The following is a 288358-nucleotide window of genomic DNA, read 5'->3' on the forward strand; positions in this document are numbered from 1 at the left end:
TGGCCACACCCACTGTTCTCTGTGGCACGCTATGCACTCCACATTACTACTCTCCTTGGGGCACCCAAAGGTGTCCCAGGCCGCTAAAGTGTTTGGGTTTGGCTTGAAGAAATGGTGGCAACCCTAGACAGGACAGGCCATGCACCTTGCTGTACAGAAACAGGTCCTGAAGATACTGTAGCAATGTTTCTGTTGCACACAGTTCATATTCAACCCTAACATACTGCTGATGTGACCTGTGAGTACTGCCTGCCTGATGTGTGTGCATGTTTTTGCTTGTGTACAGCATGGAAGCCAATGCTGATAGAGAATACAAAATAATAAAATAGTGAATTAACCAATAGCAGTTAACCAAGAATTACATTTCCAGCAAAGAAGATTATTAAAACTGATTTTGCATTGATTGCTTTGGGCTAACGCATTCTCCTGCTTTTACAATATTTTTACATGACTCATTTAATTGTATACTAACAACAACCAGCAGGGGGAGCAAGATGGTAGCACATTAAAACTTATAATGTTAAACTAAGGTGATTTAAGAGCATCAACTACAAAGTGAAACGATGGCCAGGAAAATGAATCTAACACCAAAGTAATACATACATGATGTAATTAAATTAGTGTACTTTGAGTATATGTTAGTAAATAATCTTGATTGCCATTGGTAACATATCACAATAACTGTTAGGCCTCCTTCACAACCATTTAGCAAACAGGATTCCAGCTGCAAAAATCAGTGGATTGTTACTCTTGGAATGACAGGTGCATGCGAATAGCAGCAGCCACTCAGCCTATATTACCTATTGACAAGCTGACAGCGGCTGCCATTGTTTGCATGTAGCCGCACAAGCAGTTAGGGACAGATATCTGAGCCTGGACGCAGCTGACTGTGTCTGAGCTCGAACATCTGTCCCTCACCTCAGGTAACCCAGTGGTCCACTACATGTGAACAGTGGTGGCCACTGTCAGCTTGTCATTTGTTTATATAGGCCTTGCTTAAACAGCAAGGGGTGTGGCCTGGACAGGAAGGGGTGGGTCATATTTAAATTAGGGGGTGCACGCGTTTAGTCAGGCCTAGCAGCACAAAACTTAAATACACTACTGATAGTGTGCCAGGCTTTTCTGTCCTCCACTGCCTCCTGGAGCTTGTTTAACTTCATGTTTAATGTTGCGATGATGCTATCTATCCATCTTGTTTTCTGTCGTCCTCTTCTCCTTTTTCCTTCCATGTTTCCCAGCATCAGGGTCTTTTCCAATGAGTCCTCTCTTCGCATTAGGTGGCCAAAGTATACGAGTTTCAGCTTCAGGTGCTGTCTTTCCAGTGAATATTCAGGGTTGGTTTCCTTCAGGATTGACTGGTTTGATCGTCTTGCCATCCAAGGGACTTTCGAGAGTCTTCTCCAACACCATAGTTCAAAAAGCATCAATTCTTCGGCTTTCAACCTTCCTTATGGGTCAACTTTCACATTCATAGGTTACTACTGGGAATACCATTGCTTTGACTATACGGCACTTTGTCAGTAGGGTGATGTCTCTGCTTTTTATGGACTTTTCCAAAGCCTCTCCAATCCTATGGAATGCCCTACCCCAATCTGTCCGCTTATCTCCTACTCTATTAGCTTTTCGACAATCATTGAAAACCCTTCTCTTCAAGGAAGCCTACCCTACTCACACCTAACTACAACTGTTTTTTTTTTCATTTTCTCCGTCAGCTCACCCCCCACAGTCATTACCTTTTGTTTCCACTTGACCCTCCCTTCTAGATTGTAAGCTCTAATGAGCAGGGCCCTCTGATCCCTCCTGTATTGATTTGTATTGTGTGTACTGTCTGCCCTCATGTTGTGAAGCTCTGTGTAAACTGTTGGCGCTATATAAATCCTGTATAGTAATAATAATAATAATAATAATGATGATAATGTCTAGGTTTGTCATTGCTTTTCTCCCAAGAAGTAAATGTCTCTTAATTTCATGGCTATCATCACCGTCTGCCGTGATCTTGAAGCCTAGGAAGATAAAATCTGTCACAGTTTCCATTTCTTCTCCTATTTGCCAAGGAGTGATGGGACCGGTTGCCATGATCTTAGTTTTTTTAATGTTCAATTTCAGGCCAGCTTTTGCACTCTCCTCTTTCACCATCATAATTACAAAATTACACCCAAATATGATGGTGTAAGCCTTTTTTTTCATTTTGGATAGAGCAAGGTAGGGTTATAACTTTTTTCCGCCATCCATTTCCCATTTCGGAGATTTCCCATCACTTCTTGTCCCATAACCAAACAGGAAGTGAGAGGAAATCCCTGCAAACTAACGTATTCCCTTGAGGACCCCCAGGGTCACCAGAACTAGTGTCCCATTGGAAAATGTCCCCTCTATTTCTTTTCTGGGGACAATATGGGATTTACTTTCACTTTCAATGATAATGGTAAACAGGTCAAATAGGGGTAATCTACAAAATAGGGCACAGGCAGCAATAAAACCTGACAGGGATTCTAATCTCGCTCCACTCTATTCAAAATGAAAAAAAAGTTTTGCCTTTAATCATACTTTAATAACGTACACTTTTAAATTTGTCAAATTTTCTCTGAAGACAGTGTGATTATGCATTTTTGTCAGTAAGCATTTTTCCTACAGTTCACTATTTGGAAAGATCTGCACTAGGGACGAGCCAAACACCCCCCGGTTCGGTTCGCACCAGAACATGCGAACAGACAAAAAATGTGTGCGAACACCGTTAAAGTCTATGAGACACGAATGTGAAAAATCAAAAGTGTTCATTTTAAAGGCTTATATGCAAGTTATGTGGACTCAGGTACTGCCCCAGGGGACATGTATGAATGCAAACGTTTTTAAAAGGCTGTTTTTTCGGAAGCAGTGATTTTAATAATGCTTAAAGTGAAACAATAAAAATTAATTATTCCTTTAAATATCGTGCCTGGGGGTCCCTTTAGTCTGCCTGAAAAGTAGCGCATCTTTCCCATGTTTATAATAGTATTGCAGCAAAATGACATTTCTAAAGGAAAAAATGCCATTTAAAATACTCGCGGCTGTAATATATTGCCGGATCCTGGCAATATACATAAAAAATCATTGAAAAAAATGGCATGGGCCCCCCCCCGCCATCCATACCAGGCCCTTCAGGTCTGGTGTGGATTTTAAAGCACCTTTCCCCCATGTTGATGGAGACAAGGGCCTCATCCTCACAACCTTTGCCCGGTGGTTGTGGGGGTCTGTGGGCAGGGGGGCTTATTGGAAACTGGAAGCCCCCAGATCCCAGCCCCCCCCTATGTGAATGGGTAGGGGTACCTTGTACTTAAGGACCAGCCGCCATCATTATACGTCGCTACTTTGACATTAAATACCGTTGTTATGGCAGCAGCTAGCTGCGATAACCCTGGTATTTTTAAAAACGGTGGACTGTCTCCTTTCGGATAAAAGTGGTCTCAGCGACGGATTTGCCACAAGATTACTTTTATTGGTGGAGGGAGAGGTCCCCCCTCCCGCCACGCTCCGGCCGTCTCCGCCGCTTACCAGAGCCGTCGGTAGTGGCGGAGCCGATCGGTTCCTCTCCCCTCACTGCCTGGATGCAGAGTGAGAGAAAGATGGCCCCCGCTAGGCTCCATAGCATTGGAGGGCAGAAGCGACATCAAACGTCACTTCTGCCCAATGTTCTTAAAGGGTTTTTTTTTTTTCAAATGACATTTCATTTTTTTTTTATTGCATTTTAGTGTAAATATGAGATCTGAGATCTTTTTGACCCCAGATCTCATATTTAAAAAGGTCCTGCCATGCTTTTTTTCTATTACAAGGGATGTTTACATTCCTTGTAATAGGAATAAAAGTGACTCAAAATGTTTTTTTAAAAGGACAGTGTCCTGCGTGCGAGCTCGGCAGGGGAAGTGGACACATACGTAAGTCACACCTGCATATGAAAACGGTGTTCAAACCACACATGTGAGGTATCGCCGCGATCGGTAGATCGAGAGCAGAAATTCTAGCCCTAGACCTCCTCTGTAACTCAAAACTGGTAACCTGTAGAAATTTTTTAAACGTCGCCTATGGAAATTTTTAGGGTAAAAGTTTGTCGCCATTTCACGAGCAGGCGCAATTTTGAAGCGTGACATGTTGGGTATTAATTTATTTGGCTTAACATTATTTTTCACAATAAAAAAAAAAAATTGGGCTAACTTTAATGTTGTCTTATTTTTTAAGTGTATTTTTTTCCCAAAAAAGTGTGCTTGTAAGACCGCTGCGCAAATATGGTGTGACATAAAGTATTGCAACGACCGCCATTTTATTCTCTAGGGTATCTGAAAAAATATATGTTTTGGGGTTCTAGCAAAAAAAAACAGATTTTAACTTGTAAACACGGAGTCTGAAAAATAGGCCCGGTCCTTAAGTGGTTAAAAAATAAAAAAAGTGTCCCGCGATGTCCATCCGTCTTCAATTACGGCACCGACAGACCTGAAAAACAGAAAAAAAAAAGCTCTGCGTGATGGGATGCGTCCCGCCGACTGTTGTCTTTTTGTGGTGACAGCTGTTATATAGGCAAGGGCGGGGCCACCTGGTGACGGAAATGGGGGAACCCACCCCCCTCTGACATCACATGACGCCAGAAGGGGGCGGGTCACGCGGTTACGTCACCAGGTGGCCCCGTCCTTGCTTATATTACAGCTGTCACTGTGGAAAGACAGCAGTCAGGATGCCTCCCATCGAGGCGGAGCTTTTTTTTTTCAATTTTTTGGATCGGTCGGCGCCGTGATTGAAGATGGATGGACATCGCGGGACACTTTTTTTTTTTTTTTTAATAAAGGAATTGTCAAAAACTGTCTCCTGTCATTTTTACTTTTTTTACACTTTTTTGGTGAATGGGTAGGGGAACAATATACCCGATTCTTATTCACAATGGCGGGGGCCAGGATCTGGGGACTCCCTTGGTAAAGGGGGCTTCCAGATTCCGATAAGCCCCCCGCCCGTAGACCCCCACAACCACCGGGCAAGGGTTGTGGGGATGAGGCCCTTGTCCCCATGGGGACAAGGTGCTCCCCATGTTGAGGGCATGTGGCCTGGTACAGTTCAGGAGGGGGGGCGTTCTCTCGTCCCTCCCCCTTTTCCTGTGGCCTGCCAGGTTGCATGCTCGGATAATGGTCTGGTATGGATTTTGCCTTTTTTTTTTTAAATTTTGGCACAGGGTTTCATTTAACCACTTCAAAACACGGGGGGTTATTTACTAAAGACAAGTCCACTTTGCACTGCAAGTGCACTTGAAAGTGCACTAAACGTGCACTTGGAAGTACAGTCGCTGCAGATCCAAGGGGGACATGCAAGGATAATAAAAAACAGCATTTTAGCTTGCACATGGTTGGATTATAAAATCAGCAGAGCTTCCACTCATTTCAGATCTACCCCTTAGATTTAGAACAACTGCATTTCCAAGTGCACTTTCAAGTGCACTTGCAGTGCAAAGTGGATTTGCCTTTCGTAAATAACCCCCACTGTGTTATATAAACTACACTGCCTGCACTGACTGAATATAGAGTACACACTGAATATCTAGACCAGTGTTTCTCAACTCCAGTCCTCAAGGCGCACCAACAGGTCGTGTTTTCAGAATTTCCCTCAGATGAAACAGCTGTGGTAATTACTAAGGCTGTGAAACTGATCAAATCACCTGTGCAAAATAATGGTAAGCCTGAAAACATGACCTGTTGGGGCGCCTTGTGAAACACTGATCTAGACTATGCTAAATGCAGAGTATATATATTGTAAAGGACTAGCATCAAATGTACAGCTGGAAGGACACCACCACTTACTGGTTCTTCTTTTTAAGGGCTTTGATTGCCCATTTTTATTAAAAGAGAGTTCAACAAACAAAGATAGGTTTCCCTCGCAGGGGTTTCAGCATTCCTTTTCATCAACAAAACTACATTCAGCCTAGTTGGCTCTCACTTGCAGCACTGCTGCTCTGGCCTTACACACCAGGCCCTTGTCTGTCTCATACAGACTGTTTCACCAACCACCTTGGTGCACACAGCTAACAGCCTCTTGCTGCACTGGCTCCCCCGTGGAGCCCTCCTGACTCCTGGTACTCAGACTTCCTTCTGCTGGGGTGGAGCCCAGAACTATGGTCAGGTTACTACCAAAAGCCCAGCACACACCTGACCAATCAGTATGCTGGCTGTTCTCAAAATCAAAACCCAGGACTAGGGATTTCATCCCAAAGTGGACTTTACAAAACACTAAGGAAACTGAAAGGCCAGTTTGCTCTTCATGTTACATGCTCCCTGGAGACCCTCAACCCGTCTGGTTGAGAATTCTGGGTCACATCCTCCTTCTAGACCCTGGCAGGGCAACGCTCTGCCACATATCATCCCCCCTGTTTCGACCCCAGAGGGGGCGTAACACACCAGCCAAACCCCTTCAAAATGGCACCTCTGTGCCAGTTACCACTAACAAGGGCCAAACCCAGTCTTATCAGGTGACTTTGCCTATGTCCCCCTACTACACTGACTTGGGTACTACAAAGACACCCCAGTGACTTTTTACGGGTGCACTCTCAAAAATTCCATCTGCTCATTTTTCTTGGGGCCACACCTTCAAACGCTTTAACACTAAGGGACTTACTTACCAAGGACTTGGATATTGTTTCTCAACCTTTTTCTCTTTAATTCTAAAGTGGTCACATTTTTAAACACCTTTTTAGCCATAAGTGTGGGCACTTTTATTTGGGAATTAAACTCTTTTAATGACACCTTGTTAAGCTTTGGGCCAGTGTCCTCAGACATTTTACTCTTGAAACTTGGGAGGTTCCTGGACGTCTGGAAATCCTTCCCAGAATTATACCCCTGAACCCGTAGGGCGCCCAATTCTACTGCACCTATTCCCTCTTCTGGGTCTGTCATACCATTCATCTTCCTGTATTTTTTTAAGATTAAGAGCAACCTTGACTATCAGGTCTTCCCTTATTTTTGTTGTTACCCATGGTAACCAAAACATTTACCAGTGCGTTGCTTTTTTCCTCATTGTCCGAAGTATCGCCACATTTATCAGAACTCTTTTCACCAGTGTTCTGCAAGGCAGTGTCTGGAGGAGAATCGCACAAAGTAGAGTGGTTGTCTACTATGGCAACGTCACCAACCACCAACTCCACTGCCACATGATGCTCCTCCAGCGACTGTCCTGATACCTGATCCTCACTATCCAATTTCTAACATTTCTCTCAGCATATCTGTCATAAAAAGGCACTGTGATTCTACACTCAAGACCTTCCTGGGGTCCTTAATGTTCCTTGGGATGTGGAAAGACTCATTTACTGATGCCTTAGAGGTGGTGCTTCTTAAAAGGGGTTTCCTCCCCGCTGGAGGTATCCAACGCAATAACCTGGTGCTTTCCTAAAGCGCAGCCAGGAGCGGGAGTCACTACAAAACTCTCAGGCTTAGTGTTATTAATCTGTTCCAGGTCTTTTCTATGGATAACATTAGTTTGGTATACCATACCAATTACTCCTTTATGAGTTGTGGGCACAACCTCTGCTATGTGCTCAATCTCTTTTGGCCCTTCCATCTCCTGAGGAATATCCTCTGCAACAGCAGCAAGTGAGCCCTGGTCCAGAAGCTGCTCTGCAGTCCCTCCATTTAGCACAGCAGAAATGGTGTCCGCTCCATTGTTACACACAGACTTCGCTCAATAAATCCAACCGACTTGTTGCCCATCTGTCCCAGTCTATTTTCTCTGTGCTCCAATCAGAGGTACTACTCAGTACCGCTCCAGCTGCCAAATGAGACACAGGACAGAGTGACTCCACAGCAGGCACATTGCACATATAACTTTTGTTTAAACTAACCTGTGGCAAAACATTTTTAAACACAGCAGGCTGCAATACCATAACTTCACCACCTTGCTCAGGTGGCGCGTCATTAAACTCATGAAGACGTTTGCTGTCAGCAGTGACAGACCGCAGTAACTCATTATCACCACAAGTAACTTCAGACATTTTAGTTTTACCATTTGACACATTATCACCATGGTCAAGCACCCTCTTATCCATCAGAGTGGCACCACAGTTGTCCCGGGCAACCTCTGGCTCCAACACACAGAGCTCCCTTGAGGTTTCTAGGGACACCTCTGCAGCCTTATATACTGTTGCTAAGGGAAATAGCATATCCTGCTTAACGATCACCCCTACCTCATTAAGTATCACATTATCAGCATTAGACAACTCAATACCAGTATGATCATACTCCTTAGTATGTTTCACATGATCACATTCGATTTTAACACTTGCCTCCCCACTGGACAGGGCACTGTAGTGAGGCAAGTCCTTTTCTGCACCAACAGTGGATCTCTGTCACGACTAGTAGACTAGTACTTACCGAGGTCAAGATGCCGAGAGCGGCTTGCCCTTATGACCACACGCACCCTGTCCCCCGGAGCTGATACAGGGAGCAGGGGGCACGCAGAGGCACGGGCCACCAGCAGGTGAGTACTCCAGAGGTTAGAAGGACTGTATGCAAGGTGGGGATTTCCAGGAGCTGACTGGAGGTACAAATACTAAGTCAGAGGATCCTGAATAAACAGGAAGTCCGTGAAACTAGCACAGTTCAGCAACAAATTGGAGCACTGTCTCTTTAAGGCTAGTTACCTTTCTCTTGCAGGTTCTCCTCACCTGCACACACAGATTATGCAGTCTCGTGCACCAAAACACAGTTAATATAACAGATGAACTTGCTTGTAGGGATCTCAGATTGTGCCCACGGCACTTCTCCCCCACGTGTAAAGGACTAGCATCAAATGTAGAGGTGGAAGGACACCGTCACTCGCCAGTTCTTCTTTTTAAGGGGTTTGTTTGCCTACTTTTATTAAAAGAAAGTTCAGCAAACAAAGATAGGTTTCCCTTGCAGATGTTTCAGCATTCCTTTTCATCAACAAAACTACATAAACCTAGCTGGCTCTCACTTGCAGCACTGCTGCTCTGGCCTTACACACCAGGCCCTTGTCTGTCTCATACAGACTGTTTCACTGACCACTTTGGTGCACACAGCTAACAGCCTCTTGCTGCACTGGCTCCCCCCTGGAGCCATCCTGACTCCTGGTACTCAGACTTCCTGTCTGCTGGGGTGGAGCCCAGAACTATGGCCAGGTTACTACTAAAAGCCCAGCACACACCTGACCAATCAGTATGCTGGCTGTTTTCAAAATCAGGACCCAGGACTTTTCATTTCATCCCACCTGGATCTCTCAGAAATCCCTGGGGTTCCAGGTCCCAAAGTGGACCTTTCTAAGAAAGGAGGAAACTGAAAAGCTAGTTTCCTCTTCATGTTACAAGCTCCCTGGAGCCCCTCAACCCATCTGGTTGAGAATTCTGGGTCACATCCTCCTCCTAGACCCTGGCAGGGCAACGCTCTGCCACTATATATATATATATATTAGACTGACTGGATATATACAGTATCTCACAAAAGTGAGTACACCCCTCACATTTTTGTAAATATTTTATGATATCTTTTCATGTGACAACACTGAAGAAATTACACTTTGCTACAATGTAAAGTAGTGAGTGTACAGCTTGTATAACAGTGTAAGTTTGTTGTCCCCTCAAAATAACTCAACACACAGCCATTAATGTCTAAACCACTGGCAACAAAAGTGAGTACACCCCTAAGTGAAAATGTCCAAATTGGGCCCAAAGTGTCAATATTTTCGGTGGCCACCATTATTTACCAGTACTGCCTTAACCCTCTCGGGCAGAGCTTCACAGGTTGCCACTGGAGTCCTCTTCCACTCCTCCATGATGACATCACGGAGCTGGTGGATGTTAGAGACCTAGCGCTCCTTTTAAGGATGCCCCACAGATGCTCAATAGGGTTTAGGCCTGGAGACATGCTTAGCCAGTCCATCACCTTCACCCTCGGCTTCTTTAGCAAGGCAGTGGTCGTCTTGGAGGTGTGTTTGGGGTCATTATCATGTTGTAATACTGCCTGCACCCCAGTCTCCGAAGGGAGGGGATCATGCTCTGCTTCAATATGTCACAGTACATGTTGGCATTCATGGTTCCCTCAATGAACTGTAGCTCCCCAGTGCCAGCAGCATTCATGCAGCCCCAGACCATGACACTCCCACCACCATGCTTGACTGTAGGCAAGACACACTTGTCTTTGTACTGCTCACCTGGTTGCCGCCACACGCTTGACACCATCTGAACCAAATACGTTTATCTTGGTCTCATCAGACCACAAGACATGGTTCCAGTAATCCATGTCCTTAGTCTGCTTGTCTTCAGCCAACTGTTTGCGGGCTTCTTGTGCATCATCTTTAGAAGAGGCTTCCTTCTGGGACGACAGCCATGCAGACCAATTTGATGCAGTGTACGGCGTATGGTCCGAGCACTGACAGGCTGACTCCCCACCCCTTCGACCTCTGCAGCAATGCTGGCAGCACTCATACGTCTGTTTCCCAAAGACAACCTCTGGATATGACGCTGAGCACGTGCACGCAACTTCTTTGGTCGACCATGGCGAGGCCTGTTCTGTGTGGAACCTGTCCTGTTAAACTGCTGTATGGTCTTGGCTACAATACTGCAGCTCAGTTTCAGGGTCTTGGCAGTCTTTCTATAGCCTAGGCCATCTTTATGTAGAGCAACAATTCTTTTTTTCAGATCCTCAGAGAGTTCTTTGCCATGAGGTGCCATGTTGAACTTCCAGTGACCAGCATGAGAGAGTGAGAGGGATAACACCAAATTTACCACACCTGCTCCTCATTCACACCTGATACCTTGTAACACTAACGAGTCACATGACACCGGGGAGGGAAAATGGCTAATAGGGCCCAATTTGGACATTTTCACTTAGGGGTGTACTCACTTTTGTTGCTAGCAGTTTAGACATTAATGGCTGTGTTGAGTTATTTTGAGGGGACAACAAATTTACACTGTTATACAAGCTGTACACTCACTACTTTACATTGTAGCAAAGTGTCATTTCTTCAGTGTTAACACATGAAAAGACAATAAAGTATTTACAAAAAATGTGAGGGGTGTACTCACTTTTGTGAGATACTGTGTGTATATATATATATATATATATATATATATATATGTATATATATATATATATATATATATATATATATATATATATATATATCTCAAATACACTGCCACTAACTAACCTGCCTGCCTAATCTAGCTCAATCTATCTCCGTCCACACACTATACACGGCCGCTATGTAAGCAGCCTTATTTAGTGTGGGGCATGGACTTAATCCCCCTGAGCCATGATTGGCCAAAGGCAGGGTGCCTTTGGCCAATTATGGCTCTTGTAGGAGAACACGCTGTGATTGGCCAAAGCATGCAGGTCAGGTGCATGCTTTGGCCAATCATCATACAGCAATGCACTGCGAATTCGCAGTGCATTATGGGGCGTTCCGCGGCGCTCAAATTTCCCACGAACGCCCCATAATATTCGCTGTTCGGTGAACACCCAATGTTCGAGTGGAACTTACGTTCAGCTCCAACATCAAGCTCATCCCTAATCTGCACTAATAAAAACATATGTGCCAACAGGCCTCCAATTTAGGTCATGGTAGTTTTAACCTTACCATCTGTCTTCTTGAAAATGAATTGTTCCCTGTATATGCCGATATTATCAGATTGTATCTGCCAACATCTAATTTTATTTGCAGATTGTATCTGTCAACATCAAATTTTATTTCCTGTACCTACTGTGTATAGTTGTAATATAGTTGTAATGTAGATCTACTATATATTACAATTACAATATACTACTATATATAATTAGATTACAATTAGCAACATTAGGAAACATTAGATAATGATCACTTTGTCTAGAATTTAGTAACAGCCCAGTGGCCAAACATTTCTGCCTTGCAGCACCTCCCATGAGGTTTTTGGACTTTGTTCCAGTGCTAGAATGAAATAAAATACCAGTAGACATGTTCCATGTGCAAGTGCCAACCTGCCTGTAAAACAGTCAGGATGCAGTCATACAAGCAGGAGGGCAGCTGGAGAACATCAGCTGAGCCAGAGAGGCAGCTGCCCTAGAACTTGGCTTGCAGACAGAAAAAAAATGTTCATGATGGGTCATGAGCAAAAGGTCTCATAATATGTGTTTGGCACTCTTTGATACTGTAGCTGTTCCTCTACTGAATTATTTGATTATCAGTAGTATTATTGCTAAGCTTGATGAAGTTTTTATTCAGAAGTAACTTATGCAGATGCAGAACATGAGAGGAGGTAAAAAGCTGAATACATAAGTAGAAAAGTGCACACTTTTGATTTGCTGAATTCAAATTTACAATTAATACTGGGGTGGAATAAGCACTTCTAATGTGGGTATTTATGGGGTTTAAAGTTTTTTTTAGGGAGGACTGGGAAAAAGTTCCTATGTAAGTTACCACTCTTACCACCCAAATGCATAGCTAGAGAGGCGACCAGAAGAAATTACTGTACGAGAACTATTTTTGTCTCTATTATGGCTTTGCTCATTTACTTTTGCTTTGCCCATGTACTTTTTTTTCCCCCAAATTCTTTATTTATTGAATCTTTAGAATCAATTAGTTTAAATAACTGTTAAAGGATATCTAAAGCTTTGTTAAAAAAAATAAAATGATAACAAACATGTCATATCTATCTCCTCTGTGCAGTTGATTTTGCACAGAGTCCCCCTGATCCTCCTTTTCTGGGGTCCTTCAGCGGCGCTCCTCCTCTTCTCGAGTGCCCCATTGGAGAGCCGCTCTACCTCGGGGCACATGTGCGGGCCTGCTCCCATGTCCTGCTGCTGCGTCTAATGACACAGCAGGACTCGGCTCCGCCCCTGGCTATCCAATCAGGACCTGAGACACAGGCTGGTGCTGATGTGCTCGTCCCCGTCGCTGGAAAGACCAGGTTCAGGTAAGTAAAAGGGGGGCTCTGGGGGGCAGCTCCATCAGAGGAGGTTTTTCACCTTCATGCATAGCATAGAATGCATGAAGGTGAAAAACCTTGTGGGTTTACAACCCCTTTAATCAAAGTTGGTTATATGAATGACATAACAATGAAAGAAATCAAAAGAGACATCAAGCCCGTAATAAGTTAGAATGGGAGAGAAAACTGTTCCAGTCAGTTCTGTAAGATCTGCACAGGATGATAGCTCATTTGTGAAGTTTTGTTTTTTTAGAAATAACATGAAAAATGCCCAGTCAAAAGAAAGAATCTGGGACAAAAAGAACAGCAATCAAGGGCAGATAGGAAAAAAGAGGTGCAAGAAATTAGAAAGGGTAAAATGGGAAACACAAGATGAGAGGAAGGGGAGGAAATAAAGGGCGGGATGAGGGACTGGGACTCCATCCCAGGGTCTGCAATAGAGGAAAATAAAATTATTCTAGTACCTAGTACACACGGGCCGAATGTCGGGAGATGTTAGTACAGTGGCTCCAACCAGAGCTGTCAGTTTTTTTCATTCAACCCGAAAATAAACTATTATTGTGTACCAGGCTTAAGAACAACTCATCGGTAGGGCCTTATGCCTAGTACACATGAGCTGAATGTCGGGAGACATCGGCCAGTTCAATAAAAACTGGCCAACATTTGCCCGATATTAGTGTGTACTAGGCTTTACCCTCATCTGAGAAGAGGAAGGTGTACCAGTAGTACTAGGTGCAGAGATGGGCTTTGTTTGGGAAACAGGGAAGGCAGTGGCCCAGAGAGAGAATCTGGGAGAAATCTTGGGTTACCAATGATCGGATAGAGTGGGAAGGTTATTGAAGATATGGGGTATTTCGCAAAGGTACACAGGCTACAGAACACACAGTAATAGAGGTGCCTATAGTGAGATGTGATTTCAAGGAGGGGGAATACGTTGAGCACACCAGGGGAAGCCTCACAGAGGGAAGTCATAAGAAGCCTGCTCAATATTTATTCATCATTTTAGAGCGTTGTGTCTGCATCAAAGAAGAAGTCTAGTCAGAAGACATGGCTTGGTAATTGGAAAGTATAGCCACTTTTGGATTTGGGCAACATCAGTAGGGTGTGTTGTGCTGTTTGAGAGTCTGGGGCATTTGTTGATTCAGATAAAATTGGTAAACATAGTATTGACTTTCTTGAAAAAGACTGTAGTTATATGTAACATGGAGTGCCCGGAGAAGATAGAGGAATTTGGGCAATATAGAACATTTTGATAATGTTTCAGTGACCCAACCAAGTGTGTGATCCAGTATTCCATATGGCAAATAGATCAGTGACCTGACAGAGAAAAGGTGGAAAATTGAAACTGTGAAGAAAGTGCTTAGGTTGGACAGGATGAGATTACCCAAATATATAATAGGTAAACACACCCATTTGAATTTGAAATTTTGTTGCAATTGGGTACGTAGACCGGAAGGGAGTTTTTCTTTTTTTGATTATTTAGGTGTTTGGGCATTTTATATTGTGTATTGTGTATATTTTCAGTATATTGTGGGGATTTGCTTAAATGAAGTACTTTACATCAATTCCAGTCCAGCCGGGGAAGTACACTTTTAGGGTTTCTTGCCAACGTTTATTTAAAATAAAATTCAAACAACTCACAGATTTTCCCTTGCAGGGGTGTTCAGCATCATCATCAGTGTCTCTTCATTCACACACATACACATTGCTTGTGCAGCAACTTGTCTCCAGAAAAGGAGCCCTGAACCTTGATTAAAAAAGGCTGTGCATACCTGCACAATCAACCAGTGTCTCCACTAAGATGTGGATATAGGGTTAGAGGCCTCATCTCTCCCAAAACTCTTAGAAGCTTCTGGACTCCAGAACCCAATCCAGGAATTAGCCATCCTGGAGAAAACCGCAAACCATTTTTCTCCACTTAGAAGAGACATAATGGAGCCCCTCAAAATGCATCAGTGAAAATCCTGTGTGACATATACCACTTCAGACACCTTGACACAACAACCCTCTCACAATATTCATCTATCTATATAGTCCCAAGGGTCCCCACTACACACTATGTTTGAGGTAAATGCCCATGTGCTCACCCACAAAGAAATCCACAAGATCTTGAGAAAAATTAACTGAATCCTCGATAATAAAAAAACACGGATGTTTTGATATATCTCCTCTGTGTTTTGGCTTTGTATTTTGAAGACTATTAGCAAATATAGTCACTTCCAGTTTTCTGCCATTAGAGATACATGGTATTTTATGTTGCTCACATGTCTTATGACTTGATGAAGGGCATTTTGCCAATTGCTATACAATTTTCCATGTGAACATACTGAATGGAAGAGAAGGTAACAAATTGATAGATGGGGATATCCCATTAACCCCTTTGCGCCGGCGCCTACTGGCCCTTTAAGGGTTTTCAGATGCCGGGAGGTGGGGGCGGGTTGTATGATCATGTGACCGATGTGATTGGCGGTCACATGATCAGAAAGCTCCCAATCGCAAGTAATGATTGGGAGCTAACTGTTAGCCACTGGTAACTGTGCCAGGAGCGTGCATGGCGCGTGCTCTCGGCACAGCTGTATCTACAATCGGATACACAAATATGCGTCCGCTTGGCGTTAGGCCCACCCGCCAGGAGGACACATATTTGCACTGTTAGCGTGAAGGGGTTAAAGGGATTGTAAACCTATCCACCTGCACCTTGTGTTTTTACCTACATAAGATGTGCATTGATCATGTAGTTTCATGGTGTCATTTGTTTCCCTGTACACAAAGCCTATAGTAGAGTAAATCTTCACATTCCAGTGTCAGCATGTGGAATGGCACTGCACAGATTAATGTATGACTTCTGTCTGTAGTCTAAGAACCAGCACTTCCCATGAAGAAGCCACATACAGTATGCCCCATTTACTGGATCTCTCAGTTTAGTGCTCTTCAGATGAGAACTCATCAGTAATTAGAACTGTGATCAAAGTAAGAGCACAACCTTGTGCTTAACTAATACATTAATAACACAAAATATATACCAATAGTGCCATTAGTCATAAAAAATCAATGATATAAGTAAATAATAATAGTCCATAGTAGATAAACGTGTATCAAGTTCATGAGCTTCAAACTCTACAGTGCTGCTTCAAAAAGATTTCAATATGTGCAAAATAAAGTGCTAAGAAGATAATTCGTTTGATCAATGCTCCCCTCTGTGTGCCCCCTAACTCACCAGAAATCCAGGACTCTCATACCAGAAGTCACAAGCGCTCAGGAGGGTGGCTGGGCTCTGTGGTCCCACAAGCTGTATCTCTAGCTGCAGCATGTGTTGTTCAGAAATCCAGGGCTCCCACCAGAAATCGGACGCTTCAGAGGATGGCTGAACTCTGTAGTCCCACGAGCTGTAACGCGCCTGGTACTCAGCAAATCATCAGGGATAAAAGGCAAAGAGAGCGATATAGCGTAAATCTGTTTGTTTATTGCAAAAATAATAAACAATATCCACTCACATGTTAAAAAATTGCAAACAGCATTAAAACTTTTATGGGAGTCCTGGATTTCTGGTAAGTGAGGGGACATACAGAGGGGAGCACGGATCACACAGATTATCTTCTTAGCACTTGACACTTTTTTTTGCACATATTGAAAACTTTTTGAAGCAGCACTGTAGAGTTTGAAGCCCATGAACTTGATACATGTTAATCTACTATGGACTATTATTATTTACTTATATCATTGATTTTTTTATGGCTAATGGCACTATTGGTATTTATTTTGTGTTAATAATGTATTTGTTTAGCACAAGGTAGCGCTTTTACTGTGATCCCATATTTAAAGTCACACGCACTTTAAGAGCAGCAACTCATATTATCAGTGTTCACCTATAGTGTTCACACACTCAACTCATGGCATTTCCTAACCTATTAGCGCAGGAATGTATAGGTGTTTTACGCACACCTATTCTATACAGTCTTTCATCATTTTAACACTCCAAAATTTGTAATGCAACACAAAATGGTGAAATGTTGAGGCAAGAATTGTGACCCAGAACAAGAAGTAGCCTGACCTTTTAGCAAACAGAGACAAGCTAGGTGAGTAAATACATGGATATAGGGGGAATCGATCAGCCACAACACTGCAAGCTGCAGCAGCATCACAGCCAATCATTATAAGGTAAGGCAAACAAACAACACGGAAAATATAATTACACTAACATAGTTGCCAACTGTCATGTCTACCCCAACGCAGGTGGTCAGATACTATAGCTGGCTACTGTGTGCTTCACCTACAGCAGCCCTATTTGCCCTTAAGACAAGCAGGCCTACCGGTACTTAGTTGCCCCCAGGACTTATACACAATGCTATAGTGCCTGGCCACCACACCAGAGCAGATGCAAACTAAGCAAGCAGACTACTTGCAGTTAGCAGACAGATAACGTGGTTCAATGACAGTCCAGGTAAAAGGCAGGCTGAGTTCAAGGAACAGTCCACAAATCCGATGTTATACACAGGGAAATCCAAACTAGTAAAGCATGGCAGGCAGACAGACGGGGAGCTTGATCAGGAACAACACAGCTATCATTCGCTATCACAAGCAGGGGACAGAGCGTTTGGCTTGCTTATAACAGGTGACTGACCATATCAATCGCCTTGCAGGTGGACACAGACAGGAAGAATGCAATAGCCAAAACCCGGATGCTGGAATGAGGAGCAGGAGCACTTAAGTGATCCTGACACCAACATTGCAAAAAAATTTATAGGGACACTTTTTTGCCTGTAGGCGGAGTCTTGCTATAATTAGGGGAAGGAGCATTCGTTTGAAGGCGGGACGCCTTGTATTAAAACAAAACTGGGCGTGGCTTAAATGGGGCGTGGCTCAAATGAGTTGTGGTTAGAGTCTGAGATGAACGAGGGATGGAGGAAGAAAGAAAGAAAGAAAGAAAGAAAGAAAGAAAGAAAGAAAGAAAGAAAGAAAGAAAGAAAGAAAGAAAGAAAGAAAGAAAGAAAGAAAGAAAGAAAGAAAGAAAGAAAGAAAGAGGGAAGGAGAGAGAAAAAAGGAAAGAAAGAAGGATGGAGGGACAGCAGGCCCAAATCCTACACCACAATAGAAATATGTGTATTACAGAAAATTTAACAATCAGCAGATAAAGATACTCCCAGCACCTGGTGTTAGCGCTTCAATCAACATGACACCATGGTTGGTATGGTGTCAGGATGATTGAAGCGTATTATTTCTATTATTACATTGTAATATAACATGAAATAGTTCACCTCACCATAATGCTGAATCAGTGGAAGCCCTGAGTATGTCACTTGCCACCCTCACCTGCCACCAGATGCCATCAGGTGTCCCTAGTAGAGTCCCTCCTTACACCAGACATTTCCAATAGAGTGTCAGAAACCATGAATCAGACAGAGACAGAAGTACAGTTAATCACACATGTTTAATAATAATAAAAAGGTAAACAGAGTAAGCATACTCAATACATAGCCAGAGTTCAGTAACCAGATCGGGTAGTCAGCCAATGCCAATGTCAGAGAGCCAGAGATCAACGTAGTAGTACAGCAAGCAGCATCAGGAGCCAAAAGGGACGTCAGCCGAGCAAGTCTTCAACAAGAACGCAGGAGAAAGTTTCTGAGATGTGACCAAAGGCGAAGGCAGAGATGAAGTGAGCTGAACAGCTTTAAGTAGGCAGGACTGACAAGCAGATCATCAACAGCTGAGTCACTGTGGAGAGAAAGGAGCTGGCAAGTAGCCGACAGCTGAGTGGCCAGGTCAGAGAAGGAAGGGCTGAGCCCAGCCCCGACAGTACCCCCTCCTCAACGACCCCTCCCCCTCGGAAGACCACCTGGCTTGAGGGGAAAACATCTATGGAAATCACAGGGGAGGACAGGGGCATGTATGTCCGAGGATGAGACCCAAGACCGTACCCCTTCCAATGCACCAGGTACTGTATGCGCCCACGGAACCTACGGGAGTCAACAATGGATTGTACTTCATACTCCTCATGGTTCTCAACCTGTATAGGGTGAGGACGTTTCACTGAAGTGGTAAAGCAGTTGCAGACCAAAGGTTTCAATAAGGAGACATGAAACACCTTAGAGATGCGCATACTAGGAGGAAGGTCCAACGCATAAGCCACTGGGTTAATCCTGCGAAGGATACGGAAAGGCCCAATAAACCGAGGTGCGAACTTCAAAGAAGGAACACGAAGTCGGAGGTTGCGAGATGACGGGAAGCTGAATTCAAGGCACTATTGTGAGCAAACTCCGCCCACGGTAAGAGGTCTGACCAGTTGTTATGATGGTCAGAAATATAGCAACGTAGGAATTGCTCCAAGAACTGATTGACTCGTTCTGTGGCCCCATTAGACTGCGGGTGATACACAGAGGAGAAAGCAAGCTGAATACCCAACTGTGCACAAAAGGCTCACCAGAACCGGGACACAAACTGACTACCTCTGTCTGAGACAATCACCTTGGGTAGCCCATGTAAGCGGAAGATCTCCCAAGCAAAAATAGAAGCCAGTTCTTTAGAAGTAGGCAACTTCTTGAGTGGAATACAATGCGACATTTTCGAGAACCCGTCAACCACCATAAGGATAACTGTGTTGCCCTGGGAGTTGGGTAACTCCACAATGAAATCCATAGACAGGTGGGTCCAGGGCCTCTCTCCATTGGGTATAGGTTGTAGGAGGCCCACTGGAAGGTGTCGTGGAGTCTTACTCTGAGCACATACGGAACAGGCAGCTACGAAGGCAGTTACATCAGCACATAGACTAGGCCACCAGAATTGTTAGGAAATGGACCAAAAAGAGTTGATTCTTCCCAGGGTGGCCAGCAGCCCTGGGAGAATGGTAAGTCTGGAGCACAGCAGTACGGAGACTCTCGGGAACAAAGCAGCGGTCACAAAGTTTCTCAGGAAGAGCATCGACCTGAGCAGCAGGAATATTGCCACCCAAAGGAGAAGTAAGACTGGTACAAACCGTAGCCAGAATACGATCAGGAGGAATCACAGGTACCGGAAGCGACTCCATCTTGAAAGTGGAGGAAAAGTGTCGTGACAAGGCGTCAGCCCTTACATTCTTTGTACCGGGTAAGAATGAGACAATGTAATTAAAACTGGACAAGAAAAGAGCCCATCACGCCCTTCTGGGAGAGAGGCGCTTAGCCTCAGACAAGAATGTGAGATTCTTATGGTCAGTAAGAATGAGAACCGGCACAGTGGTACCTTCAAGGAGATGTCTCCATTATTTCAGGGCTAAAATGATCGCCAACAGCTCTCTGTCACCAATCTCGTAATTGCTCTCTGCCGGTGACAATTAGTACGTAATTGCTCTCTGCCGTGAGAGTTAGGACTTTGAGATAGAAGGGTGCCAACTCCAGTCTAGGAAGCATCAACTTCTAGGATAAAAGGCAACATAGGATCAGGGTGTGCCAACACAGGAGCAGAAACAAAGGCAACCTTGAGACTCTCAAAGACCTTAATGGACTCCGGAGACCAACTCTGTGGGTTGCCGTCTTTCCTGGTCATATCAGTCAGGGGCTTGGCCAGAGATGAGAAGTTACGAATAAACATCCGATAATAGTTGGCAAAGCCAAGAAAACGCTGCAAAGGACGTAAACCCACTGGTCGAGGCCACTGTAGGACCACTGAAAGTTTCTCTGGGTCCATCGAAAAACCAGCAGTGGAAATGACATGGAATTTCACCTGTTCACAATGGACTTTTCCAATTTACAATAGAGATTGTTCTCTCGTAGTCTCTGAGGCACACGACAGACATCTGTGTGGTGGCTCTCCAGGGACTTGGAAAATATGAGGATATCGTCGAGATAAACCCCCACACATAACTGCAAGAAATCTCGAAGGACATCGTTAATGAACTCCTTGAAAACTGCCGGAGAGTTACAAAGGCCAAAGGGCATTACGAGATACTCATAATGACCTGATCTAGTATTAAACACAGTTTCCCATTCGTCGCCCTCCTTAATCCTGACGAGATTGTATGCCCCTCTCAAATCAAGCTTTGTGAAAACCGTTGCTCCCTTGAGGCGGTCAAATAACACCGTAATCAACGGAATGGGATAGGCATTCTTAATCGTGAAAAGATTGAGACCCATATAATCGATACAAGGTCTCAGTTCACCACTCTTCTTCTTCACAAAAAAGAAACCAGCACCAGCAGGAGACGAAGATTTGCGGATGAAACCACGAGAAAGTGCCTCTGCAACATACTCCTCCATGGCCTTATCCACCAAGACCGACAAAGGGTAAACCCGGCCATGAGGGGGTATGGCACCAGGTTGAAGGTCAATTGCGCGATCATACGACCGGGGTGGAGGCAAAGTACCAGCTTGACCTCTGTCAAAGACATCGCTAAAATCGCTGTACTCCTCCAGCAGGGAGGAGAGTGAAGAGGTGCACCGGACCTTGGCTACCTTCTGGAGGCATCTCTCACTGCACTGTGGCGACCAGAACAAAACCTCAGCATGGAGCCAATCAAAAGAAGGGTTGTGCCTCTGTAACCAAGGATAACCAATAACCAGCGGAAACTTAGGTAAGGAAATAACTTGGAATTGGATTAGCTCATGGTGAAGGGCCCCTACGGCCATGGACAAGGGAACAGTCTCATGAGTCACATCGGCAGGCTGTAGAGGTCTCCCGTCAAGAGCCTCAATGGCAAGTGGAGTGTCACGCAGCTTCAGCGCAATCAAAGGGCTTCGATACAAAGGTAGCATCAATGAACAGGCCTGCAGCCCCAGAGTCGATTAGAGCCTGTATCTCGACGGATGACTCAGCCCAAGACAGGGTAACCGAAACCAGGGGCTTATCTTTCTGGGAAACTGGAGACGAAACAACGCCACCTAAGGTCTGTCCATGACAAGACCTCAAGGTTCGGGCGTTCCCTGGATGGGTAGGACAAGACTTCAAAAAGTGTCCAGCCTGGCCACAATCTCTCCCTCCTCCTAAGGGCTCTCTCATCCGCAGAGAGATGCGTGAAGCCCAATTGCATGGGTTCATCTTCACAGACCTACTTGGTACCAGGAGGCATAGGAGGTGAGGGAGGCAAGGGTGGGACTGCAAAGCTTGGAGAAAAATGTACAGGAGGCTTGCGCCAGCGCACCTTAAAAGAGAGTCTTTCCCTGAGTCTGGAGTCAATGAGGATGGCAAATGTGATCAACCTATCCAGCTCAGTGGGTATATCTCAGGCTGCTATCTCATCCTTGATGTTATCCGAGAGACTATGAGAGAAGGCAACCACGAGGGCCTCATTGTTCCAAGCAACCTCTGCTGCCAGCGTACGCAATTCAAGGTGTAATCAGCAGCAGATCATCAACAGCTGAGTCACTGTGGAGAGAAAGGAGCTGGCAAGTAGCTGACAGCTGAGCGGCCAGCTCAGAGAAGGAAGGGCTGAGCCCAGCTCTGACATAGAGTCCCTCCTTACAACAGGTGCCCCCACCAGAGTCCCTCCTTACATTAGGTGTCCCCAGCAGAGTCCCTCCTTATATCAGGTGCCCCCCAGCGGAGTCCCTCCTTACATCAGGTGTGCCCAGCAGAGTCCCTCCTTACATCAGGGTCCCCCCAGCGGAGTCTCTCCTTACATTAGGTGTCCCCAGCGGAGTCCCTCCTTACATCAGTTGCCACCAGCGGAGTCCCTCCTTTCATTGGGTGCCCCCAGCAGAGTCCCTCCTTACATCAGGTGCCCCCAGCGGGGTCCCGCCTTACATCAGGTGTCCCCAGCAGAGTCTCTCCTTACATCAGGTGTCTCCAAGAGAGTCTCTCCTTACATCAGGTGCCCCCTGCGGAGTCTCTCCTTACATCAGATGCCCCCAGCGGAGTCCCTCCTTACATCAGGTGCCTGCAGCGGAGTCCCTCCTTACATCAGGTGTCCCCAGCAGGGTCCTTCTTTACATCAGGTGTCCCCAGCAGAGTACCTTCTTACATCAGGTGTCCCCAGCGGAGTCCCTCCTTACATCAGGTGTCCCCAGCGGAGTCCCTCCTTACATCAGGTGCCCCCAGCGGAGTCCCTCCTTACATCAGGTGCCCTCAGCGGAGTCCCACCTTACATCAGGTGTCCCCAGCCAGCGGAGTCCTTCCTTATATCAGGACATTTCCCAGGAAACGGTAAAACCTGGACAAAGGTCTACATCCCTGGAATGTCACGGGAAATTCAGGACAGTTGGCAAGTATGCACTAATACCTAGTAAAAATAACAAAAACATATGAAAGTGTACAAAGATCTTTTGTAGGCAAAGAAAGGGATTTTGCACATACACAAAAACAGACACCTTAATTATTATACCAGTTTCACCTGTTTTCAGATATTTTTGCTGCTATAAAAATCTTTGATAAGAGAAACCTACCCTAACATTGGAGAATTTCAATCCTTACCATTAAAATCATCCAGGAGTGGAAAGTGATCAGTGGCAAAATGGTTGGGGTACATTTTATACAAGTACAGACAGTGAGATTGCTAATACTACTAGGACCAAAAAAGTGGATTCACTTCTCTAACCTCATCAAGAGAAACTTTTATCCATTCTCATTCTGGTAAGATAATGCACATAAATGGTTACTGTACCTGCCAGACAAGTTTTTTAGATTATTCAATCAAGTGCCCATATACCTTATGTTACACTAGGGTGACAACACAAAAAGTAAAATAATGCATTGTTATTAGTGATGGGCTGAACAACCCCCGTTTCGGTTCGCACCAGAACTCCCGAAGAGGGAAAACATTCGGACCCGAGCCGCAAACTATATTAGTCTATATAACCCGAACACAAAAAATCAAAAGTCCCCATTTTGAAGGCTTATATGCAAGTTATTGGCCATAAAAGGAGTATGGGGGCCCGGGTACTGCCCTGGCATGTATCAATGCAAACATTTTTATTTAAAAAAGATCATTTTTAAAGAGAAGTGATTTTAATGATGCTTAAAGTGAGACAATAAAATGAAAAATTCCTTTAAATTTTAATGCCTGGGGGGTCCCATTAGTCTGCCTGTAATGTGGCACATCTGTATTGTGTATAGAACCTGCTGCAGCAAAACTGACATATGTATAGAAACAAAAAGACATTTAAATTGACTTTCATGGTTGCAAGCCAATGCAGGCAATACAAAAAAAAGGAAAAAAACGGCATGGGGTCCCTCAATGCATGCCGTTTTTTTTTTTTCAAACGGCAGGGGTTCCCCCCAAAATCCATACCAGACCCTTATCCGAGCATGCAGCCTGGCAGGTCAGGAAAGGGGGGACGATGACGAGTGAGCGAACCACCCCCCGAACCATACCATACCACATGCCCTCAACATGGATGGGTGCTTTGGGGCAGGGGGGATCTGCCCCAAAGCACCTTGTCCCCATGTTGATGGGGACAAGGGCCTCTTCCCGACAACCGTGGGTGGTGGTTGTGGGGGTTTTGCACCTCCTGCAGTAAATAACAAAAATTACATTTAAATTGACTTTAGCAAGTGCAAATCATTGCCAGCTATACAAAAAAATAATAATAAAAAAAAAAAACAGCTTGGGCCGCCCCCCCATGCATACCAGGCCCTTTGGTTCTGGTATGGATTTTAAAAGGAACCCCACACCAAAATGTAAAAAGAAAAACAGCGTGGGACCCCACAAAAATCCATACCAGAACCTTATCCGAGCATGCAGCCTGGCAGGACAGGAAAGGGGGGGAGCGAGTGCCCCTGAACCATACCAGGCCACATGCCCTCAACATGGGGGGGTGCTTTGGGGCAGGGGGGCTCTGCCCCAAAGCACCTTGTCCCCATGTTGATGCGGACAAGGGCCTCTTCCTGACAACCCTGGGCAATGGTTGTGGGGGTCTGTGGGCAGGAGGCTTATCGGAATCTGGATCCCCCCATGTGAATGATCCCCCCCATGTGAATGAGTATGGGGTACATTGTACCCCTACTCATTCACAAAAAAAACTGTAAAAAAATAAAGAGGAAAGGCAGTTTTTGACAATTCCTTAAAAATATCTATTAAAAATATCACCGATGTCACCGATCGTTGATGTCACATGGGAGCAGTGCCACCAAGTGACATCGGCAGGTGGCCCTGCCCCTTACCTATTTAAGAGCTGTCAAATGAAGGAGAAGGCAGACGGACTGTCAGTGGCAGCGGGCGTCGTGATTGACGATGAATCTACATCGGGGGACATTGTTTTTTTAATTTTTAATAAAGGAATTGTCAAAAACTGTGTGTTTTTATTCTTTTTTGACACTTTTTTTAGTGAATGAGTGGAGGTACAATGTACCCCTACTCATTCACATAGGGGAGGCCGGGATCTGGGGGTGATAGCAGATTCCGATGAGCCCCCTGCCCGCTCTCCCCCCTCCCCTTTCCTGGCCTGCCAGGCTGCATGCTTGGATAAGGGTCTGGTATAGATTTCGGGGGCAGGGCCCATGCGGACACATAGGATAACATGCTGGGGAGTTTACTGGCTGCAGAAATAAACGCCTGAAGCCAAAAAAGCAGCTTTAAAAACATCCAGTGTGCATGAGGCCTAAATAATAAAAAAAAAAAAATCAGACCAGGCATACAAAGAAAAAAAAAAGTATTTAGAAAATTATCAAATAATTTTTCTTTTCTTCTTGTCACAGCAATATATTTATAGTCTCACAAAAAAAAAGATTTGGTATTTCTTTAGGCTACACAGGAATACAGAAGCAAAGAGATGATTCAGGATATTTTCCCTAACTTGCTACTTCTGTCCGTACATTCAGTTTTTTCAGCATCCCAGCCTAGCTGTTAGCCTCTGTGTGTGGCACAGGCCAACTCAACAAGCCCTTTACAAGTACTGACAAGCTGGAAGAATGTGAGTTAATGGCTGCTCCAAAGGACGAGCATGCTCAAAAGAGGTCTGAATCGCATCCAAGGCACCATAGGGGAGCATGCCAAATGTCAGAGTGTTGCACAGTTGGAAGCAAAATGGTGTAAAACTTTTGGTTCAGATTGTTAAAGCTGAACTTCAGTCAGATATAAAAGACATAAATGTATTTGTTAAATCCAAGCAATGTAAGTACTTGAAATTTACATGGTATCAGCTTCTTGAAATCCTATACAGAATAACTCAGGCTGAGGGAGGAAAAAGCAGCACAAGAAGCCAGTCACTAGTCCTGTGGTGCTCAAATGCTAACATGCTGATAGGAAGAGAGAGCAGAGTGATAGAGTTCATCACAGTCTACTGCACTTCCTTCAATTACAGCTGCAAGTCTTTTTGGGGATGTCTTTACCAGCTTTGCACATCTAGAGTGACATTTTTGCCCATCCTTCTTTGCAAAATAACTCAAGCTCTGTCAGATTGGATGGAGAGCGTCTGTGAACAGCAATTTTCAAGTCTTGCCCCATATTCCAAATTGGATTTAGGTCTGGAATTTGACTGGACCATTCTAACACATGAATATGCTTTGATGTAAACCATTTCATTGTAGCTCTGGCTGTATGTTTAGGGTCGTTGTCCTGCTGGAAGGTTAACCTCAAATATTTTGCAGACGCTAACAGATTTTCCTTTAAGATTGCCCTGTATTTGACTCCATCCATCTTCCCATCAACTCTGACAAGCTTCCCTGTCCCTGCTGAAGAAAAGCATCCCCACAACTTGATGCTGCCACCACCATGTTTCACGGTGGGGATGGTGTGTTCCGGGTTATGTGAAGTGTTCGTTTTCCGCCACACATAGTGTTTTGCTTTTAAGCCAAAAAGTTAAATTTTGGTATCATCTAACCAGAGCACCTTCTTCTACATGTTTGCTGTGTCCCCCACATGGCTTCTCACAAACTGCAAACGGGACTTCTTATCGCTTTCTTTTAACAATGGCTTTCTTCTTGCCACTCTTCCATAAAGGCCAGATTTGTGGAGTGCATAATTAATAGTTGTCCTGTGGACAGATTCTACCCCCTGAGCTGTGGATCTCTGTAGCTCCTCCAGAGGTACCATGAGCCTCCTAGCTGCTTCTATGATTAATGCTATCCTTGCCTGGCCTGTCAGTTTAGGTGGACGGCCATGTCTTGGTAGGTTTGCAGTTGTGTCATACTCTTTCCATTTTCGGATGGTGGATTGAACAGTGCTCCGTGAGATGTTCAAAGCTTGGGATATTTTTTTATAACCTAACCCTGCTTTAAGCTTCTCCAAAACTTTATCCCTGACCTGCCTGGTGTATTATTTGGCCTTCATGATGCTGTTTGTTCACTAAGGTACACTAAGGTTCTCTAACAAACTTCTGAGGGTTTCACAGAAGAACTGTGTTTATACTAAGATTAAATTACACACAGGTGGACTCTATTTACTAATTAGGTGACCTCTGAAGGCAATTGGTTCCGCTAGATTTTAGCTAGGGGTATTAGAGTAAAGGGGGCTGAATACAAATGCACGCCACACTTTTCAGATATTTATTTGTAAAAAAAAATGAAAAACATTTATTATTTTCCTTCCACTTCACAATTATATGCCACCTTGTGTTGGTCTATCACATAAAATCCCAATAAAATACATTTACGTTTTTGGTTGTAACATGACAAAATGAAAATTTCAAGGGGTATGAATACTTTTTAAAGAAACAGTATATTAGCCCATCTTGAACCAATGCAAGTATGCATGTGTGATACCTGGCTGATCCTCGTGGAAGCTGGAAATCACTGTGGTATGCAATGCTACTACAGTGATTGCTTCTGGCTTCCGGGTCCCGTCCCAGAAGACATGAAGTCACTCAATCAGCTCAGGCGCCATTCAAAGAACACTGCATTTTCTCAATGAATGCAAAGCATTTTCTGATTGGAGGAGATGGAGAGGCAGGGTGGTGATGTCTCCACCTTGTCCAATCAGAGAATGCTGAATTTTTTTTTTTTATAAAAGAGTAAACATGATCATTTATTGTATAAGCCTTTCTTGAGTGAAGGGAAAAGGGATGTGTTTTTGAATCAGGGTCACTGATGGCCACCCTGAGTATATATGAAAAACCCTATATAAACTCTTAAAAATTATAAACAGGAGTGAACCAGTATAAATAGGGCAAAAGTTCCATGTATAAAAGATATATAAAAGATATATAAATACAATAAAATAATTAAATTACTAACTATTAAAATACTGTATACACAACAAATGTGCGTAATGATCCTTTTTGCACTCTAGTGAACATACCGTATATACTCGAGTATAAGTCGAATTTTTCAGCCCTTTTTTTGGGGCTGTAAGTGCCCCCCTTGACTTATACTCGAGTCACCACCGTCTGTCTGCATGATCAGCGTGTGATAATACCGTTCGGAGGCTACTCCAGCTTTCAAAAGCCGCGCCTCCTGCTCGTCTGTGATAGGCTGTACACTGACTGCTGGGAAATGGAGTGTTCAGCCTATCACGGACATTCTCTCATCCTCGTCTGTGGCACGAGAATGAGAGAATGTCCGTGATAGGCTGACCACTGACTGCTGATTGTTCTGCCTATCACAGACGAGAAGGAGGCGTGGCTTTTGAACAGTGGAATGGCCGCCGAAGTGTATTATCACCCGCTGATCGGAGGATGGAGATCGCCACAGGGAGGATGGAGATCGCCACAGGGAGGTTGCACCGGACACAGGTAGGCTGCACAGGGACACAGGACACATGCACACAGGACACATGCACACAGGACACATACACATGTACAGGACACATGTACAGGACACATGTACAGGACACAGGACACATGCACAGGACACAGGGACACAGGACACGTGCACAGGACACAGGGACACAGGACACGTGCACAGGACACAGGGACACAGGACACAGGGACACATACACATGTACAGGACACGGGGACACATACACATGTACAGGACACATGTACAGGACACAGGGACACATACACATGTACAGGACACATCACATGCACAGGACACATGCACATGTACAGGACACAGGACACATGCACATGTACAGGACACATGCACATGTACAGGACACAGGACACATGTACAGGACACAGGACACAGGGACACAGGACACATGTACAGGACACAGGGACACATACACATGTACAGGACACATGTACAGGACACAGGGACACATGTACAGGACACATGTACAGGACACATCACATGCACAGGACACATACACATGTACAGGACACATGTACAGGACACAGGGACACATGTACAGGACACATGTACAGGACACATCACATGCACAGGACACATACACATGTACAGGACACAGGACACATGCACATGTACAGGACACAGGACACATGTACAGGACACAGGACACATGTACAGGACACAGGGAAACAGGACACATGCACAGGACACAGGGACACAGGACACATGCACAGGACACATGTACAGGACACAGGGACACATACACATGTACAGGACACATGTACAGGACACAGGGACACATACACATGTACAGGACACATGTACAGGACACATCACATGCACAGGACACATACACATGTACAGGACACAGGACACATGCACATGTACAGGACACAGGACACATGCACAGGATACAGGCAGGCTGCACAGGACACAGGGAGGCATGCAGCTGCAGATGGGCATTGTTGACCCTCTTTTTCCACTTACAGTAGCTGCTGCATTTCTCACCCTTGTCTTATACTTGGGTCAATACGTTTTCCCCAGTTTTTTGTGGTAAATTAGGGGCCTTGACTTATACTCGGATCGACTTATACTCGAGTATATACGGTATGTCACATTAGACCAGTGTTTCTCAACTCCAGTCCTCAAGGCGCCCCAACAGGTCATGTTTTCAGGATTTCCATTATCTTGCACAGGTGATTTGATCAGTTTCACTTCCTTAGTAATTACCACAGCCGATTCATCTGAGGGAAATCCTGAAAACATGACCTGTTGGGGCGCCTTGAGGACTGGAGTTGAGAAACACTGCATTAGACGGCCAGAGACAGTTCGAATCTTGGCCAATTTATGTATGGGCATTGGGCAGGCTCAATGTACCCAAGTTGATCGACCAGCCTGACAGATTTTACATGCGATTATTGTTAGCGGTTATTATATGTCCCAGGCTTGGGCCTCTCTGTAGCTCAGCACACCCTCCCCAGGCAGCAGGCCTGGGAGGTCAAGAACCTCAGCAACAAAACCTCCTTACCAAGCAAAACCTAGAAGGCAAAAAGGCAGTATAAACCTTATATTGATTGACTAGGGCGATATGGATAGTTATGCAGTGGTGGCCAGTCCAGAAGGGGCGCAGGCCCCCCCCCCCCCACCCCGCTCAATCTGCCCTTCTAGCCTGCACAATCAAACATCATGTGTGTGGCTGTGCACTGTGCGGACCATCTCTACCAGGTCCCTCATCCCCTCACAAGCATGTGTCCAGAGCCCAAGGCCCCAGTTGGCCCATTTCATGTTGTCCTCGGGGAACAGAGCACTGGGCCCTGAACCCTCTCACCCTGCGATACCAGCGAATCAACACTCGGGTTCCAGCTTCCTGCCCTGGCCAATCAGGACAGGAGGCCGAAGACCCAGAACAAGGAAAGAAGACCAGGTCAACATAGAAGCCGTGGTGCCAGACACCAGGGAAGCCCTGACCAATGGAGGGCTCTGCCTGTAGGGTTTGGACCTGGAAGGGCCCGCCCGCGCCCCCCCAAAATCCCCCAGCACCAGCCGCCACTGTATTCATGAAGTTTAAAATTTCATAACTCAGGTTATTAGGGTCCCCCAATTATTGCCTCCCCAGCAAAAAGCAGAAGCAAACAATAACTCCGAGCTTAAAGTGGAGCTCCACCCAAAAGAGGAAGCTCCACTTGTTCGCACCCTCCCCCCTTCCACTGCCACATTTGGCACTTTTTGGGGGGAGGGGGGTGCTAGTACCTGGTTTCGACAGGTACCTGCACCCTCTTCATAGCAGAGGGAAGACACACTAAGGAGAGTGCTGCTCACCCTATTGTAGGCAGAAAAAATGGGAAGGGTCCCCCAGGGGAGTTTTTAGGCAGCTAGATAGATAATGAGAAAATTAGGCATTAAATAAAGAATAAAAATCTTTATTGGAGGACAAAGTAGATTATTGAATGAGTGTTAAAATATAAGCTCAAATGGGAATATGCCCATGCCAAATACAGGAAATAGCAAACATAAGGGGTTATACACAGCATATATTAATGACTATTGCATAACAGTTACTGACGCGTTTCGACCCATGATGTGTGGGGTCTCTTCATTTTTGCATACATTATATCTTGTTTTTAAACAAATTTGATATGTTATTATAAATCTTCTTTTTCTTAGCAAACTCATCCTCTGAAGAGACCCCACACATCATGGGTCGAAACGCACCAGTAACTGTTATGCAATAATTTATGCTGTGTATAACCCCTTATGTTTGCTATTTCCTGTATTTGGCATGGGCATATTCCAATTTATTTAATGCCTAATATTCTCATTATCTATCTAGCTGCCTAAAAACTCCCCTGTGGGACCCTTCCTATTTTTTCTCACTCCCACTTCTGGGTAAGTGTACTGTGGCGATCTCCAAGTATTTCCGGCCCCTCCGCCTCCCCCCTGCTGCCTTCTATGACACACACAGGTCCCAGGAGACAGCGAGACCATTCAGAAAGAGCAACATGACTCGCACATGCGCACTAGGAAACTGGCTGTGAAGCCTCAAGGCTTCACTGCCAGTTTCCCTTAGCGAAGATGCTGGTGCTTGCCCCTAAAGTTGATTGAAGAATTGGTTTGGGGTGCCGACATCACTGGATCCCTGGATAGGTAAGTGTCCTTATATTAAAAGTCATAAGCTACAGTATTTGTAGCTGCTGACTTTCAATTTTTAGTGGGAGACTGGAGCGTCTCTTTTAAGGAAAACCTGCAAAAGAATACCAAACTATCAACCCAGCTGTAGCTCTACCCTCATACGAAACGCTAAGTAGATGCCTAGGATTCTTTTCTTTATAACTGTCCCGCAGCCAGGCACATAATTCTGATCATTCTCCAGACTCATTAACTGGTCTAGGGGTATGCTTTTTTGGATCCTGATGGTTGCCACCATCAGGAAAAAAACTTGAACCATAAGGAAATGCCAGGTAGCTCCTGGAGTAGATGGCATGTAGGCGGAATGTTTATTATTTATGTTGATAGGACCTTTATCTTAGATTAGATCTTAGCTTTTGTGTAGCAAGGTTTCTCCTAAAAAGCTTTTGTCTCAGGGGTGCTATTTTGGAGGTTTTTTTTGGTGTTTTCCAGATAATCAGTTCCATAATTCTACAGGGTTGGCAATACAGTACAGTATATAGTATGAAAAAAAATGTGCAAACAACACTACGCTAACTAGTAAGAGGGGAGCAGCTACATACAGTGTGACAAAAACAGTGCAAAGATAATGTGAAAAATGTAGCGCATAGTGGACATACCCAAATTGACAAAATGGTGAAGATAAATTAAATTAAAGTCCAAAAAACATAAGTGCATTAACACAATAAAGTGAACTAAACAGGTGATAAACAAAAGTCAATAAGCCGAGGGGCAAATGAATAGGGGGTATAATGTCCCACTGTGTGTAGCCACGAATACAATCACTGAGGATGGTGGTTGTTCCAAATGTTGGTAATAAGCTGTGTTGATCCGTAGAAGAAAACCACATCAAACGGAAAAGGGCATCAATGAATGAATGATAAGTATAAACTCTTACCAGATCCAATGGACTCCCCTGTCAGCGACATGGAGTCTTGAAAGCAGTATGCCACCCAGGGTGTATGGAAAGGTATCCCGACAGTCAGAACCTCTGAGTTGAACTCCACGGAGACTCCGGGGATCACAGGGTAGATCGTCGCGGTAGACACACACGATGGGAATCTGGCAGATGTGATGTACCACGTGTAACAGAAACTAGGTATTCACTCCCATCCGGATGATATGTGGAAAGAAAAAATGTGCTTCCACAATGTGCAGATAAAAAAGGTATTTTTATTGCTTTCATAGATGATGGAAAAAGTATGATTCAGACAGCCAGGCAGCAGTCCTCAGACTGAGAGGTATATAGTATGGTATTGCCAAACTTGAGGGCTAATTGAGATTGGGATCAGGTAAGCTTAAGGGGGGCTGGGGGGAAACTGCATGCAGAAGATTTTTTACCTTAAGGCTGCTTTTACATTGCAGCTGCCTGAGCATTAGCGGTAAAGCGCCGCTAGTTTTAGCTCTTTGGCGCTGCTATTTGGGTGGTAGCAGGGCACTTTTAACCCAAAAAATGATGTAGTGTTGCGGCGCTTTCAAAGCAGTTTTCAGCCACTTCGGAAGCGCTACACATTCATTCCAATGGGCAGGGGCTCTCTGGGAGCGGTGTATACACCGCTCCTAAACCGCCCCTAAACCGCCCCAAAGATGCTGCTTGCAGGACTTTTTCTAACGTCCTGCAAGCGCACCGCCTCAGTGTGAAAGCACTCGGCTTTTCACACTGGGGTGGCAGCGGAGGCAGTTTTCAGGCGCTTTACAGGCGCTATTTTTAGCACTAAAACGTCTGAAAACTGCCCCAGTTTGAAAGGGGTCTAATGCACAGAATGCATTAAGGTAAAAAAAAAAAAAAAACCTTCTGCCTTTAGAACCACTTAAAAAAAGTCCCACAATGTAAATCCATAGTCAATCACATTATTCATAGATGCAGATCCTCAACAATCACAATGAACCATGTCTACCAACTGCCAAGATGATCCACTTCCATTGCTACTCCTTGCTAAATGACAGATTCCTGTCTGACAGGGATGGTGGCTGATGCCTGCTCACTGACAACCAACCTGAGCAAGAAGCAGCCACATTTTGCAGCGGTAGAAATACTGCTGTTATATCTATCACTTCCTGTTGCAGATGGAGCTTCAGCTTGGTGAGTAAACCCCCTATTTAGTTTGTTCAATGATGAACTTCTGCCATTGAAAAAGACAGTATGTACTGCAGCACAGCCGGTTGCTTTCTGTGCATTTCCTTAATTAAAAACATTTTTTTTCAAAGAATAAAAGGTTGTTCTGTGATTGGACAAGATATGTACGAACATCATAATCTCCCCTTCTCCAATCACAGAATGCCTTGTATTCTTTGAAAAGGATACATTTTCTGAATGGAGAAGCTGTTCAGTGATCGCTGTGCTCAATCCTCAATTGTCAGTTTTAGTGGCAGAAGTTCAGCAATGACATCACCATCAGGGGGGTGCGTGATTCTAACAGGAAAGGGGCAGCAGGCACCCGCGGGGCACACATCATTAGAGGTACGTTATTGGTTGCTAATGCCCCAATGTTGTTTTTGTCCGGAGTTCAGCTTTACTATATAAATTCTTTTTTTCTATAATTTTCTATATATAATATATGACCTCTGTCACAGGCTTTATTTCAGTTTTTTTAAATTATGATACACTGTAAGTATGTAATACAGTGGCAATTTTGAATAAATATTTTCGTACACATAGAGATACTGCATGTCTGAATTTTCATGTACAGCACATCACAGCAGCATTGTGGTGTGAATGGGGCACATCAAAAACAATTGCTTTCTGTGTGCCTGGTGTTGATCAGGTGCAGAAAAACGCAATGCACATAGTGTGAACGAGCCTTAAAGCGTATGTAAACAATAAATTTCTCTTATTTGCTACTTGTTCTGTTAAATATCCCATTGAATGTCTTTTATTATATCCTTTGGTCAAGTGCAAAAAAAAAAAAAGTTGTTCATCCATCCAGGAATCTTGTGAGCTGAACTTTCTATGCCTCTGGACTGTTATCAGTTACATTGTTCCATAGGGTGATAATGTTGCTCATTATGGTTGTCATCCTAACAGGCCTCATTTACACCTGCATCTCTCTTTGAAAAGCGACCTGGTGAATCGGTTCTCACAGAGTGGTGCAGGTGTGGCTGACAGGCATTCAGAGGGTGATATTGTCACCTCCTGAATACCTGCGTTTTTTGGGTTTTTTTTGTTCTTACAGCCAAACAGACTTTTTTTAGTGGGTAAACTGCAAGACTGCATTTTTCTTGTAGTTGCGGTGCGGTCCTGCTCACCTGAATAGGTCGTGTTTGGCGGTGATACTGCCCATTGAATGTGACCGGGGATAATGTTTGCCAGCACATATCCACCTCCGTCTGGCTCCTTTTGTGGCTTAAAGAGGAACTCTACTCCCCTGGGGTTAATCATTATATAAACGCCTTCTTACTTGGTCTGCTGGGGTGAAATCAAATTGTAGCACCCTGGCCCTAAACAGGGCTGCTAATAAATCTAGTTGTGCTAGGTGGAAACTAGCCTGGCTAATTGATAGTTTGATCCGCTAATTTCTGTCCTAAGTCTGAGTTTAATTGGTAGTCTCTCTCTTCTGTCAATAGGTGGCACTGTTGCCTTTGGCATTAGGATGATGGATTACAGTGAATTCAGGTGAAGGGTAAATGAGTTGTGTCAGCCAATTAGCAGGAGTTTCTTTGGCCGCTGTGGATGCTGGGATAGGCTATTTATTCGGGAGGAGTCAGGTGATCTGAGGTTCTTCCCGCCTGGGGCTGTGGCCTGGTGTGTCGAGTTAATCCTGGTTGCTAGGCCTGAAGCCTATCCAGGAGGTCTACTGACTGCTAGGTCTACGTAAGGCCTATCCGGTAGTTCAGGGTTCCGCAAAAGGAGGAGCAGCAAAGGTTAAGCCCGAAGCCTGGGGCTGAACCGCGTGTGTTAGAGGCTCAGCCTAAGGGGAGCCTGATCGTTGCTGGAGATAAAGGAGAAGCAGTTGCCACTCCTGTTACCAGAGGCAAGTTTGGAAGGGATGAAGTTCTGAAGGAGTACCAGAGCAGACGCTTCACTATCCAGGGACAGTGAAGTAAGTGGGAAAGCTTCAGTGGAGATTCATCCAGGAATGCAGCGGGTAGCTGTGAGTATAGCTTGAAGATAAGTATAGCGGTTAGCTGTGGGTGAAGTTCGAGAGATCCAGCAGGTAGCTGAGAGTCCAAGAAGTCTAGTGAGAGATGCCGAGCTGAGCTTGAGGATCTACAGTGGGATACTGTGAGTTAAGCTGGAAGATCTACAGTGGGATACTGTGAGAGAAGTTGTTGCTATAGGAGACAGCAGTTTTTACAAGATACAGATTGTTGCATTCAGCTTAAAGGCCTTTTATCTGTATTGCTGTCTTCCTAGTTCTATTTTTGTCTGCGGAGTTTGCCTAATAGCTATTGCATTTGCCTAAGGGTATCCTATGCCCTAACCCTCTGTCCCACCATTCCTGTTAAGAGAAATAAAACTTTTTGTTCATTTTTACAAAAAGTGACTGGCGCCCAATCTTTCTATCTTGCACCACACCCACTATGCCTAATAACCTGCACCCTGAGGAGGAATGTCAGTTCACCCTGGCTCTGGGGGTCTCAATCAGGCCCTTGGAAGTCGGAGAGACCGCTACACATACACAAGCACCCATATTTGCGTGCAGCCGGTGCCAAGAGGTTAATGCAATGAATGTATTAAGGTAAAAAATGTTTAGGCTTTAGAACCACTTTAAAGTAAAAAACCTCCTGCCTTTACAACCACTTTGAATTTGTTAGCATATCTAAATCTGCTAGTAAATCTAACACTCCTCTCCAGTGTTGCCAACCTACCAGATTGAAATTTACTGACACGACTGGCACAGCCAAGTTTTTACTGGCATTTCCAAAAGTTACAGAATTACAGTTTTGAGTGCAATTTCAGTATTTAGGCTACAAACAAGTACAACATACAATTATCAATGTGATTTAAGGTAGATATTAGGGCAAAAAGCTCAGGGACAGAACAGGACTCAGGGACAGAAGGGCAAGAAATTAGAACGGGCACACACACATGAAATTGATTCTTATGCCCTGTACACAGGACCGGTTTTCCCGTCGGAATAAACTCTGAAGGTTTTTCCGACGGAATTCCGCTCAAGCTATCTTGCATACACACAGTCACACCAAATTCCGACCGTCCAGAACGCGGTGATGTACAAAACATACGACGGGACTAGAAAACAGAAGCTCAATAGCCAGTAGCCCATAGCTTCCGTCTTGTACTTGCTTCAGAGCATGCGTCGTTTTTGGTATGTCGGAACAGCATACAGATGATCGGTTTTCCCGATAGGAATTGGTTCCGTCGGAAAAATTTAGAACGTGTTCTCTTTCTAGGTCCATCAGAATTTTCTATGTAAAAAGTCTGATGGGGCATACACACGATCGGAATATACGATGAAAAGCTCCTTTCGGACTTTTTCTGTCGGACATTCCGCTCGTGTGTACACGGCATAACAGTGACACTGTCAGCAATGTGCAGCAGCACAGATCACCGCATGGAGAGAGTGACAGTCTCTCTCCATGCCGCTTAGTCCCTTCAGTCCACTCCAGTCTAAATAGCAGTGACAGTTCCAGTCCCAGCCTCCCTGCACATGAGGCTCCGCCCGCTTCCCTTGGCTCCCCTGCAGCATGACATTACACAATATGCTCAGGCACCACCTCTGCCAGGCTCGCCCCCACCAGCACTGCCCGAATACACTGTAACAGGCACTCAGATGGTCTCGTCTGGCTCTGGACTGGAACAGCACATGCGCAGTTTCAAGCTGAGCGTCCCAGCCATATTTTTTACTGGCAACTTTTTCCTGTCACTGGCATTTACTGGCAGGAGAAAAGTGCCCCTTTTTTACTGGCTGCCAGTAAAAATAATGACAGTTGGCAACACTGCTCCCCTACCCCAGACTGACAACGCTGCTGTCCAAAGGTGCCCCCTGTGTTACTGACCAGATCACCAGGTGAAAGCAGAGAGAATAAAATAATGCAGCCATCACATCTAATGATTGGTAAGCTGCAATATATTACATTTTTGGTTTTGGGTTTAAAGTGGTTGGAAAGCCTTAAGGTGAAACATTTTCTGTGCTGCAGCTGCCCCCCTGCCCCCCAGACTTCCCTCTTTCCTTACCCGAGCCCATCCGATCCAGCGATGTGCATACCTCCCAACTTTTTGAGATGGGAATGAGGGACACCTATCAGCAAAAGTATGTAGACATAGGACACCCCCCTTGCCACGCCCCCTTAAAGGAGAATTGTACAAAAAAACAAGATTGGTTAAACCCACAAGTGCTTTTTTTACCACTACTATTCCTTTATATTGGCTTCTGGAACTTACAAATTCAGCAATTTAGAAATCAGATGAAAGGTTTAGCACTGGGAAACACTTTTTGATAAATAAAAAGTGCATTTTATATACAACTATATAGATCAGACCAAAATGAGGGACAAATGAGGAGGAAAGAGGGACAGTCCCTCAAAATCAGCAACAGTTGGGAGCTATGGATGTGCACAAACGCAGCACCTCACTGGACAGATTGATAGCAGAGGGAGCGATGGGTTCCCACTGCTGTTAATCAAATCCGGTGACACGGAAGCGGGGGGGGGGGGGGCGAGCCCTGCTGTCTGTGTCAATGAATGCAGCAGCGGGACTCAAGAGCGAGCCTGCATGGGTGCCCCCATGTAAAGCTGCCAATGAAGAGGAGGGGCCTGGAGCGCCAGCAGGGGACCCTAGAAGAAGGGATCAGGGCTGCTCTGTGGAAAACCATTGCACAGAGCAGGTAAGTATAGGCATGTTTTTATAAGCTTTATAAACACTTTAACCACTTGACCTCCGGAAGATTTACCGTCCCCTTCCTGATCATACCATTTTTTGCAATACGGCACTGCGTTACTTTAACCTCTTGCCAACCAGCCGCCGCAGTGATACTGCAGCAGGTTGGCTCGGCTGCACAAATTGCTGTAGATGTACGTCGGGCTCATACACGGCGATCTGTGGGCGCGCGTCTGCCCCCATTGGCCAGTGGGGAGCCGATCAGGGGGTCCGGCGGACTCTATGTCTGACGGCCGCCTGTGATCGTTCCCCGCAGTGACAGAACGGGGATCTGTCATAGTAAACAAGGCAGATCTCCGTTCTGTCAGGGGGTGACACACAGATCCTGTCTTTCTGCTATGCAGGAATACGGATCTATGTGTTGCTCCAGGGAGCCCATCCCCCATACAGTTAGAACACACACTGAGGGAACACATTTAACCCCTTGATCGCTCCTGATTTTAACCCCTTCCCTGCCAGTGCCATTAGTACAATGTCTTTATTTTTAGCACTGATCATTGTAATAATGTCACTGGTTCCCAAAAAAGTGTCAATGATGTCAGTTAGGTGTCCGATCTGTCCGCCGCAATGTCGCAATCACGCAAAAAATCGCAGATCACCATCATTGCTAGTAAAAAAAAAAAAAAAAAAAAAAAGAAAAAAGAAAAATGTCATACATCTATCACCTATTTTGTAGACGCTATAACTTTTGCGCAAACCAATCTATATATGCTTATTGTTTTTTTAGGTTTTTTTTTTACCAACAATATGTAGCAGAATACAAATTGGCCTAAACTGATGAAAAAATTAGATTTTTTAAAATTATTTTATTGGGTGTGTTTTATAGCAGAATATAAAAAATATTGTTTTGTTTTTTTCAAAATTGTCTGTCTTTTTTTGTTTATAGCGCAAAAAATAAAAACCGCAGAGGTGATCAAATACCACCAAAAGAAAGCTCTATTTGTGGGAAAAAAGGACATTCATTTTGATTGGGTACAACGTCACACGCCCTCACAATTGTCAGTTAAAGCGACAAAGTACTGTATCGCAAAAAATGGCCTGGTCAGGAAGTGGTTAACTGACAATTGCGGAGTCGTACAATGCTGTACCCAAATAGAATGTATGTCCTTTTTTCCCACAAATAGAGCTTTCTTTTCGTGGTATTTGATCACCTCTGCGGTTTTATTTTTTGCGCTATAAACAAAAAAAACCCGACAATGTGAAAAAAAACACACACACAATATTTTTACTTTCTGCTTTAAAACATATCCAATAAAAAAAAGTAAAAAATCTAATTTCTTCATCAATTTAGGCCAATATGTATTCTGCTACATATTTTTGGTAAAAAACAATTCCCAATAAGCGTATATTAAATGGTTTGCACAAAAGTTATAGCGTCTACAAACTATGGGATATTTTTATGGAATTTTTATTCATTTTTTTTTACTAGTAATGGCGGCAATCAGCGACTTATTGGGGGACTGCGATATTGCGGCGGACAATCTAGACACTGACACTTTTTGGGGACCAGTGACACTAAGGCTTCATGCACACATGACGCTCCAAGAAGTCTTTCTGGATGTTAGATTGTTGGCAGGAGAACGTTGCTTTAAAAACGCGCTTTTTACATCGTTTTTTAGACGCGTTTATGCGTGTTTTTAAGCGTCAGCTTTTTTTGGGTGTTTTTTTTTAAATTACACCAGCTTACATTCAGCGCTGCAATGTAAAAAACGCTGAACACTGATAAAAGCGTGTAGAACCACGCGGCTAAAAAAAAGACTCTCCCCTTGTCCGCCGCGGGGGGAATCTTTTTTGAGCCGCGTGGTTCTACACCTGACCACTGACCTTTCGGGTGAGCAACTCGTCTTTTATATTATTCTGCTGAACTATAAGTGTATAAGCTTTTCAAGTGTAATTTAATTGATATGTGTTTTATTCAATTATTTGGATTATAGATTACTTCTCCTGAAGACGCAGTGTGTGTACTGCAAAACTAGTAGAGGAAAGGTCAACCTTTGAGACATATCTCATCAACGGGTATCTCTTAGGGGCGCCCCGAGTATTTGTTTATTGATTATTTCAATTTTGCTTTTAAAAATCACCCTTGTATGTTTTTTATATGTAATAAATAATTATTTTTATATATAAACCAGGTAGTTGTTTATCAGTACCGAGATAATCCACCATAACTACTGGGGTGGGAATAATCGTATAGTCAGCCTCAGCAACTGCCCAACTTCCCCACCCTCCCCCCTTTTTCTCTGGAAACTGTTATAAGACTGTTGCCATAGGAGACAGCGAACCTACATATGCAGAAGTGGTGTCCTGCTCGGTGCCTTTCCCTGCATGGCTGTCTAACTATAGAAGTCTCGGAGTCTGCTAATTACCATTGCAACTACTAAAGGGTGTCCTGGCCCTAATCCTCTCTCCCACAAGAGAAAATAAATTTCTTTGCATTCAAGAAGTGTCTGGCGCCCATCAATCTATCCTGCATTACACCCACCATGCCTTGTAGCCCACTCTATACAAAAGGATGTCAGCTCTCCCTAACTCTGGAGGTTCTCAGACCAAAGGGGATCCAGGACCTTGCTACAAAAATAATATATATATTTCTTTAACCTCCCCCCCCGTCCACTTGTGCTTGCACGCAGAAGTGAATGCATATGTAGGTTGAGCTTGCATATGTAAACGGCGTTCGAAACACACATCTGAGGTATCGCTGCGGACGTTAGATTGAAAGCAATAATTCTAGCACAAGACCTCCTCTGTACCTCTAAACTGGTAACCTGTAAAGATTTTTAAAGCATATGGAGATTTTAAAGTACCAAAGTTTGGCGCCATTCCATGAGTATGCGCAGTTTTAAAGTGTGGCATGTTACGTATCTGTTTACTCTGTGTAACATCATCTTTCACATTATGCAAACAAATCGGGCTAAATATTGTGTTTTTTTTTTTTTTTTTTCATGAAAGTGTTTTTTCATAAATAATTGCGTTTGAAAAATTGCTGCGCAAATACCGTGTGACATAACAAATTGCAACCATCGCTTTTATTTGCTAGGGTCTCTGCTAAAAAATAAATTATATATATATATATATATATATATATATATATATTAGAATGTTTGGGGGTTCTGGGTAATTTTCTAGGTTTTTTACATGTAGGAGAGAAATGCACAAATTGGCCAGGTATGGAAGTGGTTAAAGCGATAGTAAACCGCCGCCTCTTTTTTATTTAAAAAAAAACCTGCAAGGCAGAGTTATAATGTGCGAGTAGCTAGTGCTGTCACCACTGACAGGGCTTCCATCTTCACCCGGTCTTCCTTCCAGGTTGGCGGGCTCCAGTCCTTTGATTGGACGAGCTGTGATGATGTCACTCCTGCGGAAGGAATAGCATGGGCATGTCGTTCCTTTAGAGTGCATGCCCTGATGACGTCACCGGCAGCTTCACAAGTAAATATCTCCTAAACGGTGCACATTTAGGAGATATTTAATGTACCTATAGGTAAGTCTTATTATAGGCTTACCTATAGGTAAAAATCAACCAAGGGAGATCACACTCACTTTAACACCTTCCCGTCTGGCCTATATTAGAATGACGGCCGGGCGGGGGCTTTATTGTTCTGACTGGACGTCATATTCCATCCTTCAGACTTGGCCACACGTGGTGACACACCACATCACCGATCTCGGTAAAGAGCCTATGACGTAGGCTCTTTACAATGTGATCAGCTGTGTCCAACCACAGTGTAAATAGGAAATGCCGGTTATCGGCTTTCCTCTCCTCTCACTGACAGTGCGCGAGGAGAGGAGTGCCGATAAGCGGCTTTCTTTACAGGAGAGGTCTTCCCCAGCGGTAATGCCTGTCAGTGCCCATCAGTGATGCCAATCAGTGCCCATCAGTGTTCCCTGTCAGTGCTGCATATCAGTGCCCATCAGTGCTGTATATTATTGCCTCCTTATCAGTGCCCATCAGTGCAGCCTATCAGTACCCATCAGTGCAGACTTATCAGTGCAGCCAATTAGTGGCACTTTATCAATTGCCCGTCAGTGGCACTTCATCAGTGCCCATCAGTGTGGACTTATCAATGCAGCCTATCAGTGCAGACTTATCAGTGCCCATCAGTGCAGCCTATCAGTGCAGATTTATCAGTGCCCATCAGTGCAGCCTATCAGTGCCACTTCATCAGTTCCCATCAGTGCGGACCTATCAGTGCAACCTATCAGTGCCACTTCATTAGTGCCCATCAGTGCGGACTTATCAGTGCCCATCAGTGCAGACTTATCAGTGCAGCCTATCAGTGCCACTTCATCAGTGCCCATCAGTGCAAACTTATCAGTGCCCATCAGTGCAGCCTATCAGTGCCATTTCATCAGTGCAGCCTATCAGTGCCGCTTTATCAGTGTGGACTTATCAGTGCCCATCAGTGCAGCCTATCAGTGCAGATTTATCAGTGCCCATCAGTGCAGCCTATCAGTGCCACTTCATCAGTTCCCATCAGTGCGGACCTATCAGTGCAACCTATCAGTGCCACTTCATTAGTGCCCATCAGTGCGGACTTATCAGTGCCCATCAATGCAGACTTATCAGTGCAGCCTATCAGTGCCACTTCATCAGTGCCCATCAGTGCAAACTTATCAGTGCCCATCAGTGCAGCCTATCAGTGCCATTTCATCAGTGCAGCCTATCAGTGCCGCTTCATCAGTGTGGACTTATCAGTGCCCATCAGTGCAGCCTATCAGTGCCCATCAGTGCAGACTTATCAGTGCAGCCAATAAGTGGCACTTTATCAGTGCCCATCAGTGTGGACTTATCAGTGCAGCCTATCAGTGCCATTTCATCAGTGCCCATCAGTGTGGACCTATCAGTGCCCATCAGTGCGGACTTATCAGTGCAGCCTGTCAGTGCCATTTCATCAGTGCAGCCTATCAGTGCCACTTCATCAGTGTAGGAGAAAAATTACTTATTTTCAAAATGTTATATCAGAAACTAGGAAAAACTTTTCTTTATTTTTTTCACAATTTACGGTCTTGTTTCGTGTTTAGGAAAAAATAAAACCCCCAGCGGTGATTAAATGCCACCAAACTAAATCTCTATCTGTCTAAAAAAAAATGATAATAATGTAGTTTGTGTACAGCATGGCATGACCGCGGAATTGTCATTCAAAGTGTGACAGCGCTGACAGCTGAGACTTGTCCGGGGCAATTGCCGGGTATTGTGGAGGTTAAGATGACATTTCTGAATATTTGGAGTTATTATGATTTTTCTTCTTTGTCTTCTCCTGCACAGACCTGGTATATGAGGGGAGTGGAGTGGGGGAACACGGTGTGTGGAGCAGGCCTGTGACTTTTCCTCCACATACAGGAGGAAGAAAGGGAAATGAAGTAAAAAAAAAATGACATTTTGTAAAAGTTCCCCACTTCTACACCACGTGACTCTCCCTCCTCAAGGAACGAAAAATAGTCCCCGCTGTGGAAAAAATATCCTTCCGCCCCCAGCCTCGAATCCCTCCACTTCTCCCCGGACCCCTCTCCCCGCCCGTCCCCGGAGTAGGCTCCGTCCAGCGGGGGGTGAGGTGCCGCTGAGGCCGGCTCGGTGTGGGGGGGTTGCAGAGCGGCGTTTGCCCGGTGGTGGATGGATGATGTGGCGCGGACTATATTGTACATGAAGAAGAGGCGGAGGGATCTGTGAGGATAGTGGTGGAGGAGGCGGCGGAGGGATTCGCGGAGCCTGTTCGCTGTCTCTCGTAGGGAAGCCATGATGGGAGCCTGAGCGTGTGACGGCGGAGACATGAGACGCGGCAGGCGGGCTCCTGCACCGACCACCCCGGTCCTCCCAGCCGTATAGTGACACGTCCCCCGGAGAAGGCCTGACACGAAGGGATTAAAGCGCTGGCCATTGGAGGAAGGAGCCGCGGACTGCCCCCCCTCCCTCCTCGGAGGATCACGACACCACCGAGCAGTGGAGAGGAGGAGGGTGGAGGGGAGACCCGGACTTGTCCCGAGTGGCGCTCCATAGAGTGACAGGGCAGTCGGCCCATTGTTGGATATACGGTGACTGAGGTGTACGAGGCGGCCCCCGGACTAGGCCGCATCCCCTCCCCCTTCCCCCCTCCCCTCTTCCCTCCCGGCCGGACTCTGGCCTCCCCCGGCAGCCCCCGGAGCGGCCGCAGCAGCAGCCGGAGGAGGAGGGGGCGCAGAGGGGAGCCCCAGGAGGCTGACCCCCGATCTGGGCCCATAGCGGGCCCCCACCAGCTCTCAGCCCCCCTCTCCTCCTTCTTCCCCACCCCCCGGCTCCCCGACATGACTGCCATCATCAAGGAGTTCGTCAGCAGGAACAAAAGGCGATACCAGGAGGATGGATTCGACTTGGACTTGACCTGTATCCCTTTTTATATGTGTGTGTGTGTGTGTGTGTGTGCTTCTCTATGGGGGAGGGGATGGATCCCGGGAATGGGGGGTGTCAGTGCTGGCTTCTGATCTTTATGGGAACACAGTCTGACATACACACCTTCTGGGGTGACTATGGGGTGTCATTTCTTGAAGTTTCCATAGAAAGTCATGTCAGTGGGCTCCATGTTGGGATTGGCTGCATGTCTCCTTGTTTCATGTCAGTGCTGATATACAAGGCTGAGGCCTGGTGCTCAGGTGTGCAGATTTCAGGTGAACCCACCGTCCTCACCGGGGGCGTCCTCACCGGGGGAGCCTCCAGAGGCTGCTGCTGATTTACCTCCATTGGTACAACAATGCCGCTTGTCAGAACAAGCAACACGACACCCATCAGTCTTCTAGATGTTTGTAAGGTTGTCTTTGAGACCACCAGTGTAACTGGGGGGGGGGGGGGGCGCTGCTATTCCCACTGACCACCAGTGTAATTGGGGGGGGTATTCTTGGGGGGGGTATTCTTCCCTGTGACCACCAGTGTAAGTGGGGGGTATTCTTCCCACTGACCACCAGTGTAATTAGGGGGAGTATTCTTCCCACTGACCACCAGTGTAATTAGGGGGAGTATTCTTCCCACTGACCACCAGTGTAATTAGGGGGAGTATTCTTCCCTGTGACCACCAGTGTAATGGGGGTATTCTTCACTGTGACCACCAGTGTAATGGGGGTATTCTTCACTGTGACCACCAGTGTAATGGGGGTATTCTTCACTGTGACCACCAGTGTAATGGGGGTATTCTTCACTGTGACCACCGGTGTAATGGGGGTATTCTTCACTGTGACCACCAGTGTAATTAGGGGGTATTCTTCACTGTGACCACCAGTGTAATTAGGGGGTATTCTTCACTGTGACCACCAGTGTAATTAGGGGGTATTCTTCCCTGTGACCACCAGTGTAATTAGGGGGAGTATTCTTCCCTGTGACCACCAGTGTAATTAGGGGGAGTATTCTTCCCTGTGACCACCAGTGTAATGGGGGGGGGGGGGGGAGGGTATTCTTCCCTGTGACCACCAATCTAAGTGAGGGGGGGTATTCTTCCCACTGACCACCAGTCTAAGGTTGAGGTGGGGGTATTCTTCCCACTGACCACCAGTCTAAGTGGGGGGTGGGGGTATTCTTCCCACTGACCACCAGTCTAAGTGGGGGGTGGGGGTATTCTTCCCACTGACCACCAGTCTAAGTGGGGGGGGGGGTGGGGGTATTCTTCCCACTGACCACCAGTCTAAGTGGGGGGGGGGTGGGGGTATTCTTCCCACTGACCACCAGTCTAAGTGGGGGGGGTATTCTTCCCACTGACCACCAGTCTAAGTGGGGGGTGGGGGTATTCTTCCCACTGACCACCAGTCTAAGTGGGGGGTGGGGGTATTCTTCCCACTGACCACCAGTCTAAGTGGGGGGTGGGGGTATTCTTCCCACTGACCACCAGTGTAAGTGGGGGGAGGGTATTCTTCCCACTGACCACCAGTGTAAGTGGGGGGAGGGTATTCTTCCCACTGACCACCAGTGTAAGTGGGGGGAGGGTATTCTTCACACTTATCACCAGTGTAAGTGGGGGGGTATGCTTCCCTGTGACAACCAGTGTAAGTTGGGGGTATTCTTCCCTGTGACAACCAGTGTAAGTTGGGGGTATTCTTCCCTGTGACAACCAGTGTAAGTGGGCTGAGGGGGTATTCTTCTATTCTTCCCACTGACCACCAGTGTAAAGGGGGGTGTGGGGGTGGTATTCTTCCCACTGACCACCAGTGTAAAGGGGGGGATGGTATTCTTCCCACTGACCACCAGTGTAAAGGGGGGGATGGTATTCTTCCCACTGACCACCAGTGTAAAGGGGGGGATGGTATTCTTCCCACTGACCACCAGTGTAAGGGGGGGGGTATTCTTCCCACTGACCACCAGTGTAAGGGGGGGGGGTATTCTTCCCACTGACCACCAGTGTAAGGGGGGGTATTCTTCCCACTAACCACCAGTGTAAGGGGGGGGGGGGGGGGTATTCTTCCCACTGACCACCAGTGTAAAGGGGGGGGGTATTCTTCCCACTGACCACCAGTGTAAGGGGGGGGTATTCTTCCCACTGACCACCAGTGTAAGGGGGGGGTATTCTTCCCACTGACCACCAGTGTAAGGGGGGGGTATTCTTCCCACTGACCACCAGTGTAAGGGGGGGGGTATTCTTCCCACTGACCACCAGTGTAAGGGGGGGGTATTCTTCCCACTGACCACCAGTGTAAGGGGGGGGTATTCTTCCCACTGACCACCAGTGTAAGGGGGGGGTATTCTTCCCACTGACCACCAGTGTAAGGGGGGGGTATTCTTCCCACTGACCACCAGTGTAAGGGGGGGGTATTCTTCCCACTGACCACCAGTGTAAGGGGGGGGTATTCTTCCCACTGACCACCAGTGTAAGGGGGGGGTATTCTTCCCACTGACCACCAGTGTAAGGGGGGGGTATTCTTCCCACTGACCACCAGTGTAAGGGGGGGGTATTCTTCCCACTGACCACCAGTGTAAGGGGGGGGTATTCTTCCCACTGACCACCAGTGTAAGGGGGGGGTATTCTTCCCACTGACCACCAGTGTAAGGGGGGGTATTCTTCCCACTGACCACCAGTGTAAGGGGGGGTATTCTTCCCACTGACCACCAGTGTAGGGGGGGGGTATTCTTCCCACTGACCACCAGTGTAAAGGGGGGGGGGGTATTCTTCCCACTGACCACCAGTGTAGGGGGGGGGGTATTCTTCCCACTGACCACCAGTGTAAAGGGGGGGGGTATTCTTCCCACTGACCACCAGTGTAAGGGGGGGGGGTATTCTTCCCACTGACCACCAGTGTAAGGGGGGGGGTATTCTTCCCACTGACCACCAGTGTAAGGGGGGGGGTATTCTTCCCACTGACCACCAGTGTAAGGGGGGGGGGTATTCTTCCCACTGACCACCAGTGTAAGGGGGGGGGGTATTCTTCCCACTGACCACCAGTGTAAGGCGGGGGTATTCTTCCCACTGACCACCAGTGTAAGGCGGGGGTATTCTTCCCACTGACCACCAGTGTAAGGCGGGGGTATTCTTCCCACTGACCACCAGTGTAAGGGGGGGGTATTCTTCCCACTGACCACCAGTGTAAGGGGGGGTATTCTTCCCACTGACCACCAGTGTAGGGGGGAGGGGGCTATTCTTCCCACTGACCACCAGTGTAAGGGAGGGGTATTCTTCCCACTGACCACCAGTGTAGGGGGGGTATTCTTCCCACTGACCACCAGTGTAAGGGAGGGGTATTCTTTTCTTCCCACTGACCACCAGTGTAGGGGGGGTATTCTTCCCACTGACCACCAGTGTAAGTTGGGGGGAATTTCTTCCCACTGACCACCAGTCTAAGTCGGGGGGGGGGGGTTCTTCCCACTGACCACCAATGTCGGGGGTCCTCACTGATCTCCACTAATGGGAGTATTCTTCCCACTCCTCCCTGGTAAATTGGTTTGTACAAGAGGTTTCCTGAGAACGAAACATTATTGTAAAATTGAGGGGCTGCTGATCTAAACCCTATATTGATATTTAATTTGCGAAATACTGTGTATCTGAAACTATTACCATAAGATGTTTATGAAAATACCATTTCACATTTATTTTCATTCCTTTTTTATCCTTGTTTGCAACACAGTACTGCTGATTTCCTTTGGCCCTTTTCAGCCACTTCCTGTCTACATGCACATATTTGGCTGCAAATCATTACTCAGGACTGGCTGCCTGCCGGTGACATTGGCTGATCATACCTGTGTAATTTGTGTGGTGATTGTACATGAAGAATCAACAGGGTGTGCAGGTGACAGTGCAGGAACACAATTAGAAGACAGTTGTTGCCTGTAACAGGAAGAGGCTGAAGAAGGGTCTTCATGGTGGTGTTACCAGGTATACTTCTTATATGTGATACAGATTTATAAAGAGTGAAATCTTTTGAATATCATTAACATGTTTAGGCTTACTTTGAAATTTTAGTAATTTTTTTTGGATTGACCTTTTATACCAAAAGCTTGTGCAGTTGAGCACTTACATCACATAAGGTGATCTGCCCGGATCAACGCAAGGCTGAACACAAGGGCACACAGAAAACCGTTGTTTCTAAGTGCCCACTTAACACCACACCATTGCTTTGAGGTGTAGTGTGCTGTATAAAAACGCCAGTAATTTTACCCAGCGCAACTTGTCACACTACACTGCGGTGATAGACTTGAATGAAGTATCATTTTGTGTGTGTTTTTTTTTTTTTTTTTTTTTTTTTTTAATTATTATTCAAATAGAGTATACAGTGCAATGCGTTGTAACAAAACACTATACTATACTGTGGCGTGGAGGTTGGTGTGAATAAGGGCTTCTCATGATTGTGCCGATAACCATGTTTTAGGGCTCTTTCACACGAGGGATCCGTATGTCCGTTTTTCATCCTTCCGTTTTCGGATGAAAAACGGACATACATGTATCCCTATGGAGCGTCGGATGTCAGTGGTGACATGTCCGCTGACATCCGACCCCGCTCCGATCCGAAAAGTGTAACGGAGGAAAAACCTACTTTTCCATCCGTGATCTCATCGGGTGACGACGGACACTACGGTCCGTCATCATCCGATCCCCCCATAGGGGAGAGCGGCGCTCTGACAGGTCCGTCGCTGCACAGCGTGCAGCGATGGACCTGTCATCTTTCTGCTCAGCGGGGATCGGCGAAGCGATCCCCGCTGAGAAAGCGGGTGTTCACGGGGCGGATCATCACTGATCCGCCCTGTGTGAAAGAGCCCTTATACATACCTTTTTAATATATTTTTCTACATTTGTCTTTAGATTTGCTTCCTAGAAAAAAAAAAAATGAGGCACTTGTAGCAGAAGACCTAGACTTCTGCTGAGTACTTCATTTTTAAATGCTGTGAAAAATATTAAAATTGTTTCGTGTAACAAAGTTTTTTGGGGTAGCATGGCAGGGTTGAAAGGATTTTAGGTATGGTTTATATTTTGCAGTTGGTTCCATCTTGCGTTAAAGTTTCCTTTCGAGTACTGCAGTTGTTAATATTTAGCATTTTATGAATGGTTTGTGCTATAAAAGATGGAAGCTTGAGTATTACTGGGTGCTTTTAGGATGCTGTCAAGTCTTTTGTAATGCAATCAGCATGTCAGGTGCCATAGCTTTCTTAGCGAGGGTTTCATGTTGAATGGTTGTATCTTATGGGTATGACTAATGCTGGTTTTTCTAGTGGTCTAGTGATGGGCTAGAAATATTAAGTAACTCAAGTGTTTCACTGATTTGGTTTTAGAACCTTGCTTGTGGACTACACTAGGCCTTAGTTATTAAAGGCCTCTGCCATGTCAATGGTTCATTATGTGCAGAAGATGCTCTAGTTGTGGAACCTTTATTGCATTTTTTTTTTTGTTTGTTTAGCAGTATTTTGTATAATTTTTCAATCAAGGGCACACACATTTTAGCATTGCAGAAGGACAGTATTAAAATGAAGTTGTGATAATGACAGATATCTTTGTTGTGGTTCCTTAAGTAGGAGGTTTTTTCTTTCAGTATATCGGGAGCATGCAACATTTTACTAATTGAGTTTTAAAAGGGTTTGTCTGTTTTGTTATGCATTGAAAACAATGATAGGGAATTGTGTTGGTTCAAATAGGGTGGTAAGTGGCCACTGTACAGTTTGCCAGCGTATTACGTTCTGAAGAGAACTTCTGTACAGGTGACAGTGGCTTTTGACAGCTTCAGATGTACTAGTTAGTAGGACCTTTTTGAAATGGCACCACAAGATTGTTCATACAAAGTAAGTTGGACAGCATTAATATCAGTATTGACTGATCAACAATGGGTCTTTGCTCTTTTCCTCGATGTATAGCTTTCTGAATATCCATACATAGTTAATTGTTCACCCACATGCTGTGTTCAGTCCACTGAAGATTGATCTGGGTCATCAGCTGAACGTGGAGCCCTCCACTGTGTATGTAGTAATGGTCCTAGAACCTAGAATAGATCATTACTTGCACTTGGTGGTTAGGGCATACTGACTTGAAACACCCCTAAAGCTCATTCTTAAGTATTTTATTTGCTGCTGTTTTTCATAAACGTTGAACTTAGTCTTTTTTCTTCTTTTTTTTATTGTTTTTTGTTACGATTCTTTTGAAATGGTGTAATATCCATTTTTATATTTGTAGTGTTAAATGTTCTAAGTTTTTAGTTTTGTAGTCAACTGTTTTTTTTTTTTTTTTTTTTTTTCCAAATTGAGGAAATATATATTTTCTTTTGATTGCTGATGTTTACTTTCCATACATTTTCAATTTGTGTGTGTGTGTGTGTGTGTGTGTGTGTGTGTGTAAGCACATGGCTTTGAGTAATGACTTAGAATGTAGAACTAGTTTTAATAGTATTGTGCTAAAATGGCAAATGTTGCTAAGAGACAGCCCTACCATTCAAACAGGAACGGCTCAGTCACACAAATGTCTCTGTATATAATAACTTTCATATGCAAGCTGGGCACATTTCTACAGCCAGATTCCTAGGACCTTCATATTGACACATGCTTTCTTGTGCCAGGCTAATAGTTTCTAAAATGTTCCACAACTTAGGTATAATGCACCCTTGGTCATAGAAATGTTTACAGTATAAACTTTATCCCTTTTCAGTGCAAGTTGCCACTTGATGGTTAACATAGTTATTTTACTATAGTAGGACAATGGTACAGTACTTGTACTTTCTGAATAAAGGTTTGCTGTATGTCTAGAATTGATTCTGGTAAGGTTTAATGTCTGTGATATGTTGCTGGATGACTGCATAGCAGTTTTTAAAAATTCATTCATTGACTAGACCAGGGGTCTCCAAACTCTCTAAACAAAGGGCCAGATTACTGTCCTCCAAATTTTACGGAGTGTGGACTGCGGTCATTGGGAGTAGAAATTATCCTCGCGTCAGTGGGAAAAAAATACCAATGCATCTTTAGTATTTGGGAGGAGGAAAGGTGCCCCATCATTGGTGTCAGTTTGAGGAATAATGCCCCATCATTGGAGTCCGTGGGAGAAATAGTGCCTCATCATTGGTGTCAGTGGGAGAATTAGTGCTCTGTTGTTGGCGTCAATGGGAGAAATAGTGCCGCATTGTCAATGTTAGTAGCAGCAATTAGTGCCCCATTGTTGGTGTCAGTGGAAGTAGTAGTCTCTTGTATCACTGGAAGGAAAAGTGCCCCAAGGGCTGGATACAGGCAAGCAAAGGGCCGTAGTTTGAAGACCTCTAGACTAGACCATGTCAAGCGGTTCTAGTTTACTGCATCTGTTAAAGTAGCTCATTGATGTGAGATAAGTCACCTAACCCAGCTTTTGTTTTTTTACCAGAGTGGGTAAAATATGGTTTTACGTTGTGGCAGGCTGGGGTTGGCCAATGGTCAGGTCATAAGAGGGACATTGATGGGACAGGTGAGAATGGGCTCCCATTAATGTTCTGGCCAATATAAGTGGTGCCATGGGAATGTGTGTGCTCATTTTTGCCTCTCCTCTGAATTGGTGTAAACTTTCAATATTATCAGAGCTGAGTTTCAGAGTTTTTATGGACTTTTTAATAGATTTGTTGCCCTGTGGTTGGTTGGATTCCGCTTGCAGGCCCAGCCATGTTTGGGGCAGTATAACGCTCCTAGTTTCTATTATACTATGCGCTGCATTTGCCTAACCTTCTTAAAACACTATACTTTCTGCATTATGGCAGACCTAAAATGTATTTAAACCCAAAAACTAAAAGTAACAGCTTGACAGTCTTATTTCCATCATTTTCAGTCCTAGTGACAAGGTCATTATGACAAACGATAAATATCCATGTTGCAGACATTGATGCAATTAAAGCCTGATAACGGTTCTTAACCGCTGGTGCCCAACATGTGCCCTACTGGCTTTCTGTATGTGGCCTGCTGTGTCTTGGGCTAGGTCTACCACCTGTTGAGCACTTTTTAGAGTGTCAGCGGGGTGCCATGTGCTTTAAATGCTTTCCCTGTTCCAGCACCTGACACCAAAACCAAGCTGGTACTGTCAAGCAGAGTGATTTTTCACTCAACCTGTTCAAGTGTAGTCCTGGCGGGATGGAGAATAGAGAGGCGTGGGAGTGCAATATAAGTGTAAGTAACCGCTGACCACCAATGAGGGATTGTTTGAAAAATCACTGCCACTGATCCCCTGGGGAGGTGGGGGCACAGTATACATAAGACAACTACAGACTGCCAAGTGGGGGGGGATTTTGAAATTACTCCTATTAAAAAAAATACTACTACTGCCTGCCATTGGCTACCTGTGAAGGAGTGGGGGGTGCGCTAACCGCACCAACACTGACTGCCAATTGGATGGGGGGGAAATTGTATGATGCCAATGCTGGGGGTTACTACGTTCTTTGAAATCTGTGTTGGGGGTTACTATTGCATCCACCAATGCTGTGGGTTGTTACATTCATGGACACCAATGCAATATGTTGTGGTCAGTGACAACAATAAAGGGTGTTATTGCAGTCACTAATGCCAGTGCTGGGTGTTACTGAATCCATGGACACCAGTGCTGGGGTTTTCTTGCTGCACCCACAGACATCAATGCTGGGGGGCTACTATTGCATTAATTGACACCAATGATGGAGCTTATTTTATTTCACATTGTAGTATGCTTTAAATAATGGAACAGGAGCAAAATGTTCAGGCCTTAGTGCATTATAGGCCAACTGCCTAACTTGATGCAATGCACCTCAAAACATTAAAAGGCTGCCATTGTGCAGCCCTCTAAAAGTGCCAAGTTGACCACCAATGTCCCAATTTTGCCCACTTAAGCTCCCCTGTTCACACTGAATGTGGCTTTGAAATTGCGCTACTTGAGCTTGATTTCAAACCCGCAGGACAATGCGATTGCATGAAATCGCACAGATGTCGGCAAGCCGCAGATGGAGCTGCCAATGCAAGTTGCACATGAAGTAGTTAAAAATAGTGCAGGAACTATTTTTCAAATTGCGCTACTTCAAATGGCACCCAATAAGACGATGCCAAAGAAAGACATTAGTTGCAACTTCAGGTGCTATTTGTAAATTGCAAGTCGCATCGGTGTGAACGGGGGCTTATACACCATTTGGTCATCAATTAGTATAAAAACTTAGTGGCTGATCAAGGCCTACAGATATTCAATTTGCACCATCTGAATAGGGGTTTTTATTTTAGTGTGGACTCTTGACTGCAGGGGTAATTTTAGTGCAAATGTAAACCGTTTAAAACTTTTTATCAAAAGGAAAAACTTGCAAGCATTACAATGCAATAGTGCAGTGCGTTTCAACCAGAGTGGATATAAATCAATGGTTTAAAAAAAAATCCAAAAAATGTTTTATTTTTTAATAATTATTATTATTATTGTTGTTAATTTTTTTTTTTGATTTTTATCAAATTTATTTGATCAAAATGCTTTTGGAGCATCTAAAGATATAAGATACAATAATAATTTAGTTTATTCAGCATGAAAATGGAGCTTAGTTATGTAGCATGAGGCTGTATATTCTGTAATATTTACATTTTTGGTAAACTCATTCATTGAATCCAAGCTCTAAAAGCTGAGAGCATGCACTGCATTAATACATTCACACAATTTCACAGTAACTATGAAATAAAACAAAGTTCAGGAATATTCATTTATCCCATTGTTTTGCAAATATATGTACACTACAAACTGTATGATTGAATCGGTTCTGATATCGCTGTTTTACTAATCTGACAGCTTATTATTCTAAGGCTTCATGTACATGGACGTTTTAACAACCTCTCCTGAACGATTTAACTTGACATATAATAACCCACATTTAAAACATGCGTTTTGCATTTAGTAGCGTTTTAAAAAAAAAAATTTTTTTTTTCAAAATGGCCGAAAAATGAAAAACGCCTGTAAATAAAAGCAGCTAAATACGTGTTTGACGCTTGAAATTCCTCTAAACTCAACTGCCTAGAAACGACTGTAAACGAACCTGTGTACATGTACTGATAACATAGAATAGAGTTCAGGAGCAGTTACAAAAAAAAGATCTATCATGGCAGCGTCTGTTAGTGGGCATCCGCTCACCTGCTTCTGCCATGTCCCTCACCTGGTTGTGTCACTGCCGCTTCATCAGCCCTCCGATTAAAGTGAATAGGATTTTCGGTGAGCCAACAGTGGGTCAGAGGAGGAGCTGCTGCGGGACAGAGATGACAGTTGATCTTTAAAAATTATGATTTAAATCAAATCCACCCTGGTTTCAACACCTCATGGCAGCGCCGCAGGTATTATGTGTTCTGTGTTGTGAACTTGGCCTGAGCCTGTAATTCTGGGTAGCAAGCTGAGACTATTTTCACAAATGTCTGCAACAGATTTAGCACTTTAACCACTTGAGCTTCGGAAGAATTTACCCCCTTCCTGACCAGAGCACTTTTTGTGATTCGGCACTGCGTCGCTTTAACTGACGGTCACACAGTGTTGTACCCGAACAAAATTGATGCCCCCCCCCAAATAGAGCTTTCTTTTGGTGGTTTTTTATTTTTTGCGCTATAAACAAAAAAAGAGCGATAATTTTGAAAACAATATTTTTTTACTTTTTGCTGTAATAAATATCCCCCAAAAACCTATAAAAAACTTTTTTTTTTCTTCAGTATAGGAAGATATATAATCTTCGTATTTTTGGTAAAAAAAATCGCAATAAGCGTCTATTGATTGGTTTGCGCAAAAGTTATTGCGTTTAAAAAATAGGGGATAGTTTTATGGCATTTTTATTATCCATTTTTTTTTTTTTTTTATTAGTAATAGCGGCGATCTGCGATTTTTATCATGACTGCGACATTATGGCGGACACATCGGACACTTTTGACACTATTTTGGGGCCGTTTTACTGTGTAAATGACACTGGCAGGGAAGGGGTTAACCACTAGGGGGCGATCAAGGGGTTACGCGTGTCCTAGGGAGTGATTCTAACGGTGGGGGGAGGGACTACCTAGGACATGACAGCGATCACTGCTCCCGATGAGCAGTAGATCTCTGTCACGACACAAGGCAGAACGGGGAAATAAACATAGAGTTCCCGGGACCCACGGGCACGATCCCGTGGCGTGCGCGCCCGAAAGGCGGCAAATTTAAAGGCACGTACCTGTATGCCCATTTGCCTGCCTGTGCCATTCTGTCGACATACATCTGTGTGCGCCAGTTGGCAAGCGGTTAACCACCTCAATACCAGGCACTTACACCCCCTTCCTGCCCAAGCCAATTTTCATCTTTCAGCGCTGTCGCTGTTTAAATGACAATTGCGCGGTCATGCTACACTGTACCCAAACAGAATTTTTATCATTTTGTTCCACAAATAAAAAATTTCTTTTTTTGCTTGAACACCTCTGCCTTTTTTTTATTTTTTGCTAAACAAACCTAAAATTTTGAAAAAAAAAAAAAAGTTTTTCTTTGTTTCATTTATAAAATTTTGCAAATAAGTTTTCTCTTTCGCTGATGGGCACTGATAAGGAGGCACTCCGAGGGGGGGCTGTGCTGATAAACGATCAGCACAGACCCCCCCCCCTTGCCGATCGGCTCTCCTCTACTTGCGTCTGTCAGACGCGAGTGAGGAAAAGCCGATCAACGGATCTTCTTGTTTACTTCATGATCAGCCGTGAATGGACACGGCTGATCACGCGGTAAAGAGCCTCCGTCAGACAGACACACACCACACCACTGATCGCCGCAATACGTGCCCCCAAGGATGCGCGAGAACAGTTGTTCTGGGTGGACATCATATGACGGCCTCCCAGAACGAGAGCCGCGCCGCCTATCCGTCATTTGACGGTCGCAGGACGTGAAGTGGTTAAATCAAACAAATTTACACTCAACGCATGCACACATAGTCATGGGCAGATTTTTCTCTGTCGTAGTGCTACTTTAGAGCAGTAGAGGGATGAATGTATTAGTCTTGTGTTGAATCTGTTCTACTACTTCTGTTTAGCATTGACTTTAAGTGCAACAGAATTGATAAATGTCCAGTATTCTACATATTTTTTGTAAAAAAAATCGCAATAAGTGTATATTGATTGGTTTGCGCAAAAGTTATAGCATCTACAAAACGGGATAGATTTATAGCATTTTTTATTTATTTAAAATTTTTTTTTTTTTTTACTAGTGATGGCAGCGTTCTGCGATTTTTAATTTTTTTTCACACTTTTGACACTTTTGGGACCATTGATATTTATACAGCTATCAGAGCTACAAATAGCCACTAATTACTGTATAAATGGCACTGGCAGAAAAGGGGTTAAACACTAGGGCGATCAAGGGGTTAAGTGTGTCCCCTGGATGTGTTCTAACTGGGGGGGGGGATGGGCTCCCTACAACATGACAGGGAGCAGAAGATACCTGTCATGTTGCTAGACATTACAGGGAAATGCCTTGTTTACATTGGCATCTCCCCATTCTGCCTCTCCTTGCCGCAATCGCGGGCCGCCGGCGAACTTCGAGTTTGCGGGACCCGCAGGCACACTGCCGTGGAGTGCGCCAGCAAGGCAGCAAATTCAAAGGGACGTACAGGTACGCCCTTTTGCCTGCCCGTGCCATTCTGCCGACAAAAATTGGCATGCAGTCGTCGGCAAGTGGGTAAACCGGAATTCAAATATTTAAAGTTGCATCTTATGGTCTTGTTGCATGTTTTGCATTGCTTTTTCATGTTTAAAATAGAAACTCTTTACTTTGAGCTCACTTTAAAGTGGTAGTAGTAAATAGTGGCAGTTTAAAAAAAAAAAAAAAAAAAAACCTGTAAGGCAACTGCACAATGTGCTAGGCATCGCAAATACTTAGCGTAGAACAAAGCACTCCAGCGGTGTGTTGAGTGCTTCCATCTTCTCCCCCCAGTCTGTCTTCTGGTTTTACCGGCCCCCGGCTCTGTGAGTGGCTGGAGCCACTATAATGTCACTCCCACGCATGGACCTCGGCTCCAGGACAAAGCTCTGGTACGGTATGCCGGATCTTCAGAGCGCATGCGTCGGTGATGTCACTGGCTGCATCCAGGGTGAATGTCTCCTAAATGGTGAACGATTAGGAGGTATTAATTAGTCTTACCTGTAGGTAAAAAAAAAAAATCACAAAGCGGACATTACTGACATTACTACCGCTTTACTAGGGAAATTTGGAATTCTTTCTTAACCGGTTCCCGACCGGCTCCTGTACATTTACGTTGGCAGAATGGCACGGCTGCGCAAAGTAACGTACCCGTACGTTACTTTGGATTTGCCACCGTGTGTGCGCACGCGCCTGCCGCGATCTCCCTGAGTCAGGTCGCGCGGACTTGATCGCCGCAGGCATACCCGCGATCGCCTCACGGAGAGGACGAACGGGGAGATGCCATTGTAAACATTGTAAACAGCATCTCCCTGGTCTGCCTAGTGACAGTGTCACTCGATTTCTGCTCCCTGTCACACACACAGCCCATCCCCCTGACAGAATCACTCCCATAGGACACATTTAACCCCTCCCCGTCCCCTAGTGGTTAACCCCCTTCACTGCCAGTGTCATTTACACAGGAATCTGCATTTTTATAGCACTGATCGCTGTATAAATGACAATGGTCCCAAAAATGTGTCAAAAATATCCGATGTGTCCGCCATAATGTTGCAGTCACAATAAAAATCGCTGATCGCCACCAAAACTAGTAAAAAAAAAAAAAAAATTATTAATAAAAATGCCATAAAACCATCCCCTATTTTGTAAACGCTATAACCTTTTGCGCAAACCAATCAAATGCTTATTGCGATTTATTTTTTTTTACCAAAAATATGTAGAAGAATACGTATCGGCCTAAACTGAGGAAAAAAATGTTTTTTAATATATTTTTGGGGAATATTTATTATAGCAAAAAGTAAAAAATAATGCGCTTTTTTTTCAAAATTGTTGCTCTTATTTTATTTATAGCGCAAAAAATAAAAATCGCAGAGGTGAGCAAATACCACCAAAAGAAAAATCTATTTGTGGGGGAAAAAAAGGACATCAATTTTGTTTCGGAGCTACGTCGCACGACCGCGCAATTGTCAGTTAAAGCGACGCAGTGCCGAATCGCATGAAGTGCTCTGGTCAGGAAGGGGGTAAATCCTTCCGGGGCTGAAGTGGTTAAAAATAACAGTGCTCTTCCTGGTATGTGAGTGTACCTAGGCCCTTGCATGCCTACAGCCACACAGCTGTATATCTGCTGTGTGAGTCTAAGGCACTGTTGCATCTGATTGCTAGTTTCGGGAGATTTGATGATTTTATTACTGTTGCTCATTGTTCTCATTGCTGAAGGCTCTGACATGTGGATGCAAAGCCCTGCCTCTACCGAGATGGACGCCTGCATACAGAGACCATGCAGAGCAAGGCATGGTAAGTCAGTAATGGGGAAAATATCAGCTGCAGGTAGATGAAAAGAAATACTGTTATCTAGTCCTTTTACCCTCTGCTTGCCCTTTGGGCACAGCTTCTAGATTTTACTTTCTCTTTACCATCCCTGTAAAGGAACCTTTATAACGTTTTAAAGCAATCCTGCCACTAGGATTAAAAAAAACAAGACCTGAAGCATGCTGTGAAAAAAAGATTTCGAAGACCTGACTGTTGGGTGACAACTCCAGTCTTGGTTCTATTCAGGAGCTGTGGCTGCCTCTGCTATATAACACCCTGCAGGGCACTGTGTTTCCTTCTGCCTGCCACTACTTTACTACAGAACACAGTCATGACCTAACCGGTGTGAGAAACCACAGCGCCCAACGGAAGGCACTCCTAAAAAGTGTCAAGTAGCAGCAGTAGGTCTGTATGAAGACTAAAGCCATCACACAGCAGTCCTTTCCCCTCCCCCAAAGTGCCCCTTGTTTTCTCTTTCTATTTTTCCTCTCATGATAGGGTTGCTTTAAAGGGGAGATATATATATATATATATATATATATATATATATATATATATATATATATATATATATATATATATATATATATATATATATATCACACACATCTTTCTGCAGGTACGGGTTCATTGCTAGGATCCTGCAGACTCTTAGTACACTGTCTGCACTGTCTCCTATAATGGCAGGAAGAATCAATGGGCTACCAGAGCTAAAAGCCGTCGGCTGCAAAGACTGATGGTACTTTTAGTTAAAGTGGACCTTCAGTAATTTTTTTTTTCAACTTTCCAGCTATTAAATCTTCTGCCCTTGTTCCAACTTTGGATAGTAAAACTTTTTTTTTTTCGGCCAGTAAATACCTTATACAGCCCACTTCCTGTTTCTTGTCTGGTCATTAGCCTAGGGCTAGGCTAATGACATCATGTTCAGCTCTCTCACTCTGCTGAGAGTTTGCCAGGAAGGGAGGGAGGATGAGTTATAGGGGGGGGGGGCAATGAGAGCTGCAGAGCTGGAGGTGTGCCTCTGTGTAAATCCAGGAAGTGAACAGCTTCAGCTGCCACAGTTAAAATGGTTGCAGCCAGACTTGGTGGAGGGAGATTTCTGCAGCATATTTGGCAAGTACAGAATCACAGTATAAATAAAATAATATTCAGAATGGCATAGATGGTTTTTTATTACAAATTTATGTGAGCTGCAGTTCCTCTTTAATATATTCACAGAACTCTGTGAATGAAGCGTCCGTATGGGCAGAGCCCCACCCTGTTTTTATATTCTGACAGCGGGTACGGAGAGAAGATCCCGCCGCACGCTGTCACAGGGAAAGGGGAAGAGGCGTGAGCTGGAATATGTTGCATGTTCCACCCTAAATATGGGTGGAACATGTTACAAAGGTAAACTTATGGTTTACAATATGTAACACATTCCTTTTGCTTTTTTTCACAATATTGAATTTTCTTCTCTTTTGCTCAAGATGGTTGGTGAGTCTTGTACAGGGAGTTGGGTGTTGAGTACAGAAACCATGCTGACTCAATACACAAGAAAATATTGATTAATTCCGTCGCACAGTAAGGCAGTGATAAAACGGAGTGGCAAGACAAACGTTTTATAAAAGTTCTGCTTAATTATTTTTTAAATTTTTCCTTCTCTGGAAAACCTGTATGTAGTGCTCTGCAAATCTTTTTGCTGTCCAGGATTCCAGTGTTGGGGCAATGTCCTCTTGCACCACTTAGACATCCTTTTCTTGATTGCCAAAAGCCCGTGTATGTATGTCAGTGCTGATAGTCCCAGGCATTTCAGGGCATGCCTCTCCACCAGCAGTAACTATAACAGCATGTTGGGGAAAACCCCATGTTGAAATGCTCTCTCCCCTTTTAGAGCTGACATTTGTCCGCACCAGGATCGTGACTTGTCTGTGCTGTGAGAGACAGGCACAGCTACCACAGCGCAGGAAAGTCATGGGTTCATTTGGCATCTTGTTATATATGGTTTAACCCAGGGGTCTTACACTGGCGGCCCTCCAGCTGTTGCAAAACTACACGTCCCATCATGCCTCTGCCTGTGGGAGTCATGCTTGTAACGGTCAGCCTTGCAATATCTCATGGGACTTGTAGTTTCACAACAGCTGGAGGGCCGCCAGTTTGAGACCCCTGGTTTAACCCCTTTTCTACTTTTTCTATTATCTTTCAGGTTTTGCACCTATGTTAAAATAAGATAAAGTTATGTCTGATCAGTGTATGTTTGGGGTTTCTAAGCAATTTTCTATCATAAAAAGTTGATTTAAACCACTTGCTTACTGGGCACTTAAACCCCCCTCCTGCCCAGACCAATTTTCAGCTTTCAGCGCTGATGCATTTTGAATGACAATTGCGCGGTCATTCTACACTGTACCCAAATGAAATTTTTATCATTTTTTTCCCACAAATAGAGCTTTCTTTTGGTGGTATTTATTCACAGCTGGGGTTTTTATTTTTTGCTAAACAAACAAAAAAGATGGAAAATTAAAAAAATCATGTTTAATAGCTTGTTATAAAATTTTGCAGACAGGTAATTTTTCTCCTTCATTGATATGCACTGATGGGGACAGATAAGGCGGCGCTGATGGGGACAGATAAGGCGGCGCTGATGTGCAGCACTGTTGTTGAGGCACTGGTAGGCGGCACTGTTGCCTATTGCTAGGTGGCACTGGCAGTGAGCACTGAGGATCTGAATGCAGCTCGCCGTGATCGGGACCGATGTCCCTCTCACAGCCGCCAGTAATCGGGGTTTTTTTTCTCTTTTTTTCTCCTCACGCTGCCAGCGCGAGGAGAAAAAATAGCCGATTACCGGCTCTGTTGATATCAGATGATCAGCTGTCATTGGCTGACAGCTGATCACGTGGTAAGGGGCGGGATCATAGACTCGCTGATCACAGAGCCCACAGTGCAGGCCGCTTGGGCACGGGAGGATGTCAATAGACGTACTTCCGGCAAAGCAGGTCCGTGCTGTAGCCTTCATTAGGCTATCGCGCGGATCTGAAGTAGTTAACATGTATGTGGAAAATGTCAAAATTGCAACCCAGAAGTGATGTAATGCACGTTAGTTCTGGGTTCTTGGTAGGTGAGATCAGCAAGCAGAAGTTCACTGTTCTCCCTCCCCTCTGCTGAGCGATACCTACTATTAGAGCTGGGCGATTTTCTCCAAAAAAAAAAATGTCTGTTCTTTAACCACTTGACTTCTGGAAGATGTACCCCCCCCCCCCCCCCCATGACCAGACCATTGTTTGCTTTTTGGCACTGCGTTACTTTAACTGACACGCAGCTAAGCATCACTGTAATATAAGTTAAATCTATAGGATTTTTTTCCCCCACAAATAGGACTTTCTCTTGATGGTATTTGATTACCATTAGGTTTTTTAATTTTTGCGCTATGAATGAAAAAAGACCAAAAATTCGGAAACAATTTTTCACTTTCTGCTATTTAACATCCAATAAAAAAATTAAAACAAATTTTATACATTTAAAGCGGAGTTCCACCCAAAAATGGAACTTCCGCTTTACGTGAAGGTGACCCCCTGACATGCCACATATGGCATGTCGTTTTTGTGTGTGGGGGTGGGGGGTGGGGAGCGGGTACCTAGTTTTTAAGGGCTCCAAGCTCCCACTTCCTCTTCTGGCTCCGCGGCGCCAGAAGTTCACCTCTAAACTCCCCCCCCCCTGCAATTTTATGGGACACGCCACAGGTCCGAGAAGATTGGAAGACTGTTCTGTCTATCATAGGAGACGGAACTTTATATTAACCCTTTCATGACTAAGCCTATTTTTGAAATTTGGTGTTTACAAGTTAAAATCCGTATTTTTTGCTAAAAAATTACTTAGAACCCCCAAACATTATATATATTTTTTTAGCAGAGAATCTAGAGAATAAAATGGCGATTGTTGCAATATTTTTTATCACACGGTATTTGTGCAGCAGTGTTTTAAACGCAAATTTTTGGAAAAGTGACACTTTCATGAATTTGAAAAAATCCAAACAGTAAAGTTACCCCAATTTTTTTGTATAATGTGAAAGATGATGTTACGCCGAGTAAATAGATACCAAACATGTCACCCTTTATAATTGCACGCACTCGTGGAATGGCGACGAACTACGGTACCTTTGAATTTCCATAGGCGACGCCTTAAAAATTTTTTACAGTTACCAGGTTTGAGCTACAGAGGAGGTCTAGGGCTAGAATTATTGCTCTCGCTCTGACGATCGCGGCGATACCTCACATGTGTGGTTTGAACACCGTTTACATATGCGGGCGCGACTTCCGTATGCGTTTTCTTCGCTGCGCGAGCTCGCGGGGACAGGGGCACTTTAAAAATTTTTTTTTTTTTTTTTTATTTATTATTGTACTTTATAAATTGTGTTTAAAATTTTTTTTTTTTTTTTACTTTTATTGCTGTCACAAGCAATGTAAACATCCCTTGTGACAGTAATATGTGGTGACAGGTACTCTTTATGGAGGGATGAGGGGTCTAAAAGACCCCCCCATCCCTCCTTTACACTTCAAAGTATTCAGATCGCCGAAAACGGCGATTCTGAATACTGTGTACTTTTTTAAATTCAGCGCCATTGGCAGCCGAGTAAACGGGAAGTGACGTCATGACGTCGCTTCCGCGTTCACAACAAGAAGGCTGGAACGAAGCCGCTCGCAGCTTCGTTCCAGTCCGCCCCCAGCCGCCGAAGGCAGCCGAACGGACACCGGGCCTCCCGATCGCACGGGAGGCCCGGTAACAGCGGCGGGAGGGGGGGGGAATGTCCCCTCCCGCTCCTCCAGTATAACAGCCGAGCGGCTTTTAGCCGCATCGGTTGTTATACACGGGTAGCCAATCGCCCGCTGTAAACAACGGTACCGGGATGATGCCTGCAGCTGCGGGCATCATCCCGTTATAACCCCGGAAAGCCGAGTACGCATATATGCGTACGGTCGGCGGGAAGGGGTTAAACAGGCTGCCGGGTAAACGGGAGACTGTCGCTGTATGTAACCTGTCTGTGCTCATCCTGCCCCCTCCCGGTCCCCTCCTAAGGTGCATTCGTGGCATTGGTGAGGCTGCATTGATGGACACTGACCCTTATTTTGCTTCACAGTTCTTTATTTAAAGTTTTACGTTTTTTTTTTTCCCTGAAACTTCCCTCTTAAAGTGAAGATGCATATTATACACCTGTGCGTGTTATACGCCAATAAATAAGGTGTTTCCAAATAACACGCCCAAGCTCATCCTTAGTCCTGAGCGTTGCTCTGGGAATTCTTTGGGGGCCACAAAAAATAGATTATATTTATTTAAATGATCTCTATCTATCTCCAAATAACACGCCTGAGCTCATCTCTTCACCACACACATCCACAAAGGCAAGAGAATGCTTGTTGGGCAGTGTATCGGTGCTGGGACAAACACATATTGACCAAATTTTAATGATTAAAAGAATGTCAGGCAAAATGGTCAGCCCTCACGCATGTTCACTTCATCAAATCTGGCCCTCTTTGAAAAAAGTTTGGACACCCCTGTACTAAGGCACGTTCCGGTTTTTCTTTTTCTGCTTTGCAGGGAAACAAAAACTGCTGCGTCCCCACTGACAAGACAGAGCTCTGTGTTTACCCAGGCAGAACTCTGTCCTGTTTTCTTCCTCAGTGATCAGTGGGTGCTGGCGGTTATCCATTAGCCAGAATCCGCTGATCAGCTTTTGCTGTGTCTAAGCACAGCCAGCGTGGGCGCCCCCTACCTGGAACTGCTGGATCACATACCTAGTACGTGACCTGGCACATGAGAGACACTTTGCCACAGTATAATGGCGTTATTATTATTAATTTGTTAAAGCTAATGTTTAGCCAAAAAATGATTTTGCACCTATAGCTGCAATCACATCACTTACCTGTAATGAAGCATGTCTCATGTCGGTCAGACAGCTGGATCCTGGAGAAATCTTCTGTGCAGTGATGACAGGTCCTCTAATCAAGAGGAGATCGGCGAGGAACCTGCAGTCCTTCTCCCATCTCATCCATTGAAAAAAGCCTATGCATTGATTACGCTGCATGTAACATGATCTGTGAATGGGATAGAGTCTCGTGAAGGACAGTATTCTCTTGCAATGTAATCCATGCACGCACTTTTCTCAGTGACAGAAAGGAGGTCCCCATTCGTGGTTTTTTTTTTTTTTTTTTTTTTTCAGTATAGCTCACTGAAGACTTGGCACTATTAACTTCTTAGTGTTGACAGTTCAGCAACAGGAAGAGAACCTGTCATTAATGCATAGAAGAACTCTATAGGATCCCAGCTGCTTTATAAGCGTGGGACATTACAGGCAACTGATGTGACTGCAGCTATGGGGGCAAAACTATTTAAACAAAGTCTGTTCAAAATTAACTGAACAAATGTATTCAATGTGTTGAACGTGAAAACAAAACTGTTAAGCAAAACTGAACTCATTTTTATAATAGACTGCGAGCAGGCATGTTATCACAGAAGAGACCTGGGGGTTTATTTACTAAAGCTAGAGTTAGAAATCAGTCACATTTCTGCACAGAAACCAGTCAGCTTCTAACCTCAGCTTGTTCAATAAAGCTTTGGCAATAAAACCTGGAAGCTGGTTATGTGCAGAATTGTGACTTTTTTTGCACTCTCTAGCTTTAGTAAATAAACCCCATAATGTCTCTTCTATGATAAAATACACCTACGTGCCTGATCGCAGTGTCCGGCTGCATGTGCAGGTCGGCTTACAGCACCAGCATGGTCCCTGTGTGCTGGGATGACAGACTCCTGTGCAGGAGCTACATCATCCTGTGCTGACAAATGGAGATGTCTGAAGACTGGCACCTGGGCCATTAAAAAATGCAACCCCAATTCCAAAAAAGTTGGGATGCTGTATAAAATCTACATAAAAACAGAATGCTATAATTTTTTAAGATCTAAACCCATATTTTATTTCACATTAGAAAATAGGAAACATGGTGGCAGCAAACACGTCTCAAAGAAGTTGGTACATGGCCATGGTGTAGCATCCCCTTGTAAACATCTGGGAACTGAGGAGACCGGTTGCTGGAGTTTTGGGAGAGGAATTGGGGTCTCATTTTTTTCAAGATAAAATCTTAACCAGGGTGGATAAAAATCAGTGATTAAAAAAAAAAAAAATCTCATTTATTTTAATTTAAATCCAGATTTTTTTATTTTTTTTGGATTGTTATCACATTTATTTTAATAAAATGCCTTTTGGAGCAAAAATCTAGTTAGTGTTTTTTTTTTTAAGATACATTAGTAAGTTGGTTTATTCAGCATGAAATGGAGCTTAGTTATGTAGCATGAGGCTGTATATTCTGCAATATTTACATTTTTGGTAAACTCATTCAATGAATCCAAGCTCTGCAAGCTGAGATAACATGCACTGCATTAATGCATTCTCACAGTAACCATGAAAGATAAAACAAAGTTCATGAATATTTCCTTTATCCCATTGTTTTGCAAAACTATGTACACTACAAACTGTATGATTGATTCTGTTCTGATATCGCTGTTTTACTAACCAGACAGCTTATTTTTCTAAATGGGAAACCTTCATTTTGTTTGTAAATATTAAAGATTCTAACTACCAACAAGAATAAGTCCTTACACTTAAAGAGCACCTGTCATTAGATATCCATCACGGCAGCGCCTGTTAGCAGGCATCCGCTCGCCAGCTCCCACCATGACCCTCACCTTGTTGTGTCACTGCCGCATCACCAGTCATCCCTTTTTAAAGTGAATGGGATGGTCGGTGAGTTTACAGCGGGTCAGAGGAGGAGGAGCTGCTGTGGGACAGAGATGAAAGTTGCTCTTTAAAAATTATGTTTTAAATCAAGCCTTTTTACTAGTTATTTAAATTGACTTGATTAAAATCAAATCCACCCTGATTCTAACTGCTCAACTGTTCTGTCCTGTGTCGTCTTTGTCATATTTTTAATTTGAAGATACGCCAAATATTTTTTGATTGGTGAAAGGTCTGGACTGCAAGCATGCCAGTTAAGCACCCGGACGCTAATACTACGAAGCAATGCTGTTGTCATAGATACAGTATGCAGTTTAGCATTGTCCTGCTGAAATATGCAAGGCCTTCCCTGAAAAAGATGTCTGCATGGGAGCTTATGCTGCTCTAAAACCTGGATGTAGCTTTCAATAATGATGCTTTTCCAGATGTGAAAGCTGCCCATTCTGTACGCACTAATGCACCCCCATACCTTCAGAGATGCAGGATTTTTGGAACGAACTTCTGATAACCTGGAAAGTCTCTCTCCTTCTTTTTAGTCGGGAGGAAGTCGGACCCATGGTTGCCAAAAAACAATGTCAAATTTTGTTTGACCACAGAATGGTTTTCCATTTTGCAGCAGACCATTTTAAATGAGCTTTGGCACAGAGAAAACGGCAGCGTTCCTGGATTATGTTAAGATATGGCAGCTTCTTTGCATGTGGGAGCTTTAACTTCTATTTCTGGATGGCACTGCAAACTGTTTAGACAGTGATTTTTGGAATATTCCTGAGCCCATGCAGTTATGTCCGTCACCAAATCATGCCTCTTTTTAATGCAGTGCCTTCTGAGGGCCTGAAGATCACAGGCATCTAATATTGTGCTTCGGTTTTGTCCCTTACACACTCAGATTTCTGCTGATTCACAGAATCTTGCTATTATGTAATTTAAAGTCTTCATAAATTTTACCTTTAACATTCTTCTGTTTAACAATTTTATTTATTTTTAGCTGCAGCTTTTCAGATTAGTGAGCCTCTGCCCATCTTTACTTCTGAGACACTCGAATTGATTTATTAAAGAGTTCAAAATCTGGTACAGCAGTGTATGGTAGCCAGTCAGCTTCTGACTTCAGCTTGTTCAATTTAAGTTTTGCCCAAAAAAGAAAAGAAAAAAGGCAGCTGATTGGTAGAGCTGCACCAGATTTTGAACTGTGCAGTTTTAGTAAATCGACCCCTCTGACTCTCCAAGATGCTCTTTTTATACTGAATCATGTAACTGACCTGTTTGCAAATTGTTCTTCCCTCTCTTCCCTGTTAGTACCACTTTGCCAGCTTTTTGTTGCCCTGTCCTAACTTTGAGACATGTTGATGCAATCAGTTTCAAAATTAACTTTTTCTTAACCCCTTGCCGCTAAGCGTACGCAGATATGCGGCCTCTGCTTTAGGGGGTTTATACCGGGATGCTGCCCGCAGCTGCAGGCAGCATCCCGGTACCGCAGCAAAGAAACCGCATACAGAAGTTGCGCCCGCATATGTAAACTGTGTTCAAATCACACATGTGAGGTATCGCTGCGATCGTCAGAGCGAGAGCAATAATTCTAGCACTAGACCCCCTGGTAACCGTTATTTTTAATTTTTTTTTAATTGTCACCTATGGAGATTTTTAGGTACCGTAGTTTGTCGCCATTCCACGAGTGAAAAATTGGGCTAACTTTACTGTGTTTGTTTTTTTTTTTTTTAATTCATGAAAGTGTCTTTTTCCCTAAAAAGTTGTGTTTAAAAGACCCCTGCACAAATACCGTGTGACATAAAATATTGCAACAATCGCCATTTTATTCTCTAGATTCTCTGCGAAAAAAATATACATAATGTTTGGGGGTTCTAAGTAGTTTTGTAGCAAAAAAGATTTTAACTTGTAAACACCAAATGTCAAATCGGCTTAGTCATGAAAGGGTTAAAGAGGTACATTTTTCTCAGTTTAAACATTTGATATGCTTTCTATTTTCTATTGTGACTACAATATGGGTTTGAGATTTCCAAATCATTGTATTCTGTTTTTATGCAGATTTTACACAGCGTCCCAACTTTTATGGAATTGGGGTTGTGGTAATATTTTTAGTTCGATTTTTAAATTGCAGCCCACCAATTCTTAGATGCACATCTTGTGTTCCTATACTGAACTGCTGCTCAAATGCAGTTCAGTTGCTTTGAGATTGAAAACTTCATCCCGGCTGTACATGTTTTCACAACGAGGTTTTATAGGGATAAATGCTGCCGTAGAGCTAATTTCTTAGCAGATATGTACACACCCACACATGCGTGCAGCTTTTTCATTAATGTATCATGAAAATATTATTTTGTGCATAAATTATAAGTGCATGAGTTTGACTTGATTGCAGCCTATTTGAATCCCCTCCCTGTACAGCAGCACTCTTAATGGGGAAGAGTAGGACTAGGTTTGCTGTATTTTTATTCTGAATGATGACTTGAGAGTGCAAAGAGAAGAGCGTGTCTGATGCTACTTCTCCGTCATGAACATTGTCATAATCAGGTTCTCAATAGGGAGTTTTTACATTCTGTTTCTCAATTGTAACAAAGAAAGTTGTGTCATTCAACTGGTTATGCTATGTAGCTGAACTGTGTAAATATCAGGATTCAATGGGTAATAATTGACATTGTTTGGAGGGGTTTGAGATGGGAAGATTGTGTAGCTTCCTGTCAGATTTCATCACTTTGCATATATGCAGCCAGCCCAGTAAATTCCTGTTTGGTGTCTTTGAGATTACTGCCCTTTGCAATGTTGAGAGAAATCCACCTTTTACAAAAAGAAAATAGTAAATGCCTACTTTTTTGCAAAAAGCAACACCAAATTCAAACATGATAGAAGCTGGCAGGGAGAAGAAAATCTATTTCTGTATAGTTCATTCAGCTCTGGTGTAGGATCAGTATAGCTAATGAAAACCTCATTGGAAAATGAAGGTAGTTTTTTTCTTCACCTGATAAACTGCATTCTTCATACTGGAATATACAACCTTTTGTGTCTTGACTTTCAGGTTTTTCATACAGTTCTTTGAAAAAGAGAACTTTCAGGAACATGGGAGATTTCCTATTTCAGGTATAGGTCATAATTTTCACTTCACTTGCAAAGATCTGGTCATTTGTTATAGGCAAACTTGGGGGCATAGAATTTGATATATATATATATCTATATATCTCTATATATATATATCTATATACATACATACATTTTTTTTTTCTGGATTTTATACAAGGTATGGCAATGTTACATCGCTGTAACAAGATCAAAAATTCACAAACAAAAAGCAACAAAAGCTTACACAATTAGGCCCCTTTCATACATGCGGACCGTTCAGGTCCAGCTGTCAGTTTTTTCAGGCGGACCTGAACGGATGTTCCTTGCAGTTCTACGGAGCAATGGATGTCAGCGGTTCCATGTCCGTTGATCTCAAGCCAGACGGAAAACCTTATTTTCCATCTGTCTGTTGGATCGGGTGAAAACGGACAGGCGGTTTGTTTTCATCCTCTCTCTTCTATGGGGATCTGACAGGTCCATCTCTGCACAGTGAGCGGAGACAGATCTGTCATCCGCTGCCTTGGTGAGGATCAGTGGACTGATCCCTGCTAAGCAAGCTGAGTCCATGAAAACGGATCCGCACATGTGAAAGGGACCAAAGGCCAGTTCAAAGTCACGTGCGTGGGACCCTACCGCCCCCTATGTATTGTTTTTGCTTGGCAGGTGGCTGCTTTACTCAAAATGCTCTGAAGCCTGTTACACACAATGAGATTATCGGACGAATAATCGCCCGGTTCTTTTTGCATGCTAGTTAGAGGTTACTCCACTTAGGAAAATTCATGCTACTTGTTGGCTGCATTGTGTTTTGTCACTTTTTTTTTTTTTTTTTTTTTTTTTTCTTAATGCTAGAGCTGCTAGATTCTGGAAAAAAAAGAGAATCACATTTTTGTTGCTTAGAATAAAGATCACGATTCTCGGCATAACATCTTTCACATTATGCAAAAAAATGAGCGAACTTTACTGTTTAGTTTTTTTTAACTCTTTTTTTTTTTTCCCCAAAAAATTGAGTTTGAAAGACCACTGCGTGAATACAGTGTAACCAAAAATATTGAAACGACCGCCATTTTATTCTCTAGAGTCTCTGCTAAAAAAAAAAAGTTTGGGGGTCCGAAGTAATTTTCTAGCAGAAAATACTGATTTTTAAAGTGATTGGTATTTTAAAAAAACAAACCTTTACAAACACACGTCATACTTGCCTGCTCTGTGCAAGGGCTTTGCACAGATCGGCCCCGATCCTCCTTTTCTGGGGGTCCCCCGGCAGCAATCCTGGCTCCTCCCTGGAATGCCCCCACGGAGAGCCGCTTTCCATTTAACAATCCTGGTGCGTGTGCAGTTCTTTGCTGCCTTAACCGATATCCCAGCTGCAGCTTCTCTCCTTTTGGCTAGTCTCACACTAGTGCTGCTACAGCATGTGTTATTCAGTGTGTATTTGTGGTGCGACTATACATGGATTTGATGCATTATTCATGGATTTATCCACAAAACTGCCTTCTTATAAAGCTGAACTTCAAAATCGCATGGAAACCACCAAAGTAGTAACTGAACCTTTTGAAAAAATGTGCTGCAATAATATGAAACCATAGAGAATGTGATTTTCATTGCCGTGCAATGCTGTGTGACAGCAACTGCATGAGAAAATGCCCCAGTCTGAACAGTGGCACAATGTTGAATGATTGCTGGGGGAATAAGGGATGAGGAAATGCCTCATGGAGCAGATTCATGACCTCTCTGTCTAAACTGTAGTGTCTGGCCTCGCGTTGTAAAGCACTGCGCAGACTGTTGGCATGATAGAAATCCTGTATAATAGCAGACAGGATGATTGCTTTTTTTTTTTTACAGTTAAACGGTACAGTTACAAGAATTGTTTTTTTTTAACAGAGTGCAGAGGAATTAGGACACCTGTCAGGTTTCTATTGGTGTCTGTACCGCGTTAGGGAGTTTCCTCCTCTATTTGGTCAGTTCACCATTATATTCTAAAGTGAAAGTAAAAAATAAACACATTTTGGCGTGTCACCAGAACAAAAGTAGAAGCAAAATCTTCCAATATGGACACTATTCCTGGAGACAACGAGGGATTCCCTCACTTTGTAAGGATTTCCTCTACCTTTCTGTTAAGGCAATGGGGCAGGAAGTGAAGGGTTATCTCCACAATGTGACAGAGGGCAAAAAAACACCCGAGAGGAGTTATAACCCTCCCCTAGACCCACTTCACACAGGGGCGGCTTCAAAGTCACCCGACTCTGAAGCCACCCTGTACATCATGACATCAGCGCGGCTTACAGAACGACTTCTGTCTAGAAGTCAATGCAAACCACTCTGAAGTCGCTCCAAAGTAGTACAAGAACCTTTTTTCTAAGTCAGAGCGACTTGAGACGCTCCTATTAGAACGGTTCCATTGTACTGAATGGAGTGCGACTTATCAGGCGGCTAAGTCGCCTGACAGATCGCCCCTGTGTGAACCGAGTCTTACTGTATCCAAAGTGTGTGTGTGTGTGTGTGTGTGGGGGGGGGGATCTTTAGTTCTACCATTGTATCAAGTTCAGTTACTGTATTCCTGAGCCATTTAGGCAGAAAACATTCCATTAAATAACTGGCTAGTGCTTGCATAGTTCTGCCAGCCAGCTCAGGGAGTGGAGGGGGGCACTGCATGTCTCCTGATAAATGCCATAGAGGCTTCTGGTTGGAGGTCTGGATTTTTATTCACTGTTTAGGAGGGCAAAGGTGAAGCTTTTTAAAAATTTCTGCTTTAAGGGCGCACGGCATTGGAATTTCTCTCAATGCCTTTTATGCCTGGCTGGAAAAAGCAGCTTAAGGCTCAATGCAGGGTTGAAGAAAATGCCAGTTCCCTGGGCAGAGAAAAAAAAAACACGTTTGTTTACAGTGTTTTTGTACTCAGTTTAGGTGAATTTAGCAGCATTTAGCGTTTTCTGCTAGAAAGCTCCAATGAAACGCTAACCAGAAGGGGTTCTTTTTCTGCCTCTAAATGCTGAGCTTAAAATACTCCTCCAAATGTCCTAGTGTGCATGGACGCATAGGATAACCTTGAGCTGCCTATATAGGCAAAACACAAAACTCTGTAGAACCAGTGATTTTTTTTTTTTTTTTTTTTAAGCCAGTGTGCATAGAGCCTAAACACAAACTTAAAGCTGTGCATTGCACACATGTTTAGTCTTGTCAATTGTTTTAGTGTTTATGAATTCCAGAATGTTAATTTATTCTGCTCATTGGAATGAATGAACGTTAAAGCGCTAAACATGTCTAACAACGTTTAGGCACATTAAGTGTTTGTTTTTTTTTTTTCTGCCCAAAAGCTCTTCTCCTGAATGTACTGGTGATGGTTTTTTTCAGCCTGGAAACTCCCCGTGTAATATACCTATAAGTGCATGGACACACAGGCTAACATAGAGGTGCTTTTTTACAGCCTTTTTTTTAAACCCTGTGTGCATGAGCCCTAAATGGCTTCTGTTCTGACATCCAAGCGGAAAAAAAATGTCTACAGCGGTCAGAGCCGCTGTACTAACCATGCAAGATTATTCCAGTGATCTCCGAATGGCTGGCTTCTGTTGGACAGACCGACATACACACGGGCAGAATGTTGCCTTTTTTTTTTTTTTTTTTTTTTTTTTTGAACTGGCAAATGTCTCCTGACATTCTGCCTGTGTGTACAGGGCTTAAGTGATACAGGAATTAACTTTTTAAGGATTGAATAAATACCTAACTGCAATCTTTTTTTTCATAAAGGAAACAGACTATTCAGGTTTAGGGATGTATGTAAATTTTATCAATGTGTGTAAAAACCCTGGTTTGACATTTGTGTAATTTGTTTACAAGGGGGAGGCCATATTTTCTCACTACATATGTATGTGTCATGTTCCTTCTTGCTGTGCTGTACAGTAGTGGTGTTTTACAGTGCAATAATGAGTCAGCTGACTTATTACAGTGCACATATCAGTGTGTTTTATCTTGTCTCAATGGACTGACTCAAATACAAACCATCTCTAGTGGCTTATCTGCTTAATATTAATACGATAACAAAAACGTGGAGGAGCAAATGTGTAAAAATGTTAATGGTGCATTAAACCCTTACCCCTGGTTCACACTGATTCCCCACATCGCATTGCACTGCTTGGCAATCGCATGGCGTCCATGCGAGCTGCTGCATGTGTCAATGTTAGATTGCCAGAATCGCACCACATGGGTTTGAACACCCATGAGATGCGATTCAGGTGCAGAAAAAGGGGTCTTGCACCGTTTTGGTGTGGATACGATGCAATTTGAGCCATACAAAACCACACAGACCTCCCATGTGATGTGCACAGGCATGTGCTGCGATTCCCTGTGTGAATAACATGCAGTGTTTTGCATGGATCAGTGTGAACCTAGGATAATGGTAAGCACTACAAAATTAAATTGTGCTCAGTGAAAAAGTAGTATACTTACCCTTTTTAATGCAGATAACGTTTATAGCAAGTTTGAATTTTCTTGACTTTTCTTGTACATAGTAGCACAAGAGAGCAGTATGATGACTGTCAGTTTGGTACTGCTCCTTCATTGTCCAGCCAGCATTTTGAGAGTACAGTGAGGGAAAAAGTATTTGATCCCCTGCTGATTTTGTATGTTTGCCCACTGACAAAGTAATGATCAGTCTTAATTTTAATGGTAGGTTTATTTTCACAGCGAGAGACAAAATAACAAAAATATCCAAAAAATGCATTTAAAAAAGTTATAAATTGATTTGCATTTTAATGAGTGAAAGAAGTATTTGATCCCCTATCAATCAGCAAGATTTCTGGCTCCCAGGTGTCTTCTATACAGGTTAATGAGCTGAGATTAGAAGCACTTTTAAAGGGAGTTCTCCTAATCTCAGCTTGTTACCTGTATAAGACACCTGTCCACAGAAGCATTCAATCAGATTTGAATCTCTCCACCATGGCCAGGACCAAAGATCTGTCCAAGGATGTCAGGGAGAAGATTGTAGACCTACACAAGGCTGGAATGGGCTACAAGACCATCGCCAAGCAGCTTGGTGAGAGGGTGACAACAGTTGTTGCGATTATTCATAAATGGAAGAAATAACTGTCTATCTCCCTCTGTCTGGGGCTCCATGCAAGATCTCATCTCACCTCGTGGAGTTTCAATGATAATGAGAACGGTAAGAAATCAGCCCAGAACTACACGGGGGGAAACATGTCAATGATCTCAAGGCAGCTTAGACCATAGTTGCCAAGAAAAAGAAAACAATTGGTCACACACTATGCCGTGAAGGACTGAAATCCTGCAGCGCCCACAAGGTCCCCCTGCTCACGAAAGCACATATACAGGCCCATCTGAGTTTGCTAATGAACATCTACATGATTCAGAGGAGAACTGGGTGAAAGTGTTGTGGTCAGATGAGACCAAAATCAAGCTCTTTGGCATCAACTTGCCGTGTTTGGAGGAGGAGGAATGCTGCCTATGACCTCCAAGAACACCATCCCCACCGTCAAACATTGAGGTGGAAACATTTATACTTTCAGGGTGTTTTTCTGCTAAGAAGACAGGACAACTTCACCACATCAAAGGGACGATGGACGGGGCCACGTACCTTCAAATCTTGGGTGAGAACCTCCTTCCCTCTTCCAGAGCATTGAAAATGGGACATGGATGGGTATTCCAGCATGACAATGACTCAAAACATATGACCCAGGCAACAAAGGAGTGGCTTAAGAAAGCGCATTAAAGAGGAGTTCCACCCATTTAAAAGTCAGCAGCTACAAAAAGTGTAGCTTCTGACTTTTAATGATCAGACATTTGCCTGTCTCGCGGTCCATCGCGAAACCTCGCTCCTCCTCCCCCCCCCCTCCTCCATGGCGCCGGCATTCTAACTGTGGGCGCCCAGCGCGTACTGCGCATGCGTGCTGTGAATGGCCAGGCAATCTTCTCGGACCTGTGACGTGTCCCAGAAGATTGGAGGGAGGGGGGAGAGGTGATCTTCCTTCCGGTGCCAGGGGAGGAAGTGGGAGCTGGGTGCCTGTAAAAAACGGGGTACCCTCTGTCACCAGTCACCAGCACTTAAAGCGGAAGTTCCATCTTTGGGTGGAACTATGCTTTAAGGTCCTGAAATGGTATAGCCAGTCTTCAGACCTTTATCTCATAGAAAATATGTAAAGGGAGCTGAAGGTTCGAGTTACCAAACCTCAGGCTTGAAACCTTAATAACTTGAAGAGGATCTTCAAAGATGAGTGGGACAAAATCACTCCTGAGATGTGTGCAAACCTGGTGGCCAACTACAAGAAACATCTGATCTCCAACAAGGGTTTTGTCACCAAGTACTGTTTTGCGAAGGGGTCAAATACTTATTTTCACTTAAATGCAAATCAATTTATAACTTTTTTGAAATGCGTTTTTCTGGCTATTTGTTCTCTCTCACTGTTAAATTTATAGACTGATCATTTCTTTGTCCAACGTACAAAATCAGCAGGGGATCAAATACTCTTTTTCCCCTCACTGTATATTATTGACTGAGCTACCATTGCAGTTAATGTCCAGGATCTAGATGGCTAGAGAAGTTTCACTTTCACTACCTCTAATTCATGTTTTTTTTTTTTTTTCATTGAAGTTTTAACAAAATACAGTGTATCCAATACTGATATAGAATGCAAAACAATTAGTTAAAGCGGTGTTCCACCCAAAAGTGGAACTTCCGCTCATTGGATCCCCTCCCCCCCCCCCCCCCCCTCCCTCTCCGGTGTCACATTTGGCACCTTTCAGGGGGGAGGGGGGTGCAGATACCTGTAAAATACAGGTATCTGCACCCACTTCCGGGAATAGACTCCCGCGGGAGTCACGCCCCCTCCCGCACTCCCCTACTGTCTCCTGGGAAACACACAGGTCCCAGGAGATAGCAGGGACCATTGAGAACGCGCATGCGCAGTAGGAAATCGGGAAATGAAGCCACGATGCTTCACTTCCTGATTCCCTCACTGAGAATGGCGGCGGCAGCACCCGAGTACCGAGGAACTGTTCGGTCTCGGGTGCCGACATCGCTGGACCCCGGGACAGGTGAGTGTCCTTATTTTAAAAGTCAGCAGCTGCAGTATATGCAGCTGCTGACTTTAAAAAAAAAAAATTTGCGGGACTCCCGCTTTAATAAGTACCAGGGTTGGTAGTCAACAAACGTGTTTTAGCTGTTCTCTCTTCCTCAGGGGTATATATTGATCCTTAATTTTGGAGATATATATTTCCTTGCATAGATTCAACACGGTGTTGGAAACATTCCTCAGTTTTTGGTCCATATTGACATGATGGCATTACGCAGTTGCTGCAGATTTGTTGGCTGCACATCCATGATGCGAATCTCCTATTCCACCACATCCCAAAGGTGCGCTATTGGACTGAGATTTGGAGTACAGTGAACTCATTGTCATGTTCCAGTAACCAGTGGTGAGATGATTTGAGCTTTGTAACATGGTGCATTGTTCTGCTGGAAGTAGCCATCAGCAGATGGGTACATTGTAGTCATAAAGGGATGGACATGGTCAGCAACAATACTCAGGCCATGGCATTTAACCACTTCCACCCAGCCAGCAGTTTTACTGCGGCAGGTTGACTCGGCTTGGCAAATCGACGTTACCTTACGTCGCTTCGCCTTTTGGCCACTAGGGGCGAGTGCCCGGCAGGCGCGATGACCGCCGGACACCTGTGATCACTAGTGAGACCGAGAACCTGGTTTGAATTGTGTGTGTGTGTGTGTAAACACCCAGATCCCGGTTCTCTCAGGAGAAGAGACAGATCGTGTGTTCATACTAAGTATGAAAACAGATCTCTCTTCCCCTAGTCAGTCCCATCACCCCCACAGTTAGAACACACCTAGGGAACACAGTAAACCCCTTGATCGCCCCCTAGTGTTAACCCCTATCCTGCCAGTGACATTTATACAGTCATCGGTGCATTTTTTTTATAGCACTGATCGCTGTATAATTGTCAGTGGTCCAATTTGTCCGCTGCAATATCGCAGTCCTGATAAAAATCGCAGATCACTGCCATTGCTAGTGAAAAAAAAATGTGATTTTTAATTTTTTATTTTTTTTACCAAAAATATGTAGAAGAATACATATTGGTATAAACTGAGGAAAAAATGATTTTGAAAAAAAAATGTGGGATATTTATTATAGCAAAAATTAAAAGATTTTTTTCAAAATTGTCGCTCTTCTTTTGTTTATAACGCAAAAACTAAAAACCGCAGAGGTGATCAAATACCACCAAAATAAAGCTCTATTTGTGGGAAAAAAGGACGTCAATTTTGTTTGGGTACAGCGTCGCACGACCGCGCAATTGTCGGGTAAAGCAATGCAGTGCCGTATCGCAAAAAATGGCCTGGTCATTTTCTTCAGCCCCCGAAGAATTTACCCCCTTCCTGACCAGAGCGTTATTTGCGATCCGGCACTGCGTCGCTTTAACTGACAATTGCGCGGTCATGCGGCGCTGTACCCAAACAAAATGACGTCCTTTTTTTTCCATAAATAGAGCTTTCTTTTGGTGGTGTTTGATCACCTCTGCGGTTTTTATTTTTTGCGCTATAAACCAAAAAAAGCGACAATTTTGAAAAAACAATATTTTGTACTTTTTGCCTTAATATCCCCATTTTAAAAAAAAAAAACACTTTTTTTTCTCAGTTTAGGCCAATATGTATTCTACATATTTTTGTTTAAAAAAATTGCAATAAGGGCATATTGATTGGTTTGCAATCTGTGATTTTTATCGTGACTGCGACATTATAGCGGACACATTGGACAATTTTGACACATTTTTGGAACCACTGGCATTAATATAGCGATCAGTGCGATTAAAAATGCATTGAATACTGTAAAAATTTCACTGGCAGTGAAGGGGTTAACACTAGGGGGCGGGGAAGGGGTTAACTGTGTTGCCTGGGAGGTGATTCTAACTGAAGAGGGAGGGGACTGAATAGAGGAAGTGACAGATCGTGGTTCCTAGCTAATAGGAACACATGATCTGTCACTCCTGTCAGAACAGGGAAGTGTGTGTTAACACACACTCATCCCTGTTCTGTCTCTCCTGGTAACGATCGCTCATGGCCGGCTGTCATTGCGACCGTCGGCCACGAGCATCGGCACCCCCGCTTTGCGGCGCACGCGCCTGCTATCCAGACCCCGTGAGCCAATGTACAGCTACGTGGTTTCGTGCAGCGAAGCCAACCTGCCACAGTATAACTGTGACGGCTGGTCCAGAAGCGGTTAAACAATGCTCAGTTGGTACTAAGGGGCCCAAAGTGTGCCAAGAAAATTTCCATCACACCACCACCAACCTGAACCATTAATACAAGGCAGGATGGATCCATGCCTTTGTAAAGTTTACACCAAATTCTGACCCTACCATCTGAATGTCGCCACTGAAATCGAGACTCATCAGGCCAGGAAATGTTTTTACAGTCTTATTAATAATTTTGCTGAGCCTTTGCAAATTGTAGCCTCAGTTTCCTGTTCTTAGATGAGAGGAGTGGCACCCGGTGTGGTCTTTTGCTGCTGCAGCCCATCTGCTTCAAGGTTCGTTGTGTTGTGGGTTCAGAGCTGGTTATTTGAGTTGTTGTTGCCTTTCTATCATCTTGAACCAGTCTGACCATTCTCCTCTGACATCAACAAGGCATTTTCAGCCACACAACTGCCGCTCACTGGATATTTTCTCATTTTCAGACATTCTCTGTAAACCCTAGAGATGGTTGTGTGTGAAAATCCCAGTAGATCAGCAGTTTTTGAAATACTCAGACAAGCCCGTCTGCCACCAACAACCAACCATGCCACGTTCAAAGTCGCTTAAATCCCCTTTCTTCCCCTTTCTTCCCCATTCTTATGCTTGGTTTGAACTTAAGCGAGTTGTCTTCACCACATCTAGATGCCTAAATGCACTGAGTTCCTGCCATGTGATTGGTTGATAAGCAATTTGTGTTACCAAGCAATTGAACAGGTGCACTTAATAAAGCGGTGTGTGTGTGTGTATATATATATATTATACGCTCATTCTCTTTCTCTAGGAGGCATCGCGTCACTTCCTCACCGCTGGTCAGTAGCCTCTGAAGTGTGTAAGTGGACAATTAGATTTGCATATAATTCTACCCTTAGGGCAAAACTGGACAGATTTGCTGTTCAATGGATTCTCAATGCAGTTTGGTTAATGCACGGTGTGTATATATCCTTTAAATACCCTGTTATCTTGTAAATATTGAAGAAATAACTCCTGGTTGTATGTATAGTGTTAAAAATCATTGGTTGCATTGGTGAAACAGTTATGGCTTGCAATCATGAAGCCTAAAGAAAAAAAAAATAAAAATCCAAATGACATGATAAAACAACTCCTCCTGAGTTATTTCATGGACCCACTTTGAATGCCCAAGTGTAAAGAATGCGAGAACTCCTCAGCCACTGTAGAGTATGTGGAGTTAATTTTTCTTTTTGTGTTCAGGTCTCTTTAATTCTTTTTCCTCCCCCTAGTAATGCGTGATCCACAAGTGCTTTCTCCGTTGCTTACTGAGTGAAACAGGCATTCTTCGAAGAACATTTCTAAAAGCGTTTTCTAGCCAAAAAGGATTATTTCCTGCCTCAGGATTTGAAGTTTAGAGTATAACAGTGCTTTTTTTCAAGTACAGTCACTTCAGAAATGAGCTTGGCAGACACCATGAATATATTCCCTATGCTGAAAATACCAAAGGCGTTTTCCTTGGCCTAGCCGTGGTATCCCGAGCACAAAGTGTTCACTGTTGAAAGAGGAGATACTGCTGAAAGTCTGCACCATGACTGAGAACAGACACTGCTTTATATCCCTGGTGCTTGTACTCCAACTCCTCTCTGCACAACCTGAGAAGTTCATTGCTGGTTTAGTGTCGGATCAATTTTATACAGGTTTTTCTTTTTGTGGGTTAGTGATGTAGTTGAGGATGCCCTTGGTTGTCTGCGTAAAATAACAAGTTAGCATTGAAATTTTTTTTACTTTTTATTAAGCAGGTAAGAAACAAATAATGTCCCTGTCCCTTGTCTCTCAGTGCTTTGCAATGAAATACAGACATTCATTTTGCTTCTTCCTGATTTTTTTCCAGGATTATGGAAATTATTTTTTTTCTTTTACTTTGAGATATTACATACTATTGCTTTTTACCCTTATATATTTTTAGATACGGTAACTGTGTTCAGTGTGCTGTACAGTAGCTTTGTTTTTGTAATTCTGCTATTGGTACTTGATAAAAAATCCATTTGTCTAAAACATTACTGTAACTTTAAAATTAGATCAAGTTGGGTTTGTGCAGACAATTAGCATAACTGCAACATTCTCATAGGTCGTGATCCTTAAGGCCCCATTCACTTAGCGTAATGTAATCATGGGCAGAATGGTTAAGACTCTAAATTGCGGCAAAACTTGTGACGTGAGTTGGGGGTGCCATTCATTCTTAATGGCACTCCAGATGTGGTGTGATTTTGCTGCATGGCATGCAAAAATTGCAGCAAACCATGCGTTTAAAAATGCACTTGGCTCCTGGCTAAAATTTGGTCCTTGAGCTTATTTGCAGTGACAAACACACATATGCACGACGCACGAAATGTGCGTTCGTTCAAAAAGATCACAAAAGGCAACTAGTGTTCTCGCTACAAGAAATGTGAACGGAGCTTTAAATTCTGAATGTAATCGCACTTGCTTGCGCAAGTGTTTAATGCTTATGCAATAATTACCAATGTCAACAACATCCCATGGTTTTTACTGTCTGGCTATTATTGGGGGAGAGCTTTTTTTTTAATTTTTTTTTTTTTTATTGATTTCATGGATTTCAGATCAAGCACAGCACATCAGGTGTTTTTTTATTTATTTATTTATTTATTTTTTTATATCTTCTGACCGATAGGCCAGACAAAGAGCCAGAGAGATCTAAAGCAAAGAATATCTTAACATAACATTTTTTTCAGTTTTTTTTTAATTTATTTCTATTATTCTATTTTCTAATTATTTTCTATTTTTTTTAAGTATTCACTTGTCTTCCATAGTTGATAAATCTTCAAGAAATTGTGCAGTTGAATTGTAACGCATGTTGACTGCCATTAAATTGGGTCTAGCAAAAACATTCTACCGCATTTAGTCAAAGTTTTTATATTCACTATATTGGGAGTTGGGACGCCTACCTTTACATGAACTTTAATGGCATCCCAGTCTTAGTCCGTAGGGTTCAATATTGAGTTGGCCCACCCTTTGCAGCTATAAAAGCTTCAACTCTTCTGGGAAGGCTGTGCACAAGGTTTTGGTGTGTCTATGGGAATGTTTGACTATTCTTCCAGAAGCGCATTTGTAAGGTCAGGAACTGAGGTAAATGAGAAGGCCTGGCTCGCAGTCTCCGCTCTAATTCATCCCAAAGGTGTTTTATCGAGTTGAGGTCAGGACTCTGTGCAGGCCAGTCAAATTCCTCCACCCCAAACTTGCTCTTTCATGTCTTTATGGACCTTACTTAGTGCACTGGTCCAAATAATTGGGTGGAGAGGGGCTTATGGTGTGGTGCTGTTTTTCAGGGGTTGGGCTTCACCCCTTTGTTCCAGTGAAGGAAACTCCTTCAGGCGTCAGCATACCAAGACATTTTGGACAATTTCATGTCCCTTCCTGTTCCCACATGACTGCGCACCAGTGCACAAAGCAAGGTCCATAAAGACATGGATGAGCCAGTTTGGGGTGAAGGAACTTGACTGGCCTGCACAGAGTCCTGACCTCAACCCGATAGAACACCTTTAGGATGAAATAGAGCGGAGACTGCGAACCAGGTCTTAAAATCCAACATCAGTGCCTAACTTCACAAATGTGCTTCTGGAAGAATGGTCAAACATTCCCATAGACACACTCATAAACCTTTGTGGACAGCCTTCCCAGAAGAGTTGAAGTTGTTTATATATTATAATTTTTTTATTTTTTTCTTTGCAAGAAAATTTACTTTGAACCCCAAACATATATATTTTTTTTAAGGCACAGGCCCTACAGATTAAAATGGTGGGTGTTGCAATTTTTTTTCACACAGTATTTTTGCAGCGATTTTTCAAACGTAATTTTTTTTTTTTTTTTTTTAAACACTTGATTTTTAATGCACTAAAACGCACTATTTTGCCCAAATGTTTGATGAGATAAAAAAGATGATCTCATGTTGAGTACATGGATACCAAACACGACACGCTTTAAAATTGTGCACAAACGTGCAGCGTCGACAGACTACATACGTTTTTAAAAACCTTTACAGGTTATCACTTTAGATTTACAGAGGTCTACTGCTAAAATTGCTGCCCTCGATATGATGATCGCGGTGATACCTCACGTGCATAGTGAAATTGCTGTTTACATACAACACGGGGCCGACGCTTGTGTTCGCCTTTGCGCGTGAGCACAGGGGGATGGGTTTTTTTTTTTTTTTTTATTTATTTTGCTTTTATTTTTAAACTGTTCCTTTAATTTTTTTTTTAATTATTTTTATTGTCATCTCAGGAAATGTAAATATCCCCTATGGTGACAGGTACTTTTTTTTTTTTTTTTTTTTTTTTTTTTTTTTTTTTTTTATTGGAGTCTATTAGACCTTAGATCTCTGCTCTGCCCTAAAAGCATCTGACCACTCCAAGATCGGTGTGATAAAAAAATGCTTTCCCAATTGCACTGTTTATATCTGGCGAAACCTAAGTCATGAAATGCTCATAGATTACGGTTTCTTAGGCCATAGAAATGATTGGAGCCGTTCTGGTCTCCAATCAGCTCTATGGTCAGCTGGCGTAGCCACCAGCTGCATTCTCTGGTTCCCTGGTGGGACAGCAGAGCCAGGGAAAGCCATGAAAGACGGCGGGGGGGTCTAGAGGAGTCTAAAGGCTAATAAGCCGCTAGGATTGCTTTTACATGAAAGCCGACTGCTGGCTGAAAAGAATGATGCCAAGATGATGCCTAAACCTGCAGGCATTATTCTGGTATAATCATTTAAAGTCCAGCAACATACCAGTACGTTGCTGGTCCTTGTTGAGCATATATTGTAATGTTCTTCTTTTTATACAGCCTATGGGCTGAAGGAAAAGATTGATCAGTGCGTAAGCCAACCAATAGAATACCGCCCTTCATCCACCCACTTCTAATGATGGGCATCCATGCACCATATTTTTTCTTTTTTAAACTCTGGTGGAGAAATCGCCTCCTACATCGCTGGAGTCGCCGATTTACATATCGCGAGAGCAAACGCTGTTGCTGTCAAAATAAATAAATCAGTGCTGCAACTGAATGGCGCAACTGAAAAGCAAATAATGGTAACAATAAAACATTAACTCAATAAAACTAATTTTTTTTATCGCAATCTGTCCTAAAAATTATATGCCAAAGCATAGGGGCAATCCGCCCCTAATGTTAGGAGCAAATCGCCCCTCCACCCCTGCCCCCATGCTTTGGCATATATGCTCTTTTTTTAACTGTGGTGGTGAAATCACCTCCTACAGCACTGGAGTCACGGCTTTATGTATCGTGGGAGCAAACGCTGTCAGAATAAATAATTAAACCCATGCTGCAGCTGAATGGTGTATCTGCTAAGCAAATGATGGTTAACAATAAACAAAGTAACATTACAGAATAACAGTAAGACATACAATACCTGCAAAGCAAATACAATAAAACAGTAAAAATAAAACATTACCGTTCTAAAATACAGTAACAATTGAGAAAGAACAATAGATATAGAATGAGTGAACGTGAGAGAGATAAAACGACAACTCTTTGGCTTTTTAAATTTTTTTTTTTTTTGTATTTTTGTAAACTGTAACTGTAAACGTTCAAGATTAGAGGGTCTCAAAATGTGATGGCCATCTCATCTTTCAAGACCCTGTGGAAGTGTGCCCTGGGACTGTGCAATGCTGTACCCTATGCTAATACTCCACTAGTGTGTGGTAGCGTTTGAAACGGTCACCGATGCAGAGACCAGGTTGTTTAGAACAATAGGGACAATGAAAGTGGGTGTCACGCCTATATTTGTGTTTTCTGCAAACACATCATCTTTGGGAGTTTCTTTGGGCAGGGGTACCAGGGAGGATATAAGGAAAATGCCTCTCAAGCAGCCGGCTCACTGCATTTGCGTTGGGAAGGTGGGACACAGCACCGTTTGGAAAACAGAAGGGCTGTGATGATCTCTTCCTGGAATTTTAGGAAGGATCCAGTTCATCTTGAAGCTTTGTATAGCGCAAAAGCATTCAGAAGAGCCAATTGAAATAAATATACAGACACTTTTTTTTTTTTTTTTTTATACCGGCGTCTGGCCTTACGGGCAATTAGGTACAGCGCCAACAACTGGTCGTTGAGGTCCACCGATCTCATGTTAAGGTTGTATTTGTGGACACAGAGGGGTTTCTCCACAACACCAGTCGCCGTAGGAATTTGGACTGTCGTACCTGCGTGAAGGGAGGACAGAAGAAAATATTCCGTATATCCCTCCACTTCACTGCTAACAAATTATTACATTTCAAGCAGGAGCTCTCCCCCGTCTGAGTCGAGATTCTACAACCCTTTGTTGAAGACCCGGCGATTAGATTGCACTGTGCCACATGCACCAATTCCACAATCAAAAAGGTGACTAAAAAGTGTCATATTGTCATACAAGTGGTACCCGTTTCCGAATAAGGGTAACACCAAGTCCCACACAATCTTACCAGTGCTCTCTATGTAGTCTGGGCAGTTCTCCGGCTCCATCTTTTCCCCCATAAACCACAACTATATGTATAGCCTGTTGCCCTGTCACAGAGCTTGTACATTTTGACCCCATATCTGGCACGCTTGCTGGGAAGATACTGTTAGATAGACAAGCGGCCAGAAAACTTAAGCAGGGACTCATCAACGCAGACAACTTGATCAGGAGTAAACAAGGCTGCAAACTGCTGTAGGGCCGAAACAACTGATCGACAACTAATCGATTACTATTTTCATAATTAATTGGCCAGTGACATAAAAAAAAGCTAATCGCTACTGTAAATATTACTTTCACTGTTGCACAGTAAAAAACAAACCCCTTACAGTAGCGATTATTTGCTCTTTTTGTGAAGAGCTCTTTTTTTTTTAACTCCATTATGTTACTAAATGTCTTAGGCCTGGTTCCCACCCATGTGTTTTTTGGTGCTTTTTGCAGAAACGCACTAAGTTCATTTAACGTTCACAGCTATGCTTTTTTCAGCTGCTGCGTATTTGGAAAGGGTCAAGGACCTTTTTCGCAAAACGGTGCTTTTTTGGTTCAATAGACTTCAATGGAGAAGCTGCAGAAAAGCATGTAGTGCGTTTTTGCAGCAATTTGTGTTCTTTAATCTGCCCAACAAATTGGCCAAAGAAGTGTAAAAAAAAAAGCAAAATGTAAATCGCTGCAAAATCACGTGTGCAAAAATCAACATGTACAGCAAAAAGCACTGCATAAACTGATCAAAAGCAAACTGCATAGGTGTGTACTGAGCCTTATGCTGGCCACACGGATTAATTTTCAGACGAGAATATTCATGCAAAAAATCTTTGTACATTTGCTGAATGAAAGAATTTTTGAAATTTTAACTTGCTTTTAATATTCTGTTTTAAAATGAATGTAATTTCTGAATGCAAACCACATAAACTGTCTGAAAATTCCTTTGACCAAGAAGTTTTCTATTATTTCAAAATATTCCCGTCACTGTGGTTGAAAACAAATGTCGATTTGACCCCACTAACGATTAGAAAATCGAGCAAAGTTCTTAAAATGACTTTTTTGAAGGAAGACATTTGTTTTTGTATGACCAGCAAATAATATATTACAGTTCTGTTTGAAAATCTGCAAAACAGTGTAACTTTTTTTTTTTCTCTTTAAATAAAAAAAATTTGATCTGATATTTACCAGATTCAACCTCTAATAGTATATAGAGCAGGGGTCTTTAAACTACGGCCCTCCAGTTGTTCAGGAACTACAATTCCCATCATGCCTAGTCATGTCTGTGAATGTCAGAGTTTTACAATGCCTCATGGGACGTGTAGTTCTGCAACAGCTGGAGGGCCGTAGTTTGAGGATCCCTGATATAGAGTATATCTCTTCTGTCAGTTATTCTCAGAGTGGGTTAAAGATTTTGCGCTCTAACCATATAGTTGGTTATTTTATATTTACCCCTGCGTATAGAGATATTTAGGAATAAATTGTCGTTTTTTTAAACTTTACATATTAACTAAATTATACACCACTTTTTTTTTTTTTTAGGTTATAAACCGATTAATCGAAACAGTAATCGGACAACTAATCGATTTATGAAAATAATCGTTAGTTGCAGCCCTAAACTGCTGGTTGAAGTGGTTTACAAGGGGCCGAATTTTGTGAAGCCGATCGTATCCAGGGTCAGCCTGAGGATAACAGAGTTCATTGACATTGAAATGCATGAACCGCAAGATCTGCTTGTTTCGTGTCCTGGTCATGGAGGCAGAGAACATGGGCATATGGTGAATTGGGTCAGTGGATCAATATGACCGCAACTCACTTTTTCTTAACTACGCCCATGAGGAGGGATTGACCTGGGAACGTCTTAAATTCAGAGACCGTAATAGATCTCCAATCTCTGGCAAGGGGCAACTGGGGATTAGCGGCGATGAATAGACCAGCATACAAATTTCAAAAGTGACGTAAAATCAACTGTTTCCACCTGAATTCCGGGTTTGCCAGTGAATGGGGGAAGTTCGGGTGCTGCAGAAGTGGTGGGCTCCCAATTCAGATTGGCAAATGCAGCAGAAGGGCACTATGGGCTTGACGTGCCTGTTTTTGTCTTCTTGGTGGCTGCGGGACACTAGTTATGCTAGTCACCTCACCAGCTTGAACTACACTTATGGGACTCGCCACGTCACCAAGTGTTACTGCGGTGCTGGATGTACGACCAGGATGTACTTGGCCGCTGGTGCTTGCCAGTTCACCAGAAGGATGAGCGGCACTAGTACTGGCTCTCTGCTCCATACGAGAGCCCTGTGGTTCTTGCACCTCAACAACAGCAGAAGAACGGGGTCGGGTACGCCTGACCTTGGCAGGAACCACTACTCCATCGTCAGAGCTATCTGTCAGGGTGCTGCTGCTCTCTACTGGTTCGTATTCTGAGCCTGAATCGGACAGATGCGTGACTTCCTCTTCACTATCTGTCAGGCTCAGAAACGTGTAGGCCTCTTCACTAGTGTACCTTCGATTGGACATTTTGGCCTCTGAATTTACTGGTATAGTAGTGAGACTCACAGGTAAAAAGAGCACCTGACTGTCAGCAACTGCTTCAAATGCTACCCAAAAAACTGTTAGCGTTCGCAGGCATCAGGCCTGACTCTGTGAATGCTGCTGTAGTTCTGTTTTTTTATTGTTTTGTAAGTGACAGTGATGGATTGATACTGCACTTGGGTGGGCTGGGCTGACCCTGTTAACATTGCGTTCTTTGGGAACCCTAAACTACTGGGGACACTAGTATAGATCTGATTAGATATTGATCCGTTCAGACACTATACTACTAAAGGAGGTGTATGGTGCTTGTGTGGGTGTTAGCGCTACTGGCACTAATCTGACGCTGCCTGGGGCTAACCAACATCAACCGTGACACTAACACAGTGGTGATCACTGGTGAAGGGGTGATCAAGGGGTTAAACCTTTGTTGGGGCAACTACATACCTATCTGGGGCAACTACATACCTTAACGCTGATTAATGTCACAAATGACACCAGTACAGTGATCAAAGAAAAAAAAATGAACACTGCACTGGGTGACACAGTGACAGGGAGTGAAGGGGTCAACGGGGGGAGATCGGGGGTGAAATATGTGCCTAAGTGTACTGTCAGTGTAGTGTTGGTACAACACGTTTGGATCTCCTCTCTCTGGAACGTAAAAGAATTCCAGAGAAGGAGATGACGTCACTTCCCCTGTCTGTGTTTACACTTACACAGGCAGGGGAGGGTTTCATTTTTCAGGACCGATCAGGTCCAGGCCTGGAGACTGATCGGTTCTGAAGCGAATCCGGTCGACGCTGCCGCCTAGGGGGCGTGCGTGTCCGATGTAAGGTAACGTCGATTTGCAGAGCCAACCTGCCACAGTAAAACTGCGGCGGCTGGTCCGGAAGTGGTTAAACATGCAAATCATGATCCAAAGTAATTTTCCTTTTTCCGGTTAATGTATTGTGGACAACACTGACTATATGCATAACCATCTTTTGTTTATTGCAGGTTTACCCTACTGTGCTTACCAAAAACATCACGCATACATGTAACAAAAGACTATTATACCATTCTAGCTTGTTAGATGTGTGTGGCTGGACAGGACTGTTTGCTTTTCTCTTCTCCCATGTGGGATATGTTGTACTGCATTAGGCCTCTTGTATGTGGGCTGGCTGAGCCCCTTTAGTGTAAGTGCAGCTGACTTTCCTGTGCCCAGGTGCAGCATACAACCTGTCATTGACATTGAATGGCTGATCGTATGACCATTGTAGACATGAGTACAGCTATTAATGCTATTAATATTATTATGCTATTAACAGAACTTTTTCTATGTTTTTGCCTACGCCTATACACTGTACTCGTGTTTACCATAGCATCACCATATACATGAGGACAGCAGATCGCAGTCATTCATAATGATAGGCTTTATGCTGCACATTGACTGGGTGAAAGAAAGAGACTGTGGCAGTTACCCTCAGCGGATTCAGCCAGCCCATGCTTGTCTTGAAGGTTTTCCCCCTAACATCCCAGGGAAATCTGTATGTTTAGTTTAATACAAAATGCTATTTGCAATAGGTCTGTAGAAATGTATTTTAATTTACTAGTAATGCCAGGGGTTTTCAATGTCATTTCTCATTTCAGCTGAATCGTGTTTTGGAAATGTTCATTGATGTCACAATAGTCTGGCAAGATACCAGTTTTCTCTTCATCGGTGCCATACTTTTTTGGGACGTTTGTTTTTCAACTTATCTATATTTCAATTGGTGCTGGTGGTTTTCAAGTTCCAATATAGTTTTTAAAGCCTAATTCCAAGTTTAATTTCAAGTTAGTTCCTTGGGCCAAGCTGGTACAAATAAGCAATTTCCTTTACTGATACATATGGCTGCTGTCAGTGCTGTATGAACTGTGTGTAGCATCAACTACATGCAGTTGTACAGGGACTTCCTATCCCATTCATGGATCAAAATTGAGTTGGGCTGAGTGCTGTTCACCATTCACAGGATGCCTTGTATTTTTATGAATGAATACAAGGCTTTTACTGATAGCTGAGGTGTGGAGGTGAGCAGGTGATGTCACAAACTCTACCTCATCAAGTCAGCCATACAGTCTTATTGCCAAACTGCCCCCAGCTGACATAGCCCTACAATCAACAAGCTCCTGCTTCCCACTGATTGGGGACTCTGACTTAGCGGGTTGTGTGTCAGACCTCTGAAAATATTTTATTGCTTCCCCATAGAGAACAAGGGTTCCTCTCTGCAGCCTACTGGCGCAGGACAGGCTTTTCTATTTCAGCAGTGGCTGTTTTTTTTTTTTTTTTACCACTTACTGCCCGGCCTATAGCAGAATGACGGCCGGTTGGTGGTTTAGTTATCCTGACTGGGTGTCATATGATGTCCTTCAGGATAACAGCCGCCGCGGGAGTGCTCATCGCGGCGATCGGTGGAGCGGTGTGTTAGACTAACACACCGCTCCACCGATCTTGGTAAAGAGCCTCCGGCGGAGGCTCTTTACCACGTGATCAGCCGTGTCCAATCACGGCTGATCACGATGTCAATAGGAAAAGCCGTTGAACGGCTTTTCCTCACTCGCGTCTGACAGACGCGAGTAGAGGAGAGCCGATTGGCGGCTCTACTGACAGGGGGGTCTGCGCTGATCGTTTATCAACGCAGCCCCCCCTCGGATGCCCGCACTAGATCACCAGGGAAGCGGCCAGGACCACCAGGGAAGCGGGCAACATGTGGATGGCCAGGTATGTACACCATGGCCATCCACATGTGCCCTCTGTGCCAATCAGTGCCCACAAATGGGCACTGAATGACACCATTATAAAGCAGTAATGCCCACCAATGCCACCCATCAGTGTCCATCTGTGCCACCTATCAGTCCCCATCCGTGCCCATCCATGCCACCTATTAGTGCCACCCATAAGTACCCATCAGTGCCACCCATAAGTGCCCATCAGTGCCACCTCATCGATGCCCATCGGTGCCGCCTTATAAAGGCCCGTCAGTGCAGCCATATCAGTGCCCGTCATTGAAGAAGAAAACGTACTTATTTACAAACATTTGTAACAGAAAAAAGGAAAAGCGTGTGTTTTTTTTTTTTTTTTCAAAATTTTCAGTCTTTTTTTATTTGTTGCACAAAAAATAAAAACCGCAGAGGTGATCAAATACCACCAAAAGAAAGCTCTATTTGTGGGAACACAATGATAAAAAATTTGTTTGGTATAGTGTTGTATGACCGCGCAATTGTCATTCAAATTGCGACAGCGCTGAAAGCTGAAAATTTGTTTGGGCAAGAAGGTGTCTAAGTGCCTGGTATTGAAGTGGTTAAAAGACCTAAAACTGTTAATTTGCATAGTATTGTTTTGATGCACTTGGAATGTATTTAGTGCATTTATATTTCAATCTGTTAAAGTTTTACATAAAAAAATCCCTTGTAACATACTATAAGTTGTAAATAGTCTTATATTGATTTGGATAAGAACCACAGAAATGCGAACTGTGTTGTCTGACGGTCGTTATTGAGGAATCTTAAACAATTTTATCTACTGCAGGTCCGACCCACCTTGCTTTTTGCCTTGCTTTTTCTCCGTGCTTTTTCAAACTACTGTTATCACTTTGCTGTTATAGATATAGCAAAGGAAAATGGGAAAGCGAGTGAAGAAGGTACAGGGCACAAAACAAAATGAAGGGATTGGTCTCATAATTACTTCCATGGGTCCCACGTGTTATGTAATATTTTTGAGCATATATGCGAGTTAATCCTTATCTAATTCAATTTGCGTTTGACATATTCACTAGACACTGACTGACTGTTTCCAGCTCCTCGCAATCGTGATTCTGGCAGCTAGAATTATATATGACCCTAATCTTTTTGAATATTTAGCGCAATCACTGTGAACTTGGGGAAACTATGCAGTTTTGGTCATCTAGGAATATTTACACTGTGACGGAGTACAGTAAATTTAAATTGAAGATTCTAATCCAGAATCTAGGTAATTGAGGATATTGCCACCAAATATGCAGCAAGGTACACGTCTGGCCACAGTTTCCAAAGCATTGGGAGCATGTTTGTAGGCAGAATTTGGCTGTCCTGGTTCGCACCTTTTGTGCTTACTGTTATGGCAACCCTTGCTTTTTCTGCAACATTTTCTACCATTGTACGTTTTATTACTTCTAATAAAAAATATTTAAATATAAACAAAGTTCAGTTGTGCTTAAGCCTCGGTTCACACCAGAGGCGGCACGACTTGCAGGTAGCCTCACCGAGGCGACCTGCACACGACTGCCCGGGCGACTTGCAAAACAACTTCTGTATAGAAGTCTATGCAAGTCGCCCCCAAAGTCGTACAGGAACCTTTTTCTAAGTCGGAGCGACTTGCGTCGCTTCGATTAGAACGGTTCCGTTGTACTGAACGGGACGCTACTTGTCAGGCGACCTAGGTCGCCTGACAAGGTTTCTCTAAGCCACTATCCTGGAAAGTCAACGGTCCTTCTCTGCTATGTTTCAGAGTTAATGAAAGTTTTAAAACAAGATAGTTTACAGTCCTTGTAAAAAAAATAAAAGTGGCTCTTTATTCTTTTTAAAAAAAATAAATAAATAAAATGTGTAAAAATAAAAAGTAAAATAAAAAAGTAAAACAAAAAATTTAACGCGCCTCATCCTGCCGAGCTCGCATGCAGAAGCAAACGTATATGTGAGCAGCGCCCACATATGAAAACGGTGTTCAAACCACACGTGAGGTATCGCTGCGATCGGTAGAGCGAGAACAATAATTGTAGCCCTAGACCTCCTCTGTAACGCAAAACATGCAACCTGTAGAATTTTTTAAACATCGCCTATGGAGATTTTTAAGGGTAAAAGTTTGTCGCCATTCCACGAGCGGGCGCAATTTTGAAGCGTGACATGTTTGGTATCAATTTACTCGGCATAACATATTTCACCATATGAAAAAATATTGGGTTAACTTTACTGTTTTAATTTATTCAAAAAAGTGGATTTTTTTCCAAAAAAAAAGTGCGCTTGTAAGACTGCTGCGTAAATATGGTGTGACAATGTATTGCAACAACCACCATTTTATTCTCTAGGGTGTTAGAAAAAAAAAAATATATATATATATATATATAATGTTTGGGGGTTCGAAGTAATTTTTTAACTTGTAATCTCAGAACGAGGCTCTGTCCTTAAGTGGTTAATAAACTGGTTGTTTTAAAAGATAAAGCACTATGTCCAGCTTTCTCTTTATGATTTGTGCTGGCAATCCTGAGATTAGAATCCTCCTTCACTTACACTTCTCTCCATACATCCAAATTATAAAGAGAGAAAGCTGGACATAGTGCTTTATCTTTTAAAATGACCAGTTTATTAACCGCTTGCCATCCAGTGCATGATGATATAGGTCAGCGCAATGGTATGGCTGCACAAATGGGCATACCTGTACGTCTCCACTAGCCTGCGGTTTCCACAGACTCTGTCTGCCAGTGGCCCGCGATCGTGACACATAGAGGCAGAACGGGGAGATGTAAACAAGGCATTTCCCTGTTCTGTCTAGCAACATGACGGGGATCTCTGTCATGTTCTAGTGAGCCCACCCCCCCCCCCCTACAGTTAGAACACACTGAGGGAACATGTTTAACCCCTTGATCGCCCTGTAGTGTTTAACCCCTTCCTTGCCAGTATCATTTACACAGTAATCAGTGCATTTTTATAGCACAGATCGCTGTATAAATGTCACTGGTCCCAAAATAGTGTCAAAAGTGTCTGTTCTGTCCTCCGCAATGTTTTAGTCCCGATAAAAGTCGCAGATCGCCGCCATTACTAATAAAAATAAATAAAAGAAAATGCCTTAAATCTACCCCCTATTTTGTAGACGCTATAACTTTTGCGTAAACCAATATAGGCTTATTGCAGTTTTTTTTTTTTTTTCACCAAAAATATATAGAAGAATACATATCGGCCTAAACTGAAGAAGAAATTTTTTTTTATTTTTTTTTAATATATTTTTTAAATATGGCAAAAAGTAAAAAACATTGCTTTTTTTTTTTTTTTCAAAATTATCACTTTTTATAGCTCAAAAAATAAAAACCGCAGAGGTGATCAAATACCATCCAAAGAAAGCTCTATTTGATTTTTCTTTCGTTTTGTTTGGGTGCAATGTCGCATGACCGCGCAATTGTCAGTTAAAGCGACGCAATGCTGTTTTCCATAAAATGCTCTGGTCAGGAAAGGGCTGAAGTGGTTAAACACTATGTCCAACTTTCTCTCTCTATGATTTGGGCATATGGAGAGAAGTGTAAGGAGGAGGATTCTAATCTCAGGATTGCCAGCAGAGGAGTGAAACTGCATAAAACATCCCCAGAGAGGGGAAAAAAAGCACATAGAGGTTGGTCTTCTCCCCCAGGTGAGGGCGCATCGGATGAGGCGATTATACCTAATGCATGCGGATGATTGGAGCACATAGTGTTGAACGCTAATTAAGGAAGCAGTCATTTGGATATGTGAACACTAGCTTGTCTTTTTCTGAAAGATTGAGCATTTGAAAGCAAATTCATACCAAATGATATGGTTTGATATAATATGCTGAGTTTGAAAATTGCTATGCAAACATATTTAAAGGGATACTAGCACATTTACATTTGCAGGATAGCTTCTTCTGTTGAATTTCTCAAAAAGAAAATGAATGCAGCCATCACATCTAGGAATTGGTAAGCTGCAATATGTTTGCTTTGGCTGGCAGCAGGGGGTCCGGTGCCTGAATTCGAACCTGAAACAGAGCCAAAGAAGCACAAGACCCTTCTGCGGTGTGCTTCGCGGCCGCTCTATGATGTGACAATCTCCTATCATGCGACTTGGATGTGGCTTTCCCTGCATCCAATTCTCACAAGTGTGAACCCGGCTTTAATGTGTTTCCTACAAGAGCAGGGAAAGCATTGTACCTGTTATCAGTGTCCAATATCCAGCTTTTGCAAACAAGCCTTGCAGCTTTCAGTCCGTACCTCCATACAGGCTGTCAGTTTGCAAACTGCGGGGCTTGTGAATGAACAAGGGTGCTAATCGGGACCCTCACAGTTCATTCAGAACTACAAACCATCTGCGGTGGTGCCTGAAGGTTTTTGAATTCAGACAGCAGGTGTGAGGAGAAGATCCTCTGCCTGCTGTCACACTTGGGGGGATTGGAGAAGGAGAGGCACCAGGAGCTGGAACATATTACATAACTTAACATGTTCTAAAAGGTGAGCTTGTCCATTAAATGTACATTAAAAGTATCCTGAACTATTATTGCGACATACAAAATAAACAGGTCTGGCAACAAGTTGCCAAGCAAGATAAAAGTATACAAATCCATTTTGCAGAGAATTCTCAAATTCCTAGCACATGACAACCTAAACATGCGTCAAAGCTGATCATTTCCTCTAAATCACTTCCCCTTTAAGCAATTTCCACTAAAAAAACACTTTCATGGGCATTTAACAAGGAATCGCTATGCTTTTTCAACACTTTAGAAACACAAGAAAAATGCGTTGCAATCATGTCATAAATGCTAAAGGCGCGTTTAATGAGCATTGCTTTGCCCTAAGACCATAACATAATGTTCACAGGTGATTGGGCTAATTTGTGGTGCTTTTATTTTTTAAGGTTGTAAGGATTAAAAGTATATCTGGCTTCTTTTGTGATACAGGTGAAATATGGGAAAAGTAACCAGTTTGATTCTTTACTTCATATTCATTTAGGGTCAGCGTTGTTGACAATATTAAATCCAGAGACAGGTTTCAACAATTTTCAGAAGGACATTAGCAGTAATTTTAATTCTAGTGGGGGAAATTGGAGAAATCACCACATCCCTAATACGGTATATGAATAGAAAACAAGAACCCTCTAGTGGGACTTTAAAGAGGTGATAACGCCAAAATTGCGTATGCAAGCAAAAATATGTAAAATTTATAAGTTTAATGGTACAAATGTCTAATAGAAGAATCAATACATAGAGAATTTGAATCTCCAGTTTACAAATACAATATAATGTAACCGCATGAAATCATAAAAAAAACACTTAGTTTACATCACTCTTGTGCAAGTGTACAGAGTGAAGCTACACATTTCGAGATTATGCATAATTCCTCTTCATCAGGAGGAGATTTATGATATCTACAATTCAAAAAATACCAATAAGTTAAGAATATATGCATACAACTGTTTGAAAAACAGAACATTCCTTTACCTACAGGTAGAGCTGCACGATTCTGGCCAAAATGAGAATCACAATTTTTTGCTTAGAATAAAAAGATAACGATTCTCGCGAATCGTTCACATTATACAAAAAAAGGGCTAACTTTACTGATTTTTTTTTTTTTTTTTTTTTTTATTATTCATTAATTCATAAGTACTTTTTTCCAAAAAAATTGCATTTGACATAAAATATTGCAACAACCACCATTTTATTCTCTAGGGTGTCTACTAAAAAAAATATGTTTGGGGTTTCTAAGTAATTTTCTGGCAAAAAAAAATTATTTTAACTTGAAACCAACAAATGTCAGAAAAAGGTTTAGTGTTTAAGTGGTTAAACTTTTTTCACTTACACAGGAAGTCTATTCCATTGACAAATTGTTACAGTGTTTATACTTAAGTTCAACTGATAAAGAATGTTTTGTTTCTTGGCAGACTGCCCAGTTTTTCTCTTCCTTTCTTTTGAGGGATGTGGCTTTAGAAGAGCAGAGAGAATTCTTTGCATAGAAAGAATTGTGAAACACATTAGTCAAGATTGCGATAACGATTCTTGACGATTAATTGTGCAGCTCTACCTACAGGCAAGCACTTGATTTTATAGATTTAAGATTAAAAACCATATCTACTGACCAGTTACGTGGAAACGGATATCTTGAGTACGAAGTAAAGGATAAAAGACAAAACACAAGGAAGAGAAAGCTGCACTGAGCTCCACGGTGTCACAAAAGACAGGAGCACGACCGGCCAGACAGCAATGGACATCAAAAGGGGGGGAACAATAGTGAGGGGACGAGGCCCGACCTAAAGCCAAAAGGTCCGTGGCTAGGATGTAGATGGTCCAAATCTATTAGTTGTATAGAAGACATAAGGGTAAAAGCGTAAAGCTCACTATTTAGGGAGAAGGCAGATGTCAAAAGGAAGCTAATATATTCAGAAAAATTGGATTGATAATATCCAAACCTACCTCACTTTGAAGTAGATGGTGTGCTGAACTTGAAATATGCAGGTGGGAGAAAGTAAGGGAAGAATGGAAGGATAAAGGGCACCAAAAAGTGACCCTAGGCCAGTACAGAGGTGGTATGGTGGCTGATTAAGTGACCTGCAAAAAATGAATATGATTTATAGCTTTTAACACTTACCCGAATTGGAAAGCATAACCATTTGGGAAAATATGTATAATATAGTGGATTAAAAGTATATGCTTACTTGCAAATTATCGCAAAGCAGCGGCATCCAATGGAATAGCCACCAAAGAAGGAGGGATCACCTAAATGGGCAAGTGTATCAACCCTAGAGATGAGGGCATAAACCTATGGCAATGAAATGGAAAATCATTTAAAAAAAATAGATATCGGTATACAAGCCAGAAAATGGCTAGAAGGAAATTCGGGAGTTGGGTGAGCATTGCTGGCCTTCCAACAACCTAGAAGTATACATCAGAAACAAGATTACCAAACATCTTGCCAGGGTGAGTGACAGCCAGGGATACAGAGCCAAGATCCACACTTTTTGAAGAACGTAGCATATATGTAGCAGCACATGGATTGACCGTTATATACCTACCACGGGGAGGGATAAGTCAGAAAAGTGGGATGGAGGGGGGTGGGGGGACGAAAACCGCCCACATCATTGAGCCAGATGGAGGAAGATATCACAATCCATATTGTCAGAGAGAAGGGAGGGGCCCCTGACATCCCACGGGGATGGATTGTCTGTGTGCATCGGACCCGGCCGAGACCACGTGACGACAAATCCACGTCCGAAGGGGGCGTGGATGTCGTACAATGAACAGGGCAATGGAGGCCCGTGTCATCCGCCCACCAGCACAAGCGGACGCCAATGCGACCGGAGGGAAATCCCGTTGCATGGCAACCGACCAACAAGGCCAGCGTGGGGACGTAGTCATCCGATGGCCTTGGAGCACTGGATCAAATCCATTGAGGCCAGGCCGAGCAGCCCCATCTGGTGGACAAATGCGAAACGCAGACGCAGCAAGAGTGAGTACAAAGAAGAGAGAGGAAAATGGGGGGGGGGGAGGGGGAGGCAGCCATAGCAAAAACAGCACAGAGAAAGAACATAAAAGTTAGGCATGGACAGATAAACACAACCATAGGCAATGGATAATTATAATGCAAAACAGAACAACATAACATAGTTGTAGGTGACTACATGGGAAAAAGGCAAATATAATACATTAATTAAATGTTCATTTCTGAAACCCCTGACTTGAAACCCTCCAAAAAGGGTCTGAAAAAGATGGATTCATTAAGTCCTAGGGGGAAGGGTGGCTTTGAGACGGAATATCAACTTCTGCTCATGCTGGAGCAGAATCTTATTCCAGTCCCCCACCATGAGTCCCAGGATGGACTCGATCTAGAATTAAAAATGAAATCCTGGGAAAGTGACCTCCATGCGCTGTCGTGACATGTCACCCCCAGGGGAGAACTGGGCCACAAGTTTTCATTGCATGGATATGTCTGTAGGCCCTTTGCCAAAATTCCATCTTTGTTTTACCTACGTAAAAAACATGAGCAGTCACAGAGAAGCAGATATACCACGCCTTCTGTTTCACAGTTTGGTGTATTGTTTTGGATGGTATCTCACCATTAGGCAAAAGGGTGTGGGATTTGGTGTGCATATACCTGCAATAATTGCAGCCTCCACAGGTAAAAGTGCCCCATCTTTTACAGGGATCCTTGCCTGAAGAGCCCTTAAACTCACTAGACACTAGATTGTCTTTAATTGAATGAGCTTTCTTAAAGGTAAATGCTGGAGTAGTGGTGACAAAAGAGCCTGCAATGGGATCCATGGTGAGAATGTGTTAATATTTGTTCACAATCCTTTTAATGTCTTTATGTTGATTCGAAAACCGAGTAATGATCCTGATTGGACCTGCATTTTTTTAGATAAGATCGTGACGTGTATTGGCACATGCTTGCTTGAAAAGGGTCTTTAAACATGTGTGGGAATATCCTTGTGCTACAAGTCTGGTTTTTAAAACATCTGCCTCCTTTTTAAAGGTAGTGTCGTTTGTACAGTTACGCCGGATCCTCATGTACTAACTATAAGGTTTTGAAGTAACGAGAAACAGGGTGGAAGCTATCTGCATGTAGACTACAATTACCCGCCGCAGGCTTACGGAAGAGACTACTTGTTGTTAAACCATCACTGTCCTTGTGTATCTGGACATCAAGGAAAGTGATGGAGTCGCTGTCATAATTCATATTGAAATGTTAATTGAAAAGATTGTCGTCGATGGATTGAAAAAAGGAGTAAAGTAGCTCAGAAGAGCCATTCCAGACCAGAAAAATATCCTCTATATATCTGTACCAAAGCAGTATGCAATCATGGAATGCAGACATGCTCTGACATTTTTATCACACGTTCCCACTCCCCCAGGTACAGATTGGCGTAGGATGGTTAAATGGATAATTTTTTTTTTTTTGTACACCACACATTTTCTTTAATTGTATCAGTCTATAAGTGATCTGCTATAAACTATTACTTTTACGCACCACTATAACATTCTTAGTTACCTTGACAGAACTTTTTAGATATTTATCCAAATATAATTGCTATGGGATTTCCGGCAGAAAGACTTGAAGGTGTATACCGAAACAATATAGACGATGTTGTAAGGTAAGTGTTTTTGTACTTATTCTAAAAAAAAAAAAAAAAAAAAAGGGGAAAAAAAAAGCATTTTGTTATTAAATGCATGCAAATTGTTTGGTTCTAGAGAGTCTACGGCAGTTAGGCTTTCTTCATAAGATTGTTTAAAAGGGGGAAAACGCTTGGCATGTTTGTCCATTTTCTCCAATTGTCATATCTGAAAAAGTATATAGAGCTTTAATGGGTTGGTATTTCTACATTTGTTGGTGCTTCCTTTTCATCATATTGACTTAAAAGTTGAATGTGGCTTTTGAATTCCATTTCTGCATCCAGCTCAAGTTTGAGTCTTAAAGAAGAACTCCAGCTTTGCCTCCTTTAAACAGATACATTTTATGTGTGAGTGAATCCCAGCCACACTGTCATTTCGTGTGTAACTTACCTCCCTTAGCTGTACACAGCAGGTTTCTGTGTCTGTGATGGCACTCCTCCTGCTGGCTAAAGTTCTCTGACTTCCTGTTATCTTCCCTTTTCATTTCTGATACTACATTTCCCATGATCCTTTGAGCCTCTTTAGCTTCAGGGTGGGCTATGGACCTCCATGTGGGTGGAGAAAGGTGTAAATGTCATACCTCCTCCTGTGGCATGCCAAAGAATAATGGCTACTGCAATACCATCCCATGGCCCTACAGAAGAAGGTATTGGATGGTATTAGAAAGGTGTTTGCTTCATATGTAAATGAGAAGGGCTCTGGGAGGGCAGGATCTGAGGGGTGGAGCACTGCCTGTTCACAATGGTCGGCATATTTACCTGGGCAGGATTCAGTTCTAATTGCAATCTATTCAATCCTGCCCAGCAGCAGCACAGCTATCCTTCAGAACAGGCTGTGTATGAAGGGGTTTTCTTCTTGAATAATGCTATGATCTGTAAGGCAGGGCTTGGGATGTTTGGACTTTTCATGTAGGTGTGACTGGGTGGGATTGAATGCTAATTAGGATATATTCCATCCCACACATCATCAGAGCTATGAAGGAAGTTACATATTTTGCAGATTCTGAAAGACTACAAAAGGGAGTGAACAGACTCTAGCTCAGGGATTTGCAATTAGCAGACCTCCAGCTGTTGCAAAACTACAAGTCCCATCATCCCTCTGCCTCTAGGTATCATGCTTGGCTGTCAGAGTCTTGCTATGCCTCATGGGACTTGTAGTTCTGCAACAGCTGGAGGTCTGCTAATTGCATATCCCTGCTCTAGCTGCTTTTAGAAAGGAGTTGTGGAAGGGATAGCGTATCAGCAGGCTATACAGAGTGTCCATTACACAAAGCCACAGCTAAGCCCAGAATATTGGGATCTGCAGACATCAGAGCAACATGATTACAGAGGTATGATCTCTGCTGGGATTGGTCATTCCATTCAGTTCTAGTGAAAAAGTTGGAGTTCAACTTCAAAGCATACCTAAACAAAAATGTAATGTATTGCAGCTAACCAATCCTTAAATTTAGTAGCTTTATTTTATTTTTTTCTATTTTTTTCTTTCACCTAGTGATCCAGTCAGTAACAGACTGCTGAGGATGGCTGGGTGCTTGGTGGAGGTGCAAAGAAGCCACCCCTAGACAGCTTCATTGTCAACCTTTGGAGAGAGTAGTGTTAGATGTACTAGAAGGTTTCGATGGACTTGACTAACGTAGCAAAGCTTAACTCCAGCTAATGCTTTTTTGATGCCTATATGATGGCATTGGGCAAGGAGACTTGTGTTGATCAGCCATAACTTTATGACCACCCATCTAATATTGAGTAGGGCCCTATTTTGCCACTAAAACAGCCCTGACCTATCACAACATGGATGCCACTAGACCTCTGAAGGTATGCTGTGGTATTGGGCACCAAATGGTCAGTAGCAAATCCTTTAAGACCTGTAAGTTGCGGGGTGGGGTCTCCCTGGATTGGACTTGTTTTTCCAGCAAATCCCACAGATGCTTGATGGACAGAGATGTGGAGAATTTGAAGGCCAGGCCAACACCTTGAACTCGTTGCGTACCTTAAACCATTCTTGCACCATTTTTGCAGTGTGACAGGGTGCTATATCCTGCTGAAAGAGGCCACTGCCTTCAGGGAATATTTCCATGAATAGGTGTACTTGGTTATAAGCCATGTTTAGGTAGGTGGTACGTGTCAAGTCACATCCACATGAATGACAGGACCTAGGGTTTCCCAGCAAAACATTGCCCAAAGCATCACACTGCGTTACGCTGCTTGCCTTCATCCCATAGTGCAACCTTGTGCCGCTTCTTCTTGACACATGCACTTGCCCATCCACATGATGTAAAAAAAAAAATGTTGTTCATCACACCAGGCCACCTTCTTCCATTGCTCTGTGGTCCAGTTCTGATGCTTACATGCCCATTGTAGGCACTTTTGGCTCTGGACACGGGTCAGCATGGGCACCCTGAACGGCCTGTTGCTATGCAGCCCCATTCACAACAAACTGCAATGCCCATTTGTTTCTGCTTTCAACACCTTTTTAGGGACAATATGTTTACTTGCCTCCTAATGTCCCACCAACTTTTCAGCTGTCATTGTGTTGAGATCATTTATATTTACTTAACCTGTCAGTGGTCATAAAGTTATAGCTGATTGGTATCTGCATGTGAGCAAAGAGCAGGGGAGGAGCTCAAGGGAGTGCTGCTGTCCTCATTTTTACATTTCTGGCTGGCCCAGTGTGGTGATCAAGCAGCAGAGAGTCAACCTGGCTATGCTGCCTGCTAGGGCTTTGTAGATCGAATGACTAGAAAGAAATGCCGAACCTTTTGACAGATCATATCACTTTTATGATGTGTTTTAGCTGTGAGGCTAATTGCTTGGATTTCAACTATAATCAGTTCATTTAAAAGTGCTTCTCTTTACTCGTGTTATCTCTCTTCCAGCTCATCATATCCTTTTTTTTTTTCCACCATATTAGGGAACACTGACACAGCAGTTCTCGCACTAGGCCAGCTTGCAGGGTTGGAAAGATATAAACAATGTTAGCTTGTTGCAGACTGCACATTTGCATTAATAAATGGATTAATCTGTGCACACACTTTTATACTCATTACCTTCCAAATGTGCACTAAATATCGAGACTGTTTATCATAACTGATTTGTTTTTTGCTACTGCACATTCATAAATCTGTTGTAGCTCCACTTTTTTTTTTTTTGCTTGGTGTATGCTTTTTAACCAAATGGCTACAAGTGAACTAAATGTGACCCAGATTGCATTGTCTAAACAACTTCCTTCATTTTCTAACAGGATGTGTAGCTACACAAAGGCACCAAAATGCCATCCATGGTAAATCGCGTCATTAGGCTGGTGGTTCCTGCATGCCTTTGTTCTATCTATAATCAAATTAGGTGTAGTTAGAAGAAATGTTGTCTCAGTTATGAATACGTAGTCTTATTTTGCCATGTGCTGGGAATAATGTTTGTATTGGGTTTTTCTATTCCAGCCCAAAGTTCTAGAATCTTTTCTGACCTTTTTTACAGTTCCAGTAACTGACATTCGCCTTAAATCCTGGTTTACTGCAATTGAGAGCAGCACTAATTTGTACTTGTATTTGTGCTTATATGCACTTTAGCCATTGTTCTGCATAACCATACCTAATATCATTTGTGTATGGGATTGAATTGCAGTGTCTGAAATAAGAATAGTCAATGTTGCCCTGCTGGAAGCCAGTAACTGATCTTTTGTTTAATAAAATAATTTGAAAACTCTTTTTGTTCATTTTCATAACTGTAACTAATCGTGGTAAGTTATCAAAACTCAAGCAGATAGAATATGGACAGCTGTGCATAGTAACCAATCAGCTTGTTAAGTTAAAGCAGAAATAAATCCTCCTCTACTTTACAGCCAAGTAAACCGGCTTCTTAGCCTCTGTTTGATCTACAGTTGCCATGGAGAGTACAAGCAACTGTGATGGCTTTCATTCATGGCATGTCTTGAATGTAACTGTTGGGGAAACTGAATCAATGGGTTTAGTTCTGCTTTGAAAATGAAAGCTAGAAGCAGATTGGTTGCCATGCATTGTGGCTTTTAGTTATGATACATTCCCCTCAATATGTTTAACTGCTTCAATATTGGGCACTTTCCCCCCTTTCCTGACCAAGCCAATTTTCAGCTTTCTGTGCTGTCACACTTTGAATGACAATTGCGCGATCATGCAACGATGTACACAAATTACATTTTTATAATTTTCTTCCCAGAAAGATCTTTCTTTTGGTAGTGTTTAACCGGTTCAATACAGGGCATTTTCACCCCCTTCCTTCCCTGGCCAATTTTTAGTTTTCAGCGCTGTCGCACTTTAAACGACAATTGTGCGGTCGTGCGACGTTGTACCCCAAAAAAATTGACGTCTTTTTTTCCCCACAAATAGAGCTTTCTTTTGGTGGTATTTGATCGCCTCTGCGGTTTTTATTTTTTGCGCTAAACAAAAGAAGAGCGACAATTTTGAAAAAAACACAATATTTTTTACTTTTTGCTATAATAAATATCCCAATTTTTTTTTTTAAAAAACAAATTTTTTCCTCAGTTTCTGCCGATACGTATTCTTCTACATATTTTTGGTAAAAAAAAATCGCAATAAGCGTATATTGATTGGTTTGCACAAAAGTTATAGCGTCTACAAAATACGGGATAGATTTATGGCATTTAAAAAAAAAAAAAAATCTATATATTTTTTTAGCGGCGATCGCGATTTTTTTTTTTTTTTCGTGACTGTGACATTATGGCGGACACTTTTGACACATTTTTGGGACCATTCACATTTATACAGCGGTCAATGCTATAAAATTGCATTGATTACTGTGTAAATGTGACAGGCAGTGAAGGGGTTAACCACTAGGGGGCGGGGAGGGGTTAATGTTTCCTAGGGAATGCTTCTAACTGTAGGGGGAGGGGACGTACAAGGGGAGGAGACCGATCAGTGTTCCTCCGTTCTGGGAACACCGATCGGTCTCCTCTCACCTGACAGGCTGTGGATCTGTGTGTTTACACACACAGATCCATGGTCCGGCCCGGTTAACGAGCAATCGCGTGTGCCCGGCAGACATCGCGGCCGCCGGGCACACGCACCGGGTCCCGAGCAACGCGCCGGGCGCGCGCGCGCCCCCTAGACGGCCGGGAATCCTAGGACGTCATATGACGTCCACCCAGGATGGGAGATCCCAGGACGTCATATGACTATGGCTGGGTAGGGAAGTGGTTAATCACCACCTGTTTTTTAATTTGTTTGCTAAAAAAAAAAAACAAAGGCCGAAAATTTTGAAAACTGAAAAGTTTCTTAGTTTCTGTCAGTAAATTTGTTAAGTAATTTTTCACCTTCACTGATGTGCACTGATGAGACGGCAGTGATAGTTGGCACTTATGGGCATTGTTTGGTGTCACCTATGGACACTGCTGGGGCTACATTCATAATCGGGGCACTGATTATCAGTGCCCTGATTACTTGTACAATCTCTGCTGTAAGAAGATGCTGCTGATTGGCTCTCCTTACCTCACACTCTGTGTGAGGCGAGGAGAGCAGAAAAATGGCACTTCCGTGTTTACATGTAATTGGACACAGCCGATCATATGGTTAAAGAGCCCCGTCATTGGCTCTTGACCCAGATCGAGGTCGGGCCAGTGGGAGGTGGATAAAGTGGTATTAAAGGTTCAGATGTGTTTTTTTTTTTTTTTTTTTTTTTTTTTTTTTTTTTAAAATAAGAAACATGTTTATACTTGCTTGCTCTGTGTGTTTTGCACATAGCAGCCCCGATACCTGTCTTGGGTCCCCTGCTGGTGCTCCTGGCTTGTGCCTCCAATAGCAAGCTGCTTGCAATGTGGGCACTGGTGAATGCTCACTCCCAAGCCTTGATCTATGCGTCCATAAGACTCGCAGAGCCGTTGCTCGGCTTTGCCACCCATTTTCTCCTTATTGGCTCACTAGCTGTGATTGACAGCAGTGGGAGCCAATGGCTCTCGGCCATTGAGAAAAGGGACAGGGACAGCCGAGGCTCTTGCGCACAACGCTGGATCGAGAGGGAGCTAAGGTAAGTATTGGGGGGCTGTGGGGCGTAGCAGCACACAGAAGGGTTGGTCTTTTACCTTGATGCATTAAGGTAAACCTTAAGCCTTTACAACCACTTTAATAAATATGTTTCTGATAATCAGACATTCAAAAAACCTGTCCCTTTGCCCTGGAGCTTACACACGGTTTGGACCCCTGCTTCCTACAGAAGAAGGTAGCTTCATTGGGTGGGAGCTTTGTTCTTACAAGAGAACCTGTTGCTTTGCCTTTAAATAGGCAAATTGGTAGTGTTTGGTTAAAGTATGTTTGTACCAAGTAACTTGACAGTTGCTACTGCATTTTTCAGACAGACCCCAGATTAGGTGTTCAAGCTTTTTTAAGCAGGGAATTTGTTCACTTCTCAGAGCTTATGGGCCCTCAGCCCATGTATTTTGTGAAATAGCAATTCATTTAAAGCCTATCTTAGCAAGGCTTGCAAGTTGATAGGCTCTTCATTTTAGCTCTGTGGGTGAAGAACCTTAGCTTTAAGATCATATTCCATCCAATGTACACAATCTGGGTCTAGCCAAAGCTATTCTGGGTGCGTGTATCAAGTTGGGTAGGGGCCCAGGCTGTTTTCTTATTGCCAGTGCTATGAAGCCTGGGGAGGTGAATGCATATGTATTTGAGGGCTGTTATGTGGTTTTACATTTTGTTAGCAGAGGAAAAGGAATTGGGCTAGGGAATTTGAGTCATCCTCTTTTAATTGTAGGAGAAACTACTTTCAGATTAATGGAATCGCATACAGGTTGCTGTATAATACATGAATATACACTTCTCATAGTTTTAGCATTTCTACATGACCTTCATGTACATGCTCTACATCAACTTTAATGGTTATCAGTCACCAGTAAAGAAAAGCTTTGAGGTGATGAAACAGATACAGCAGTGTGGAGGTGGTGGGCCTAGTGTGTCTAGACAGGAGCGGGGGTGTACAGCAACACAATTCAGAATACCCCAATGATCTCTGAGGAGGAGGAAGTTCTGCTGTTTTGAATTTAACTGCTTCATGGTCAGAGTGAAGTTGTTACCTTCATAGACCAAAAATGACTGCTGCCAAGGTTGCCTATGCCTTTTTAACCTTTTTAAATAGAGTGCACAGTATTGATTTGTCATATTTTTGTTCTCACTCATTGCTTTAGTATTGTGTAGATATTTTTGTGGCCTATTAATTTTTTTTTATTTTAATTATGTAAAAATATGAACTCATGTTTTCTTCATACCCATCCGAGCAGTTTCTTTACTAATTTTCCAGTTTATTACAGCGAAGATGACAAAATAAACTGTATAGATATTACCAGCTTATTAAAGTGGTTCTAAAGGTTCAAGGTTTTTTACCTTTATGCATTCTTTGCATGAAGGTAGAAAACCTTCTGTGTGCAGCAGCCCCCCTATATTTACCTGAGCTCCATCGCGATCCAGCGATGTGCACGAGATCCTTGGCTCTCCAGGGACTCCCTCCTCTTTGGCTGAGACAGCAGTGGGAGCCATTGGCTTCTGTTGCTGTCCATCACAGCCAGTGAGCCAATGAGAAAAGAGAGGGGGCGGAGCCAAGCTATGGCTCTGTGTCTGAATGGACATGCAGAGCAACGGCACAGGTTCTAGCCTGCTTGGGTGCCCCCACAGCAATCTGTTTTCTCCAGGGGCACTTGGCAGGAGGTAGAGGCCAGAAACACCATCAGGGGACCTGAGAAGAGGAGGATCGGAAAGTATGACATGTTTTATTAAAAAAAACTTGCTTTTAGTATCACTTTAACTATTTCAGCCCCGGAAGTTTTTACCCCCTTCCTGACCAGAGCACTTTTTACAATTTGACACTGTCGCAATTGCACAGTCATGCAATGCTGTACCCAAATGAAATTTGCGTCCCTTTTTTCCCCACAAATAGAGCTTTCTTTTGGTGGTATTTGATCATCTCTGCGGTTTTTATTTTTTGTGCTATAAACAAAAAAAAAATAGCGACAATTTTGAAAAAAAAAACTATTTTTTGCTTTAATATCCCCCAATTTAAAAAAAACAAACAAACAAATTTCTTCTTCAGTTTCGGCCGATATATATTCTTCTACATATTTTTGGTAAAAAAAAAATCACAATAAGTGTATATTGATTGGTTTGTGCAAACTATGGGAAAGATTAATGGCTTTTTTTTAATATACTAGTAATGGAGGTTATTTGCGATTTTTAGCGATATTGCACTGGACACTTTTGACAGTTTTTGGGACCATTGACATTTGTACGACGATTAGTGCTCTAAAAAAGCACTGATTTACAGTATAAATGTCACTGGCAGGGAAGGGGTTAACACTAGGGGGCGGTCAAGGGTTTAAATGTGTTCCCTCACTGTGTTCTAACTGTATGGGGATAGGACTGAGTAGGAGAGGAGACATATCGCTGTTCCTCCTCTCCTCTGACAGCACAGGGATTTGTGTGTTTACACACAAATCCCCGTGCTAGTGCTCATGCACGCGATCGCAGGCAACATGCATCGGGCCCCCTGCCGTGCTGCGGGCACGCGCCCTCTGGTGGCCAAAAAAGGGAAGGACGTACCCATACAGGATTTCGCCCAGGAGAGCCATTCTGCCGCAGTATATCTGCGTGAGCCGGTCGGAAACCGATTAAAGCATTTCACCTATTTTTGCTGCTAATTTACAGCTTTCTTATATAGTCAACTATAGTAGGGTAAAGACCTTTTTACCGCCCCCTTCTTCTCCTTTTTTTTTTTTTCTTTTTTTTTTTTTTTTTTTTACACTAGGTTCACAATTGTGCAGGTCAGGCAGCTCATATTTGCATGGGCACAGTAGCCTATTTATTGGAATGGGCTGCTGTACTTGTGGGAAATGCAGGAAAAAGTCCTGACCGTTTTAAAAATGCAGCTGCATTGAACCGCATGGTGCTGCCTAACTGCATGTAGATTTTTAAGAAAACACTGGTGCCCAGCTTGCAATCTAAGGGCTGCTATTGGTACCTATTGAGAGACTCTTTGGGATCCAGGGGTTATTTCCCCTGTCTATTTTTTTAAACTTGAGTAAAAAATTCAACTGGCTTCTGCTAGTGAAACTGCTTGGTTTATTCCTGTCATAGTTTGATTTTTTTTTTTTTGTCCTGTCCATTTCCTTTTCTTTGATCTTTTATAATGGATCTTGCCAAGAAATATAACCATTGCACCATTAAGCAAAGTATAGCCAAAGCTTTTTGGCCTTACTACTCTTGTGGGTCATTAGAGGACACTTACTTTGGTCCTCCTGTGACCCAGAATCAGCTTTCAATGGGATTTTGCCCTCTATCAGTTGACTGAAATGAGTTACTCCAGGCTCTGGAAGGATCCTGACCTTCGTGAGCATTGCAGAATCCTAGAAGAGAGAGGTTACTGATGGTCACTGGTCTCTGCTCTGAGCGGACCAAGAGCTGAGCAATCAGCGGCCATGTGATCGCTCAGCTCTTGGTCTTAGAGCCAATGTGTGACAGCTGCAGCATCACTTGGTACCCCAGTCCCTTTTGTTAGTCTAGGCCTGTTGTGGAAACCTCTTTTTATGACATATGTACAGGGTGGATTTGATTTAAATCACAAGTAAAAAAGGCTTGTTTAAAATCATAGTTTTTAAAGAGCTACTGTCCTCTCTGTCCAGCAGCGGCTCTTCCTCTGATCCGCTGTGGACTCACCGATAGTCCCATTCACTTTAATGAGATGGCTGGTGATGCGGCAGTGACACAACAAGGTGAGGGACGTGGCAGTAGCAGGTGAGTGGATGCCCGCTAACGGGCGCTGCCATGATTGATCTGAAATGACAGGTGCTCTTTAAATGTAAGGACTTATTCTTGCTGGTAGTTAGAATTGTTAATATTTGCGAACAAAATGAAGGTTTCCTATTTTAGAATAAGGTCAGGTTAGTAAAACAGCGTTATAACCGATTCAATCATAGTTTGTAGTGTACATAGATTTGGGATGAAGGAAATATTCCTGAACTTTGTTTTATCTCTCGTTGCTACTGTGAAATTGTGTGAATGCATCGCATGTTATCTCAGATTGCAGAGCTTGGATTCATTGAATGAGTCTACCAAAAATGTAAATATTGCAGAATATACAGCCCCCTGCAACAGAACTAAACTCCATTTCATGCTGAATAAACTAAATTATGAATGTATCATAAATAGAAAACTATCTTTTAGATAGATTTTTACTCTAAAAGCATTTTATTTAAATTTGATAAAAATCAAAAAAATCGTTTTTACATAAATATATATATATTTTTACATCACTGATTTTTATCCACCCTGCTTATGTATAAAAAAAGGTAGGAAAATTATTCATAATTATACCCATTATAGGTCCTTGCGTACAAAAAGCATGATACAGTATATCATGGGGCAGTACAAAGGTTTCTTACAGCTACCAGTCAAAATCAGATCTTGGAGGTTTGAATCTTTTACTGAGGTTCCAGGACACAGACCCTCTTACCACAGCTATGTGAAGGCTGAATTTAGTGGGTTACATAGAGCTTTGAAATGACTTTGACCATGGTGCAGTTGTATCGTGTTTAACACAGTTGCAAATGGACTGCATAGCATTAGCAGTTCCCTTCTTGGTTTCACTGGTTTCTGCAGTTATTTTTTAAAGTTAAAGTATAACTATCAAAAACTATAAAAAGTTTTGCGTTTAGAGGGGAGAGGGATTACCATAGAATCCCTGTCAGTTTTTATCGTTGTCTGGTCCCCCGTTAAATTCATTCCCCCTCTCGATTTGTCCCGTTTACCTTTATTAATGAAAGTGAAAGTAACAGAAAATCCCAAATTTTGAATTGTCCCCAGAAAAGTAAGAGGGGAAATTTTCCAATGGGGACACTAGTTCTGGTGACCTGGGGGTCCCCAAGGAATTCCCTTTAATTTGCAGGGATTTGCTTCCACTTCCTGTTTGGCTATGGGACAGGAAGTGAAGGGGAATTTCCCCAATGGGGACACAAATGACTAAAAAAAAAAAAAAAAAATCTAACAGGGATTATGCCCCTCCTTTTACTCTGTTCAAAATGGGGGAGGAAAAGTTTTGCCTTTTTAGCTCTACATTAAGATGAGGGAAATGCAGGGGCTGCCATTGCTGACCTTTATTCTGGAGGTATCTTAGAAGTTGGAAGTAAACTTCCTTTGCTTACTTTTACTTATAGGTAAGCCTATAATAAGGCTTACCTATAGGTAGTGTATCTAATAAATGTGCACCTTTTAGGAGATACATTACATGCAGCAAGTGTAATCACTGGTGTGTGCGCTCTGAAGGAACGACCACCCGTACCGTTCCTTTAAAACCCTGTGCTGTGAACGGCGGCTCCTGCATGCATGCGCTGGAGTGACGCCATCGTGGCTCTGGCCAGTCACAGAGCCGGTGCCCATGAACCCGGAAGCAAAGACAAGTGAAGTTGGGAGCCCTTGCAGTGCTGACATTGTGGCGGTGGAACAGGTTCATTGTAAGGTTCATATAATGTGCTAGTATGCGATGCATACTAGCGCATTATGACTTTACCATGCGGGGGGTGGGGGGACGTCCAACGGTATACAACCGCTTTAAAGCAGGCATTTTAGCAGTTACTCTTGGCAACATTGATTAAAAATACTGCAGTCTGAAAGTAAATGTGCAAATGGCATTAAGGAAGATTTGCTGATGTTGGTATTTGGATGTCTGTGATAAACTTTCTAGAATCCCTTAGTAAGGCCCCGTTGCTCTGGAACCAGGGAACCACCTTCATAGTTTGCACGCAATGAGACTTGTACACTCAGTACTTGCCATTGTCTTTCCTCATTTTTTAGACTTCATAGTATTAACATTTGGCTGCCAGCCAGTCAGTACAATGGCAAATAAAGGTGTAGTACAACGTGCGTAGTGCTCTCAAGGAGCACATAAGGCGATAACAATTCTCATAATGCAGTGATTACGTGGTTCAGTTGTGATTTTTCTAGAATAAGTATGAGGAAGTATTTTACAAACCTTTTTGCCGGTAAACCAGTTATTTCCCAATCAGTTTTTGTTGAAAAAGGGGGTTGGACCGATTTTGTGTTTTTTGTTTGCGCTTCCTTGACAGTATAAATGTGGGTTTTTACAGGGTATGTCAAGGCAGGAAACTTTTTTTTTTTTTTTGACTGTACAAACAGAAATGCTCATGTTTTATCCTCTGGAAATGCTCTGCAATACAGAAAATAACTGTTGACGTGCCAGAAATATAGTGGGCTCCTTACATCCTTTTTGACCGCACAGTGTGATTTTGGCTCTGAAACCTATTTCACTTCATTTCTGATGGATTGCAAAGAACACAGACCTCCTCTCCACACCCCTCCTTGTGCACAGGCAGGTTCTTTTTCACTCATCAAGCAGATAATGTTTAATAGTATATTTATCAGACCAGAAGGGAGCAGATAAGAGAAGTTCATGGTTTGGGTTTACATACACCTTAACAATCTGTCACCTCACAGCTGTCTATAACCAGAATGTTTTTTTACAGTATAGATATACATTATATTGTACATCATGTTGGCAGTTTAACCACTTGACCTCTGGATGATTTACCCCATTTTATGACTACGCTTCTTTTTGCAATACGGCACTGCGTTACAATTGCGCAGTCATGCGACTCTGTACCCAAATAAAATGTATGACTCCCCCCCCCCCCCCAAATAGCTTTCTTTTGGTGATATTTGATCACCTCTGAGGTTTTTTAATTTTTTGCACTATAAACCAAAAAAGACTGCCAATTAAAAAAAAAAAAAATTTTTTTTTTACTTTCTGCTTTAAAACGCCCAATAAAAAAATTGAAAAATCTAGTTTCTTCATCAATTTAGGCCAAAATGTATTCTGCTACATATTTGTAGTAAAAATAAATCCCAATAAGCATATATTGATTGGTTTGGGAAAAGTAATAGCATCTACAGGACTATGGGTTTATTTTTTACTAGTAATGGCGGCGACCAGCGACTTTTAGCGGGACTGCGATTTTGTGGCGGACATTCAAATACTGACACTTTTTGGGGACTAGTGACACTAATAGTTATCAGTGCTAAAAACAATGCACTGTCACTGTACTAATGACACTGGCTGGAAAGGGGTTAACATCAGGGGCAATCAAAGAGCTATCTGTGCTCAACCTGTGTTTTACTACATCGTGGGAGGTGCTTTAACTAGGGGAAGAGATGGAATCTATTCCCTTCTTTGCAAGGACACAAATTTAATCTCTTCCATCCTGTTAAAATGGCGATCTGCCTTGTTTACCTAGGCAGACCGCCGTTCTGCATCTCTGCCTGATGATCGGCGGGTGCGAGCGGGCATTGAGACTGTGGTACCTGCCGATCAGCTCCCACTGCGTGCAATCACAGTGTGGGAGCGAGCTGCCAGCAGCGTGCATGTGAGCCCCCTACCTAGAAATTTTGGATCGTGTGTGTATGTAGATATGTGATCTGGCGCAGAGGTGCCGCCCTGTAGCAGTAAAACTTCTACAGGGTGGACCTTGAGTGGTTAACAGTGTACTCATAGGCAGGAGAAAACCTACAGTACCGGCACATCCCTTAGGCCTCATGCACACAGGGCATTAAAGACATGGCTATTGGGGTTGTTTTTTTGTTTTGCCTCTAAATGCCCTTCTGTTAGCTTGTGTGTCCATTAGGGATTGACAAATTATCAGGTGATTATTGCAGGCCGATATCGGCATTTTCTGAAAAATCTGCAATGTCATATTGGCATCTTAAAGGCTTCAGTTTTAAAAAATAGAAAGTATTCAAAAACGCCGATCTTGACGTTTTGAATACTTTCAAGTGCAGAGTAGGAGGGGTTTAGGGTCTTATAGACCCCCCATATCTCCATAAGGAGTAGCAGTCACTGCTTTACTGTCACAAGGGATGTTTACATTCCTTGACGGCAATAACAGTGATAAAAAATGTGTTTTTTTTTTTTTTGTTTGTTTTTTTTTTTATTTTAATGGACCGGCAGACAATTTTGGCTATTGGCCTGAGAGGTTGCCAAAATATCGTATCGGCACCGAAAAAACGATATTGGTCAATCCCTAGTGTCCATGCACACAGGCAGAAACAAACCTTCACTTGCGTGTTCAGGAGAGGAGGGTTTAGTGCTTAAGTGTTCATTCATTATAATGGCCAGAATGAATTATTATAAACTACACTGAACTATGCTGATTTTGTCTGAATAGTTTTGATTTTAGTTGGTACTATTTTGTGGTTGAGCATGTTTTTACATTAAGCACAATGTATTATGGATTAAATGTATTCACGTTTTAATGCTGCTTCATATTTTCTTTTTAAGGTTTTTGGATTCCAAGCATAAAAACCATTACAAGATCTACAATCTGTAAGTATTTTTGAAATGTGTTTTTCGAATGCCCGCTTTGCTAAACACTGCAGGTCAAATGGCCTTTTAAGAGGTTTCTTGCTTTCAATTTCTGTAGAATGACTAGAAGGGTATTATTTTACTGACGTCTATGCCGAAAACAATTAATTGTTGGAGCCTAATGGAGACTTCAGTTAGCTTGGTTATGTTGGTAGAGTGACAAGGTTAAATGGAATTTTGGCAGACATTCATGTTACTTGATCTACTTTTAAATGACTTGGAAACAAGCCCACTTCATGGTCTATGACCATGTGCTGAATGGTAATAGAATGCATGGACAATGTAATGACTTGTGGACTTTTGGGAGATGCTTCTGGAAATCACACAGGTGAATGTTTTCTGCATCCTACAGCTGAGAACGTTTTTTTTTTTTTTTTTTGTGCTGTGTAACCCCTGTAGCCTGTTTGTGAGGAAATGAGCTACACACAGTGTATGCAAAGAGAGTACATAAACCTTCTCGCATACTTCTATGCATTTCCATTATACCATATAAACACTCATCGTTAAATCTTACTCCTCTAAAAAGTGTTAGTATTTACTTAAGTTATCTAAAGTGCCCATAAAAAACTGTGTGTATTAGAGTATCCTAATGGTACATTGCTGTGCAATTGTTTTTGGCAGGTGTGAAAAATTGCTGTAAATTAAGAATGCTTTCAGAAATAAAGTGTTAATAGTTTATTTTCATCAACAAAATGGAAGTAAAGGAGCAGAAAAGAAATTCAAATCCGTCTTTTATGTGATCACCCTTTTTTCCTTCAAAGCTGCATCAATTCTTCTGGCCCCCTCCTGCAGCCGCTCCACCCGGGTTTTTCTCGTCTCAGGAAATCTGAGCGACCAGCGCACATATTTGCCGGATGGCTGGAGTCCGGAACCAAACCGAAATCTGCTTCATTCGGGTCTCCAATATAACCTGGAAGCTATGTCACTTGCGGTTGCAGCCAACAGCGCCAATTAAAAAAAAATCAAAGGTATTTAAAAATGTAGATTTTGCCGTTTTGAATACTTTGAAGTGCAGAGGAGGGGTTTGGGGTCTTCTAGACCCCAGCTCCATCCATAAAGAGTACCTGTCACTGCCTATTACTGTCACAAGGGATACTTTTTAAATAAACAGTGTAAAAATATTTTTTTTTTAAAGCGGCCCTTTCCCCACGTGCTCGCCCAGCATACGTAAGTAACTCCCGCAAATGTAAACAGTGTTCAAATCACACATGTGAGGTATTGCCGCGATCTCCTCTAACTCTAAACTGGTACCTGTAAATTTTTTAAAAGCGTTACCTATGGAGATTTTTAAGTACAGTAGTTTGTCTCCATTCCATTAATGGGCGCAATTTTAAAGTGTTACATGTTGGGTATCTATTTACTCAGCATAACATCTTTCACAAAATACAAAAAAAATGGGCTAACTTTACTGTTGTTTGTTTTTCGTTTTTAATTCAGTGAAGTGTATTTTTTTTCCCCAAAAAATTGCGTTTGGAAGACCGCTGCGCAGATACTGTGTGACATAAAATATAGCAACAACCGCTATTTTATTCTCTGGGGTTTTTCCTAAAAAATTATATATTTGGGGGTTCTTAGTAATTTTCTAGCAAAAAAATACAGATTTTAACTGATGTAAACAACAAGTTTCAGAAATAGGCTTGATCTTGAAGTGGTTAATGACTGTTTCATATTCAATCATACCTGACTCTAGGCCTTACAAAACCCTGACTTTGTGCAAGTGTAAGAATTGATGCTGGTTTAAAGCCAAAGGGTAGTCACACCAAATATTGATTTGGTTTTTAAAAAAAAATGTATTTTTGAAAGCATTCTTCACAACTGCCTAAAACTTTTGCACAGTACTGTACAGTATATGTGTATTGCTACGTGACTGCTTTTGTTGTAAATGGTGAGTCTGCTGAAGTCTTGTGAAAACTATGAATGATCATCCTTCCATTGTGTATGTATGTATATATTATCGAAATGGAAAATGCCACAGGTAGTTATGTTAGTGGTGGGTTCTTGCTCACCACCAGCATTACATTCGTAGTGCACATGCAGCACCTGCTCTTCTACACCCCCTTTCTCAGCTAAATTTTTCATTGCAAACTTGCCCCATTCCAAAAGGCACCCCAATATAATTTTTAATTTAAAAATTATATATCCCCACGCTACCTCAAAATACCCTCCAACAAAAAGCTGCTAAACGCCTCTGTGTAATCTCCAACTCAAAAATATTAGTTACCCCAGAATACCTATACGTTAAACTAAAAATGCAGCTTTGCTGTAGTGCACTACATAGCTCAGCTGGTGAATACTGTTTTGTGGTTTTACTGTATTGTAAATTTAACCCAAAAGCCTCCTGCTAACACTTTTTTAACATTTTAAAGTGGTTGTAAACCCTTACGTGTACCCGATGAAGTGAATGATCAGATTATGCACAGAGATGAAACAAATCCTCCTACATACTCTATATTACCAAAAGTATTGGGACGCCTGCCTTTACACACACACGAACTTTAATGGCGTCTTAGTCCGTAGGGTTCAATATTGAGTTGGCCCACAAGTCTTCTGGGAAGGCTGTCCACAAGGTTTAGGAGTGTCTATGGGAATGTTTGACCATTCTTCCAGAGGCGCATTTGTGAGGTCAGGCACTGATGTCGGATGAGAAGGCCTGACTCGCAGTCTCCACTCCTTAATTCATCCCAATGGTGTTCTGTCAGGTTGAGGTCAGGATTCTGTGCAGGCCAGTCAAGTTCCCCAAACTTGCTTATCCATGTCTTTTATGAAACTTGCTTTGTGCACTAGTCCAAATTATTTGGTAGAGGGGGGATTATGGTGTGGGGTAGTTTTTCAGGGGTTGGCCCCTTAGTTCCAGTGAAGGGGCTCCAAGACATTTTGGACAATTTCACTCCCAACTTTGTGGGAACAGTTTGGGGGTGGCCCCTTCCTGTTCCAACATGACTGCACACTGCAAGGTCCATAAAGACATGGATGAGCGAGTTTGGGGTGGAGGAACTTGACTGGCCTGCAGAGATAGAACATGTTTGGGATGAATTAGAGCGGAGTCTGTGATCCAGGCCTTCTCTTCCACATCAGTGACTAACCTCACAAATGTGCATCTGGAAGAATGGTTCAGATGATGAATTTTTTTTTTTTTTAGAGATAATGTTTAAAAAAAAAAAACCTACAGAGAAATTGCATGATATCTTTAATTGCCTGGATTTGACCTTTTAAATATAAGTTTAATTCTTGTTCTTGATTAATTACTGTTATCACCTTAATATTAAACTTTTTGGACCTGTGAGTCAGCACTTCAGAAATATCTCATTCTTAGATACGCACTTAGATCATTTTTAGGAAGCACTTCTGCAAAACGTTATTTAACAATGGGTAGACATGTCCTTCACAAAGACCACTATCCAAAGTATCAGGCTTTAAATGTAATGTCCTCTTAAGAAACCAAGCCAATAATGACATCACATGGCACTTGCTCTCTAAGAGCTTTCCAAAATCAATGCCTGAGGTCTTAAATGCATATCCATTTAAATAATGCAGAGTAATGTGTTCTACAAGATTTGGCTACAAATGGAAATTGGAAATAATTAGACCCTTTTCCTTTGTTGATAAATAGATTTAGTTTGATTTACAATTTCAGCACCTTTCTGTGGAATAGATACTTTAGAAAAGGTGTTTAGTATATGTAAAATTTAAGGTTTTCACATGTTAAGATTGCTAATAAATTTACTGTAATCTATAGTTTCTTTACCTCCTTTTCTTACAGATGTGCTGAAAGACATTATGATACCAACAAATTTAGCTGCAGAGGTAAGTTGTGCATTTTTTCTGGAACTTTATAATTACCGTATATCTTGTGGTGTTAGTGCATTTCAACAGCTACCCGTTACTGAAATGCAAGAGCAGCTTTGGGGTTGGTCCTTTTGTAAAGCCCAACTCTAGGCAACAAGTCTTTTGAACAAGAGAGAGATACACCCAACAAATTCTTAGCTGAAAAGTCCTGTGAATTCTTGTTCAATCTCCCTTGAGTATATGGGACCCAAAAGCAGTCAGCCTTAAGCCCGGGTTCACACCTATGCGAATTAGATGCGGCTTACACCGCATCTAATTCGCAGGACATTTTAAAATACATTCATATGAATGCATCTGGTTCACATATGTGCGTTGCATTCGCACTGCGCATTGCACAAAAAAGTGTGCGTTTTTTGGGCATTGCGGTGAGAACTACAAGCCTATTATCTCCTATGGGAACGCATCTGATTCGCAGATGCATTGCGTTCTGAACAAGGATTTTCTCTTTCTCCTCACTACACCTCCCCCTCTCCCCCCCTCCCTCCCCCTCTCCCCCCCTCCCTCCCCCCCTCCCTCCCCCTCTCCTCCCTCCCCCTCTCCCTCCCCCTCTCCCTGCTCTCTGATACTGAGCAAAAACGCAATGAATCCGTTGAACAGGAGATTTTTATCTCCCCAGTGAAACCTGAGCTTCAATTCGCACCGCACAAGTGTGAAACAGGGCTTAAACATCATTTTATTTCTGGGGTCACTTTCCTGGGTGGAGATGCTGGGTAAATATCAGGTAAGAGACTGTCATCATTCACCGTAAAAATGTAATTCATTGCACTAAAAATATTGGTTGTATTTTACTGAAAATTAGCTTAATGTTTGGTCATTATGGCACATCAAAACTAAAGAGTAACTTTTAGTTCTACAGGTAAATTGCATTACATGTATGGATTTAGTTGATTTTGAATGCAGGTGTACGTTTTTATGTGGTGGTATTACAAAGGTGCAATTGATTTCATTGCCCTCAAAAGGTACCTGCCTAGACCACCCATATCTGTTGGGTATGGACATAAACATGGATGAATAATCTATGTTTAGGTATTAACCTCCTTCTGCCTCTATAGAGCAGCCTTTTTCAACCAAGCATGGCACAATGCCTATAAATTACCCCACAATTGGTCAACAGGCCAGCCAGTAAGTTGAGCAAGCCTGACTTTTTGTTAGACAAAGCCACAGGTTGTCATTATGCATCATATTCATGCTGAACACCCTTTTCCTGTGGGTGTGAATGCTGATTCTACCATCTGCATATTATAACAAAAGTAGAGATCACTCCAGGCAACTATTAAGTCTTCGGTTGTCAGGTTAGTGTGAATTTGCTCTTTGTAGCCTCTTTTCCTTGTTTTCGTGTAGTCTTCTGGTACTGTAGCCCATCCTCTTCTAGGTTTTATTGTTTTGTCTGTCCAGGTCCCCCTTATGGCTTCTCACTGCATAGTGCTTATTTGACTAGTTTCTTTCTATTTGAAAAAATCTTGCCTTTCTCCACTGACCTCCTTTATTATGTAGCGACGTCAAAAAAAATTGGTGCTGACTGTATTTTTGCACTATTTTCTAAACTTTTTGTAGACTGTAGTTATTCAAAATTCCAGGAGTTCAGCAGAGCATGTCCATCACCAATAAATCATTGTGTTTATGGCCTTTTTAGAGCATACATTTTCATCATACTAGTGTTTGGCCACTACTGACATTTTTGACCTTGCCTGCATGAAGTCCCAGCTTCACAATTATCTCACTCTTTTCAATAGAAAAAAAAAAGAAAGCATGTGCAACTTATCTAGTTTCATGAAAAAGATAAGCAGAAAAAAAGCACCTCCAGATCAGGATCAGTTAGATGTGTTTAATATACAAATCGAATATGTCCACTTACATGTGATAAAAAAGCAAGTAGAGCACAAGTAATCCTCAGGTAGTGATGTCCCAGCGTGAGCAGCCTGTTAGTGAAAAGATGCTTGAGGAAGGCGTGCTTGTATAACACAGTGAGCATGCACCGAAACGTTGTCGCACTGCTAGTGACGTCACCGCGCCAGAGGCCTGCGTTCCACAGCTCATCCGGGCCAAGCCTCATTCCCAATCCCTAGGATAGGGTCTACACATCCTGCTGGACTCGACTGTTTCTTCTTTCCTATGGACGGATTTTCACTAACAGCCTGCTAACGCTGGGACATCACTACCTGAGGATTACTTGTGCTCTACTTGCTTTTTATCACATGTAAGTGGACATATTCGATTTGTATATTAAACACATCTAACTGATCCTGATCTGGAGGTGCTTTTTTTCTGCTTATCTTTTTCATGTACTTGGAGCCTGCTTCATGCTTCCCTAAAGGCTTGCACTGGATCACAGACTGTTAGCCCATATACAAAGTTTTTTTTTTTTTTTTTGTCCATTTGCTTTTTATACTATACTGTGTCATTTACTCATAATTTTATTCCCAGTGGGCATGTATACTATATCTATTCCTAACCAGCAACAGCGCTACTAACCATTGTCTTAACTTATCTAGTTTCCACTGTGGGCACGTTTTGGGATGCAAATCTCATGAACATAGGGATTTTATGCTCCCTTTTTTAAATGAGAACGGGAAAAGTAACGGAGTACTAAAAAAGTATAAGGCAAGAGACCTTTAGAGGCCCATTTAGGGCTCTTTCACACGGGGCGGATCATCCTGCTCCGCTGATCCCCGCTGAGCAGGAAGATGACAGGTCTGTCTCTGCACACTGTGCAGCGACGGACCTGTCAGAGCGCCGCTCTCCCCTATGGGGGATCGGGTGATGACGGACCGTAGAGTCCGTCGTCATCCGATCCGAAAGCGGATGGAAAAATAGGGTTTTCTTCCGTTACACTTTTCGGATCAGAGCGGGTCGGATGTCAGCGGACATGTCACCGCTGACATCCGACGCTCCATAGAGATACATGTATGTCCTTTTTTCATCCGAAAACGGAAGGGTGAAAAACGGACATACGGATCGTCAGTGTGAAAGAGCCCTTAAAAGGCAGCATTATCAACTTATGTTCATACCTCTGTTTTATAAAATACAATATGGGATAGAAAGGATTGCAGGTGCAGCGCTGGAATGAACTTGTTGGTTTTGTATAAGCAAAACACAAATTCACTTTAACCTCTTCCGGACCGTCCCCCGCACATTTACTGTGGCAGGGCGGCCTGGCTGCTGGTATCTTTCTGGGGAGCGCGCACAACCAGCGACACGCTCCCGCTGTGATTGGACACAATCGTCTGACGAGATGTCCGCCGGGACCTGCTGATCTGTCAGAGGAAAATGGAGAGCTTGTGTTTCTGCTAAGCAGAGAAGCCATCTAGTTTAGCCATCCCCCGCTCAGCTATAAACACTGTATTCGTGACGCTGGTCCCCAAAAAGTGTAATTTGGTGTCCAATTTGTCTGCCGCAATGTCGCAGTTCTGCTAAAAATCGCTGATCGCCACCATTACTAGTAAAAATAAAAATATCTCATAGTTTGGAGATGTGATAACTTTTGCTCAAACCAATCAATATACACTTATTGGGATTTTTTTTTTTTTTTTACCAAAAATATATAGCAGAATACATATTGGCCTAAATTGATGAAGAAATTTGATTTTGTACATCTCATCTTTTTTTATTGGATATGTTTTATGGCAGAAAGTAAAAAAATATTGTATTGTATTTTTTTTTTTTTTTTTGTATATGGCGCAAAAAATAAAAACCGCAGAGGTGATCAAATACCACCAAAAGAAAGCTCTTATTTGTTGGGGGGGGGGAGAGAGAGGACATAATTTTTGTTTTTGTTAGAGCGTCACACGATCGCTAAATAGTCAGTTAAAACAACTCAGTTTAGTATCGCAAAAATTGACCCGGTCATGAAGGGGGTGAAACCTTCCAGGGCTGAAGTGGTTAAGAGAAGCTCGTTGCTTAGCCCACGTTCACATCGGGCCAATTTGGCATGCGATTTGTCTTGTCAAATCGTCTGCTATTGCTGGCAATAGCACCGTCCAAATCAGTGCGACAGGGACTTTGCGGACACGGAATTTGCGGTGCCGTACAGATTCCCAAAAGTACTACTTTTGGCGATTTCGGCAGCAATTTGAATAGACATAATAGGCATAACCTGCACAGATGTCTGTTAAATCAACCCCGAAGTCGGACTGCATTGCCGGTAGAAATCGATTTCTAACCCGCAGTCAGTGTGAACGTGGGCTTAAGGCTGAATTCCAGGAGTTCAGTAATTTCGTAAATTGTGTAGGCACACTCAGTTAAGTCCAACCAGGTGCCTGCCTCCTCCTGGGCTTAATCTCTATTATGTATATCTGATGGATTTATGGTTCTGCAGAAGGATATACTGTAGATGTTTGGAGCTGTGAGATAGGAAAGAAGCCCTCCGCTCCCCTCCACTGTCCATTTACAGAAGCCTTTATATTTTGTGAAGGAGTTTACATGATACAAAGTCTTCTGTGATTGGACGGAAGGAAAAGGAGGGCAGATATAGAAGCTGCACCAACTCTACACTTGAAGGAGAGGAGACCAGAGCAGCTATCTTGCTGGAGCATAATAAACATGTCAGATCTAAATTCAAGAGAGCCCACAGGTGGCAGGCAATTGTATGGACCTAACTCTGTGTGTCTGCACTTTTTACAAAGTTACTGAATTCCTGGAGTTCAGCTTTAAATGTGTTTGACCAAAGAGCGTTGCTAGTGTGATGCCATCGCTGTCTTATGCTGATTTTCACTGATTTGTAAAAGTAGTGTGGTGCTGAATAATTGTTTTTTTTTTTTTTTTTCCCTTTTAATAGTTGCACAGTATCCTTTTGAAGACCACAATCCACCACAGTTAGAGCTAATCAAACCATTTTGTGAAGATCTTGACCAATGGCTAAGTGAAAATGATAATGTAGCAGCAATCCACTGTAAAGCAGGCAAAGGTCGTACAGGAGTCATGATCTGTGCTTATTTGCTACATCGAGGCAAGTTTCTAAAGGCACAAGAGGCATTAGATTTTTATGGAGAAGTTCGGACCAGGGACAAAAAGGTCTGTATTTTTAATTTGTCTACAAGCCTTGTACATGATCTTTCTTGCTAATGACTTAACATCAACAAAATTACTACAGGAAATATCTTGAAGCATGTACAGATACTGTATTTTAATCCAAACTTTATGTAAATGTGAAAAAAAAACCTTAACCCCTTACAAATGCTTTAAAAATTATTTTAAAATACCATTAGGTACTAGAGTTCTCTTATATTGTACATCAGCCCACTGATCATAATTAGCGCTAAAGATGTGTGTTGCGTTCCTTTTTTGCTTTGCTGTTCATGTTTACTCACCACCATTGGCTTGTGAAGTTGTTTGGAATGTGCCTGTATGCTGATCCATTCGCCTGTAGAAGCAGAACAAGCTCCCTGTTAGCTCCAAATTCTAACTTCTAGTAGTTAGAGGTAGCCTTGGCAGAGCTGATACAGCTGTTAGGCCGGTTTTACATATGTGCGGCTGCATTTTTGGGTCCGGTGCATTTCTGTTCACACGGTTCAGGTGCAGATTCTTGCCTAAATTCCTACCTGAACTGGACCCAAAAAAACGCACAGGACCCTTTTTTGAAATGGCACAGCGGTTGCCCCAGACATGTGTGAGCCGGCTCCATTGAGAGCCGGTCACATTCACATGTCATGCGAATTGGTTGCGATGTAAAATGCATCCAATTCGCATATGTGAACCTAGCCTTATATAGAACACTGCATATTGCACAAGGCAACCCTGGATTTTTAGCAGGGTCAGCGGGTTTTTTTTTTTTTTCTCTTGCGCGCTTCCCACCCCAAACGCGTGCCCGACTCCTCTAACCGATCAACGCTGTCCCGGCTGCAGCACCACTCCTACACTTCCTGGTCTCACAGGAGATGCAGTAGGAGCCTTAGGTTCAAACTCCAGTAAGGAGGCAGTGGGAATGTGCCTTACCGACATGTGTGCGTCTATGGATGTACAGAGCCCATCTCAGGGGTGCCTCTACATGATTGCCCCCTTATGGCATGGCTTGCTGAGGGAACACCTGGGGAAGAAGGAGCAGAGAGCATTGGTAGGGGAGTCTAGAGGAGGTGTTGAGGGACTGCTCTATGTAATACTTTTGCACAGAGCAGATAAATATAACAACATTTTTATAGTGAAGCGGAGTTCTACCCAAAAATAAAACTTCCGGTTTAAGTACTGGTGATCTCGACATGACATGTCAAATGTGGCATTTTTTTTGGGGGGGGGGCGGGTACCCAGTTTTGACAGGCTCCCACTTCCTCCCCCGGCACCATGGCGCAAGAATGTAGTTCTCCTCTTTCCCCCCTCCCTCCCTGCAATCTTCTGGGACACATCACGCTGGACTGTGGGACAGCTGAGTGACTGTTTATTAAGTCAGCAACTACACTTTTTGTAGCTGCTGACTTTTAAATGGGTGGAACTCCACTTTAATGAAAAAAAAAATGCCATTGCAATCCCTTTAAATTTAGCGTGCGAACAGAAATCTAATGCATATCCAAACAGGTAGGCCTTTAACTTTTTTTTTTTTTTAATTATTATTAAGCTTGTCATAAACAGCAAACTTCTGCCTCTTCCTTGTGAATTGGCTGAAACTCATTGTTGTCCGTCTCCCCCCCCCCCCCTTACCTGACATCCCTTGATTGAAAAATCCAAGGACAAGATTATTGGCGAACAGCGCCTACATCCAACATCCAGCCACTCACTGGGTATTTTGACAGCTGGTGAGAACAGCTGGCAAAATTTTATAGACACAGCAGAAGATTCTGGAATCTGTTCGATTTCATGCATGCTGAACAAAAAAAAAAAAGTTTGTATGGCCAGCTTTATTAACGATGTTTACTGTCATTTGTCAGGTAAAATGATTGTGTATTTAAATTGTTTGTTTAGTGGCTTGGCTAAAGTTCTACTTTTAAAGGGCAATTATCTAAAAATCAAATTGTATTTTAACTATTGGTTGTTGGTACATGCAGTGACAGAATTCAGTGGGGGTATTTATTAAAACTGGAGCAGGGACAGAATCTGAAACAGCTGTGCAATGAAAGCAATCGGCGTCTATCTTCAGCTTTTCCACGTAAGCCATGAAAATGAAAGAAGAGAAATAGTTGACATGCACAACTGCCCCAGATTCTGTTTGCGCCTGTCTTAAGCATTGTACACACGGTCAGATTATTGGGCGACTTTTTGTGAGGTTTTTTGTTGGATGTCAGTCTCAAATCGAAAAAGTGAAGAGGGTACTTGTCATCAGAAAATTTTCTGACAACAGAATTCAACGTCGGAAGTGACGTAATGTGTTGAATTGTTTTGTATGTGTTCTTTCATTTATGCGCATGCCTAGTCTTGCTCTTCAGATTTTTTTTACCGTACTAACGAAAGAAAATCGTATGTTGTGGTCCTATCAGACAAAAATTTTGCACATCCAGTTTCTGTCTGCCAAAAATTCTTAATTGGCTGTCAAAAGCAGCATACTGATGATCAGAAAATCGGCAGATCGTTCATCGGATAAAATTTATCTTCAGATTTTCGGGCCATTAGTAAATTCACTTCAGAGTCTTTCTTTTATTTCATATCATTTTTTTTTCCCTTAGTCTTGCATCACAAGATGCAGAGGAGTTAATAGTTATTGCTATGTTGGTTATGTTGCCACATTCAGGTGAATGGCCAGAAAAAAGGCGGCCGTCCTTGTCCAGAGATAACCTCTCCCAGATTAGCTAAGCATCGGTTTTGTGTGCGTGTCAGAAGGTGTTTTTGCCACTGAAATGCTGACTCACAAGTACCCCATGTAGAGTTTATAAGAAAAATTGGGTTCGCTAGCTGTTGATCTGGCTATTTCCTATACAAAGAAGACCCTCGCTGGTCCCCTTGGATGATTTCCTTGTGTTAAGACTCCATGGATTAGAAGTAGAAGTCCTCTTTAAGATGGCATTCTCTTTGTAGACTGTGGTGCCTTGGGGAATTTGGTAAGGCAACTTTCAGGAGTGGGCACGGTCTGTCAGAATGAGAAGGCTCTTATGGCTTAGGTATTGATTGGCAGAACTTCTCTACAAGAAGCACTTTGAGAGGCTGCTGTTTGAGGGTGGACACACATTCTGACTTTCCTTGGATGCATACATCCAAAAGGTGACCATAGGGAAGAGTGCTTTCTTGGCCATTAAGAAAAAAAGCAAAGGTTACAGGCCAAAAGCCTGTAATGTCTTCAACGTTCAAGAAGAGTTGCTTTCCTAAGCAACCAGTCTCAAATAAAAGCCTTCATCCCAGTTTTTTAAGAACTGGTGGAACAGTCAAGCCCTCCAGTCTTGGAGGCAAATCCTCCCCTCACTAAAAGGATTGCCACCATTCACTTTTAGGGGGAAATACACCTTAAAAGGGCTTTGTGTCCACGTGGACGCAGGAGATCTCAGAAGACTGGGTCTGCAGCATGCCCTCCAGAGGATTTAAGCTGGAATACTGTTGGTGCCTTCAGATTCACGAAAGAGCAGTTTTCTTTGCAGCCCTTTGAAGAAGATTGCCCCAGGGGATCATCACACCTGTGCCTTTAGAGGAGAGATCACAAGGCTTTTACTCCAACCCATTTCATAGTTCTCAAACCAGAGATTTCCAGCCTATTCTCCATCTCACAGGTCTCAAGTTCCTAAAAATTCCAAAATTCAGGATTAAGTAAATCTTCTGCTTCATCAGGGAGACTTCCTGGCGTCAGTCGACTTTAAGGATGTCCACTTGCACATCCCAATTTTCCAGCCTCACCGATTTCTACATTTTGCAATGGAGGATCGCCACTATCAGTTTGTGGCATTACCTTTCACCTGTCATTACCTTTTGCCTGTCCACAAACACCCCCACCCCCCCTAACCATGCACCGTTTCTTTTCAGAACTCTGCATCTCAATATCCAGGCAGTATGTGACAGGTGTTGGAGTCCTTGGATCAGCCAATGCATCTGACTCAAAAGACCAGAGTGGTTCTGGAGTGCTGGTTATCCATACAGTTGCTGGTTTCAGGGAAATCCTTCCAGTGACATGAAAGGTCTTGAGGACAGACGCTAACCTGTCAGGTACATGGTTGTCAGAGGAGATAAAATTACTAATTGCATCCTAGAACTTCGGGCGATTTGGCTGTCCTACTTGCACTAATCTGTCTGCCTTCAGGGTCTCTCTGTAAGAGTGCAATGGTATAAAGGGTCCTACAGGTAGCTTTGTAAATGGGAATTGGGCTTATTGGTCTTGTTGATATGTTGCCCTCCCCTTAGATTATTTGCTTTAGGACATCCTATGTCGTAATGACTATCAACTCCTCTGTGTTCTGTAATGTATGATTAAAAAAAAGGATTTTTGGTTTACCTGTAAACTCCTTTTCTTGGAGTATGTTGTCTTGGAGAACAGACTGAAGATCCTCCCTCCTCTGACTTATGTTCCTCATTACTTCAATAATGAGGCTTAACTGTGCTTGGAGCTGTTCCACCTAGGCAGAGACTCCTGCTTTTTTTTTTTTTTTTTTTTTTTTTTTTTTTTTTTTCTGGCCAGTGTACATTCACCTCAAGGTGGCAGCATAACCAGTGTGTTACTGGTAACTCCTCTGCATCCTGTGTATTCCAAGAAAAGGATTTTACAGGTAAATCAATAATCCAAATTTTTATTTTATGTGCAACTTGGTATCCTGCATGAAATGTTCATTGTGTTTGTAACTTTAAAATTAAGTTATGTAAACTTTCCTTAGGCTGACCAGTGTAACTAAGTCAATTTCATTGCTAGGAGTTTGCTGCCATTTAAAAAAAAAAAATACTATTTGCGTACTCAGTTGTGTTTATAATAGATTTCTTCTGAGATAAAAAAGCAAGGTATAGCAGTTGTAAACCAATGTGGTGCAGACTGCAGAACTAATGTCCTTTTATATTTTTAGGGTGTGACAATTCCCAGCCAAAGGCGCTACGTATATTACTACAGCTACTTGTTAAAGAATCATTTGGATTACAGACCAGTGGCACTTCTATTTCACAAGATGATGTTTGAAACAATTCCAATGTTCAGCGGTGGAACATGCAGTAAGTGGAATGAGTGTCTCCTTTTTTGTTTGCTGCAACACCAATGCCAGACTGAATAGGTAAAATTTGTGTTCTTTGCCTCCACTGATATCAGCTAACCATTCAAAAGTGACATTGGATTCTGCTATGTGGAAAAAAATATTCAACGTTTCTGATTTTAGGATAGATTTGAGTTCGCAAACTGTTTTCCTTTTAGAAAACTTGTGTGTTCAAGGCTTTTGAAATGCATTCAATTTTGCATTCAGTATCCTGTCAAGCTCAAAGTCCTGCAGGCTTCAAATATTCACCGCTTCCTAAAACTATACTATTGGAGCTGCTGTATAAAATGAAATGAAAATGAAAAGATGTTCATATTGAGAGGCAACAAAGTTAATTTTAGAAACGGTCAAATCCAGTTGTGGCAAACACTGATGTTGACAAATCTTATTTTCCAGAGTAGAGCTGCACTTTCTGTGTGGAAGCCATATGTTTTATGGAAGCCACGTAGGGAAATCCTAGTAGTCTATATATTTCGCTCTGAGGCTTCTTGTCGTATCTACATAAGACAAGTAGTATTTAGGTGCAGTCACTGTAGCTAAAAAGGTGGTGTACAATGACTTCAGGAATGGCACAGAGGCCACTTTGCACCTAAACCCTAGCTTAGATGCTCCCTATGCAGACTCAAGTACTGATGGCTTATATAGTCGTGGTTCGCTTGTAGCTGTTTGGTGGTAAATAAAGCCTGTTTGGACTATATGTAATGAATCTATAAGGTGCCGGCACATCCCATTTTGGCTTTCAGTGCAATATTTCCCCTGCTCCAGAGGAGCACTTTACTGCAATTCCATAGTTCAGCTCACCTGCTCTGAGGAAAAAAGGCAATGGAATCTTACCAATTTATCAATCTTATAAACTTGTAAATCAACCCAGTCAAGGAATCGGTTTTTCTTTTGCACTTTCAAGGGCTTTATAAATAAGTAGTGTAAAATGTGAAGCACTGCACCGTGCTGTTCTAAAGCAGCAAGATTGGTTGTACCAGCCACTGCTTTAAGCGTGATAGCTTAACTACTACCCACCTGCATGACATCATATGACACTGTGGACTTGGGCTCCGTTCACATCCAGGCGTATGGGGCGATAGTCATGGTAAAATCGCGCAAATAGAATCGAGGGACGCCTGTCGCCCAAACTAAGCTCATGTACTTCCTTTGGGCGACAGGCATCCTGCGATTCTGTTTGCAGTTTTTACCACGATTGTCGCCCGACGAATCGCGGGAAACTCACACCATGTTTGGGGTGCTATTAAAATTGACGGGGAATGCACACGCATCCCGCAATTTGCCGCTTTTGAGAATCACTGCGATTCTGCCTTCGATTCGGAACGTGCAGATGTGAATGGAGCCTTAAAGTGGCTATATCTGGATAATGCCTGCAGCTACAGGGATCATCCATATATCTTTCTTTTTAGCCGGAGATTCCCTACACTGTAAAAGCCATCTTAGCATCTGATTAGCCCCTGGATTGCTTTTACAGGCAGCGGTCTGCAAGTTGTTTACTGGGACTATGGCTAAACATATCAGCCATGACCCTGGTACAGTTTTTTCAGCAGGTGGCTGGCTTTCTCATGAAACTGGTTTGAGAAGCCCATGAGCCGCTGGAACAGTTTCCGAAGCAGCGGCAGGGAACGTGATCTTTTGCCTTTAAAGGTAAAGAAGAGATTTGCAGTTTTTTTGACCCCAGAACGCTCCATAAAGAAGACCTGTCATCCTTATTTCTTTTACACGGCATTTTTACACTCCTTGTAATAGGAATAAACGCTATTTAAAAAATATAAAAAGTAAAAAAAAAAAAAAATTTGAACGCCCCATCCCTCTGTGCTAGTGCACAGAAGCGAACGCATGCACAAGTCGCACACGCATATGTAAACAATTTGGTTTTCGTGCAAGTCAGCATTTTTTTTCTCCCATATTTATTTGACTAATTATTTCTGAATTGATACAAAAAAATCTCTGCATTCTTTGCAGGTATGCTAATAAGGTTAACAGTTCTTTAAAAAAAAAAAAAAAGTGATCTGTCACTGTTCAGCTGATCGGCACAGCCCTTGCTATTATTTGGTCCTACGTTTTGCGTACCATTGTGGTTTCTTCTTCTGGCTTTTTTTGCTATAGGTAAAAGCCTCCTCCCTTCCTGTTCTTAATTTGAGGCAGTTTGGTTTTGTACACCTAACCCAACCCTAAACAGAGCTTACCTCTAAAAGTTTACAAACTTGAGCTTTTTTTGGTTTAACAGTAGCCTTTGTTGGAATAATATTGACTGTAGTAAGTACTCTGTGTACTAAATATGAAGCAGAGATTATAATGGCATTTTGTTAAAGATTTAGATTTTCTTTGCATGGCTTGTTTTAGCAGTCAAATTTGAGAGATGCAATATTGCTTTCCTAATCCTTTTGCAGAAAGTTCCATTTTCATATAAAGTGTACCTGTATTTTCCATGACCTGTTATGTTAAATCAGCTTAGGAAAATGGGCATTGGTTATAAAGAATCTTGTGTGTGCCCAGAATGCCTCCTGAACCTAGTACATGACATCCTGAAGTTCTTTACTTCAACTTGAGCTCTAGCATTATGGGCTCAGTTCCCTGAAAAGCAGTCCACGGTAGATTGCTTTTCAAAGGTTGCTTGAAAGACTGCAAGAAGGCATTTAATTACTTGAATTGGTCATGTTCAGCAGACATTACTGCATTTGCAGCTTATGGGGGAGCAATCGGGGTATGGTAAAAAAAAAAAGTGGCTCATATACTTGAGTTTACCAACCCCCCCCCTAACCAGGAGTGTGAACTAAGCCTTAATAATTTTTCTCTTTGTCACATGTTGCTGTCTTTGATTATTCAAAGGCCCCAAAAAAATGCATGAGCATGGAAAAGAACCAATTAAACAGTTGTTATGCTTATTCAGGAGCCTAATTATTTGGTCTTTATATTGTTCTTACTCTGTGGCTTTACTTATGGAATATTTATTACTTAACCCCCTTTATTTACTTTTACTTTTTCTAGGCCTGACATAGCAGCAGGAACTGTCTGGCTGCAGTTCCCTAACACACTGGTGTCACCTGCCTGCTCTCAACCACTGCTTACTCATATGGGAGGCGTATTGGGTCAGGCAGATGACAAGACGGCAGCTGTCAAATTTAAAAGGATGCTTGACACACTGCGTGTGTGTGTATGTATGTATGTGTGTATATATATATATATATATATATATATATATATATATATATATATACGCACATTTTACACACACCCTTGATAGGAGTCTTTAAAGTGATATTAAATCCAAAACCTAAAATGTGATATATATTCCAGTTTTCTCATTATTCTCTGTGGTGACTGCATTTAGTTTTGTTTTCTTTGGCTTTTTCCCTCTGTTTTCACCTGGTGATGTGGCCACTAAGACATCTTGAGACATAATTCTGGATGACTGAGAAGAGGGGGCACAGCAGACAGCACCATTGTCAATCTGGGGGGGGGGGGGTGTTCTATGTAGTAGCAGATATAGAACCACTAACACATTGAAGCCAACTCCAGCTCACACTTAAAGCAGTTACAGCAACCAGATTTTTTCCTGTTCCTTTTTTTGGGATAAATGTTTTGTACATTCTGTAAACTGATACATTCTGCTGGAGAATTTGTGTTGTTTAAAACAGACACCACATCTAAACTGGTAAGCTGCAATATAATGTTTGCTTTCGGGTTTAATACTGCTTTAAAAGAAAAGTTTACCATTTCAACATGTTGCATCTATATTTACACCACTGAGCTCCCCTTCCCTCTGACAGCGAGCGGGGGTTCTTTTACCTCACAGCCGCTGTTGCATTAAAAGTCGGCATGGCTGTGTGGGGTTCCACTCGCACTGCTGCGTTATTTATTCACAGGGATCTGTCAAACTAGTGAAGTCCTGTCTGTAACCACAGCAGACGGCTTTTAACTTTCAGTGGAAGATTGCAGGTGCATTGATCGACACGCTTGTAGTGAATTCACTCTTCCTCCAGCATTCTAACTGATAGCCAGTATGGTGGTATGGGCAGAAAGCTGGAAGTGGAGTGTGCGGGAGCCTGACATTGTACCTGTGATCCACTGATTGCGGTACAATGTTTTGCAGGCTTCTGTGGAAAAAAATAAATTTTCTGCAAAAATGTGTTTTAGAATCCTTTCCTTAAAGGTGAACTCAATCTTTAAAAGACTCAAGACAAAAGGTTATGAAAAGAAAATGTTCAAAAATGGACTGATGAGCAGTGGTGTAAGGAGAGGGTCAGTAAAGGGTTCAGTAATTTAGTCTTATCTGGTGAATGAAATGAGTGATGCCTTTTTTCCTGACAACACAAAATGATGTAGAAATCTAAAACTATGCAGAGCAAAGATTTAACTGAAGGATTTTGATAAAATATCGATGTGAGCACCTAAAGTGGATCCAAACCCAATAAAAAAATGTATTATATTGCAGCCATATGTGACTAACGTATTTAAAACCAACACCAAATAACCGCCAGATAGTGTCTCCTAGCAGTGATAGAGCAATAAAAGGCTGATAGATGTTCTAATTCCTCTCCAGAACAACAAAAAAAAAAGTTTTGCCTTTCGTTATACTTTAAGGATGTACATAGGACATTATTTGCTGCTGAATAAAGTATGGTATGAGAGTTTTAGGCAAACAGCGCTTTACATTATCATTGGTTGAGCTGTGGGTTCACTTGGCACATCAGTTACTAATAGTATAATTGGTAATATAAGGACTGGATGGTTTTTCTGTGTCACACTTTTGTATTTTTATGTGTTTATTACTGAGAATTAGGTTTGTTAATGGCTGTTATGCTTTTCAAGCTTGAAGAATGTTGTATATACTGTTTCTGTTTGCACAAGGTAATCCTTCAGAATCTTTGGTTTTCGTGCTATATTGAAAATCTGAAATGTAAACTTAAGCAAATGTAAGGAAATTTTTACTTTCTCAACTTAAAGTGGCTGTAACCCCACTTAATGATTTTCAGCAATCCCCTGCCTTCCATAATGATATGTGCCTTGTGTATGTTCTTTATTAAAAAAAAATGCCATTCTATACCTTATTTCATTGCGGCGCACACATGACCGCCCACCGTTCCATTTCTCGATCTGACAGCTACAGCGGCCGGGGCTGAGAATCCCCCACTGACATCAGTGAGGAGGAGGGAGGCGGCAAGTCACGTGAGCGGCGCTCTGAAATATAGTATAGAACAGCATTTTTTTAATAAAGAATATATGCTGGGAAACATAGCATTATGGAAGACAAAGGATTGTCTGAAAATTACAGTTATTTCAGCAAGAGTGGGAGGGGCAGACACTGGTACGAGCTTACAGGCAGGCGGGGGGGGGGGGGGGCGGGATTTGGGGGTAGAGGACAGTGGAGATCTGCAGATGACTGAGGCATGTAAACTGACCATGGTGTCAGGGCTCAGCAGCCATGATAAACCGTGGTCCGTTCACAGAGGAGAGGGCAGAGCCGGGCAGGATCAGCCAGGTATTTTATATGATACAATGGGCTAAATGACACAGCACAAGCACTGTGCTGTTATTCGAACATTAAACAAACAGAATCCCTTTTTTTTTTTTTGGGGGGGGGGGGGGGAGGGGCGGGGTGTAACAAACGCTTTAAACCTTAGACCCAGGGGTGGTAGGCAACCTGGGGCCTCCAGCTGTTGCAGAACTAAAAGTCCCATCATGCCTCTGGGAGTAATTTAAAACTGCCAGCCTTGCAATAACTCATGGGAAATGTAGTTCCACAACAGCTGGAAGGCCCCAGGTTGCCTACCCCTGCCTTTAGACAAAGCTTTTTCAGAAAAGGACGTGGCATATGTTGGAAAAAACAGAGGCCTGCTGTGTATATTAAAGGATTGCATTAGCCCCACTCCCATATTCCCCACCCACCTTATGCCTTCTCCTGCCTTCATCCTGTCCTTAACCACTTCAGTCCCAGAAGAATTTACCGCCTTCCTGACCGGGCCAGTTTTTGCAATATGGCACTGCGTCACTTTACAGACAATTGCGCGGTTGTACCCAAACAAAATTGATGTCCTTTTTTTTCCCCCCACAAATAGAGCTTTCCTTTGGTATTTGATTACCTCAGCGTTTTTTTTTTTTTTTGTGCTATAAACAAAAAAAGACCGACAATTTTGAAAAAAACTTAATATTTTTTACTTTTTGCTATAATATCCCAAAATGTAAAAAAAAAACCCAAAAAAATACAAATTTCTTCATCAGTTTAGGTCAATATATACTCTTCTACATATTTTTGGTAAAAAAAATCGCTATAAGCGTAATATTAGTTTGCGCAAAAGTTATAGCGTCTACAAACTTTGGGAAAGATTTATGGCTTTTTATTTATTTTTTTCTAGTAATGGCAGTGATCTGCGATTTTTAGCAATACTGCGACATTTTGGCGGACAGACACTCTTGACACCTTTTTTGGGACCATTGACATTTATACAGCAATCAGTGCTCTAAATATGCTATGATTACTGTGTAAATGCCATTGGCAGGGAAGGAGTTAACACTAGGTGGAGATCAAGGGGTTAAATGTATTCCCTCATGAGTGATTCTAACTGTATGGGGATGTGACTAACTGAGGGAGGAGAAAGATCGTGTGTTTCTACTTAGTAGGAACACACGATCTGTCTCCTGTCCCCTGACAGAACAGGGATTTGTGTTTACACACACAAATCCCGGCTCTCGCTTTTGTGCCCGCCATCGTGAGTGGGTGGCGGCGATCGTGCCCGCCATCGGGTCCTCTGCCGTGCAGTGGGCCTGCTATGGCTCTTAAAGGGACCGATGTACCTATACGGCGGTTTGCGCAGTGGTGCCATTTTGCCGCAGTATATATGTATGTGAGGCGGTCGGGAAGTGGTTAAATACTGTAGACCAGAGCTGAAGAAGTGAGGTTTGGTTTCTCTGTTGAGGGACACAGGCTATACTTCTCTGCATTGCAAGGCATCCCAGATCTGCTTGTTCTGATAGTTAGCCTTATCTGTGTTCACATTCACCAGTTAAAGTGATTGTACAGAGTTTTTACATATCATACTCCTCTGCTCAGTGCAGTGGTTTTGCACAGAGTGGCCCCGACCCCCCCCCCCCCCACTTCAGGGGTCCCCATCAGTGCTTTAGGCTCCTCTTCTGGTGCCACTATAGGAAGCCCCTTCAAAGAGAATGAGAGAAGTCGGAAGATGAAACATCAGGACAGACCGCACAGCAACAGATAGTGACATTGGTCCCTACCGGAAGCGATGCGATGGAAGTTACGCTGGGGGGGTTCCGCAGTGAGATGCCAAGTTACTTGATTCATGAATGGGGGGAACCTGGCTGTTGGATTACGTTTTTGGGACACTCTGGATGGGTTTGTTTTTTTTCATGCTAGCGAGTAGTAGTCTGTTTGTGGTGTGAATAAATGCAGTCTTTTACAATATTAGTTTATTTAATACAAGCAACCAGTGGAACCCCTTAAAGGAGAAGAGGAGTGCTGCATGAACATTTCTGGATTCTGAGTCATGGGGAAAGCAAAAGAATTGTCAAAGGATCTGCGGGAAAATGTAGCTGAACTGTATAAAACAGGAAAGGGATATAAAAAGATATCCAAGAAATTGAGAATGCCAATCAGCAGTGTTCAAACTTTAATCAAGAAGTGGATAATTAGGGTTTCTGTTGAAACCAAACCACCGTCTGGTAGTCCAACTAAAATTTCAGCCACAACTGCCAGGAAAATTGTTCGGGATGCAAAGAAAAACCCACAAATAACTTCAGGTGAAATACAGGACTCTGAAAACATGTGTTGTGGCTGTTTTAAGATGCACAATAAGGAGACACTTGAAAAAAGATGGGCTGCATGGTCGAGTCGCCAGAAGAAAGCCATTACTATGCAAATGCACAAAGTATCCCGCTTACAATACGCCAAACAGCACAGAGACAAGCCTCAAATCTTCTGGCACAATGTCATTTGGAGTGATAAGACCAAATTGAGCTTTTTGGCCACAACCATTAATGCTACATTTGGAGAGGAGTCAACAAGGCCTATGATGAAAGGTACACCATTCCTACTGTGAAACACGGAGGTGGATCGTTGATGTTTTGGGGATGTGTGAGCTACAAAGGCACAAAAAATTTGGTCAAAATTGATGGCAAGATGAATGCAGTATGTTATCTAATACTGGAGGAACATTTGCATTCATCAGCCAGGAAGCTGCACTATTTGGACATTCCAACATGACAAAGATCCAAAACACGAGGCCAAATCGACCTGTCATTGGCTACAGCAGAATAAAGTGAAGGTTCTGGAGTGGCCATCTCAGTCTCCTGACCTCAATATCATTGAGCCACTCTGGGGAGATCTCAAATGTACAGTTCATGCAAGACAGCCCAAGAATTTACAGGAACTGGAGGCTTTTTGCCAAGAGAAATGGGCAGCTTTACCATCTGAGAGGATAAGGAGCTTCATCCACAAATACCACAAAAGACTTCAAGCTGTCATTAATGTTAAAGGGGGCAATACACGGTATTAGGAATGGGAAATGTAAACTTTTGATCAGGGTCATTTGGGTAGTTTCTGTTATGATTTAAAAAGAGTAAACACAGTTGATTGATAATAGATGGCTTCAGTCAAACACTAACCATGAATGAAAAAAGTTTTTGTGTTCATATTCTCTGAAAAAATGGCCAAGAAATCATAAATTCTGCTAGGGTATGTAAACTTATGAGCACAGCTGTATATGTGCTTTGATTTCATTTTTTATATATAAATATATTTTGTTTGTAAATTACCACTGCACTTTCGCCTCATATTCACCCGAACACACAATTACTGAATATATGAGTGGTTAATAGGTTGTATGGTAACAGCAGTGGGTTGTGCGCTGTGTTTGTTTTCACTATTGTTCTTATCTGCATTCTCATAAGACCTGACCCTAGTAGGAAATTAAAATATTTATGAATATGAAAAAAAATCCCTAAAATCTGTTTTGTTGTTGTGTCAGTTAGGGCCATGGCACACTTGAAATCCTGTTACTAGTGACAAAATTGCTATACGGGGCAGAGAAATAACCCGTTACAATGCATCACTATTTGCTGACCAGATCTGCAAGGCATTGCTTTGTCACTGGTGATTGACATGCAGCATTTCCATTTGCAAAGCAGTAACACTTTGTCCAGCTAGCAAAGGAGTGACACATGGAAGCAGATCTGTATTTCCCACCCCTGAGCATTTTGTTGCTGGTGATTTCATAGTTTGTGGACTGGTAATTTATGTCCAGTATTACACCAAATGTAAATTGTTGGTTAGTTGCTGAGAAATTTAGGGAAAAAAAAAAAACACTTTTCTTTTAGTATAGTGTAACTAACACTTTAGATTGGAATTTCATGCTTCTCTGCAGACCCAGTCCTCATAAACGCAAGCATAGGTTGGGTGAACGGTCACGCAGCAATCACATTTTAAAATTCCCTCCCTTCCTCGGTTGCTGCGTCAGCAGGGCTGTAAGGTGGCCTCACTCAGGAATTTTCATAGGAATACAAGTCTATAATGTAGGATGTTATCTGAGCAATTTATTTTGTGATCTGGAATGATTTAATGTAATAGTTTGTGTATATGATGTAACTGTAAGCAACTAATATTGTATTTGTTCTAGCAACTGATGGAAACATTTTTATACTTCTATAACCTAAATCGTATTTAAGAAATATCTGGGCAAAAAAAAAATGCAGTCCATCGCTACAATACATGCAATTTTAGTAATATTTGGCACCTTTAAAACACTGCAAATAACAGATAAATACTTCACTGAGTTTCTGGCCAATAAGTATATTTCAGTACTTTGTTAAAGAGCCAAAACTTGCAAAAATGTTCATGTATTGCCATGGCGTAAAAGCTTTTTTATTTTTAAATTGCCCAGGCAAACACATTAGAATAATAACTTACCATTCCTATTTTTGTTATGGACGCTATTAGTTTTGAGTGTTTCTACATAGTGTTGTGGTATTTTTGTAAATTTTTATCTTTTCTGATATTGGTGTAATTGCAGATTAAAGTGGTTGATCATTTGCAATATTTTTTTTTTAAACAGTAAGTGGTCTGTTGTCATTTTGCAAGGTTTTTCTGCAGTGTTATTGCATTATGTCTTTAATAGCTTTTTTTTTTTCTTTTTTTTTTTTTTGTGCTGGAAGGTCAACATGTTAATCAGACGTATACAAATATTGGTGTAAATGTTGATTAGTATCTACTGAGCATGTAATTTTCAACTAAAGTTTTTTTCTAAATTGTGCAATTATGTTTATGCAGAATTCCTGCCACACGGTCAGCAGTATTCAGTAAGGCTCCTTTCACACATGCATTCCAGTCAGGTCCGTTTTTCAGATGGACCTAATCAGAAGGTCTATGGAGCCCTATGGACACCTGCCTACCTCCTGGGTCCATCCAGGTGTAGAAAAAAAAATAAAGGAAAATGGCTACCTCCAGATATGGCTGCCCATAGAGCTGGCAAGGGTTTTCCCGTGTCCATTCTGCAGAAATTGATCTGCTTACAGATCCATATGAAAGGAGCCTAACACTAGTGCCATGCTTTCCTCTATTATATGGATCTGCACAAGTATTGATTAGAAACTTGCATGGTTTGCAGCTTATCAATTCTTAGATATGATGACTGCGTTCATTTTTTCTTTTTTTAGGCTTTCTTTCCTTTATATTCATCTGGTGGTCCAGCCAGGAAGTATATATATATATATATTTTTTTTTTCCCAACAAAACAAGCTGCTCTGTAAATGTATGTGTTGAGACAAACCATTTACTACTGGTAGGGGTGTTTACAATGATCATCTTTTTATTTATTCATGTAAAACTTTTATCCCAAAACGTAAAATATTTTGCTGTCACTGCAGTGTGAGCTGGAGGTTGGCTTCAATTTGTTAATGTATCTAAATCTTTTAGTACATCTAACACTCCCCTCCTCCCAGACTGACAATGCTGCAGTCCAAAGGATCCCCCTGTGTTCATTCATCCAGAGTGGAGGCACTCTTATACAAGTGGTATGTTACTGGCCCAATCACCAGGGGAAAAAAGCCTAAGAAAATAAAACAAATGCAGCCAGCACATCTAATGATCGGTAAGCTGTAATGCATTACATTTTTGGTTTTGTGTTTAATACCACTTTAATATGTGCATCATAAACACTCTACAGCCTACATGAAGAGGTCTTTTTGATCCCAGATCTCAAATTTAAAGAGGTCATGTCATGCTTTTTTTTTTTATTACAAGGGATGTTTACATTCCTTCTCATAGGAATAAAACTGTACCAAAAAAATTGTTTTTAAAGGGACAGTATAAAAATAAACAAGAAAAAATTGAAAGCGCCCCGTCTTTCCGCGCTTGTGTGTAGAAGTGTACGCATACCTAATTTGCGCCCACATATGTAAACGGTGTTCAAACCACACGTGAGGTATCACCGCGATCATAAAGTGAGAGCAATAATTCTAGCACCAGACCTCCTCTGTAACTCCAAACTGGTAACCTGTAGACATTTTTAACTGTCGCCTATGGAGATTTTTAAGTGTGAAAGTTTGTTGCCATTCCACGAGCGGGTGCAGTTTTGAAGCGTTACATGTTGGGTATCCATTTACTCAGCGTAACATTCTTTCACAATATGAAAAAAAAATTAGGCTTACTTTTACTGTTTTCTTATTTTTTAATTCAAGTCTATCTTTTCCCCCAAAAATTGCATTTGTAAGACCGCTGAGCAAATATGTTATGACATAACCTATTGCAACAACCGCCATTTTATTCTCTCGGGTGTCTGAAAAAAAAAATCTATAATGTTTGGGGTTCTAAGTAATTTTCTAGCAAAAAAAAAAAAAAAAAAACAGATTTTAACTTGAAAAAAACAAGTGTAAAAAAAAAAAAAAAAAAAATGGGCTTGGTCCTTAAGTTAAAGTAGCGTACTGAATTTAGATATCATTGAGATAAAGCTGCAAACAAATGTATGCTGAAACAATTGTATTGTAAGAGGCTTTTTTTTTTCCTTTTTAGGAGAAAAGGGTAAATATATGCCCACAACCAAATGGTGTTTTTTATATCCATGCGTTTGGTTGTGTCTATTCAAGGGCATTTTTTTTTTTTTTTTTTAAATGTATGTAGTATTTTGTAAAGCGCTGCACAAACTGTTAGCGCTATATAAATCCTGTATAATAATGTGTGTGTGTGTGTGTGTGTGTGTGTGTGTGTGTGTGCATTTAAGAAACTAGGAGGGTGAAACTATGTCCCCACACTTTCTGCTGGTTGTATTTGTCAACAAAAAAAAGAAAATGAAACTGAACATCACTCCAGGTTTTTGCATTTCCCCTGAAGCACTTCCTTCCAAATGTTTGGCTCATTTCTGGCAGTGTACAAGTTCAGACAGAGAAATCACCATTCTCACTGGAATCGCTGGAAGTCTGTAATTGTGGATAGTTGGATACAAAGCTCTTGAATATTAGGTTTAAAAAAAAAATTGCCTTTTTAAATGGATGATTTTCAGATTTTTCTTGTGTGCGTTTTGATTCCTCTATTGTACATAAAATGTGAAATAAGGAGTGTTCTGGTGTCTTGCTTCCTTGAAGTGTTGTATGACCAGGAAATGATTGTCCCCTGTCACTACAACATTCGATGAAACGTACATATTGCCTACAAATACATGAGGTTGTTAGACACTGGAGTCTAGAAGAACTGTTAAATGATAAATTCTTATTGTAGACTGTGAGTATGTGGGGGAGGGGGTTAGTGGAGCTGTACTTCTGAGTACACCCTCTGCATCAACCTTCTTCCCTTTGTTCTCACTGCTGTACATGTAGCCCCTACCTTTGACACAAGTATTTCAGTTTGCCTTTGTACAAGGCTTGTGTTTTTACTGATACATTTTGTAGATTTTCTTGATAGGTTCAGTACAATAATGTAGAATTTAAAATCCCTTTAGCGGTACGGAGTTCTCTCCAAGCACAGGCAGAGTATTGGGAGCCTTTTTTCTGTGGGGAAAACATTGGTTCTTCAGATGCAGTCATTTTTCACGTTTTGGAGAAAATCTGCAAGCTTTAGGCCTCCTGCACACTGTACGTTTTTACAGCTGCTGTTTTTGGCGTCAGACGTTTTTTTTCTACAGTCAAACTGCCCATCATGTTATCTTTTGTGTCTATGCACACAGGCTGTCATCAGCTGTTTTTGGCAGGGGCGTTTCTGGGCTGTAAAAAAAACCCCAAACCAGTGCGTTCTGAGAAGAGTTTATCAGCTGTAAAAAACGCTTACCACCGGCTCACCGATGTTTAACACTTGTGATCTCATTGTTTGTTTTTTTTTTTTTTAAATAAAAACCCTAATGCTAAACACTGAAAAACTCACTGCAAAGCTACTGGTGTTTTTATAACGTTGTTATAACGTCCATCGTGCATAAGGCCTTAAAGAGTACATCTGATAGTAACATTACCCCTATCACTAATGACATTTAATTGCAAAAAACTACTCAAATTTGTTTGATCTCAGCAAAAATGTGTGTAGACCCAGACCTATTTGCAATCTCGGAACACCCAATAAGAGGTTAGTATGCGACCGGTCTAAACTACGTGGCATGTTCACCAATGCCAGAAGCCTTGCGGACACGATGGGTGAACTAGAGATACTGTTGTACAAGGAGGATTTGGATTTTGTGGGAATTTCAGAGACCTGGTTCAACAGCTCTCATGATTAGCTGGCAACCATTCAAGGGTATACCCTTTATCGCAGGGTTAGAGAGGGTAAAAAAAGGGGGAGGGGTATGCCTATATATCAAGAATAATGTACAAGTGAATGTGAGAGATGACATCACTAAGGGAGCTAGGGAGGAGGTGGAATATTCTTATGGGTAGAGCTCCAAAGGGATGACGCTAAGGGCAAAATATTACTGGGAGTATGCTATAGGCCACCTAACCTGAGGGAGGAGGGTTATATGGATCTCCTATCACAAGTTGGATTAGCAGCAAGGATAGGACATGTTTTTGTAATGGGGGATTTTAATGATCCAGACATAGACTGGGCGGAGGAAACCATGCATTCGTATAAGGCTCGCCAGTTCCTAAATGTCTTGCAGGACAATTTCATGGTTCAGGTGGTATATGATAGAAAATATGTAGCGCTACCTCGGTCCCAACATGAAAAAAATATCAATTAATACGTACAAAGCAAAAGTAAACAGGTAAAGCTCCGTACAACAGTGTGTGTATATATAGAGTGCAAACACACACTAATAAAATCTCACACCCAATATACTGGAGAATCCAACCTCACGTGACACTGTGTACTAAATAAATCATAAATGGTGTCTCCAGAATTATCCAATCAATATTGCACGTGAAAAACAACCGGATATTAAAAAATGATCATGCTGGCATCCATGTTCACATGTGTACGATTCAGACGTAATAAAACAATGCAACTTCTCACAATTTGACAGTGCAATGTGCGTGATCCAGAAATATAGCTGAAAGACCTCATAAACATAAAGTAGGCACTTCACAACTATAACCTTCAGACAAAATTTGCAACATGTAGTGAATATTACTAAAATTAATATATTTCACGAGTATGCGTTTCACAAATGCAAAACTCAATGCGACTGAAAAAATATAAAATTTCTACCGAAGTGCAATGTGCATATTATAATAATGAAATTCATAACAAATATATTGTGCAAAAATTCCACAAACATGCAATTCACATATGTAGTAATTAAATATAACATATAATTATAATTTCTAATAAAGTGCAACGTGTAAACAAATGAAATATTGTTCAGTGAAGAAAAAATATTTCAGTTAATTGTGAGTTCATATCTTGAAATAAAGTGATATAAAAAATAAAAATATCCCAGGGTAGTCCAAAAACATGTGAGTGCGGCTTCTGATAACACTCCCAATGTACGAGAAGAAAAAAATCTTCTAAGAAAATAAAAAAGTGCTGGTGCAGTGATGGAAAAAAAACAAACGTGTATGAATAATTCATCCAATCCTGTTCCCAAGTGCGATGTGCAGTGACCACGGTGATTGTTTCCCCCAGCCTCTCACCTGTAGTGGCAGCCCCCAGATGGGCCGAATCATGCTTATGCCCACAGGTGGGTAGGGTTAATATCTCTGGAACAGCTTCCCAAAAATGCAACTCCCGATCAAGATGTCGGCTCACTTGGGAGTGGGATTGGAGCAGGATGGGATGATATGCGCCCTCACTTGATCGATAATCTCAGATGGATGCATAAAAGAGAAATGGGCTCCATAGTGTAGTATGTATTAAAATAAATTTTATTAATAGCGTTACTTACATGAATAAAAACAGCGATCAACAGCAGAGTACAAAGCTTCCGGGTTTGGCCGTACCCTAGGAATCGATGGCACCTGGCTCCTCCTACTCTGACGCGTTGCGTCACACCTCGTGACTTTATCAAAGGGATACGGAGCCAGATGCCATATAGCCAGTATATGTAGCGGCCGCTGTTAAAACAGCAGTGAATCATCAGCTTAGCCGCAGCCTGGACACATCATAAACAACCAGAACCATCATCATTTCATATTAAAAATAAATGAATGAAAAAACGGAAAATATATAGCTTCAAATAAATTACTATGAGTAGAAAATAATAAGGGAGGAGGTGGAATATCCTTATGGGTAGAGCTCCAAAGGGATGACGCTAAGGGCAAAATATTAATGGGAGTATGCTATAGGTCACCTAACCTGAGGGAGGAGGGTTATATGGATCTCCTATCACAAGTTGGATTAGCAGCAAGGATGGGACGTGTTATTGTAATGGGGGATTTTAATTATCCAAACATAGACTGAGCGGAGGAAACCATGCATTCATATAAGGCTCGCCAGTTCCTAAATGTCTTGCAGGACAATTTCATGGTTCAGATGGTAGGCGCACCAACTAGAAATAAAGAGTTGCTGGATCTACTGATTACCAACAATACAGACCTGATTACGGATGTGGAAATACGGGGCAATTTAGGAAACAGTGGTCACAGATCAATTGGCTTCAGTATAAATCACGCAAATAGGAAACATAAGGGGAATACAAAGAGACTGAATTTCAAAAGAGCCAACTTCCCTAAACGACGAACCTTGTTAGAAGGCATGAATTGGGATAAAATCTTAGGAACAAAGAACACAGAGGAGAGATGGGTTTGCTTTAAGAGCATATTAAATAAGGGCATTAGCCAATGCATTCCATTGGGTAATAAATTTAAAAGAGCGAACAAAAGTCCTAGATGGCTTAACTCCAATGTAAAAATGCATGTAAAAGTAAAGGAGAAGGCCTTCAAAAAATACAAGGTTGAGGGGTCGTCCTCAGCATTCAGACTTTATAAAGAATGTATCAAGAAATGTAAGGGTGCCATTAGGGCGGCTAAGATAGAACATGAAAGACACAGCAGAGGAGAGCAAAAAAATAAATTCTTTAAGTATGTAAACTGTAAACATCTGGTTACAAAAGATGGGGAGATGGCGAAGGTATTGAATTTATTCTTCTCCTCAATCTTCACGAATCTTCAGTAACCAAAACTGCAGTGTTTATCCTCATGACACATGACAGGAAGCACCTCCATGGTTAACAGAGGACAGAATTAAAGTTAGACTTGGGAAACTTAACATTAATCACTGGGACCAGATGGCTTGCATCCGAGGGTACTTAGTCAAGTAATTGCCAGACCATTGTTCCTAATTTTTACTAACAGTCTACTGACTGGAATGGTACCAGGTGATTGGAGAAAAGCCAATGTAGCACCAATATTTAAAAAGGGCCCAAAGTACATCCCTGGGAATTGCAGACCAGTTAGCCTAACATCAATAGTATGCAAGCTCTTGGAGGGGATGGTAAGGGACTATATACATGATTTTAGTAACAAGAATGGTATCATTGACAGCAATCGGCACGGATTCATGAAGAATCGTTCTTGCCAAACCAATCTATCCTTCTATGAGGATGTGAGTTGCCATCTAGATAAAGGAAGGCCCGTAGACTAGGGCTGGGGAAAAAATCGATTTGAATCGAGTTGAGCTGTCAAATCGATTCATAATTTCAGCAAATCATCATCTTTTTTTTTTTTTTTTTTTGTCACCAGTACTGGCGCTGACACCGCGCTGGTCCTGAGGAGCTGCGGGCAGGAGTTTTTTAGGCGAGGCCACAGCTTCGGCCTAGTCCGCGAGGCCGGACGCATCGGACTAAGCCGAAGCCGCGACCTCGCCTAAAAACCCCTGCCCGCAGCTCCTTAGGACTAGTGCGGTGTCCATCAAAAAAAAAAAAACTTGATTCGACCCGTGAATCGAGTTTGTGTTTTTTTGTTTTTTGTTTTTTGTTTTTTTTTTTTTTGTTTTTGTTTTGTTTTTGTTTTTTTGTTTTGTTTTTTAACAAAAGTGCAGATTTTTTTTTTTGAAAATCGCCCAGCTCTAACGTAGATGTAGTGTATCTGGATTTTGCAAAAGCATTTCACACAGTTTCCCATAAACTTTTACTGTACAAAATAAGGTTCGTTGGCATGGACCATAGGGTGAGTACATGGATAGAAAACTGGCTACAAGGGCGAGTTGAGAGGGTGGTGATACTCGGAATGGTCAGGGGTGGGTAGTGGGGTCCCCCAGGGTTATGTGCTGGGACCAATCCTATTTATTTTTTTATTCATAAATGACCTGGAGGATGGGGTAAACAGTTCAATCTCTGTGTTTGTGGACAATACTAAGCTAAGCAGTGAAATAACTTTTCCGCAGGATGTGGACACCTTGCAAAAAGATCTGAACAAATTATTGGGGTGAGCAACTACATGGCAAATGAGGTTTATTGTAGAAAAATAATGCATTTGGGTAACAAAAATATGAATGCAATCTATACACTGGGGGGGGACCACTAGGGGAATCTAGGATGGGAAAGGACCTGGGGGTCCTAGTAGATGATAGGCTCATCAATGGCATGCAATGCCAAGCTGCTGCTAACAAAACCAACAGAATATTGGCATGCATTAAAAAGGGGATCAATTGGGATGCATTAAAAAGGGGATCAACTCCAGAGCTATAACGTTAATTCTCCCGCTCTACAAGACTCTGGTCCGGCCGCACCTGAAGTATGCTGTCCAGTTCTGGGCATCAGTCCTCAGGAAGGATGTACTGGAAATGGAGCGAGTACAAAGAAGGGCAACAAAGCTAATAAAGGGTCTGGAGGATAATAGTTATGAGGAAAGGTTGCGAGCACTGAACTTATTCTCTCTGGAGAACATGCTTGAGAGTGGATATGATTTCACTTTATAAATACTGGTGACCCCACAATAGGGATAAAACTTTTTCGCGGAAGTAGTTCAACAAGGCACGTGGCCACTCATTAAAATTAGAAGAAAAGAGGTTTAACCTTTAAAATATGTAGAGCGTTCTTTACTGTAAGAGCAGCAAGGATGTGGAATTCCCTTCCACAGGCGGTGGTATCAGCGGGGAGCATCGATAGTTTCAAAAAACTATTAGATAAGTACCTGAAAGACCGCAAAATACAGGTATATACAATGTAGTACTGACTTCTAATCACACACATAGGCTGGACTTGTGTCTTTTTTTTTTTTTTTTTTTTTTTAACTTCACCTTCTATGTAACTATGTAAGATGTTATTAGCTTGTTAAAGGCTTTGTCCACCTATATGACCAGGTTTCATATTACACCCATATTTAGGGTCTAACATGGACACTTTCCCCAATTTCCCCCTCAAACCACCCCACTTACCAGTGTTCAACACCCCCCCCCCCCCCTTTTCTGTACGTGTTTAAATTTGGCGCTGCTGTGCATAGCCCAGTTTACCCAGCCATGCCATCCAATCACTGAAATCTGTGAATGGAATGCAACCTTAAAGTCCCATTTTCCACCATGAGAGATGGGCTCAGATGTCAATGGTGCACAAGCGCAATGATGGTGCCACGCTTGTAGCTTATTTCTTACTTCCTCCTGGTACTCTGCAGTGAACAGTGCCTGTGCATTACCCTTCAGTGCTCTGCAGGTTCCAATGTAAATGTTAAACCTTTTTGTTTTATTATTGTGGGAGCATTTATTCTTTTGTAAAAGGTGGGCTATGCTTTTAGCCAATGTTTGTGTTTGGTTTTTTCCCTGAACCTCACACATACCACAGAATTTCTGATAAATTCATCTTGCACACTTGATATATTGTATGTAATGAACTTTTCTAACTTTGTGCTTTTTCCCACTCCTGTAGATCCCCAGTTTGTTATCTATCAGCTGAAGGTTAAGATATTTACATCCTCTACAGGACCCACAAGACGTGAGGAGAAATACATGTATTTTGACTTCCCGCAGCCTCTTCCTGTTTGTGGAGATATAAAGGTTGAGTTTTTCCACAAACAGAACAAGATGATGAAAAAGGTTGGTGTTTTCCAGTGGCCAAAACATTTGCAGGCTGTAGAAAAGATCTAAGATCTCTGATCACTGAAATTCTATTTTAAAAGTAAAAGATTGGTATTGTGTTATAGTTAAAAGCAGAGCTCAGCATTCCTAACATTACTGCAGCACCATTTATCTGCACACTGCCACATTCCCAGTGCATTCCTCAGCTGGTAAAGGACTTCCTGTGTGACTCAACAATGGCAGCCATGAGACCATGTTATGTCTAAGACTTTGCTTTTATTTGCATTTTTCTTTGTTTTTTTTTGTTTTTTTTACGTGATATTAACGGACTTATATGTGGGTGAAATAAGTATAGAGCCATTTCTTATCATTTCCTATCTGTAATTGGAAGAGCAAGATGTGAAATTTGGGCTCAGCCCTATCTTAATATTAAACTTTGATTTTGAGTTAAGAATTCCAGGTTTGCCTACTTGTTACCTTGCATCTACAGTTAATATGAAAACAGGTGTCAAAAAAATAAAAATACATTTTAAGCGCTGATTTGCATTTAAACTAATCTTGTTAGATATTCCCAATGCAGCTTTGGAAAAACATCCCTTTCTGTGAAAATATGCTTGCTTTCAAAGAGTGTATGCCTTTTATCAATATTATGTGTATAAAAATAGAAAAATTACAAGCCATGCACAATGATTAACCACTTCCAGCCCAAAGATATCATATGACGTCTTTGACTTTCAGTGGGGATATCTGAAAGAAAGATGTTTCTTTTTTTTTTTTTTTTTTCTTTTTTTTTTATCTCAATCTTTCCAGCCTGGAGGAGAGGTGTGGTGTCTTATAGACCCCACATCTCTCCATAAAGAGGACCTGTCACGCACTATTCTTATTACAAGGGATGTTTACATTCCTTGTAATAGGAATAAAATTTAAAGAGAAAGTGTAAAAATAAAGTAAAATAAACAATAAGCAAACGCACACGTAAGTCACGCCCACATATGTAAACGCCATTCAAATCACACATATGAGGTATCGCTGCGTGTGTTAGAGCGAGAGTAACAATTCTAGCACTGGACCTCTGTATCTCTAAACTGGTAACCTGTAATAAATTGTAAAGTGTCACCTATGGAGATTAAAGTGGAAAAAATCAAAAAAAAAATCAAAAAAAAAAAAAGACTGCGCTAAGACAAAAGGCAACAATCATGTGATATGACTAATCAGAACATATGAATATGTTTAAAATTGAGTTTTTCAAAATTAATATTTATGAATAAAAAACACCAGAGCTTTCTTAAAAAAGTGACTGAAAATATATAATAACCAAATAAAGATATAAAAAGTCCCAAATGAAGGTAAGAAAAAGTGACTAGTGTCACAAAAACACACAGTCCCTGGAGCCAAGGCAAAATGCAAACAATGATCTTGGACATGTAACGCAATCCTTGGAGCCAAGGTAGATGTATTCAGTGTACATAGACGTAAAACACCCAGTGAAAAATCCTCCACCTAATAAGATGTCCGCTTACCAGAGGTAAGCTGTGAATCAGCTTAGTATTAACCTCTCCACGGGGAAGATCAGCTCCTCAGGTCTCCAACCAAGGAAGGGGGTGGGCAGGATCTTACGATGTGTTTAGCTCAATCCACACAGTAGGAGGACCCTGCAGGTAAGCTTATAATAAAGCTTGAATCTAGCAGCCTCAAGCAGACTCACAGCTCTTCAAGACAGGTGTATTCGCCAACTCCTCCCGGAGGAGTTGGCGAATACACCTGTCTTGAAGAGCTGTGAGTCTGCTTGAGGCTGCTAGATTCAAGCTTTATTATAAGCTTACCTGCAGGGTCCTCCTACTGTGTGGATTGAGCTAAACACATCGTAAGATCCTGCCCACCCCCTTCCTTGGTTGGAGACCTGAGGAGCTGATCTTCCCCGTGGAGAGGTTAATACTAAGCTGATTCACAGCTTACCTCTGGTAAGCGGACATCTTATTAGGTGGAGGATTTTTCACTGGGTGTTTTACGTCTATGTACACTGAATACATCTACCTTGGCTCCAAGGATTGCGTTACATGTCCAAGATCATTGTTTGCATTTTGCCTTGGCTCCAGGGACTGTGTGTTTTTGTGACACTAGTCACTTTTTCTTACCTTCATTTGGGACTTTTTATATCTTTATTTGGTTATTATATATTTTCAGTCACTTTTTTAAGAAAGCTCTGGTGTTTTTTATTCATAAATATTAATTTTGAAAAACTCAATTTTAAACATATTCATATGTTCTGATTAGTCATATCACATGATTGTTGCCTTTTGTCTTAGCGCAGTCTTTTTTTTTTTTGATTTTTTTTTTTTTTTTTTTTTTTTTTGATTTTTTCTTCTTATGTTTGTGTGCACGCCTCACGATAAGATTGCAGCTTAATATTTATTTCACTCTGCTAATCATTAGTAGAACAACCTTTATGTTAGCGCGGTATTGTTTATGGTTTATTATAGGAGATTAAAGTGGGGTTCCACCCAAAAAACAAAAATACCTGTAAAAATTCTAAAAAAAAAAACAAAAAAACATTTGGATATTTTTTTTTTTTCACTTACCTCTAAATGCCTGTTGCTAGGTGGTCCCTCGTAGTCTGCCTGTTCCTTTGCCTGGGCTGGTGACATCACTTCCCCCCAGGCACAGGAAGGTCTCCGCTCTGCTCCCTCCCTCCTGTCAATCATCTGGGACCCAATACAGGTCCCAGGTGATTGAGCGGCCAATCACGGCATGCGGCGCCGCTCGCCCATGCGCAGTGGGTGCCAGGCTGTGAAGCCACAGCCCGGCGCCCACAGTTGAAATGCCGGCGCCGACGAGCGGAGGGGGGGGACGAGCGGGGCTTCGATCCCCCGCATCGCTGGACCCAGGGACAGGTAAGTGTCCAATTAAAAGTCAGCAGCTGCAGTATTTGTAGCTGCTGACTTTTAATTTTTTTTTTTTTTTTTTTTGACGACCCCCCTGGGTGGAACTCCTCTTTAAGTACCAAAGTTTGGCGCCATTCCACAAGTGTGCGCAATTTTAACATGTGACTTGTTGGGTATCTATTTACTTGGCATAACATCATCTTTCACATTATACAAAAAAATTGGGCTACCTTTGTTTTGTTTTTTTTAACCGCTTCCGGACCAGTTGCCACAGTTATATTGCGGCAGGATGGCTCTCCTGTGCGAGCCGTTGTAGCTGTACGTCGGCTCTTTAAGACACTTTAGCTGGCGCCCGCAGCCTGTCACTGGAGCCAATGTGCGTGCCCGGAAGGCGTGATGACCATCGGGCACCCGTGATTGCACATGACAGAGTGAGAACCGGGATCTGCATATGTAAACACACAAATCCTGGTTCTCTCAGGGGAGTAGGGGCAGATCGTGTGCTCCTACTAAGTAGGAACACTGATCATTCTCCTCCCCTAGTCAATCCCACCCCCCCCCACAGTTAACCCCTTGATCGCCGCCTAGCGTTAACCCTTTCCCTGCCAATGACATTTATGCAGTGTTCAATGGCTATTTTTAGCTCTGATCGCTATATAAATGTCACTGGTCCCAAAAAAGTGTCCAGTCTGTCCGTCACAATGTCGCAGTCACGATAAAAATCCCTGATCACTGCCATTACTAGTAAAAATAATAAAAATGCCATAAATCTATCCCCTATTTTGTAGACGCTATACCTTTTGTGCAAACCAATCAATATACGCTTATTGCGATATATATATTTTTTTACCAAAAATATGTAGAATACATATCAACCTAAACTAACCTAACCTAAACTTTTTTTTTTTTTTTACATTTTGGATATTTATTATAGCAAAAAGTACAAAATATTGTTGTTTTTTTTTTTTTTTTTTAAATTGTCGCTCTTTTTTTTTTTTGTTTGTTTATAGCGTAAAAAATAAAAACCGCAGAGGTGATCAAATACCACCAAAAGAAAGCTCTATTTGTGGGGAAAAAAGGACATCAATTTTGTTTGGGTACAATGTCGCAAAACCACACAATTGTCAGTTATCCGTATCGAAAAAAAAGCCTGATCAGGAAGGGGGTAAATTCTTCTGGGCCTGAAGTGGTTAATTAATGAAAGTGTGTTGTGGCCCGTGTTTGAAAAATTCTTGCACAAATATCATGTGACATAAAGTTGCAATGACTGCCAATTTAATCCCTAGGTTGTCTGCTAAAAAATATATATAATGTTTGGAGGTAATGAGTAATTTTCTAGCAAAAAGATGATTTTTACATTTAGGAGAGGAGGTCCAGTATGGAAGTGGTAAATATTTTGTTGGCTGCAGAAAAAAAAGAATAAACAAAAAATAGTGTTTCAAATAGGTTTACTGAACAGGAGGTCAGCTATGTTGCAAGTATATCTCCAATTTATACTTTCCTTGTGCATAACCTTTAAGGATAGTTTACCAGTGTATTGCTTCAGTATTTTAGTGCAGGAAATGGCTTGCATTGGCTACTGTTTCCACTCCACTTTTTGCCCATCCTCGTCCTATGCTATAAATAGGAGATCTGGTGACACCATCTTGGTGCCAATCCTGTCCACAGGTCCTTTTATAAAGACTCACAGGTAGTCCTGACGGGCCATGCAGCATGCATATTCTGTATGTTGAGCATCTTTTCCAGTGCAAGATTGGTGTGTTGTTTGAGATGGCTTCATATTTACATTCATTTGTGTTTTAAAAACTTGCTTAGTGTAACCGGTTAATAAAATTGATGTAATTTGTTTAGTAAGGGCATTATTCACACTAGCCGCTCACTTAAAGACTCTGTTTTAAGTTTGTGGGTGGTGTCTGTTTTGCCAGGCAGTGAACGAGGTGACTCAGTGAGGCGGTGATTTGATGCTGTTTCAGCACATTGCACTTTTTACCATTTTCTTTACTGTTTAGAGTGTATAAAAACAGATCTGTTCCCTTAAAGCATTTTATACAGCACGGTGCTTGTGCTGTGTCATTTGGACCCCTGTATTGCCTAAAAAAAAAAGCTTGCCGATTCTGCCTGGCTATACCCTCCCCCCTGTAAGCTGACCACGGTGTATCACGGCTGCTGAGCCCTGACACCGTCGTCAGTTTACGTGCCTCCGTCATCCGCAGCTTTGCTCTGTCCTCTCCCCCCTCCCTACCTGTCTGCTTGTGTCAGTGCCCGCTCCGTCCTCTCCTGCTGCTCTCATAATTAACTACTTAAGGACTGAGCCTCTTTTTTACACTTGTTTACAAGTTTAAAATCTTTTTTTTTTTTTTGTTTTGTTTTTGCTAGGAAATAACTTGGAACCCCCAAACATTATATATTTTTTTTCTAACACCCTAGAGAGGAAAATGGCGGTTGTTGCAATACTTTCTGTCACAACGTATTTGCGTCGCGGTCTTACAAGCACAGTTTTTTGGGGTTTTTTTTTTTAAAAATACACTTTTTTTTTTTTTATAATAAGACAACAGTAAAGTTAGCCCAATTTTTTTTTATATTGTGAAAGATAATGTTACGCCGAGTAAATTGATACTCAGCATGTCGCGTTTCAAAATTGTGCCCGCTCGTGGAATGGCTACAAACTTTTTCCCTTAAAAATCTCCATAGGCGATGTTTAAAAATTTCTACAGGTTACCAGTTTTGAGTTATAGGAGGTCTAGGGAGGTCTAGGGCTGGAATTATTGCTCTCGCTCTAACAATCGCGGCGATACCTCACGTGTGGTTTGGACACTGTTTTCATATGCGGGCGCTACTCACATATGTGGGCACTTCTGCACGCGAGTAATAGAAAAAAAGCATGACAGGACCTCGTAAATATGAGATCTGGCGTCAAAAAGACCTCAGATCTCATATTAACACTAAAATGCAAAAAAAATTAAAAAATAAATTTCTCCTTTTAACCACTTCGGCCCCGGACCAGTTGGCTGGCAAAAGACCAGAGCGCTTTTTGCGATTCCGCACTGCGTCGGTTTAACTGACATTTGCTCGGTTGTGCGACGTGGCTCCCAAACAAAATTGCGTCCTTTTTTCCCCACAAATAGAGCTTTCTTTTGGTGATATTTGATCACCACTGTGGTTTTTATTTTTTGCGCTATAAACAAAAAATAGCGTCAATTTTGAAAAAAGAAACGCATTATTTTTTACTTTTATTAAATATCCCCAAAAAATATATAAAAAAACCCTCAGTTTAGGCCGATACGTATTGTTCTACTCATTTTTGGTCAAAAAAATCGCAATAAGCGTTTATTGGTTTGGCACAAAAGTTACAGCGTCTACAATATAGGAGATAGTTTTATGGCATTTTTATAAATTTTTCTTTTACTAGTAATGGCGGCGATCAGCTATTTTATTAATTTTTCTTGACTGCGACATTATGGCGGACAGATCGGACACTTTTTTGGCGCTATTTTGGGTCCATTCACATTTATACAGCGATCAAATGCATTGATTACTGTGTAAATGTGACTGGCAATGAAGGGGTTAACCATTAGCGGGCGCTGTAGGAGTTAAGTGTGTCCTAGGGAGTGATTCTAACTGTGGGGGGGAGGGGCTATGGGTGACATGACACTGATCACCGCTCCCGATTACAGGGATTGGTGATCAGTGTCCTTGTCACTAGGCAGAACAGGAAATGCTTGTTTACATGAGCATTTCCCCGTTCTTCCTCTCCGTGAGACAATCGCGGGTATCCCCGCGGACTTAGAGTCCGCAGGACCCGCGATCACACTCACGGAGCTCTAAGCCGCTTCTTAAAGGGCAACGTACAGGTACGTTAATTTGCCTGTGCGTGCCCTACAACTTGGTCTCTTCCCTACAACGTGGTGCTCTGACCTGTGGTGCCAATAGATACTCTGTTGAAAGCATAGAAAACAGTTGATCAGGTACAGAAAAACAGCAGTCACCGCACATAACCTGACTAGTCTTACTGTCTAGCTGTGACACAAATATATCTTCATAGTCAGCTTTGTGGTTAAACAACAAGAAAAAGATCAAATGTATATCATCACAGTTAGAAAGCACAGTGGTGTATTTTATGTGCTTCACGTTTTGTATGTTTCGGAACTACAAAGCATGCAGAGTGCTATTTATTCCAGTGAATGAAGAAATGTGATTGTTGCCTTTCCAGAAATTGCATAATGCTGACAGAACTCTGTGGGACACTAGGCTCTGCACTGCATTTTTTTATTATTCATAAAATGGTGGTGTAGTATGGAGTTAACACAGTCATGTCCAACAGAGCACGCAGAGAGCTGCTTTCCATTATATAAATGTTTACATTTATTACAGTGTTTAGTCCAGTGTTCATCGGAGGACACAGTGCTCCTCTTCAGTGTGTGAGTATGCTGCTGCTTCCAGGAAGTTTGGACAGTATGCAAATCGGCACACTGGCCGGCTCCTTCCAATGGCTCTTCCCATACTCCCACTCTAAAGCGAAACTTAGTGTATTGAGAAGGTAATCTGTCTATTTCTCGAGCTCTGCTGAACTCAGTTTGCTTTTAAACATTCTTCTTTCAAGCTGCTGCTGGTAATTTAAAGTGATTGTAAAGCCTTGAATTAAAAAAAATAACGTCATGCTTACATGCTCTGTGCAATGGTTCCCCTGATGGCACTCCTGGCTCCTCCACTTCCCTGTGTGCCCTAATAGCAAGCCACTTGCTATGGGTGCAGACTTGGGGGCTTGCTTCCGAGCAGCAGTGCCAGCACAGCTCGGCCTCGCTCCTGTGTGAAGGGTAAGAGAGGAGAGTGAAGATTGCAGCTGGACACAGTGCTGGATCTCTGACAGGCTCAGAGAAGTGTTTAGAGGGGGTGGTGGAATAGTGGGGTGTAATGCATATAGGTAATAACCTTCAGAACCTTTTTAATGCTGCATTCCAAGATCCTTCAGTGCCTCTCTAGTAGCTGTGTGCAGTGTATGAGTGACTATTATGATGCCTAGTCACAACAGTGGTTATATACAACTGCAGCCTTTATCTCTAGGTTACTTCACTCAGGGATATATATATATATATATAGAGAGAGAGAGAGATTTCACCACTTTTATCTTTACATACTCTACTTTCTCTTTGTATGTTCTTTTGCTCTCCCCCTCCTATCTCTTTTGCGTTCTCTTTAAAAAAAAAAAAAAAAACCTGCAAGTCTTCCCTGCCTTCTTACATGGTGATATTTTTATTTCTTCCTATAGGAAAAAATGTTTCATTTTTGGATAAATACATTCTTCATACCTGGTCCCGAAGAGTATTCAGACAAAGTAGAGAATGGAACGTTACTTGGAGAGCAGGAACTTGATGGTATCAAAAGCACGGAACGTTCAGATAATGACAAGGAATATCTTACTCTCTCATTAACAAAGAATGACCTAGATAAAGCTAATAAAGACAAGGCCAACAGATACTTCTCCCCAAACTTCAAAGTAAGTCTGAGTTTTTCACGTGTGCTCTTCCCTTTGATATCAAAACTCATAAGCCTGTAGTATAATGTGGTTATAAGACTAATGCCGCGTACACACGAGCGGACTTTACGGCAGACTTTGCCCGGCGGACTTTTCTACGTACTTTACGATGGACTTTCTGAATGAACGGACTTGCCTACACACAATCCACCCTGTCGAATTCGTACGTGATGACATACGACTGGACAAAAACAAGGAAGTTCATAGCCAGTAGCCAATAGCTGCCCTAGCGTGGCTTTTTGTCCGTCTAACTAGCATACAGATGAGCGGACTTTTCGACCGGACTCGATTTCAACGGATTGATTTAAAACATGTTTCAAATCTAAGTCCGTCCAACTTTTGAGAAAACAATGTCCGCTGGAGCCCACAAACGATCGAATTGTCCGACGAAATCCCGTCTGCCGTAAAGTCCGCTCGTGTGTACGCAGCATAACAGCCCTAAAGAAGTGGAAGTTTCATTACATGCTTTGTACTTGTGTGGTAATATCTAATATAGTTACATAATAGGTGAGGTTGAAAAAAGACACAAGTCCATCAAGTCCAACCTATGTGTGAGATTATATGTCAGTATTACATTATATATCCCTGTATGTTGTGGTCGTCCAGGTGCTTATCTAATAGTTTTTTGAAACTCTCAATGCTCCCCGCTGAGATCACCGCCTGTGGAGGGGAATTCCACATCCTTGCCGCTCTTAAATTAATGAACCCTCTATGTAGTTTAAGTTTAAACCTCTTTTCTTCTAATTTTAATGAGTGGCCTCGTGTGTCTTGTTAAACTCCCTTCTGCAAAAAAGTTTTATCCCTATTGTGGGGTCACCAGTACGATATTTATTAATTAAAATCTTATCCCCTCTCAAGCGTCTCTTCTCCAGAGAGAATAAGTTCAGTGCTCGCAACCTTTCCTCATAACTAATATCCTCCAGACCTTTTATTAGCTTTGTTGCCCTTCTTTGTACTCGCTCAATTTCCAGTACATCCTTCCTGAGGACTGGTCCCCAGAACTGGACAGCATACTCCAGGTGAGGCCAGACCAGAGTCTTGTAGAGTGGGAGAATTATCGCTTTATGCCTGGAGTTAATCCCCTTTTTAATGCATGCCAATATTCTGTTTGCTTTATTAGCAGCAGCTTGGCATTTCATGCTATTGCTGAGCCTATCACCTACTAAGACCCCCAGGTCCCTTTCCATCATAGATTACCCCCAGAGATTCACCCCCTAGTGAGTAGATTGCTTTCATATTTTTGCCACCCAAATGCATTATTTTACATTTTTCTACATTAAGTGATTGTAAAGTCTTGTTTTTCTATAAAAAGTAACAAACATGTTATACTTACCTGCTCTATTGCAGTGGATTTGCACAGAGCAGCCCAGTTCCTCTTCTGTGCTCCTGGCTCCTCCCTCCTGTTCAGTGCCCCCACAGCAAGCAGCTTGCTATGGGAGCACCCGAGCCAAGTCACAACTCCCTGTGTCATTCGTACATGAAACCCGACCTGGCCCCGTCCCCTCTCTCCCATGATTGGCTAACTGACTTTCACCAATGGCGTCGCTGCTCTGTCTCAGCCAATTGGGAGGGAGAATCTCAGTCGGCTGAGACGCTCGTGGACATCGCTGGACAGGGAGGGTCCTCGGGTAAGTGTTAAGAGGTCTGAGGTGGGCTGCTGCACAGAGAAGGCTTTATCTTCATGCATAGAATGCATGAAGATAAAAAGGCTTCTGCCTTTACACCCCCTTTAACTGGTTCCCCACCGTCGCCTGTGTATGTACGTCGACAGAATGGCACAGCTGCGCAAATGGGTGTACCTGTACGTCTCTTTGAATTTTCCGCCGTGCCATCGCGCACCCGCCGCAAGCTCCTTGAATGGGATTGCGGGTCCCGCGGACTCGCTGTCCGCGGGGAAACCCACAATCGTCTCGCGGAGAGGGAGAACGGGGAAATGCTAATGTAGACAAGCATTTCCCCGTTCTGCCTAGTGACACTGTCACTGATCACATCTCCCTGTAATCGGGAGCGGTGATCAGTGATGTGTCACACGTAGCCCCTCCCCCCCACAGTTAGAATCACTCCCTAGGACACATTTAACCCCTACAGCACCACCTAGTGTTAATCCCTTCACTGCCAGTCACATTTAGTCATTGCATTTTTAATCGCACTGATCGCTGTATAAATGGTCCCAAAAATGTGTCAAAATTGTCCGATGTGTCCGTCATTATGTCGCAGTCATGATAAAAATCGCTGATCGCCACCATTACTAGTAAAAAAGAAAAAAATGTTTTTTATATATTTTTTGGGGGATATTTATTATAGTAAAAAATCATTTTTATTTTTTTTTCAAAATTGTCGCTAATTTTTTTGTTTATAGCGCAAATAATAAAAACTGCAGAGGTGATCAAATACCACCAAAAGAAAGCTTTATTTGTGGGGAAAAAAAGATGTCAGTTTTGTTTGGGAGCCACGTCGCACGACCGCGCACTTGTCAGTTAAAGCGACGCAGTGCCAAATCGCAAAAAGTGCTCTGGTCTTTGGCCAGCCAAATGGTCCGGGGCTGAAGTGGTTAAGCACTTATCTAGATTCGAAGCATAACCTTAAAGTAGAAGTCCAGCCTAACACTAAAATCCCTGCATCTATACACATCCACGATCTAACACTAACCTATCTAGCCCTGTGAAGAAGAAATTGGTATACGTACCTTTTTTTTTTTTTTTTTTTTAAAGCCGGTCCGGTCTCCAGTGGCAGAAGCTCTGCAGAGGACACAGCCGACAATGGCTGTGAAATTAATGGGGAGTGATGTCACCCCTAGACTTACTATGGGGCTTCCGTTGTCGGCTGCCTCTTCTGCACTCGCCTCCACAGCGACGCCACCGCTGACTGCTCAGCATGGGATTGGGTCGGATCAGCTTCAAAAAAGGTATGTTTACTGATTTCTTCTTTACAAGGCTAGATAGGTTAGTGTTAGATCGTGGATGTAGGGATTTTAGTGTTAGGGTGGACTTCTACTTTAATATACATGCAAGGCTGCACAGCCTACCTGCTTGGTATTCGTTTTTCATCTAGGCATTCCTTTAGTTTAAATCTGCCTTGAAAGTATAAGTGTAATTGATGATAGATGAACCGATGTGAGCGGCAGTTAGACTGCTCCTTTTTCAGGAAATACATTCCTGTTACCCTCCCATAGACCTTTGAGCTAGTTTATGTCTACTGTGGATATAGTGGTTCACGGAGACCTTCGATCAGGGGTCTCAAACTGGTGGCCCTCCATCTGTTGCGAAACTACAAGTCCCATGAGGCATTGCAAGGCTGACAGTTGCAAGGATGACTCCCATATGCTGAGGCATGATGGGATTTGTAGTTTTGTAACAGATCTTTGAAGGAGACCCGCTGTGAGCACGGTGGTGTGCTCCTGAGCACTGAAGATCGTTGTGGGGATCTCTCACTTATTTCTCGATCTTGCAATATATGAACTTTTCCTGAATAAGTTATCATGTGTGCAATATAATTTTATTGTTTGCATTTTATAGCGCTACATTTTCAGGTTTTTAAATATAGATACATGGCTTACTTCATAGAATAGGTGTTACTAGAACTATTAAAAACTTGTGAAGCTAGAGATGGCTTTGTGTAAAGTAACCAGATGCTGTTGTGCTACCTTTTGGGGTTTTTGGAGTATTGAAGTTTTTAATTTCCGGAGTTTCAAAGTTTGAGTGTTTAGATATTTGTTGCTGCTTCTATGCTGCTCATTTACTTTGTGTGTTGATTCCCATTTGTCTTTTTTTTTTCTTTAGGTAAAGCTATTTTTCACTAAAACCGTAGAAGAATCTTCAAATTCAGAAGCAAGCAGCTCAACTTCAGTAACACCGGATGTTAGTGACAATGAACCTGATCATTATCGATACTCTGACACCACTGACTCTGACCCAGAGAATGAACCTTTTGATGAAGATCAGATTACAAAAGTCTGAGTTTGTTTTTTTTTGTTTTTTTTTTGTTTTTTTTTTTTTTTAAATCGAGGGAATTAAAACCACAGAAAGACAAACTTGAATAAACTGATAAAGGACCTTTTTAAATGGCAAATCGCATTGTCAGACTACCAGTTATAGGAGCAATTTTTTTTTTTTTCCTTGACCAATATTTTTTTGCCCAGCAGGGTTTTTGGCACTGTTGTCCAATGGAATGAGGAAAAAGGAGAGGAAAAAAAAAAAGAGGAAAAAGCAAAGTACAAAAAAGAAGAAAAGCTTACGTAACAATGTTATGTAAATATCCTTTTCGTGTCAAAAGGACATTTAAATCTTAATTAGGATAAATAAAGATGGCACTTTCCCATTTTATTCCAGTTTTTTATGTTTGTTTTTTGTTAACCCCCCCTTTCCCAAAAGTGGAGCTGTGTATACATAGGACCCCTTCCCCCTTTTTTTATTTTTTGTTTTGTCACAAAGTGAAGTTTATAATGTGCTTTTGTGAAATACTAGGTTCACCTCCTGCCTCTTCACAGCCAGTGTGGCAACAGTTATATTTTTCAATTGGCTATAGAATGTTCAAGGGTTATTTCCATGTACGTATGTTTATTCAATGCGGTGGAGAATTTAATATTTAAAGCGGAATCTCTTACCAGCTGGATTCATGTACCATCTCAAGCTTTTTACATGCTCCTTTTTTTATTTGTTTTGCGTGCTGCAGTAATCCTGAACATATAAGGAATTGTCCACTGTCGCTGCTTTTATTTGTGTATTTTTTATTTTTTATTTTTTTTTTTTGCATAATGGTGCTAGAAAAGGCAGCTGTAGGGAGTGGTTCTTTTTATAGAGGTACAGGATTGAACCATCCAGGCCATCATGAGAGGATCCACATGTGTGGAAAATGTCCCACAAGTTAGCAGGGTCTCAAATGTCCTTCTATAACTTGGTAGTTCTCTAAATAAATGTTAAGGTTAGCTGCCCATGGTGACATTTTACCAGTTTTATTTGAAATAAGTAAACTAGCAATGAATTTAGGTTCTGCAATTCTACATCTTTATGCCAAACAGTTGCAATGATGGTTCCATCCCATGTGTAATGAAGGCCAGTGCTGAAAAGTTTTTTTTTTTTGAGATATTAACCATCTGTGTGCCAGAGGTTTCTTTCAAAGCACATTCATGCTCCTTTATGAATGCTATTGCAAGTGGAGGCCTTGGCCATAGTAGCCAGATTCCAGTTGTCATTTTTATAGTTCCACTTTAAAAATGAGAGCAAGCATTTAGTTGTTGTAGACACCACATCCGTTTTTTCTTGTGTCGAGTTTTATACATCAGCTTGGGTATGTTTAAAGAGGACTTGGGCTCATAATGGTTAATCATAAAAGGTCTAATTATTGCATTCTTTTTTTTTTCCAGTCATATAACTTTTGTGAATGCTTCAAGTGCTGCCTGCAAGTTTCTGCTATAGGTTTTTGTGCCCTGCCCTCCATCAAATATGAACTATTTTAACAGTGCACAGGAAATAGCCACGTTCAGTTCTAACAGATCTATACAAAAAGTCATGCGTTTATTTAATTGTATAGCTGTCAGCAAATCCACCCTTTTTGATCGTACACATTCTATTACAATGAGTTTTGCAGTTTTGCACACTTTTTATGTCATTAACTGTTAGGGAATTTTACTTGAAGAATGTTTAGTAGCTTCAATGTCTTTTTTTTATATAGATATATATTTGTTTTTTTTTTTTTTTTTATTTACATTACACATGGTTATGAAGTCAGTGTTGCTTTAAAAGTTTCAACACGGCACAAATATAAGACGGTGTATATCAAAATTATAATGCGTCCCAAATACTCTATATAGTTTGATTGCTATCTATTACAATATTAGATCTTTGAACTGGCAGTGTTGTATGAACTGGTCACAGGTATTGTGGTCTGGTATTCCACTTTTTATCCTTTTTTTCTTTTTTACTTTTGTCAGACTGCAGATTTTTTTTTCCAGTTTCAAGCTCCAGTTCAAATGCTAAAAAAAAAATCTTTTTTGTGAAAATACATTTCATGACAGTGTAAAATCCCATTTGATATAGTTTGTTTATATGATGACCTACTTAACTTCGGAAACTGTAATTCAAATTCAAGAATTTGAAAGGAATTTTTTTCCCTTAGATTGAGAAGCCAGTGTTAATTATGACTGTCAGAATATAGTTTAAAAGAATGGGCTGAGTTCTGGACCTACATGTGCATATAAATCAGTGTCTTCTTGAACCAAACACCTCTCTTTCCACTTGTGGGTTGTTTAAATATTTTGATTCATAAAGACTAGATCAAAGCACTTTTCAGTTTCTCGATTTGTATCAGAAAATATACTGAATAGCTGTATGCAACCATTTGTGCATTTTTTTTTTTTTTTTTAATAAATATCCACACCTTTGCCTTTTTAGTATGGTGGTGGATATAGAGCTCGATTTTTCACTTTTAAATTATGCACCCCTTTCAAGAAGTGGTACATTTTTTTTTTTGCCCCTTTTAATGCAACATTTTAACATTTTTAAGCTTGCAAATTTTTTTTAAGTTGATTCCATAAGCAGCCGTTATTTACAATTAAAATGGAAATATTTGGCAGTTTCAATCCCTTTCTTAAAATGCATACCCCAGTTTATGCTAAAAGGTTATGACCATGTTGTACCCCTTAATGCTATTGACTACCAAGAGGAATATGTTACTTGAATAATGGGACTTGACTGCCCTCTAAGATGAGTGGGCCTCTTGCATAAAAATTGGGAGGAGAAATTGTCTTGCCCACAGTTACTAGATCTGTGCTGTAATTGTTTTTTCTATCGCTAAAAAGGGAAAGTTGTTATCCAATTTGGCTGCTATGAACCATACCTCTGCTTTTCCCTTCCTCCATTTTTATATGTGAGGCTTTATTTTTATGAGGCGGTATCTTGGCACATTATGGTAAATGACAATTCTCAGTGACAGTGGATCACATCAAGATTAAGCATAGTTTGTTTTGAAAACTCAGTTTGACGCACTAAATATGCTATACAATGTTTCGCAACACAGCTGCCTAATAATATTAAAAGCACTTTTCAAACTTGAGGACATACAAACCGTAAAACCAAGTATAGAATGAGTTTCATAGGTCTTCATTTCTTACCTAAGAAAGATATTTAAAGAGCGTATATTGATGTCCAGGTAGCACTTAATATTCTAAAGGTAAATTATCCATTTTGGTTTTTTGGACATTTTGTATGGCCTCGTAAATTAACGATGGTTCAGCTCATTTGTTGCCTTACTGACATTGCCAGGAGTGAAGACTTGGCATGGACAAACAGATTGCACTAACTTGGGGAGTCACCAGTGATGCAGACATGGACGTTTATCCTTTTTATCTAGTACATATTTGTTTCCTATTGCCTCACACCTTTTGTGTTTAGATAATTACAGTTTATCTTGATTTACAGAAGGGTAAATCATGCAGCCAAAATTATGGGATTTTGCACTGTTTTTTCTCCCTTTAAAAAAAAAAAAAGGAATCCATTTTTAATTTTTAAGAGTAAAAATATTTTTGAGAAGCCTCGCTAACATTTTATGGTATAGTCATCCGAAGTGGGTAAAAATGGCATTATATATGTATAAATATAAAAAAATATATATATGACATACTCTTCTATGCGTTTACTTCAGTTACCATCCCTCTATACTTTGACAAGAATTCTTTTGACTGACTGATTTGCTCACTCCTTCCATTTTCCGAAACAGTAATGATGACTATTTTTTTTTTTTTAAGTTGCCCTAAGCCCATTATTGAGTTTTCTTTACTATTCATGATGATCCTGAGACATTGTGGCCTGTAAGTGTGTAGAACTTTGTTTTTTTTTGTTTGTTTTTTTTTTTTCTTTCTAGAATTTAAAGTAATTGCTTTGGGTAGTGTTGACACACTGTCAGGGCATGCAGGTCAATCCAAACACTGAACAAGTATCCCAATCCGATTTTTTTTTTTTTTTTTACTTTCTGCCACAGAAAATAGTTTTGTACATAGCATCCATGGTGTTCTTGTTCTGTGGCACAGGCCATCAATTTAAGTGGAGTTTACTGGAGAATATATATATATATATATATATATATATATATATATATATATATATATATATATATATATAATTTCCAGTACATTCCCATATAAATTTGTGCAATATGTCTAACGATGCCTGTGGTTGCCACAAAGTGCCTCGTTTAAATTTTTTTTTCTCCTTGTTGAATACTGTTGAACTTGTCATGCATGCAAATGGAATGGGTGGAACTGTGCACTATTACGAGGCTACAACTGGAGATGGGAATATTCTGTCCTTCATTCTAAGCTCAAATTTTTGAAGAATTCCCTGTAATCTTTTTATTATATATACTTTTCTCTCAATCGGTCAGTCTTCTCTCCGGTTCAGCCTCTTCAGATACTATTGTGCTGTGCAGCAGTGGCTCTGTGTGTAATGCTATGCACTGAGAATATACAACAAATTACATGTACAGGATAATGCCTCATACAAATTCACATGTCCATTTGTTATTGTATGTGTTAACATCCCTTTATCTTAGTGTTATAAACTCCACTTAAAACCAATTAAAGTCTCATTCTTGTCACTGTGTGGGTGTTTTATTGGAAAGGTGTATACCCAAACTTCAATTTTTACTGGTGTATTATAGTGCTCAATTGTTTACAGGGCCAAGAATGTCCCACGTTCTCTACTCCAGTTTCCAGTGTTTTGTTGTGGTCTTAGCCGAATAAAGCTGAAAGATGTATATGAAAATATATACAAAATAAAAAAGTATGTTTAAAAAAAGCCAGTTCACAAACACAATGGTTTTTCTTGATTTAATGTTTGTGTTTACTAAAGGTATGTGTGGTTAAAATATTGAAATAAACAGGATATCGTTTTAAATGTATTTTAGAAATATCTGTAACTAGATTTTAGTCTTTTGTAGTTAGATCAGGTTGCTACTGATGGGATGTTGCAGTGTGCTTGTGTTAGATTGTTTAGTTGCCTCTGATAGAGGTTTAAAGTGAAACTTAACTCTCCCCAATCCACATTGATTACTTTTAATTCTCGTGCTGCTAGCATTAATAGGAAAGTATATCATATTTACCTGTTACTTTTTCTTGACATTTCTTCAGTTACTTTCTGGTTTCCATGCCTAGGCAAATGTCATACATCCCAGAAATCTTCAGGAGAGGAGGGGGGGGTTTTCTTAACCAGCCATTTACAGACCACCCACCATGGATATGCGTCGCTACTTTGATGTTATATACCGGGCTTGTGGCAGCAGCTAGCTGCTATAACCCCAGTATATTTTTGCACAGTGGGCGATCCTTATTCACATAAAAGTGCTCCCAGTGGTGCATTCGCCAAGAGATTTACACTTTTATGGGCAGCGGGAGAGGTTCCGCTTCCCGGTCATTTCCGGAACATACCTGAGAGTTCAGCGGCAGAAACGGTCCGATCCTTGGGAATGATGGGCAGGAAGTCAAGTTAAGGGAATATGGCCTCCATTTGACGCTATGCTCTTGGAAGACTGGAGCGATGTCACTTCCGGCCTTAAAGGGCCCTTTTTTTTTTTTTCTTTAAGTGTAAATGTGAGATCTGACGTCTTTTTGACCCCAGATCTCACATTAAAGAGGCCCTGCTTATTTCTATTACAAGGATTGTTTACATTTAAAGTCCCTCCGAGCCCGCGCACAGAAGCGAACGCATATGCAAGTAGCGCCCACATATGTAAACGGTGTTCAAATTGCAAATGAAGTATCGCCGCGATCATTAGGGTGAGAGCAATAATTCTAGCACTAGATCTCCTCTGTAACCCCAAACAGGTAACTTGTAAACGTTTTGAAAGCATTGCCTTTGGGGATTTTTAAGTACCGTAGTTTGTTGCCATTCCATGAGCGCGTGCAATTTTTAAAGTATGACATGTTTGGTAACAATTTACTTGGCATAACATCTTTCACATTATACAAAAAAATCGGGCTAACTATTTACAGTGCTCTTAATTTTTAAAAAAATGCCTTCGTAAGACTGCTGCTCAAATACGGTGTGACCTAAAGTATTGCAGTGATCTACATTTTATTCTCTAGGGTCTCTGCTAAAAAAGAATATATAATGTTTGGGGGTTCTAAGTAATTTTCTAGCAAAAAATACTGATTTAAACAACAAATGTCATTAATAGGCTTGGTCCTTAAAGGGATTGTAAAGTGTATTTCTTTTTTTTCCTTAAAAAAAAAATAAACTGGTTATACTTACTTATTGGGTCCCTCTTCTGTGCTCCTGGCCCCTCCCTCCTGTTCGGTGCCCTCCACAGCGAGCAGCTTGTCATGGGGCACCCGAGCCGAGTTGCAGCTCTCTGTGTCAATTCGGACACTGAGCCCCAACCCAGCCCCGCCTCTTTCCCCTGGTTGGCTAGCTAATAGTGCCGCTGCTGTGTCTCAGCCAATAAGGAAGGAGAATATCGGATGGCTAAACACTTGTGGACATCGCTGGACAGAGGGGGACCTCGGGTAAGTATGAGGGGAGCTGCTGCACACAGAAGGCTTTTTATCTTAATGCATAGAATGCATTAAGATAAAAAAATCCTTCTGCCTTTACAACTCCTTTTAAGTGGCTAAGCACATTCTGCTGCATGCATGCTTGAGGTAAGGGCAGATGTATTAGAGGAAGTAAATGCTACCTACATGAATCATCCGCCCTTATTCAAAATGGCCAAAAATGCTAATGGGTGTCATTTTAAAGTAAGTTCTCAACAAAATAAAGCATGGAGACATGGATGGGGAAGTTTGCTTTGAATATTAAAAATGAATTAAATAGCGTTTTTGGTTTGTGGTCCTCAGCTGCAGTGAAGTTTTAAAACTGGACTCCAGGATAAGCAAATATGTGAAGACGTCTTTTGTGTTTTGTGTGTTTCTTCCAGATATGTGTAGTAAGCCAATGTAAAACTTTGCCTGTGTGCAGGAGCTTCCTATAATAAAGACCTGTCACCGCTGCAGTGACTTGTTTTGAATGTGCCCGCTTCTCTAGTTTTCTGCAGGCAGCCAGTTGTGGATGGCCTTGCTGCATTCTTCCCATAGCTATGCTCTGTTTAAATGTCATTGCAAACCTAGTTATTACCATGTAAATTAGCAAAGACATTTGGTGCACAGTCAATTTGTATCTCTTGTGGCTATTTAGGAAAAGATTTGAGTTTTTGTGACTGGAGTTCAGTTTTAAATGTTCGTTTGCAACCATCATTTTGGAAATATAAGCACAGAAGGTGAATACCTTTCTATATTGTTTGTAGGAAAGATGTAGTGTTCCTTATAAATTTAATAGCTTGTCTATCAACTGCATTATAACTACCAATCAGACTAGCTACTCCATAGCAATTGGTCAGTTGGTGCTTTTCATCTTTTACCCTACAACATAAAGCTGAAACATGAGCAAAATTTGTGATTGTAATGGCACAGCCAGCACCACCAATTAAAGGAGTGGCCCAACCATAAGTATTTATCCTGTAGGATTGTTATATAGCTTTTGGACTTGGTGACAGCTCCTTGTAGTGATTCCAGATGCAAATGGGAAATTGTTTGCACTGCCAAGTCAGAGGTTACTCTGTGTAGGTATTACACTTGTGCTACTTTTACCAATGTATTTAGTACAGTAATTTCCTTGGAAAGATATGGTATTTTTATTAACATTAGTACATTTAATTATGTTTATAAACTTTACCTTAATCATACAGCATGCAGCCAGAATATTCAAAGATCCTGGTTACAGGCTCGTACCTTTAGGTGATTGGGCACTGTCAAGCATTTGAGAACATGTCCCCTGGGCATCCCCCTTGTTAACCTTACCCTAATCAGTCCTCTATTATTTTGCAAGTGTTATTTATTTTATTTTTTTTTATTTTTTCTTATGAAGAAATTACTCTTTAGTTATTTTCTCATCAGGTTATTTAGCCAACTCCTCAGTCTTCTAATACAATCGTACAATAGAAGCAGTCAATCTGGATTGGTGTAATCTCAGTCAAACATTTTGAACGGCATCTGAACCCAACACCTTGAGGAAAACCTGTAATGTTGCTTTGAGTCCTGGATTCTGCATGGGTGTCCACTTCAGCACTTTGTGCAAGGCATGTAGTTAGCTTGTGACAGTGGAAACCTAGACCCTATATGGGCACCAGCAATATGGACAGCTAAGACAGCCACCCTGTATCTCTGGTCGTTACTGTAGCCCCACGATTTTGAATAGTATGCATTCATATATAACTATCAGAAAATTGGAATTTATTCACTTTGACATTGTAAACTTTTTTTTTTTTTCAAACTTTGGGCTAAAATTCTACCACCAGGACTTAGTTTTAGCTTGATGACCAACTGTTACATAACACCGGTCACACACCTTAATTCCCTTTTCCACAGAGCTCCTTATTAAAGCCTAGTACACACTATTAGTTTATGTTTTTATTTTTTCCGTTCCACCCAGCAGGGCTGAAATAAAAAAAAAAAAAAAAACCTCAGAGCGCTAAAGGAGCCGTTGTACTAACCATGTGATATTAGCACAGCAATCTCCCCTGCTGTGCTATTGTGTTCTGACAGGGGCATTGCTCCCTCCCGCCAAAACACTCTAGTCAGCGCTTTTAGCCATTGGCAGACCTTTTTTGGTCGTGACCGACTGGCTGCAGTATGCACAGGGCCAAATGTCAGGCCAAACACATGAAAATGGTTATTTTATGCACATTGTACACATATTGTTAATCATGTGGAGTGCATTGTGATAGCAGAGGATTGCACACATGTATGGTTATAGCTTTATTGGTTTAGCACATTTTTCGGTGCTTAATTTTTTTTTTTAAACTATTGGTTGTATGCAAGACTTTAGCAAACGAAACGTCATTTAGTTAGGGTTTCCATCTCCCCCTCTGTCTTCCCTCCCTTTTCCTTTCCGTCTCACCTCCCAAATTGATGAAGAAATTTGTTTTTAATACCCAAAACAAATGTAAAAAGAAAAACAAATTTCTTCATTAATTTAGGCCAATGTATTCCTCCTACATATTTTTGGTAAAAAAAAAATCCTAATAAGTGTATATTATTTTCTGCAAAAGTTATAGTGTATACGAAATAGGGGATAGATTTAGGGACTTTAAATTTTTTTGTTTTTACTGGTAATGGTGGTGATCAGCGATTTTTGTGGCAGACAAATCGGACCCTAAGTGACACTTTTTGGGGAGCAGTGACACCTATACAGTGATCAGTGCATTTTAGCACTGATCACTGTACAAATGACACTGGCAGGGAAGGGGTTAAGTTGTTGTCTAGGGAGGTGCTTTCTTACTGTGTGAAGAATGGGCTGACGGGGAGTACAGAGATCCCTGTTCCCGATTACTAGTAACAAACGTTCTCTCTGTAATCCCCTGTCAGAACAGGGATCTGCCTTGTTTACTTCTCTGTGGAGCGATCGCAGGTGGCCGGTGGACATCACGGCCACCGGACCAGTGCGCTGGTTCCCGTTCCGTGCCGTGGACATGCGCGCAAACAGTATCTATTACACTAAATGATGTACGGGTGCGTCGTTTCGCACAATAGAGCCACCCTGCCTCAGTATATCTGTGACGGGCGGTCCTTAAGTGGTTAAAGGCTTTCTTTATGCTTGCAGGCCTAGCTTTGCAACCAGCTATTGATGCAATTTCAATCTGCAGCTAACTGGATTAGGGCAATGAGCAACCAGCAGGATCCGGTATTCCTGGACCATACTTTAACTGAGCAATTACTTTCTGCTGTGCTATTTTGTGTTGATGCTCTAGAACAAGTTTTCTTAATGCAAATCTTTTGAATAACTCTGATTTCTGGTAACTCGCACAGAATCTTGTGGCTTAAAGCTTGGTCAGCTGAAGCTTGACCGCAAAATGCCGCACACTTATGCCCTTCCAAGGAGGAAATCTCTTTTGTGAAGCACTTTACAAGTTCATTAAAGATGTTACAGGAGCAAAGGTTTTTCTTCCCTAGTGGAAAGTTCAAAAATCCCTTTCCTAAGGAGCCGCTACCTCCTCAACACACAGAGCATCTCAACACTCCTATCCAGTCTGCAATATACAGTATATTCTGGGCTAAAGGAATCCACATAGAATCCGCTGTACCTGAGTGCACTGTATACCTTTTCCTGACGAAGTTACCACTAAAGAGCCATGAAAACACACTGTTTGCATTTTATCAGCAATAAATACCAACCTTTCCCAGAGAATCCACTTGAAAGCATCTTTTTATTTAATGTGCTGACCACACAATTCAATTTTGGGGCCTACTCCTTTTTACCAAAATATTCCATAGGGCAGTCAGAATTGCAGAATGCCTTGGACCATCATTCCAAGGGAGTAGTTGTGCACTGCCTCCAGAGCAGTGGTCATCAACCCTGCCCTCAGGGCCCACTAACAGGCCAGTTTTTCTGTATTACCTTGGGGAGATGCAGACTAGAATACTGCAATCACTGAGCAGCAAATGATATCACCTGTGATGTTTTTCAGTTATCTTGCAAACCTGGCCTGTTAGTGGTCCCTGAGGACAGGGTTGATGAGCACTGCTCTAAAGGACAGGATTTTATTAAACTGTTCATGGTACCAAAACCCAGTAGAGATGTTCATCCTATCCTAGACCTAAAATTCTTCATCAAATCCCCAAATTTTGCATTCACAATGTCAGGGTTTTTTTTAGTCTCTCTTAGGCTGGATTCACACCTATGCATTTTTAGTGCTTTTTGCATTTTGCGGATTTTCACTACAGAACGTATTCCATAGGAAACCATGGTAGATGGACTGTAGGGCAAATCTGCAAAAAGCACTAAACATGCATAGGTGTGAATCCAGCCTAAGACCAGGTGTTTACTTGGCCATCGGTAGATATCCAGAATGTTTTATATATTCCCATTTATCCACCTAATCAGTACTTTCTATGTGGTTTGTCACACTGCCCTTTGGCCCTATCCTCTGCTTCTAGGGTATTCACAAAATTCCTAGAACCCCTTTCTTTCCCTCTTAAGAACTCTGGGCATTCAGATCACAGGTTATCTAGATCAGTGGTCATCAACCCTGTCCTCAGGGCCCACTAACAGGCCAGGTTTTAGGTATTACCTTGGGGAGATGCAGACTCGAATACTGCAATCGCTGAGCAGCAAATTATATCACCTGTGATATGTATTTTAGTTATTTTGCAAAGCTGGCTTATTAGTGGGCCCTGAGGACAGGAGTTGATGACCACTGATCTAGATGACTTTGTTCTGAATAACCCCCTTTACCTTTAAGCTATCTGAAAATATCCACAGGACAATTCAGATACTTGAGGCTTTCAGCTGGGTGACCAACTTCCAAACATCTGCTAGCTCATGACCTACAGCTGTGACTTTTTTTTTTAATCTCTGTTCTACTACTGACACTCCCCTGGTTGTTGTGGGGGTCTTTGTCCAGTGTGGCTGTCCATATGCTGGGGATCTTGTGCTGTGAAACTGAACAGGCAGCCAAGCTGCTGCACGAAGAAGGGATGTTTTTGATGTTGTTACTTTGTGGGAGGAAACCCCCCTCCCACAGTTAGCCAGAGTGCTGAGCAATCTAGATTAGATTAGTTTTTCTGGATTGCTCTCTGTTCTGATGCTTTTTTGAAACTCAGTGTTTTGGGGTTCAAAGGACTCTGAGAGTTGCAGAGCCAGGATCTCCCTGTTCTTCAAAGACCTTGCAAAGAGGCAATGCTTCAGAACTTTAGACTGGAAAATTATTTATACTCTTTTCACTTTCAGGTAAATAAGATAGTACTTTGGCAGAAGTATTCTGCATGACTACATTTTTTTTTTTTCTAAAGTAGGGGGCTGAGGTATGTATAAATCAGTTGCAAGCTTGGCTGCTTGTGCCCACTAGGGAATAGAACTTGGGACTACCTGGGACCCGACAGGGCTCTGTGCGCTACATATATACAGTATAACAGAGTTCCTCCAAGCAATGTACAGAAAATGTCATCTTACAAAGCTTTCTCCTACTGCCAAGCCATGTCAGCGCAGTTGTTTTGCGTAAACCTATACCAAGGAAATACATAGGATGCCATTGATGAACTCTTTTTTTTTTTTTTTATAAATATTTGTGGTTTGACTTATCTTGAAGGCTTTAGTGCTTAAATATGTCCCTACTATGGCTGTCCCGTTTTTATTTCATGAGTTCTGTGTATTGGCCATTCCCCTAGCTGAGCTATTTATGAGTGGGTATCTGTGAAAACTCTGGTTACTCAGGGTTGCAGAGTCTGACATTTTTATTAGGGTTTCTAGACTGAATTGTGTATTGGTTATTGGAAAGGGTCTGCGTGTGTTGGATCAATGGGCTGTTAAGAAGGTCCTGGCATCAGTTAACAGTTTGGGGGGAGGTCACTGTGGCTATGCCTTCTTATGACACAATGGCATAGGAGACTTGTGATGGGCACAAAGTGGCTGCTAGACACATAGTTATTTGTGTGCCCAGTATGTACAACCTTTACAGTCTCCAGTGAACATTTATTTTTTCATTGCATTGACACACTACACCGATATGATCTAGTGCAGGGTTTTTCAACCAGGGTGCTGCGACAAAATGACATATAGCCCCTCATGAAGGGGTTAACATCTGTGTACAGAGAGGAGGAGGGAGAGAGCTCACCCCGCACCCCCCCCCCCCCCCCCTCTTTCCCCAGCGCTCTCTTCCTCTACACTGTTATCTGTACTCAGCGGCAAAACTGAAAACTACAAGCTGCTCGCCTGCGTCCTGTCAACGGGTGACGTCATCGGTTGCTAAGAAAAGGTTGGACGGCGTGCACCGTTTTACCGCCAAGCATACAGATAACGGCATAGAGGAATGGGGGGGGGGGGTGAGAGATATGTACCGTGTGCTTTCTCTCTGTATAGTTAACAGACTAACCTTTTTATGACCTGACTGTACAGGGCTTGATTACTTCCCCCTATCTCCTCTCCAGCCTTCTCATGTCCCACGGGTGGGGGTTGTGCGAACAGGGATTTACAACATACGTCAGACTACTTAACTCTGCCTTACAAACTACAATTTAGGACTTTTTCACAGTGCGGGAATGCGTATGAAATCAAACGTTTTTCTGCACTGCACAAAAAAGCTCTGCCTTTTGCAAATGCGTGAGGGAGTTGTTAAATGCTAATTAGAGGTTGACCGAAATATCAGCCCATATTTAGCCTTTTTTTTAAGAAATCGGCATCGGCCAAATTATTATGCAAATTAGGCCGATTAACACAGCGGTGTGGTGTACCGGAGCCAGAAGGTGAGTGCGGGGATCGGAGGCAGGGGTGGGCTGGGCCGGGGGGCAGGGTGGAAAGTTCCCCCCCAGGACGCCTACCTTCTAGTCAAAATGGCCACTGTCTTCTGCTGTTTCTTTGTTTTGTTTTTTTGTGGAGGAAGGCGGCCGCTGATTGGCTGTTACCGGCCGTGCTGCATTCTGGGAGTTGTAGTCCAGAGGCAGGGTGCGCAGCATCGGGACGAATGGAGCTCTGTCACTGGTGGACACTGATGAGGTGACACTGATGGGCTGCACTTCACCCCTCCACCCTAAACAATAACCTCCTCTGTGTGTGAACAAGCCCTCAAACCGATGTGCCCAATGATTGTGCGCAATTCTATTGGGTGACTTGACTGAAGATAGGTTGAAAAACACTGGTCTAGTGCTATTATACTGTACAAGGACAAACTGCTTTGGATGTGCAGTAAAATACACAGAGGTGTGAGTGGAACTTTAAGATAAATGTGTCATAAGAGAAATATGAAAGCTGGCACTGTGAAGTCAGAAGACTTGTCAAGCAGAGGTGGAGCTACAGATTATAGTAGACAACACTGGATTTGCTCTCCAGGACAATTTTGACATTTTTCACGTACGTATGTTAAAATCAGCATTTTTTTTGCTTGATAATTACTTAGAATCCCCAGACATTTATATATTTTCTGAAAGCAGAGGTCTTGGAGAATACAATAGTCACTGCACTCTTTTATGTCACACGATTTTTACACAGCCCTATGTTAACCGCTTGCCGACCAACTGCAGTCATTATACTACGACAGGTTGGCACGGCTGCGCGAATCGCCGTAGGTGTACGTCGGATGCTTTAAGAACAATCGCAGGTGCCCGCTGATGCGCATGACCAGCAGCATGTCTGCTGGCCGCTCAAGAACAGAGTGCCAGAACGGGGATCTGTCAATGTAAACAAACATCCCCATTCTGACCGGGGAGTAGAGAGAGATCGTCTGTTCCAAGTGATCAGGAACAGCGATCTCTCTCTACTTCCAATCAGTCCACTCCCCCCACACTTAGAAACACCTCCCTAGGGAACGCTTAACCCCTTGATCACCCCCTAGTGTTAACTCCTTCCCTGCCAGTGACATACAGTACAGTAATCAGTGGCTATTTTTAGCACTGATCACTATAGATGTCAATGGTCCCAAAAAAGTGTCTGATCTGTCCGCCACAATGTCGCAGTCCCGCTAAAAATCGATGATCACCGCCATTACTAGTAAAAAAAAAAAATTATAATAAAAATGCCATAAATATATCCCCTATTTTGTAGACGCTATAACTTTTGCACAAACCAATCAATATGTGTTTATTGTGATTTTTTTTTTTTTTTTTTTAAACCAAAACCAAAAAAATATGTAGAATACATATTGGCCAGTCTTTTTTGTGTTATATATATATATATAATTATACCGCAGAGGGGATAAAATACCACCACAAGAAATCTCTATTTGTGGGTAAAAAAAACAGGACTTGTTTGTGTACAATATCGCTTGACAGTGCAATTTCAGGTTAAAGCAACGCAGTGCTTTAACCTGAAAATAGCCTGGTCATTAGGGGGTAAATCCTTCTGTGGGCTGAAGTGGTTAAAAGCAAATTTTCAGGAAAAAAATACTCTTGAATGAATTTTAGTGCACACATATACAATATAATACCCATTTTTTTTTTTTTTTTTTTGTAAAATATAAAAGATGAGTAAATAGACCCCAAACTTGTCAGGGTTTAGAACTGTGCATGCCTGTGAAATGAGAACAAATTATGGTACATAAAAATTATTCAGTAGGGGCTCTTTAAAAGCCTTTGCATGTTATAGCTTTGGCAATGACAGGTACTCCTTATGGAGAAATCTGAGGTCTTTGAGACCCCTGATCCCTCCCCTCTCCTTGAAAACATCTATCAAACACAGATTGGTTTGATCAGATTATTTCCTGGCTATACCGTCCAGGGAAACAGCACTGAACCTGGATGTGACAAAATCCTCATTGTTTGTTCTTCCCCTCTATGGGCAGCTGACCTGACTATGCAGTGGTTCTGACTCCCTGGTGGAATGGGAGAACCTGGGAAAGGCGGCGATGGGAGGAAAGGCCCCCCGTCTGAAACCTTTAAAAGTGATTGGGCAGTTGTGATAACACTCAGATCGCTTTTACCTGAAAGCCTCGCCAACTGTAAGCACTGATGCCAGGATCATGACTGCAGCTGCCAACAAAAATGTAAATGCATTTTATTGGGATTTTATGTGATAGACCAACACAAAGTGGCACTTAATTGTGAAGTGGAAGGATGATAAATGGTTTTCAATTTTTTTTTTACAAATAAATATCTGAAAAGTGTGGTGTGCATTTTTCCTTGTCAAAAGAAGTTTATTGAGTATACAATGTTATAAAGATACATAAAGTAAGTTTACAAGGATCTATAAAGTAAGCTCATTGTTTTACAGTAGGATTTATATAGGTAAATATCATGAAATTTCAAATATTAAACATTGGGTTCACGTAAACCTAAATTAAAGATATATATCATTTCCTTAGTTACTTTTGTAGGTATTTAAATGATTTATACCTACTATACATATTGTTTACAAGTAGAGTGTATATAGGTCAAATAAATTCTGATAATGAGCTTTAATCGTAAGGTGGAGAAAAGGAAAGAGAAGAAAAAGGGTTGAAAGGTAGAGGTATGGTCCACAAGGTTGTCCCGCTCGTCAGTTTATTATTCTTTTTAGTTCTCTTTGAAGCCTTAGAATGGGTGTCTCTGTAAGTCATTTAATCTGTTACCATGGCAACAGGACAGAGTCATTGAAGTTTGAAAGGAACTATTGTTTTATCCAAGGATGCCAAAGTTTTTCAAATTTTGGAATTTGATTTTGATCGATGGCTACCATCTTAGCATGGGACATTGTATTATTCATTCTGTGAATTGTTTCTGCTAGTACCAATGTAGGAGATTTCCATGCCTTGGCCACTGTTTGTTTTGCAGCCGTTATTAGTTGGATCATAAGTTTGAATTGAGAGAGTGTTAACCATTCCGGTTTTAGATTAAGTAAAGTTAAATATGGATCTGGTTGTATTATTTTTTAAAATATTTTAGATGCAATCATGAAGACTTCCTTCCAGAAGGTTTGGATTACTGGGCACGTCCACCATATGTGTAAATATGTGCCTATTTCTGGGCATCCTCGAAAACAAAGAGCTGAGGTATTAGGTGAGTATTTTGCCACTCTAGCGGGTACAAGGTACCAGCGAGTTAGGACTTTATAATTTGTCTCCAGTGCTAAGATGTTGGGTGAAGATGACTTAGATGTGAGCCATATGTTAGACCAGTCCGTGTCTTCTAAAGTTTGTCCCAGGTCCTCCTCCCACCTCTGAACGTAAGAGGGTCTATTAAGATTTGCTACTCCATATAATTGATTATAAAGTGATGAAATTGTACCTTTAGCAAATGGATCTTTTGTACAGATTGATTCAAAAATGGATAATTGGGATAATGGTGTATCCCCCTTTAGGAATGGTGTATAGAAATTTTTGATTTGGAGATATCTAAATATCTCAGAGTTTGGTAGATCATATTTTTCTCTAAGCGATGGGAATGAAAGGAATGATTTAGATGCTATGAAGTCATTTAGTGTCTGAATGCCTGATGTTGTCCAAGCTTTAAAAGAATTTGGGTAGATCCATGCCGGATAAAAGGCCGGATTTCTGATAAAAGAAAGGAGAGGATTGTGTGGAGATTGTAACTGATATTTGGTTTTTAGTTTATCCCAGAGAGATAAGAAGTGTTTAGTTATGGGATTATGAATTTTAAAGCGGTCTTTAGGATCAAGCCATAATAAATTTGATATTAATAGAGGGTCATTTTCTGAAGCCTCTATAAATACCCATAATGGGATTTCCTGTTTTGCATGGTATTTGGACAGACTGGCCAAATGTGCTGCTCTGTAGTAGTTAGTAAAATTAGGGTATCCCAGGCCTCCTTTATTTTTGGGAAGATGTAGTGTGTGTATAGGTATACGTGGTTTAGAAGAGCCCCATATAAACGAAGTTGCTCTTTTTTGTACTATTCTCAAAAAATAGGAAGGAATTGGAATAGGGAGGACTCTGAATAGATAAAGCAATTTGGGTAGAATAGTCATTTTGATTGCATTAATCTTCCCTATCCAGGATAAAGGAAGTTGCGACCATTGTTTTATTAGATTTGTGATCTGTCTTAATACAGGAGGATAATTGGTTGAGAATAAGTCAGAATGAGATGCTGTTAAATGAATTCCAAGATATGGGATTGATTTTTCTGCCCATGTGAATGGGAGTGCAGCCCTAGCCGGGATCAATTCCATGTTTGTGAGTGAAATATTAAGCACTAGGCATTTCTTAGGATTAATCATAAAGCCGGATAGGGCTGCAAATCCATCAAGAGCTGGTATTAAGTTAGGACCAGAGACCTGTGGTGATGATAGAAAAAGTAATATATCGTCTGCAAATATACATAATTTGTGTGTAATACCTCCTACTTCAATGCCAGTTATAGTTTGGTTTGTTCTGATGTATTGGGCCATGGGTTCGAGTATAAGGGCAAATAATAAGGGAGATAATGGGCAACCCTGTCGGGTACCTCTTTTGATATTAAAGGCTTCAGATTTGTATCCAGCATATTTTATATAGGCTTTGGGTTTATTATATAATGCTTTGATCCATGTTAAAAAGTGGGGTCCAAAACCCCATTTTTGTAATGAATATTGCATATATTGCCAGGATACTGTGTCAAATGCCCTCTTAACCCTTTCATGACTAAGCCTATTTTTGAAATTTGGTGTTTACAAGTTAAAATCCGTATTTTTTGCTAGAAAATTACTTAGAACCCCCAAACATTATATATATTTTTTTAGCAGAGAATCTAGAGAATAAAATGACGATTGTTGCAATATTTTTTATCACACGGTATTTGTGCAGCGGTGTTTTAAACGCAAATTTTTGGAAAAGTGACACTTTCATGAATTTTAAAAAAATCCAAACAGTAAAGTTACCCCAATTTTTTTGTATAATGTAAAAGATGATGTTACGCCGAGTAAATAGATACCAAACATGTCACCCTTTATAATTGCACGCACTCGTGGAATGGCGACGAACTACGGTACCTTTGAATTTCCATAGGCGACGCTTTAAAAATTTTTTACGGTTACCAGGTTTGAGCTACAGAGGAGGTCTAGGGCTAGAATTATTGCTCTCGCTCTGACGATCGCGGCGATACCTCACATGTGTGGTTTGAACACCGTTTACATATGCGGGCGCGACTTCCGTATGCGTTTTCTTCGCTGCGCGAGCTCGCGGGGACAGGGGCACTTTAAAAAAATTTTTTTTTTTAATTTATTTTATTTATTTTTGTACTTTTATAAATTGTGTTTAAAATTTTTTTTTTTTTTTTTTTACTTTTATTGCTGTCACAAGCAATGTAAACATCCCTTGTGACAGTAATATGTGGTGACAGGTACTCTTTATGGAGGGATGGGGGGTCTAAGAGACCCCCCATCCCTCCTTTACACTTCAAAGTATTCAGATCGCCGAAAACGGCGATTCTGAATACTGTGTACTTTTTTAAATTCGGCGCCATTGGCAGCCGAGTAAACGGGAAGTGACGTCATGACGTCGCTTCCGCATTTACAAGAAGAAGGCTGGAACGAAGCCGCTCGCAGCTTCGTTCCAGTCCGCCCCCAGCCGCCGAAGGCAGCGGAACGGACACCGGGCCTCCCGATCGCACGGGAGGCCCGGTAACAGCGGCGGGAGGCAGCGGGAGGGGGGGGATGTCCCCTCCCGCTCCTCCGGTATAACAGCCGAGCGGCTTTTAGCCGCATCAGTTGTTATATTCGGGTAGCCGATCGCCCGCTGAAAACAACGGTACCGGGATGATGCCTGCAGCTGCGGGCATCATCCCGGTATAACCCCGGAAAGCCGAGGCCGCATATATGCGTTCGGTCGGCGGGAAGGGGTTAATATCGAGAGATAGAAAACATAAAGGGATTTTCCGTTTTTTAGCAATATGTGCCATAACACTGCCCTGCGTATATTATCGCCTGCCTGTCTATTTGGCATGAAGCCTACTTGATCTCTATGTATTAATTTTCCTATAATGCTATTGAGGCGTTTTGCTATTATTTTTGCTAATAATTTAATATCGAGGTTTAACAGAGGCCGATAATTCACACAGGAAGTATCATCAGAAAGGGGTTTTGGGATCATACAAACAATTGCCATTAGTGTTTCTTGCCGAAAAGAATGTCCATCTAGAAGTTTGTTAAAAGTTTCAGTGAGAATGGGAGAGAGTATTTCTGAGAATGTTTTATAGTATAAAGCCGAGTAGCCGTCTGGGCCTGGTCTTTTGTTAAGTTTTAGGTCTTTTATGGCGTTAGCAACTTCATTTATAGTTATAGGCTCATCCAAACTGCTTTTTTGATTCTGAGATAACTCAGGTAAGGTTATTTTTGAGAAGAAGGATTCAGCCTCTGTAGGATTAAATTCATTGTTTGTCTTGTATAAAGTTGCGAGATGTGAGTGAAATTTATGGACTATTTTAACTGGATTACAAGTGTAAACATTTTTTGATAATTTCAAACGTATTGGTTTGAAAAATTTGTTAGTTGAATTTAATGCCCGAGCCAAATATGTACCTGGTTTGTTTGTATTCATGTAGAAATTGTGTTTGGAGCATTTGAGGGATTTATCAACTGACTCAGTGAGAAATAGATCGTATTCCAATCTAGATTTTTCCAGATGAGATTTTGTACTCTGAGATGGATTATCTTGAAATGATATGTAGGCTGCATTAAAATTGAGTTCTAGTTTTTTTGCTAGATTTTTGCGTTCCCGTTTAACCACTTCAGCCCCGGAAGGATTTACCCCCTTCCTGACCAGAGCACTTTTTACAATTCGGCACTGCGTCGCTTTAACTGCTAATTGCGCAGTCATGCAATGCTGCACCCAAATGAAATTTGCATCCTTTTCTTCCCACAAATAGAGCTTTCTTTTGATGGTATTTGATCACCTCTGCCGTTTTTATTTTTTGCGCTATAAACGGAAAAAGACTGAAAATTTTGAAAAAAAATGATATTTTCAATAAACTAAATTTTAGTCATACATTTAGGCCAAAATGTATTCAGCCACATGTCTTTGGTAAAAAAAATGTCAATAAGCGTATATTTATTGGTTTGCGCAAAAGTTATAGCGTCTACAAACTAGGGTACATTTTCTGGAATTTACACAGCTTTTAGTTTGACTGCCTATGTCATTTCTTGAGGTGCTAAAATGGCAGGGCAGTACAAACTCCCCCCAAATGACCCCATTTTGGAAAGTAGACACCCCAAGGAAATTGCTGAGAGGCATGTTGAGCCCATTGAATATTTATTTTTTTTGTCCCAAGTGATTGAATAATGACAAAAAAAAAAAAAAAAAAATTACAAAAAGTTGTCACTAAATGATATATTGCTCACACAGGCCATGGGCATATGTGGAATTGCACCCCAAAATACATTCAGCTGCTTCTCCTGAGTACGGGGATACCACATGTGGCACTTTTTGGGAGCCTAGCCGCGTACGGGGCCCCGAAAACCAATCATCGCCTTCAGGATTTCTAAGGGCATACATTTTTGATTTCACTCCTCACTACCTATCACAGTTTTGAAGGCCATAAAATGCCAAGATGGCACAAACCCCCCCCAAATGACCCCATTTTGGAAAGTAGACACCCCAAGCTATTTGCTGAGAGGCATGGTGAGTATTTTGCAGCTCTCATTTGTTTTTGAAAATGAAGAAAGACCAGAAAAAGATTTTTTTTTATTTCTTTTTTCAATTTTCAAAACTTTGTGACAAAAAGTGAGGTCTGCAAAATACTCACTATACCTCTCAGCAAATAGCTTGGGGTGTCTACTTTCCAAAATTGGGTCATTTGGGGGGGTTTTGTGCCACCTGGGCATTCCATGGCCTCCGAAACTGTGATAGGCAGTGAAGAGTGAAATCAAAAATTTACGGCCTTAGAAAGCCTGAAGGCGGTGCTTGGTTTTCGGGGTCCCGTGCGCGGCTAGGCTCCCAAAAAGTCCCACACATGTGGTATCCCCGTACTCAGGAGAAGCAACAGAATTTATTTTGGGGTGTAATTTCACAAATCCCCATGGCATGTTTGAGCAATATAACATTTAGTGACAACTTTGTGCAAAAAAAAAAAAAAAATTTGTCTCTTTCCCGCAACTTGTGTCACAATATAAAATATTCCATGGACTCGACATGACTCTCAGCAAATAGCTTGGGGTGTCTACTTTCCAAAATGGGGTCATTTGGGGGGGTTTGAACTGTCCTGGCATTTTATGCACAACATTTAGAAGCTTATGTCACACATCACCCACTCTTCTAACCACTTGAAGACAAAGCCCTTTCTGACACTTTTTGATTACATGAAAAAATTATTTTTTTTTGCAAGAAAATTACTTTGAACCCCCAAACATTATATATTATTTTAAAGCAAATGCCCTACAGATTAAAATGGTGGGTGTTTCATTTTTTTTTTTCACACAGTAATTGCGCAGCGATTTTTCAAACGCATTTTTTGTGGAAAAAACACACTTTTTTAAATTTTAATGCACTAAAACACACTATATTGCCCAAATGTTTGATGAAATAAAAAAGATGATCTTAGGCCGAGTACATGGATACCAAACATGACATGCTTTAAAATTGCGCACAAACGTGCAGTGGCAATAAAATTAATACATTTTTAAAAGCCTTTAAAAGCCTTTACAGGTTACCACTTTAGATTTACAGAGGAGGTCTACTGCAAAAATTACTGCCCTCGATCTGACCTTCGCGGTGATACCTCACATGCATGGTGCAATTGCTGTTTACATTTGACGCCAGACCGACGCTTGCGTTTGCCTTAGCGCGAGAGCAGGGGGGACAGGGGTGCTTTTTTTTTTTTTTTTATTATTTTTTTGCTTTTTTATCTTATTTTTAAACTTTTCCTTTCATTTTTTTTTTTTAAATCATTTTTATTGTTATCTCAGGGAATGTAAATATCCCCTATGATAGCAATAGGTAGTGACAGGTACTCTTTTTTGAAAAAATTGGGGTCTATTAGACCCTAGATCTCTCCTCTGCCCGCAAAGCATCTGACCACACCAAGATCGGTGTGATAAAATGCTTCCCCAATTTCCCAATGGCGCTGTTTACATCCGGCGAAATCATAAAGTCATAAAATGCTCGTAGCTTCCGGTTTCTTAGGCCAGAGAGATGTTTGGAGCCACTCTGGTCTCTGATCAGCTCTATGGTCAGCTGGCTGAATCACCGGCTGCATTCTCAGGTTCCCTGTTGAGACAGGAGAGCCAGAGAAAAACACGGAAGACGGTGGGGGGGGGCATTCCCTCCCACTGCTTGTAAAAGCAGTCTAGAGGCTAATTAGCCGCTAGGATTGCTTTTACATGAAAGCCGACCACTGGCTAAAAAGAATGATACCAAGATGATACCTAAACCTGCAGGCATCATTCTGGTATAACCACTCAAAGTCGTGAATGGCGTACCTGAAGACAAAAAAATGGTTAACAATAAAGCACAGTAAACGGTAAAGTATAAAAAATTGCATACCTGAAAAGCAAACATGATAAAACATAATAACAATAAATCATTGCAGAATATAATACAGTAAAAAAGAGCAGAACAATAGAGAGAGAATAGAGAGAGAGAGAACAATGAAACGACAACTATTTTTTTTTATTTTTGTTTGTGTTTTTTTTTTTTTTTTACACTTTTTTTTGTAACTGTAACTTTTATAACTGTAACCGGTTCCAGGTTCGGGTCTCTCAAAATGCGATGGCATCTTGGGAGACCCTGTGAAAGTGTGCCTAGTCTGTGCAATGCTGTACTCTACGCTAATACTCAACTAGTGAATGGTAGCATTCAAAACATTCACCAATGCAAAGACCAGGATTGTCAGGACAGGAGGGACAATAATAGCGGGTGTCACGCCTATATCCGCGCTTGCTGCAGACACGACATCTTTTTTGGGGGGGTTCGTTGGGTAGGGGTACTCGGGAGGACATATAAATGCCTCTCATGCAGCCGACTGCATTTGGTTGGGGATGTGAATGGGGGAAGTACGGGCGCTGCAGAAGCGGTGGGTTCCCAATTAGGATTGGCGAATGCAGCAGGAAGGGCATTATGGGCACGACAGGCCTATGTTTGTCTTTTTGGTGGCAGCGGGACACTACTTGTGCTTGCCACCTCACCAGCTTGAACTGCACTTATGGGACTCGCCACGTCACCAAGTGTTACTGCAGTGCTGGTTTGACTACGACTGGGGTGTACTAGGCCGCTGGTGCTTGCCAGTTCACCAAAACGCTACAAAAAAAAGTGACAGTGATTGATCGATCGATACTGCACTTGGGTGGGCTGGGCTGGGCCGGGCGGAGGGGCAAAACGCAGGTGCTAGCAGGTATCTGGGCTGATCCCGCTAACACTGCGTTTTTGGGAACCCTAAACTGCTGGGGACGCTAGTATAGATCTGATCGGATCAGATATTGATCCGATCAGATACTATACCACTAAGGGAGGCGTATGCTGCGTGCGTGGGTGTTAGCGGTACTGGCGCTAATCTGATGCTGCCTGGGGCTGGTGCTTGCCAGTTCACCAAAATGCTACCAAGAAAACTGTTAGCGATCTCAGGGATCAGGCCTGACTCTGCGAACGCTGCAGTTATGCGTTTAGTGTTTTGTAAGTGACAGTGATCGATCGATACTGCACTTGGGTGGGCTGGGCTGGGCCGGGCGGAGGGGAAAAACGCAGGTGCTAGCAGGTATCTGTACTGATCCCGCTAACACTGCGTTTTTGGGAACCCTAAACTGCTGGGGACGCTAGTATAGATCTGATCGGATCAGATATTGATGCGTTCAGATACTATACCACTAAGGGAGGTGTACGGTGCGTGCGTGGGTGTTCGCGGTACTGGCGCTAATCTGACGCTGCCTGGGGCGACGCATATCACCGCCGGGCGATCAGGGGGCTAAACCTTTATTCGGTAATAAACGGCGGGTGCCCTGACACTATAAAAAATAAACGAACTAACCAGCGTCACCCGTAACAGTTATACGGTGATCAGTGGTGAAAGGGTTAACTAGGGGGCAATCAAGGGGTTAAAACATTTATTAGATAGTATATGGGGGTCCCTGTCGCTATAAAACGCTGACAGCGAACCTAAATATTTACGTTCCTAACTAGCGTCACCAGTGACACTAATACAGCGATCAGAAAAATGATCGCTTAGCGACACTGGCGATAGGGGGTGATCAAGGGGTTAAAACTTTATTAGGGGGGGTTAGGGGGGTACCCTAGACCTACAGGGGGCTAACACTAACTGCCCTACCACAGTAACTGTCACAAACTGACACTATGCAGTAATCAGGAAAAAAAAAAAAACCTGCTTGGTGTCAGTTTGTGACTGGGGGGGAGGGGTGATTGGGGGGCGATCGGGGGTGTTTAGTGTGCCTGGCATGTTCTACTGTGTGTGTGTGTGTTGGTGCACTTACATGTCGTCTCTCCTCGGCGCTGGAACGGAAACTGCCCAGCCGAGGAGAGATGACATCACATCCTCTGCCTCTGTGTACTATACAGAGGCAGGGGATGTTTCTCATTGGCTGGGAGCGATCGCGAGGGGGGGGCCACGATCGGATGGTCTCCCCCTCGTATCTCATCGCTCCCAACCAAATGCCGACCGCCGATGGCACCGGGGGGGGGGCCGATTGGACCCCCCGCCCGCGGGAAGGCAATCACGTACCAGGTACGTGATTTTGCCTGCGCGTGCCGCTCTGCTCACGTATATAGACGTGAGGCGGTCGGCAAGTGGTTAAATAGTGCCATTTGTCTTTGTATTGTACCACGCAAGACAGGCTTATGAGCTTCCCACAGTGTTATTGGGGAGATGTCTGTTGTATTATTAATTGATATGTATTCCTTAAAGCTTGTTCAATGGCCATCTGATGTAGTGGGTGTTTGAGCATTATGTCCGGTAAGTACCACGTTGGGTCATGCGCTTTTGGTATGGCTGAGGCTATAGTAGTGTATACTGCATTATGGTCAGACCACGGAATCGGAATTATATCTGATGCAATAATTTCTGGTATCATTCCTATTGTTAGAAAAATATGATCTATTCTGGTGAAGGTTTGATGAGGGTGCGAGAAATAAGTGAATTCCTTTTTCATTGGGTTACTTTCTCTCCATGAATCTACCAGATTGTATTTGGAAAGAAGTTGAGAAAAAGGTAATCTAGAGGTTATTTTGGATGGTGTAAAAGGTGATTTATCTAGAAATGGGAGGAGGACCTGGTTCGAATCCCCACACATTATCACTGTTCCTATTTTGTGTGTATTAATCACTTGTAATATATGTGAGAGGAATGGTGTAGGTTGTTTGTTAGGAGCGTAGTAGGAAATCTCCGTGATTGCTGTATCCATTATATAACCCATGAGTATCAGGTATCTACCTTCTGGGTCTTTAATTTCTGATAAGGTGAATGGTGTGGATCGGTGAAATGCAATTAGAGTTCCCCTTTGCTTGGTACAGGCAGAAGCCGTGTAAATTTGTTGATAAAAAGGAGAAATATATTTGGGAGTAGAATCTTTGGTGAAGTGTGTTTCTTGGAGGCATACTATATCAGCCTTCTTGTTATGGAAAGTACGGAAGGATTTGGTCCTTTTTTGAGGGACATTTATTCCCTGAACATTCAGGGAAAGTATATTCAGTGGTGCCATGGCAATAGATCAAATAGTTTTGACTTACTTTTTGTTATGCAGAGCTGACTGCGCAGATCAACCTGTGTGGACTGAAGAGATGAATAGATAGAAAAGAAACCAGTGAATTCTGGAGTAAAGAGTAAACAAAAAACATATGAGATTAGATGATACATTGTATAAATTATTTTTTGCAAGTGATCACAATTTACCCGTGAAAGAGAATAAATATCTCTCTCAGGGGAATAAGTGCCTTCGTCACACTCCCACATAATATGGTTGGGAGAATGAGGAGGGCTAATGGGGGTACACGGATCTTCCGCTTACAGGAGAGAAGTGCTATGTCAAAAGACATCAAAATGATGTTTCATTAATTGGAGTGCAGAATATAGTTTTTGTTGAAATTATTTATTCCAGGGTGGTTGTATATGGTTAGTCTTGCCCTAGGCTAAATAATTCAGTTAGAAAGGTACTGTTAATAACTTTGGTATTGATGAAGATAGTTTGAATTATTTTGGGATTTTAACCCTTTTAGCGTAAACAATTACATATTTTATTCATATGTAACTGTTTAGATATGTTAACTCATAAAATTGAGGTTGTATTGCTTCAGATTAGAATAAACAAAAACATAATTCTAGGAACTAGTTAGGTAATAATATATTTGTTTTTAAGAAAAGAAAGAAAAAGCTTCCATTACTTCTGGATTATTGAACATATTTGTCCTAAAAAGTAATAAATCTATTGTTATTACCTGATAATATATAACTGAACATGAATTTCCTTATTTCACTTATATATTCTAAGGCTATATGAATCAGAAGTAATAAGAAATATAACTGGAATGTAATCCCACACAGTGTGTGACTATCAGAATGCAGTTACATTCAGTTATAAATATAGTTTTTTTATAGAGAACCATCTCTTAGTATAATAAATGAAGAGATATCAGGAATTAGGATGTCAGTCCATTGAATCTTCTTGGTCCATGGATGATGTGGCATAATGGCCTCTTTTGTGAGAATGATGATTCCCATTTTGTTCTGAAATTTTCTGGGTGCTGCCTGAAGGGGAAGATGATGCCATTCTTCTGCGTGTGGGAGTGTTGCTGCTTGTGGGTTCTGTCAGATTTAATTTTAAAAGGGTTTGTTGTAGTTCATCTGCTGATCTGCTTCTGTAAATTGTACCTTGGTAGTTAAATCTGACTGAAAAGGGGAAGCCCCATTGATACATAATGTTGTGGCGTTGCAGTTCCATTAGTTGGGGTTTCATGGATCGTCTATTAGTAATAGTAAGTTGGGATAGGTCAGCAAAAATTTGATAATTGTGTCCTTGAAAATTAAGTTCCTTTTTTTTCTCTTGCAGCAATTAGTATTTGTTCTTTCGTTCTGTAATAATGAAATTTTGTGATTATATCACGTGGGGGTCCATCTTTCTTTTTGGCTGTGAGGGCTCTGTGTACTCTGTCCAGTTCTAAACGTTCAACAGGGATATCTGGCTTTAGTTCTTGTAATAGAGCAGTAATAGTAGATTGCAGGTCTGTCACAGTTTCAGGTATTCCCCTTATGCGCAAGTTTGAACGTCTGGCTCTATTTTCGTAATCTTCGAGCTTAGTTTGAAGTATTAAATTCTCTTTTTTTAATTGTTCCAATTCTGTTATATTTTCTTGGGTTGTAATTTCAATTTCATCCATTTTTATTTCTAAGGCTGCGGTGCGGTTTCCCAGCTCTCTTATTTCTTTGGTTAGGCTTTTTGTTATTTGGTCTGAGGTTTGTTTTAAAGCCTTATGAAGCATCTTTTCAAATTGTAATAATATTACTGGGGATGCTGAGGAGGCTTGTGGAGAAGTTTGTGAGAGGATTTGTTCTGTATCTGACTCAAATGGAGAGTCTTGCTGTGACATTTTCTGTCTGTGAGAGCGCCCTGATGCTGTATCTTGTGAGGTGACTGGAGCTGCTTCAGCTGCAGTGAGTGCCTGTGAGCTCTTTGTGAGGTGATTTTTATTTCTGCCACGGTTTCCTCCCAGTACCATATTTCTTGCCCAAACTTTCACAGTTTGTTCCCTGGGGCAAAAAGGTTCAAATGGATACCTTTTGAGCCTGCAGGCTCCGCTTTGTCCTTCTCTTCTCTCCTCAGCGGTGTGGAGCTCTAACAATGCATGTCTGCTCCGCTAGGCTCCGCCTCCTGCCCCCGTGGTGTGCATTTTTATTCAGCCCCTTGCGTCAATACTTTGTAGAACCACCTTTTGCTGCAATTACAGCTGCAAGTCTTTTTGGGGATGTCTCTACCAGCATTGCACATCTAGAGAGTGACATTTTTGCCCATTCCTCTTTACAAAATAGCTCAAGCTCTGTCAGATTGGATGGAGAATGCCTGAACAGCAATTTTCAAGTCTTGCCACAGATTCTCAATTGGATTTAGGTCTGGACTTTGACTGGGCTAGTCTAACACATGAATATGCTTTGAACTAAACCAGGGGTCTCAAACTGGCGGCCCTCCAGCTGTTGCGAAACTACAAGTCCCATGAGGCATTGCAAGGCTGACAGTTACGAGCATGACTCCCACAGGCAGAGGCATGATGGGACTTGTAGTTTTGAACAGCTGGAGGGCCGCCAGTTTGAGACCCCTAATCTAAACCATTCCATTGTAGCTCTGGCTGTATGTTTAGGGATGTTGCCCTGCTGGAAGGTGAACCTCCGCGCCAGTCTCAAGTCTTTTGCAGACTCTTAACAGGTTTTCTTTTAAGATTTCCCTGTATTTGGCTCTATTCATCTTCCCATTAACTCTGACCAACTTCCCTGTCCCTGCTGAAGAAAAGCATCCCCACAGCATGATGCTGCCACCACTAGTGGTGCGCATCTTCACTGGTCTCATGATTCAATTACGATTATCCTGTCAACAATTCGATTCGATATCGTGATGCATCACAATTAATGCCCATTGTTTTATCCAAAAATTCAAGCAGTCAGAAGAACTCCATTTATTTTTTATTTTCATTTGCTCTTAGCGCAATATCCTATATTCTCATAACCATCCCAAAAGAGGGCTACAAGTTATTCACGTTCAATTTATTACAGGGAACAAAGGGGCATTCTTTACATCTAGAGGAAAAACAGAAAGGCAGTAAGAGCTGTGAAAATGTGGAATAGACTGACTCTCTCACAAACTAGTTCTGGGCTGCTCAGTAGATTGTTTTAACAAAGACTTGAAATGCATTCCTGTCCTATATGCACAAAATATAAGTGATAGTGGCAGAGGGACGGTCGTGGGGATGGATGGGATCAGGGGCAGAGGGATATTGGTGGGGCTGAGATGGATCGGATCAGGGGCGGTGGGATGGATTGGAATCAGGGGGAGAGGGCTGACGGGATGGATGGGATCAGGGGCAGAGGGATGGTGGGGGGGGGATAGTGACACTGGCACTCATCTGCTCCCAGCGTCAGTCGATTCCCCTTCCTCCATGCTCAGTGTGTCTCTGCCTCTCTTCTCCCTTCCGGTGCCTCCAGTGAAGCCTCTCCTGATGGGTCTGCTCGAGCTCCTCCCCCTTCACTGTCAGCTCATCAGCTGACTTTCTGCTTTAGCATCCATCTCACTGCGGCGGGCAGGGGTGGGGGCTTTATCCACCAGGCAGGCTCTTCCTCTGTGTTTCTCCAGGACAGACAGAGCACCACACAGAGCTCCGGATGATGTCAACAGCGATCGATTCGGCCGACTCTCAGCACTGGTGCAGAATCGCGAACGTCTGAATCGCGATGCATCGATCCTGCGATTATGTTCCACACCCCTAGGCACCACCATGTTTCACGGTGGGAATGGTGTGTTCAGGGTGATGTGCAGTGTTTTCTGCCACAAATAGCGTTTTGATTCTAGGCCAAAAAGTTCAATTTTGGTCTCATCTGACCAGAGCGCTTTCTTCCACGTTTGCTGTGTCCCCCACATGGCTTCTCGCAAACTGGACTTCTTATGGCTTTCTTTCAACAATGACTTTCTTCTTGCCACTCTTCCATAAAGACCAGATTTGTGGAGTGCACGACTAATAGTTGTCCTGTGGACAGAATCTCCCACCTGAGCTGTGGATCTGTGCAGCTCCTCCAGAGTTACCATGGGCCTCTTGGCTGCTTCTCTGATTAATGCTCTCCTTGCCCGGCCTGTCAGTTTAGGTGGACGGCCATGTCTTGGCATGTTTGCAGTTGTGCCATACTCCTTCCATTTTCGGATGATGGATTCAACAGTGCTCCATGAGATATTCAAAGCTTGGGATATTTTTTTATAACCTAACCCTGCTTTAAACTTCTCCACAACTTTATCTCTGACCTGTCTGGTGTGTTCCTTGGCCTTCATGATGCTGTTTGTTCACTAAGGTTCTCTAACAAACCTCTGAGGGCATCACAGAACAGCTGTATTTAGGCCGTGATTAAATTATACACAGGTGAACTCTATTATTAATTAGGGGACTTCTGAGGGCAATTAGTTCCACTAGATTATAGTTAGGGGTATCAGAGTAAAGGGGGCTAAATTCAAATGCACGCCACACTTTTCAAATAATTATTTGTAAAAAAAATTTGAAAACCATTTATCATTTTCCTTCCAGTTCACAATTATGTGCCTTATGTACTTTGTGTTGGTCTATCACATAAAATCCCAATACAGGCAGTCCCCGAGTTACGAACGACTCCTACTTACGAACGGCCTCAAACGCCGGCCACTTGTGCTCCACGCTGGTCCTGGATACCTCCGGACACATCCCATACTGCAGTACTACATGTACTGCATGGCCAGAAGAGCCCCAGATAACATATCAAGTGCCCGGAACATCCCACATCCATGCACAGGCGGACGTTACACCTACGAATGCAGTGTTCCAACCGGAAGTTAGTGTTGCGACTTACAAACAACTTCAACTTACGAACAAACCTACAATCCTTATTGTGTTCGTAACTCGGGGACTTCCTGTAAAATACATATACGTTTTTGTTTGTAACATGACAAAATGTGGAAAATTTCAAGGGGTATAAATACTTTTTCAAGGCACTATATATGTGATGTTGATGTGATGTGATGACGTGAAGTTGTAGTGTATTTGTATTGTATTTTCGGATGATGACTGTACTGACTAAACAAAAATCGTACGATCTGGTATCGCAGAAGGAAAATTTTCGTGCTTGTCCGACTGAATAATATCGGATGAACTGTCGTGATCGGCTCTCAAAATCTCTGTACTAACGATCTGATTATCGTACGATCGCGTCGAAAGCGGTATTTTTCATCCGATTTTCGGGTTGTGTGTACAGGCCATAGTGTCACTAAACCCACAACAATAGAACCTGCCAGTACATGCAGTATTACATGCTTGTTATACTCAATTAGGCACTAGATGTTTTGTCCTCTGTATTATGTAAAAAAACTTAGTTGATCCTGCCATTCTCTGTCCCTCCCTCCTGTCTGTGTCCCATATCCAGCAGCAGATTCTGTAGAGTGGCCGTGGCCAAGTGTAAAGTTACCCCTGCAGGGGGTAACTGGTTCTCACCCAAACAACACAGAGGCTACCAGTCAGCCAGGCAACAGTCCATTCACTCCAGCTTCAATAAACAGTCTAATGCCGCGTACACACGGTCGGACTTTCCGGCATACTTGGTCCGGCGGACCAGAGTGTGCCGGACAATCCGCCCGTGTGTGGGCGCCGGCGGACTTTTCCGGCGGACTTTTTCCCAAAAGCCCGCCGGACCTAGATTTGAAGAAAGTTTTAAATCTTTCCGCCGGACTCAGTTTCGGGCGGAAAGTCCGCTCGTGTGTGTGCTGGTCCGACGGAAAGCCCGCTCGTGTGTATGCTGGTCCGACGGACCAGATACGACACGAGGGCAGGGTATTGCATCTCGCGCTCGCTGCAATAGGAAAAACAAATTTTCCTATTGCGGCGAGCGCGGGGCATACCAGGCCCTTAGGTCTGGTATGGATTATAAAGGGAACCCCCCTACGCCGAAAAAACGGCGTGGGGTCCCCCCTAAAATCCATACCAGACCCCGATCCGAGCACGCAGCCTGGCCGGTCAGGAAAGGGGTTGGGGACGAGCGAGCGCCCCCCCCCTCCTGAACCGTACCAGGCCACATGCCCTCAACATGGGGGGTGGGTGCTTTGGGGGAGGGGGGCCGCCCTGCGGGCCCCCCCCACCCCAAAGCACCTTGTCCCCATGTTGATGAGGACAAGGGCCTCTTCCCGACAACCCTGGCCGTTGGTTGTCGGGGTCTGCGGGCGGGGGCTTATCGGAATCTGGGAGCCCCCTTTAATAAGGGGGCCCCCAGATCCCGGCCCCCCACCCTATGTGAATGAGTATGGGGTACATGGTACCCCTACCCATTCACCTAGGGAAAAAGTGTAAGTAATAAAACACACTACACAGGTTTTTAAAATATTTTATTAAACAGCTCCGGGGGGGGATCTTCCTCCGGCTTCGGGGGTCCCTCCGCTTCATCTTCTCCCGGCGTCCGGTTGGTTCTTCTCCGCTCTCTTCTCTCCAGTTCTTCGGCCGGCTCCTCTGCTGTCTTCAGGTAGCTCTCTTGCCAGCAGAGGTCCGGACTTCTTGTCTTCTTCTCTTCTCCAGATGTTGACACGACGCTCTCTCCGGCTGGACTGCTCTCCGAGGGCTGCGTTGTGACTTATATAGGCGGAGACCCCGCCCCCTTTTGATGTCACAGTCCCTGGGCATGCTGGGACTGTGACGTTTTAGGGGGCGTGGTCACTGGGTGATGTTGACCACGCCCCCTAAAACGTCACAGTCCCAGCATGCCCAGGGACTGTGACATCAAAAGGGGGCGGGGTCTCCGCCTATATAAGTCACAACGCAGCCCTCGGAGAGCAGTCCAGCCGGAGAGAGCGTCGTGTCAACATCTGGAGAAGAGAAGAAGACAAGAAGTCTGGACCTCTGCTGGCAAAAGAGCTACCTGAAGACAGCAGAGGAGCCGGCCGAAGAACTGGAGAGAAGAGAGCGGAGAAGAACCAACCGGACGCCGGGAGAAGATGAAGCGGAGGGACCCCCGAAGCCGGAGGAAGATCCCCCCCGGAGCTGTTTAATAAAATATTTTAAAAACCTGTGTAGTGTGTTTTATTACTTACACTTTTTCCCTAGGTGAATGGGTAGGGGTACCATGTACCCCATACTCATTCACATAGGGTGGGGGGCCGGGATCTGGGGGCCCCCTTATTAAAGGGGGCTCCCAGATTCCGATAAGCCCCCGCCCGCAGACCCCGACAACCAACGGCCAGGGTTGCCGGGAAGAGGCCCTTGTCCTCATCAACATGGGGACAAGGTGCTTTGGGGTGGGGGGGGCCCGCAGGGCGGCCCCCCTCCCCCAAAGCACCCACCCCCCATGTTGAGGGCATGTGGCCTGGTACGGTTCAGGAGGGGGGGGGCGCTCGCTCGTCCCCAACCCCTTTCCTGACCGGCCAGGCTGCGTGCTCGGATCGGGGTCTGGTATGGATTTTAGGGGGGACCCCACGCCGTTTTTTCGGCGTAGGGGGTTCCCTTTATAATCCATACCAGACCTAAGGGCCCGGTATGCCCCGCGACGGGGCTCGCAAGGTGTCAATCTCGCCGATAAAAGCGGCAAGATTGACATCCTTTTCTAGTCCCGTCGCACCTGAGTCACGTTCAAAATGAACGGACTTGTCCGTGTGTGGGCAAGTCCGTTCATTCTGAAAGTCCGCCGGAACTCCGGCGAAAGTCCGTCGGAAAGACGGGCGGACCTAGCCCGCCGGAAAGTCCGGGCGTGTGTGGGCAAGTCCGTCCGTTTTAAAGTCCGGCGCACCTGGCGGACAAAGTCCGTCGGAAAGTGTGCCGGACCAAGTAGGATAGAAAGTCCGACCGTGTGTACGCGGCATAAGGGTTGTATTTCTTTTTTTTTTTTTGTTTCAATCTGTTTATTAAAGATTTAAATAAAAGGTATAAAATAGACATATTACCAAGAGTAATCCAAAGGCAAAAATCTACAATTAAGTGGAACCTCAATTTGACAATACATCGGCATGAGGAGAACACAAGAGATGAATCAAACATAGAACCATAGGGGAGGCTATACAGGTACTGTTAATTCTAAGATTGAGTGGAGTGTACGAAAATTCAGATGAGACTTAAGGAATCACTCTCAATACCCTTAGTCTTGCTCGTGTAACAAGGGCACATTTTCATTTTCAATGTAACTCATTGCGGTCCACTTCCGGACCGAAGGCACACAGCCCTCAATATGTTGCGCCAAAGCATGTCGCTCATACCTAATGTTATAGTAGTAAGAGATGTGTTCACTAGAGTAGACTTGTCACATGCACAGTGGTTGTCGGCCCCCTTCGTGGGGGGGACATTGGCAATATGTGAACCCCTAAAATTAGCCTGTGACCTGAATTGTCAAATGGAGAAGTTGTAGTTTTATATATATATATATATATACAGTGGGGATCGAAAGTTTGGGCACCCCAGGTAAATATGTGTATTAATGTGCATAACGAAGCCAAGGAAAGATGGAAAAATCTCCAAATGGCATCAAATTACAGATTAGACATTCTTATAATATGTCAAAAAAAGTTAGATTTTTATTTACATCATTTACACTTTCAAAATTACAGAAAACAAAAAAAATGGCGTCTGCAAAAGTTTGGGCACCCTGCAGAATTTATAGCATGCACTGCCCCCTTTGCAAAGCTGAGACCTGCCAGTGTCATGGATTGTTCTCAATCATCCTCTGGGAAGACCAGGTGATGTCCATCTCAAAGGTTTTAAATGGCCAGACTCATCTGACCTTGCCCCAACAATCAGCACCATGGGTTCTTCTAAGCAGTTGTCTAGAAAACTGAAAATAGTTGACGCTCACAAAGCTGGAGAAGGCTATAAGAAGATAGCAAAGCGTTTTCAGATGTCAGTATCCTCTGTTTGGAATGTAATTAAGAAATGGCAGTCATCAGGAATAGTGGAAGTTAAAGCAAGATCTGGAAGACCAAGAAAAATATCAGACAGAACAGCTAGCAGGATTGTGAGAAAAGCAATTTAAAACCCACGTTTGACTGCACGATCCCTCCAGAAAGATCTGGCAGGACACTGCAGTTGTGGTACACTATTCCACTATAAAGAGATACTTGTACAAATATGGTCTTCATGGAAGAGTCATCAGAAGAAAACCTCTTCTACGTCCTCACCACAAAAATCAGCGTTTGAACTTTGCAAATGAACATATAGACAAGCCTGAGGCATTTTGGAAACAAGTTCTGTGGACCGATGAGGTTAAAATAGAACTTTTTGGCCGGAATGAGCAAAGGTACCTTTGGAGAAGAAAGGGCACAGAATTTAATGAAAAGAACCTCTGTCCAACTGTTAAGCATGGGGGTGGATCAATCATGCTTTGGGGTTCTATTGCAGCCAGTGGCACAGGGAATATTTCACGAGTAGAAGGAAAAATTGATTCAATAAAATTTCAGCAAATTTTGGATGGTAACTTGATGCCATCTGTGAAAAAGCTGAAGTTAAAGAGAGGATGGCTTCTACAAATGGATAATGATCCTAAACACACCTCAAAATCCACGGGGATTACAACAAGAGGCGTAAACTGAAGGTTTTGCCATGGCCTTCACAATCTCCTGACCTCAACATTATTGAAAATCTATGGATAGACCTTAAAAGAACAGAGCGTGACAGACAGTCCAGAAATCTCAAAGAACCAGAAGACTTTTGTAAGGAAGAATGGGCAAAGATACCTCAAACAAGAATTGAAAGACTCTTGGCTGGCTACAAAAAGCGTTTACAAGCTGTGATACTTGCCAAAGGGGGCAGTACAAGATATTAACTCTGCAGGGTGCCCAAACTTTTGCAGACGCCATTTTTTTGTTTTCTGTAATTTTGAAAGTGTAAATGATGGAAATAAAATCTAACTTTTTTTGACATATTATAAGAATGTCTAATCTGTAATTTGATGCCATTTGGAGACTTTTCCATCTTTCCTTGGCTTCGTTATGCACATTGATACACATTTTTACCTGGGGTACCCAAACTTTCAATCCCCACTTTCAATCCCCACTGTGTGTATATATATATATATATATATATATATATATATATATATATATATATATATATACACACACACACAGTCTAGTGTGTGTGTATATATCTATCTATCTCTATATATATAGATAGATACACAGTGGGGCAAATAAGTATAATTATGGTGGAAAATAAGTATTTGGTCACCTACAAACAAGCAAGATTTCTGGCTCTCACAGACCTGTATCTTCTTCTTTAAGAGGCCCCTCTATCCTCCACTCATTACCTGTATTAATGGCACCTGTTTGAACTTGTTATCAGTATAAAAGACACCTGTCCACAACCTCAAACAGTCACACTCCAAACTCCACTATGGTGAAGACCAAAGAGCTGTCAAAGGACACCAGAAACAAACTTGTAGACCTGCACCAGGCTGGGAAGACTGAATCTGCAATAGGCAAGCAGCTTGGTGTGAAGAAATCAACTGTGGGAGCAATAATTAGAAAATGGAAGACATACAAGACCACTGATAATCTCCCTTGATCTGGGGCTCCAAGCAAGGTCTCACCCCGTGGGGTCAAAATGATCACAAGAACGGTGATCAAAAATCCCAGAACCACACGGGGGGACCTAGTGAATGACCTGCAGAGAGCTGGGACCAACGTAACAAAGGCTAACATCAGTAACACACTACGCCGCCAGGGACTGAGATCCTGCAGTGCCAGACGTGTCCCCCTGCTTAAGCCAGTACATGTCCGAGCCGTCTGAGGTTTGCTAGAGAGCATTTGGATGATCCAGAAGAGGATTGGGAGAATGTCATATGGTCAGATGAAACCAAAGTAGAACTGTTTGGTAGAAACACAACTCGTAGTGTTTGGAGGAGAGAATGCTGAGTTGCAACCAAAGAACACCATACCTACTGTGAAGCATGGGGGTGGCAACATCATGCTTTGGGGCTGTTTCTCTGCAAAGGGAACAGGACGACTGATCCGTGTACATGAAAGATTGAATGGGGCCATGCATCGTGAGATTTTGAGTGCAAACCTCCTCTCATCAGCAAGGGCATTGAAGATGAAACGTAGCTGGGTCTTTCAGCATGACAATGATCCCAAACACACCGCCCGGGCAACGAAGGAGTGGCTTCATAAGAAGCATTTCAAGGTCCTGGAGTGGCCTAGCCAGTCTCCAGATGTCAATCCCATAGAAAACCTTTGGAGGGATTTCTGCATGGAGGAATGGGCCAACATACCAGCAACAGTGTGTGACAACCTTGTGAAGACTTACAGAAAACATTTGACCTCTGTCATTGCCAACAAAGGATATATAACAAAGTATTGAGATGAACTTTTGATATTGACCAAATACTTATTTTCAACCATAATTTGCAAAAAAATTATTTCAAAAATCAGACAATGTGATCAGACAATGTGATTGTCTGGATTTGTTTCCACATTTTGTCTCTCATAGTTGAGGTATACCTATGATGACAATTCCAGGCCTCTGTCATCTTTTTAAGTGGGAGAACTTGCACAATTGGTGGCTGACTAAATACTTTTTTGCCTCACTGTATATATATATATATATATATATATATATATATATAACTCTGCATTTAATGTAGACTAGATATTATGTGTAGTGTATATATAACACAGTGTATTAAAGTAGTTAAAAGTGGTTAAGGGGAACCCCACACCAATATTTTTTTTTTAAATGGCGTGGGGTCCCCCCAAAATCCATACCAGGCCCTTCAGGTCTGGTATGGATTTTAAGGGGAACCCCACGCATAATTTTTTTTAAATGACGTGGGGATCCCCCCAAAATCAATACCAGGCTCTTCAGGTCTGGTATGGATTTTAAGGGGAACACTGTGCAGAAATTTTTTAAAAAATGGCATGGGGTCCCCCCCCAAAATCCATACCAGACCCTTATCCGAGCAAGCAGCCATGGCAGGCCAGGAAAGGGGGAGAGGGGACGAGAGAGCGGCCTCCATTCTCCTAAACCATACCAGGCTGCTTGCCCTCAACATGGGGAGAGGGTGCTTTGGGGTCTTGTGTTGATGGGGACAAGGGCCTCATCCCCACAACCCTTGCCCATTGGTTGTGGAGGTCTGCGGATTGGGGGCTTATCGGAATCCCTAGATCCCGCCCCCCCAATGTGAATGAGTATCAAGTACATTGTACCCCTACCCATTCACCAAAAAAAGTGTCAAAAAAGTAAAAATGACAGGAGTTTTTGACAATCCCTTAAAAAATCACGTTGTCCCATGATGTCCATCCATCTTCAATCACGGCCCCCCGATGGACCCGAAAAATATATTAAAAAAAAAAGCCCCGCTTTGATGGGAGGCGTCCCGCCGACTGCTGTCTTTTCGTGGTGACAGCTGTCATATAGGCAAGGGCAGGGCCACCTGGTGATGTATTCGGGTGTCCCACCCCCTTCTGACGTCATGTGAGGGGGCAGGGTCACCCGTTTACATCACCGGGTGGCACTGTCCTTGCCTATATAACAGCTGTCAAAGCCAAGAATCAGCAGTCAGCGGGACGCCTCCCATTGAGGCGGAGCTTTTTTTTTTTTTTTTTTCAGGTCCGTCGGGTGCCGTGATTGAGGATGAATGGACATCGCGGGACACTTTATTTAAAAAAAAAAAAAAGGAATTGTCAAAAACTTCATTAATGTCGTTTTTACTTTTTTGAATGTACCCCATACCCATTCACATGGGGGGGATCAGGGGGCCCCCTTGCTAAAGGGGGCTTCCAGATTCCAATAAGCCCCCCCGCCCGCAGACCCCCAAAACCCTTGTGGTTGTAGGGATGAGGCCCTTGTCCCGAGCAACATGGTGACAAGGTGCTTTGGGGGGGACCCCAAAGTATCGTCCCCATGTTGAGGGCAGGTGGCCTGGTATGGTTCGGGAGGGGGGGGGGCACTTGTCCCCCCCCCTTCCTGGCCTGCCATGGCTGCTTGCTCGGATAAGGGTCTGGTATGGACTTGAGGAGACCCCATGCCATCTTTTTTTAAATTTTTGGCGTGGAGTTTCCCTTAATATCCATACCAGACCCGAAGGACCTGGTATGGACTGGGGGAGGGGGACCCACGCCGATTTTTAAATTGATTTTTATCTATATTGCCGGGATCTGACAATGCATTACAGCTGTGAGCAATTTTAAATGATATTTTTTCCTTTAGAAATGCTATTTTGCTGTAGCACAGTAAAACACATGAGAAAGATGCGCCCCTTTACAGGCAGGCTAAGGGGACCCCCCAGGCAGGATATTTAAAGGAATATTTCATTTTTGTTGTTTCATTTTAAGCATTAATAAAATCACTGCTCCTGAAAAAACTGCCGTTTTAAAAACTTTTTTTTTTTTTGCATTGATGCATGTCCCCAAACACTTTTTATGGCAATAACTTATAATAACATATAAGCCTTTAAAATGAACACAATGATTTTTCAAGTTCATGTCCCATAGACATATGTTCACATGTTCGCACAAGTTTTTGTCTGTTTGCATGTTCTAGTGCAAACCGAAAGGGGGGGGGGGGGGGTTGTTCGGCACTTTCTCAAACACCCACATTTTGTCATTTAAGATAGCAGACAAATGCTCGTTTGTCATGATCCAGGAGAGTTTGTCTGAGCTGATCAAACGGTATGGCCGCCGACCTCCGGGACCTGGCAATGATAATTTTAGCAGACACAAATATATAAGTAATGAGTTTTCTCAGGTATCTTGAGGCCTCCTCCACCACTCCACCCAGTAAAGCACTCCCGGGGACTTGATCAGGTTAACTTGCGTGAGGGGAAAGATAAAGTTATATACTCTAATCCAGAAACACCTCACTTTAGGGCATTGCCACCAAATGTGGAACATAGTCCTCTCCTGACTACATCCTCGGAAGCATAGCGGAGAAGAACCCGGGACGTAGTTTGCCAGCCTGACCGGTACTATATACCATCGTAATAGCACTTTATAGTTTGTCTCAGTAATGGATGTATTAATAAGAGATCTCGAGGCTGCTTGAGCTAACGAATGCCATTCATCAAGTTCAAGGGTCTCGTTGAGATTTTGCTCCCATTTCACCATGTACCCCAGTTTAGTAGAAGTGTGAGTTAAGATGCCATAAATTGCTGAGATGTGACCTCGGATCTTGTCATATTTGTGGCATAGATACTCCATAGATGACATAGTGACAATATCGGATTTACGAGATAATGTACTCAGAAAGCGTACTATCTGAGCATAACAAAAATGTTCAGATAATGGCAGCTGATACTTGTCCTGTAAGGCCTGTTTAGTTAAAAATGCCTTTATGATCACAAAAGTCAGCTATGCGCATTAAGCCTTTATTTGTCCACCAGTCAAAAGTCTGGGGGGAGAGGCCTGGGGCAAACTCTATTTTGGAACAAAGGAGCCAAGGGGCTATAGGGAGATTTCAATTTGCGTATTTTGGAGATTATATTTCATATTCCCAAGGAAAATGAGAGGAAAAGGCATAGGATTGGTTGTCGTTCCTTTGCCGGTAGCCACATTACGTGGTAAACCGGTCCTAACTTGCATGAATACGACTCCGCTTCCATCCATAGTGGGTGGGTTATGATGGGAAGGGAATTTAATCAGGTGAGCCAGTTGGGCCACATAAAAATATTTAAGGAGATCTGGAACCCCCAGATCACCCTTTTGTTTAGGGGTAAATAGTGTGCTTTTGTCTACCCTAGGCCTCTTGTCTCCCCAGATAAAGGAAGGGACTTTCTGTTGAATAGCTACCAATTCAGATCGAACCAGTGTCCCCAGAAGGGTACAGGACAAGTAGAGTATCTTCAGAAGGACATTCATCTTCAGGGAGTGTATTCTGCCAAACCACAACGGGGGGGGGGGGGGGGGGGGGTGTTACCATCTAGCCATATCGGCTGCAAGGCGTTTGTAAAGAGTGGGATAATTTTTGGAGTAGAGGGTGTGCAAGGAGGGCATGATATTTATCCCTAGATATGAAAGAGCATCATGTTGCCAATGGAATCTATAGGACTCCTTAAGGACCACGGCTATGTTTTCTGGTAATGATATGTTTAGCGCCTGGGACTTACGGTTTATTTTAAGACCGGAGATTATTGAGAAAGGTTGAAGGATGGCACATAAGTTCGGTAGAGCGGTAATGGAGGAGGAAATGAACAGCATAATGTCATCTGCAAAAAGGGCACATTTGCGTTCACTATCTCTGCACTCGATCCCCTTAACATCAATGCAGTTTCGAATTTTGATCACAAGTGGTTCCAGGACCAGGACGAACAGTGGGGATAGAGGACATCCCTGCCTAGTTCCTCTATGAATTTTGAGGGGGTTTGAGGAATAACCCTTTACCATTAAAGATGCGGTTGGTGAGCTATATGCTATGTACACACGATAGAATTTTCCAAAAACAAATGTTCGATGTGAGCTTGTTGTCGGAAATTCCGACCGTGTGGAGGCTCCATCGGACATCAAATTTTCCGACAACAAAATCCGTTGTGGGAAATTCTGATCGTGTGTACACAATTCAGACGCACAAAATTCCACGCTTGCTCGGAAATAAGCAGAACAGCCGCACTGGCTATTGAACTTCATCTTACTCAGCTTGTCGTACGTCACCGCGTTCTTGACGTTTGGAATTTCCAACAACATTTGTGCGACTGTGTGTATGCAAGACAAGTTTCAGCCAACATCCATCGGAAATAAATCTACGGTTTTGTTTTCGGAAAATCCTATCATGTGTACATAGCAATATAGTATTTGTAGTGTCGACAGGAATCCCGGTTCAAAGCCGTAACGAGACAAAACAGGAACAAATAGTCCCAAGACAGTGTGTCGAAGGCTTTATGAACATCTAAGGATAGCAACATGACCTTTCGAAGCCCCTTCCCATCCCAGTTGGAATGAATGGCTGCAATAACATCTATCACTCTCCTAATTTGATCAGAAGCTTGGCGAGTCGGAACAAATCCCACCTGGTCAGGATGGATATACTGACCAAGGAACAAATTTAGTCTTGTCGCAAGTATTTTGGACATAATTTTGAGGTCTACGTTTATCAAAGAAATGGGTCGATAGTTTGCGCAGTCCCCGTGGTCCTTTTCCGGTTTTGGTATGACATGTAAATACGCCGCACTTTCCTGTTCTGGAAGATGGGTCCCTCGCCTGATTTAGTTAAAAAGAGCAAAGGAGCGGAGTCAAAATGTGATGGTACCGCTTATAATAATTGCCCGTAAAACCATCTAGACCTGGTGCCCTAGAAGGATGTACATTTTTAATGGCCAGAGTAACCTCTGAATCTGAAAATTCTTTATCCATGAGCTCTATATGACCTTGTGTCAGAGAAGGCAGGGTAAGGCCATGAAAAAATGCCTCTGCCCTATCCTGCTGGAACTTCTCAGGTTTAGCATATAGAGTGGAATAGAAGTTGTGAAATTCTTTTTGTTCAGTTCAGGGTTTTGGGTTGGTTGACCATTCGCCAGTCTCAGTTTAGGTAAGGTTGGTGTGTAGACACACGGGACCAACATATGTGCTAGCAAAGTTATAGGCTTGTCTCCCATTGTCTAAAAATTGTGATGCGAACAGCGTATTACTTTTTCCACCTGTGTGGAGAGACTCACATTTAGTGCCATTCTTGCCACATCAATTTTATGTCGGATGTCAACCCATGGGAATTCACAATCTTCAATATCATCTAGACACATTTGGAAGTAAAAGGTGCAGTGATCAAGTGCAGGAAATTTCATCCAATCCTAAATAAGTAATCACACTCTCTTGCATCACTTGTGATCCACCATAGGTGTGTTCCAGCCTCTCACCTCTGACAAAGACCCCAATAGGTTCAATTATGCTTCTGGTAAATAATCCAAGGATCATCTCCAATCACGCAGTCATCCCCTTGGATCAGGGACGGCAGACTTAAGCAGCAGTGTTGGTGCATAAAAAAACAGTGTTCTCCCTCTAAAATGAAAGCAGAGTTCCAAGCTTTTTTTAGTTTATTAAAAGTCAGCAAATTCAAAAAGTGTAGCTGCTCACTTTTAATAAACAGACATTTACCTGTCCCAGGGTGCAGCGATGCAGGCGCATATAGCCTCGCTCCTCTGCCCCTCCTCTCGGCGGCGCCGCCATAGAAACTGTGGGCACCCAGCTGTGACAGCTTGCTGCTTCACGGCCGGGCGTGCACTGCGCATGAGCGAGTCACGCTGCGCTCTGAGTGGACAGGCAATCTTCTGGGACCCGTGACATGCCTAGGGGGAGAGGAGGAGTCGACTAGGTGGCCTGAAGTGGGAAGCAGGAAGTGGGACAGGAAGTCCCACTCAAAACTAGGCTTTTGGGTGGAACTCTGCTTTAAATACATCCTCTTTTATTGAAGATTGTGGATCCTTTTGTCACTTTTGCACATGCACTTTTGTACACTTTAATGAAATTTTGGACTATTTATGGATTTGTTGTGTATTGATTTTGTTATTTGATGTTTTTGCACTACGGACTTTTTTTGTAACTACTGAGTTAGCGCCAGATTCATTATTTTACATATTTATCCATTTGTGGGGACACGTTCTTAATGTTGGCTGCCACTCTGAAATTAATTTGAGGTTCACTTGGTTTGCACATTAGTTATTTCGTTATTTTTAAACCGTGGGGATCCATGCTGTTCTTTTAGAAGAGTTTGGAGTTGGCCCACCTGTTGCTTAATTATGCTTTCGCAGTTACGATTCATCCGTGCTGCCACCTGGATAAGTTTCCCCCTAATAGTAACCTTATTGTTTGCCCAATTGGTAGTTGGGGAGGTATCCGAGGGCAGATTTTCCCGTAAGAACACCTGCAAATCCTGCTCTATTTCCTTGGCAACAATCAGATCATTGAGACGCCAAGGGGAGGGCCAGGGTTTAGTCCATAGATCCGACAGGGATAACTGAGCTGGAAGGGTTGTCTTTTTAATATTTATTGCTTGAAAAAACTCGTAATAGGAAAGGGGTTAGGGGCATGGGTTACTCCATAAATGGTTAGCAATTGGCTGTGAGAGGACAAACCACTCCTTAAGCAAGTGAATATCGAACAGTCTAAGGTCTCACAGTTGGGGACCATAAGGCTGTGGCATCTGATTACTTTGCACCACTTCACAGCTAATGGTACCCAGTGCAATCTCAGGAACACTGCACAGTACAGGAGGGCACTCTTCTCTAAGCTCACAGACCAGGACACTGCTGAGGACAGGGGAATGGCCAGTCTGAGACCCTATGAGAACAGTCTCAGTCCAAGCAACCTCTGGCGCTTATATCCCAAAGTCACAGTCCCCAGGAAACAATTCAGGGTCATTACTAACAAGTCCCCAGGACAGCTGCCACCTTCCAGCTTCCTCTGGACACAATCCAGTGAGTGAGACAGTCTTCTACTGGAACAGATCCCTTAGGTAAAGTCCTGTAGTCAGTTCCAGATCACTTCCAGGTTGCTCTGCCACTGCAAAGACTTCACAGAACAGCAACATACACTGCCTCAAAGGCAATAGCCCAAACCAACAGCAAGGGCCTAGGGCTCATCCACATGGGTGGTAGCAAAAGCAAACAGTTGAGACAAATTTGTACACCCCTACCCCCCACGACCACCCACCTGAACAAGAGGAGATGCAGCTGTTCAGGTCTGTACACATGCCATGGCCCTATAATTTGCTTTGCGGGCACAGAAAAAAAATCAAGCGAGTAGGGCCTCGCTGCAACTGTGTTCAATGCCAATCAGTCCTCTTCAGACTGACGTGCGAAGCAGCAGCATTTTTCTTCTTAGCAACACTGATGCTGTGGTGTTTTTCCTCTCATTGACACCTCCAATGCAAGGGCATTCTTTCCTTTCAGTGACATCATCAAATCAGGGACATTTTTTGTTTTCAGTGACACCATCAATGCAGTGACTGTTTTTTTTTTTTTATCAGTGACACCACCGCGCAAGGACCTTTTTTTTTCCCTCACCACAATTAGCCCCATATTTGTGCACTGATTTTAAACTCTCCAGTTTGCTGCAGTATACCAAACTATTGGTACTATTTCGGCATATGCCACAGACGTTACATACATTTTGCTCTGCGTGCTGCTATTAGCCCCCAGTTCTCTTCCAGAGCAGTTAGCCATCTTCTCTGTGGACACTGGATGACTTTGTTCCAGCACTGTGTATGCATGTGAGATATGGATCTTAGACTGTAAGCTCCTTGAGGGCAGGGACTGATGTGAATGCACAATATGTAAAGCACTGCTTAAGTTGTCAGGGCTATATAACTGCCTGTAACAAATAAGTAAATGTGCTGTGCTATTCGTTTTGTATGGCACTCCACAGTGCACCAAAACACAATTTTTAAAAACATTTGAATTTTGGGGCCTTAAGGTGGACTCCCATGTCAAAATGACTGCATAAGTTGCGCACAGTAACATGTTGAATTAAAGCAACATAGTCTGAACGGGCTCCCAAAGTGAACCTTAACTTTGTCTATCCTGGGTGACATTTAAGGGACCTTAAGAGCATTTACTCACCTTCCTTGGTCTCCAGTGCTACCTTGATCTACTGCCAAGATTTCCCTACCTAGAGAGTCCTGTAGAAATTTTCTCATATGAAAGTACTTGGGATGAGCGATTGGTCCTTCAGGTACAAAGCACTGCATTTTGGAGGGGCAGGTAAGTGTTATATGTTCCTGTCATGAGACCCCATCTGGTAGAGGAGGCTCCTTTAATTATGTTTTTTATAGACCTTTGTAGTAAATTCTCATTGGTTGTGAATGGCTTAACCTATAACCAGTTATCTGATATACTGAAGTTTCTGAGTGCTTACCTATCATTTATATAGCTCAAGCTGCTGAGTATTGTTTCATTCCAGAGGAGCAGCGGAGAAGAGATTACTTCTGTATCACCAACTAGCTTCCCTCCCTCCCTTCCTGGATGCTTGGTTATAAGGGGGAATTATTGCGTTGCCTTATACTTGACAGATAAATTAAGGTATTTTGTTTTTTATTAGCCTGGTGAACTAGATCATTGATTATGTAGTTTTATTATTTTTTACAAAGTACAATTTTGCAACTTTGACATGTGTTAGTAAAACATATCACAACTACTTTGTGCATCCAGGTGGATTATACCTTGTTTTTTTTCAGAACGAACTGGGCTTTCATTTGGTGGTAAATGGTAATTGATATCTCCTGATTTTCTTTTTATTATCAAAGGAAAACTTGCCCAAAATAGTAAAAGAGAATCATTTTTTTTAAATTTAGCTACATATTTCTTGCTACTGCCATAACCTTCCACCGAAGAACAACACAAAATAAATTCTCCTGCTCCTGACGATCACAGCAAACCACATAATGTGTATGCTAGTTGTTGTTTGTACCTGTAGTAAAGCCCAGAAACAATGCTGCTCATTTTGCTTTTTTATTTTTTATTTATCTTACCTAAAACACACTGACACTGACACTAATTTAAAAAAAAATCCTGTCTCAAAAAATTACTGACCCTGACATTGACCTTTGACCCTGATTGTGACCCAAACACCAACCCTGACACTGACCTAGATTAAACCTTGATCTAGGTATTTTTTTGTATTTTTTGTATTTTTTTTTTTTTTTACACACACTTTTTTCTCCCTGCAAGGAAAGAGATACAATGTATCTCTCTCCTCCATTCACAGATAGAGAAAACACAGGGCTGACTGCTGTGATAGCCTCTGATTGGCTACCACAGTGATCAATCAGGTGACCCAGGATTGGGTGTTACGGGTCCCAAACGTTAGTACAGGGCCCCGGGCTCTCAGTGAGACCCTGGTCTCTGTGCTAGGAGCGTGCCGTGCGGCGCGCTCTCAGCACAAAGGGAAACACACAACTATATATATATATATAAAGTGTCAATATTATGTGTGACCACCATTATTTTCCAGCACTGCCTTACTTTCTTGGGCATGGAGTTCACCAGAGTGTCCTGTTAAACCGTTCTATGGTCTAGGTCACCGTTCTGCAGCTCAGTTTCAGGGTCTTGGCAATCTTATAGCCTGGGCCATCTTTATGTAGAGCGACAATTCTTTTTTTTAGATCCTCGGAGAGTTCTTTGTCATGAGGTGCCATGTTGAACTTCCAGTGACCAGAGTGAGAGCGATAACACCAAATTTAACACACCTGCTTCCCATTCACACCTGAGACCTAAAAATAACGAGTCACATGACACCGGAGAGGGAAAATGGCTAATTGGGCCCAATTTGGACATTTTCACTTAGGGGTGTACTCACTTTTGTTGCCAGCAGTTTAGATATTAATGGCTGTGTGTTGAGTTATTTTGAGGGGACAGCAAATTTACACTGTTATACAAGCTGTACACTCACTACTTTACATTGTAGCAAAGTGTCATTTGTGAGATAGTATTAACAGCGTGAATGACTGATGATGATCAGTAACTGATGTCCCTCAGGTTTCATACGTTTTTCTGGTGGACATAGTCGTCTTTGCAGCCTTCAGCTGAACACATTCAGCAATAAGTTACTAACATCTGCTTTAGCAATGAATGGGATTCTCATTTTAATGGCCTAAGGCTCATGTTCTAGCTACAACTGATTAACATCAATTTCCTCTGTTAACTGGAGAGTAAAGTAGATGCAAAAAAATGAAGTCCCAGAATTTAGAAAACTGCAAGCTAAACATGTACAGGAAGCACAGTTTACATTATTTTAACCTCTTCAGATTTTCTAGGGAGTGAAATGGTTTTTGTTTACTTACTGTAAAAACATGAGCAGGGCAGTTCACCGCAGATAAATCTAGGAGGAAGGATTGAATATCACGCAGTAATCTCAATATATCTTAGCAAGAATAAAGATTCTGAGTACAGCTGGCCATACACTGAGCGAACCTTGGCTGGTTCCTAATGAAGCAAACAAAATTAATCAAATGAATGACCTTCTCGGCACCACTCCACCCAACATCCTTCCACTGAAAAATCAAAGGAGCCAGGTAGAAAATTGTCAGCTGTCAGCTTGTCACTGTTTGGTTATTCTGACAGCCGGTGCCAATTGCATCAGCCAAAGATTTGTCCACCCATGCTATTTAGCGTGGATGGAAAATGTATAGATGTATGGCCAGCTTAAAGGGGAATACTTACCTATTCTGAGAGTGCTCCGGTCCGGTCATTGGATCTTCCCTGCAACCAGCTTCAGGGGAGAGGCAAGATTGCCGACACTGGCTCAAGTGCCTGTGCGGTTATATCATCCATAGGCTTGCTATGGGGCATCCATTGTTGACTGTCCATCCTCTCCCCTAAAGCTGTCACTGGGAGCTGATCACTTGATCGGACCAGAGCACACTCAGATTAGGTAAGTATAAGTATCTTCCTTCTACAGGGTAGTTAGAATAGGATTTAGATAGGGGTGGGTGGAGGTTTCATCTAAGTAGCAATAGCCTGGAAATCCACTGTAAAAACCAAAAGCAAAAATGTAATATATTGCAGCTTACCCATTATTAGATGTAGTGGCTTATTTTGTTTTCTTCTTTTAGGCTTTTTTCATTCTGGTTCCCCCCTGTTGATCTGGCCAGTAACACACCTTCTGTATTATACAGACACCACTCTGGATGAAGGAGCACAGAGCAATTTTGGACAGCAGCATTCATTTCAGCACTCATTCTGGGGGAGGGGAGTGTTAGAACTACTAGCAGATTTAAATACAGTAATGCCCTGTACACATGGTTGGACATTGATCGAACATTCCGACAACAAAATCCATGGATTTTTTCCGACAGATGTTGGCTCAAACTTGTCTTGCATACACACGGTCACACAAAGTTGTCGGAAAATCCGATTGTTCTTAACGCGGTGACGTAAAACACGTACGTCGGGACTATAAACGGGGCAGTAGCCAATAGCTTTCGTCTCTTAATTTATTCTGAGCATGCGTGGCACTTTGTGTGTCGGATTTGTGTACACATGATCGGAATTTCTGACAACGGATTTTGTTGTCGGAAAATTTTATAGCAAGCTCTCAAACTTTGTGTGTCGGAAATTCCGATGGAAAATGTGTGATGGAGCCCACACACAGTCGGAATTTCTGACAACAAGGTCCTATCACACATTTTCTGTAGGAAAATCTGACCGCATTTACAGGGCATAACAAATTGAAGCTGAAGTCCACCTAATACTTTATAATCAGTTACAGCAAACAGATTTTTGGGATAAAGATTTTACATAAAAGCTGATCAAGCACCCTTGCCAGTGTTAAATGGTCTCAAATTTCATCACCAGATAGAAAATAGAAGAAAGAAAACTGAAAAAGAAAACTAATACAGCCATCACATCTAAGAATTGGTAAGCTGAAAGTGGTTGTAAAGGCACAAGGTTTTTTACCTTCATGCATTCTATGCATGAAGGTAAAAAACCCTCTGTGTGCAGCTCCCCTAATACTTACCTGAGCCCCCTCTCAATTCAGCGATGTCCATGAGAGCCTTGTCTCTCCGGGGACTTCCACTCCTGATTGGCCTTTGGCAGCACACTGGCTATGTGCCAATCAAGCTCCGTGTGTGAATGGACACACAGAGCCGTGGGTCGGGAATGCGCCTGCTTGGGTGTCCCCAGAACAAGCTGCTCGATGTGGGGGCACCCGGCAGGAGGGTTGGACCAGGAACGCAGTTGGAGGAGGATCCGGGCTGCTCTGTGCAAAACCATTGCACAGAGCAGGTAAGTATAACATGTTAGTTATTTTAAAGAAAAAAAAACAAGGCTTTAATATCCCTTTAAATATATTAAATGTGTGCTTCGGTGTTAATACTGCTATAAGACTGCAGTACACAACATGCAAATTTGAATGCTCTAAGGATGTCCATTCACATGGCTTTTGGGAGGGGGAATGGTTGTTACCTGGGTAATATCTGCAGCTTTACCAGCCACCAAGGCTTCAATATTTCTTAGGCCTTGTGCATACTAGGCTCCTCTGAATGCTCCTCTCCTGGCAGGAGAAAAGCAGCATTAAAAATTGTGCCTAAAGCCATATTTCTCAAACCTGTTTAGATGCGTCAAGTGTTTGGGTGTTTGTTCATTTCATTGGTCAGAATATTAATGTATGCTGGCCATTTAAATGAATAAACGTTCAAGCACTAAATGTTTAGACATGTTAACACGCATTTAGGTGCATCAGGTATTTTTTCTGCCTAAACGTTCCTTTCCTGAACACAATCTTAGTGCATTCAGATTTCTGCCCCTAAACGGCCTTGCCTCTAAACTCCTCTTTAATCTGGGTTCACACTGGTACGACAAGACAGTCATATGACTGTGGATCCGACTTTGCCCTGCGACTTGATGTCCGATTTCTATTTGAATTCAATGAACGGGATCAGACTTTGATCCCAACAATACCAGACCCTTTGAGTCTGGTATTAATCTTGAAGGGAAACCCTACGCAAAAAAAAAAGTCCAAGACCATACCAGGCTGAAGTGGTATGGATTTTAGGGGGAACCCCCATGCCAAAAAAACTGCTTGTGGTCCCCCCCAGAATCCATACCAGAGCCAGCAGCGTGAGAACATCAGAGGAAGAACAGAGGGAGAAGACAGCAGAGAGAGGAGAACCGGCAGAGGGAGAAGACAGCGCAGAGAGGAGAACCGGCAGTGGAAGAAGACATCAGCAGAGAGAGCAGAACCGGAGGATGAAGACATCGCCGGAGGTAGAAGAAATCGGAAAAAACACTGGAGCTGCTTTAATAAATTACTTTGTCAAAAATCTGTTTTTATTTTTGCCATTTTTTTGGGGGGTGAATAGGTAGGGGTATAATGTACCCCATACTCATTCACAACCTTTGGCTGGTGTAAGTATCCATATAACCATGGAACAGTTTTAGACAGGTGTGAAGAAATGCTGTAACCCTAGGTTCATCTCTGCGTGTTTGAGGGCTGCGTTTGCACTGACACGGCAGCCCATTAATTTCAATGGGCTGCCATGCCTGCAATTCTGCAAAACAAAAATGTGCATGCACCTTTTTAAAAACACACCCATGGTCTATTTTAGCATGTAATTTCCCTGCAGTTCCCGCACACGCACTGCGGTTTTACATGTGTGGGGCTGCCATTCACTGCGGGTGGTTGCAGGTGCGTGAATTGCTGCGATTCCCGCAGCCACACACAGAAGTGTGAACCTAGGGTAAAGTAAGAAAGTAGAAATGCTTTCAAAAATATATATTTTAATTGTTCATTTTTATCAATTTACAAAATGCTAATTATCGAACAGAAGAAAAATCAAATCTATATTGAGTCTTTGCTTACCTATGTATTGTCCAGGTAGATCTCAACCAGCTGAAAGGTTGCCTACCCCTATTTTAGATTGTACATTTTAAGCTCTCTCAAGCAGAGCCCTCTGGACCCTCTTGTATTGAATTGCATTGTAACTGTTTTGTCTAACTTTATTTTTGTAAAGCAATTCATTAATGGTTGGAACTCTATAAATCTTGTATAATAAGAGTCATTGTAATAAAGACATAAGTGAAATAAATTCAGTTTATTTATATCTCCTTAGAGTTCCCTTTAAAATAATCTTGTTTTGTGAAGCAATAGAGATTTTCTAATGTTAAATGCATGAGATTACATGTGACATATGAAGGGTATATTTTTAGCTGTAGTTCCTCTTTAGCTGAGCCTGTATATTACACTCAGGCAGCAGATTTGCCTAATGTTCCTCATATCCAGAATGAAGTGCTAGCATCACATGCAAATGTTCTCTCACAAAGCATGCCACATCCTATCCATCAGACATACTGCAAAGTCCTGCAGATGAAGGAAAGGGAAGATGTGGGCTAAGTGCATACTTTCTATTTCATGCAGATAGGGGTTCATTCTGTCTCTGATTTACATTAGGTTGTAGCCGAAACATAAAAAGAAGTAAATGTTGGGACCTGAGGTTGTTTGCAAGCATTGCGCAATATCTTGTGTTTCTGTTCCCTGAGTATCCTTCTATTTGTATAAAAACTGCAGCAGAGCATAGTGTCAGGGGGGCTTATTTATAACAAAGGAGGAACTAATGGAAGTTTTGCCCACAGCAAACAGATGCCAGTGTTCAATGTTTTAATGTGAGTGTCTTTTTGCTTTATGCTCCCCATTCACATCTGGGTGATTTGGCATGCGATTTGACATGTCAAATCATATGCCTGATCGGCGGCTATTGCCAGCAATAGCACCGTCCGAATCGGTGCGACACCGACTTTGTGGCGCGGTACTGATTCTCAAAAGTAGTTCCTGTACTACTTTTGGCGACTTCGGGGGCGATTTCAATAGACATCTGTGCAGGAACCCGCACAGATGTCTCTGAAATCACTCCTAAAGTCGGACTGACATGCAGGTATGAAATAGTGCGAGTTCAGCTGAACTTGCACGATTTCTAACCCGCATTAATTTGAACCTGGGCTCAATGACAGTTCCACTTTTCTCCGGTCTGGGGCTTGGCATGTTACATCATCCCCATAGTGATGATGTATGGTGTACATTTACTATTCTATGCAGCAAAGGACTATTGTTGTTTGTAGATATTTCATAGTTTCATAAAGATTTCCTATATTGTTACATTGTTTATATAGATGCTAAATACCAACCATTCCCAGCAGACAGAAGAGATACAGTGAGGAAAATAATTATTTGATCTCCTGCAGATTTTGTACGTTTGCTCACTTACAAAGAAATGAAGGGTCTATAATTTTTTATCATAGGTGTGTTTTAAATGATAGAGACAGAATATCGACCAAAAATCCAGAAAAAAACATATGATACAAATATTATAAATTGAGTTGCAGTTCAGTGAGTAAAATAATATTTGATTCCCTACCAACCAACAATAATTTTTGCTCCTACAGACTGGCTACAGTATGTGCTCATGTGGTACAGAGATTAGTCCTGTCAATTTAAGAAGGTGCTCCTAACGACAACTCGTTAGGTGTATAAAAGACACCTGTCCACACAATCTCTTTCTTTCCATTCAAACCTCACCATCATGGGCAAGACCAAAGAGCTGTCAAAGGATGTCAAGGACAAGATTGTAGACTCGCACAAGGCTGAAATGGGCTACAAGACCATCATGAAAAAGCTTGGTGAGAAGGAGACAACTATTGGAGCAATTATTCGTAAATGGAATAAATACAAAATAATAATCAATCACCCTCGACCCAGAGCTCCATGAAAGATTTTGCCTCATGTGGTAAGGATGATCACGAGAAAAGTGAGGGATCAACCCAGAACTACACAGTAGGAGCTTGTGAATGATCTCAAGGCAGTTGGGACCACAGTCACCAAACAAACCCTTGGTAACACAATAAGCCGCCATGGATTGCAGTGCCTGCAAGGTCCCCCTCCTCAAGAAGGCACATGTACAGGCCCATCTGAAGTTTGCCAGTTTGCCAATAAACATCTAAAGAACTTAGAGAAGGATTGGGAGAAAGTGCTGTGGTCAGACGAGACCAAAATTGAGTTCTGTGGCATTAACTCGACTCGCTGTGTTTGGAGGAATAAAAATGCTGACTATTACCCTAAGAACACCATCCTTACAGTCAAGCATGGAGGTGGAAATAATATGCTTTGGGGCTGTTTCTCTGCTAAAGGTACAGGCTGACTTTGCCACATTGAGGGACCAGTGGACGGGGCAAGGTATTGTAAAATCTTGGATGAGAACCTTCTTCCCTCAGCCAGAACATTAAAGATGGGTGGTGGATGGGTCTTCCAGCATGACAATGACCCAAAACATACCACCAAGGCAACAAAGGAGTGGCTCAAGAAGAAGCACATTAAAGTGGATGTAAACCCAATTCATGAAATTTGAGCTGGGCACATCTACAGTGTTTTCTTATCTCTCTCTTCAAAGCACTATGTCCCATAGCTGTCTCTTGCTCTGTAGCTCTGTTATCAGCCTGATAACTTCTCACACGTTCTCCGAGACGGCAGCCTGAAGAGTGTGTCGGGGGAGGTTGCTATAAATAGAGTAGCACACTGCCTGCCATCTCAGAGCAGAGCTGTGAAAGCATTTTCATTCTTCTACCAATGTGCAGGGAGGGGGGGAGGGGGTTGCCTTTCCTCCAATCAGCTGCTCCCATTGTAATCCAAGTCTTCTCTAACAGTGCAGAATGAGGATGTGAAATATCTTACCTGATGTAAGAATTCTAAAGACTTTAGCAAGATGAAGAAAGAAGATATACAGTACATGTAAAACCTATGTAGGGAGATTTGTTTCATCTCTGTGTATCATCTCAGGCTATTCACTTCACTGGGTATATGTGAGGGTTTACATCAACTTTAAGGTCATGGAGTGGCTTAACCAGTCTCCAGACCTTAATCCTATAGCAAATTGATGGAAGGAGGTGAAACTTCAAGTTGCCAAGCGACAGCCAAGATAAGGATTTAGAGAACATCTGTAAAGAAGAGTGGACCAAAATCCCTCCTGAGATGTGTGCAAACCTGGTAACCAACTACAATGAACGTCTTACAGCTGCCAACAAGGGTTTCTCCACCAAGTACTAAGTCATGTTTTGCTTGGGGATCAAATACTTATTTTACTCACTGAATTTCAACTCAATTTATAACATTTGCATCATGTGTCTTTTCTGGATTTTTGGTTGACATTCTGTCTCTATCATTTAAAATACACCAATTATAAAAATTATAGACCCTTTCTTTGTAAGTGGGCAAACTTACAAAATCTGCAGGGGATCAAAATAATAGTTTTTCCCACTGTACATGTTATGATGAACACGTTCATCAGAACACCTGATTTGTCATAGAGGCGGATAAATGAATGCTGTATGGCGTGACATTTCTATGGTAATTACACCCATTTGCCATTTTTGTATATTTCTAAAACTATTCAGGAAATTATATATTTATGGAATATATTTATATTTTTGTTTTTCCAAAGTGTGTATTCATTTTTTACTCTAGCTTTACTAATTTAATGTAGTTCTCTGTTAAAATATATAGCAATATGTATATTGTTGCTCATTTAACGCATATACTTCCTTCATAGATAATGGTAACACAATATGTACACAACCTCTATATAATCTGGGTCTGGCGTCCATGAAAACACGTTATTGTACCTTGGGGGTCATAGGTGCTGCCTGAACACAAAGTCATTCCACCGGGTATGTGCCGCTGTTAATTTGTACCTTCTTACTTCTTAATGCTTTATATGCTTATTTTGATTTTCATCAACTTGTTCATTATCACTTTTTCTGTATATGTCCAATTATCCAATGCTTGTGCTTATTTGGTCCTATGATCTTTTTACTGTTCATTTCTATAATGTAATGCTTTCTTTCTGACGTGCCTCCTGGTATATTTGGAGAACCCATACACTTGTAAAATACGTGCAACTCTCAAACCCCTGATGAAGGTATCAGAATACCGGAAATGTGTCGGGTATCGGGAGAGTACATCTAATATCATTATCTGTATACTTCCTATTCTGATTTTGTATCGTTTTTGTATGGAATGCATTTTTTTCTTTGTAAGTCATAGAGGTCTCCACGTCTTTTTTAAATACATTTTTAAAATATACATTTTTTACCTCAAGAGTTGATGGTCTACTAAAGTCCTAGTCTAAGGGGGATACTCTTTTCTGTGGTTGATGCTCAGAGAGGACTATGATGCCAGCTTTTCCACTTTTTCAGCCAGGAATAACACCTTTGTTACGTGTTCTCATTCACCAACATCACAAGGGGCGGGTTTTCTGGGTGAAGTCATCGGATGGCCATGCCCCGATGTACCCAATACCCATTCACATAGGGGGGGTCGGGATCTGGGAGCCTCCTTCTTAAAGGGGTATTCCAAATTCTGATAAGCTCCTTGCCTGCAGACCCCGACAACCTACGGCCAAGGTTGTCGGAAAGAGGCCCTTGTCCCCATCAACATGATGAGGGCATGCGGCCTGGTATGGTTCAGGAGGGGGGCTGCTCGCTCGTCCCCTCCCTTTCCTGACCTGCCGGGCTGCATGCTCGGATATGGGTTTGGTATGGAATTTGGACCCCACGCCATCTTTTTTTTTTTTTTTTTTTTTGCGTTGGGGGGTCCCCACGCCGCCTTCCCCGAAAGGCCCAGTATGGACCTGGGGGGGGGGACCCCATGCCATCTTTTTTGCAATTTTTTTTTTACATTCAGCTGTCAGCAGGGAACTCCGCTGACAGGTGATGACTCATCGGTTGGTAAGGACGCAGCGGCCAGCTTCCCGGCCCCCTGCTTAGCAACCAGCTATATTATTATTATTATTTTATGTACTTATATAGCGCTGTCAATTTACGCAGCACTTTACATATACATTGTACATTCACATCAGTCCCTACCCTCAAGGAGCTTACAATCTAAGGTCCCTAACTCACATTCATACATACTAGGGGACAATTTAGACAGGATCCTATTAACCTACCAGCATGTCTTTGGAGTGTGGGAGGAAACCGGAGTACCCGGAGGAAACCCACGCAGGCACAGGGAGAACATGCAAACTCCAGGCAGGTAGTGTTGTGGTTGGGATTCGAACCAGCGAGCCTTCTTACTGCTAGGCGAGAGTGCTATCCACTACACTACTGTGCTGTCCACAGTGTGTTTACAGTGTGTTTAAAGAGAAAGAAAAGGGCAAAATGCATTAAAACTGCATGCAAAAACACATAAAAACAAGGGTTTAAAAACGCAAAATGCACTGCAAAACATGCCTGAAAAACGCATCAAGTGCAGCTGCATAGATGTGAACCTAGACTTTAGTGACTGAACATGGCATGGTTGTTGGTGCCAGATGGGCTGGTCTGAGTATTTCAAAAACTGCTGATCTTCTGGGATTTTCATGCACAACCATCACTAGAGTTTACAGAGAATAGTCCAGAAAAGAGAAAATATCCAGTGAGCGGCAGCTGTGTGGACAAAAATGCATTTCTTTTTAAATTCTTTTTATTGAAAAGTTTTACTGTAGAGGTACAAAACAGGGCCGATGGGGCATACCCCGGCCAATTGGTGCACATAGGCATGTGCCTTATGCCCCGTACACACAGTCGGACTTTGTTCGGACATTCCGACAACAAAATCCTAGGATTTTTTCCGACGGATGTTGGCTCAAACTTGTCTTGCATACACACGGTCACACAAAGTCGTCGGAAAATCCGATCGTTCTGAACGCGGTGACGTAAAACACGTACGTCGGGACTATAAACGGGGCAGTGGCCAATAGCTTTCATCTCTTTATTTATTCTGAGCATGCGTGGCACTTTGTCCGTCGGATTTGTGTACACACGATCGGAATTTCCGACAACGGATTTTGTTGTCGGAAAATTTTATCTCCTGCTCTCCAACTTTGTGTGTCGGAAAATCCGATGGAAAATGTCCGATGGAGCCCACACACGGTCGGAATTTCCGACAACACGCTCCGATCGGACATTTTCCATCAGAAAATCCGACCGTGTGTACGGGGCATAACAGAGTCCATCTAACAGTTTGCCTTAAAACTATACATAGGGCGTCGGAGCACGAGGCAGGCTGAGGAGGCGACTTCTTCCTCGCTGACACTGCTGCACTACGGCACCTGGATGGCATACCGGGATGTGCCCAGACAATTGTAGATGACACCCGGCGGGATAGGGCACAGATCAGCCCTCAGGAGACAGGATTATATGCAAGGAGATTGCTGAGACCCGGGAGCTCTTCAGGCACATGTCCGACCCGCTCTACATCCGGCCACGCCCCACAAAAATGCCTTGTTGATGTCAGAGGTCAAAGGAGAATGGGCAGACTGGTTTGAAATGGTAGAAAGGCAACAGTAACCCAAATAACCATTTGTTACAACCAAGGTATGCAGAATATATTTCAATATCTTCAATCTCAGCACAGGATCAGTAATTTCTGTAAATATAAGTAGCTGTGAAACAGAATGTTTTTGTTCAATAAAATTTCCATCCACTGGTAGCTCAATTAGTTTCTTATTAAAGGAGTACTTGAGGCTAGCAATGCGTTAACTTTTTGTGTTCTCTCCCTAATGTAACATAAGCGGCATGGGCACTTGATTAAATAAACTACAAAACTTGTCTGGCAGGGAAAGCAACCATGTATGTGCATCATCATATCAGAATGACGATGGATGAATGTTTCTAGCTTAATGCAGGGAATACAATTGAGACATAAAAGCACCCTGATTTTTTCAATCCTAGAAATGTGAACGGTCTAATTGCTTGTGCTTCTTTAAAAACTGCCCTAACTATTTTTTTACCGATTGTTTTCTCTTTCCTGAACCATTTCATTGGCAGAGCTTGAAATTGCACATTGTTAAGGTATTTTCAAGCCTGACCATTAAAACCATTCAGGAGAGGAAAAACGGTTGATAGCAAAATATGTAGGGCAGATTTTGTACAAGCACAGACAGTTAGACTGCTCACATTTTAGGGATTTACCATTTTGATAAAATCATACACATAAGTAGACAACTTTTGTGTTTTTAACAAGTTACCATGCGGCTTATGTTACATTGGGGAGACAACACATTACTAGACACAAATACCGTACTTCATTAATAAGAAACAAATTGAGCTACCAGTTGACAAACATTTTATTGGACAAAAAACATTCTGCTTCACAGCTATGGTATGTAATGATCAATCATGTGCTGAGATTGAAGAGAGGGGATGATAGAGAAAATAAAAACATGAAAGAAAGGAGGTGACATGGATCCACAGGCTTGATTCTAAGCAGCTAATACGTCATAATACAGATTAGGCATGTGCAATTCGTTTCGTTACGAATTCGTTTTTTAACGAATTTCGACAAATTCGTTAATTCGGGAATATCAGAATTAACGAAAACCCATTTAACTAATTTTTTCCGAATATTCGTAAATTCGATAAAATTGGACATTCGTAAATTCGGGCATTCGAACATTCGTAATTTACATTCGTACATTCGTACATTCGAACATTCGTACATTCGCAATTTACATTCGTACATTCGTGCATTCGTACATTAGTAAATTAGTGAATTCGTAAATTTGTAAATTCGAAAATTCGGAAATCTGAAATAATAGTTAACTAATAAAAACTTAACTATTAGTAATTACTAGTAACTTTGGATTTATAGGTATTGTAATTTCCTTTTAAATTTGGCTGTTAGTGAACGTAACACATACAAATTTATCCGAAGTTATGAATGATCCGAAAAAACGGAATGGAACGTAATGAATTAATAATAATAAATAACAATAATAATAATAACAACGTTTTATTATTATTATTTATTATTAATTTGTTCCGTTCCATTTGTTTAAATGCAGCCTTCATTTTGGATAATTCGTAACTTCGGATAAATTTGTATTTGTTACGTTCACTGACAGTCAAGTTTGAAAGGAAATTACAATACCTATAATTTAATAGTTAGTTACTATTTCAGATTTTTTAATTTTCGGGGTTTTTGGTTTTTCAAACTTCGAATTTACAAATTTCCGAATTTTCTAATTTACAAATGTACGATTTTACGAATGTACGAATTTACGAATGTACAAATGTACAAATGTAAAAATGTACGAATGAACGAATGTTCGAATTACGAATGTTCGAATTACGAATGTTCGAATTACGAATGTACGAATGTACGAATGAACGCATTTACGAATTTACGAATGAACGAATTTACGAATCGCAATCATAACGAATGACCCGAAAAACGAAAAAAATAATAAACTAATGAAACGAAAACGAAAATGAACGAATTTTTTTGGCTGTGCACATGTCTAATACAGATTATGATTTATTTTTGATTTTGTAAAAAAAAAAACATTTTTTGTATGACCTTTTACAGATATTCTACAAGATGTAATGATGATTCCTGTTGTACATTATCACAAAGAGACAACTCAAATACTAGGTACCTGTGACGGAACTGCTTGGCACACTAACTAGGTGCTTCCTTCCAACATACAGTGCCTTCTGCCCTCCAAACCATTCTGAGCAGACCGAGACCTAATACCAGCCTTTACCCCAAGCATCCTACACAGACAAGGTGTTGAGGTAAACTCCAAAGGAATGACTCTTTATTGAAACTCATACACATACTTTATACCCCACAGGAAGACATTCCCCTCCTGATCATATTACCCTAATAATACAAACTGTAAAGAGGAATATAAGTAACAACTAACAAAGATCACAGCAGATGGTGACTGTAGCCATGAAATTAAGGGACGGTTGCTTCATGGGAGGAAAGCAATGACAAACTTATACAACATTATAAAAAGCAGAGACATCACCCTACCAACAAAGTGCAATATAGTCAAAGCTATGGTATTCCCAGTAGTAACCTATGGCTGTGAAACTTGGACCATAAGGAAGGCTGAAGGCCGAAGAATTGATGCTTTTGAACTATGGTGTTGGAGAAGACTCCTGAAAGTCCCTTGGACAGCAAGAAGATCAAACCAGCCAATCCTGAAGGAAATAAACCCTGAATATTCACGAAGGACAGATCCTGAAGCTGAAACTCAAATACTTTGGCCACCTAATGCGAAGAGAGGACTCATTGGAAAAGACCCTGATGCTGGGAAACATGGAAGGAAAAAGGTGAAGAGGACAACAGAAAACAAGATGAACACACATATAACATCCCACAATAATTTGGTAACAAGTTAAAGTGGTCACCAGATTAATCTCATCTCCAAGAGTTGATCAGACAGAAACAATAGAACAATGGGAAAGACCTACTTAACAATAAACACATAACAAACAGTGATCTCACCCCACCTCAGACTATCCAGCAACAGTATTCAAGAAGACCCAGGACTGTCCAAATTTCATTAACCAGCTTTCTTTTCACTTACATCTGTTGACTGAGTTTCAAGTTGGCAGAGACCATAATGGCTTCCTCGACTGTTACATGTAATTATGTACTTTTGCATTATACAACAGGACATCTTCCTAAATACTTGTAGCTCCTTCCAATGCCAGGGCCCATAGTCAGTGGGTAGGAGGCTTGCCCCTAGTCCTCTCCAAAAGGCTTAGTCCTGGTTGGGTCTGTCCCAGTACCATGCATATATTTTGTGTTGTTTCATTTCTTTTGTTGTTCCCTACAGCCTTGTGCAGTTACGGTATATATTATATTTTATATTATCTGTGAATTATAGGTGGACCCTATTTAGGTTTACTGTATATGAGGCACTATGTGTATAGTTGGACTGTGACACCACCAATTGTTTGAGACAAGGCTTTTTAACTCATAATATCCTACATGTAGGATACTTAAGATAATATAATACCAGATAATACCATAATTTACCTAACTTCCACCTGGCAACACTAGGGTCATTGTTTCTAATCCCAACCATGGAACTACCAGCCTGGAGTCTGCATGTTCTCCCTATGTCTGGGTTTCCTCTGGGTACTCCGGTTTTCTCCCACACCCCAAAGACATGCTGTCTTGACACCTTTGTAAATTGACCTTGTCCCTAGCGTGTGTCTGTATGAATGTGAGTTAGGAACCCTATGTTGTAAGCTCCTTGAGGGCATGGACTGATATAAATGTAAAGTGCTGTGTAAATTGTTGGTGCTATATAAGTACTGTAATAAATAACCGATTCATTATATATTGCCTGGGCTTTCAGGCATTAGTGATTACTTCTTGTCCCTTTCTTTTGTTTGGTTGTTTTTTTAATCTAAAGTCCATTTGATCCTCACAGAGGAGGCATCAATTAAAAACTTTTTTTGATGCCACTCCACTTTTAAGAAAGCAAGGTGACTATATAAGTAAGCGGTGTGATATAACCTAACCGCTACTCCCTATGACCAGCCAATCAGTGGTGTATCTAGGTTTCGTGCAGCCCTAGACCTGACTAAACTCGCGCACCCCCTAATTGAAATATGACCCACCCATTCCTGTCAAGGCTGCACCCCTTCCTTTTTAAGACCCCCCTGTCATCTTCATGGGAGGAGGACAGAGGGACGCCGTGGGAGAAGAACAGAGAGGGACGCCGTGGGAGAAGGACAGAGAGGGATACCGCGGGAGGAGGACAGAGAGGGACACGGCATCTTTTAATTTGGGGGGAAAAGGGGATATGTGCTGGGTGCTTTGGGAGGGTAGAGGACATGTACAAGTGGTGGGTGGGGGGATCAGACCCCCCCAGCACATATCCTCTCCCCTCACATAGCACCCAGCAAATATCCCCTTACCCCCCTCCCCTCCCATCACTCCATGTTTGCCTCTGTTATCTGCCCTCCCCCCTTCCACTGTAAACTATACACAGAACTCAGACCAGTAGCACAGCTCTTGCACTGAAGTTGTGTCCCTCCTCTGTGGCTCCTCCTCCTCCTGGCTGTGTACACTAGAACCTTGGAGCCAAGGAGTGTGTGTGGCTGTCAATGGGGAGAGAGGTGTCGGCTGTTACGGAAAGCTGATCGCCGATTGCGAGACCCCAGACGGCAGATATCCCAGGTGCCAACGCTAGTGCACCCATGTCTTGACAGTTACCGGAGCTCAGTTCCGAAAATTGTTGTGGCACTGGGCTCCGGGACAGTGGCATCACTAGGATTGGTGTCACCTGGTGCAGTAAAAATGGTGTCACCCCCCCCCCACCCCCCTAATTTTGGGCCTCATTGTGGAGCTCGTTGTGGTGGTCAATAAGGCCTAGAGGATAGCAGGTTAGGCACTTCCTGATGGCTCAGTCCCTAGAAACAGTAATGGATAATGGCCAACAGGCCTTCTTATCAGACCCAGCAAAACCGCAACAGTGATCCCTCTGACATTCGCTCACTCTGGGTTGCCCAGGTCGATTCTAGTCAGTAGTGTAGCATGTCTATACCCTGGCAGTGGCTCCGTCTTTCTCCCCCTTTGGTGGTGCTGGTAGAGCGTGTCTCCCTCGCTGGTGGTGCTGGTACTGCGTGGCTCCCTCTCTGGTGGTGTGGGCACATCGCGGCTCCCTCTCTGGTGGTGCGGGTACAGCGTGGCTCTCTCTCTGGTGGTGCATGTACAGCGTGGCTCTCTCTCTGGTGGTGTGGGTACAGCTGGCTCTCTCTCGTGGTGCAGGTACAGCGTGGCTCTCTGGTGGTGCAGGTACAGCGTGGCTCTCTTTCTGGTGGTGCAGGTACAGCATGGTTCTCTTTCTGGTGGAGTGGGTACAGCGTGTCTCTCTCGTGGTGTGGGTACAGCTTTGCTCTCTCTGGTGATGCGGGTACAGCGTGGCTCTCTTTTCTGGGGGTGCAGGTACTGCATGGCTCTCTGGTGGTGCGGGTACAGCATAGCTCTCTCTCTGGTGGTGCGGGTACAGTATGGCTCTCTCTCTGGTGGTGCAGGTACAGCGTGTCTCTCTCTCTGGTGGTGCAGGTACAGCATGGCTTTCTGGTGGTGTGGGTACAGCATGGCTCTATGGTGGTGCGGGTACAGCGTGGCTCTCTCTCTGGTCATGCGGGTACAGCATGGCTCTCTCTCTGGTGGTGCGGGTACAGCATGGCTCTCTCTCTGGTGGTGCGGGTACAGCGTGATGCTCTCTCTGGTGGTGCGGGTACAGCGTGGTTCTCTGGTGGTGCAGGTACAGCGTGGCTCTCTCTCTGGAAAATGTTGTGGCACTGGGCTCTGGGACAGTGGCGTCACTAGGGTTGGTGATACCTGGTGCAGTAAAAATGGTGTCACCCCACCCCCCTAATTTTGGGCCGATGGCCCAGCGTTGGAGCTCATTGTGGTGGTCAATAAGTCCTAGAAGATAGCAGGTTAGGCACTTCCTAATGGCTCAGTTCCTACAAACAGTAATGGATAATGGCCAACAGGCCTTCTTACCAGACCCAGCGAAACCGCAACAGTGATCCCTCTGGCTGGACATTCGTTCACTCTGGGTTGCCCAGGTCGATTCTAGTCAGTAGTGTAGCATGTCTATACCCTGGCAGTGGCTCCGTCTTTCTCCCCCTTTGGTGGTGCTGGTAGAGCGTGTCTCCCTCGCTGGTGGTGCTGGTACTGCGTGGCTCCCTCTCTGGTGGTGTGGGCACATCGCGGCTCCCTCTCTGGTGGTGCGGGTACAGCGTGGCTCTCTCTCTGGTGGTGCATGTACAGCGTGGCTCTCTCTCTCTGGTGGTGTGGGTACAGCTGGCTCTCTCTCGTGGTGCAGGTACAGCGTGGCTCTCTGGTGGTGCAGGTACAGCGTGGCTCTCTTTCTGGTGGTGCAGGTACAGCGTGGCTCTCTTTCTGGTGGTGCAGGTACAGCGTGGCTCTCTTTCTGGTGGTGCGGGTACAGCGTGGTTCTCTGGTGGTGCAGGTACAGCGTGGCTCTCTCTCTGGAAAATGTTGTGGCACTGGGCTCTGGGACAGTGGCGTCACTAGGGTTGGTAATACCTGGTGCAGTAAAAATGGTGTCACCCCACCCCCCTAATTTTGGGCCGATGGCCCAGCGTTGGAGCTCATTGTGGTGGTCAATAAGTCCTAGAAGATAGCAGGTTAGGCACTTCCTAATGGCTCAGTTCCTAGAAACAGTAATGGATAATGGCCAACAGGCCTTCTTACCAGACCCAGCGAAACCGCAACAGTGATCCCTCTGGCTGGACATTCGTTCACTCTAGGTTGCCCAGGCCGATTCTAGTCAGTAGTGTAGCATGTCTGTACCCTGGCAGTGGCTCCGTCTTTCTCCCCCTTTGGTGGTTCTGGTAGAGCGTGGCTCCCTCACTGGTGGTACGGGTACAGCGTGGCTCCCTCTTTGGTGGTGCGGGTACAGCGTGGCTCCCTCTCTGTTGGTGCGGGTACAGCATGGCTCTCTCTCTGGTGGTGTAGGTACAGCATGGCTCTCTGGTTGTGCAGGTACAGCATGGCTCTCTCTCTGGAGGTGCGGGTGCAGCGTGGCTCTCTCTTTCTGGTGGTGCAGGTATGGCATGGCTCGCTCTGGTGGTGCGGGTACAGCGTGGCTCTCTGGCTTCCCCCAGCACAGTACTCTCTTTTCTTCTTCTCCTGTAGCACTTAATTCCTCTGCTTTTTGCTGGGTTCCAGGCTCTCTCTCCCTCCCCCCGCAGAGTGCTTGCTGGGGGCACACTGGGGCCACCTGCCAATCTTCAGGGACTACATTTCCCATGATGCTCCCCGTGTCTTCCGAATGGCCTTCTGCTGTGGCCAATGGGGAGGGAAACAGGGCGGGCAGGAATCCACGCAGCATTGCGGCGAACCCAATTAGAGCCGCTCTCTCTCTTCTCCCTTCGGCTGACAGAAGAAAGGGGAGGGGGCGAGCGGGGAGGGAGATACACATACAGCTCGCAGCTCTCCTCTCCCTGTCTCAGCGCTGCTGCTGAGTCACCACTGTACCGATGGGGGGGGGGGGGGGTCGATGCCACCCACTAAAACTGCTTCCTGGTGTCACCCCCTCCCCGCACCCCCATAACAATGCCACTGTTCTCTTCAGCTGTACTCCCCTGAAGGCAGCCTTGCTTGCAGGAGGAAGGTGCAGGTGCTTTTTTCGTGCGGAGGGCAGCTTTTTTGCAGCCCCCCTGCAAAGTGCCACCCTAGGCCTGGGCCTTGTCGGCCTAGGCCAAAACACAGCACTGCAGCCCATCCTATTGCAATGTAGGTTTCCATGTGCACACATTTCGGATATATATATACAGTTGTGCTCATAAGTTTACCTACCCTGGTAGAATTTATGATTTCTTGGCCATTTTTCAGAGAATATGAATGATAACACAAAAACATTTCTTTCACTCATGGTTAGTGTTTGGCTGATGCCATTTATTATCACTCAACTGTGTTTACTCTTTTTAAATCATAATGGCAACAGAAACTACCCAAATGACCCTAATCAAAAGTTTACATACCCTTGTGAAAAATAGGAAAATTGTTCGGGATGCAAAGAAAAACCCACAAATAACTTCAGGTGAAATACAGGACTCTGAAAACATGTGGTGTGTATGTTTTAAGATGCACAATAAGGAGACATTTGAAGAAAGATCTGCTGCATGTTTGAGTCGCCAGAAGAAAGGCATTACTATGCAAATGCCACAAAGTATCCTGCTTATAATACGCCAAACAGCACAGAGACAAGCCTCAAACCTTCTGGGACAAAGTCATTTGGAGTGATGAGACCAAAATTTTGCTTTTTGGCTACAACCATAAAACGCTACATTTGGAGAGGAGTCAACAAGGCCTATGATGAAAGGTATACCATTCCTACTGAGAAACACGGAGGTGGATCGCTGATGTTTTGGGGATGTGTGAGCTACAAAGGCACAGGAAATTTGGTCAAAATTGATGGCAAGATGAATGCAGTATGTTATCAAAAAATACTGGTGGAACATTTGCATTCATCAGCCAGGAAGCTGCACATGGGAAGTAGTTGGATATTCCAACATGACAATGATCCAAAATACAAGGCCAAATCGACCTGTCATTGGCTTCAGCAGAATAAAGTGAAGGTTCTGGAATGGCCATCTCAGTCTCCTGACCTCAATATCATTGAGCCACTCTGGGGAGATCTCAAACATGCAGTTCATGCAAGACAGCCCAAGAATTTACGAGAACTGGAGGCTTTTTGCCAAGAGGAATGGGCAGCTTTACCATTTGAGAAGATAAAGAGCCTCATCCACAAATACCACAGAAGACTTTAAGTTGTCATTGATGTTAAAGGGGGCAATACACGGTATTAGGAACTGGGGTATGTAAACTTTTGATCAGGGTCATTTGGGTAGTTTCTGTTGCCGTTATGATTTAAAAAAAGTAAACACAGTTGATTGATAATAAATGGCTTCAGCCAAACACTAACCATGAGTGAAAGAAAAGTTTTTGTGTTATCATTCATTTTCTCTGAGAAAAGGCCAAGAAATCATAAATTCTGCCAGGATATGTAAACTTATGAGCACAACTGTATATATGTATGTGTGGATGGTACTTTGCCCCGATAGTGATAATGTTTGTCCCCTGATTCTCTCTTTAAAGTGTTACTAAACTCATAGAAGTAAAATCAGTCTATATATGCAGTAAAGCATGCTTGTTATACTTACTGTGGAATCTAAGGGGTTAATCCTCCGCATTATGTAAAAAGTCTGGTTGATCCTGTCTTCTCTGATCCTCCCCTTCTTTTACTGTCCCCAATCCATTTGCTGATAGAATAGAGCCTTGGGGGCTCTCTGCACATGCTACATTTTAGTGTGTATTGCTAGAGAGTTTTTTTTCTGGGACGGTGCATGTGATCAGAACAGGGCCAATCAGGAGTCATGCAGCCTCATAGGACAGTCAGAGGAGCATGAAATGTCCTCCTACAAGCTTTAACCAGACACTGATAGAAGCCACAAGACTGCTCTAACTGCTGATGAGAAAAGGTATTTAGCAGTTTATATTTACTAAAATAATTGCATTTCCATACTCTGTGTACTGTGGGAGACCATATATAGTGAATGCAGGGTCTTGGGTTTAGTAACACTTTAATTGCTCTTGTGGGGTGCCCCCAGGGGGCCTTAATGACTCAGGCTTTTCCCTGGTCTGGGAATTGCTGTGTGAGACATCTTTTAACCTCAGTAAGTAAACAATACAATTTTTTACAAATATTATTTATTTGTTGTTTTAAAGAATTGTTTTGTCTTCTCTTTCATAATTATCTGGAATGTATGTATCCCTTGAAGTTCTCGTGAAGAAGTGGGCCACCCTGTAAAATGTGCAGAGGTATATACATAGGGTACACAAGGACCCCATGTATACACTGTGATGCTCATATTCATGGCTAACATTGGTAATTCAAATAGAGGTATGGGGCAAAAATCTAGAGATCTACAATTGGATTGAGTTCAATTTCAATTGTAACTGTTTTTTATAAGATTTTCTATTTTTATATGAAGCACTTACCCCTGAAGGAGCAGCTAAATAATTGTTATATCCGTAATTCACGTTTACCACCCAATCCATCGCAGCCCATCAATTCAGAAACACAGTCCACAATGCTTTTTCTCTTGCTTTATTAATTAACATGAACTGGGATAGGAGAAGGACTTCTTTTGAGATGCTCTTTTCTTGCATTATCATCTTTTCACTGTTTCTTATGGAAGAACTAGAATCATTTGTGGATAATAGGAAATCACTTTGTGTGATTTCTTCAATCAGGGAAGATGGAAGTAGATTTGATAGAGAATAATTGATAAAGGGTCACTCTGAATAACTTCTTCATCTGCAGAACTTCTCAAGAACAGTCCGTATCTCTATATGTGTGCTTGCAGCTTTACCGCTACCTTTTTACCACTACTTCCCATCTGCATGGTACTTCCAAGTTGAGCTAAAGAAAAGTCACTCTGAATAACTCCTCCTGCTTGACTGATTGGAATCCCGGGGCATTGCTGAACCCAAAGTCACAGGCCATCACCGCCTGTCTCACTGACTTGCGTACCAACATCCCTCAGCCTCTGGCAGTACCCTTCCCTTGGGCTTTCACTCACGTGATCAATAGTCCATGTGCCACTCATAAACGATCGATCGCTCAGTTGCCTTTCGCTTTGTTGCTACTTCTTCTGCAATGATTCTTTGTTCCCTTTTCTCCTTTCTGGCCCGCTCCCTTCCCCGCAGGGGCAGCCAACGACACCAGCGACTACATGCTGTACGGTGTCATCTCTTCCTCTATGGAGACCAGTTCCCCACCCTTCTCGCAAGGGGGGAAAGCTCCGTTGGCTCCCCGGAGGGGGAACCCCTCCCCTCCGGGAACCAGGTTGGCTTCTCCAAGCTCACCCCGGGAACTCGAAAGCTCTCTCTCTCTGACCATGTGACCCGGCTTTTATATGAGAGTCCCGGGACATTGCCCAACAAATTAATGATTGGTCGAGACTCGCATACAAACTATCTGCCACTCAAATCCCAATGAACAAACAGGCCTGCTGTAATGGTACAAGCCTGCCTAAATTTACCTGACATTGTAAACTAGCAAAAAGAGTCACCTACACAAGCGTTTTTTTAACTACTCAAATGTAAGTGTTTTTCTTTTATTAAAAAGTTTTCCTTGTTTACGGAATTACACTATGTGGCCCCTTTTTTATCCTTTATGGGCCATTTCCTTGGATGTATAACCCCACTCTGGAGAAGACACTCCCGTGAAGGCTCCTAGGACCTCATCTCTTGCTGGTTACCAAGGTTTTCCCTCTATTGCTGGTGGGCAATACAAGCTGGTTTGACCCATAGAGTGTATGCTGTTTTGGGTTCAAACTTTCCGGTAAGCCTCCATTCACTCCGGTGGCGGTATCTTCACATTTCTCCATTCCTATGCATATGACACTCCCGTGAAGGCTCCTAGGACCTCATCCCTTACTGGTTACCAAGGCTTTCCCCCTGTTGCCGGTGGGCAATACAAGCTGGTTTGACCCATAGAGCGTATGCTGTTTTGGGTTCAAACTTTCCGGTAGGCCTCCATTCACTTCGGTGGCGGTATCTTCACATTTTTCCATTCCTATGCACATGGTGATCATGATGGCTTCACGTCAAGATGGACTGTGATTCACTATTACACATGATGGACATTTAGAAAATATCAGAGATTTTCTTAATCACTAGTTTTTATTTTTACCTAACCCTTTAGCGCTACACTTTGTTACACTTGTTGTTTATAGCAAAATTTCTATTTGTTGTGTTAGCCGCTTATATTACTGAGTAAGCGCAAAGTTTTTGTTGTTTTTTTACATAAAAGTAGGTGCCCGCTACATACACCCCCCACTTGAATCACAACTGTCCCCAGTTGTGGTGAATGAATTTAGAGTACCTCCTTAGTTTTAATTAGAAAAGAGCATCTCATTACATCAAATGGAATGGGGGAAAAAGAAAATGAACTTGAAAAACAATAACCTAAATATCACTGTACACAATAGCAATATAACATATTTTCTTATAAAATTTACATGGCCTGACTGTAGATCCCTACAGCTAACATTCCATAGAAGCGGAACCAAAGCACTGCTCCCACCGGAGGAATACTCTGCTTACCACAGCGCCTTCATCTGTGAGAAAGACAGCCGTCACATCTTCAATATTCCTAAAAGAAGACACAAAACATTTCTAACTAATATTAACCACTACACACATTACCAAACAGAGGGGGTTATCATCCTCTACTGGGTAATCAATTAAATATGTACAATTCTTTATGGCATGTACGTTCCTGTTATGCCCCGTACACACGGTCAGATTTTCCGACGAAAAATGTGCGATCGGAGCGTGTTGTCGGAAATTCCGACCGTGTGTGACCTCCATCGGACTTTTTCCATCGGATTTTCCGACACACAAAGTTTGAGAGCAGGCTATAAAATTTTCCGACAACAAAATCCGATCGCGTCAATTCCGACTGTGTGTGGCCAATTCCGACGCACAAAGTGCCACGCATGCTCAGAAGAAATTCCGAGACGGAACAGCTCGGTCTGGTAAAATTAGCGTTTGGAATGGATACAGCACTTTCGTCACGCTGCAATGTTTTAAATAGTTTAATACAGCGCACTCTCTTCTTCTTTATAATGTGAGAAGAATGAAGTCGTTTTGCTGCTCATATTCACACAGACTTCTCACATACTTCTTTCTTTATTATTTATCGTGATTCCCTCAATATATTTTGATTTGTCACATCTGACCAAATTTCTTTTTTGTCGTTTTATTTTTGTTTTGTATTTTTTTCTAGGCCGATTTTTTTGTTTTTTGTTTGCTTGGTGTTGGTGTCCCTTGTTAATTTCACATTGTATTTTTGAAATGTACCTGCCTCCTCACAAACAAACTTTCCTTTTTGAAGGAAAACACACATAGATGAGTATAATTGAAACAAAAATTCCTTTATTAAGGGCTCAGAACCAAACAAAGAGGGAGGCAACGCTGGAGAAACAGCAGAAATTGGCGAAGCCTTTGGCCCCCAGGGCAGAGATCAATTCTTTTCCAGCAAAATTGGTGGCCTGAGGAGTCCATATCTAAGGGAGTGCAGTCTGGTCCAGAAGTCCCAGAGATCATGAAAGCAGCAGATGACATCTGTGTCCCCAGGCTGTGGTACTACAAGAGGCTGCATATTTTGCCAGACCAGACTGATCCCAGGTCATCACTCTCTGGTCTTCCTTCCAGGCTTCCTTCCCGGCTGTGGCTCTGGTGTTGGAGATGTGGCAGGAGGAGGAGTAGGACCTGGAGGAGGAGGAGGAGTAGGACCTGGAGGAGGAGGAGGAGGACTATGTGTGAGGTCACAAATGTGGGTAGCACATGTTATTTGGCCCCTCAGCCCCTTATTGAGAGCTTCCAAAATTAAGGACTCACACAGGAGTCTTTGGCCCTCCTCTATCTGCATCATTTTGCAGGCAGTTATGCCAGCAAAGTCCTCCTCCACACTGTGGGGGGTTCTCCGGGCCTCTGTAGCCTTCCAAAATAGGCCCATGGCAGCCTCCTCCAGGTTACTCCTCTTCCTGCCACTTTGTCTTTGAAGGTGGAGGGTAGGGACCTGGATATCAGGCAGCCTGCTTGGCCTGGCCACCTCCTGGCTGAGACTTCCCTGTGTATGAAAAAGGGACATGGTTTTAGTTTTTGCATCGTCAATCACATCATAAATTAGTACTCCAAACTAACATCTAGTTAACATCAATGATTGGACAACCATGAAGATTTAGAGGAATGCTATACCTGGCTCAAGCTGGGCTCCTCCACATGTTGCTGCCTGGAAGGCCCAGGTTGGGCGTCAGAAGCCTCAGCTGGGGGAGAAGGAAGCGTGGAAGGAAGAGTGGAGAGTGCTGGCCTGGGTTCAGTCTGACCTGCCAGAAAATGCAGTCTGTCATAGTACCATAGCCTGGGGACATAAATGTCATCTGCAGCTCCTGATCTCTGGGAATCCTGGACCTTCTTGTGCTCCCTTAGATAAGTGCTCCTCAGGCCACCAATTAGGATCTTCAAATAGGTGATGTCTGCCATGGGGATCACCGTCTTCACAAATTCCAACAAATTATCCAGCACTGCCTTCCTCTTTGTTTGGTTCTTATATTCAGGGTGGTTTATTTCCCATAGACAGGGCAGCTCCCTGAACATATCAATGAAGATTGGCATAAAGTCCTTATCTTTCAAGATATCCATTTTCACTACAAGACACAACACAAGACAAACCCTAATGTCAGCCTAAAGTCTTCTAAACTTGTGCAAATACAGGCCTCAATCTAGAAGCAGTATAAGCCCAATGTTAAATCTTACCTTCGCAATCACGATTGTTGCCTCCGTTACTCCTTCCTCCGCTCACAGATTGTACGTACTACGCACTCGTGTTACACTTTATAGACACTGCGCATGCGTGAAACTCCGCCCACCCCTGACGTTCTTTCTAGTCTATTCCCCACCCCTTCTCATTCGTAGCAGTGGGGAAGAGCACATTATGGAGACACAGCAGGTGTCAGATAATTACACCGATGAGGAGGAGGAGGAGGAAAGCCTGGAGCCAGAAACGTCCCGATCCAGAAGGAGACGATTTAAGGCATCAAATATGTCCTTTGGGGATATGTCGGAGATGGTGGACATCCTGAAGAAGGCCGACTATGACGGGAAGTATGGACCTTACCCCAACCCCAATGTCAGAAAGGCCAAGATCATGGCGAAAGTGGTCAGGAGTCTGCACCGGAATTTCAGGGTACGACGATCGAAAGATCAGCTCAGGAAACGGTGGTCGGACCTCAAATTAAGAGAGCACGAGCAGTACAGAAAAAAAAATTTTTGACATTTTTTGACAAATTTGAGAAAAGCCAAAACACGTCCCTTGATGCCCCGTGATGGCAGGTAGCACATGTTGATATTCGTAAATTTGTGTGCATCTTCAAAATTCGGCTTTTCCTGGGGTGACTTCACCCCATCTGAACGCAATATCAAACACAGTTTGTAAATACTCATGTCTGATATTGCCTTCAAGTTCTACCAAATGTGAACTTTGTAAGTTCAAGATTTGTGTCTTTCTTGTTGGTTTTAAACATGCCTGTTTTATCTTAAATGGACATTTCTACTTTTTCTAATGTGACCCCAAAAATTGTTATACAACAAACATGTTGGTTTGATTTAAAAAACCTTTTCTAAATGCACATGTGATTGTGCTGGTATTAAAAAGATTGTTAATCAAGAATGTGTGGATTATTGTTTCAACGCTCCAACACTTGTGGTGCTCTAATTGGTGTTTTCTGTGACAATGGGTGTTATTTCCTAAGGGAAAATCCACTTTGCACTACAAGTGCAGTTTAAAGTGCACTTGTACAGCAAAGTGTCTTTGCCTTTAGTAAATAACACCCAACAGTGCTTTGTAACGTTACACAATCACACCATTTTCAGGACTCATCACATTTCTGTCAGGGTCAGCTAAAACAAACACAAGCAGTAAATGTCACCAAAGATTTGAGTAGTTTTTTTTTTTTATTTGAAAAAGGTTTCAGACATTGTCTGGCATATTGATAGCCCTCCTACCCGCAAAGAATTCAAGGTATCTTAGCCGGACATCACGGGCACTCGGGGGGGCAAGCCAGGACGGCCACTTTCAAGCGCCGTCAGGGTTGTTTCATTTTGAATTCCAGCCTCAGGCCCAACTGAGGCAGCATAGTTGGCAGAATGTTGCCGTAAAAAGTTGTGTAGAACACAGCATGCCAGGATTATATGATTCAGTTTATACTCCGCCATATGTATGGGTATAAGAAATAGGCGGAACCGGCTGGCCATGACTCCAAACGTGTTCTCCACCACTCTTCTGGCTCTGGCCAGCCGGTAATTAAAAACCCTCTGGTCCGGGGTGAGGGTCCTCATCGGGAATGGCCACATAAGGTGGTCCCCCAGTGCAAACACTTCATCCGCAACAAAGACGAATGGGAGTCCTTCCACATTGTCTTCTGGGGGTGGCAACTCCAAGCTGCCATTCTGGAGACGCCTGTAGAACTCCGTCTGGGCTATGACTCCACCATCGGACATCCGGCCATTCTTCCCCACGTCCACATACAGGAACTCATAAGTAGCTGACACCACCGCCAACATCACAATACTATTGAACCCCTTATAATTATAATAGTACAACCCCGAGTTGGGTGGTGGGACAATGTGGATGTGTTTCCCATCAATTGCCCCTCCACAGTTAGGAAAGTCCCACCGCTGGGCAAAGTGGGAGGCCACAGTCTGCCATTCCAGTGGCGTGGAAGGAAACTGTGGAGTCAAACAAAAAAAAAATTTAGTCATTTTTCACATAAACAGGGAAAGCTTAGACACAAAAATTCTTGTCCAACATCAAGATAATATTTATTTGAGGGAGTTTTTAAAGACCAAAGTATAAGGTACACCTATCAGATCCCCCCCCCCCCTCATAGGCCATTTCTAACATTATAACACTCTTGGACAGGTAACCCTCTCCGCTTCATTGAGAGATGAATGCCTAAATAATGGGTATTACTTTGAACAGCCCCTCCTTAGTTACACTATTTGCAGCCCACTGGACAGGTAAGAAGTGTCATAATACAAAGATATAAATACACATTGTACACATTTGAGCACATTTGGACATGTTATTACATATCAAGATAATAATAGTATACAGAAACTTTAAACAGTACCATTTGAAAGTATTCAGGCAGGCCCTTGCACTACAAGTTTTGGGGAATTCAAAAAAAAAAAAGCCTCTGGCATTCTGCCTGAATTTAAAGCACAAATCACATTTAAAAACATTTTAGGGAGTGTTTGGGGTAAAGCACTACTATGGAGCTGATAAAAATACATTGTTAATTGACTACATGAGGTGAATATAGGGCCAGGAGACCATGCTGGGGAGGTAAGTGAAGGCAAATATGTATGAAGGACAACAAAAATAATTACATAAAAATCATGCATGCATGAGGACAAAGGGGACATTCACAGCATATTACAATCATGGTAATTAGGGAATGAGGAAAGAAATACATTACATTAGCAAACATTAAATAAAATAAAATGTGATATTAAAGGATAAAAATCTTACCTTCATATACTCCTTCTGCAGGACCTGTATGATGGCAGAACAGGTCTCTGGGATAATGATTCCCAGAGCCTGGGGGGAGATGCCTGTCAAGTATACGCAACATGACTAGAAAACGGTCGGCTGCTCAGAACGAACACAGAACACACTGAAGAACAGCAAGGCCTGTGAAGAGCGACCTGAAAAACAGTAACGAGCGGACAAGATCGCACTGAATAGTACAATACGAACTGACTGCACGCACTGAAGAGCAGATACAAACCCACAAGCACAAACTAAACAGCAGAAAACGATCTGAAAACCACGAGTCTGGAAAAGCGTGAATCGTCTCTCACCAACTTTTACTAACACGAGATTAGCAAAAGGAGCCCAAAGGGTGCCGTGCTTGGTTCTGAACTGGCCTTTTCTAGTCTCGTCGTACGTGGTGTACGTTACCGCGTTCTTGGCGATCGGAAATTCCAACAACTTTGTGCGATCGTGTGTACGCAAAACAACTTTGAGCCAACATCCGTCGGAAAAAATCCATGGATTTTGTTGTCGGAATGTCCGATCGAGGGGAAGTGTCCAGATGTCGAGGTGGGTGGACGTGCTGCAGAGGAGCTTCGCCGAGCCCTCTGCAATCCAACACCATCCAGAGCTTATACAGCCTAAAACCTTTCCCGACTCTATCCCACGACTGCCGGGTACTAGCTGCACTGCTCCCAGTCCAGCCGGCGGATTGAATTACTCTCAGGCCGCGGCCGGCCCTGCACTAGACGCCGGCCACCATCTTGCGGCCTACAGGACAGCCGGCATCCCCGGACTCGCGTACCGTGATCGGCGGTGCGGAAGGAGATCGACCGGCCTGTATCCAAGACCGCTGACTCCGGAGCTGATCGGACTGAAAGGGGACACAGGATCCTGCAGAAGAAGGTTATATAGGCCCCCGACACCCGCGGCCTACAGCAGATCCGAGGCCTGTGAGGCCTCCACCACTACCGGACCATAGTGCCGCAATCGCTGGTACAGGGGACACCCAGCTCACCATCCTATACAGTGGACACCCCTCCACCGACCCCAGAGACTCAGGTACAGGCTTTTTTCTTGTTTGGGGACATCCAGCACCGTCCGCCATCTTGCGGCCTAACAGTGAAGACGGGCCCACACTTTAAAGTGACGAGTCATAATTAGACTGTGCTCTCCTCCCTGTACCTCCGCGCACACGGCACTTAGAATCTAAATCCGCGCTGGCAGGGGGACACTGCTGCTTTCTTGGTCCTGCCCTTCCCCCCCCAGACCCCCTTATTTTTGTGGAGGACGGGGTTTTGATAAAGAGCAATCGACCATGGATGGCTGAAGCCGCACACCCCTGAGTTCCGTGCCATCCCGACAGCTACAGGTTATCCCCGCAATACAGCACACCTGCATTTTACATGGCGGCAGCTAGTTCACACTCCTCGGAACTTGCTGACCCTCAACAAGGCACCATACAGAGGTATCTACTTAGAACAGCGCCGACTGATCCCCGAACCCCTAAAGACAAGATGGCGCCCGGCCGCAACCCAGGGAAAGCCAAGCCACCCACCGCCACTCCCGCAACAGCTTGCATGACAGGAGACACAAATGAGAAACTCCAAGATTCCAGAGGAGAGACATCAGCCTCCTCTACAAGGTCAGTCACATCGCAAGACACAGACACCGGGGAATTCCAGACAACCCCTCATCCCTTGTCGGGAGTGCCCATTAGAACGGAAGCTACAGCCCTACTCTCTGCCTTCAGAACTGATTTCGAATCATGGGCAAGCAAGATGGAGGATTCCCTACAAGTAGAGCTAAACGCTCGGAGACAAAAAGTCACAGCTAATGAGGAAACGGTATTGGTCTTAAATACTGCTCAGGATGACCATGAGGCATGTATAACAGCTCTTGAATCTGCATCCACGACACATCTCCGTCGCCTACGCCACCAGCAGCTCCACATAGAAGACAGCGAAAACCGCAGTCGCAGAAACAATATTAGACTGCAAGGTCTACCTGAGGCAACGTCGGGAGCAGAACTGAAACCCACTGTCATATCCATCCTCAATAAAGTGCTGGGAAGAGAGGCAGCATCACCAATTGATATGGATCGTGTTCACAGGGTGGGCGGGCCGGGGAGAGCCCGAGAAGGTCGCCCCCGCGATGTCCTCTGTCGGGTCCACTATTATACCTTAAAAGAGGAGATCATGCGAAAAGCATGGAACGTGGGCCCAGTGGACTTCTTTGGAGCCTCTATCCACCTATACTCTGACTTGTCTCGCAACACGCTATACATGCGTCGAGTGGTGCGCCCTCTACTAGACCTTATACGGCAAGCCGGTGCCTCCTATACATGGGGTCACCCCTTCAGCATCAAGGTGACACGGGGAGATAGCAGGTTCACGCTCTCCGATCCAGACCAACTGCCTGACTTTTTTCTATTTATTGAGCAAGAGCCGGTGGACGTCTTGAACTGGCTGGACCCTCCAGACGATGGATCGAGACAGTTGGGACTTGGTCCACTCCCACAGCGTCGCAGACGACCTAGGTTTAGGTCAGTCTCTTCTGGCCCAGGGATGAGACGACCTACCTCTCCAGAAGATTAACTCAGAAGTTGGTAGGAGACGGACGGCTTGTGTTGTTCTGCAAAGATGCCCCTATTTTTTAACTGTGCTTTTCTACCCTAAAGCCCGAGACTCCTGGAAAACTTGGTAAATGATGTAGTGACAGCAGGGGTCGGACCTTTTGGCTCTTTTCCTGCTCTTTGCCAATTTACTATATGGCTGGGGTTCAGGAGAGAACATAGCCTATGGTCACCTTGGGACTCTCACTATGAAGGGAGTCAGGTACTGCTACAATACAACAACAGTTTTATATAAAATGTTCTGCTTTGTGTCAGATTGTTCCCTCTCACCCCCTCCCTCTGTGGCGTGCGGTGGGGGGTGTGTGGCGGGAGTGGGGAATGCTACTCCGGAGGGAGGTTTGGCCACCGGTCTTAATTAATCCCCATCTCAGGAGAATGTAAGTTTAAAAGGCGCCACGCATAATGCGATTGGATGCCTCCTCGGGTGGATCCCCCGCTCCTCCTATCCCCCCTGTGCGCATACTATAGTTTTGGCTAACTGATTTATTTACAAGTGGGAACCAATGTAATTGCAATTTATTTTCTATATGATTCCAGGTTAACTACTTATACCCACTGTTTATATTTAGTTGGTTGTTCTCATCTGTTCTCGTTAAGCTGCCTTATGCTTCACATACGTTTTACATGTTTAGTGTGCCACATACACTATATACATGCCTGATTCGCTGTCGGGATCACGGCTCAGGTTCACCCATTTCGACCTTCCCCCCACAGTAGGACAGGCACTGTTTGTGTCTAAAGCGTGATATCTCACGCAGTGTTTTGCGTTAGCAAACACATTCGTTTTCTGGACACATTTTTTTTTTTAGGTGTCCTTTCACTTACACCTTACTTCTTCCATTATCCTCATACTCTTCTCTCTCTTCTCTTTCCTCTCTTTTTCTTTTCTCTTCTTTTTCTCCTACTCCCTTATTTCACCCCTTCTCCCCACCCTACCCCGAACTGTTCTACGTACTTTTCTTCTATATCCTATTGCTTTCCCTCCTATACAACCTCTAGCACTCCAGCATGGCTCACACGGTGACCTCACGCCCCCAATTGAAATTTTGTTCATACAGGGTAAACGGGCTGAACATCGCTTCGAAACGTGGGCAAATACTATATGAGATGCACAAAAGACGAGTCAATGTGCTTTTGTTGCAGGAGACCCACTTCCATTCTGAATCCACCCCTCCCTGCTCCAGTAGATACTTTAATAGATGGATCCACAGTACCAATCCAACACAAAAATCTAAGGGAGTATCTATTGCATTTCATAAAACACTCCCTATTGAACTGCTTGATCATATGGCAGACCCCCAGGTAGGTACGTTTTTGTGAAAAACTCTCTATGGGGGACCAAATTTACAATAGCTAATCCATACTTGCCTAACACACACCAAGTCCCATCGACCTTGCAGTATTTCAAGATCTTGTCGGGTTTCGCAGAGGGTAAGCTCATACTCGGGGGGGACTTCAATACTCCCCTGGATCCACTTTTGGATTCATCGACATCCCGTTCCTCTATATCCTTTCCTAAAACGTGCCATCTACAATATGCATCTTGTAGACATATGGCGGATACTGTACCCAGATTCACGAAACTACACACATTTTTCCAACGTGCACCGATCATATAGTCGTTTACATTATTTCTTAGTCGACCACGGCTGTTTAGATTGGTCCCCATATTGTGAAATAGACCCTATGGTTTGGTCCGACCACTCTCCTATATTCTTGACACTTACAGTCCCCTCTACCCCAATAAAAGAATGGACATGGAGGTTGAATGACTGAGCCAGGGTTCGATTCTCGGATAGCGGAGACTATTTCAAATTTTTTTACAGACCACGCCTCTGATGACACCTCACCACCCATTAAATGGGAGGCATTAAAGGCGGTCTTACGGGGTAGTTTTATCCAAATGGGTGCCCGCATGAAAAAAGAACGCTCGGCTGCGATAGCCACGGCGGTACACAAACTCAGGGCACTAGAGACTACCCATAAACACTCCCCGACTGTGGAGGTGCTTGCGGAGGTTTCTTCCGCTCGCTCTCAGCTTAGGGAATTATATGAGGCTTCAGCCCGTACCTTTGCGAACAAACTAGCCTTTCACCAATACAAATTCCGGGATAAATGTGGTAGATCACTAGCTCACACCCTACATACCAAACAACCTAACACCTTTATACCCCACATACGGGACAATTCTGGGAAAACTGTCTCGTCACCCTCTGAGATGGGACAAGTTTTCCGGGACTTCTATCAATCCCTCTATAACATACCTATAACAAGCCCCACTGAGCCCCTCTATACTAGAGCGGACGCACAAGCCTCATATATCGCACAAAATGCATTACCTACTCTAGATGACGAAACGATAGAGGACTTAGAAGCGCCAATATCGGAAGACGAGGTTGCCCGCGCCATTGCATCCACCCCATCTGGTAAAAGTCCGGGCCCTGATGGCTTCACCCCGAAATTTTATAAACAATTTGCTCCCCTTCTCACTACCTTCTTAACAAAAGTATTTAACTCAATCTCTGAGCGATCAGTATTCCCGCCGCAAACTCTAGAGGCACATATCACTCTCATCCCAAAACCAGACAAAGACCTGACTATATGTGCTAATTACCGACCCATTTCGCTGATAGGGGTAGATCTGAAAGTTTATGCGAAGGTGCTGGCTAATAGACTACAACCGTTGCTACCCTGATTAATACACTTAGATCAAGTGGGCTTTGTGAGTGGACGAGAGTCACGAGATAACACCCTGAAAACACTTCTCATTGCAGATTATGCTCGAGCCCACAATGTCCCATTGTGCCTTCTCACAGTAGACGCGGAGAAGGCCTTCGACCGCATTGACTGGCAATTTCTGCGCCTATCACTGCAACAATTGGGTCTAGGCCAAAACATGCTCTCCAGAATAATGTCCCTCTATACCTCTCCCTCCGCCAGGATTAGACTAAACGGATCTCTAGCTCCAAAATTCACTATTCGCAATGGAACGCGACAGGGGTGCCCCTTGTCCCCCATTCTCTATGTTCTTGTTATGGAACACCTAGCCATCGCCCTTAGAAACAACCCGGCTGTCCACGGTGTTAGTATAGGCCCCATACATACTAAACTTGCCCTATTTGCAGATGACTTGCTCATATTTGTGACCCAACCGCAAGTCTCCTTACCCTCCATTATGCAGGAGTTTCAGAGATATGGGGATGTTAGTAACTTTAAAGTTAATCATAGTAAGTCAGAAATACTCAATATTTCACTCCCAGAAGCAGCTCTCTAACAACTCGCGTCTTCCTTCCCTTTTAAGACAAACTCCACATCTATTCGTTATTTAGGAATTCATATCCCAACAGACGCCTCCCAACTATTCACCAGCAACTTTACCCCTCTACTTCTTAGAACACAAGCGGATCTGACCACATACGCATCTAAACAGCTCTCTTGGTTGGGTAGGGTGAATGTTTTAAAGATGAATGTCCTCCCTCGATTCCTCTATCTTTTTCAAACCATACCTATTCACATCCCCACCTCGTTTTTCAAAAAGCTTCGCCAGATTTTTTCTAAATTCATATGGCAAGGAAACTGCCCCAGGATAAAGTATGAAACAATGATTCTTCCGAAGGCCCGGGGGCGGGGGTCCCAGATGCCTCTTCCTACCATAAGGCAGCGGTACTCACACGTATTGTGGATTGGTTTCACCACCCCTCCTCCAAGCTCTGGGTTCAATTGGAGAAACATCTCAATGAGGCTGATCTTTGCGCCCTGCCGTGTATACCTACGGCTCGGCGTAGGGATAGTACCCTCTCTACTGCCCTTACTCGTCAGACTCTTCAGATATGGGACCGACTGCTATTAACGAGTAAATTATCTAAACCCCAGGGCCTGATGACTCCTCTCTTTGGGACTCGGCTTTCCCCCCGGCGGAGGTTGAGGAGAGATTTGGATCCTGGAATAGGGATAGTCATAGACGTTTGGCACAGGTATTACGCGCTGACCCATCTTTGAGACCAGACATACCCCCCAGACGGGTCCGGGGCCCCCAATCATGTGGTTACAAAGGAGTCAATTAATATCATACATACGTACTTTCTCCCCCATTTCAGAAATCCTAGATGACCCGACAGACTTTGATGAGCTGCTCTTACAACCAGACCCGCCAACACATGTAGTATCTTTGTCATACTCCCTTCTATTAAACGTATCTGCCCCTGACCTTCCAACATACACGCAGAAATGGGAAACAGATCTACAGCATTCCATCTCCCCTGCTGATTGGCAAAAAAGCTTTATCTTAACGCATAGGATCTCTTTGGCAACTAAGACTCAAGAAAAAGGGTTTCAGCTATTAACGATTTGGTACAGATGCCCGGTGAATATCCAACGATTTAATCCCTCTCTATCAGGTACTTGTTGGAGATGCCTGTCCTCTAGTGGGACAATGCTCCACATCTGGTGGGCATGCCCTCCAATTTGGAAATTTTGGCAAAAGGTCTTTGATCTATACAGCAGGCTGATGGCGACCTCAATTAAGCCCACACCAGAGATAGCCCTACTATCTGTGCTTCCGGGCCCACTCAAGCTGATTAAAAAAGAAATACTGCGCCACTTTTTGGCTGCGGTCAGGACAGTGATCCCCAGACATTGGAGAACAATAGATGTGCCTTCCTTGGGTGATTGGGCTGTCGAAGTGGATCGGATAAGAGATCTAGAGCATCTGCTGGCGCGGGAAGCAGGGAAGGAGGAACAGTACTGCACTACCTGGACCTCATGGTCGATATTTCGATACTCCGATGACTTCCCCATATGGATAAGGGATGCCCCGTCTTTGCCCGCCGATTAGCCATGCTGGGGTGCTTCCCACTTTTGTTGTCACCCCTTATCTCTCTACATGCTCTCACTCCTACCTTTCTCTCTGCCTTCTTTTCTGTATGTACTGAAACAGTCACTCAAATATATGAACAAAGATTATATCCCCAGAATTGCTCAACAACTTGAATATCTATAATAAATGATTGAATGATCCTTACAGCGTTCCAGCCCGACTAGGAGGAACCTCCAGATAACACAAACACGCAAAATTACAAAGGTGGTTATAGGTTGGTTCCCCCACGCTTGTTATCTTACTATTACATTAAAATCCTCTATATACAATGTGATAATACAGTATTTCACCGGAAGCTGTATACCAAAGCATATATTCCTATGCATATATAGTAAAGGGTACCCCTATTGTTCTGTATATAATTTATACAATATTATACTGTACAATACCTTATCTTTCTGTTATACCCTTATATTGAAATAAACTAAGATTGAATAGGAATGTCCGATCAATGTCCGATCGTGTGTACGGGGCATTAGGATAATCGCTCCCTCAAAAGGAGTCCAGCAGTCCTCCTGCAGATCGCATCCCAGACAGACATGCTCAGCAATTTAATCCGTCTGCCCGTTGGCAAATAAACTTTCTGTTTGGCTCTTAAACAAGAGTCCTTATAGGAGTACTTGTGCAGCAAGGGACTTAGCAGAGACAACACACCCTAGTGTCCATAACTTTGTCCTTGTTAGGCACCATGAATGTGAGTCTCCTGCTGGGCAAAGTATTTGGGGAAAACCCACCCTAACCTATCTGCCATCCTGCAGTCAATCTGGGTTTGAAATACATTTGTGAATACACTTCAACAATCCTGCTCACAAATAGTACCTCTGGTCAGGCAACCTTTTCCGACTGTCCCCTGGTCCTCTCACTGAGATAGAATAGCTACGGGTATTTTGTCCGGCCTTTACCACCAATACTCTATCTTTGTGAATCGCTCTTCCAAGTCTCCATTCACGGTGGATATCTTTAAATCGGACCCAAACCTCACTGTCAGGTGTCCTCTTTGACTTAGGAACGTGGAGATAGTCACAAACAAGTTCGTCCTCCCATGCTTCCCGAGAACTCTCAATAATTTCCATAATGTGTTCCGAGACATAGGGGTAATCGAAGCCCCACTCCTGAGCCACTTTTCTCTGTACCTCTCTTTGAAATCTTGAGAGTCTAGGCAAGTCTTTAGCCTTTCCTCTACCAGGCAAAACACATGCGTCAGTAGCTCTGCTGACCCATTGTTGAAACGTAGCTGTCCTAGTAGGAAGAGTAGTACTCGAAACATTAGACGGTGACTCCAACCGTAGGCCTCCAGCATCTGGGACACAACATACAGAGCCTCTCCACTCCATCAATCACTCCCAACGCCAGTCCTCCGGTGAGCTCTAACCGAACACCGGTGTCAATCAGAACCCGGTCCTGCAAATCAGACAACCGCTGCATGGCAAGTGTTTTCCCAACACCTTCCGCCGCCTGTTTCGGTCTGGCGCGCGGCACACTGAACGCTGAAAACTTTTCCTCTGGGGCGTGGCTCCACCCATCACTTGGTTCAGCGCGCGAGGAACTGTAGCTGCACATTTTCAAAGTCCTCCCCAGCGACCCCTGGTGGCAGGTACTGTTATACTGCAGGCTATCTTGGCAACAGTTACTGAAATGCAGATTTCGTTGCTATGGGAGATGGTTAGCGGCAAACATGAAACAGATATCCCGGGCGACGCCCCCACATGAAGTGGTTACCCCCGAAGGAGTGGCTAAATAATTGTTATATCCGTAATTCACGTTTATGTCACTCTGGCAGATTTTGGCTTTTTATTTTTTCTGTTATGTATCTTACTTCATTCAGTGATGTTTCTCTGGATTGTACAGATCCCCATATGGTAGCTGGAGTGTCTTTGAGTTCCACAGCAGGTTTCGGTGGAATTGAGGCACCTGCCTGGCTGTATGTTGGCTATTGGGGTGGGGGATTGGCCATACACTGTACAGTTCTTGTTCCGCTTTCCTTTAGGTTTACCAAAACCATGTAGTGTGAGATCAAACATAAACCCACTTAATTGTGTGCAATCAGGCACACCCTTGCACTGCATGGTGGAAGGTGGATCTGGGAGAGGTTGGAGATTTGTGCAGTGTATGGCCAGCTTCACTCTACTTTTGAGAAAAAATACAAATAAAAAAAAAAGAGATCTGTATTAGTTATGAGTAAGCTGTGTACATTGCAGAATAATATTGTGATCCTGTCTTTTCTGTACTTAACAAGCTTTTTTATCCTTGTCCTGCTTCTAGCATAGCTGAGTTTGTTTCATGCTAATGTCAGGACTCTGGTCTGGAAAGCTGCTGTGTCAGTCAGCCTCCCTTTAGCTGTGGTTAACCCCTTAGAGCACAGGTGGCAAACACAAGGCCCGCGGGCTGAACCAGGCCTTGTCATGTGGCCCGCACAGCAGCCTCCGGCCGCTACCTCTTTTTCTCACTGCTATTAGTTTTTCTCTGCCAGGTATCCCAGGCAACAAGGGAAAACATCCTCCTCCTCAGTCCCGCGAGTGGCAGGACTTTGTATTAGCACATGCGAGGCCGAACGGTCATTCTCCAAGAGAATAAGAGTAAACATCTCCTCCTCCGCTCTGTCTTCGCCTCCACCCCACCTCCACTCTGTCTCCACCCCCGCCTCCACTCTGCCTCCGACGCCACTCTGTCTCCGCCTCCAACGCCGCTCTGTCTCCGCCTCTACCCTCGCCTCCGCTCTCTTGCCTTCTCAGTCCCTCAAGCGGCGCCGTCTTTTATGCGAGCTGAGCGCATGCGCGGTCTGCCCAGCATAGTGGCAGAGATTGCTGACAGCTGTGGGGTTTTTTTTTCCATCCAGCGGGCTGCGTCCTGAGGGCAGGCTTTTTGCGCACTTGTGTTGATGAATAGAGACAGTGTTGTGCTGCTTATTTTGAAGTGATGGTGAAAAAAACATATAGGGCAAAACTGAGTACTGATACTGAACACAGAGATCCACTCACAGGAGGGAGGTACCATCTATCCATCTCTTCTCAAGACCTCCTGCTTTCAAGCTCTCTCATCTCCTCCTCCCATGCTCATCTCCAGGATTTCTCCAGAGCCTCTCCCATCCTCTGGAACTCGCTACCTCCATCTATCCGGCTATCCCCTACTCTTGCTACCTTCAGGCGATCCCTGAAAACTCATCTCTTCAGGAAAGTTTATCACGTCTCCAACTAATCTCCTACCACTTCCATCAGCTCAATCCCCACAGTTACAACCTTTTGTACCACCTGCCCCACCCTATTAGATTGTAAGCTCTTCTGAGCAGGGCCCTCTTAATCCTCTTGTATTTTATTGTATTATAACTGTATTGTCTCCCTTTTATATTGTAAAGCGCTGCGTAAACTGTTGGCGCTATATAAATCCTGAATAATAATATTAATAATCTATTGCCCAATAAACAGGGAGGTACTAACTATAGCCCAATACAAAGGAAGGGAGCCGTCTTTACAGGAAGGTACCAGAGCTGGGCCAGGTAGTAGAGAGTACAGATGTGAGGAAGCTGGGGGGGGGGGGGGGCTCTGTGGAGGCAGATATGTGCAGAGGTGGGGGGATGGGAGGAGAGTGATGGGTGCAGAGGTCAGAACCCAGGTGGAGTAGTGGAAATTAGATGTTGCACACTGCATAGTACACTCCTGATCCCTCCACTCTGTATGTAGCGCAATCCTGGTCACTCCATTCTGTACGTAGCGGAGTCCTGATCACTCCACTCTTTACGTAGCGCACTCCTGATCACTCCACTCTGTACGTAGCGCACTCCTGATCACTCCACTCTGTACGTAGCAGAGTCCTGATCACTCCACTCTTTATGTAGCGCACTCCTGATCACTCCACTCTGTACGTAGCAGAGTCCTGATCACTCCACTCTTTATGTAGCGCACTCCTGATCACTCCACTCTGTATGTAGCAGAGTCCTGATCACTCCACTCTGTACGTAGCAGAGTCCTGATCACTCCACTCTGTACGTAGCAGAGTCCTGATCACTCCACTCTGTACGTAGCAGAGTCCTGATCACTCCACCCTGTACGTAGTGGAGTCCTGATCACTCCACTTTGTATGTAGCGCACTCCTGACCCCTCCACTCTATACGTAGCACACTTCTGACCCCCTCCACTCTTTACGTAGCGCACTCCTGATCACTCCACTCTGTACGTAGCGCACTCCTGGTCACTCCACTCTGTACGTAGCAGAGTCCTGATCACTCCACTCTTTATGTAGCGCACTCCTGATCACTCCACTCTGTAGGTAGCAGAGTCCTGATCACTCCACTCTGTAGGTAGCAGAGTCCTGATCACTCCACTCTGTACGTAGCAGAGTCCTGATCACTCCACTCTGTACGTAGCAGAGTCCTGATCACTCCACTCTGTACGTAACAGAGTCCTGATCACCCCACTCTGTACGTAGCAGAGTCCTGATCACTCCACTCTGTACGTAACAGAGTTCTGATCACCCCACTCTGTTCGTAGCAGAGTCCTGATCACTCCACTCTGTATGTAGCGCACTCCTGACCCCTCCACTCTATACGTAGCACACTTCTGACCCCTCCACTCTTTACGTAGCGCACTCCTGATCACTCCACTCTGTACATAGCGCACTCCTGATCACTCCACTCTGTACGTAGCAGAGCCCTGATCACTCCACTCTGTACGTAGCAGAGTCCTGATCATTCCACTCTGTACGTAGCAGAGTCCTGATCACTCCACTCTGTACGTAGCAGAGTCCTGATCATTCCACTCTGTACGTAGCAGAGTCCTGATCACTCCACTCTGTACGTAACAGAGTTCTGATCACCCCACTCTGTACGTAGCAGTGTCCTGATCACTCCACCCTGTACGTAGCGGAGTCCTGATCACTCCACTCTGTATGTAGCTCACTCCTGACCCCTCCACTCTATACGTAGCACACTTCTGACCCCTCCACTCTTTACGTAGCACACTCCTGATCACTCCACTCTGTACGTAGCGCACTCCTGATCACTCCACTCTGTACGTAGCGCACTCCTGATCACTCCACTCTGTACGTAGCAAAGTCCTGATCACTCCACTCTTTATGTAGCGCATTCCTGATCACTCCACTCTGTACGTAGCAGAGTCCTGATCACTCCACTCTGTACGTAGCAGAGTCCTGATCACTCCACTCTGTACGTAACAGAGTCCTGATCACTCCACTCTGTACGTAGCAGAGTCCTGATCACTCCACTATGTACGTAGCAGAGTCCTGATCACTCCACTCTGTACGTAGCAGAGTCCCGATCACTCCACTCTGTATGTAACAGAGTCCTGATCACCCCACTCTGTACGTAGCAGAGTCCTGATCACTCCACCCTGTACGTAGCGGAGTCCTGATCACTCCACTCTGTATGTAGCGCACTCCTGACCCCTCCACTCTATACGTAGCACACTTCTGACCCCTCCACTCTTTACGTAGCGCACTCCTGATCACTCCACTCTGTACGTAGCGCACTCCTGATCACTCCACTCTGTACGTAGCAGAGCCCTGATCACTCCACTTTTTATGTAGCGCACTCCTGATCACTCCACTCTGTATGTAGCAGAGTCCTGATCACTCCACTCTTTATGTAGCGCACTCCTGATCACTCCACTCTGTACGTAGCAGAGTCCTGATCACTCCACTCTGTACGTAGCAGAGTCCTGATCACTCCACTCTGTATGTAACAGAGTCCTGATCACTCCACTCTGTACGTAGCAGAGTCCTGATCACTCCACTCTGTACGTAACAGAGTCCTGATCACCCCACTCTGTACGTAGCAGAGTCCTGATCACTCCACCCTGTACGTAGCGGAGTCCTGATCACTCCACTCTGTATGTAGCGCACTCCTGACCCCTCCACTCTGTACGTAGCACACTCCTGACCCCTCCACTCTGTACGTAGCGCACTTCTGACCCCTCCACTCTGTACGTAGTGCACTCCTGACCCCTCCACTCTGTACATAGCGGACTCCTGACCCCTCCACTCTGTACGTAGCGCACTCCTGATCCCTTCACCCTGTATGTAGCGTACTCTTGACTTTTGATAGTGGGAGGGCTCTTGACATCTGATGTATGGGGAGTGGGGTGCTCTGGATGTCTGCTTATAATTATTATGAGAATAATACAATTCTATGCCAGTTGAAAAGGAGGGTTGCAGACCGCTGGTATCGTCCACAAGAGGACTTTATTGAAGACTGCTCAGACCGAACACCATTTGATGATACCAGTGATGTGTGTTCTTTTTTTTTTCAAATTTACATCACCTGCTACAGAAGTGTGAGTGGGCTCCATGCTGGTCTGCACCTGCCCTTCACAGCACTGCAATGGTTACATACCATGGCAGGTGGAGCGTTAAACTTTGGATATACTGACCAATTCTATGTCACTTTACAGAGGCATAGGGACCATAAACTACAATCAAATAACCCAAAAATTCCAAGAAAAGAAAAGTTGATGCAGAGGGAAGGCAATTTCACGAGGGATGGGAAAGTGAATACATGTTTGTGCTTAATGGAGAGAAGCCGGTATGTCTTATATGCTACGAGGTAGTGGCAGTGATGAAGGAATACAATTTACGCCGGCACTTTGAGACCAAACACGGAGCCAAATATACCAACCTTAGCCATCAAGAAAAGCAACAAAAGGTCAAAGAATTAAAAAGGCAGCCTGCATTCTCAACTGAATATTTTTGCAAAAATTACAGCAAAAAATTATGCAGCAGTGAAAGCCAGCTTTTTTGTGGCTGAAGATATTATGCAAGCTTCAAAGTGCTTTTCAGAAGGTGCATTTGTCAAACAGTGTATGCTAAAGGTATATGAACAGGTGTGCCCTGAGCAGAGACAGGCTTTTTTATCAAGAAACACTATCACAGACCGAGTCAGGGACCTAGTGTGGAATCTTACAACACAGCTGGCTGAAGAAACATGCAGTTATCTGGCGTTTTTATTAGCTATTGAGGAAAGCACTGACAATACTGATACAGCTCATCTAGTCATTTTTGTAAGAGGTGTGAAGGAAGACTTGTCTATCAGTGAGGAGCTCTTGGATGTGGTTGCCATGCAAGGAACAACAACTGGGAGGGATATCTTCAATGCGGTGGAGGAATCCGTAAATAAAATAAAGTTACCTTGGGAAAAGTTGGTGGGGCTTACAACTGATGGCACAGCTGTAATGTGTGGAGAGAAAACTGGCTTGGTTGGACTGTTGAAAGAGAAGATGAAAAAAAGTAACTGCCAAATGCCGCTCATAACTTACCACTGCATTATTCACCAAGAAGCTCTGTGTGGCAAGGTTCTTGAACTGGATAACATAATGTCCACAGTCGCGAAAACAGTAAACTTTTGTTTGTGCACAGGACCTGAATCATCGTCAGTTCCAACGATTTTTGAAGGAGGCGGCAAGGAACATACAGATGTGTCATACCATACAGAAGTAAGGTGGCTGTGTAGGAACACCTTTCTCAAGCGATTTTTTTTTTTTTGAGCTTTTGGGAAAAAATTACTCTCTTTTTACAAAATAAAGGGAAGCCCTTGACTGAATTGTCAGATCCAAACTGGCTGTGTGATTTTGCCATGTTGTGTGACTTAACAGAGCATTTCGCTCAACTGAATCTGAGGCTGCAGGGCCGCAAACAACTCATAACGGCAATGTATGACGCAATTACAGCTTTCCAGGAGAAACTGTGCCTATGGAAGTCACAGCTTGAAAAAGAAAGTCTTGCCCACTTTCCTATCTGACAGAGCATCTCAACCTCATTCCCAGGTGCTTTTTCATGTGCTCGATTGGCTACCAAAGTGAATCGGCTGATTGATGAATTTGATTGACGCTTCTCTGACTTTAAAGAACAACACTTAATATTTACCAACTTTGCCAATCCCTTTAACATCCAAGTTGACAGTGCACCACATCACCTTCAGATGGAATTAATAGAACTTCAGTGCAACAGTAGCCTGAGAGCAAAGTTCCAGGATGCTGCAGTCGACGGCTTTTACCATCTCCTCCCCCCTGCTTTGATGCCACAGCTCCGACTTCAAGCTGCCTGTGTTCTGTCCATGTTTGGGAGCACCTATCTATTTGAACAGATGTTTTCAGTCATGAATCTGAACAAGACCAAGCTCAGATCACGCATCACTGATGATAACCTCCATGCTGTTTTGCGGATTGCTACAACACAAGACCTAAAGCCAGACATCGACGAGCTGACCTCAGGAAAACGGTGTCAGACATCCAGTCAGAAAAGTTAAAGAAAGTTAATGCCTTGTGTTTGCCATATGTGTAATAAACAGTGCCTGGCAATATTTGTATGTTTAAAAAAAAATAAAAAATACTGTTACCAAAACAAATTGTACAATATTTGTACATTTGAATATCTGCTAGCTATTATTCTTCCGAGGCTTCTGTTTTAAGAGCTAGTCATTACTTAAATTATTACTAAAACCAGTAGTAATGAATGCAGTGACAATTATTAATGATAATAAAGAGTAGATACATAGTCCTACATATACAACTGGCCCTTTGAGGGCAACCATACTGCTGATGCGGCCCCCGATGAATTTGAGTTTGACACCCCTGCCTTAAAGGATTATAGCAAAACAAGCTAATTCCTATCGGACTGAATTTGTTTTGAACTGCTTTATTAATCTGCAGGGCCATCATTTGAAGTAGATTGGTAACTTTTGACATATTAAGTTACCAAATGATTCTTGCTTAGTATCCTGTTTATCAGGAAATTGATATTTTTACAGAGACAGGAGTGAAGTCAAGAGGTCCTGGTGCAGTAAGACTATGTAGGGCAGTGATGGCGAACCTTGGCACCCCAGATGTTTTGGAACTGCATTTCCCATGATGCTCATTCACTCTGCAGTGTAGTTGAGCATCATGGGAAATGTAGCTCCAAAACATCTGGGGTGCCAAGGTCCGCCATCACTGATGTAGGGTTACCTCCTTGTCTTCTTACTGCAAGTTTGCTGCAAAGCCATTTGCTTACATTGCTAAGCCATGAGTGTCAACTCTTCCTGGTAGCCAGTCATTATTAGGGAGGTAAGGGGCACCCATCAGGTAAGAGTTTTTCTTTCAGGTGTATTAGAAATTAACTATGGGCTTTTACCATTTAGTCCCTCTGGCTTGGCAGGCATCAAGCACTGCCTTAAATTGGTCCTGTGCCACTCATCACTTGGTAGCCAAAGCCCTGTATGTATCTTGACGACACCTCTAGGGTTGTCACATTCATTGAACATGTGGGCTACATTTCCACTGGTGTGACTCCAAAGTCGCATCAAAGTAGTGCAGGCACCGTTTCAAAGTCGCATAGATGGGAACGGGTGCCAGTGAGATCAATGAGCTGTGACTAGTCACAAGTCGCACTTATGGAGACGAAGCCTAAAGGGGTGGTTTTCACTCACACTGTGGGAGAATCAATTCTCTCCAGACTCTTTCAAGAGAGGATACACATGAGTGTGATGGTATGAATCCTGTTGGTTCAAGCAGACAAGGATAAAGATGGCAACGCTTAACAGGCTGTCACATTTGTTTACACACATGGTCAATACACTGTAAGGAGTGTTTCCACTCGCTCTGGGAAGGGGTTACCTGTTTCAACGATGAACAGTCTCCACGCCTTTCCAGGCCAGCAATCCTATTCAGACTCTTTTCCAAGAGAGATTAAGGATGAACATGACTGCAAGAATACTGCTTTATTCAAGCAACCAAGGATAAAGATGACGGCAGCTAGCAGGTTGTGACGTTTGTTATGCATGTGGTCAATACACTCTAAAGGAATTTTTCCACTGGCCCAGTGAGGGGTTGCCTATTCTGCCAATGTGCAGTCTCTGGGGCTTCCCAGACAAACGATCCACTTCAGTCTCATCCAACAGAAGATACGAATGAACATGACTGTATGAATCCTGCTGCTTCAAGCAGCCAAGGTCAAAGATGTCGACACCGAATAGGTTGTCACATTCACTAAACATGTGAGCAATACACTCTAAAGGAGTGGTTTCCATTCACCCTGTGGGCAAATCAATTCTTTCCAGACTCTTCCAAGAGAAGATGCAGATGGAATAGGACTATGTGAATCCTGTTGGTTCAAGCTGCCAAAGACAAGATGACAACGCCTAACAGGTTCACATTCAGTAAACATGTGGTCAATACACTCTAAAGGAGTTGTTTTCACTCACCCTGTGAAGGGACCTAGTCCAGGAAATTGGCACGTGTCTCCTACCTAGCCTGAATAAACTTTGGGCTGTCCACCCTGTTCCACTGGGAAGTGGTCACTGTGTTCACATGCTAAATGCATCATCTATCAGGGAGCCCCTCTGCTGGTCTCTGGGGCGGCATATGAGTGTAAATCGCTCTCAATGGAGAAGCCGTCCAATATCATGGCTGGAGTGGACATTTTCCTTTATACTGGGTTACTGAGCTTCCTTATGGAGGAGGCACTGCACTGCTGCTTAATAGTCATTGAACAAGCTCAATGTTTTTGCTTGGCTTCTTTTTCTGCAGAAATGCAAATACCAAACCAAAATAAAGACCAGTGCTACTAAAGAAGGTAGGGGACAGTGCCCATCTGCTTCCCAGGAAAAGCAGCCCTTTTCAGGCTCTGCCAAGATGTGCATGAACATGACTTTATGAATCCTGCTTTGCTCAGGCAGTCGGGGATTAAGATGGTGCTAGATACAATTGTCACAATTCATTAAACGTGAGGTCAAGACACTCTAAAAGAACTGTCTGGACTCACCTTGTGCAAGGTCCAGTTTTCCTTCCGAAGCCAGCAACTGGACTCAAGAGGTTTCTCGGGCCGACCAACCTTCTTCAGACTTTCCAAAAAAGAATATATGTAGTAAGATGTCCTATGTCTGCTTTTTAATTCCGCCTTTCTAATGCCGGTGAGATGCCTTTAGACTGAAAGCAGTGGAAGTAATTTAAAGGGCTTCTGAATCATCGGACGAGGTCCCTGGAGGTGCTACAGAGCTTTGGTTGGTTGATTATCTTCAGCAAGAGCAAGCTTGTTCTCTCACAGAGGTTATAGTATCTGGATGTCTCAATCGACAGCAGTGGGGAAGGTGTTCCTTCCACAGAAGAAGATACCCCTCTTGATCTTGATGATCCGCGCTCTGCAGACGAGTCATTTGATATCAGCAAAAATCGTATGAGGGTGTTGATGAAAGCAGCAGTCCCCACAGTGGCCTGGGCTTGATGGCATCTCAAACACCTTAAGTTTGCTTTACTCCAGCAGTGGGTCAAGCTCATTGTCAGAACCAGTTTGCTCAAGGAAGATCGAAGGGAGCAATTCCTCCATCTAGGGTTGATGGCAGCATAGGAGGCATTACTGACCTTTGCACCACTGCTTTAGGGCCATTGTGCAAATTCAGACAGACAATGGTAGCATATGTGTCGAATCGGGGAGAAATAAGCAGCCTTGGGCAGATTGAGGCATACATTTTTCATTTGCTGGAGTCCAATCTGTTGTCCCTGTCAGTCTCTTGCCTTTCCTTGGTGGAGAATACATGAGCAGACACTTTTTGAGCACACACTTTCTGGATCTAAAAAAAATGGAAAGGTTTGCTCAGTGAGGCAACCCGCAAGTGAATTTAATGGCACCTCCTGTCAGTGCTCAGCTGCCAGTGTTCTTCTCCTGGTTCTTCCATCCAAGAGACAGGGGTCAGGATGCTCTGTCCCAGCGCTGGATTTTCTGGCCTGTATACAATTTTCCTCAAACTTCTCTAATCCTGAACACGATCCGTTCATGGTTTCCGCTGTTGTGGCAGTTGTTGATCGCTCCGCTGATGGCACTTCAGATATCTTTGGTACTCGGGCGGCATGCCTCATCCCAATATGGCTCAATTGGACGGCCTGGTTTTTTGTAAGAAGCAGAGTAGCCCAGGTGGGCATAGCAGAAGAGGCTCAGTGAATGCTGCACAAATCCTGTAAGATATCCTTGAATGCTACGTACTATATACTATGTGGAAAAGATCTTTGGGGTGGCAGGTCTTGGAGTTCTTCCAATCGGCCCTAGACAAAGGGCTTAGCTACAGTTCGGTCCAGCTGTCGACCGTTCCAGCTCTAACTTCCTTGTGTGGAAGATCCGTTTGGTGGCACCTTTTATGCGAGCAACCTTATAGCTTAACCACTTACCCAATGGGCACTTAAACCCCCTTCCTAACCAGACCAATTTTCAGCTTTCGGTGCTCTCACACTTTGAATGACAATAAGTCATGCAACGCTGTACCCATATGAAAGGTTTGTCCTTTTTTTTTATGCAAATAGAGCTTTCTTTTGGTGGTATTTAATCACTGCTGGGTTTTTTAATTTTTTGCGCTATAAATCAAAAAAGACTGAAAATTTGGTAAAAAAAAAAAAAAATTCTTTGTTTCTGTTAAAATTTATTGCAGAGTATTGGCGAGTATTGAGTATTGGCAGAGTATTGGCAGAGTATTGGCAGAGTATTGCATAGTATGGCAGTACTGGCATATGGGCACTGAGCAGCACTGTGGGCTGGATCTGTAGTGCCCACAGCGCTGCAAATGATCTCTCCCTCTCTCTACTTTCACACTCTACCGATCGGTACAGAGAGGGGAGGGAGGAACCGGCATCATGACATGATGCCGGTTTGTTTACAAGTGATGCTCCATCATTTGATGGAGCGATCACGTGGTAAACGGCCGCTATCAGTGGCCATTTACCGTGATCCGTGATGCGCCGGGTCCCCTGGACCCGGTGGTCACAGGTATTCACGGGTGCGCACCCCAGGGGGCGCGCGGGAGAGCAGTTCTGTGAGGATGTCCATGGACGCCCACCCAGAAAAAGCCGACCGCGCTGTAGCCATCTTTCAGCTATGGCCCGGTCGGCATGTGGTTAATCAACAACCAGTCGGGTGTCTCGGGACAGGAAGATTGGTCAAGGATGGACACAATTTTTAGGTCTTTTTTTTTCCACGTATCTGCAGAGAACGCAGAAGTTCAGGCTGGCGGATGACTGGTTCATCTATCAGTAAGTCCTAAAATGGGTCAAATGACCCCACCTAGAATCCTTTTGCTCTTGGCTAGTCAAAACCATCAGATGGGCATAGGTAGCTTTGGGTCTTTCCCCTCCAGAGGGGGTTCATGCGCATTCCACAATGGCAACATCGGCTTTGTGGGTGAGTCACGCCAGGATTCCAGTGGAAATGCTGTAAGGCTGCCAGCTGAAAGTCCCCTAAAGTTTCCATCTACTATTACTGTTTGGATGGGCTTTAGGCACCTTGGTGTTTGTTTCTGCTCTTTCTGTGTGATTTTTGATACAATTATTTTGCATGCAGTCTGCGTAGCTCAATTGGACGGCCAGGTTTGGCCCACCATTTTGCAGCTATAACAGTTTCAACTTTTTTGGGAAGGTTGTCCATAAAGTTAAGGAGTTTTGTCTATGGGAATGTTTGACCATTCTCCTAGAAGCGCATTTGTGAGGTCAGGTGCTGATGTTGGATGAGAAGGCCTGGCTCGTAGTCTCTGCTCTAATTCATCCCAAAGGTGTTCTATCGGGTTGAGCAGGCCAGTCAAATTCCTCCACCCCAAACGCGCTCATCTATGTCTTTAGAGACCTTGCTTTGTGCACTGGTCCAAATCATTTGGTGGAGAGGGGGTTATGTTGTGGGGTTGTTTTTCAGGGGTTGGGCTTGGCCCCTTAGTTCCAGTGAAGGGAACTCTTAAGGTGTCAGCATACCAAGACATTTTGAACAATTTCATGCTCCCAACTTTGTGGGAACAGTTTGGGGATGGCCCCTTCCTGTTCCAACATAACTGAGCACCAGTATATAAAGCAAGGTCCATAAAGATATGGATGAGTGAGTTTGGGGTGGAGAAACTTGGCTGGCCTGCACAGAGTCCTGACCTCAACCTGATAGAACACCTTAGAGATGAATTAGAGTGGAGACTGCGAGCCAGGCCTTCTCGTCCAACGTCAGTGCCTGACCTCACAAATGCGCTTCTGGAAGAATGGTCAAACATTCCCACAGACACACTCCTAAACCTTGTGGACAGCCTTCCCAGAGGAGTTGAAGCTGTTATAGCTGCAAAAGGTGGGCCTACTCAATATTGAACCCTACGGACTAAGACTGGGATGCCATTAAAGTTCATGTGCATGAAGAGGCAGGCATCCCAATAATTTTGACAATATAGTTCACATTGTAATTCTCCTTTGCTCAGGTGCCTTGTGGCCTGATGATAGGCATGTTACCCAAAATTGTTCCCAATTGTTGTATTATTTGATCCATGTGAACTTACTGGATTCTAAATAAAACTTTACTACTTTCTTTTTATATTGGCAGGATCTTGGGTTGATCCACATTGAGGAGCACAGACCCGCCTTTATGCAGTGCACCTGCTGTGTATCTATATGTTGGACATATATAAAACAAACACTGAAAACTGGGACATGTTATGCCTTTACTTAAATTGCATTTTCTTAATTGTTCACCTTATAAAAAAAAATAGCAAAAAATGATGCAGCTGTGTACAATAACATATGTGCTTTGGAAAATACAGCCTGTGCAGATATTTTACGACTATCCCCCACTCTGTCACAAGCAACAACATCATTGTCACTTTGCAGGCTCAAACCAGGGGCCCATGAGACCACACTAAACACTCCGGAATCAGCTGACGAATAAGATGCTCTGTGTCTGCTGTATTATGTTTCCAACATATTGGCTTCCTCATTTTTTATTTTGCAGCTGACTTGTTTTACAGCTGCAAATGATTGTTCTCAATTTGGATGTGGCAAAATTATTTTCTGTACTTCCTTTCCACGTACCCCTCATTGAGAACCATCAGATAGATGTTGTACTGTATATACCACACATCTTGCGGCTTCTCAGTGCGTCAAATGCATAGAAACTTGGACTAACCTTAATGATTGGTGTGTTGCTAATACCAAAATATCTGGCATTGCCTTAAAACTAAGGAAGAAATCTGATAGGTTGCTGTGGATCATCTTTTGCTTCAGTATTTATAAACCAACCGCAGTGACTTTATTTCTGAGGGCAAAATTCACTAACGTACTAATTTCCTAGCCATTTGCTTATGTAGCACCCTCTAGGTAGGTGCTAGAGAAGTTGATAGAGTAGGAAAATTTAGGCAGGCCTAACTAGTTGCTAGGCCTGTTTGTTTAGATTCTGGGCTGGGAGTGGCTCAGAATAGCAGCTGGTGACTTACAGGCAGCGTGATTAAGACCTCACTCCTACTTTCTGGAGCCTTCTGGAAAGGCTCTGGAAAGGCTCTGAAGGCTGGTAAGTGACATGCACAGTCAAGAGGACTAGGGAGGCACGCCTGAGAGGACTGGGAGCATGCAGTCTGGGATGGTTGCAGAGCCAGTTGTGTGGACTGTGATGTCATGGGCAGTGGAGAAGAACAGCTGCAACCAGGAGGGCTGGCAGGGCCTGAAGATGGGTTACTGGGCTTAGTAACCGAAGTTAGGGCACCTAGCACCAAGAACTTTTCATTGCTACACTATAAGGGGCCTGCGATCCCTACCTGCAAAAGGCAGTTGCTAAGGCCTGGCTGAGCCAGTGTCAGGCCTAACCATTCGGTGCTAGCTATGCCTAGAAGCTCAAGAAAGTAGAGTGCTGAAGGAGCTGAGGAGTAATAGTCTGCAGAAAGAGTTGTGCTGGAGGAAGAGAGGCCTGTATATACCTGAGTGTATATCAGTTTTCCCAATTGATTGTTCTAAAATTCACTGGGCAGCCCATACTTCCTATACCCTATCCAAGTTCAAACCCCTAACTAAAACAAAAAAACAAAGCCATTGGACTGTTCAGTGCCTTGGAGTGTCTGAGGATTGAATGCCGAGTTGGGCAGGGTGACAGGTGGGCCACAACACTTAGCAGCCCCTACAGGGGTACCACTACACTTAGAGTAGTCTATGCTACAGCTGATTGCTATGATATGCAATCAACCCCCTAGAGAAGGGAAAGTCATGGAAAAGCAAAAGAGATAGGAATCAGGTCTCCCATAGCAGGCAGAACTAACAAATCCATGTAAATTGATTCTTGGAGCAGGCTCATCAGTTATCATTAGACTCGGGTTACACTGAATCAATTAAGGTCTCTTGTGCTTAAAAGAAGAACCAATTAGAAGGGAAAAAGTAAAGTCCAGTGAAGGACGCACTGAGGATTTATGGAATAGCAGGCGGGCAAAGTATAGTGCAAGTAAAAAACCTGAACTCAGATCTTTGCAATGTAATGGTATACAGTGCCTTGCAAAAGTATTCACCCCCCTTGGCTTCTTACATGTTTTGTTACATTACAGCCTTTAATTCAATGTTTTTTTTTTAATCTGAATTACATGTGATGGATCAGAACACAATAGTCTAGGTTGGTGAAGTAAAATTTGAAAAATATATACATACAACTATTTTTCAGAAATAAAAAAATGATAATTGGCATGTGCGTATGTATTCACCCCCTTTGTTATAAAGCCCATAAAAAGCTCTAGTGCAACCAATTACCTTCAGAAGTCACATAATTAGTGAAATGATGTCCACCTGTGTGCAATCTAAGTGTCACATGATCTGTCATTATATATACACACCTTTTGGAAAGGCCCCAGAGGCTGCAACACCTAAGCAAGAGGCACCACTAACCAAACACTGCCATGAAGAACAAACAAGCAAGGGACAATGTTGTTGAGAAGTACAAGCCAGGGTTAGGTTATAAAAAAAAAAATCCAAATCTTTGATAATCCCCAGGAGCACCATCAAATCTATCATAACCGAATGGAAAGAACATGGCACAACAGCAAACCCATACCTCCCAACCGTCCCGGATTCCGCGGGACCTTCCCGCGATTTGAGATAAGTCCCGGAGTCCCGCGGACCTGGCCTGAAGTCCCGGAGCCCTAGCTCCCTGCCCCCCCCCAATTAAAAGAAAGGGAGTCTGGAATGCAGGGACATTGACGGACTGAGCCACTGTAGCACTGGCTCCGGCTCCGCCTCCACCTGTCCTGACTCTACTCCTTGTCACTGGTTGCTACAGCCGCCTGGCATATAGCAACCAGTGACGTCATGGCTGCGACTCCCTCACTGCCCAGCATCGAAAGCGGAGGAGGATTTAACTTCCTCCTCCGCGCCTTAATCAGCTGCCCTTTGAGTTGAGTCCCGCCGCCACTCCCCTGTCATGGTCCTGCTGGTGCGGTGGGTGTAGGGCAGCGAGCGATATCTAGCGCTGTGGAAACTTCAAACGGTGGGCGGCCCCGGTGAGCAGCACGAGGCTCAGCCGCGGAGGCTGGCTAAAAACAGAGAGTGGGAAAAGACCTTACACAGCATCCCCTGACACGGAGTTCCAGAGCCTGCCTGCACTCCTCCAATGTCCGCTCCAAGCATCAGCAGGAAGACAGCCTGACCAAGAGCCCAGAGGACGAGGACGGGCGGGAGGTAGGTGCATTACAGACACACCTACCCACAGACAGGGGAGCACAACAGGGACTGCAGGCAGGGCTGGGGGGTCTCACCCATCCTCTCTCTCACCCAACCCCTCTCTCTGCCTTTGAACCCATCTCCCCACCACTGCAACTGATCCCATCCTCCTAATGAAGGACTACGGGTCCCATCATTAAGACGTTGGCCACACCCACATTTTGCCGTGATGCACGCTGCAGCTCACTTACTCCCTCATTTGTCCCTCATTCTGAAGTTCAAAAGTTGGGAGGTATGGCAAACCTGCCAAGAGACGGCCGCACACCAAAACTCACAGACCGGGCAAGGAGGGATTTAATCAGAGAGGCAGCACAGAGACCTAAGGTGACCCTGGAGGAGCTGCAGAGTTCCACAGAAGAGACTGGAGTATCTGTACATAGGACAAAAATAAGTCGTACGCTCCATAGAGTTGGGCTTTATGGCAGAGTGGCCAGAAGAAAGCCATTACTTTCAGCAAAGAACAAAATGGCACATTATGAGTTTGCAAAAAGGCATGTGTCTATGGACGCAAATGCTGGACTCGGGAGTGCACCCACAAGGTAACCGCCAGGGAGAGCTCTTCTCCCAGGGGGTTTACCGATGCGAGGAGGAGCTGCAATCGCCGCCAGGGGACCCCAGAAGATGAGGTAGAGGTAAGTATGATATGTTTGTAAACCTTTGTTTTTTTTTTTGTTTTTTTTTCTTTTTACATAACAATCACTTTAAGTGTGAGCACAATATAAACGGTTGGGTGTATGGTGCTACTTTTCAAACTTACTACGCTACAATATATATTATTTTGTTTGATTTATTTGCATGGGATGAGAGAAATACACCCTGTAGAGGTTAATTGCATGGAATAAAGACAAGACACATATTCATATAATAACAAGTTTTATTTGATCCTCTCATCTGTTGACAATATAAGAAGGAAAGGCATCATTTATGGATGTTTATTATAGACTGTGACCCTAATAGCATTGGTTGTTGTTGATTTATCCCTGCCTGTGTGGACAGATTATTTCCAGCTGCTGGGGTGGTTTTGGATAAGCCTTAGGACGCTGATGTTTATAAAAGGTAAACAGCCAACGAACAGTTATCTGCAATTCTAGCAGTAGTACAATGGCCTGCGGCACAAACTTGAGGTACAGTTCCAGATACTCTTGCACTCGTAAAGTCGGTAACACTGGTGGTAAAGGTACAAATACTGTAACATGGGTAGGCCACAGTATCTCTCAGTACTGCATCTGTCATACAAGTATGACCAATATTACTGGGCACCACATCCACAAAGGATGGCTGACTGGTGATGTGGTGGCACAAGCGGCTCTTGAGGGAATTGCAAAACCTTGGAGTAAGTCTTTCAGCGGTGGACAGCAGAGCATACAAAGACGTCCCTAAGTTTTCCCTCCTCATGCAGGAACCTTTCCCTGAGGCTAAATCACTGTCCGTGACGAGCATAGTTCCTTATACTAACCTAGCCACTCACAGAATGCATGCCAACCCCAGCAGGGCACTGCTATTTATTAGCACTGCCCATACTAAAGATGGATGTAGAGGTCACTCAGGGCTGCATTGTCCAAATGGACCACAGCTTCCCTGATGACTCCTACGAAGTCTGCAGAGGCGCAATGTTCCTGTCAGTCTCTACTTCCCCCTGTACAGCGGCACTACACAGCACCACCTACAGCATGGAGGATATACAACACCATCCTACAAGTGGTATATGAATACTTGTAGTACTTAAATCACAAATAAACCAGGTATCTGCTGCCTTCTCTCTACCGGATCTGCCTGCCCATTACTAGCCTGGCTTGTACCCACTCCTTGCACCAATATCCTTCCTTTTGTGCCATTGCTGCTCACCTGTTGCTGTCTCCAGTGCATACCAGCGCATCTGTGTGATGATCTTGCTGAGGCCAGTCACCTGCCTGTCTATGGTGTCTCTGCCTGTTCTGCTGACCAGTGTTCAGCCTGCCATCCACCGGGATGGAATTTACACATCGCAGGCCAGATTGGAGCCTTCTGATCAGCTAGGCACTCTTGCCACTCTGTGCCCTTGCACCACCCGTTCATTCAAATGAGGGCCTTGGGCTGGAGGTGTAATAAAAGCTATCTTCATCTCAATATGCCTTTCCACCAGGTATGTGACAGATAGGACACCATTTCTACTTTATCATTCCTGTCTGTAAATGTCTGCTTGTGCTATTCATCTCTGTAAATAACAGCCCTTTTCTTTACAGCAAGTAAAGAAATGCCTGGCAAGCAATTTAAAAAAGTCTACAGCTCCACCTACTATAATTTCTTAATTATGTTCAAAACTAAAACATCTTTTAGAAAAATATAAATATTGTATACTGTATTTCATATTTTAAAATTATGTTTTAGTTCTGAATATAATCAAGAAATGAATGCAAAAGCACTATACATTTTCTTAACCCTACAGCAAACCTATGTTTGCTGTAATTCAAGTAAAGACATTTTGTTATCAGTGATCTATTATGTAATTCTGCATGTGCTATAACTGTCCATTTATCTGTCAGTTTGGTTACTTGCTCTGATCTGATATAGTTCAGCAGATCCCATGTGATTAGTTAATGCAATTATTTGATATAAATCTTATTACAAAATGCTTTTTCATTCCAGGTATGTTGGAAGGTTAAATGTAGCAGTATTTTGGTTAATTACAGTGCCTAGAAAAAGTATTCACACCCCTTGAAATGTTCCACATTTTGTCATGTTACAACCAAAATTATAAATGTATTTTATTGGAATTTTATGTGATAGAGCAACACAAAGTGGCACATAATTGTGAAGTGGAAGGAAAATGATAAATGGTTTTCTAACATTTTTACAAATAAATATCTGAAAAGTGTGGTGTGCATTTGTGTTCAGCCCCCTTTACTCTGATACCCCTAACTGAAACCTAGTGGAACCAATTACCTTCAGAAGTCACCTAATTAGTAAATAGTCCACCTGTGTGAAATTTATTCTCAGTATAAATACAGCTGTTCTGTGAAGCCCTCATAGGCTTGTTAGAGAACCTTATTGAACAAACAGCACCACGAAGGCCGAGGAATTCACCAGACTGGTTCCAGTCAGTGCTGCCCATCAGTGCTGCCCACCAGTGCTGCCTATCAGTGCCCACCAGTGCCGCCTATCAATGCCCACCAGTGCTGCCTATCAGTGCGGCATAATACTGCCACCTATCCTTGCCCATCAGTGCAGCATAATAGTGCCTCCTCATTAGTGCTGCCTAATCAGTGCCCATCAGTGCAGCCTCTCAGTGCCCATCAGTGCCACCTCATCAGCACACATCAGTGAAGGAGAACAATTTACTTATTTAGAAAATTTACTGACAAAAACTAAGAAAAGCATGTCTGCGAGGACTGCAGCGCGGCGATCGGGGCCACGCCATGTTGCTAGGACACAGCGAGACCCTGATCTCTGTAAAGTAAAGATACCCTGAGTGCCACTAATCAGTGACCATCAGTGACCCAAATCAATGCCCATTACTGGTGCCAGTCAGTGCTGCCCATCAGTGCTGCCCACCAGTGCTGCCTATCAGTGCCCACCAGTGCCGCCTATCAGTGCCCACCAGTGCTGCCTATCAGTGCGGCATAATACTGCCACCTATCCTTGCCCATCAGTGTGGCATAATAGTGCCTCCTCATTAGTGCAGCCTAATCATAATCAGTGCAGCCTATCAGTGCCACCTCATCAGCGCACATAAGTGAAGGAGAACAATTTACTTATTTAGAAAATTTACTGACAAAAACTAAGAAAAACATTTTTTTATTTTTTCAAAATTTTCGGTCTTTTTTTAGTAAAAAAATAAAAAACCCAGCAGTGATTATGTTCAGGAGTTCTGGTGCGATTCGAAACCGCGCGCGCGGGGGGGGGGGGGGATTGGTGTTCAACTCATCACTATTTGGGGAAGGCACTTTTCTAATCAAGCAAGACTGTGCCCCTGTGCACAAGGCCAGTTTGATAAAGACATGGTATTACCTGTTTGGTGTTGAGGAACTCAAATGCTCAAATGGCCGTCTGCACATAGTCCTGGCCTATCGAGCACACTTTTTGGATAACCTGGAATGCCAAATCTTCTCATCCAACATCAATACCTGACCACACATATTTTTTTTCGCCCGAATGGCCACAAATTCACACACACACACAATCTTCAAAATCTTGTGAAAATCCTTTCCAGAAAAAAATGGAGAATCGTATTACCATAAAGGAAGGCCAACTCCATATTAATGCCCATGGTTTTCTAATGGGATGCCCAACAAGCTCAAATGGGTGTGATAGTTAGGTATCTATAATTTTGAACCATTTAGGCCAGGGACGTGCGGTGAGGTCAGTGGCTGGTGAGACAATGGCTAGTATCAGAGCCAGAGACACACAGGTTACATCTGCCGCGATCGTGCAGTAATTCTAGCACTAGACCTCCTCTGTGACTCTAAACATGTAACCTGTAAACATTTTTAAAGCATCGCATATGGCGATTTATAAGTACCGAAGTTTCTTTCATAGTATACAAAAAAAAAAATCAGGCTAACTGTAGTGTTTTTTTTTTTATTCATGAAACAGTTTTTTTCCCAAAAAAAACGCATTTGAAAAATTGCTGCACTAATACTGTGTAACATAAAAAATTGCAACAACCACCATTTTATTCCCCAGGGTGTCTTCTAAAAAAATATATAAAAAGTTTGAGGGTTCTGAGTAATTTCCTAGCAAAAAATTGATGATTTTTTACATGTAGGAGAGAAGTGTCAGAATTGGCCTGGGTGGCAAGTGGTTAATTACCAAAAGTAAGTAATATACAAATAATTATTATATATTGTTTTTAAGGTAATTTACTATATTTTCAAAAACTGTACTCGAACAGGTGGCTTAACAGACAAATTACTGAAGTTTGAAGTTATAACTTCAAACCAGTAATTTCACAGTAAATGGATAAATAATAAATGATTATCTTATAACATATAGCATAATAATATATGATTTAGCTTGATTATAACAGTACCTTTTCAGCAGGCAGCAGATTCGCATTCTTCCTCTTAACCGTGTGGGAAAAACATGGCATTATGGGTAAATCTTTTACCCATAAACCCATGCTTTTTCCTTCTAGTTAAGAGGGCTGGGCTGGAAGGGAGCGTGTGTCTTTTAGACACACGCCCCCTTCTATGACAATGCAGTGAGAGGACATGCAGCATTTTTATTGGACAGCTTGTTCCAATGGTGCTTTACCATTTGTCCAAGGCTCCAATCTGTCCATTAAGCTCAGTGCTTCTGACAAGAAGTGAGAGGCACTGTGAGCTCATCCTCTCAGTCTGCTGCAAACAGAGTGTGCCAGCTTGTATTTAAACTGGCCGCTCTGTATGTAGCTTCTGACAGGCTGCGGAAGAATCCCTGTATCTCCGGAACTATAGATATCCGCCCCCCAAATCTGGGTTTTCTGTGACCCCAAGTCGCCGAACTACAACCCTCGAAGCTCCATCCTTTTTTTTTTCCCCATGGCAGGGGAGCCTCTGCCTCCCCTGAATGCACTTCCCTGATTTAGGCCTGGTTCACATCTATGCATTTTTTAGTGCATTTTCAGTTTTGCAGAAACACACTATAGTCCATTTAACATGGTTTCCTATGGGTCATGTTCACACCTATGCATTTTATGGAAAGGGCCAGGGACTTTTTTTCAGTTTTTTTGGTTCCAGAGACTTCAATGGATCAAAAACGTGTATTGAAAACGCAAAATGCACCTGGAATATGCAAACTGCAACCTGCATAGGTGTGAACCAGGCCTAAGCGTATCTCCTGGGGCCTAATCTTTTTTTTTTTGAAAATTGAGGTAGTTGCACGCTAATATTTTATGAAATGTGAAACTTAGAAAAACATATAATAGTGATATCTTTTTACTGCAGCTGTCACTAATGTGCTCCCACCAAAATCAGTAAAAAACAATATAGGAGGGGCGTGGCCTAGGCATGGCGGCGTGAGGACGCTTCTTTACAGGGCTCCCGGCCGGTGGTTTCCCCGCAGCACATTACCGCACATTACCGGCATCTAACGGCTCCTCCCTGCCTCCTCAGACACCTGAGAAGCCCGATCGCCGCACAATCGCTCTGGAGCCAGCATGGACCGCTATTTACGTCCACCGAAGCCGGCGGCTTCCACACCAACGGCCGCAAAGATGGCGCCGGCCCGCCACACAGCACAAAGCACAGCAGAAGTTTCCAGCGTTGCTGATCCTCCTCTACAGATGGCAGATGATCACACCATGCCGCCCTTCTCACCACCCAGTGACCTTTCGCCCTGTCTTCCTAGATCTCTGGCTGCATCACCAGACAGAGAAGACACCCTGCACAGCCCAGCGCTCCCAGCTTCACCCACAGCTCCTATCCCATCCAGCGCTCTGAGTTTCAGCCCAGGAGACATGGAGGAACAGAGGCAACTAACCATGCACCAGAACGCAGTGAGTACACTATATTGTACACAGCAAGCACAGGGTCTCCCTCTCCATGCCTCCTCTGAACAAAGACTGTGGGATTTCCTGCAGCAGCTACCCACAAGAACTGACCTAGAATCAATTGTTCAGAGGATGGAGACAGCCTTAAAGGGAGAAATACAATCTATCAGACAGGATGCAGTGGTGCTGGACTCCCGTGTCACTGTAGTAGAGCAGGAGCAGATCACTGTGTCACAATCTGTGCAAACCCTACAGACATCCCAAGCCGAACTTACTGACCAAATCATACAGCTGCACCTACTTCAGGACGACTTGGAAAATCGCAGCCGCAGGCAGAACATCAGGCTAAGGGGCTTACCCGAAAGTGTTCCAAACTCAGAATTGCGCTCATCAGTGGTTAATGTCTTCAACCGTTACCTAGACCGCCCGCCAGACTCTGAGATCATCATTGACAGAGTTCATAGGACCCTGGGCCCTAGACCGGATACATCTGATAGACCAAGAGACATCCTATGCTGTTTACACTCCTTCAGCCTTAAAGAGGATATATTACAGCAGGCTTGAAGGGTGGGAGTCCTGGAATTTGATGGTGCAGCTGTCCACCTTCTGCCAGATGTTTCCAGAAAAACCCTCCTTATGTGACGATCGCTCAAACCTCTCCTGGATGGTCTTGGGGAGAAAGGTCTGACGTACAAGTGGGGGCACCCGTTTCACCTTATAGTTCGTAAGGGTCCAGATACCTTCTCTCTGCGCCACCCTTCGGAGCTCCCAGACCTCTTCTCCTTTGCCGACATGGAGCCGTTCCCAGTGCCCAACTGGCTGCTGACAGTTATGCCAAAGATCCGATGCGCCAAGCTCTCCCGGGTAGACCACAAAGGGCCCACTACAGTCGCCGTGGCCGAGGGAACAACTCTCAAGTTAGACGGGCGGGAAACTCTCGCTCACAACCCCCGAATGCAGAAGCATTGGGCTGAACCTTCACACGTAAATTGCTGAAACGCACCCAGATCAGTTTTGCCTTGTTTTTCTTTTTTTTTTTCTCAGGTTGAACTTTGAGTTTAAATTACTTCTCGGTTGCTTGATGACATGTCAGGAACATTATGTGTAAGGCTCGCAAACTAGAGGCCCTCCAGGTTGACATTCAGCACACACTGGTCCACGAACGAAAATAGGCCTCCCCTAGGCATCGATCATCCCACATAATAGTTGGCTTGTTTCTAATGTGACAAACCCAGTACTACGCTTGGTACCTTCAACTCGGACCCATTGCCCTCAAAGTACAACTGGAACAATGCTTCCTAGCCTACACGCAAGAGCAATTTCTCTCCCTTTTTTTTTTTTTTTTTTTTGTTGACCACGCCCAGAGTATTGGAATAATGAGGTGGCTCTGACTGCCTAATGATGAAACTGTAGGCATAACATTGTACTATTTGCCATAGAGACTATACGTATTCATGTTCCCTATGATGACAAGTATATAAATATGTATATAACTAGGGATATCTATGTCCTAACGAGGGGTTTTCTTCCTTTTTTTATTTTATTTTTTTTTTTTTTGTGCAAATGTGAGCAGGTAACTGTTTCTTCAACTAACACCTTACACTTTTTACAGGTTGTACACCATGGTTAAAGTCTTTTTTGGGTTCCGCTGAGATGCCGTGGCCCTGATGTCTAGATTTGGGCGCTGTGCGGCTCCGGGGTTGGAACGCGGGACCGGTGCTGTCCTAGTTTAAGTTTCAAGTTTAGTTTTAGTTTTAAGTTTTTTTTTTTTTTTCCCCCAGCCGGGTAACAATAAAGGTGCCTTAATGGCTGACCACAAAGGCTGCGGGGGCCCATATGGCCGGGGCCCGGAACTCAGCGGTGCCTTACCACTCCCCGCACTAGGCACACTCTGCCCAGGTGGCAGTAGTTTCTCTCTGTGGAGTTTACATTTTGGACTACTAGATCTCTTCTCTTCTTACCTTTCTTCTTCTTTCTCTTGTCAATCTTCCCCCTTTTTTTTTTTCACTCACATCTCCCTTCACCCATTTCCCTCCCCTCCTCTCCTCCCCTCCCTGTGCACCCCGGGAGTTAACGCAAGTTGACCTGGACCTGGACAACATGACTGTCAGAATCCTCTCATGGAACATAAAGGGGCTGAACTCCCCGGAGAAGTGTACTAGCTGTCTCGCCGAGCTCTGGAGGCAAAGAGCGCATATTGCATTCCTCCAAGAGACTCACTTTAGGGCAGACAGGATACCTAAACTAATTAACAAACACTTCCCAACGGCCTATCACAGTCCGTCTTTGTCCTCTAAATCAAAAGGGACGAGTATACTCATTTCTAAATCCCTCCAATGGCAATTCCTCGAGGAGTTCCGTGATCGGGAGGGTAGGTTCCTCCTCATAAAAGGAAAAGTTTGTTCTCAGACCTTCACTCTCGCGAACATCTACCTTCCAAATTCAAATCCCCTCCCCACCCTTAAGGCTTTCTTATCCACTCTCGACTCCTTCCTTGAGGGAACACTTGTCCTAGGTGGGGATTTCAACTTAACATTGGACCCCCATAAAGACTCCTCCTCGAACCTGTCTTCCCTCCCTAGGGGAACCCGACTTCGCCTAAAAGATCTTTTACACTCACACCAACTAATCGATATCTGGAGAATAATGCACTCTCAAGAACGGGACTACACCTTCTATTCCACCGTTCATGGGTCTTACTCCAGAATCGACCTTTTTTTCTTAAAACACTCAGCCATCCCCATGGTCACCAAGACGGACATAGGTCATATAGCACTTTCCGATCACGCTCCAATTCTGTTGGAGATGTCTATTTCACAAGCATCCCCCAGGACATCCACGTGGCGACTTAACGAAACGCTCCTAAAAGACCCAGAGATTGCCGCTGACGTCCTTCGGGAACTCAAGTCATACTTTTCTGTCAATAAAGATTCTGTAGACAACCCAGCCATTGTATGGTCAGCACATAAGTGCGTCATTAGAGGCATACTAATCAAACACGGTCATGCGGCCAAACAACGTTGTGTTAAAACCTTGACTGACCTCTTAACGCAACTTCACACTTTGGAACGTCAACATAAGAGTCGGCCCGATAGTGCTACCGAGACGGAACTTGTCCGTCTTCGGGAAGCTATACGAGACCATTCCATGTACGAGGCGAAACATGTACTACTAAAGGCCCGGCGTTCTTTTTACGAATACGGCGATAAATGTGGTCGGCTATTGGCCCACGCCATACGTGCGAAGCGCTCTCAGACATACGTGCCCGCTCTTCTCTCATCATCGGGCTCCAGAGTCCATTCGCCCCCGGAGCTGGCGGATACTTTCCGTACTTTTTACTACAAGCTGTATAATTTGGATCCAATTCCCACCCCTCAGTTGCTACCCCAAAAAACCCTAGACATTTGCAAATATCTTCAAGAGACTGACCTTCCTACGCTGACGACTGAAGAGCGAGTAGACTTGTCCAAACCTATTACCATGGAAGAATTTGCAGCCGCAATAGCTGACACCCAGCCCGGTAAGGCTCCTGGACCGGATGGTTTTACCCTCCCATATTACAAACTATACTTGGACACTTTGGCACCTTCATTTCTTGCAGCCTTTAATTCTGTGCTAGACGGACACAATCTCCCTGCTGACATGCTACTCGCATCTATATCTGTGATCCCTAAGCCGGGTAAAGACCCACTACTATGCGCCAATTACAGGCCCATTTCACTTCTGAATTGTGATATGAAACTTTTCACTAAAATCCTGGCCTCCCAGATGAATGCCTTATTACCACGTCTGGTCAGAATAGACCAAGTCGGTTTTATTCAAACTAGAGAGGCCAGGGACAACACCACCCGGACACTGAACATCATAGAAAAAGCTAAACGTTCCCGAATACCCTTACTGCTCCTTTCCACGGATGCCGAGAAGGCTTTTGACAGGGTGGACTGGACCTTCCTTCGGGAGACACTTAAATTTGTGGGTATGCCAGATTCCATCCTGTCATGGATTTCGGCCATCTATGAGAATCCCACAGCGACTGTCCGGGTAAACGGCTTTGACTCCAGCCCTTTCTCTATCTCGAACGGCACCAGACAGGGCTGCCCCCTGTCTCCAATGCTGTTCGTCCTCTCCCTGGAACCTTTTCTACGCCACATCAGAAGTAACCAGTCCATAAAAGGCATCCAATCGGATCAATGCCAACACAAAGTTGCGGCTTATGCCGACGACCTCTTGTTCTACATTACCGAGCCCCTCACCTCTCTACCCTCCTTGTTACAGGAGCTAAAACGTTATGGCACCCTTTCTAATTTTAAGGTCAACTTACAAAAATCAGAGGCCTTAAATGTATCCTTGTCAGATTCTACCATTTCTAACTTACGCCCCTTCTTTCCATTCAAATGGGCTGCCCGCTCAATACAATATCTAGGAACAAAAATCTCTGCAAAACTACAAGACATTGTCACCCTCAACTTTCAGCCCCTTCTATCTACGCTCGCTGCTGATCTAGAGAGATGGAACTCTCTGGCCCTTTCCTGGTTCGGCCGCTGCAATATACTTAAAATGAATGCAATGCCCAGACTCCTGTACTTATTGCAGGCGCTGCCCGTTAAGATACCTCAAACATTTTTTCACGCCGTTCGCTCACTATTCATCAGATTCATCTGGCGTGGAAAACACCCACGTCTCGGCAGAACACTCCTATTAAGACCAAAGACTAAAGGCGGTCTCGGATTCCCAGATCCAGCTCTATACTATACCGCGGCACATATGACCAGAGTGGTGGACTGGTGCCGTCACAGTGATTTGAAGATCTGGGTCTCGCTGGAGCGGGAGGCAGCCGGAGCCCCTCTGGCGGGACTACCTTGGGCTGGGAAAACTCCTGCCACCCACTTGACCACTCACCCACTGATTGGACCAACTCTTATGGAACTGAAGAGGTTTTTCCGTTTAGCCTCATTAAGAAACTTTCCATCCCCACTGACGCCACTTATTGGTCATCCGGATTTTCTACCTGGCCTCACTGACCCGTCCTTTCGATCGCAAGCCCCACAGGGGCTCATGAGGGCCTCCACGCTCCTGCGGTCCTCCGGTTGGCCAGCTACAGAGAGCCTGCTCTCAGGTCGGGCTCCACTTCGGTTGGACCACTGGAGGATAAATCAATTATCCCACTTCCTTGGCTCACTGCCCAAACCAAACCACTTTGTCAGAGAGCTCCACTCTTTTGAGGAGCTCTGTTTGGGTGAGGGACCGATTCGGAGATCCTTATCAGCCTCCTACAAATCCCTCTTGGAACTGCATGCCACAGAGGATCCCCCATTCTTAGCAAAATGGGAGAGAGACTTGCAAGTCACCTTCACAGAACCCCAAAAAGAACGCATACTCTTTTTCGCACAGAAATCCTCTATGTGCAGCAAATACCAAGATACCGCATATAAAATAGTGACGCGCTGGTACAGGACCCCTTCAGTGTTAGCCAAGATATTTCCTTTACAATCTGACCGTTGCTGGCGTTGTAACCTACATCCAGGCACTCTAATACATATTTTCTGGGACTGCCCTGTACTGAAAACTTTTTGGCAGCCGGTGCTTAAGCTCATACAGAAACTCACGGACATCTCCCTTCAGGATAATCCAGCTGCGGTTCTTCTTAACCTTACTCCCCTGTCAAAGAAACGTTACCACAAATCCCTCCTCAAGCATCTCCTTAACGCGGCCCGGGCTAGCATTCCACCTCTTTGGAAGCAACAGTCTGCGCCAACGGTGGCCCAATGGTTTGCGAGGGTGAAGGACATTGAGCAGATGGAGGATCTGACCTCTGCGTTGCGGGACGGGTCAGAGGAACATAAGTCCAGATGGTTTCATTGGAACCTTTTTCGCTTCTCCGACGAGTTCCACCAATACCTGTCGGGGTTCATCGTCTAGGATGGACAGTTCAGCATTACCGAATTTGGCTCCCCGGGGGCAAATGTCTCCCCCCCTCCCAGGAGTGTTGTTTAATTTTTAATTATTTATCTTTTATCTCTCTTTCTTCTTCTCTTTCCTCAGTCTTCTCTCTCTAACTTTACTATTTCTCTCTCTAAAAAAAAGATATAAAAAGTGATGGGCACAGATGTTTAAGTTTACATTATATTAGACTTCGGCGAGTGGTATCTTAGTCTAACTGAATAATGACCTTCACTCACATTTAACTGTTAAGTTTCTGACTGTTATACTTGACGAGTTCATTACAGTTTAAATGCAATGCGAAGCTGCCGTTATATTTGTATCTGTGTCATATCTTTAAATAAAAAATTAAAAAAAAAAAAAAAAAAAACAATATAGGTGTGACAGTGCTGTAAAAGTGAAATAAACAATTATGGTGATAAACACTGATATTGCAATAATATGAAAAAAGTCCAAAAACATAAAATGAATGAATACACGTTGTGCAAAAAAAAACAAAACACAAACAAGCTTGTGTGATGTCTTCAGACAACCTCCCACCACCTCATGCAATGCTCGCTCACTTCCTTTAAACGACCCTGCAAGGGGTCAAACACGCCTTGCACCGTGTGCAAACATTCCCTCCCAGGGATCGTCAGAGAATCTTGGTGGCTCAAAGGATGAAAGTAATCAAAAGCAGGTAGGTACTCCTTCCACTGTGCTGCTTCAAACTTTCAATCCACAATGATTCCTCCAGATGAAGCCACGTGGGAGGTGGTGAAACTAGTAGAGTTGGAGCCTGGCGGTGGACTACTACTACTGAGTGAGATTGTCAAGTCATTTTTAATGCTTTTAAAATTTCATCAAATGTGAGTTCAATGCTAGCTGGGGTGGAATGATTTCATTTTTAACCCCTCGGATACTGCACTATAGGAGGCACTTTCTCTAGTTTTTTTCATGTGTTGCTGAACTTACCTGTAGTCATTGTGGATTTAAAGTTTGAAGCACAACGTGGATTCATTCATTTTATGTTTTTGACTTTTTTCATATTATTGTAATATCGGTGTTTATCACCATAATTGTTTATTTCACTTTTACAGCGCTGTCACACCTATATTGTTTTTTACTAATTTTTGTTTTGTTTTACCATGAACAAAGCTGTCCCGATGTGGTCATCGTTCAATCAGATGTCTAAAAAACTGATCTCTAAATCCACTCCAGCACCGGAATTACATACAAACCCCATGCATATAGACAGAATCATATTCCGGTTGACTGCAGCATTGCTAATTTAGTGCATATTGATGTTTTCTTTACCCGAAAGATGAGTTTATTATCATGATTTTACATCCTACTCTCTTTGCACATCTGCACATGCAGATGTTTGCAATGGGTGAATATTTTCCTTACACACGACTTTGTAAATCTGTCCCACATCTTTCATTAATGAGATACACAAGAAACACATGCACATAAAGAAACATTCTATTTATGGTTGAGATAATTTAGTATCCCCACATACTACAACTTATTACAAACAATCTGTCAGGTTGTAAATCTCAAGCACAAACTTTATGGAAATGTTTTGAGGGAAGGCCACTTGCAACTCTGTTGGGCTGTGCTTTGATGATATGTATTACAGTAGGATTTGGAATATTTTAGCAAGAATTAAATATGACTATTTAACCGCTTCAGCCGCGGAAGAATTTACCCTCTTCCTGACCAGAGCACTTTTTGCGATTCTGCACTGCGTCGCTTTAACTGACAATTGCTTGGTCCTGCGACGTTGTACCCAAACAAAATTGACGTCCTTTTTTTCCCACAAATAGAGCTTTCTTTTGGTGGTATTTGATCGCCTCTGCGGTTTTTATTTATTGTTAAAAAAATGTATAAATATTTTGTTATAAAATTTTAAAACAGGTAATTTTTATCCTTCATTGATGTACGTTGATGAGGCGGCACTGGTGGGTGGCAATAATGGGCACTGCTAGGTGGCTTTGATAGGTGGCACTGTGAGGTGGCAATGGCAGGTGGCACAGATGAGGCATTATTGCCTCTTCCTCTTCAGGACCGATGCCCCTTGCAGATGAGCCGGTGACAGTGGCGGAATTACCAGGGTCGCAACAGGTGCAGTTGCGACGGGGCCCGGCATTCCGCCACTGTGGGGGGGCCCAGCGGGGTTAGTCTTCACACACGGCTCTGAGCAGAGATCGTGTGTCATAGAACAATAGCACAGAGACACCGGCGGCATTAATGTTCTATTTGTCGGTCCTCTCTGGCACAGATGAGAGAGAACACACAGCTGATCTCATGGCTCCCCCTTCTCCCCCCCTCTCCTCTGTGCTCCGCGGGCAGTCAAGTGTGAAGCTAAAGAGCTCAAATTTCCCGCGGAGCACAGAGGAGGGGGGGGGAGAGAAGGGGGAGCCGTGAGATCAGCTGTGTGTCCTCTCTCATCCATGCCAGAGAGGACCGACAAATAGAACATTAATGCCGCCGGTGTCTCTGTGCTACTGTTCTATGACACACGATCTCCGCTCAGAGCCGTGCTGTCTTGAGAAGGCAAAAAAAAGTGACAATTTTGGAAAAAAAAAACAATATTTTGTACTTTTTGCTATAATAATTTTTTTTTTTTAAAAAGCACATTTTTTCTCAGTTTAGGTCGATATGTATTCTACATATTTTTGGTAATAAAAAAATCGCAATAAGTGTATATTGATTGGTTTGCGCAAAAGTTGTAACGTCTACAAAATAGGGGATAGATTTATAGCATTTTTATTATGTTTTTTATCATGACTGCGACATTATGGCGGACACATCTGACAATTTTGATACATTTTTGGGACCATTGGCATTAATACAGCGATCAAGACTATAAAAATGCATTGGTTACTGTAAAAATGTCACTGGCAGTGAAGGGGTTAACACTAGGGGGCGATCGAGGGGTTAACTGTGTTCCCTGGGAGGTGATTCTAACTGAAGGGGGAGGGGAATGACGAGAGGAAGTGACAGATCGTGGTTCCTAGCTAATAGGAACACACGATCTGTCACTCCTGTCAGAACAAAACATGGAAGTGTGTGTTTACACACACTCGTCCCTGTTCTGTGTCTCCTGCTCACGATCGCTCGTGGCCAGCAGTCATCGCGTCCGTATGCCTCGAGCATCAGCACCCCCACTGTGCAGTGGGCGCATGTGCCTGCTATCCCGACCCTGTGAGCCGACGTATGGCTACGATGTCTCGCACAGGGGAGCCAACCTGCCGCAGTATAACTGCAGCGGTTGGTCGGGAAGCGGTTAATAACAACTAGCTGAATCCTGAGGGCATTACATTTAAATGGATAGCTCCTTCTGTTCTGCACCTTTTTAATAGTAAGACATAAAGTGGGCTGGTTGTGACAATCTGGGGACTCTTGCAAATGTCAGAATAGCTGCTATTATTTGAAAGTTCTCATAGATCATCTTGGCATTATCCCATTTGTGACATAGATTTGACCTGAGCATCAGGCACTGATGATCCTATCAGTGTCCGTTAATGTGACTATACTCTATAGCTAATTTTCCTAAGTGAAAGTGTTTGCTCTAGTGTTTTAAACACGTGTGTCTTTTATTTTAATAAATATCCTGCTCAGATTTTTCTTTTATTATAAGCTGAAAAATTAACAAAACTGTATAATTTTGTTTTAATTGTAACAGTTTATAATAATCTTTTAAAAAATTATAATAGTACCATTACATTGTTTTAATCAGTCTCTTTTCACTTTAAAATGGAACTAAGCTCTTCCAATCAACATCAACTATTTGCCTTATGCTGCTAGCATTAGTAAATAGATAGGAAGGCATATTATATTTATTTGGTTCAAACCTTTTTGTTACATTTCTTCACTTGTTTACTGGTTTCTGGCCTAGGTCAAAATTATGTCATATCATATGACATGTGATTGAGCTGCACTAAAAAATTACGATCTCGATTCAACCCCCCTCACAATTTAAATCTGGCATGATTCATGTATCAAGTGCAGTGCCGTTCTCTGCTAACAGCTGTCAAAAAAAAAAACTGGCAAAGTTATCACAACATTGCTCAGCACTGAGATAAAAAGAAACATTGTATAATTTGGTTCTTTTAGATCAAAGGGATGAACTTCGGTCTGCACATGAGGGCAGTTTAATCACATAAAGACTAATGCCGCGTACACACGATCGGAATTTTGGTTGGAAAAAGCGCTGATGTTTTTTTTTGACGGGATTTCGCTCAAGCTGTCTTGCATACACACAGTCACACCAAATTCCGACCGCCAAGAACGCGGTGACGTACAACACGTACGACGGGACTAGAAAATTGAAGTTCAATAGGCATTGCGCCACCCTTTGGGCTCTTTCTGCTAATCTCGTGTTTATCTCGTGTTAGTAGAAGTTTGGTGAAAGACGATTCGCGCTTTTCAGCCTCGTGCTTTTTCAGATCGTTTTACTGCTGTTCAGTTTGTGTTTGTGGGTTAGTATCTGCTTTTCAGTGCATGTAGTCAGTTCGTATCTGATTTCAATGCGTTCTTGTCCGCTTGTTTCTGATTTTCAGCTCGCTCTTCACAGGCCTTGCTGTTCTTCAGTGCGTTCGGTTAGTTTGTTCTGACCAGCCGACCGCTTTGAAGCCATGTTGCGGTTACGTACTCGTCGTAGAGTTTGTGCTATGTGGGGGCTTGGTGTTGGGGTTCTTACTTTGACCCAAGAACAGTCATACCTGCATGAGGCAAGCCATCACTCCGGAGCAGAGGCTAGTCGCCACCTTGCGGTACTTGGCGACGGGGAGAAGTCTAAGGGACCTCAAGTTCTCTACAGGCATCTCCCCCCAGGCTCTGGGGATCATTATTCCAGAGACCTGTTCTGCCATCAATGTATTTTGTCAGCTCCATTGTACTGCTTTACCCTAAACACCCCCTATAATGTGTACAAATGTTATTGTTGTCCTTAAATTCATGCAGCGTGTCAGAGGCTTTTTTTGGGCTCACAAATTCATTTAGAACCCTCCCCCCCTAAAATTTGGACAATGGGCCATCAGAGGGGGTGAGGAATTTGATAAGTGGACCTTATTTTTTTGTCTTTAAATACGCATTAAAATCAATGTTATACTGATGTTGGCCAAGAATGTTTCTCAACCTGGCGGAGTACAAACTGAACCACATTGTTTTATGCTGCTGCATCCTGCACAACTTTTTAAAAAGAAATGCTCCAAATTATATAGCCTCAGTTGGGCCTGAAGCTGGACTTCGGGAACCAACACTGACGGCCCTGGAAGCTGTCCGTCCTGGCTTGCCCCCCCCAAAGCGCCCGTGAAGTGCGTGAAAAATATATTGAATGTTTTACGGGTAGGGGGGCCATTGCTTTGCCAGCTAATTTGAAAATGTTTTTTAACTAAACTAAAAATTGATATGAGAAAAACTTGATTTGGATTTACTGCTTGTGTTTGTTTTATCTGTCTCCTAGGTTCTCCTAGTGCACTTGTAGTGCCTTGTGGTTTTCACATTATTTAAATAACACCCATTGTCACCAACTTAATACAAAAAGTGTAATTGAGCATTGAAAGAAGAAGCCACACATTGTTCAGTAGAAAGCCTTTAACTCCGTGCACATTCACATGTGCGTTTTATAAAATATATCTTTTTTTTTCAAAGTTTTACCTTGAAATTTTTTCAATAATACAGAAACAGGCATGTTTCCAAACATAACATACACAACTCTGGAACTTACAAAGTTCAACATTGCAAAAAAAGAAGGCAATATCAGACATTTTATAGTGTGAAAAAGGTCTTGATCAGATGGGGTGAAGTCACCCCTGTAAAAGCCAAAATTTAGAAGATGCACACAAATTGTGAGTCAAAATGGGGATTTCTGATCCCATACCTAATGTCAACATGTGCTATCTCCCATCATGGGGGATGAATGGATGTGTTTTGGGGGTGCAACCACTTCCTTTCACCTACTAGAGTTGGGAGGAAGGGGTTGCACCCACAAAATGCGTACATTGAAATCCCCTGATGGCAGATAGCACATGTTGACACACTGTGTGCATCTTTCAAATTTGGCTTTTAAACTGTATTAAAACTTTAGATAAAATTTTTAGAAAAAAAAAAAAATCCAGGAATCTTTTTAGGATTTAGATTCTCCCTAGTACATCAATCATGTTCTTCAGTCTTTGTTCAATCCCCTTGTTTTTTTCTTTGATAAGGTCCAACTCACGACTACAAAACATGATTTCCTGGATCAGCCGTTGTGCACTGTCACTGGTGAAATTACTGGATTTTGGTACCACAACCAGAACATCACCTAAAATAAAAATACACACCATGTATTAAAAATATGCAGGCATACATCTATTACCTGAATCTGTGGTGTCTGACACTGACCTGTTGTGGTGCCAAATTCGAGCACTTCTTCCACCTCTCCTTCCTCCACATCCTGAGGTACCGCAATACTCTGTTCCCCTTCTTCATGGTGTGGTGTGGTGTTGCTGGTGTCCTCCGACGGAGTGAGTCTTTTCTCCCCTATGAGAATGAAACAAAAGGTATACTTAACACTCAGATATCTGTGGACAGAAATATGAATATGAAACATTGCTTGGAAATGGTGTACAATTGTCTGTTTGGGCAGAGTTCCAAGTCGAAGACATGATTAATACCCTTAACCAAGCTGGAATACTTACCTTTTTTGGACAAGTTTCCCACATGGAGACACCCCAAGTATCCACTGGAGCACCTGTGTGGGTCACCCTAAAAAATGTGCTCTGGTGTCCCACACTAGTGCTCCAGAGTCCAGATGTGTAAGCAGCTGCTGAGTGTCCTCTCCTTACATTCCACTGAATAAAGTTTGCAATTCATTCTAGTTTCAAAGACATTTAGACAACAATGTCATAAACTTCTTTTTATACAAATTATCATGACCAAATGTAGTTAACCCTGTATCTGGAAAAAACATTGTATTTAGTTGGCAAACGAACGATGTTTACTACGACCGATTACTGTGCCCACGGACATGAAAGTAGCCATTTTAAACTGAACAACAGTAAAGAAAAGCACATGGAGCAGCATGCAAGTAATAATAAGAATAGGAACACACGACAAGTGCTTACTTTTTAGAAGCATTTTCTTGATCCTTCTGTACTGATCCTGCTCCCTTAATTTGAGGTCCGACCAGCGTTTCCTCAATTGCTCCTTGGATCGTCGTACCCCAAAATTCGTGCGCATACTTTTCACAACTTTAGTCATGATCTTGGCCTTTCTGACATTAGGGTTTAGGTACAGTCCATACTTCCCATCATAGTCAGCCCTCTTCAATATGTCCACCATCTCTTCAAAGGACATATTTGAGGCCTTAATTCTCCTCCTCCTGGATCGGGACCTTTCTTGCTCCGGGTTTTCCTCCTCGTTACTGCTATTAAGCACCTGCTGTGTCTCCACCATGTTCCTCTCCCACAGCGATGAAAGAGACGGGGCGGGGAATATTCTAGAAAGAACGTCAGGGGGCAGGCAACGCGGGCGGAGTTTCACGCATGTGTATATAACACGCATGCATCGTACATACAATCTGTGAGCGGAGCAAGGTGTAGCGGAAGCGCCGATCGTTATAACGAAGGTACAATTTAAAGTTGGTGCATCAGTGGCCTATACTGCTTATAGATTGAGGCCTATATTGGGTCAAGATTAGGAGAGTTTAGCCTGGCATTATGGTTTGTCTTGTGTTGTGTCTTGCAGAGAAAATGGATCTATTCAATGACAAGGACTTTATGCCCATATTCATTGATATGTGCAGGGAGCTGCCCTGTCTGTGGCAAGTAAACCACCCCTTTTATAACAGTAAACCAAAGAGGAAGGCAGCGCTGGATCAATTGGTGGAATTTGTGAAGCCGGTGATCCCCACGGCAGACATCCCCTATTTGAAGGCCCTAATTGGTGGCATGAGGAGCACTTATAATAGGGAGCTCAAGAAGGTCCAGGATTCCCTGAGATCAGGTGCTGCAGCAGATGACATTTATGTACTCAGGCTGTGGTACTATGACAGACTGCATTTTCTAGCAGGCCAGGCCAGCACTCTCCAGTCTTCTTTCCACACTTCCTTCCCCCCCAGCTGAGGCTTCTGACATCCGAACTGGGCCTTCCAGGCAGCAACATGTGGAGGAGCCTAGCTTGAGCCAGGAATATCATTCTTCAAAATATTTCTGGTTGTCAAATTAATGATGTGAAATATATGTTAGTTTTGATAACTAATTTCTGATTTCACAAAGTGTTTTACATATCAATAGACAGTAGTGGCCACAAATGATTGGAACAAGAATGAAAAATGCTGGGGTCAGAATGATGTTCTTTTTGATTTATTAACATTAAATTTGCAACAGTCATGAGATGGAAATTGTGTGTGATTGATGAACCAAAAACTAAAACGATGTCCCTTTTTCATACACAGGAAAGCCTCAGCCAGGCCGTGGAAAGTGGCAGCCAGGAGGTGGCCAGGCCCAGTAGCCTGCCAGAATCGCAGGTCCCTCCCCTCCGCCTTCCACCAAAAAGTGGCAGGAAGAGGAGTAATGTGAAAGGAGGCATCAGTTGGCCTATTTATCAGGGGTAATGTGGACCTCAGAATCCCCCACAGTGTTCAAGTAACACTATTTGTGTAGCGGTCTTTCAAAAGCAATCTCTTGGGAAAAAAAATACACTTGAATTAAAAAAAACACTAAACAGTAAAGTTAGCCCAATTTTTTTGTATAATGTGAAAGATGTTACGCCGAGAATTGTGTGAGAATTGTAATCTTTATTCTAACTTTTTAAGCAAAAAAAGCGTGATTCTCATTTTATCCAGAATCATGCAGCTCTAAGGCTTGATTCACATCTATGCATGCTGCTTTTGAGCGTTTCTGCATTGCTTTTTGCGGTGCTTGCCACGTTTTTGGGCAGGCGTTTTTACTGCGATTTTGTCGCAATTTGCGTTTTCTTTTTTACACTGTATATAGCTGGTTGCTAAGGAGGGGGCCGGGAAGCCAGCCACTGCGTCCTTAACAACCGAGGAGTCATCAGCTGTCAGCGGGCTTCCCCGATAAAAAAAAATTGCTGGTTTTAAAAAATTGTTTAAAAAAACAGCGTAGGGTGCCCCCCGAGGCCCTTGGGTCTAGTATGGATTCAGAGGAAACCCCCCCCCACCGCCAAAATTAAAAAAAAAAATGGCTTGGGGTCTCCCCCCAAAAGCCATACCAGACCCTTATCTGAGCATGCTGCCCGGCAGATCAGGAAAAGGAGGGGACGAGCGAGCGGCCTCCCCCTGAACCATACCAGGCCATATGCCCTCAACATGGGGGGGTGGGTGCTTTGGGGCAGGGGGGGCTCTGCGCCCCCCCACCCCAAAGCACCTTGCCCTCATGTTGATGGGGACAAGGGCCTCTTCCCGACAACCCTTGCGCAGTGGTTGTCGGGGTCTGCGGGCAGGGGGCTTTAACAAGGGAGCCCACAGATCCCGGCCTCCCCCCCCATGTGAATGAGTATCGGGTACATTGTACCCCTACCCATTCACCAAAAAAAAGTAGTGTAGTGTAGTGTTAAAAAATACAGTAGACAGTTTTTGACAAGTCTTTTATTAAAAATTCTTCTTCTTCCCCGCTTCTTCCTCCGGTCTTCTCCTGCATCTTCATCCTCCGGGCTTCTCCTTCTCCCGCTTCTTCTTCTTTTGCTCTTCTTTCTCCTGTCGTCTTTGGTCGGTGTTCTTCTTCCCCTGCCGCCACCGACCCTCCTCCGATGCTGCGCCCCGCTGATCTGTCCGCGCCGATGTCAAGCATGTCTTAGATAATGATGGGGGCGTGGCCATCAGATGACACCATCCAGAGGCCCCACCCCCTTGTGACATCACGGACCCATCATGGCCGGGCGGTGATGTCACAAGGGGGCGGGGGCTCCAGATGACGTCATCTGATGGCCACACCCCCATCATTATCTAAGACATTCTTGACATTGGCGTGGACAGATCCGCAGGACGCAGCATCAGAGAAAGGTCGTTGGCGACAGAGGAAGAAGAACACCGGACAAAGAAGACAGAAGAAAGAAGAGTGGAAGAAGAAGCAGGAAAAGCCCGGAGGATGAAGAAGCAGGGAAGAAGAACATATTTTTAATAAAAGACTTATCAAAAACTGTCTACTGTATTTTTTCACACTACACTACTTTTTTTTTGTGAATGGGAGGGGTACAATGTACCCGATTCTCATTCACATAGGGGGGGGAGGCCGGGATCTGGAGGCCCCCTTGTTGAAGGGGCTTCCAGATTCTGATAAGCCTATTATGAAGTTTATTACATGGAAAACGCTGCATTTTGCAGGAAAAAAAGTCCCTGAACCTTTCCAAAAATGCAGAGGCACAAAAATACATTTACGTGAACATGTTCCATAGAAAAAAAATCCCTGCATTTCTGCAAAATGCATCAAAAAACGCATTAGTGTGAATAGAGCCTAGCATATGACATATCATATGATTACAAAGGAATAAGATGTTTGCATGTAAGGAAACAAGGGTCCTCCTGCCACCTTAACCTGTCTGGCTATTTCACAATTACAGGGCTATAACTAGTCAAAAAGATTTGTTAGAAGTGAAGCCTGAATATAAGGGATAACACCAGCCAAGGCTACAAGAAGGAAAATGAATAAGCTGCTGCTTATGAAAGTGCAGGGAAATGACTTAAGGGCTATTTCACACCAGATTGAGTCCAGTGTGTTTTTATTCTGCATCAAAAATGCATGAACAGAGTTTAACATGAATCCCAATGGCCCTAGGTCATACCAGTGCAGTGCTTTCCAGTGCAGTCAACAAAAGTAGAACAGGTTACATTGTTTCTGAATAGAACGCAACTGTAATGCGGCAACATGCATAACAAATGCACCAGAATGCATATGTCCTCAATTGTTCTCAATTAAGATGAAGAAAAAAAGGGGGGAAAAACACACACTGGAATGCATCAAAAATGCATCGAATGACGAATACCCAGTACTTCTCAGTGTATCACTCACCCCTGAAGGGGCCACTGGAAATAGCCTAGATCTCCCTTACGAGCCCTTGCACACTGGGGCGGTTTGCAGGCGCTATTGCGCTAATAATAGCGCCTGCAAACCGCCCCGAAAGTGCCGCTACTTTCATTCCAGTGTGCAAGCCCCGAGGGCTTGCACACTGGAGCGATGCGCTGGCAGGACGGTAAAAAAAGTCCTGCTAGCAGCATCTTCGGAGCGGTGAAGGAGCGGTGTGTATACCGCTCCTTTACCGCTCCTGCCCATTGAAATCAATGGGACGGCGCGGCTATACCGCCGGCAAAGCGCCTCTGCAGAGGCGCTTTGCGGTGGTATTTAACCCTTTCTTGGCCGCTAGCGGGGGGTAAAACCGCCCCGCTAGCGGCCACATACCGACGGTAAAACGCCGCTAATAATAGCGGCGTTTTACCGCCGACGCCGCCCCCCGCCCCAGTGTGCAAGGGCTCTACCTGTTCAGAGACTGCCAGGCCTAGGTACCAGTTCCAGAGCACACTGATAAAATTCAGGCTCAGTCTAGGGGTGTCTTTTTGAAGTCGTATTGCAGTACTTGAACAGGAGAGAAGGATAAGTCTCCAAAATACTCCAAAAACACAAGCAGGTGCAGGACAGATTCTCAGGCTAAATCCTTCAATCACAGCCTTAAAGGATAAGTTTAGCCAAAGCATTTTTGGCCATACTTCTCTTATGGATCAGATGAGTGCAGTTCGTTCTGCACTTCTGTGACCCATTTTCAGCCCACAAGGGGCTAAAGCCCGCTGTCAGCTGACTTTACTCAGCCAGTCCAGGCTTAGGAAAGATCCCAACTATATGGTCGGGATCCACTCGGATGCCTGGATCATCCCCTGTCTCAGCCTCTCAGCAATGCGCTGAGAGGCTGAGCCAGCCATTCCCACCCCATCCACAGCCCAGCACTCCAGTGAGCGCTGGAGGGGGAGCAGAGACCTCCTGACTGACAGTCATGGCTCTCTGCTCAGAGCGGATGGGGAGAATTGAGCGATCAGTGATGTTTGGCTGCTTAGTTCTCACCACAAGGCCAAGGGACAAATGCAGCACTGAACTATAGTGTAATAAAAAAAAAAAAATGCTTAAGCGCTGATGTGAATAAATAACTAAAAATCTGTAATGCTGAGAGATAACCAAATAATATAGCTGCAATTAATAAATAAATGATAGTGCTGAATTATATGTGAGTGGATAATTGCGCTAATATTAACCTCTCATGTGCATACCTAAGTGCAATACCTATGTGTGTTAAACAACCACACAAATGAATATATAGAATGTATAAACCATACACTATAAACATACATTTCTAAATATGATACCACTCTAATCCTGATAAACAAAAAACCTGCATAAATCATATGTGCATCCCCAAAGGTGTATTTAAAGCAATTAAAAACTAAAAATGCATAAAATCCAAAGTGCATTCAGTGCTGATAATTATTGCATAAAGCATACGAAAATATATCGTGCATCAGTAATATAAATTCAGATGAAATATAAATAATCACTAAAATATATAAAAAATCAAAATTCAATACATAAAATGAAAATATTCCGTGGATACGTTCTAAATTAAGTTCGGTGCATTGGTACATAGAAAAAGTCAGTAAAACATGCTTGGATAACAAATAAGATGAGTGGGGTGCCAAATAAGCTTATAACTCCAATGATGATAGTAGTAGCGAGTTCAATATCACTTTTCACCTCTCCGTTCCCAGTAAGGATTACACTGATTCTCCGCTTACTCTCATGCCATATAAAATATAAAGAGAGACAGATCCATTGCGCAATGATCTCAGCAAGATAAATAACAATGCAAGGATACTCAGTTGTACTCACATATCCCCTGCTTATAAAGATCGCGTATGGATTGTAATGATCAGCTGCATATAGCTCTGTATCACGGGCTTTTAGTTCGCCGCCAATGCTCACACACAACTGTTACTAGCAGTGTCACAGGCTCCTCCTCCCGACGCGTTGCGTCAACGACACGTGACTTTATCAAGGGTGCCTCTGTCACAAGCCTGCTCCGCATTTATAGTGTGTGTTTTTTTGTGGCCATGGTTACCCTGGGAGTCAATGCGTCATCATTTCATTGGCGCTGTCTCCTTAGTAACCAAACACTCATTCCAGCCATCCTGATACATCATGCTAACTTCTCTAATACATATCAGATATTTATTACAACATGTGTGAAAATTAAAATAGAATATAAATCTATAATATAAAATCCTATGACAATCTAAAATAAAACCAAAGGTAACAAATACATAAAATCAGTATACTGAAACTCCCCCTACCGGGCAAATGTTATAATTACATTTACCTAAATAGAAATTCTCCAACCATAATATAAGATTCACTATCCATAACTCCACATATACAGTTCAAATCGAAATCTATGTTTAAGCTTGATGGCGTGAGAGTGCGCATATTAAATATCCATTTGGATTCCTGCTTACTTAATTCTCTTACTTTATTACTACCCCGCCAATGCCAAAATTTCAAAAGTGCAGGATTTTTATTATGACATAAAGCAAAGTGGCGTGACACACTATGTTTGGGAAAACCCTTCACTATGTTTTGTATATGCTCTCGGATTCTTTTCCACATGGGTCTTTTGGTTCTGCCAATGTACTGTAACGAGCATGGACATTGTAGTACATATACTACTCCTTCACTTCTGCATGTCATTAAAATTGGTGCATTTCTGTCCATTTTGTCTGGTATGTATACATGCATAGCACCGCTTACAAGGGTAAAAACCTTTCCTCTGGAAAAAAGATAATTCTTGAGATTTGGGAGGGTCTAATTGCCAAAAATGTTGTAGACCCTCCCAAATCTCAAGAATTATCTTTTTTCCAGAGGAAAGGTTTTTACCCTTGTAAGCAGTGCTATGCATGTATACATACCAGACAAAATGGACAGAAATGCACCAATTTTAATTCTACAAGTACTAACATCCAATACGAGATTAAGGATTTTATGACATGCAGAAGTGAAGGAGTAGTATATGTACTACAATGTCCATGCTCGTTACAGTACATTGGCAGAACCAAAAGACCCATGTGGAAAAGAATCCGAGAGCATATACAAAACATAGTGAAGGGTTTTTCCAAACATAGTGTGTCACGCCACTTTGCTTTATGTCATAATAAAAATGCTGCACTTTTGAAATTTTGGGCAATTGAAAAGTATAAAGCGCATTGGCGGGGTAGTAATAAAGTAAGTGAATTAAGTAACCAGGAATCCAAATGGATATTTAATATGCGCACTCTCACGCCATCAGGCTTAAACATAGATTTCGATTTGAACTGTTTTATATCGGATTTTTAACATATTATTTTAATATAGGTTTTAAAATGGAATATTTTATTGTAAGATTTTATATTTTTCTCTTTACTTTGGGATCATAATTGTTTTTCAGTATTAGTTGCTCCTATTTTATAGTGTGATATTTTTCTAATGTATTTTACCTATATATGTGGAGTTATGGATAGTGAATCTTATATTATGGTTGGAGAATTTCTATTGAGGTAAATGTAATTATAACATTTGCCCGGTAGGGGGAGTTTCCCCAGTATACTGATTTTATGTATTTGCTACCATTGGTTTTATTTTAGATTGTCATAGGATTTTATATTATAGATTTATATTCTATTTTAATTTTCACACATGTTGTAATAAATATCTGATATGTATTAGAGAAGTTTGCATGATGTATCAGGATGGCTGGAACGAGTGTTTGGTTACTAAGGAGACAGCGCTAATGAAATGATGACGCATTGACTCCCAGGGTAACCATGGCCACAAAAAAACACACATTATAAATGCGGAGCAGGCTTGTGACAGGGGCACCCTTGATAAAGTCATGTGTCGGTGACGCAACGCGTCGGGAGGAGGAGCCTGTGACACTGCTAGTAACAGTTGTGTGTGAGCATTGGCGGCGAACGAAAAGCCCGTGATACAGAGCTATATGCAGCTGATCATTACAATCCATACGCGATCTTTTTAAGCAGGGGATATGTGAGTACAGCTGAGTATCCTTGCCTTGTTATCAGGGGCGTAACTAGAAATAGCAGGGCCCCATAGCAAAATGTTGTATGGGGCCCCCCTGCAAACAGCCCCCCCCACAGCTTCCCTAGTGTCAATGCAGTGTGACCTGTGCCACATATAGCGTGACCTGTGCCCAATGCAGCGTGACCTGTGCCCAATGCAGCGTGACCTGTGCCCCATACAGCGTGACCTATGCCCCATACAGCGTGACCTATGCCCCATACAGCGTGACCTATGCCCCATGCAGCGTGACCTGTGCCCAATGCAGCGTGACCTGTGCCCAATGCAGCGTGACCTGTACCCCATACAGCGTGACCTGTGCCCCATACAGCATGACCTGTGCCCAATGCAGCATGACCTGTGCCCAATGCAGCATGACCTGTGCCCAATGCAGCGTAAACTGTGCCCAATGCAGCATGACCTGTGCCCCATACAGCGTGACCTGTGCCCCATACAGCGTGACCTGTGCCCCATACAGCGTGACCTGTGCCCAATGCAGCGTGACCTGTGCCCCATACAGCGTGACCTGTGCCCCATACAGCGTGACCTGTGCCCCATACAGCATGACCTGTGCCCCATACAGCATGACCTGTGCCCCATACAATGTGACCTGTGCCCCATACAGCGTGACCTGTGCCCCATACAGCCTGGTCTGCC

The 288358-nt window shown here is 43.0% G+C and overlaps 1 protein-coding gene and 1 pseudogene across 1 annotated transcript; both read left to right on the forward strand.

Moving 5' to 3' along the window:
- The first annotated feature begins 44084 nt into the window (after positions 1-44084).
- On the forward strand, positions 44085-164919 carry PTEN (phosphatase and tensin homolog). Its single transcript, XM_073596349.1, has 9 exons — positions 44085-44850; positions 100116-100200; positions 114538-114582; positions 118382-118425; positions 123242-123477; positions 128361-128502; positions 147767-147933; positions 156064-156291; positions 160110-164919. Exons 1-9 carry the CDS (start codon positions 44772-44774, stop codon positions 160284-160286), a joined length of 1203 nt encoding a protein of 400 aa, XP_073452450.1. The 5' UTR covers positions 44085-44771; the 3' UTR covers positions 160287-164919.
- A 71873-nt stretch (positions 164920-236792) lies between these two features.
- LOC141106702 (general transcription factor II-I repeat domain-containing protein 2-like) lies at positions 236793-251333 on the forward strand (annotated as a pseudogene).
- Positions 251334-288358: the final 37025 nt, after the last annotated feature.

This window comes from Aquarana catesbeiana, linkage group LG08 (genome assembly GCF_042186555.1).
Source record: "Aquarana catesbeiana isolate 2022-GZ linkage group LG08, ASM4218655v1, whole genome shotgun sequence".
Classification (NCBI taxonomy): Eukaryota; Metazoa; Chordata; class Amphibia; order Anura; family Ranidae; genus Aquarana; species Aquarana catesbeiana.

Bases quoted from the DNA above. Each gene is read 5' to 3' on its own strand.
- PTEN (XM_073596349.1), top strand. From the start codon at position 44,772: ATGACTGCCATCATCAAGGAGTTCGTCAGCAGGAACAAAAGGCGATAC. The intron at 123,478-128,360 runs GTCTGTATTTTT...TTATATTTTTAG, and splicing joins TTCGGACCAGGGACAAAAAG to GGTGTGACAATTCCCAGCCA. The intron at 147,934-156,063 runs GTTGGTGTTTTC...TTCTTCCTATAG, and splicing joins AGAACAAGATGATGAAAAAG to GAAAAAATGTTTCATTTTTG.